Source organism: Elephas maximus, chromosome 9 (assembly GCF_024166365.1).
Source record: "Elephas maximus indicus isolate mEleMax1 chromosome 9, mEleMax1 primary haplotype, whole genome shotgun sequence".
Classification (NCBI taxonomy): Eukaryota; Metazoa; Chordata; class Mammalia; order Proboscidea; family Elephantidae; genus Elephas; species Elephas maximus.
This window is the reverse complement of record NC_064827.1, coordinates 77,258,453-77,546,810: the sequence shown is the minus strand read 5'-3', so window position 1 is coordinate 77,546,810 and position 288,358 is coordinate 77,258,453. Positions and strand designations below refer to the sequence as shown.

At 45.3% G+C, this 288,358-nt stretch overlaps 1 protein-coding gene across 6 annotated transcripts; it reads right to left on the bottom strand.

Moving 5' to 3' along the window:
* Positions 1-69,049: 69,049 nt before the first annotated feature.
* MVB12B (multivesicular body subunit 12B) lies at positions 69,050-257,110 on the bottom strand. 6 transcript variants are annotated; one of them, XR_007518573.1, is made up of 11 exons: positions 256,735-257,109; positions 243,794-243,916; positions 207,163-207,270; positions 200,736-200,832; positions 195,257-195,386; positions 191,164-191,286; positions 159,715-159,809; positions 102,760-102,815; positions 99,933-99,992; positions 76,219-79,766; positions 72,596-75,278 (listed from the first exon to the last, which is right to left on the bottom strand). XR_007518573.1 is itself a non-coding variant. In XM_049894920.1 (11 exons), the coding sequence occupies exons 1-10, from the start codon at positions 256,807-256,809 to the stop codon at positions 76,268-76,270; spliced, it is 879 nt and encodes a 292-aa protein (XP_049750877.1). In that variant the 5' UTR covers positions 256,810-257,108; the 3' UTR covers positions 72,596-75,278; positions 76,219-76,267. The 6 variants fall into 6 exon arrangements, 5 of the variants coding, with proteins under 5 accessions (XP_049750875.1, XP_049750877.1, XP_049750874.1 ...); XM_049894920.1 differs by having other exon boundaries at positions 76,219-76,279; positions 256,735-257,108; XM_049894918.1 differs by lacking the exons at positions 72,596-75,278; positions 76,219-79,766 and adding an exon at positions 69,050-69,316 and having other exon boundaries at positions 256,735-257,108.
* Positions 257,111-288,358: the final 31,248 nt, after the last annotated feature.

Here is a 288,358-nt window from a genome sequence, read left to right as displayed (position 1 = left end):
GCTAGTTCTGAGGATCAGCCTTTTCACTCAGGAGACCTAGTGCCTTTCAGAGCTCCACTCTTCTAGATGTTTCAGGGAGACCTCAAGGGGTGTCTAATATGTACCCACAGGTAAGTGTGGTTTTAATTAATTTTTTTAAAGAAAAAAGTAAAATTGTATGTATTTGAAGACAACACAATCATCAATATTGAAAATCCAGTTAATCTACAAAAAAAGCTACTTGAAATATTAAATGATTTTAGCAAGGTTGCAGGATACAAGATCAATATACAAAAATCAATTGTGTTTCTATATACTAAAAAAAAAATATACTAGCAATGAACTATTGGAATTAAGTTTTTTTTTAAATGGCTTTATTGAGATGTAATTCATGTAAGTCCTGGTTGTCATTTGACAATTCCTCCATCCTTCCTCGCCTCCTAGGCTGTTGCACCAGCAAACAAGATTCACCAGCACTGCAACTGGCCATGACAGAATTCCACAGCTTCTGGCTGCCCCTGAGCCTTCTGAAGCCCTTCAAGGACAAGCCAGGCTGCTTCTGTCATGATTGCAGTCACTAATCTGTATGGTTCCATTTAGTCCCCTGTCCACGCAGAGCTGCCCCACCCCGTGGACTTCCTGAGCTCTGATGACCTTGGAAGGAGAAGGTGAGGTCACCCCTTTGGCTGACATTTGTTTAGAGGGCCCCACAGCAGGGCTGTTTGGGCACATGAAGGGCTAGAGTTTCATGAAACAGGACTTTCTTTCCACATAGCCCCTTTTTTCCCCAGGGAGAAACCATTGCCAGGAGAGTTGAGCCCACATTGGTGTTCAGACTGCCATACCTGCCAGCCAGAGCAGCCACAACACACCCACGACCCCCTCTGATCTTTAGGCCCTAGGCTTGGTCTGGCTCGCTCTTGGTAACTCCCTTTCTCCTGGGGGTAGATTCTCTCTCAGGGGCTTGCTGCTCCTCCCCAGGCCCAGCTCCCATGGCCCAGCTCCCCTGTCTCCCAGGCTGTCAGGGTCTGAACCCACCGTAGGGCTACCTCACATCTGCCCCAGGAGGCTGCCCAGTCTCATTGAATGCAAGTAGCTGCTGAACTTGGATGTGGCTGCCTCTCAACTCCAGCCAGGTGGTCCATTCTGTGACATGCATGCAGAGACAGAGGCTCAGAGAGGACCTTACCTGCCCAAGGTCTCACAGCAGGTTATGGCAGAGCCAGACCTTGAGCCCATCTCTCTCTGATACCAAGTCCTGTACTGGTTCTGCTGTGTCCTCCAGTGCCGGCCCATTTCCTGCCAGCTACTGACTGAAACCCATGACACGAGGGCCTCTGAGTGGGGAGGCTGATGAGCAAAGGGGGCTGAGATGGGCAAAAGGGTGAGCTGCTCTGTGCGAGCGTGACTGGGTGGGTTCCCCCAGATGCACCCCAAGACTCTAGTATCTGCATGCCACTGTAAGAACTAGACCTAGCTTTCTGGCCCTGGGGCTTCTGAGTTTAGAGGCCCTTCACCTGTCTCAGGCAATTCTGGGAGGTGGTTTTGAGGGGAGGAATGCTGACTTGTGAGAGGCAGCTGAGCTCACTGAACTGCAGGCCTGTCCCTTGTCCCCTCCCCACCTCCCCATCCTAGCTGGCTCCAGAAGGGAAGTGGGGGTGGGGGCAACTTCACAGGGAAACTTTTGTTCTTGCCCAGAACAGACACGGGCTGGGGACTGAGCTTCCCCTTGGCTGCCACGGAGACCGGGGCCACTTGAGTTCATGTTTATTTTCACAGTGTGGATTCCATGGAGATAATCGGCCAGATAGGGAAGCTCTGGGAAGAGGGCTCCAACCACCCTGGAGCACCTACTATGTGCTAGGCCAAGGCAGGCAGAGGAGCCAATGGAACCCAAGAAACAGCACTAGGGGTTAGACATGGAACCACACCTGATGAGGAGGAAGCAGCTGAGGTTCCAAGAGGGGAAGACAGTTGCCCAAAGTCACATAGCAAGTTAACAGAGAGTTGGAAGGGGAGGCCACCTTCTCTCTTGGGTCCTTTCTACTTTGTGCCAGAGTTTTGGACAGAGAAACTTGTTTCCCTGGGGCTTTGTGGAGAAGGCAGTGCCTAGGGCCCCACACAGGGCAGGGTCTCTAGAGCAGGATGGGTAAGAGTGTGGGCCAAGGCCTAGGGCAAGCAGCCTAACTCTCTGAGCCTTAGTCTCTTCCTCTGTGAAATGAGGCCAATAAAAACCACACCTATCTCCTCAGAGGCTGTGCAAATTGATGAAGGGCCTGGCACATAATAAACCAAGGGCCACCGAGTCGATTTTGCTCATGGCACCCCATGTGTTGCAGAGTAGAGCTGGTCCAGAGAGTTTTCGTGGGTGTGACCTTTTGGGAGCAGATTGTCAGGTCTTTCTTCCAAGGCACCTCTGGGTGAGTTCAAACTATCATCCTTCTCATTAGTAGTTGAGTACTTAACTGTTTGCACCACCCAGGCAACCCTGGCACATAGTAAGAGTCCATAATAGCCATTTTTAGTGTTATTATTATTACTGCTATTTTTCTGTCTCACCCTGTTCTAAGCCCTCAGCCTCACTGTGGGCCCCAGCAGTCTCCTGAGAGATGTGTCAATGCTGTTCCCTGAGTTGCAAAATGGTGAGAGCAGGGTTGACCCATGCCTGAAACACTGCTGCTGTTTGCCTCTGAGGAGCAGACCCAGAATTTCACACAGGATCACCCCCCAGCCTCCTCCAGGGGCCACCAGGCCTCCCACCCCCCTGCCAGCCCCAGTCCTCCCCTAAAACCTACCCTCCATGTTATTTATTTATCTATTTTTCTGTCTTTAATTCTCCCATCAGTTTATTTCATTTCTGAAATGCACCTCAAAACCTCAAATAGACCTAAACTCACCAAGCAGGACTCACCAGGCCAATTATGAGCATGCTGGTGAAACCAGCCTCAGATACATGAGGACCCGAGGAAACAACAGAGTCACAAACCAAACGTGGAACCAATAAAATCTTTAACCTGACACTACAAACTTCCCACAGACTTCAGAGAAATACCTCGAGAAGTGCACGACCTTTTAGTTTCTCCCCAAGGCTACCTCCTCCTCCGGAGGGGTCTTTCTAAAATACAGATTTGACCTTGTCACTTCCCGGCTTCAAACCCTGCAATAGCTCCTCATTATTTATTATTCTTATTTGCTAGCATTTACCGAGGTCCTCTGCTCGCTAGATCCTGTGTTAAATGCCTTTCAGGCATTAGTTCCCGTGGGTCACGGGCTTACTATCCCTGTCTCACGGAGGAGGGAGCAGTGACAAGGAGACTGCTCAGGGTCACACAGCTGGTAAGCAGTGGAGCTGGGATGCAAACCCAGGTCATTCGGATGCAAAGCCTGTGCCCACCACCTCTCTGCTGCCAAATTCCTCAGCCTGCCCTTCAAGACCCCCCAGCCTCATGTCACACCACTTCCCTCTCGGCCTTTTCTGGGTCGCCCCCTCCCCTGTTAATGTAGCCACAGCCAGCTCATTACTCCTGCCCCTCAGTCTTCATGCAGGAGCCCCCACCCTCATGGGCTCTGGACCTCAACCCCACAGCCCTCCATAGGGACCTCCCTGCCTCCAGCAACCCATCAGCTCCTGTGACTTGAACTTCTGAACCACCAGCAGCAGTTTAAGTTTCTCATTATTAAAGAAAAGCCCTTCATTGACCCCCAGTCTTCTGCTAGCTACCGTCTTCTCTCCATTTTTCACCATGCTCTAAAAAGACTAGTGTGTGGCCCTGCATCTTCATCCACCTCCTCACCTCCACCTGTCTCTCACCTCTGCACTCTGCCCTCTGCTCCCACCCTTCCTTGAGATGGCTCTTGGCTAAGCCACCTCTGAACTCAGCGTTGTCTAGTTCATTTGTCAGTTTTTTTTTTGTCATTCTCTTACATCCTTAACATTTCCCTCACCTGGTTCATCACCTACCCCTCTGGCTGCTCCTTCTCCAGATACTTCTTGGCGTCCCTTCCTTTGCTCCATGTCCTAAACATTGGTGTGCCCTGGTGTTCCTAACCAGGCCCACAGCCCTCCTCCCACTGCACACCATGACCTCCAGCACCACAACCACATGGTGATGTCCAAACCTGCACCCCAGCTCTGGCTTTTCTCCCAACCCACACGGCCAATTGCCTCCTGATGTCTCCTCTAGGCCATGCCATAGACCCCACCTCCAGGCTCAGCCTGTCCCCAGTAGAACTCCTCATCAGCCTTTCTTGTGATTTGCCTATCTCACCTGAAGGCAGCACCATCCAGTCTGTCACCAGGTGGGAGACTGGAGCTTTTCCGCGGATTTCTCCCTTTTCTCTTCCATTCTCCATCTCCAAGTTGGTTGCCAAGTCCTGTTGATTCTACTTTGTGCATATCTTGGCCACCACCTCCTCCATATCCCTTGGGTCACTGCACTTATTCTCTTGCTTTCTCAGTGCTCTCCCTATTCTCTAACCTCCCCCCTCCAAACTCTTATCCCCACTGTACACAGACTGATGTTTCTCAAATGCAAATTTGATCTTGTTATCTCCTTTTGCTCCCTATTGCTCTCACAATAAAACCTACCTCAATAGAACCCATCAAGATCTGGCCCTTGCCAACTTATCTTTCCTAGTTGCGTGATCTTGGATCAGTTAATGATCCTCTCTTGCTAGCCTCCCCATATCCCCTAATACTTGACTTTATGCCTCCAAGCTTCTAAAAGCTATTCCTTCTGTCCTGAGCACTCCTACTCACTGTTCCTCCAGGCAAACTACTGTTCATCTTCAAGTCTTAACTCAAATGCCACATCCTTTTTGTTCACCTGAAAGACTCAAGTTGCCCCTTCCCTTTGGTCCTTCTAATGCTTATACAGGTACCCATGAAAGTTAGTGTTTTTTATATTGTAATTGTCTTGTTATATCAGCCTGTCCTTTTGCCCTGTCCTAACTAACACACACTGGACTGGGAGATTCTAGATGGTAGGACTCAGGGAGGGCTTAACTCTGGGTCCCTTGTGCTCAGCCCAGGGTCTGGCATGGAGGAGGAACACAACAAATATTTGTTGGATTTCCTTCAGTTAGTGTACAAAAGAGAAAAAGAAAAGAGGCCGGGCTGAAATTTCTGAGGATTACTTGCGTGGAGTTGAGAGGACCGATAGCCAGGAGCTAGTCAACTGTGGCTTGGAGTCAGAGCCAAACTTTAGGATACCTTGGTCAGTATAGCCAACTGCCTCACCCCTGACATCTTGGGGTGCAGAGAATCTTGTGAACCTTGGGACCAGAACCAGGCTTCCAGCTTCCTGGATGAGTCTGGAAGCCATCCCTGCCTGTAGCTTTTGGAACCAGACAGACCTGGCTTTAAATCTCAGCCCCTCTTCCCAGCTGTGTGACCTTGGGGGAGTCCCTCACTCTCTGAATCTCTGTTTTCTCTCATCCAACCTGAGGATTTTAGTCCCCACCAGAAGGAGCTGCGTGGTTTCAATGAGGTACTTTAAATAGAATAGCTAGGCTAGTGCTGGGCTCTTAGTGGTGCTTAGAAAATGTTTACTCATGCAGACTTACAGCCTTGGGGCCTCCCTGGTGGGCCCATTCCCTGGCCTGTCCCTGTTGGGAGACCTGGCTGGGCAGACTGTAAAGATCCGTAATAATAGCTACCTTAATTCAGCACTAGTTGGGCCAGGCAGGGTGCTCAGAGCCCTACATGAATTATCCCATGTCAACATCCCCCACTTATGACAATGAGGAACAGAGAGGTCGGGCTATTTGCTCAAGGTCACACAGCCAGTGAGTGAAGCTGGGATTTGCAAATAAGCTGAGCACTTAACTGCTGGCCTGGTTGGTGTGTCCTTCCAGGCCAGGCCTGCATTCCCAGACGGCTCCTCATCCTGAACTCAGCCCAGCCTCCCTCACAGCTCTCCGGAGCCAGGCAGGCTCTTCCTGCTTCCCCACCTCCCCTCTGCCCACCGCTAGATCTGTTTAAACTAGCTGAGCAGGGTGAGGTGGGGAGGCCACGGAGAAGGTACGGAGATGTTTGTTTTCCTTGGGGGTTTATATCAACATTGGTCTTGACATTTCGCCTGTTATTATGTGTGGTTCTTTAGAGGGTGAAATAATATTTTCTTTTGCTTGAGAAAAGGACAAAGTTCAGGCAGAGCTCTTGGCCCCAAATGGATTTTCCTCCTTCTCTGCTTTCCATGTGCCATAGCTATTCCGAGTTCCTCAGAGCCATACCTTCGGGGCAGGCATCCTCCCTGGGCCGCGGTTACAGCTTGAAGCTGCAGATACCCCTGTGTGCTGCAGCTTCATTCTGTGCCGCAAATGCTGTCTGTTTCCTGGAATAGGCTGTGGGTCGCTGGCCCCGTAGCAGTCAGCTGCTAACTGAAAGCTTGGTGGTTCAAACCTACCAGCCACTTAGCGGGATAATAAAGTGATAGTCTGCTTCTGTAAAGATTACAGCCTTGGAAACCCTATGGGGCAGTTCTGCTCTGCCCAAATGGGCTGCTATGAGTCGGAATTGACTCTACGGCAATAGGTTTTGTTCTCGGTTTGGTGCCTTCTGTATGGTTGTACTCGGTATTTTCTAAATATGTGCAGTAAGGACCTGCTGTGGATACTGTGGGTACCGCGTGTTCTGTGTGTGCTTTAGATACACCCGCCATTCCTTAGACACACTTGGGGAGCTGTCAGTACATGCACTGTGCACCGTAGACACCCTAGACACACTCTGGAGGTGATAGGCACAGGTAGTGCTGATGGTGTATGCTGCATACTGCAGGTTAATCCCATAGGCTCTAGGGATCCTCTGTGAGCTATAAATCATTCTAGGGACCTGGGGATATAGATTCTCCATGATCTGTGGAGACCCCTCCCCCCGCAAGCTACTGATACATCCTGGGCAGTAGAGTGTGTGCAGCATGCTGGAGAGAAAAAACCTGTGCAGGGACTCTCAAGGTACTGGCTACCTCTGTGTGTCCTCAGTGTCCCGTAGATAATCGTAATGACCATCATAATTATGGCCACAGCCCCTGTTTATTGATCTCTGACTATTTGCATGCATTAGCTCCTTTAAACCTCTTTCAACATAATGAGATGGATGTTATTCTCCCCATTTTATCGTTGAGTCACCTGAGGCTCAGAGGGGAAACTTCACTTGCCCCAGGATACACAGCTACTCTAAGGTGGTCCAGGATTCAAATCCAGGTCTGCTGGGATCACCCTACAACCCTGCCCCTGTACGGCATAGTTGGGGGCTGAGGGTACCTTCCATCCACGTTTTTCATCTTCCAGACCAGGGTTTCTCCATGTGGCTCTGTTGACACTGGGGCCAAATACTTCTTTGTTGTGGGTGCTGTCCTGTGCACCGTACGATGTTCAGCAGCATTCCTGGCCCGTGACACCTACCAGTGATACCTTTGGAGGCAAAAGTGTTTCCAAACATTGACGAATGTCCCCTGGAGGGTAATATTGCTCTGGGTGGAGAACCATCGCTCCGGATTCACTCCCTTTGGGCCAGATGTGGCCCGTGTGGGAAGACCAGAGCTTGCCTCTTAGGTCTGACAATCAAGGCAAGTTCAAGGTCATAGATGGGAAGAATAATAGAGATGATGGTGATGATGTACGTGCCAGGCCCTCCTGCATGTGGTATCTTATTTAATCCCAGCCTCAATCTCATGAACACAGTCTGAGGTTGGGGAATGAGATCATGGAAGCACAGCACCAGCTCAACACCTTAGATGCTTGCTTTTCCCACTTGGCAAAAGGAAGTCCATGCCTCAACTCTGAGTGCTCAGACTGCTCTCTGGGGCCTGGCAAGACTTCCTAATATTGCCCAGTTGATTTAAAAGATCAAGGTAACCAAAGCTCCTGGGGAAGATGATCTGCTCCCAGAATTGCTCAGAACACTCTCTGACTGGCGGCCTTCCGTACTTGCTTCTTTGTTCACTTTATCACTTTTATGGAGTAGGTAGGTCCTATCTGGGTGGATTCGAAAGGTAACCTACTATTTAAAAAACAAGGCAGCATCTTTCTCTCCCCCAGAATAAAGACCCTTAGTTTATTTGATGCTTTTTTCTAAATATACTTGTTCCCACTGATAAGTTGAGAGTCTTGGTTTCTCAGTCTAATGTTATGGAAGAGGAGCAGACAGGCATGGTCAGGGCTATTCCTTCCAATCAGCAAATAATTACTGAGCACCACCGTACGCATAGGGTTTCCAAGGAGCGGCTGGTGGATTTGAACTGCCAGCCTTTTGATTAACAGGCAATCTCTTAACCACTGAGTCACTAGAGCTCTGTTTCTGGTTTTGGTGCCCAGGGACTGGGAATGGAACTCCCGTGGAGTGTGCAGTGTAGTTGAGAGGCAAAACTCAAGTTAACAAAAAAAAGGATATCACTGTCAGAGGTATAAAAGATGCTGTGAAGAAAGTAAGCCAGGTGCTGAGATAGAGGGAAATCAGGGGCTGGGAGGGCCACTTTGGAATTGGTGGTTAGGGAAAGTCTCTATTTTAGCCTGGCATATGAGTTTCCTAAGGCTGCCATAAGGAAATACCTCAAACTGGGTGGCTTATAAGAACAGAAATTTATTGTCCCTCAGCTCTGGAGACTAGTAGTCTGAAGTCAAGGTGTTGGCAGGACCATGTTCTCTCTGAAGCCTGTATGGGAAGATCCTTTCTTGTCTCTCCCAGGAGTTCCTTAGCTTGCAAGTTGCAGCATAAGTTCATTGTCACATGGCGGTCTTCCCGCTCTGTCTCTTCTCTTTTATAGGCACCACTCAGATTGGATTAGAACCCACCCTACTCCAGTATGACCTCATTTTAACTGATAACATCTTCAAAGACCCTATTTCCAAACAAGGTCACATTCACAGGTACCGGAGGCTGAAACTACAACTCAGTGTTTTGGGAGACACAATTCAATCTATAACACCTCGTTTCCACAGAAAACAGGGCTTAAGACTAAGGCTTAAGGGCTAGTGCTTTATGGGGAATGTGATCCCAGGAGGAGTGAGGGATGTGGGAGTGAATCAGGGAAGCAGGAAGAGCCATACGAAGATGCACTGTCAGGTTGGCCACTGCTATCTATGGATGAAAGGCTGCTCAAGCCACAGGACAGCCAGAGGTGTTGCGTGAAGCATGTCTTAGGACTGCCCATCTGCGGGAAGTCAGGAGGGGGTTGGGGAAGCATTTGTCCATCAGCGTCAGTCAGCCATTAGTCAAAGGCTTCCCCCAGGGACATTGAGGAACGTTCCTTCTGAATGTTTGGATTGCATTCGTGTGAGCTCCATGTAGGTGTCCACTATGTCATCTGCTCCATGGAGAAGCCCCAAAGCTGGAGGTGAGAAGCATATGGGGCAATTCTGAGCAAGGCACTATCCAGCTGTACTCGCATTGAGCTGGAAAAGCCTCTGCAGGATTGAGCACCACAATAGAGACAGAGGCTGGAAGGAATAGAGACAGATGAGTGTGTTAGCACCCAAAGTGCTCAAGAGTGTCCGAAATGGCATCTCTGAGAAGGTGACATTTGGGCTGGGATCTGAGATGAGAATGAACAAAGTGTAGGTTTATGTGTTTACCACAAGAGTTAAGGTACAGAACAGCCCCCCAGATGCTCTGTTAACCCACAACTAAAACCATTCCCAAAGGCCACTCTTCAGACAAAGATTAGACTGGACTACAAAACATAAAATAATACTCATGAAGAGTGTACTTCTTAGTTCAAGTACATACACGAGACCAAATGGGCAGCTCCTGTCTGGAGGCAGGATGAGAAGGCAGGAAAGGACAGGAGCTGGTTGGAGGGCCATGGGAAACCTGGGGTGGAAAGGGGGAGTATGCTATCACATTATAGGGATTGCAACTAGTGTCACATAACAATATATGTATAAATTTTTGTATAAAAAATTAACTTGAGCTGTAAACTTTCACCTAACGCGCACACACACACACACACACACACACACACACACACACGATACAGAACAGTTTTATCTTGTGCCTGACCCACTGAACCACCATGAAGAAACCTTCCAGAAAGAACACATGGCTGTGGCTTTTAGCAATTATTTCTTGACCTTTTGGTAAATATTGAATCAAACTATGTGAGCCTAGCTGGTTTCTGATGCCCACGCAGTACTGACTCTGTATCCTGCAGAGTCAGAGCCCATAGAGAGTCAGAGCCCTCGGGAAATCAGATAAAGGTGTCCAGGGATGTAAACCAGGATGTGCTCCAGTTGGAACCTGCGGTGTAATGAATTACTTAATGTGGCCTTTCTCTCCATGGTCTTGTAAATTCCACCCAGGTGATTGGGCACAACTGTGCAGATAGGGTAATTGTAACTCACCAAGGGGATCAGTCAATTTTGCCATCCTGCCGGGCTTGAAATAAGCCATCCCAGAAATGGGAAAGAGAACAGGCTACTACCACCAAGGAAGGAGAGACTGGCAGGAGACCCGTTGACCTAGACCAATGGGATTAGGGATGAGAGAGTGTGAAGGTGTTGTCTAAAGTGCCGGGAAGTTTGCGTGAACTCTCAAGCCTAAGGCTGCTACCCATTGTGACCTAGCGTGGATGGCTAGGAAAGAGCTGACCAGAACCCTACCAAATAAAGAGAAAGATACTTGAGACTGTGAACTGGTGTAGATTGCTGCAATTTGGTGGGTTTCTCTGGACTAGACTTTGCTTACGGATGCAGATGCTCAAAGTTCCAAGCAGAACAGAAGAGTCTTCAAGACCAAAGAACATGCTTGTCCTCTCAGAGTACTGGTTTGATAGGGACGGGCAATTTAAACATTGACTATCTAAAATGGAGAGATAAAGGCAGGAAGTGGCTGGTTTACACACTTTTGTGGGTGTGCTTACATTCTAAATGAGGGAGGCAAGGGAAGTTCCCCACTGAATAGTTTCCTCTTTTCCTGAAGGGTCTGGGGAAGAGAGGGTGGGGGGAGATATTGATAGGATTATATGATTCATTTGCGAGTGTTGATCGTTAACAGGGTTAATGTGATTGTAAAAACTGTAACTGTAGAGGCTGTAAGTATGAAAGAGTGGACTCAGCGGGAGGCACGGCTGGACTGGAGTATAGTGGCCAAACCTACAGTCCCTTAAAGGTTTTGGTATGCTGATACCTTATGAAGCTTAGAGCAAGAGAATAATCTCTCAGCTGAATTTTATCAGACACTGAGAAGGGTGAAGTGGAGACAAACTATTGGAGAACCCGACCAGATCAGATGGAAAACCGCAGCAGACCTGAATGGCTGGTACCTGGGTAACCTCATCCTTAGGACTTTTTGCCCTTTTGAAGAACTAATTGTTAATAATTGTCTTAGACTGGTAAAATGATTGGGAGGGGGAAGTTATCCTCCAAATATGAAAGAACCATGGCTAGAAAAGCCAGGGGGTAGCCACAGTGCAATGAATTACTTAATGTGGTCTTTCTTGCCGTGGTCTTGTAACTCCCACCCAGGTGATTGGGTGGAACTGTGCAGATAGGGTAATTGCAGCCCACCAAGGGGACTGGTCAGTTTTGCCACCCCTCTGGGCTTGAAATTAGCCATCCCAGAGATGGGAAAGAGAAGAGCCCACCACGACCAAGGAAGGAGAGACGAGCAGGAGAGACCGGCAGGAAAGCCCTGCAGGAGACGGTGTAGCGAGCTTCCTGGCCCACGGAGCAAAAAAAAACTGAGAGCTTTTGGTCAGAGACTGAGGGCCAGGGAGATGCGTGCCTGTGAACACAACTGGGAAGAGGCTGTCCTGGTGGAAGAACTGTATCCTGGCATCCCTGATCCTGAGTTGTAACCTGTTACTTCCTGATAAGCCCTATAATCATGAGTATGATCTGTGAGTTCTGTGTGGCCATCGCAATGAACTATGGAACCCAGTAGAGAGGTAGAGAGTGCTGTGGGAGGGAAGGTTGGTGTCAGGTAAAATTAATTTTAATAACATATATTATTTAATCCAATATATCCCAAATGTTATCATTTCAACATGTAGTCAGTGTAAGAAATTAATGAGATATTTTACATGCTTTCATTTGTACTGTGTCTTTGAAATCTGGTGTGCATTTTACACTAACAGGACCTGTCAATTTTTGCTGTGGGCTGTCAAGTCCATTCTGACTCATAGCAACCCTACAGGACAGAGTGCAGCTGCCCTATAGGGTTTCTAAGGCTGTCATCTTTACAGCAGCAGATCGTCAGGTCTTTTCTCCTGAGGAGCGGATGGTGGGCTTTTTTTTTTTTAAATTCTGCTTTAGGTGAAATTTTATAGCTTAAGTTAGTTTTTCACACAAAAATTTACACACACATTGTTATGTGACCCTAGATGCCATCCCTATAACGTGACTACACATTCCTCCTTTCCACCTCAGATTTCCCATGTTCATTCAACCAGCTCCTGTCCCTTTCTGCCTTCTCAGCTCACCTCCGGACAGCAGCTGCCCATCTAGTCTCATGTATCTACTTGAACTAAGAAGCCACTCTTCACGAGTATCATTTTATGTCTTATAGTCCAGTCTATTCTTTGTCTGAAGAGATGGCGCCGGGAAAGGTTTTAGTTCTGGGGTAACAGAGAGGCTGAGGGCCGAGTTTTCTGGGTTTCCTCCAGTCTCAGTCAGACCATCAAGTCTGGTCTTTTTTGAGTTCTGCACCCCACTTTTCTCCTGCTCCATCAGGGACTCTCTGTTGTGTTCCCTGTCAGGGTGGTCATTGGTGGTAGCTGGGCACCATCTAGTTCTTCTGGTCTCAGGCTGATGGAGTCTCTGGTTTATGTGGCCCTTTTTGTCTCTTGGGCTAATATTTTCCTTGTGTCTTTGGTGTTCTTCATTCTCCTTTGCTCCAGGTAGGTTGGGACCAATTGATGCTTCTTAGATGCCCACTTGCTAGCTTTTAAGAGCCTAGATGCCACTCATGAAAGTGGGACGCAGAACCTTTTATTCATAAACTCTGCTATGCGCCTGGTGGTTTTGAACTGCCGACTTTTCAGTTAGCAGTTGAGTGCTTAACCCTTGCTCCACCAGGACTCTTTGCATGTTAGTTAGGACTGGCCATATTTCAAGTGATTAATAGCACAACTCTAGAGATTGGAAATAGCTTATTTTGTGTATTCAGATGACACGTTTCTTGTATCATAAACTGGAATGACTGGTGAGTAATATGTTTCTGATAAACATTAACCCAAATAAAGTTGGTTACAAAAGTGAACTTGGGTTTGCTCTAATGCATAGAAAAGAGGAAGATTAAGACCTCCCAGTTCAGTATCACAGAACCAAGATGGCTGCAGGAGTGTTATCTTGTGTTTCAAACTGGTCGTCCAGGGTTCCCATGCTGGGAAGTGGAGGGGCTGGATTCAGACTCAGTCTTGGGCCCGTCTGACTGCAGGTTCTGGATGCTACTCCATTGTTCTGATGTCAGACGCTGTGGACAGACCACTCTTCCTGGCCCCATGGGTCCCTGGGCTCCCAAAGGAGCTCAGGCTGCAGGGCAGCTGGATGGAGCTCTCAGAGCCAGTCTGCCCTCTCCTCCCTGCCCTCATTGCCAACAACCCCCAGCCACAGCCTCTGCCCTGCAGCTCTCACCCCTGCAGCTCTCACCCCTGCTTCCCTGGGTGATCAGTTGCCAACACCTGCTGTACCAAGAGCTGCTCCTGCTCTGCCTGTGTGTGGGGGTCCAGCCACCCTGCTGTGACATGCTGCCCAGGTGCCCACATTCAGACAGTGGCATTTCTGTAGCCCACTGTAAACTGTGTCACCCACTATACCAACCACACTCAGGGGACCCTGTCCTCCTTTCACTCCTGTTCAATGCACTCAATGCACAAACTGAACAGGTCAAAACTGAGCCCCCAGCATCCCCCCTGTACCCTCCCCAGCTCCAGCCTGGTCCTTCCAGTGTCATCTCCATCTCAGTTGTGGGGAATTCCTGCTTCCTCAGACCACTTTGATTCTTCTTTCTCTCTCACCCCATCCCAATCCATTAGTAAAACTTTTCAGCTCTGCCTTCAAGATGCATCCCAAATCTGACCTCATCTCCCCACATCCTCACCGCCTTCCTTTTACCATGGTCCCAGCCACCACCACCTTCTGTCTGAGTGATTGCAACAGCCTTTTTCCTACCTGGACTTCCTGCTTTGGCCCTTTGCTCCCTACACGCAGTCACCAGCGTAGACCTCTTAAAATTCCAGTCAACTCATGTCGCTCCTCTGCTCACAAGCCCCAGTATCTCCCAGATCACTCAGAGTCAAAGTCACAGTCCTTATGATGACCCAAAAAGCCCCACGCCATCTGACCCTGTTCTCCTCTGAGCTCATTCTGCTCCTGCTCCAGCGGCCACCTTCCCTGGATACACTGGGGTGGGCACAGTTCCTCCTTAGGGCCTTTGAACTTGCTGTGCCCCCTGCCCAGAACATTTTTCCCCAGATGTTCACATGACTTGCTCTCTCACCTTCTTCAGGTATCTGCTCAAATGTTGCCTCCGTAGCATTTCTCCCTCACACCTTGTTTATAATCTCTTTGTAACCCCCAGCCAGCATGCCCTCCCTTCCTTCTCTGCTCTGTTTTCCTTGGGAGCACTCAGTGTCATCTAACCTATTTTGTCCTTTGCTTATAAATGTTGTTTTGTGCCTGTCCCCACTTACTAGAACATGAGTGCCAAGAGGATGAGGCATTTGTCTGTCTTGTTCTCTGCTCAGCACCCAGGACAGTGCCTGCAGATGCCCGTAGCCAGCACACACAGCTTAGGCTGCGCTCCCTTGGGCACAAGTTGTATTTACTGTAGAATCAAAACTCAAGGCCAGCACCCAATTCACTGGCCAAGATGTAAGTCCTCATTGGCTCCATGCACTGGACATGCATCATCTTCACGATCATTAAAACCTCAGCCAATTGGCATAACAATAAAAAAAAAATCATCATCTGCATCCTAGTGAAGTGAATAGCATCTGAGGTCTTAATGGCTTGTGAGTGGCCATCTAAGACACAACTACGGGTCTTTATTCTCCAGGAGCAAAACAGTAAGAAGGTAACCAAAAGCTCACAGAAGAAACAAGTCTACAAGAGCCCTTACCTCATCTACCCGAGGACCAGAAGATAGTGTCCGGCTATCATCACTGACCGTTCTGACTGGGATCGCTATACAGCCAGACAAATTGGAACAGAAGAGAACAGAGGATCCCTGAGACTACCGCCCTGAGACGCTCATTAAACCTAGAACTGAGCCTATCCCCTGAGATCACCTTTTAGCAAAATAGCAGAGTGGCATACAGAATAAATGGTATTACCCATAAGATTACTGCAGTACTTAAAAACCATCTGTATGAGACAATAAGGTCAAAAATTACTCAAAAGCAAAATGAGAAGATAAGGGGGCAAGGAAACTACAGTACTGGAAAAGGAACAAACAGAATACAATTAAAGAGAATGTTGACACATTGTGATAAATGTAACTAGTGTCACTGAACAATTTGTGTGGAACCCAACCTGCTGTGTAAACTTTCACCAAAAACCCAATAAAATATTATTTTTTTAAAAAAGTTCAGAACAGGCCTGGATGTGGAGCTCTCTTTGGGCTGGTACCCATTCACCTGGGGACCCAGCACCAATAAGCTACAAACTGACATCAGTGGAGAGGGAACTATAATTGGCCCTTCAACCCAGGGCATATGCCAGAGACCACCCTGGGTGCCAAAACTGCCTGAGGCTTTGGGACTTCTCTCTAGCTGGGCCCCTTCACACTCCGTTATGCCCGGTAGAGCCATGGGAATGGTGGGGTTGGAGGAGGGGCTTAGGCCCATTGAACAAGACCTTGCTGCATACTGAGCCCTCACTAACTGCTAACATCTGCTCACAGGGCATTAGTACCACCATCGACCCAGCAACAATTGAGCCTCTGAAGCTTGGAAAACTTCTCCAAGAAAGCTCTCAGCAAATAAGAGGCGGAGCTGGGGGTCAGCCCAATCTGCCTGATACCAACAACCCTGGTGCAGAGGAGTGGACGGGAGGCTTTTGCGTGATGTCTGCAGGTCAGGGGCCACATCAGGATCTGCATGCACCATGTCCGCAGAGCTACTTGCAGGTCACCTTGGATGAGGTGTGAATAGGAGATTCGGGTGAGGGTAATGTCCAGCTTGAGGGGTTTAATTGCATAGTTTTTCCCAATGGCCCTTTCAGCCACTTCCTTCAGGTTCCATCTGCTTCTTATATGTGGGGGCTGTGGGAACCAGGGCGAGCCCCGCACCCTGTGGCCTGCCCAGCTAGGCTGGGGCTTGGACTTCCCCTCCCACGGTACAGGGACGCTGACTGCTAGGAGCCATGGGCAAGGGCAGAGCAGGGCAGTGATGTGGAGGGCACAGCTGGCCAGTGCTGGGGGACACAGGGGACAGCACTAGGCACACATCTGGAAAGGGGGCATGAGTCTTAACTGGACAGCCAAGGACACTGTGGAATGTGGTGGGGGTATAGCTGTAGGTGACAGCAGGATATTGCTTGAGTTCCCAGCCCCTTAGCAGAGGAGCTGCCCCTGGTCCCTACCACCCCTCCCCCTCTTCAGGTCTCCCAGACATCCCCTCCAGCCCTGCCTAGGCTCCTCACTGCTCTGCCACCGTCTGACGTGCCTTTGAAATCTTATCTCCCATCTTGTTCCCTGTTTCCTCCCTGTCCAGGCCTCATCTGTCTCCTGCCTTTCACCCACCCCCCACTTGCTTTCCATCTGTGGCCCCTCCTCCTCCTCCCCACCTGCTGGCCATTGCCCATGTCTTGTCCTGTCCTGTCCTGGGGGGCTGGCTGCAGCCCCAGCCCCTTCTCTACCCCTCCAGTTGTGCTCTCAGTGCAGTGGGTTAGGACCCTGAATGCTGTCTGCTTCAGGCCCTGCCACCTACCCCAGACCCCCTGGTCCCTCCTTCCTTCAACTGGCCCCTAGGCCAGCCTTGCTTCAGCTGCCAGCCCCCATGCCTAGAGTCCTCGGCCAACCCCGGCTGCACCCTCAGGACCAGCTCCCAGGACCCCTCCTCAAGGCAGCCTTCTTGACCCAGAAAATCGTCCGTCCCTCCTCTGAGGTTGCCTGGCCCAGTCTGTCCCTTGGACTTTACCTGGATCATGTGGGCCACAGCTGTCTGTGGTTCTGCTTCCACTTTGAGTTGGTAAGTTCCTCAAGGGCAAGGACGGTTCCACCCTGCCTCCCGTACAGACCGGGAAACTGAGGCTCTACCAGCAGGCGTGCTCTCTCTGCCTGCAACACCTGGCTGGCTCTTCACAAGTCCAGCTCCATTCCATCCTTCTGGACTCCACGTCAGGGTTGCCCCTTCATAGGGACTGCCTGACTACCCTGGCTAAGGTGACTCCCTCTCATCTCACCCCTACCACCTTCACCACTGCACCTTGGCTTCACTTCCTGTGGGGCTTCACCTCCTGCTCTGGACAAAGCAGAGGGGAACTCGCTTATCTTCCCAATGCCAGATTTCCCATTCTACCCACCTGGCCTCTTCCTCTTCTTTGTCCCATACCTCGCTCAGCTCAGTAGCTGTCCTTCTTCTTGTCCGAGGCCAGCCCTCCATCTCGGGCTGTGCCCCTCCTGCCTCACACAGGACCTCATACCATCCCTCACCCTTCTCTCTCTTCTCCAGCTTGTCCTTTCGTGTTCAAGTCTTTCCCACTTGACTTCTCACCCCCCTGCAGCCCCTGCCCCAGACTTCTGCCTTTCACAGGCAAACAGCCCCGGCAGAGCTGTCCCTTTGCGCCTCTTCATGGCCTCACCTACCACACTCTCCTCGGCCTGTCTACTCTGGCTTCCTTCCTTGTCTTCTCACTTCCTGACCAGCATTTGCTAAGGTTGCCAACGACTGAGGACATCTTTAGACCTCATCTGGCCTGACCCGTCAGCGGCCTTCAGCACTGTTGACCATTGCCCCTTCTGAAACACTTGCTTCCCTACAGCATCTGGTTTTCTTCTTATCCCTCTGGCTGTTCTGCTTCTGCTTTGCATGCTCCCCTTCTCTGCCTGGGCATATCCACGGAGGTCCCTTGAAGCCCAGGCTGTGGCTTCTCTTCTCTCTCTCTCTCCACATATATATGTATATATACTGCTGGAATCAGCCCTGCCCAGAACATGCTGGGTCTGTGGCTGGGGCTCCCAGAGAAGGAGAAATCATCTATTCTCCAGAAAGGGTTTACAATTCCTGTGACTCCTCTTGGTGATTCTAGAAGAATCTAAGACTCTAATAGGGGCCTGGATGGGGTTACCAGGGCAAAGTTTCAGTGCCAGCATTACCCTGATGCTCTGTGGCTTCCAGAATGCTCTGCTCTCTGACCATTACAGGAAGTTGTTTTTGTTCTCTGACCAACATAGGGGCCTTCAGAAACCTATTCCTTTAAGGAAGACCCTCATATACCTTAGTGCTTTTATTCATTCTGTCTCCTCTCCCTGAAATGCCATCCCAACCTCAGCCACAGAGAGAACTCCTATACATCCCCAAGGCCTGGCCTCCATTGCCCTTCCTCTGTGAAATCTTCCTGGGCTCCCTCAAGCAAAGTTGCTGCTCCATCCACTCCTTGTCCATTTCTCTTCCTAGCCTGACCTCACCAAGTCTGTGTTTGGGTCTGCTTCCCCCTGGGACTGGAGGCTCCTCATAGGCAGGGGCCAGGTCAGACTGCTCCCTGTGACCCAGCACCCAGCACAGGGTCAAGAGCTTTGGCTAGTGTGTGAAGATCACAGACAGGATGGTGATGGAGGAGGGCCAGAAGCCCGCCTCTGGCTGACCAGAGCCAAGAGCATCTAACAGCAGGCCAATTAAGGTGTCCATAGTACCCCAGGGAACTGACAGCTTCTCATCCCTCACCAAAGCCAGGAGTCCCAGGCCTTGCTTCTGCTCCAGAAGCTACCTCCAGGAACCTCCATCCTATGGAATCAGACTCATAGTGTAGACCCAGCCTGCTTGTATTAAAATTCCAGCTCTATCACTTAGCAGCTGAGTGATCAAGGGCAAGTTCCTTCTTTCTGGGCCTCAGTTTCTTCATCTATAGGTTGCAGAGGATGACAATAATAGTGCCTATCTCATAGAGATAATTAAATGAGTTAGCGTACACAAAGAATTTACAGTGGTCCCTGGCACATAGTATTTGTTCATGAAGTAGCTTGTGTTGCTACTAGTGTTGCGAGCACAGAAGAAGCAAATATATAGGAGCAAATCATGTGCTTGAACATGAAGGTCACTCTCACTGAATAGTAATGATAATAACTATTATCAGTCTCATTTGTTACAAGTCCAGTCCCTCTGGAGTGTTTTACAAACTGTATCTCTTTGAGCTCAACACTCTGAGAGGCAGGGGCTCTTACTTCCATCTTCCAGATGAGCCAACTGAGACTCAGAAGGCAGAGATCCACCTAGGTCATAGGACGAGTGAGCAGGGGTTGGGATATAAAACCCACAGGGGAACTTTGAGGCTGTAGGATCCTGGATCTGATGCCTGCTCAGATACTTCCCGCTGAGTGACCTGGGTCAAGTCACACTTCCTCTTTGACCTTAGCTTACCCATCTGTAAAATGGGGCCATTAATAGGTCTTTCCTCACTGAGCTACAGTGAGAATTCAGTGCATTCTACAGACTCACTCAGTGAATGAAAACCAAAAATCTCACAGCGCCGAGTTGGTTCCAATTCATAGTGGCCCTATAGGACAGAGTAGAACTGCACCATAGGGTTTCCAAGGAGAACCTGGTGGATTCAAACTGCCAACGTTTTGGTTAGCAGCCGTGGCTCTTAACAACTACACCACCAGGGTTTCCCACTCGAAGGATAGTGGCTGATAATAGAGGCGTGGGTCTGGTATTTGCCCCAGGCCTGTCTGGCCCTGAGCTTGAGCATTACCACTCCATGGCCTGGCCTCCCAGGCACTCAGGGGCCCCGTTCCAGTTCCACTGGGGGATCCTAGTAGTCATCTGAAACTGGGTACACGTCTACCAGGGGTTCTGGGGGGAAGGCCCACGACCCCATTTGGAAGCAATTTGGACCTGAGTCTCTAGGGACCTTGAGCCCATGTTGAACTCATCTGAGGCACTTGCATCTTCAAAGTTGAAATCTAAACAAAGAAGGAAGGGCATTTCTGTGTTTATCCAGATTGTTCTCCGAGGTACATTACTGGCCAAAACCTCAATGGCCACATGGCACAGGTTTACTTTGACAGGCAGTGAGACCCTGGGCATGAGCCTACCCTGAACCTTCCATGGCTCCCACTGTATGTAGGAGCCAATCAGAGGATGCTCTTGAGTACATAGTCCTGGACCCCTTCCTGGCTGTGGGACCCTGGGCAAGTGTATCCTCGCTGAGCTTCAGTTTCCTTTCCTGAAAAATGGAGAAAATGTTCTTATCTATTGGTAGAGTGACCCAGTGTCCTGGTTTGCCCGGAATGAAGGGATTTTGGGGGATGTGGGACTGTTAGTGCTAAAATCTGGAAAGTTTCAGGCACACCAGATGAATTGATCACCCTATTTACAAGGCTGTTGTGGGATGAAAATAGAAAATGCATGAAGAATGCTTGGTAAGCAGCAGCAATGGCTGGGCCCCTGAAATGTGCACTGCACTTCACAACTTATGAAACCCTCTCACACCTGTTATTTCACAAGCCTTCCGACGATCCTGCTTATCATCTCTACTTTAAAGATGAGCAAACTGAGGTGGAGAGAGAATAGGCAGCATATCTAGGGTCACCTGGGAGGGAGACAGGACTGGCTGAGTGCGAATGATTAAGTTCCATGAACACAGGGACTCACCCTGCATCCCGAGGCTGTCACGTGGGATAGGGGAAAGTCATGTTCAACAGATGTTTCCCTAAGTGAAGATGGGAATCCAGAGTCTGCCTGCCCTGCAAAAGCCCTTCTCTCTGCTCTCATCCTCTTGCCTCAAGGTGGTTAAGACTGGAAGGGTGGATGGCATTGACCCTGGGATTGGGAGGCAGCAGGCAGCGTATGAATCCTGCAGGGGGGTGAGACGCTCAGGCTTTGGCCCCAGATGCTCATTTACCCAGGTCCCTCAGCTGTTACTGTCCTGTGTGGCCTTGGGAAGAAACTTGGGTCTCAATTAATTCATCTGTAAATTGGGGAGAAATCACTGTACTCACCTGGCAGGTTTTCTCTAAGGATTCAATGAGATAATGCACAGAAGGATTTAGCAGGGTTTCTGCACATGGCGAGTACTTAGTGAACATTAGCCGACGCTAAGAAGAATACAGTTAATGAGAATACAATTCACGAAACATTTTCCCCTCCAGAATCCCATTGAATCCTTACAATAGCGCTAATCTAATATTCTTCCCATTTTCCTGATGAGGAAACTGAGTTTGGGGCAGCATAGGAAGTCACCCAAAATTACACAGGGAGTAAGGGACAGGCTGGGAAGCCAGGTCTATGGGACTGGACCCACTCTATCCTGCCGCCTGATAACCTTTTGGCCTCCTGCTCTCCTGCTCCTGCCCAAGACAGACCTTGTCCTTCTGGCTCCTCCAAGGGTCCACTAGCTCCATTCCCCACCCTGAGTTTTTCTGCCCCCATTCTTTTCACTGTACTCATTACTAAAAACAAAAACCAAACCTATTGCTGTCGAGTCGATTCCAACTCAATGACCCTATAGGATGGAGTACAACTGCTCCATAGGGTTTCCAAGGAGTGGCTGGTGGATTCAAACTGCCGACCTGAGCTCTTAACCGCTGGGCCGCCGGGGCTCCTCATACTTATCATTAGCAGAAATCAAACTGTTGGGTTTTTTTTGTTATTATCCATATCCCCCACCAGAATGGCATCTCTAAGAAGGAAGGGACTTCATCTTTCATATTCACTGAAAAATCCGCAGTCCATGGCATAGAGCAGGCGCTCAGTAAACACTTGTCAGATTATTAGATTATCTTCTAATTATTAAGAAAAACAAATGAAACATGGTCTTTCCAGGGTCGAGTTCAATTGTTGCAGTGCCCTACAGTAGCCAGCAGATGGCAGCAGAGAACAAGGCACCTGATGGGTGGAGCCCAGGTGAAGGACAAAGTTTTGACCTGTAGGGTTGGCGAGGGATGGATGCCGGGGCGGAAGACGGTAGCCTGGGGCGTCTGCCTCTGTGTGTGTTTGTGCCTTCTTCCACCGAATCCCCATAGCCCCTACCCCTGCTCTGGCCTGCAGATTCTCACCTGATAAAGGAAGTCTTTCCTAGTAATATAACAGCTATCATTGATTTTTTTTTTTTTTTTTTTAATTAGGAAACCCTGGTGGCGTAATGGTTAAGTGCTACGGCTGCTAACCAAGAGGTCAGTAGTTCAAATCCGTCAGGGGCTCCTCGGAAACTGTATGGGGCAGTTGTGCTAGGATCGCTATGAGTCGGAATCGACTCGACTCGACAGCAGTGGGTTTGGTTTTTGGTATCATTGATTAAGCACAAAAAGCAGTTATGTGCCAGGAACTGTATATGTATCTTCTCATTGCACTCTCATAGCAGCGCTATCATTTGCCTCATTCTTCAGATGAGGAAACTGAGGTATAATAGTGTCATAACAGCCAGTGGAAGCTAGGGCTGGGATGAGAGAGACTCTGGACCTGTTCCTTTAACCACCCTGAGACAGGGACTCTAAGCTTTAGTTGCCGCACAGTGGACTCAATGGGTTGCCCCAGGAGGTGGTGAGCTCCTTGTCGTTGGAGGTATGCAAACTGTGCATAGGTAAACACGTCTGTCAGAGAGTGTAGGGGCACTGGATGTCCAAAGCTTCTCCTGGACAGGCAGGGCCGGCTACATAAATTGCAGGGCCCAGTGTAAAATGAAGGAGCCCCAGTGGCACAGTGGTTAAAGTGCTCAGCTACTAACTGAAAGGTTGGGAGTTTGAACCCACCAGCTGCTCTGTGGGAGAAGTATGTGGCAGGCTGCTTCTGTAAAGATTATAGCCTTGGAAACCCTACGTGAGAATTCTACCCTGCCCCATTGGGCCGCAGTAAGTGGGAATCGACTTGATGGCAATGGGTTTGGTTTCTTTGGTAGTGTGAAATGAAAATGTGAGGCTCCTGGCTCAAGAATTATTAAGAATTTCAAGATGGTGATAGCAGAGGATTAAAACCAGTGCAGGGCCTTTCTAAGCACGAGATTCTGTGTGACTGCACAGGCTGCATGCCCATGAGGCCAGATTCTTTAGTCCAGGGAAGGAGAGCGAGAAAGAGGTCTCAGGGCATAACCCTAGGCGACTGAAGGGCCTTGTAAAGCAAATAGGATTGAGGCAAAGAGGAATCTGCCCTGAGACCCCAGTCCCAAGTCACAGAGCCCATGGAGGTATCACCAGCCCAGCTCTGCAGAAGTCCAGGAAAAATTTCCTCCCAGCACATTCCTTTGGGCCCTTCATCCCTGCACCTTTTATCTTCCTCCCCTGGCTGTGATTTACCTCTGTGCAGTAAAAACAAAACAAAACAAAAAACAAACTTTTTTTTTTTTAGTGGGCCGGGGCAGCACCAAGGTACAAGGCAGGTTTGAGGGTCCATGAATCTTTCCTTGGTGTATCCTCTGACCATCCTCTGTGTGTCCAGCCAAACCCACCTCTTCATTTCTGCCAAGTGAGGATTCGTTGTTAGGTGCCATGGAGTCAGTGAGGATTAGCAAGCCATAAAATAAGGAACCCAAATCCAGAGCACACTTCTGGGCCTCAGATGTGCTGGGTGGCAAGGAGGTGAAGGGTACTGCTGGGACCTGAGCCCCATAGGGGGACCCCTGCTCCTGGGAGCCACCATTTTCAGCCACCTATTCCATGGGGCTAGGAAAATTGGAAGTCATCAAAAATGAAATGAAATGTGTAAACATTGATATCCTAGGCATTAGTGAGCTGAAATGAACTAGTATTGGCCATTTTGAATTGGACAATCATATCGTCTACTATGCTGGGAATGACAACTTGAAGAGGAATGGCATTGCATTCATCACCAAAAAGAACATTTCAGGATCTATCCTGAAGTACACCCTATCAATGATAGAATAATATGCGTAAGACTATAAGGATGACCAGCTAATACAACTATTATTCAAATTTACACACCAACCACTGCTGTCAAATATGAAGAAATTTAAGATTATTACCAACTTTTGTAGTCTGAAATTGATCGAACATGCAATCAGAATGCAGTGGTAATTACTGGAGATTGGAATGTGAAAGTTGGAAAGAAAGAAAGATCGGTAGTTGGAAACTATGGCCTTGGTGATAAAAAGAATTTTGCAAGATCAACAACTTCTTTATCACAAATACCTTCTTTCACCAACATAAACGGCGACTATACACATGGACCTCACCAGATGGAACACACAGGAATCAAATCGACTACATCTGTGGAAAGAGGCGATGGAAAGGCTCGATGTCATCAGTCAGAACAAGGCCAGGGGCTGACTGCGGCACAGACCATTAATTGCTCATATGCAAATTCAAGTTGAAACTAAAGAAAATTAAAACGTGTTGATGAGAGCCAAAGTACAACCTTGAGTATATCCCACCTGAATTTAGAGACTATCTCAAGAATAGAGTTGATGCGTTGAACACTAATGATCGAAGACCAGATGAGTTGTGGAATGGCATCAAGGACATCATACATGAAGAAAGCAAGAGGTCATTAAAAAGACACAAAAGAAAGAAAAGGCGAAAATGGATGTCAGAAGAGACTCTAAAACTTGCTCTTGAATGTGAAGTAGCTAAAGCAAAAGGAAGGAATGATGAAGTAAAATAGTTGAACAGACGATTTTAAAAGGCGGCTCGAGAAGACAAAGTAACATATTATAAAGACATGTGCAAACACCTGGAGATGGAAAACCAAAAGGGAAGAGCACGTTCTGCATTTCTCAAGCTGAAAGAACTGAAGAAACGATTCAAGCTTCGAGTTGCAATATTGAAGGATTCTATGGGGAAAATATTAAACCACTCAGGAAGCATCAAAAGAAGATGGAAGGAATACAGAGAGTCACTGTACCAAAAAGAATTGGTCGATGTTCAACCATTTCAGAAGGTAGCATATGATTAAGAACCGATGGTACTGAAGGAAGAAGTCCAAGCTGCTCTGAAGGTATTGGCGAAAAACAAGGCTCCAGGAATTGATGGAATACTAATTGAGATGTTTCAACAAATGGATGCAGTGCTGGAGGTGCTCACTCATCTATGCCAAGAAATTTGGAAGACAGCTACCTGGCCAACCGACTGGAAGAGATTTGTATTTATGCCTATCCACAAGAAAGGTGATTCTACTGAATGTGGAAATTATCGAACAATATCATTTATATCACACGTGAGTAAAATTTTGCTGAAGATCATTCAAAAGCGGCTGCAGCAGTATATCTACAGGGAACTGCCAGAAATTCAAGCCAGATTCAGAAGAGGGTATGGAACCAGGGATATCATTGCTGATGTTAGATGGATCCTGGCTAAAGGCAGAGAATACCAGACAGATGTTTACCTGTATATTATTGACTATGCAAAGGCATTCAACTGTGTGGATCATAAAAAAAAAAAGGATAACATTGTGAAGAATGGGAATTCCAGAACACTTAATTGTGCTCATGAGGAAACTGTACATAGATTAAGAGGCAGTCGTGTGAAGAGAACAAGGGGATACGACACAGTTTAAAGTCAGGAAAGGTGTGCATCAGGGTTGTATCCTTTCACCATACCTATTCAGTCTGTATGCTGAGCAAATAATCTGAGAAGCTGGACTACATGCAGAAGAATTGGACAACAGGATTGGAGGAAGACTCATTAACAACGCGATTGCTGAATGTGAAGAGGACTTGAAGCACTCACTGAAGATCAAAGACCACAGCCTTCAGTATGGATCGCACCTCAGCAGAAAGAAAACAAAAATCCTCACAACTGAACCAAAAAGCAACATCATGATAAATGGGGAAAAGACTGACGTTGTCAAGGATTTCATTTTGTTTGGATCCACAGTCAACACCCATGGAAGCATCAGTCAAAAAACAAAAAACGCATTGCATTGGGCAAACCTGCTGCAAAAGACCTCTTTAAAGTGTTGAAAAGCAAAGATGTCACCTTGAAGACTAGGGCGAGCCTGCCCCAAGTCATGGTGTTTTCAATCACCTCCTAAGCATGTGAAAACTGGACGATGGATAAAGAAGACTGAAGAAGAATTGATGCCTCTGAATTGTGGTATTGAAGAAGAGTATTGAATATACCATGGACGGCCAAAAGAACAAACAAACTTGTCTTGGAAGAAATACAACGAGAATGCTCCTCAGAAGCAAGGATGGCGAGACTATGTCTCACATACTTTGGACATGTTACCAGAAGGGATCAGTCCCTGGAGAAGGATATCATGCTTGGTGAGGTAAAGGGTCAGCAAAAAAGAGGAAGACCCCCAATGAGATGGATTGACACAGTGGCTGCAACAATGGGCTTAAGCATAACAATGATCGTGAGAATAGTGCAGGACCAGGCAATGTTTTGTTTTGTAATTTTTTTTTTTTTATGGTCACTATGAGTCGGAAGGGACTCGATGGCACCTGACAACAACAACAACTCCATGGGGGTACTTCCTGGCCAAGCCTGGGACCAGAGCTGGCCATGGCTACACCCAGGGGAAGAGAAGATCCCAGGCGGAGCCAGAGCTAGATGTGGTCCCCAGCTGGGGGAGGCGATGGGGTAAGGCCAGGCTGAACTGAGTGTGGGGGCAGTCCTGGCCAGCTTGGGCTGGAGGAGCTGATCACCTACTATGTGCCAGGCACTTAAACTATGTTATTCTCATTTTTTTCCTGGGTGGCTCCCATTCTCAATGTATAGGTGAAGAACCTGAGGCTTTGAGAGGGGAAGCCACTTGCCAAAGTCACACAGCCAAGATGTGATGGGGTTGGGATTTGAACCCAGTTCTACCTCCCTTGAAAGCCCATGATTTCTTCTGGGCTGGCGAACAGGTCTCAAAGGCTTCACCCAGCCTGACAAGAAATTTTAAAAATATATTCAAACATGTGTTATTTATTTCTTAAATGTCAGCTATTTTTTAAATTGGTTATAAAAGGCGTGTGGTACAAAATTCAAGAGTGGTATAAAATAACTTTGAAGGGTATGTCTTCCTTTTTCCCTCCCCTGGTGTTCACAACCCCTCAGCTCCCTTCCCAAGAGGCAACCATTGCTACCAGGTGTTATAGATCAAATTGTGTTCCCCCAAAAGATATGTTGAAGTCTAAACCCCTCAGTGCCTGTGAACATGACCTTATTTGGAAATAGGGTCTTTGAAGATGTTGTCAGTTAGGTTAACACAAGGTTGTACTGGAGTAGGGTGGGTCCTAATCCTATATGACTGATGTCCTTATAAAAGAGGAGAAGATACACAGACAGACAGACAGAGGTAGGATGCCCGCGGTGCTGCAGCTGCAAGCCAAGAAACGCCTGGAGCTACCAGAAGCCCAGAGAGAGGCACGAAGCAGATTCTTCCTCAAAGTCTCAGAAGAAATTAGCACTCTGATCTCAGACCCCCAACCTTCGGAACTGTGAGACAATGAGTTTACGTTCTCTTAAGCCACCCGTTTGTGCTCTTGTGTTACAGCAGCCCTGGAAAATGAGCATACCAGATATTGATAACCATTCAGAGAGACTTTGCAGACTAGAAATATCTGGTATTTATTGTTTTCTCTTCCATGTAAATGGTAGCATTGTATACACAGTATCTGCTTCTTACTTTTTTATCTTAATGACATATCTTGCAGACTTTTCCATGTCAGGACATGCAGAGCTACCTCATTCTTTTTAATAGCTGTATTTTATGTCACCGTATAGAGTGTTTCAGTTAGCTACTGCTGGGTAACAAACAATCCCAAAACTTAGTGGCTCCCGACTAACCATTTATTATTTCTCACGTGTCTGTGGGTCACTGAGTGGTTCTGTTGATCTGGGCTGAGCTTGTGTGATCTGGGCTGCGCTCACTCATATGTCTGTGGTCAGCTGGTGGGATTGCTGGTGGATGGTTGATCTAGGGTGGCCTCAGCCGGGCACTTTGGTTTTCTGGCACATGTTTCTCACATGGAATTTAATTCACTTAGGACTTAACTCCTGAGGATGGAGCAGCAAAGTGCTCAGGGCTGCGCACTGCCAGGAGGCCAGGGGAGCGCAGGCTGTGAGAGGCTGGCCCAGGGAAGGGTCTCGCCAAGGAGGTCACCCCACCTCCATTGGGAGCAAGCGGTAGGGGCCCAGGACCATCTATTGGTACTGCCCACCACCCACCCCAGCTTAGGGCAAAAGCTGGGGGTGTGGCTGTCATACCCTGATGGGGCCCAGAGCTGAGGACAACGCCTCACTGCCCATGACAGACTGAATGGACCTGTCTGGCCTCTCGGCCACAGAAAGTCCCAGGGTAACCTGGGCAGAAGTCTCCATCCATCACTGGGCCGAGGCCCTGAGCTGGACCTGGAGACTTAGACCATGGGGAAGACAACCCAGAGGACAGCCAAGGATAAGGGGGCTCAAAAGGATAGAGTGATGACCTGGGAGGAGGGGCATCTGGGAAGGCTTCCCTAAGGAGGGGACAAGAGCACTGGGCCTTGAAGGATGAGCAGGAGTTCAACAGGCCTAGAGAGGGAGGTTAGAGCATTCTAGGCAGAGTGCACTACCAATGCAAGGGTGTAGGGTCGTGGGAGGGTGTTCTAGGGGCAGCGCAGTGCAGGTGCCTTGAGGCTGGGACAAGAACGCACTGGGTTCTAGCAAGTGCTCTAACCTTCGCTGCATACTTTACAGAGATGCAGGCAACATCTGGGCATCTTCAGGGCTCAGGTGAAGCGGTGCTTCCTCCAGGGGGCCTTCCCTGATTCTGGTTGGGTCAGTGCCCCTGCTGACGGCTGTCAAGTGAAAGCTGCAGCAGGTTTTACACTCGGGAGTCAATGTCCATGTGCTGGCCCATTTCATTTCTGACTCCTCCAGTTAACATTGAGCTCCCTGACGTCTGTTACCCCAGCACCACGCGCAGGGCTTGGCACAGAGCAGGTGCTCACTAAATGCTTATTCAGTGAATGAGTGAATGAACTAACAGGAAAATGACAGAAATTTACCCACATAGGTAACAACAGTACTGGATTATGGATGATTTCAATTTTTTTAAATATGTGCTCCTGGTCCTATATACATGTTTAGTCTCATTTTATTTTATAATCAAGTCAAAATCAATTCATATTATTTTACTGAGAAAATGAGAGACTGTCCTGAGTGCCCAGTGGAGATGGGATTGAAAGGCACCAGATCAGGGCAGGAAATGTGGTAAGGAGGCCGTGTTGCCCAGGTGTGGGGGAAGGTCTGGGCAAGAGAGGTGGAACTGACCAGGTGCTATAGAGGCCAGAGCCTCAATTTCTTCATCGGGAAAATGGGACTAATAGCCACTTCAGTACTTAAATTATGAAGTGTAAATAAGAACCATCATCATTTATTATTCATGCCCTTCACAGTCCTATCTAACCTTCCCACCCCCTTAGGTAAGAATCATTTGCTTCATTTTCCAGGTGGGGAAACTGAGGCAATGGTCCTTAATGGTTGGAGACATAGACTCTGGAGCCTGTTTGACCAGGTTCAAGCCCTAGCTCAGCTACTCAGTCATGTACAAGCTTTGTGTGAACTACAGTATGCTGTTTCTGAGCCCGAGTTTTTCTATCTGTAAAATGGGGATAACACCAGTCCCTACTTCACAGGCGTGCACAGAAAGCAGGAGTGGACAGTGCATGTGAGTTGTGCGGTCCTGCCATTACCAGGGAGGGGCAGTTATTGTCCTAGGGTCACAAGGCAAATAAGCAGCCTAGCCAGGAATCAGCAGAGGTTTCTTTGACCCAGAGCCAGCTCTTTCAGTTCCTGGAAGGTGAGGATGGAGTGGGGTGGGGTGGGTGTGCTTCCCTGCTCAGTAGGAGATTTGGGTGGCAGATGCCTGTCTGGTGCTTAGCAGGGCTAGTGTGAGGGGGCCTGCCCAGAGCTTCTTCTTAGTGGGCAGGGGACAGGTCAGGGATTCTGGCTCCTTCGCGGCTCTGGCTCCATCAGGGGCTTCAGGATCTGTGTGCCCAGTGCGGCTGGCAGAGTGGTTTCCCAGCAGCTGATGCACCGCTAATGGGCCTCTCTTCATAACAATACGCCGCGATAACAGACAGATTTAATTAAAAAGAACACACGTCCTCCTCTGTAGGGCGGCTGCAGCCAGGGTGTGGGGACTGCAATTAAAACTTCGCTCTATGAAGTCAGCACACAGGCGTGGGTGCTGGGAGCTGCCGGGTTCTCTAAAAAGCATGCCTTCCCATCCAGCCCTGCACGCGTTATTTATTGAGTTAATTTTGTCCTCTGTCTGCAGCATGAACCAACTCGGAGCCCCTGAGGTCGACCCTTGATTTCTACCCGCTCCCAGGCCATGTCAGGCTAATGCTTGACGCTCCTTTGGGGAGGAGAGAGGCCTCGAGTGGAAAGACCCAGGCAGGACTCCCGTCCTCTCTGAAATGGGGCAGAAACTGAAGCCACCCCGAGGCTGGGTGAGGACTGAACAAGAAAGTAGGAAAGGTGCTTGGCATGTAGTGAGCGTTCAGAAAATGTTGGCTATTTTTTTTTATTGTTACAAGTGGAGGCTCAGTGGCACAGTGGTTAAGCACTCGGCTGCTAACCAAAAGGTTGGCAGTTTGAATCCACTGAGGCGCTCCTTGGAAACCCTATGGGGCAGTTCTACTCTGTTCTATAGGGTCACTATGAGTCGGAATCGACTCGTCAGCAACGGGTATTGTTACAAGTAGTAGTAGCTCCTGCACGGAGCCCAGAAGGCCTTGGTGAGAGGGAGGCCGGCGTGGATGGGGAGGCCCAAGCTGGACACTCAGAAGAAGTAGATGCTGCAGTTAAGTGGAGAGGAGTCTTTGTAGTCAGAAAGACCCAAGTTCGAACCCTGGTTCTGTCCTTAATAGCTGTGTGGACCTGGCTGAGTGACTTTACCTGTCTGGGCCCCCACTTTCTCAACTGTAGAATGAGGATGAAAACAGAACCTTCCTTATAGTGCTGCAGTCCGAGGGTGTTGGCCGGGTAGTGCTGCCCATGAGGATGGCTTTCTGAGGCTGAGTTGGGGCAGAGGGCTCAGATGCCTGGTTTTCTGGCCTGGCTCAGGGCAAAGCTTCCTGGAGGCCCCCAGGCCAGCACCCAGCACGCTGGAGGGGGACCCTGAGTGTTATTCCCCAGGTGCTGCCACTGTCAGGCTGGAATGGGGGCAGCCAGATAGGTGGCCTGATAGCAGGGCTTGTGAGACAAAGCTATCGGAGGCGGTGGCAGGATACTGAATGGGCTTCTCTGATCGGGCACAGAATTGCATTCGGCTCAGATTTAATTAAAAAGACTCAAATCTTTCTGATAATCCTCCCAGCAACGGCTGGAGCGGGGCCTGCGGCAGGCTCCTTGGCAACGGTGCATCCTGTCGATAAAGAACTCTGGGGGGGAGGACGACAGTGAGCTTCTTCGGCTGGCCCCCTGTCCACTGCTATCAGCCCACCCGTCACTCAGCCAGAGCAGGCGGCAAGGCCGGGGAGGCACCTGCTGCCCCCACAAAAAACTGCCCCAGGTCTGTCCCCCCACACCTGCCGCACACTGGTGGCTTCTTTGTTCATGGTTGGAGCCCTCTGCCTGGCACTCATGCCCGTCCCCCAGCCAATCCAGATGCCCAGCTCTTGCCCGTCTCCAGTCCTCCCCTAGTGCCTCTGCGTTGAGGCTGGGACATCCAAATGCTGGTGCCTGTGGAACAGGCACAGTCAAAATCCGGAGGGGAAGGTGAGGCCAGGCACCCTCAGCAATGCCACTCTGCTGCCATCCCTGCCTTTGCCTGTGCTGTTTCCTTGAACCCAAATTTCACTTGTCTTTCAAGTCCCAGTCCAAGGTGTCTCTTCTCTCCCTCCTTCGATTTATGTCCTCACACCCAGTCCACGGCCTGGCAGAGAGCAGGGGCTCAGGGGATACCTGATGATTGGAGGAATGAATAAACAAGTGAAGGAAGGAAGGCAGGAAGGAAACAAACTAGCCCGAACTTGGTGCAGGGCTTTGGCACCAGTTTTCTTCATACCAGATGAGGGACCTGGCAGGTGAATGACTTCCCTTCTTTGTGCTTCAGTTTCCTTACCTGAACATCAGGAATGCCCATTGGAAATGTAGCCCACCTTGCCCAGGGAGGAAGCATGATCCATGCTAGTTCCTGCTTCATGCACCACTCCAGAGCCCTTCTGGGGAGAGAGCCTCCCTCCACCACTACCCACCAGGCCACTTCAGTGAGGGCTGGAGCCTGGGAAAGCAAGGCCGCTGGACACTCCACTGGGTGTCCAGAGCTGCTCCGGTCTCACCCCTGACCCCCACCGAGGCCAGACAGCAAGGTCTGAGCTAAGATTTCCCCCTCTGTCCCCTTCTCTCCAGGTCTTACCTTCCCCTGGAACCCATTAAAAAATATATTTTAGATTTAATTATTTAAATATGTCACAAATCACCTGGCTCAAATATTATTTATAAATAAGAGAGAGTGAAAACTCTCCTAGCCCTGTCCTCATCCTCGGTTCCCACTCACCATGCCCCATAGAGAACCTCTGCTGCGAGTTTCTACACGCACGTATAGGTTTACATACTGTTGTAAGGTCTCTCCCCTGCTTTTGTAAGAAAAAGAAACGTACCATGCTGTGCACTGGGATCTGCACCGCGCTCTTTTCACTTACATTCTTTCACTGTGGACAAGGGCACTCGTTCTTTTCATGCTGCGTTACTATGCCCTTGCATTGACGGCTTTGGACGGATGTTTGGCTGTGGCCCATCTTTTGTTATTATAAACAGTGTGGCAAGAAAGAATCTTGTACATGCACTGTTAGGCTGTTTATCTGTAGAACTCAAGAATAGAACTTGTTGGGTCAAGGGAGGAGTCCATTTTTATAAATTTTTTTATGGTAAGGAAAAATACATGCCAAAACATTTGCCACTTCAACCATTTTTATGTGACATTAACGACATTTATCATGTTGTGAAACCATTACCCCTATCTGTTTCCAAATTTTCCTGTCACCCTTAGTAGGAACTCAGTGTCCTCTCTCACACCCTCCTTGATAACCACTAATGAACTTTGATTGCTACACACTTGCCTATTCTAGATAGTTCCTATAAGCTGGATCATAGACCATTTGTCCTTTAGTGTCTGGCTTTTTTCACTCTGCATAATGTTTTCAAGGTTCAGCTCTGTTGTAACATGTATCAGAACCTCATTTCCCTTTATGGCTGAGTAATGTTCCATCGTACATACATAACGCGTTTGTTTATCCGTTCATCTGCTGATGGACATAACCTTTTAAAAAACTATTGTAAAAAGTGCTGCAATGAACATTGGTGTACACGTATCTGTGTGAGGCCCTGTTTTCAAGTCTTTTGGGCATATGTCTGGGAGTGGAATTGCTGGGTCATATGGTAATTTTAGGAAACACTGGTGGCGTAGTGGTTAAGTGCTATGGCTGCTAACCAAAAGGTCGGCAGTTCAAAACCACCAGGTGCTCCTTAGAAACCCTGTGGGGCAGTTCTACTCTGTCCTATCGGGTTGCTATAAGTTGAAATCCACTCAATGGCAGCAATTTTTTTTAAACAGTAATTTTATGTTTAACTTTTTGAGGAACTGTCACACTGTTTTCCACAGTGACTGCACCATTTTACAGTCCCACTAGCAATAGATGAGGAATCTAATTTTGTGGGACCCATTTTAATGCAGGAACCTCATTATCCATCTACACATCCATCCACCCATCCATCCATCCCCCCACCCACCCACCCATCCACCCACCCACCCACTCATCCATCCATCCACCCACCCACCCACTCATCCATCCATCCACCCACCCATGCACCCACCCACCCATTCACCCATCCGTCCATCATTTGCTTACTATGTGCCCTGCACTAAGTGGGGACAGGGGCTGAGTGGTGAATGAATCAGACCTGGCTGGTCCTTGCCCTCTGAGGGTGTAAGTGTCTACTCTGAGCTGGTCTCAGGGCCTTGCACCCACCCCGTGCCCACTGCTGCCTCCCTTGCTCAAAAATCTGCTCTGGCTCCCTGTGGCCCCAGGTCCACATTCAGACGTGCAGCCTGAGGTACAAGGCTCTGCTGTCCTGACTTATCTAGCCTTACTTTCCAGCCCAAAGCCTTCACCACTGTGGGCTTCCTTACTGTCTCTTGGGGGCTCTGCCTCCGGGTGAGTCCAGTGCCAGGTGGGCACTGTTGCCATTTGAGCACCTGCTATGTGCTGGGCCTTGTGCAGATGCCTGGCACTTGTCCCTGTTGTACTGCACTTGGGAGCACTGGCTGGCTCTCAGATCAGACTGACTAGGTAGGGCAAACCACCTGGCCTCTCCAGGCTTGATTTCCTCATCTGAAAAATGGGGATAACAGGACCTACTTCCAGGCTTGTAGTGAGAATCTGATGGGGTCATATGCCTGAAGCAAGTACCTGATTGGAGTGAGTGGGCAGCATACCTTTGTTTCATCCCCACAATTACCTTCCAAGGTGGGAGTTACTGGCCTCACTTTACAGATAAGGGAACAAAGGCCCAGGAGACAGAGTTGGGATTTGAACCAGTGCTGCTGGTGCCAATGTCCTTGCTCTTGATCACCAGCCTTGTTGCACACAGGTGGTGCCCTCTCTGCCCTTCACAGTGGCCTTTCCTGCTGGCCTGCCCCCTGGATCCCCCTCCCAGCCCCTTTCCTCTCTGGCTGGGCTCTCGCTTCTCTCCATGCGTTCATTCACTCATTTATTCAACCATGCCAGAAACTCTTTTAGGTGCCGAGGGCTCCAGCAAGGAACAAAATTTGTGTGAAGATCAGTGAGATGGGTGGAGGTCCAGGGAACAGAGGGAGACAGAAGCCAAGAGAAGCACAAGCGTCAGAAAGGAAGGCTGGGTCAAGTAGTCGAGGCAGGATGGAGAAGCATCCTGGGGTCTGGAGGGCCTTTGGTGGGAGAGGAGAGGTGGGTGGAGCTGGGTGGGGCAGCAGGGAGACAAGACAGCCAGGAGTGTGGCCGGGAGTGCTGACATCCCTCCTACTAGTTGGCCCCTGCAGGGGTGGAGCAGCCAGGGGGCTGTGGCTGTTGGTGGAGAGGGGGTCAAAGAACTTTTTTTTAAGTAGGGAGAGACCTGAGCAGGTTTATAAACCAAGGGAAGATAGCCAGCTAAGAGAGAGAAAAAAAAAAAAATTTTTTTTTTTTTTTTTAAGGACGATAAAAAGAGAAAAAGGCCTCTGATGATGAAGAGGTTAGGCCAGGGCCAGCAGGAGAGGTTGTCCTCCAGCTGGAGTTAAACCCTGTGATGGAGGGGTGGGGTGGGCATATGTTTGGTGACCCTAAGATATCAAGGGAGGGTTCTCACCTGAAACCCCCAACCACCTCAGTAAAGGGAGCATGTTGGCTCAGGGTGGTTAGGGGAGCTGGGAGTGGGTGAGGGTGAGGGTCTGGAAAGGCCCCTGTGATTGGGAGACTGGGGGCAGAGGCAGGGCCTGAGGGAAAGACAGAAAGGCCCTGGTGAGGTGGCAGCAAGTTTGCATCTCAGAGACCAGGGACGGGCAACTGAGGCAAGCAAGCAGGGAGGCAGCACTTCGCCCCCACCCTAGCCCTGGGACCATCCCCTCTTTTAGTTCATGCCTCTGTCTTCCTACCAGCCTTACCCCTCTCTCCAAGGCCCAGAGCCAGGGGCTGCTCCATCACAGATCATTCCCAGGGAGGCCTTCTTGGGGCGGGAGCCAGTTAAGAGGATTCTGAGCTGGCCGCAGAGGCTTTACACTACCACTGCTTCTACTAAGAGATGGAGGAGGAGAGGGGGGAGAGGAGAATGAAGGGGAGAAAGGAAGAAGAGGAAGAGAGTGGGAGGAGGGCAGAGGGAAGGAGGAATGGGGGGAGGGGAGGTTCTTGTGCGCTGAGCACTTGCTCTGAGCCAACCCCATGCTAAGCATTTATACGGATATTCTCATTTAATCCACACAACAACCCAGTGACATAGATACCATCATTATGCCCATTTAACAGAAGAAGAAACTGGGGTTCAGAGAGTCTGAGACTTTGCCTGAGGCCACACAGCTGAGGAGTCAGTCAATGGCAGAGGTGGGATTTGCTGTCTGGAGCCCAGGCCTTGGATGTGGCTCACTTCTCCCAGGACAGTCAATAGTGCCACCTCCCTTAAGACCTCAGGCCATTTGCACTCATCTCTGAGTCAACCCATCCACTTGTCTGTCCATTCACTCATACTCTGTGTTTGGCAGGGGTCACTAGAGCCTCTGAGGGAGTCAGATGCTAAACCTACCCCACCCAAGGAGGTGTTGTGCCTCACCTGATGTGAGGGGCATGTCAGAGGGCAGCCAGCCACACTTCCCTGGACAATTCTCTGAGGTCCAGCTTCCCCCATGATGAGTGCTCCAGGATACCCTCTCACCTCACATGTGGGCCGCTGGTCCTCGGGTCCAGTGGGTTGAATTGTGTCCCAAGGAAGATCTGTTCAAGTCCTAACCCTGGTACCTGTGAATGTGACCTATATAAATGTACCTGAGAATGTGACCTTATTTGGAAATAGGTAATGTAATCAAGTTAGGATGAAGTCATACTGGATTGGAAACTGAAACCAAACCCATTGGCATCGAGTCGATTCCGACTCACAGGGACCCTATAGGACAGAGTAGAGCTGCTCCATAGGGTTTCCAAGGAATGCCTGGTGGATTTGGACTGCTCACCTTTTGGTTAGCAGCCGTAGCTTTTAACCACTATGCCACCAGGTGAAGTCATACTGGATTAGGGTGGTCCCTAAATCTAGTGGAGAAAGAGATTTGAATACAGAGACGTAGAGGTCGCCAAGGGAAGAAGGCCCTGTGGTGACGGAGACAGAGACGGGAGTGATGCAGCTACAAGCAGAAGCTGGGAGATGCAAGGCAGGGTCCCCTAGAGCCATCAGAGGGAACACCACCCTGCCAACACTCTGAATTTGGACTTCTAGCTCCAAGAACTGAGAGAAAATACATTTCTGTTGTTTTAAGTCCCCCGGTTTGCGGTACTTCGTTATGGCATTCCTGCGAAACGAATACATGGGCCATCAGACTTGCTAAGTCCCAAACCAGGAGGAATGGTGGGTAGAGGAGCGGCGCCCTTGAGCCCCAGGGACAGGTACGGCATCACTTGGGTTTACTTCTCCCCATCCCCAGTGTCCACATGGGGCCTGCCACAGTGTGGGGTCAGGGGCTGTTTGCTAAAGGTGGGGAGTCTTAGTCATCTAGTGCTGCTATAACAGAAATACCGTAAGTGTTTGGCTTTAACAACGGGAAATTTATTTCTTCACAGTAAAGTAGGCTAAAAGTCCAAATTCAGGGTGTCAGCTCCAGGGGAAGTCTTTCTCTGTCGACCTTCTCATCAATCTTACCCCAGGCTAGGAGCTTCTCTGAGCAGGGACCCGAGGTCCAAAGGACATGCTCTACTCCTGGCACTGCTTTCTTGGTGGCATGAGGTCCCCCACTCTCTGCTTGCTTCCCTTTCCTTTTATCTCTTGTGAGGTAAAAGGTGGTGTAGACCATGCCCTAGGGAAACTCCCTTTACATAGGATCAGGGATGTGACCTTAGTAAGGGTGTTACCATCCCCGCCCAAATCCTCTTTAACATAAATTTACAATCACGAGATGGTTATCACAGCCCAGCCAAATTGATACACACATTTTTGGGGGGACATAGTTCTATCCAGAGGGCAGGGAGCAATGCTGTGCTCTCACCCAAGGGGTATGCAAATGTGTGCCCACACAGACCCCAGGGTCCTTCAGCCACTCCTCCACAACCAGTGTCACTTCCTGTCACCAAGACCTCCAGGGCTCAGCCCTCACCGGCTGGGACTGAGGTGCTGGGAAGACACGAGGGACTGTGGAGGGTTATGAGATCCTATATGTAGGGGTGTCAGGTTCCGGGCCAAGCTGCAGGAGCACGGGAGCGGGGAGGGGTCAGGTGAGGGGCAAGGGAGGAGGGCCAGAGCCCCCAAGGGCCACCCCGCCCAGACTCCAGGGTGAGTTTCCTGAGTCTTTTGAGGCTCCGTGTAGATTAGGAAGCCTCCACTTACACACTTGCCAGCTGAGGACGGGCATTTTCCTGATTAGGTGTGTGATTATTTCTTCTTAATGTGCAGGAATCCTTTGAGAGCCAGCAGTTCTTTGGAGGGTATGAGGGGGCAGTCAGGATGGTACCAGCCTCCCTGGGTGTTAGTTACCGTATCTGTAAAAGGGGTTAGTTCCGGAGCATTCCGCCTGAGCCTGTCTCCAGAATGAACATCCACACAGCACACAGACAGTAGCTTTAGGGCCATAGGTGATCTGCCTAGATTGGGTTGGGAGGAGTGATCAGAGTCCAGGGCAGGGTGAGGAGCTGGTTCCGAGACCCCAGGACTCTGGGTGCAGGCTACTTCCAGACCCCACTTACTAATGGCAGGTGTCTCTGAATCCACAGCCCAGGTTGGCACCATAGGTAGAAGTGTGTCAGGACATAAAGTGGGGAGTACGGTCCAGGTAGGGGAACGGTACATGCAAAGGTGTGAAGGATGAAGGGGATGGGAAGTGAGAAGTTTAGTGGAGTGAGGAATGGGTTCAAGGGAGATGGGATGAGGTATGATTTTGGAGTGGTAAAGTGGGCCAGGTCATGAAAGGCCTTGCATGCTGAGATGTCCGTGGGACAGTGAGCGTTGTACCCCATCTGTGGCCACCCTGTGTTTAGGTGCCACACTGGGCTCTCCCGTGGCTTCAGACCACAGGTGCCCTACCTTGAGGGAGTCAGCCAGTCTGAGCTGGGGCCAGATCTTCAACCCCTTGAGCCATCAATTGCTTGTCCATTTTTTAGAGAAATGATTAACTTCTCTTTTGTTAGGTGAAAAAGTTATGAAAGTAATACACATAAACCAGTTGTCACAGTCAATTTCAACTCATGGCAACCCCAAGTGTGTCACAGTAGAACTGTGCTGCATAGGGTTTTCAGTAGCTGATTTTTTGGCAGCAGATCACCAGGCATTTCTTCCAAGGTTCCTCTGGGTGGACTTGAACCTCCAACCTTTTGGTTCCCAATTGAGCACATTAACCATTTACATCACCCAGGGACTCCAATACACACAATACCTATTTATTATAGGCACTTTATGGAAAAAAGACAAATAAAAGAAAATAGAAACCATTCATAATTTCATCACCTGATGAATGGTACTGTTTAAGATCTTAACATATATCTTTCAGGAAGATACATTTTAATTCGTTCAACAAGTATTTATGGATCCCCAACTTTGTGCCTAGGAATGGGATGAGGCAATGAATGAGCTAGTTATAGACAACATATATGTGCACACGTGTATGTGCGTGTGTGTTTAAGATGGTATATTATTTGCACTATTTAGTAACCTGATGCTTTTGATGGCTTTTCCATGTGAAAGTGTACACACACATAAATTTTTTTAATCAAAAGTAATCCAAGCACAAGATAAATATTAAAAAGATGCAAAAAGCTATGTCCTCTCTGTCCACTGTTGAGTTTCTTTGGGGCATGTTTATAGAATTTATATGCATATAAACGTGTGTATGTATGTATGTGAATATATATGTGTGTGTGTGTAAATATAGATATAATTTTACACACACGTACATGTGTATATTTACATACACACACATATACATGTGTATATATAGGGAAGCTATGAGTCGGAATCGACTTGACAGCGATTTATTTAACCATTTCTCTATGTTAAACTTTTAGCTTGTGTTCACTGTTTACAAACAGTGCCTCATTGAGTACTCTTGTGCATGTACCTGGTCTACTTCTTTATTATAAATTCCTAGAAGTGGGATTGCTAGATCAAAGGGTGTGCATGTATATACATATTTTTAAATTTTTATTGTGCTTTAAGTGAAAGTTTACAAATCAAGTCAGCCTGTCATTCAAAAATTTATATGCACCTTGCTATATACTCCTAATTGCTCTCTCCCTAATGAGACAGCCTGTTCCTTCCCTCCACTCTCTGTTTTTGTGTCCATTCTGCCAGCTTCTGACCCCCTCTGCCCTCTCATCTCCCCTCCAGATAGGAGACGCCAACATAGTCTCAAGTGTCTACTCAATCCAAGAAGCTCACTCTTCACCAGCATCTTTTTCTATTCCATTGTCCAGTCCAATCCCTGTCTGAAGAGTTGGCTTTGGGAATGGTTCCTGTCTTGGGCTAACAGAAGGTCTGAGGACCGTGACCACTGGGGTCATTCTAGTCTCAGTCAGACCACTAAGTCTGGTCTTTTTATGAGAATTTGGGGTCTGCATCCCACCTTTCTCCTGCTCCCTCAGGGGTTCTCTGTTGTGTTCCCTGTCAGGGCAGTCATTGGTTATAGCTGGGCACCATCTAGTTCTTCTGGTCTCAGGCTGATGTATTCTGCTTTATGTGGCCCTTTCTGTCTCTTGGGCTCATAATTACCTTGTGTCCTTGGTGGTCTTCATTCTCCTTTGCTCCACGTGAGTTGAGACCAATTGATGCATCTTAGATGGCCGCTCGCTAGTGTTTAAGACCCCAGACGCCACCCTCCAAAGTGGGATGCAGAATGTTTTCTTAATAGATTTTATTATGCCAGTTAACTTAGATGTTCCCTGAAACCATGGTCCCCAAACCCTCGCCCCTGCTACGCTGGCCTTTGAAGCGTTCAGTTTATTCAGGAAACTTTTTTGCTTTTGGTTTAGTCCAGTTGTGCTGACTTCTCCTGTATTGTGTGTTGTCTTTCCCTTCACCTAAAGTAGTTCTTATTTACTATTTAATTAGCGAATACCCTTCTCCCTCCCTCCTCTCTCCCCCCTCTCATAACCATCAAAGAATATTTTCCTCTCTGTTTAAACTGTTTCTCAAGTTCTTAATAATAGTGGTCTTATACACTATTTGTCCTTTTGCAACTGACTAATTTCATTCAGCATAATGCCTTCCAGGTTCTTCCATGTTCTGAAACATTTCACAGATTCCTCACTGTTCTTTATCGATCTGTAGTATTTCATTATGTGAATATACCATCATTTATCCATTCATCCGTTGATGGGCACCTTGGTTGCTTCCATCTTTTCTATTGTAAACAGTGTTGCAATGAATATGGGTGTACCTGTATCTGTTCATGTAAAGGCTCTTATTTCTCTAGGATATACTCAAAGGAGTGGGATTGCTGGATTGTGTGGTAGTTCTATTTCTAGCTTTTTAAGGAAGTGTCAAATCCAAAGTGGTTGTACCATTTTACATCCCCACCAGCAGTGTAGAAGTGTTCCAGTCTCTCCACAGCCTCTCCAACATTTCCTATTTTGCGTTTTTTGGATTAATGCCAGACTTGTTGGAGTGAGATGGAATCTCATTGTAGTTTGGATTTGCATTTCTCTAATGGCTAATGATCGTGAGCATTTCCTCATGTATCCGTTAGCTACAAAGGGTATGTATATTTTAAAGTTTGTTAGTATTTGTTATCTTCCCTAGCAAAAAAAAAAAACTCGTTGCTGCTAAGTTAAGTACAACTCATGTGATGCCATGTGTTACGAAGTAGAACTGCTCTATAGAGTTTTCATGGCTGTAATCTTTACAGAAGCAGATCACCAGGTCTTTCTTCCATGGCACTGCTGGATGAGTTTGGATTGCCAGCCTTTAGGTTAGTTACTGAGGGCGTGTGAGTGCCCATTTCCCTGCAGCGTCACCAGCATTGGGTATTATCATTCGTTAGAATCTTGATTAATCTGATGAACAAAACTTGATATCTTGATGTTGTATTAATTTGTCTTTCGTTGAGTATTAGTGAGTTTGGGCATCTTTTCTTACACATATGGACCATTTTCATTTCTTCTTTTGTCATATTTGTACTTTTAAATTGGTAAGAGATTTATACGTAAACATATTAACTCTATTCAGTTAAACACCTAGCAAATATCACTCCTCCCCCCAATTGAGAGTTTGCCACTTATATTTTGCCCGTTCAGAATATTTAAAAATTTCATGTAGTTAATTATAGCAATTTAAAAAGTTTTTATTTTTGTCTTTAAGGTCATACTTAGAAAGACCTTCCCGACATTCAAGACTATACAGATATTTACCAATACAGTATTTCTTCTGATAATTAAAAAACATTTTTTTTCCTATCAAAAGTTAAATCTTTAATCTACCTTGAATTTATTTTCATGTAAGGTTGGACGACTCTGAGTTTAGTTTTCTCAATAACTAGTCGCCATTGCGTTGATTCTGACTCTTGGTGATCCCAGGTGTGTCAGAGTGGAACCGTGCTCCATAGGGTTTTCAATGGCTGGTTTTGGGGAAGTGTATCCTCAAGTCTTTCTTCAAAGGCACCTCTGGGTAGACTCACGCTTTCAACCTTTTGGTGAGCAGCTGAGTGCCTTAACTGCACCACCCAGGGTCTGCACATTATTTATTTAAAAATCCATTATTTCCTAATTGATTTGAAATCCAGCTTCCACTGTACTAAATTCTCATTGTCTTTGGGCCTATTTTATTAACATGTTTGTCTCTTCCTCTGCCAGTATCTCCCTGATTTAATTACTACAATTTTACAATACGTTTTATTATCTTACAGGGAAAGCCTCCTCCTTAACCTTTCTTTTAAAAAAATTTCTTGGTAATCCTAACACATGTTCTTCCAGATGAACTTTAGAATCATTTTAAGATGTTAAAAAATTCCACTATTTTGTTTGTAACTGGGTGAAATTTGTAGATTAATGTGGAGAAGATGCACATTTTTATAGTCATCGATCTTCCCAACCACAGGAATATGATATATATATATATGATTTTTTTTTTTAATCTATTAGAACGGCAGCTTCAAGAGATCAGAGATTTTGCCTTGCTTACTCTTGTAGCCCCAGTACCCAGGACCACCTGGAAGAACACGCTCAATAAATACAAGTAGGCTGGCATTGCTGGAAGCAGAATACACTCGTGAGAAGAGGCAAGAGAAGAGGCTGAAGACAAGCTGATAGCAGCAGCAGGCCAGGGAGCACCTAGGATAATGGCTGAGAAGCTTGGACCTTCTTGTGGAGGTGATCAGGAGCCAGGAAAGGGTTACAGGGTTAAGTTTATGTTTGGGGATGGTCATGCTGCCTGCCAGTACTGGAGGGTGAGAGTGAGATTGGCAACCAGTGAGGCTGAGTTACCCCAGTGCAGGCCAGAGCTGCTAGTGAAGGAGTGGTTGTGGGGAGTAAGAGAAAGGGACCAGGCAAGGCTGATGGAGATGCTGTTTATTGGTGTGGGGAGGTTCCGCTTTGGACATGTCAAATCTGAGGAGGTGTCTTAGAATAGGTGTCTAGGAAGCTAGGGCCAGGTGGCTCTGGGGCTCAGGAGAGAAGCATCTGTTGGAGAGACAGGCTTTGCGGTTGAAGCATGGGGAACCTGCCATCACTGGCATCGTTATCATCATCACCCTCATGTGCTAAGGCCTCAGTGGTGCGAACGGTTAGGAAAGGTCGGCGGTTCAAACCTACCCAGAGGCTCTCCGGGAGAAAGACCTGGCAATCGTCCCTGTAAAGATTACAGCCAAGAAAACCCTATCGGGCAGTTCTACTGTATCACATGCGGTCACAATGAGTCAAAATTGACTTGACAGCACCCAACAACAAGAACTAATCAAAAGTTTGGCAGTTTGAACCCACCTAGCAGCACCACTGAAGAAAAGCCTGGCAATCTGCTTCTGAAAGATTACAGCCAAGAAAACCCTGTGGAGCTCAGTTCTACTCTGTAACACATGGACTCACTCTGAGTTGGAATTGACAGTAATGGGTTTGGGTTTTTTTTTTTTAGATTGGGCTAGACACTGTGCTCAGAGCTCCACGTAGATTTCTTTATTGACTCTTCACTATAACCCAGTAATGTGCTGGTGCGTGTCACTGATGAATTTTGAGTATTTATTACCTTTCTTTTTAATACCGTTTATGTAATTATAGGTTTATATAATTTAATTTTTCATAATGGCTGTGTTTAACAACCAGCCCACAAAATTAATTCCTGAAAATTTAACAAGCAGCTCTTGTAAGCTAGTATGAACCCATGCCAGCTAGTGGCTGCTCCAATCCCATGATGCAGATGCTGCTGTCATGAAAGGAGGGTGAGGTCACCCAGTTGGTAAATGGTGGCGCTAGCAGTAGTAACTTCCTGTCCTTGAGCCTCAGTTTCCTCATCTGTGAAATGGGGTCAATAAAACCTACCGCCCAGGGTGACTGTGGGAATTGAATGAGCTAATACTTGTAAAGCACCCGGCATATAGAAAATGCTTGGCAAATGGGAATCATTGGTGTGTTACTGCTGTTTTTATAATAGTAATGAACATGACTCCTGCCCTCAAGGTATTCATGGCTTCATGGCGGGAGGGGAGCAATAATAAGACACACGTATTCATAGGGTTCTGATTCAGGTAAAAAGTGAGCAGGGTCCCAAGGAAGACACAGAGAAGAGAGCTGTAGGCACCCTGAGGAGGCAGAGGGAAGACTTCCTGGAGGAAGCTGCTTTTGAGCTGGGCCTGGCAGGTTTGGGAGAAGGTGGGCCCATGGGGTAGGCATTCCTGGCTGATGGTCAACAACAAGCAGAGGAGGGAGGCAGGAGTGCATCTGGAACGTAGGTGCACACAGGTGCTCAGTGAGAGATGAGGCTAGGGCCAAGGGGAAGGAAGTCCAATGCCAAGACAGGGTCTGAGCTTTATTCTGAGAACAATGGAGCCAAGGCAGGCACTTTAGCAGGGCATGATGGGATCCAACTGACCTCTTGGGACATCAGCGTGGCTGCAGCAGAGAGGAGGGCCAGGAAGGGACTAGGACGGAGGCGACAGAGGCTGTCCAGGTGGGCGTGTGGATGGAAGCCCACCCAACTGGGCTCCTTCATAGGCCTGGGGCAAAGGTGACAGGGAGTCCAAAGGCACAGGCTTCTTGCCCCCCTCCTCTCCTGCAGCTGCTGAGGAGGGCACCAGCCTTCCCCACCCAAATGCTATCATCCTGGGTCCTGCCCAGGTCCAGCCCCAGCCTCAGCCCAGCAGCTAATCCTGGTGACACTGGGTCCCAAGGCCAGGGCGGGGTGGCCAGGCAGCTGGCCTCAATTAGCGGGGGAGCTGGGTCTGGACAATGTCATTAGGAGAAAACCAGAGCCTGGCCATAAACTCTAATGAATGCATTAATGGAAGACTTGTGTGCCTCAAAGGGGGAGAAAAAGCGGGCCTAAATAAAGTTATTAACACAGCCCACCTGTGTTTGGCTCTTGGCCTCTATTGTTCAAATAGCCCATTAACTCCCGAAGCATCCAGCCTTGAAAGCGAACCCTGCGTCTCTGAAGCAGAAGTTTAACTGCATTCATATAATTCAATTAGATTCTGCAGTCGCGGTCCAAAGGCATTCTCTGGGCTTTCATCTCGGTAATGGCCTGCAGGCCGGAGCGGGGAGCAGGGGGTTAAAAAGGGGCCCTTGGAACCTGCCTTTTTGGCCTGACTCACCCCATCACCTGGAGGGGACACAGAGTGAGCTTCTTGGGGCCGAGTGCGCCCCTCCCTTGTGCCTGCTTACGGACGGCCTTCCAGGCCTGGAATTTGCACTTGGGCCCCTCTCTTCCTTCTCTGCCCAGTCCTCAGGCAGCGCACCCCCTGTCCTGCTCCCCGCCTTTTCCAATGGTCCAGCAGGGCTAGGACCCTGACTGCACTCAGCCGGTCCTATTAATACAGAGTTAAGAAAATTCATTAGGAAGTGGGCCTTTTATAGGTTCCGTTAAAGCCTTCTTCCTACTTCTGTCACTGAGAAAGGATAAAAATCCTTTTATCACTCTACAACTTGTTAACGTTCCGCCCCGGGAGCACTCCGTCTGTAATAAACATCTTCACAAAATATGCATCCCCAGGGAGGAGCCGTTAATTTCCTCAAGGCCTCACACACGTAAGGGTTTTTATTGCCTGCAGGTGCTTCACCATATTACGTGGGCTTCTAATAAACGTCCAGTAAACCGCAGGTAGCGCCTCGGAGAGACATGGGCCGGTGCACCTGTCCACAAAGGGCCTCCACGCACCGTGCCTGTACCTTCGCGGCCCGCGGGCAGCCCCGTGTGGCCGGCCCTGAGTCCCACCTGCCCCTCAGGATGCCCGCAGGTAAGTTCTCCAAACTCCATCTGAGCCACTCCGGAGCTTGGGGAGGGAGGGGCTTGCTGCTATTCGATGCCAGGAAAATTCCGCCCTGGAATCTGTACATCTTGGCAGGAATCGCAAACACACGTTGAAGACGTTCTCTTTTTTATTTCTCGGTTTTCTTTCTGACGAATTTGACTTTCCATTTTCTTAATAACTGGGATGGATAAATGGACAAAAAAGGGAGTCTGCCTCTCAGTGCAATTCATGCAAAATGTGTTTTGCATATCTTAAGGGCAATTTTCAGAATGTTAAGGATAATTGCTCAAAAATACGTTGTAGCTCAGTCACTAGAAAAAGAATTACTTAAGGAGCAGATTTCAGCAGCTTCTGTGAAGTAAATAATTAGAACTTTGCATTTAATAAATATCTCGCTAATCTCTGGGATTCTTTCCAAGTTGTGATCACCAAATTACCGGTGAGGTATGCATTGGGTGTCTGTAGATGCCATGGTGTTTGTGGGGAAGCTGTGGGGGCTGTCCTCGGCTCTTTCCTACCCTGGACATGGGCTGGAAAGCAAACCTCAGCCTGCTCAGTGGTTCAGAGGCGTGCGGGAGAGAGGTGGAGGGACTGCTCAGGGCAGGGACGGGGGGCCTCTCTAGCCCCTTCTAGGGCAAGACACCTCTGAAAATCAGGGCTTTGAGTGGTGTGACAACCTCTAAATCAAAGATAGTTTATGGCATTTCTGAACACTGAGCAACTGGAATTTCTGGGGCATTTCCATGGTGGTGGGGTCTCTGAGACACATAGCCTGAGGTCTGGATGGTAGATGGGAGCTTCTGTGATCCTGGTGGTTTGTTCAAATTTGTAAATGCTGAGAGTGGGCTGGTCAGCTGCACTGGCCTTGCCCACTCTGCCCACACCAGCTTGCAGAACACACTCTCTACCCCATGGGAACCACAGAGCTCAGGGGAGAGGAGCCTTGGATTCAGCCATCCTGTGGCTCTGTGCCCAGCAGAGATGCATCCTGGGGCCATGGTAGCTTCTGGAAAGAGGGGATCCCCAAATGGATTCTGGAAGAGATGAGAAAGAAAAGCTATCATGAGTGTGTTTGCAGGTCCCCTCCTCCCCAGCCAGAGGGCTGCAGCAAAACCCAGTGGGCCCAGAATGCAGGACCCCAGGGTAGGCACAGCCTGCACGGCTGAGCCACTGGGATGGGCACCTTCTGGGATAAGAAATAATACAATGATACCATCATTGTGCCCAGCGCCAATGGCAACACTGGTCCTAGCGCTCCTGAGCCCTCAGGGTGGGTCAGGGCCAAGTGCACAGGTTTTATCTCTTGAATTCTCCTAACTACTTTTCTGCAGGTGAGAAAGCTGAGGTTTAAGGGGTGAGCTCACTTGCCAGGGAAACCCTGGTGACGTATTGGTTAAGTGCTACGGCTGTTAACCAAAGGGTCGGCAGTTCAAATCTGCCAGGAGCTCCTTGGAAACTCTATGGGGCGGTTCTACTCTGTCATATAGGGTCACTATGAGTAGGGATTGACTTGATGGCACTGGGTTTGGTTTTGGTTGGTTTCACTTGCCAGAGGTCATTCAACAAGTGACTATACAGTCACAGCATGGGACAGACAGCAGTGCAGGGGAGTCCAACAAGGCTTGGAACAGGGGCATATCATGTCTCATGGTGTTTTCCCACCAAACCTTCAAGGGAGGGCCTAATGTCCCCATGTTCCTGAGGACAGGCTGAGCTCACCTGGCATGGAGGGGAACCCAGCCAGGTCCTGACATCTGCCTCCTTCCCTCAGACATGGCTGCCCCCACCCCCACTTTTCTGGGCTGGAAGGGGAGAGGAGTTATTCACCTCCCGCCCCTGCCCCCACTGGTCAGCTTGGCCTGTCCCAGCAGAAGCCATCAGAGGGCCAGGGTGCCTGGAGCAGCTTCAGAGGCAGCGACGGACATGATGAAAGACCCAGAGTCGGCACCCAGCCGAAGGTTAGAGGAAGCGGGATTATTCCGCCCGGGGAGCGGAAGGCCCAGGGGGCAGGGGCCCTGGCTAATGGAGAGCACCAGATGCTGACCAGCTGTTCTGTGTCTCCCTGGAGGCCCTGCAAGACCAAAAGAGCTTCTCCTACAGCAGAAGGGAGTTAGGAGTGATAGGAGGAAGAACTGGCTGAGGGAGTTGTTAGGGCTGAAAGAGTGGAGGAGCTGTTCTCTGAGGAGCTCTAAGAAACAGGGCAGCAGCTCCTAACTGGGTCCTGGGGGTTGAAGGAGGCCTGGGGCCAGGAGGGCAAGCTCAATGCCTGTTGCAGGGCTGTCGTGTGTGTGTGTGTGTGTGTGTGTGTGTGTGTGTATGTGTATAACAGATAGAGAGAGAATGAATGTAAAGATTTAGCCTTGAGAAGCTGTACCCTTCTCTATGGTGGTGATTTGAATTAATCCACCACCCACGCCCATCCCGACCTGCAGCATAACCTGGAGGCCCTATTACCCTAGCAGTGCTGGCAAGCTGTAGTCTCAAGATTCAGGCCGAGGACAAGAGCCTCTGAGGTTGTTTCCCCAGCAGATGAGAGGCCTGAGAAGACCCCAGTCTCAGAGCCCTGGGTCCACGGGGCCTTCCAGGCCCATAAGTCAAGACGTTTAGCTGCCAAAACTCCAAGAAAGTTGTGATGGCCTGGCCCCCCAGGTCATCAAAATCAAAGCAGCTCTAAACTGCAAAGATGTGTTAGAAGGCTTAGAGTCCTGGTCCTTCCCACGACCACTACTCCAGGGCTTTAAAACAAGCCAACGAGAATTCTGGGTGTTCATGTTCCGCTGGTGTCCGAAGCATGTGTCCCATCTGCTGGCTGGGTGACCCAGCCTGACTCTTTTTCCCTCAGAGCCTGTTCCCTTGTTGTAAAGAAGTGATGGGGTCACTAACCTGGGGGGCTTGTGAGGACACAGCTGTAACAGACTGGCCAGGTTTTTCCTTCCTTCCTTAAGCCCCCAGTTCATGGGTGGGAAAACTGGGGTGACAGAGAGTGGGACAGGTCCGTGGACATCACACAGCAAGTCAGTGGCCGGGCAAGTGCTGCTCCCAGCTCAGTCCAAAGCCCTGTGTATTCTGGGTGGACTCAATTTTGCTTCTGGATGGAAAAACTGAAATGTCTCTGCCTAGCTTTCTCCACCCTATTTGGAAACTTGGCTAGGGTTGCCAGATAAAATATAAGATGCTCCATTGAATTTGCATTTTTAGATTAACAGTGAATCTTTTTTAGTATGAGTATGTCCCAAGTAATAATATTTGGGAATACTTATACTTAAGAAAATTATTTGTTGTTTATCTGAAATCAAATTCAATGGAGTGTCCTGTATTTTTATTTTCTAAGTCAGGGAACCCTTCCCCAGTGGGGCTGCATCTGTCCCCTCATAGGGAGAACTTTCTGGTTCTTTCTGTGGCAGTGGAAACCCGTGTTGGAGCCACTTGCTCTCAGCTTGTGGAGACATCGGAAGGCCATAATCACCCCTTTCCTGCTGCTAAGAGCAGAAAATACATGTCCTTGTGATATTTTTTTTATTTTTGAAAGGAACCTGGGGAAACCTCTCACCATGGGACTTATTTATCAGTGGAAAGGAGGCATTTTTGAGTTTGTCCTTTGAAGAGGGTGCGGCTGTGCTGGCAGGCGGCTTCTGTGATCTCCGGTTTCTTTGGAGGACTATTGAAAACTGCCTACGTTACAAGGAAACCTTTTCCCTCTGACTCTTCTGGGCCCTTGTCTCCTCAGTTTAAAACTTGCTAGGACACAGGTGGATTTCTCAGCAGTAAAATGGAAGGAACGAAAATGACAAAAGTGTCCACAAAGTTTCTAGAAGCAGTCCTTGGAATATGTTTATAATTCCTCAGATCAATGGTATTTCATTTTCAAACAGTTTGAGGGCTTTTCAAAAACTTATTTCTAAAAGGGCCACTGCATTTTTATGTGAAGGGACTCAGAACGGCCTTCCTTTCTTATTTTTTCTCTACCCTTCTCCCTTCCCCTGTGTCTTTCTTAAGCTAGGTTGAAGATGTTAAAGACATTGTTTGGGCTAAGTAATCAGGAAAATATACTTTCAGAGTTTAGAAAGCTCAACAGAATATGAAAAAAGAAATTGGATAAAAAGGAAATAAAACACACTAGAAAAAGTCTATTAGATTTTCTTTAAAATATTTTAACATTTTGACTCTACATTGGTGTGCTTTTCTGATCACATTTAGTTTTGAAATGCTATAACTAAAACTTCAAATCTTTGTCATTTTTTTCTCACTTATCCCAACTCTGATGGCTTTTTTTTTTTTTTTTTTTTTAATATCCTTCCGGACCAGGAGAAATAGCCCCATGTGGGAAAAATAATACATTCAGCATAATTCCTTTAAAGAATGGTTTTCAAAGACAGCCAGGCTCTGCTCTTAAGACGGCAAAATTTTGAAAAGATGAAATCCTAGCTCCGATTCACGCCAGAATCAAAGCCAGAGGAGTTTACCGATGATTCGTGATAGCCGAAGACTGGAAGAGTCCTGCACCCCGGAGTGCAGAGCTGGGCTCAGAAGGGAAGGGACTGAACCCTAAGCCTGTACCCCTTTTCCAACTCCATCTGTCCCCTTCCCGCTCTGAGCGTGGACCCTAGAGCGGAATCGCAGCTTGCACAGGAGCCGGGAGGTGCGGTTTGATGTCAATTACGGCTCAATTCCCGAGGTGGCATCAAAGAGTTAACTAGGATGTCCCAGTGCGCAAATGTGGGATAATTGGGAAACAAATTCTACAAACATCTTGAAAGGGGCAAAAGACCTTTGATCTTTCCAGAGAAAGGCAGACATTACAATGCTGTCTGCCTCCTGGGCCTGCACACGTCTCAAACCAGGTTGGAGGATGGTCTCTTCCTGAGAAATCAGCCGACACCTCATCCCATCGCACCTTAATGATCCTAACTGGTTGCGTATGTCCACAGGCATTTTCCCCAAAGATTAGAGGAGAGAGAGGGACTGACAAAATAATTAAATATGCAATTTGCCAAGCCTGGGCAATACGGCTTTGAAATCACCTTTTCAGGAAGTTTTACCGCTTGTTCATTGACATGTATATTGCCGGCTTCGGACTTTTATTTAAGCTCTTTTGATTGCCTTAATGGATTAATACCCAAGTAACCATCAGCAAGGGGCTGGGACCCAAGGCTGTTTCTAATTTTGCAAATATTACGTGCCCGCTTCCTTTGGTGTTATGACAAAAACAAGTATTGAGAATTTGCCTTCTCACTTCAAGCAACATGCGGATCCCCTCAGATAATTGCCTGAGGCGAGAATCTGTGCCTCATGTGTGCTGTGGGCCTTTACAGGGAGCTTTCATGTGCCAGGGGCCAGGGCGGGTGGCATGGTGGTGGCAGGACTGGGCAGGCCTGTGCTGCAGTGAGGGGCCTGGGTCCGTTTTGGTTGGCATTCCTGTAACCAGTCCATGTCTCCAGACAGCAGAACCCCTCTCAGGCTAAGGCCCTGCCAGCATCCAGGGGTGTGGAAGAATGTGTTAGTGTCTGCTTATAACTCCTGACATGGGTAAGAAACATTCCGAAGGGATGGGGGCGGGGAGGTGGTGAAGCTGCTGGTGGGGATTTGGAGAAGAATCTCGGCTTAGAGGCTGCTGCATCTGACGGAGGCATCCGGAAACCAGAGCCGGGACTTAGCTCTGGGGGAATAGTTCGCATTCTGTGCTCCTGGTGGGGAGAGCTCCGAGTTCAGCAGAAGAGGGATCAGTCCGGGCGATGGCACCATTCCTTTGGCAAGCTAGATAACCAGGAACAGTGCCTTCAGGCCTCTTCCGAGGCACCAGGGCGTGTCTCATGGGGAGGTTCTGTCTGGTCTGGGGTATCTGTGGATACCCAGAGGGCTGGAGACTGGGTCATCAGGGACACACAGGGTAGCTTGGTGCTTAGAGGGGCTAAGGATAGGTGGAAGGGAGAGTGAGGGAGAGAGAGAACAGAAGCAGAGACAAAAAGAAAGACAGGAAAAAGAGACAGAGACTTTCATACATTCATACACGTATGCACACACACACATACACACAGAGCAAGATTGCCTTTGAAGGTGGAGGGACGGGGCCTAATTGTCCGAGAGATGCGTGGCGGCCTGGCTTTTTCATCCTTCCCAGAACTCCCTAATGAGGCTGTGCCCTCTCCTGGTGAGAACAGTGCTCCCTGAAATCAGCTTTGATAAAGCGGATAGACCGTCTGGGACAAGTTACCAGGTTTTCCTCTTTCCTTTTGAACCCTGCAGTGGTTTTGCTCTTTCATGGCAAAAAGAGTGAGGCCACGCTCTCTGGCCTCTTCCTCAGGCTGGGCAGGCATCTCACCTCCTGGGGTCCCCAGACACGGGGGACATGGGTACAGGCTCTGAGTGGGGATGCTGGCCTAGGCCACAGCAAGTGGGTGAGGAGGGGACTTTGCTGGGCTCAGTATTCAGATCTATTTGCCAGTTATGCGGGTTCTATTGGCCTCAGTGTAAGAATCACCTAAAATGTATTTCAGCAAATCACAGCAGCCACGAGGGGACCCGGCCCACGTTGTAAGCACACACAGGCCAAAGGTAACAACAGAAGCAGCAATAACAATTGTGCTGACTGCTCATTGCCTGCTCGCTCTGTGCCAGGCACCGCATCAAGTGTTTGGTAAGGACTGTTCATTGCAGTAGCACTACTGTGCTCCTTTTACAGCAAATGAGGCTCAGAGAGTTGGGTGGCTTGCCTGTCAGAGGCAGGATGGGACTGGATCTGTAGTCCATAACCCAGCTCATAAGCACTGGCCTCCCAACAGGGGTGGAGGCTTCAGCTGCCTCTCAAGCCCCCTTGACACAAAGATTTTCCAGCCACACTGTTCCTTCCTCATGTCTTCTTGCCTATGACTGGGCTTTCTATAAGGCCACAGTCATAAAGTCAGCAGGACCCTAGAAGTCCAAGGTCTCAAACTCTGAGGTGCTCTCTGGACACCCCCCTCCTGCCCCAAGGATGCAGTGTCCAGAAGCTTCCTGAGCCCCAGCTGCCCTGGGCAGCAGCTCTGGTTGGCGGGGGGGGGGGGGGGGGTGGGTGGGAGGGGTTGGGCCAGCCATGCTGGGGTAGGAGGGGAAGAAAGGGCCCAGTGCCCACAGAAGCCCTTCTCCACTGCCTATTGGCTGCCAGCGCCCAGGAGGTGCATCAGCCTGGTAGGATTTGCCTTTGATCTCAGATGATTAAAACAAAATCCCTTCTCAGGTGGCTCCTCCTTGTCAGAGGCTGCTCATCCCAAGGCGTTCACATGGGAGAGCTCCTGGTTCCAAAGACAGCTCCAGAGAGACCCACCCTGGCTCTGGCCAGGTCAGACCGTTGCTGGCCGAATGGCCTGCTCCCCACCCTTCCTCTATCTTCTGACCTATCTGCCTTCCCCCTGCCCTGATCCCAGTGCCTGGCTCTCTAGGCTTTTCCCTCAGTGTTCCACAACCTTCTCTTGGGTGCTGCTCACCCTCAGCGGCTGATGCCAGATAAGATGGGCAGTGGGTATGCGTGATCCTGAGTCGCTGCCAGCACCTCAGGCCTTATCTCTGCCCAGGGGAACATCTCTGTGGCCAGTGAGGCTGTGCAGGAGGACCTTACCTCCAACTTGTGAAAAAGCTGCAATTCATTCCATCCAGCGCCCATTTTGTGCCAGGCCCTGGGCTGGGGATACAGCAATGAGTGAGGCAGATGAGGTTCCTGGCTCGTGTGTCTGTGTATGTGTGTGGGGGGTGGGGGTCCTGACTTTGATTCGCCACAATGCTGTGCTACACACTTCACAGCTGATTGTGACATCCCAGAGTGTGGCCACACCATGAGGAGGGAGCCAGAGACAGATCCTCACACTCGGTATCTGGTAAAAGTACTCCTGTGGTCCTTATGGGTCTTGGGGGACAGGGAAGTCGTACCGGCATAACTTCATGTGACCATCTTAATGGGCTCACTCAGCAGTTTGTAGGGAGAGCCATGTGACGGCTCCACTGAGATGGAGAAAGTTGAACATTCCTGCTTGTGTACCAGGCAGAATGTTCTGGTCACTTTCGTGGTTAGAAAGTGCAGACGAAGAGGAAGGGATAAAGGAAGGGGTGTGATGACAGGGAGGGATTTTTCTTCTAACTTTTTATTCTGAAAATATTCAAACATATAGAAAGTTGAAGGGGACAATGAATACTTCCTGGATTCAACACATGTGAACATTGTGCCACAATGGCTTTCTCCGTGTACAGACACACCTATTTCTATCTACGTATTTTTTGCTTTAAGTTTGAAAATAACTTCCAGGCTTCTTCCCTAAGTACTTCAGCATGCATGTCCTAAGAATAAGGGTATGGTCTTCCCTAACCAAAATACCATTACCACTTTGAAGAAAATCCACAGTAATTCGAGAGGGAGAGATTTTGATGAGCGTTGTTGTTGTTAGGTGCCATTGCCTTGGCTCTGACTCATAGCGACCTTATGTAAAACAGAAGAAAACATCGCTTGGTCCTGCGCCATCCTGGCAATCTCTACTATGTTTGCGCTCATTGTTGCAGCCACTGTGTCAGTCCGTCTCATTGAGGGTCTTCCTCTTTTTCGCTGATCCCTTTGATGATCAATCAACATGTAAGAACTGTTACTTTCAATAAGAAAAACAAAAGACATTGCAAAGCATTGTTATTATTAGGTTGACATCTTTTCTTAAATAGACTATTTTTTAGAGAAGTTTTGGATTTACAGAAAATTGTGAGAAAGTGCTGACAGCTCCCATTACGCCCCTCCTGCCTCCACAATCTTCTTCTGTTATTAGCATCCTGCAGTGGTGCCCTACATTTGTCAAAACTGATGGACCAATATTGATACGTTATTATTAACTACAGGAAACCCTGGTGGTGTAGTGGTTAGGTGCCTCGGCTGCTAACCAAAAGGTCAGCAGTTCAAGTCCTCCAGGCACTCCTTGGAAACCCTATGGGGCAGTTCTACCCTATCCTATAGGGTCACTATGAGTCGAAATCGACTCGAAGGCAACGGGTTTTATTATTAACTACAGACCATAGCTTACATTTGTGTTGTACAGTTCCATGGGTTCGGCAAATGCCTACTGTCACGTGCCTATCAGCACAGTAATTCAGACTAGTCGGCCCTAAAAATGCCCGGTGTTCCACCTGTTCATCTCTTTCCCCTTTTGAAAATCTTTTTATGGTCTCTATAGTTTTGCCTTTTCTAGAATATCATATAGTTGACATACAGTACGTAGCTTTTTCAGACTGGCTTCTTTCACGAAGCAATAGGCATTTACGTTTCCTCCATGTATTTTTGTAGCTTGATAGGCCATTTCTTTTTATCACTGAATAAGACTCAATTGTATAGATGCACTATAATTTGTTTATTCGTTCACCTATTGAAGGACGTCTTGGTTGCTTCCCATATTTGGCAAATATAAATAAAGCTGCTATAAAACATTCATGTGCAGGCTGAGTGTTACTTCGAAAACTTGCTTTGGTTTCAGTTTCCCTGTGGGAAAGCTGTGGGGAGGATGGAAGGACAGAGTTACAAAGTCTGTGAGCTTCATGTGTGCAGAGCACTGGCACACAGTAGGTGCATGGGAAGTGTTCGCCGACTGAGTGAACATAAAGGGTCTCAGAGCCCACTGCTGGGCCCTCTTTTATGATCCTGAACTCAGAGGGTCCTGGTCTTCCAGCTCTGCCCAGAGGAGAGAGGCAGGTGGGAGAGTGAGGCTTGGCAGCCTGACTGGGCTGGGTTCAAAGCTCTATGAGACCTGGGCTGATTGGGGTTCCCCAAGCCCCTGGCTCTCCTTGGGGCCATCAAAGCTGATGTAGGAGGAGAATAAGATATGGTGCCTCCGCTGGCGCTGGACAGCCCCTTCCTTTACAGGGACTCAGTGGGGTTTGAGGGAACAAAGCCTGGGATTCAAGGGCCAAAATGTCCCACCTTCTAGTGCAGAGATCAACCCTTGGGACCCTCCAGCTATGATGTCCAAGGGTTCTGAAAAATCTCCCCCAGCCCCTCTGACTCTGGGTGGGGATTGGGGTGTGTACCCACCCGTAGTTACGTGCATGAGAACAGCACGTGAAGAGCTATAGCTGTGAATCTTTGTATTTACTGGTGTGTGTGACTGTGTATCCTAGAATCAGGGGAGTGCTGTTTGTATGTGCACATGCGTGCATGCGTGTGTGTGTGTGCACGTGTGTGTGTCGGGGGCATTTCCGTATGTATCCATGTACGTGACTGTGTACCTGAATGCTTTAGGCTGTGGGTCTGGGGGTGCTCCTACGTAGAAATGTGGATCTTTGCCCCGTGTGCTGTTAGAAGTGGCTTGTTGGTGCCTGTGACTGACTGCATTGTCAGGTTCTCTATTTCAGAACGATGGTGGCTCCCCCTCACTCACCGCCCCTGTCTGATGTGATTGATCACTATTGCTTACTAGGAAAGCCAGAGTATTATCAGTCAGAGAAAGTGTAACGGAATCAAAGATATTCTTTGGGGCTTGTGTGAGTATCAGACTGAAGACCCGTTTCTGGAAATGCTGCTGCCATTTGAAGTGGTCTCGCCAGCCAGGAATGAAACGGAGGTACTTTGTCAGAGGAAAGAACTTGATGAAAAATTGTTTTATGAAAACTGAAATTTTGGCATGTTTTCACATTTTAGTTTGTCAGAATGCAGAGTAATAAATGTTAAACATGTTTATTATTATGCATGGTTGAATTCTTTATGATGAAATTTTTATTTTAAAGTTTGTCGTAGACTTACTGCAGCCCAGGGTGGGGATTCTAAAAGAGAACAGGGGACATTTTACAGTTTATCCCAGTAGGGCTATAGGGATAGAAGTTTTTATTGAAACAAAAATAGAAGGGGGCAGCCCATGCCACCTCCCACCATCGGTCGGAGGGCAGTGTGGTGCAGTGTCCATCCTTGGTCTCCGGTGATCAAGCTCATGATGGCTCGTGTTAGCTGCTGCAGGCGCAGCAACTGGGTCCCTGGGTGTGGTGACACAGCTGCTGCTTGGCTTGCCGCAGTCTTTTGTTCCTGCCGCTGATATCCTGGTAGCCGGTTTGTGGTTGCAGTCAGAGGGAGCCCAAGGAATAGGGAATCTAATGCAGTCCATGTGCCAGGCCTCCTTCCCTGAGCGCTGTGGGTGCACCCTGGCAAACCTGCCACAGGAACTGTCCTGTGAGAGAGAGGGACCAACTGCATGAGTTTCCTCTTCTCTGACCTTGTCTATACCACCAGTGGAGAAGGGGCACAGATGGGTGCCATGGCAGTCACGCAGTCACTCTGCCTCAGATGGGCTGGGCATGTCACCTTCCCTCTAAAATCCTCAGTTTCCTCAGCTATAAAATGGGTCTCCATAGCAGGGCTGTTGTGATCTCCCATTTCCTGGGTGCTCACCTGGGGCTGGGTGCTTTGGGAGCAATATCCATCAGGCCCCAGACAGCATGTGTGGTCAGTTCAGTTTTGATCCCCACGTTTGAAGGAGGAAGTTGGGCTCAGAGAGGTAGAGCCACCTTAGTGGAGATCGCCCAGTGGGAAGGAGCAGAGATGGGGTTGAGTCCTGGGTCTGTCTGCTCAGAACCTGTGCAAGAAATAGGTTGAGTGCCTTGTGCCCAGCTCAGAGTGGATGTTTGGGTGAGGTGACACACTCAGGGCTGAGGGAAGTGGCTGAGCTTCCGCAGATGTAGGGAGCCCAGCTTAGAGTACAGCCTGAGGGTCCTAGATGAATGTGGGCAACTTTGCTTAAGCCCCCAAGGGTATCTCCTTCTTGGAACCAGGGGCCTTGGGCTGCTGGGTCTACACTCTTGGCTGAAGTTGGGGCAGCTGGTTAAGGGGACTACCAGAGACACTGCACTGCAGTGGTGCCAAGTGTTTCACCCTGATGTCAGCTTGGGCTCTGGGGCCTTCTACATGGTTTCTGGGCTGGAATGGAAAGCAGGGTAGATGGAACAGCAGTTTCAGGGAGCCCTCCCAGGATAAGAGAGGGGCCCAGAGTCTACAAGGGTCTGGAGGAGTTTCCACGCAGGTTCCAAGAAGAAGGTACAAAGAGACTGGTCCTGGTCCAGTGTCACATTGCATGCTGGCAGAGGGGCCATCTGCCTAGCTGTTCCAGAGGCCATGAAGAATCTGAGGTTGGGGTTGGGTGTGCTTGGGAAGCATCTCCCAATGCAGTTAATATTCTTTGCTTGGGGCTGCTAATTCCTCAGCTTCCTTTGACATGGTGGAGAGGGGATGGGGGCTTGAAGAGAGGAAATGTGCCCCAACATTTCCCCCAAAGTCTTGTTCATCCCATTCCCACCCTAGCCGCGAGACCTGGGCAATAGTTTTGAACACAGATACTGGCAAGATAAGCTGAGGGAGGCTAGCCAGGGATTAGCTTAGGGTCCTGCCCCAGATTTAGCCCAGCAACACTTCCAGCCAAACTCCTGGGCTCCTTGGCACTTCAGCCCCCAACCCTGTTGCAGGAAACTCTTTTAAGAAAGCCAAGGTGGAGGGGTCTGAGAGCACTGGATGGGGAGCTTTGTGGCGCCAGGTCCCAGCCCCTGTGACTCTGGCTCAGGCATTGGCTGTTCGTGGAAGTGGACTCTGCTCCTGTCCCTTCTGACCCGAAGCTTCCCCAGCCCTTCCCCAGCTGCCACCGCCAAGGCCTCCAGCGCAGCAGCCGGATCCTCCGTAAAAGGATAAAGATCACATTCTTCACTTTTTAAGTCGCACAAAAGCTGTATGCATAATTAATGTGCAATAAACATGAGCGGCTGGAAATTAACTAAATGAAAAAAAAAAAAAAGAACGTACTTAATTGTAAAAATTTAATTTTGCGTTTATTCTTTTTCTTTCTCTCTCTCTTTCCTCTCCCTTTTACAACGTGTTATATTCTTGGAGCCCTTAAGATCTCACCGGAGATGACATTCTGAAAGGCTCGCCTCCTGACCTCTTGCCAGGGAGCCTCGGACAAGATGAGTTTTAAGTGGCAGCCTAGTCAGTTACTTTCAACAGAGGGTCCGAGGGTGCCCACAAGTGGGGTGTTATTGTGGCGCACAAAGGAATATTGTAATCATCCCCCAAGACCCTCCTTGAGGAACCTCTGTGCCTGATTTTAAGGGCTTTGGTAGATGCAATTTTGAGAGTCACCTTTCGAAACTCGGAGAGAAAGCCCATTGTGGTATTTAAAATTCCTGAACATGAATTCAGTGGTTAAAAAGCCAAAGGACTAAATATGTTTCCATATATTCAAAGTATTTTAAGCAATACCACTGAAGGTTTCCTGCCGTCTTCTCTTCCTTCTAATTTTTTAAAGGACAAGACCTTTTCTAGATGCTGAGAGTGGGTGGCAAAATTTCCCAATGGAAAAATTTATTGATGTATTCTTAGTTATTGTCACATTTCTTAATAAAACCTGAGGATTCGGTTTCAAGAAACAATTCATCCACTTGAAAGAGAATTTAACAAACAACAAAAAAAGAATTATTATTTTTAAGAATAAAACACTCTATTAACAGACACTTTAAAATATGATTTATTGCACACCCAGGACACCAACGATAACTTAAAATATCAAATCCCTGGAAATAAATCACTGCCGATCCCATCTCCCTTACATGCCAGCTGTTTTCCTGTTTCTGTGGTTTTTCCAGCCCTGGTCTGTATCAGTAGATAATTTTAAAAGAGGCAGGAGAATCAAGAGACAGAGCCCAGACGAGTCTTGGCTGTTTGGATGAGAATTGTGTTTTCAAAACATTCTAGTTTGTCCTGGACAGTTCGTAGCTGGCTCTTCTCAAGTCTTTTCAAACAGTAACTAACTCAGCTGTCTCTTCGAGTTGCTCTATTGCCAGGTTTATTTATAACAAGAAAAGAGATTGTCAATATAGTTGCTTGCGCTTGCTGCTACCTCTGCCCAGGTACCTGGTCCTGCTCAAGATGATCAGCTGTCATCCGGGAGCTGCCCGGTCAGGGGGGACCACCGGCAAGCTGTAAATAACCATGGCCGTGGCTGTGGATCACCTCTGGCTGGCTGGCTGGCTGTGCCGGTTCCACCGCTGACGAGCTGCTAAATGCGGCTGCTTCATGAACAGGTGGCCCACAGGGGCTGAGGCCAGGCAATGGGCTTGGGCAGCCGGCTGGTGTGTGCAACAGCCTCTGAGGACCAGCTTGATTCCGGCCCCAGACCCCCACCCGGTGCCCAAACTGGCCCCAGCTGCAGACCTGTGCATTAAACAGGTTCTGACACTAAAAATCCAGGTCTGTCTGCCGTTGTCATAGGAATGCAATATCCTCTGGAGGTCTCCTTATTAAAATCCAAGCCTTGCTGCTGCTGCCCGGGATAGATTTCTATTCCATTTGTATTGATCACAGGGAAGTGTCTCATTCCCTGGTTGACAAATGCAGCCAGCAGGGAGTTAGTTAGCTTTTGGTGGAAAACATTTGTTTCCACGGTGATTTAGGTGATCCTGAACCGGAGCTGTGGTTATATTCGTAAATCCATGGTGGGTAATCTCTACCTATGATATGGAATTACAAATGTGGGGATTACAGTCTGGCAGAACAACAGAGCCTGCCAGGGGCTTCAGAAATTACCCAATGCAGCCACTTAGTTTCACAGACAGAAAATTGGGGCCAAGGAACAGGGACTTGACTTGCCCAAGGTCACTTCTAGAAATTTAACCTACAGATATACCTGTCAGTGTGTGCAAAGGATATTCATCACAGTACTTTTTTTTTTTTTTTAAATGCAAAGGGTGAGAAACCATCATAGGAGATTGGGTAAATAAATTATGGTTATAGGTAGAACTACATCAAATTACTGTTTTTGTTGGTCAAAAATGGTCAAATGTCCACAATCTCATAGGGTTCAACTTAATACATCTATGGAATGAAATGTCATGCAGTCTTAAGAGGAATGAGATGGAGAACGCACCAAGATACATTATTAAATGAAAAAAAGCAAGCTGCAGGACAGTGTATCCAGTATACTACCATATACGTGCTTTTAAAAAAGTAAATGTGTATGTATTTGCTAGTATAAGCTGCGGCTCTCTGGAAGGAGACACTAGAAACTGTCCGTGGTGGCTGCCTTTGGGGAGGAGAACTGGGGGTTAGAAGAAGATTGACTTTTCACTTTATAGCCTTTGTACTTGGAGTTTTACACTGTGTGTGTGTGTTTGGCAGATACAAGATGAACGTTAAAACAGAGATCAAAACATCGGTGGCTCCCTCATTACTTGTGGTTCACAGCTTAGTCTCCGTGGTGAGAGAAAGCTGGGTTTCAAGTCACTTCGTGTCACCGAATCTCAGTTTTCTCATCTGTCCAATGGGGATAATGATGTTTACTTCATAGGGTGGATGTGAAGATTTGCTTGAGACATGAATGGGCGAGGCTCAGCACAGTGTTTGGCACAAAGAAGTCAGCAAATGCTACAGATTATTATGTACTACAGATAAGCCATAATACATACATATACCCATAAAAATCCTTAAGACGGCTTGCTTGGCATTTTCTTTTCCTCTGAAGAGATATTAAAAATAGCTGTGTGTGTTTGGAGTCAGAACTCCTGAGCGTTACGTGGGACTCTCTGCTTGGGGACCATTTTCCTGTTGCAGTGACACTCAGACTAAATTTACAGGGTGGGTCTGATGATTTTTTTTCTGAATCAGTGAACAGTCTTCCTCGTCTCTGTGTGCGCAGGCAGGTGAACTAATAGAATTAAGCTTATTGGTTTAATTCCTCTGGGTCCCCTTGGTGAGGGGAGAGCAGCTGGATGAATATTTTAATTAAGCTCCGACACCCAGAAGTCAAAGTCCCCAAGTGGTCCCATTGGGCAAGGGCTCGCAGTTTGGGGTTTAATCAAGTTTGGTTTCAGAGTTCAAATTTCTTCCTGGACAGAAATATGTCATCAGGCATCCAAGACTTCCACTGGAAAAAAAAAATACAACCTGACTGTATTTTCTCTAGAGAATGATACCGTGATTCGATTAGCCTTTTTCCTTGACATTTTGCCCACTTTATTAACTTCTGCTTTGCTTTTAAGCAGGCAAACTACTGTTTTACTTCCCTGAAGAAGCTCATAATATTATAATTCAAGTGTCAGGATAGATTAGGTTAAACGAACTGTGTAATTCCCGAAGGAAAACAAACTTCAAAACGGACACGGTTTGCCTGGTAACATGTCATGGATTGCATTAGCGTCGAACGGGCGATTCTCTCACCTAATGCGCTAAAGTTGGCTCAAATGTTCCCCGCTCTGCAAGGTGAGAAATTACTTAGCTAACAAAACATTTAGTTTTCCTCTCTTTGCATTCTTTCTTTATGAGATCCTGAATGTGACATTTTCTCCAAAAAATCTCTGTGCTTATTTGTGAAAAATGTATATTAAAACCAAAACCCATCAAATGGAAAGAAATCACAGATGGTTTTATTCACAAGCAGTAGAATTAATGGCCTCTCTTCTCTTTATAATATTAGAAGCAGATGAGTTCATTATGATTTCACCCTAATAAAGAAAACCTGCTTGATTTTGACAAGACATCGACTTATCTAATACATCTACTAAATAACAAACCCACTGCCCGCCCGTAAAACACGGCCCGCAAACACCAGTTTTGCCTGGGCTGCTTCTAAATTAATGAAAAACACTCCAATCCAAAGAGAGCAAAAAAAGGGTGGGCATGGGAAGAGATGGAATTCAAGGGATTTTTGAAAATCTGACTGATTCCGAACAAAAAGAGTTTTGAAATGTTTACTTTGTGGTGGTTTGAAAATTTTTACATCTTTCGCCAAAGCGGGCAGAGAAGTGAAACCATCTGAAAGGGCTTTTGAAAAGAGCCATTCAGCACAAGTTGAACGAAGCTGTGGTTGCTTTATCTCGGGCGATCTGCAGGCTCGGTGCAGAGGGGAGGCCCAGCCCTTTCTCCCCGCTCCTCCCCAGCTCCAGGGCTGCGGCCCGGCTTCAAAGCGCGCTGTTGGCGCAGCGTCCTGGGGGGGAATTGGACACCTCGCTTGGGGACGCATCAGCCGGCGAGCTCTTATCCCCAAGCGCTGCTGCCTGATGTGGTCATCTTGTTAGTCATGGAAAGCCAAGGGTGTTTCTGTTTGTAACCCTTTCAGCACTTATTAAGCAAGAAGTGGGAGGCTTTACGCAAAACTGCAAAAGATGTTTTGTGTCCCCAGGGCCACGGCAGCCGGGGCCACAAAGTATCAATCATTCCAAAGATCTCTCCGAGAAATGGAACACGTCAGCCCTGCCCAGAGGGGGAGAAAAATGAACGGCTATGGAGCCTCTGTTGTGGGACCTTCTTGGCTTGGCTCCCGTGGAAGGGCGTGGGCTCCTTCTTCTCAGAGTGAAAACTGCCGAGAATGCCTGTGGGGAGCCAAGCAACTCGGCTTAAGAAAAATGGCACATCTCCGTGGCTCTGGTGTCCAATTCAATGGTTCAGGACTCTCAACTCAGATTTCTTCCCAAACTTTCTGCAGCCCTGAGACCAAAAGAGGGCTGACTGCAGAAATCCAGACACCTGCACAAAAGTGTCAGGGCTGGGGGAGAGGGTGGCAGCCAAGGTGGAAATAGTATTTCTAAGCAGCTCCTTAAAAGTGCACTACCCCGCATTCCAGTACCTCTGTGTTGTCCCGGGACCTGCGTCTGTCTTGCTGTGCTGCGCTCCCTTCCTCCAAGCGAGAGGGGCTGGGGAATCTTTGACAGGCCCAGGTGGAATTCAGAATTCTGAGATCATCGGAGTCCCTCCTTCGCAGGCCTAAATTCCACAAGTATCAAACTTCGGGGGAGAATTTCAGGGGAAGCGACAAGTTTGAGCCAAGACCTCATGATTGAAATTCTCCTCCAATAAACCCCTGCCAGCTGAGCCCAAAGGGTCCGTAGTTGGTTCAGCAAGCAGGGACGGCAGGAAGGGGGTTGGGGGTCACAAACTTCAAACAGGACTGGGTGGCGGGGGGCAGTTGTGCTGAGGGGAGACAGATCACAAGGGGCTCAGAGCTAATGAAAGAGACCGAGGCTGTAGCACCTATAAATTCAGCTCTCTCCAGATTAAAGAGCCAGCAGCCCAGGTTCTTGGCAGCGATGCCCTCCTCATTTAAGGATAGGCCTGGAGTGTGTGTGGGGGGGGGGGCGGGGGGGTGCCGGAGGGTGTAGATATGCAACCATCTTCAGGATGGACATTTGCAGTCCCGAGAGGCCCCATCCAGGAGGATTTGTCCTTTCACCATTGAGTTCTGAGGGAGCCAAGATGGCATTCAAAAGCCTCATTAAACATCGAGGAGCCTACTATTTCCAGGCACTGTGCTGGGCACATCACCCAGAAGATAAACCAAAAACCAAACCAGTTTCCGTCAAGTCAATTCTGGCTCATGGCAACCCCATGTGTGTCAGTAGAACTGTGCTCCACAGAGTTTGTAATAGCTGATTTTTTCAGAAGGAGATTACCAGGCCTTTATTCTGAGGTGCTTCTGAGTGGACTCAAACCTCCAACCTTTTGGTTAGCAGCTGAGCACTTGCATTTCAACTGTTTGCACCACCCAGGGACTCCAGGAAGGTAGGGGCCATTATTTCTCCCATTTTACAGATGAGGCTAAGAGAGGTAAAGTCAGCCACTGAAGGACATATGGCTGATGTGTGGTAGAGGCAGGGTTGGAGCCCAGTTCCTCTGGCTTCTGCCACTGACGGAGACTGAGACAGGGGGTTAGGTGAGGTGGGGTGGGGGGCAGAGGCCTGGCAAGGGGCAGGTCAACACTGCTTTACATCCTGCCCTCACCTCGGCCCTACCCCCTCACACTGACCTTGACATTCAATCAGGTGCCAGTGATGTCTGGCCCAGCAGTCGGGGCCAGGCCTCCCCAGCTTCCCGGCGACAAATGGTTCTCATTTGAAAGGGAGGTTATAAAAACACATGCCCAAAGACACTGTCAGGGAACTGAGGATTAATCTCAGTTCAGTCAAAGACCATTCCAAATATTTTGGAAGGAGAGTGGGGAGGGAAGCAGCCCTGGTTGGGAAGGAAGTCAGCGTTAGAGGTGTGCCCCTCAGGTCGGGCCAGTTTGAAGGCATGTTGTGATGTGAGAAGGTGGGGCTCAGAGGCCACTTCATACCTGGCAAGGCCACGTCTGACCTGAGAATGTTGCTTTTCTCCATGAATCCCTGATGCCGGCTTTGCTGGAGGCCTTGAGTGAATGCTCACACCGTGTTTGGTATCTTGGCTATGTTTCAGGGTGGTTTGTGTTGCCAAAAGGAAGGGAAGGATTAGACGCCCGGGACATTTTCATTTTCTGGATAGTGTCAAAAAGCTGAGTGTTTATGCCTGGGGACTCCACCAGAGGGGGGACTTGGAGACTGCCAGGAGCTGGGGAGGGGGGCACTACCTCCAAGCCCCATGCCCAGACCCCTGTGGGCCACACAGTGAGTCCCAGTTCAAGCCAGGGACCGGTGAGGGAGCATCAAGTAGTCTGTGATAGTGGCTCCCTAACTGGGTGGCTAGATCCCTACAAGGCACCCATGGGCACCTAGGGCACAGGCTTGGGGCTGTGGGCTTGGGGCCTCTGCCCAGCTTTCACAACAACCCCAGTGACTCTGTTTATTGGGAGCTCAGTGAGTGCCAGGCAGTGTGCTGCAAAATCTCATTTGTACAACAGCTCTGTGAGGCCCTCATTTTACAGAAAGGGAAACTGAGGCTCAGAGAGGTGCAGGTGACTTGCCCAAGGCCTCCAAACCTTTAACCTTCTCAACCACCTCACAAAGCAGCGACATCCCATTTTGTATATGTAGAAGTCGAGGCTCTGAGAGGAGATGTAACTTGCTCCAGCCCACGTGGCTAGGGAAGGTGGGTCTGGGACTTGTGGCCCCAAAGCCAGGCTCAGGACCCTCCAGGTGACTGGGATTCCAGAACGGTCCAGGTCCAGAGTCCTCAAGGGCTGCTTTCCCGGAGAGGGGCGGGCAGAGCAGGGGTGGGGACCTCCGAGGGGCGCTGAGAGGACTCTTGCTGCGGGCTGGCCTTCATCCAAACAAACGTCCGCAGCTCAGAGCCAATGGATTTATCTTCTGACTGTCAGACTTGCACCGCAGGGTCGGCTCCGTCGAGCTCTGCTTTCTTTACTGAAGGGTCAGAAAATAACCAGCACTGGGCTGGGGAATCCCGCAGAAGGCGCCTGGAGGTTCCAGCGCTGGGGAGGGGGCGCCGGAGCGCCCCCGCGCGGCTGAACTCCAGTGTGGCAACCAGCTGCCCAGAGTGCGGGCGGCCGGGGGGTGGGGGACAGGGGCCTTGCGGGTTCCCCAGGGAAGAGAGAACTCGCCCGCCCAGGGCTCGGCACTTTACACTGACTCTTCCCAGCAACCTTGCAAGGGAGGTCCTAGGACGGCTCTCATGTTACAGGGGAGAAAACAGGCCCAGAGATTGCAAGAGCGCTCTCAGGGCTCCACAGCTGGGAGGAATGGCGCTCAAAGGAGGGTTTGCCTCATTGCAAAGAGCTTCTTCTCCGGGAGCTGCAAGAGGCTGTCCTCAGCCGCTGGAGGGCTCACCCTAGGGAGCCCCCTACAGTCAGTGCAGTCGGAGCAGGGGAGAAGAAGGGGGAAAGCCCTGCAGCTCTGGCCATGCTCACAACTCTCAATACCCCAGCAGAAATCTCTGGAAGGGTGAGGGGGCAGCTGCCATGTGAGGAAGGGCTAGTGTTTAGCCTTGAAGCAAATTCCAAACGAGGGGTGCTTGGATCCTCCTGGCAAAATCCACCCAGAGGACACTGAGCACCAGTGTGCACTACTAAGCGGCTGCCTCCAAACTGGGTGGGTAGGTCTGCGGTGGACCAAGGTCGCAGGGCCTTCAGTGGGTGTGAAGTGGCCTTCTGGGGCCTCCTCATGGCCAAGCGCCCTCTGCTGGATCCCACCAGCACTGTGCTACACCATGGGCTGGGCATATTATGGGTCTGACCTCAATTCCTCTTGGGGAAAGCCCAGGGTGGCTGGTTACTGAGCCCCAGGGTCACATCAAGGGGAAGTGGCAGTGCTGGGTCTGGAACCCAGGCCTGTCTGACCCCAAGGGCCATCTCTGTCTTAACCACCACACAAAGGACACCTCCTCTCTGCTGGGCAGGTGTTCAGGCTCAGCACTGGAGGTGGGGATAGTTGGGGTAGGTGTCCTGAGCTGTCCCTCTTTGGCTGTGTGATTCTGAGCACTCTCTGGAGCCTCAGTTTCCTCATTTGCTAAATGGGAGAATCTGTAACTACAGGACTGTGGTGATCAACACAATAAAGTATACCAGTATACCACTGTTGTCTTTGGTAAATGTTTGCTGGATGATGACTGAACAAACGCAACCCCACACCCTGCACATGCACCTGTTTATCCCTCACTTGGAACATCCTTCATCCCAGGCCAACCCCTCTGGAGCTCAGGAACCCTCCTGAATCTTCCAGGACTCACTTCAAGGGACTGGAAGGAAATCAAAACCATCTTTAAATGGTTTGAGAAGATAGGCAAAGATTCTTAAATAAGACACAGGAAGCACTAACCATAAAGGAAAAGATTAGTAAGTTGGACTACATTTATTAATAACTTTTGTTCACCAAAAGATACCATTATGAGAATGAAAAGTCAAGCCACAGAGTGGGAGAAGATATTTGCATGTATATAGGATAAAGGGTTCATTTTGAGAATATATAAAGAAATTGATAAGGAAAGGACAGACAACCTAATAGGAAAATGAGCAAAAGACTTAAGGAGCCCGTCACAAAAAAGGATATGCAAATGACCAATAAACATACGAACTTGTGCTCAACCTCACTAGTCAACAAGGAAATGCAAATTTCAACTACAATGAGATACAACGTCACATATACTAGAATAGCTAATTTTGAAAAGTCTGAGGATACCTAAGAAAAGGATGTGGAGCAACTGGAGTTTTCAAACATTGTTAGTGGACATGTAAATTGCTACAACCACTTTGGAAGACCACTTAGGAGATATTTACTAATGCTGAAGATATGCTGCCTGTATGACCCAGCAATTCCACTCCTAGGTATATGCCCAACAACAATGTACACACATGTCCACCAAAAGACATGCACGCAAATGTTCACGGCAGCACTAGCCTGGGGCTACCAACCAGCAAGGAATCTACATGGCAGGTACCTTGATTTGGACTTTTAGCTTCCAGAGCTGGAAAGCAATAAATTTCTGTTTTTAAAGCCAACTTCTCTGTGGTGTTTTGTTATAGCAGCCCTAAGAAACTAAGGCAATGGGTGTTTATGTTTCTACTTTTGTCCATATTGTAAACGTTCTGTTATTCTGACCATCTCTTTATCCCTTCCAGAGGGGTTCTAGAAGAATGCTTCAATTTAATATTCCAGTGTAGTGATTTTTTCTTTGGCTGTATCATTTTGCTAGTTAACTATTTTAATTACTAATTTTTTCTTCCTAGTATTCCATCGGGTCTTGTTCAGAACAACTTATCCGTGCCTAATGTTTCCAATGTCTTTCCATATCTCTAGAAGAATACTTTGTGTTTATTTTAAATCATGTTTCATCTGATCTATGAAGTTTGCTTCTTCTCATGTTGGTTTTTCAGCTTCTTGTCATCAGTTTGGTGACCTGAGTTCTTCTGGTGTTTATTTTTTGCCTGTGAGCTCATCATTTCTTGGGACTGTCAGCTACACTGGTTGGTAACATGTAAATGGAGAAAGTGGTGACAGTTCAGAGCTTAGTTCAGTGGTTCTTCACCTTGGCTGCACACTGAAGTCACTGGGGGAGCTTTCAAATATAAAGGCATTCCACTGATGCCTGATTTAAATGGTCTGGGTGTAGTCTGGGTATAGGAATTTTAAAAAGTCTCCAGGTTATTCTAATGTGCAGTCAAGGTTAAGAACCCTTGTGCTCCCTCTAGAGGGCAAGGAGGGTGGGGGCAGCATGTGTGTCAGGTGTTCCAACTTGTGCCAACCTCTGCCATTTGCCCTCCCCTATATATATATATATATATATTTTTTTTTTTATATGAGTCGGAATTGACTCGAAGGCACTGGGGTGCACTGGGACCAGGAGATCCAGACTCGCAGGGAACTTTCCAAGACTTCTGCCCCAGCATCATCTTTCCCCAGACCCTGCCTCTCTAGTTGCACTTACCTGGCCCAAGGTGTGCAGAGAGGGCAAGAAGGAGCTCAGGGATCAGCCTTGCACCTGCACCTGCTGCTCCCTGATCCTCTGGTGGGATCTGGCTGAGTTGCCCTTAGTACAGCTGCTCTTCTCCCTCATAGCGGTGAAAGGATGAAAATGATACATCCAGGGCAGCATGGGGGAGATACATGGTCATAGTTAGAAAACTGGCCCTCCCCACACTCTTCATCTGTGGCATCTGGCAACCCTTTGCTTTGGTCTGTGGCTGTTCCCACCCCCTGCGACCCAACCCCTTTGAGGTTTCAGTGTCAGGCCTGTGATCTGTCGACCTCCCTCTTCCTCTGCCTCTCCTAGAGCTGTCATCACCACCACCATCACTGGATGACACTCCTTGGTGCCAGGCCCCGTGTTTGGTGCTGCGGCTTCAGAGACAAATTGGACAAGAACTCTGCTCTTGGGTGCTCACACCCTTATCTCTGGTATCTTTGGGGCCAGCATTAGGACTTGTCCAAGGAGGCCTACAGCTAGCTGGTCGTTGTGGTTCCAGGGCAGTCACAAGTGCCACATCACAGCAAGTACCACTGGGGTCCCATCCTACTTAGGCTCCTCAGCAATTGAGTCCAATCCCTCTGACTACCTCACCTGCTTCAAGGAACTTGCTCAAAGAACATTTGTCTATGCCTGCTAGTTTTTCTAGGCCTGTACTGGGTGCTCCGTATGTGTGGTGGGAGAGGAAGCATAACAGTGGAGACACGGACCCCTCCCTCAAGGAGCACATAATCTAAGGAAAGGATCAAAAGGCTCCAGTGCAGCAACATGTGATACGCTGTGCAAGGTGTGGGGTGGCTTGAAGGGGAAAATCATTATCTTTGCCTCCATAGGGTCAAGATATACATCACAGAGGAGATGCTTGAGTAGGGTCTTGAAGAATGAATAGGAGTTTACCAGGCAGAAAAGCAGGAGAAAAGCATTATAGGCAGAGGGAAAAGCATATGCAAAGGCAAGGAAGCATAAAGGAGTCAAGGGCTTGGGGAACTATGGAGAACTCAGCAAGTGGGGGTTAGTAGGAGGTTGGTTGGGATGGGAAGCTGGCGTCAGACCTAGGAGGGGTATACAGAATCTTGAGGGACTCAGATTTCATTCTTAAGAGTGAAGAGCACCGGAGCATTTTAAGTAGAGGAGTTATATAGATCTTGGCTGTGTAGAAGATGGAAGTCAGGGGGAATGAATGAATGAGTGAGTGAATGTCCTACTGACCTCACTGTCCTTATCCCACATCTGCTGCTGGTGGAGTTCCCCTGTCTTCCAGGAGTCCTGCTCTTTTCCACCTTCCTGGGGCGGTCTCTTAGCCCCCAGCCCAGACTTGCCCTCCTCTGCGGCAGAAGCCACCCAGGTCTAAGCCTCTGAGACCTGTTCCTTTCTTCACAGCGGGTGGGCCCTGGCAGGGATGTTATATACTGTGTACACAGTTCTCCCCACCCCTCCACCAGCTGCCAGGAACAGAAAGGCTGGTTCAAGTCTGTGCAGGGACCCTAGGTTTGGGACCATGAAACTGGTGCCTCTGGATCTTCTGAGCTGAGGTGTACACCTGGGTAACCATGTATGGGAAGGGCCATGCATGCTGGTGTGCAGTGTGAGTGTGAGAGCCAGGGCATGAGAGAATGAGGACCAAGCAGACACCAGACAGAGGCAGATGGGGCACCCTGGGAAAGACAGAGGGAGAGGCTGGGGCTGCCTGGGGTGGGGGTGGGCCCTCCTGGGTGTGCCACACCACCCCACCCCAGGTGGGCTGCATTCTACCTCTTTTTTTTTTTTTAATTTTTATTGTGCTTTAAGTGAAAGTTTACAAACCAAGTCAGTCTCTCATACAAAAACTTACATACACCTTGCTATATACTCCTAGTTGCTCTCCCTCTAATGAGACAGCTTACTCCTTCCCTCCACTCTCTCTTTTCATGTCCATTCGGCCAACTTCTGACCCCCTGTGCCTTTTCATCTCCTCTCCAGACAGGAGCTGCCCACATAGTCTCATGTGTCTACTTGATCCAAGAAGCTCACTCTTCACCAGTATCATTTTCTAACCCATAGTCTAGTCCAATCCCTGTCTGAAGAGTTGGCTTTGGGAATGGTTCCTGTCTTGGGCTAACAGAAGGTCTGGGGACCATGACCACCCAGATACCTCTAGTCTCAGTCAGACCATTAAGTCTGGTCTTTTTTATGAGAATTTGGGGTCTACATCCCACTGATCTCCTGCTCCCTCAGGGGTTTTCTGTTGTGTTCCCTGTCAGGGCAGTCATCAGTTGTAGCCAGACACCATCTAGTTCTTCTGGTCTCAGGCTGATGTAGCCTCTGCTTTATGTGGCCCTTTCTGCCTCTTGGGCTCATAATTACCTAGTGTCTTTGGTGTGGATCATTCTCCTTTGCTTCATGTGGGTTGAGACCAATTGATGTATTTTAGATGGCCACTTGCTAGTGTTTGAGACAACAGACACCACTCTCCAAAGTGGGATGCAGAATGTTTTCTTAATAGGTTTTATTATGCCAGTTGACTTAGGTGTCCCCTGGAACCACGGTCTAAAAACCCATGCCCCTGCTACGCTGGCCTTTGAAGCGTTCAGTTTATTCAGAAAACTTCTTTGCTTTTGGTTTAGTCCACTTGTGCTCACCTCTCCTGTATTGTGTGTTGTCTTTCCCTTCACCTGAAATAGTTCTTATATACTATCTAATTAGTGAAAACTCCCCTCCCGCTCTCCCTCCCCACTCTCGTAACCATCAAAGAGTGTTTTCTTCTCTGTTTAAACTATTTCTTGAGTTCTTATAACAGTGGTCTCATGTAATATTTGTCCTTTTGCAAATGACTAGTTTCACTCAGCATAATGCCTTCCAGATTCCTCCATGTTATGAAATGTTTCATGGATTCATCATTGTTCTTTATCCATGCGTAGTATTCCATTGTGTGAATATACTATAATTTATTTATCCGTTCATTCATTGATGGGCACCTTGGTTGCTTCCATCTTTTTACTATTGTAAACTGTGCTGCAATGAACATGGGTGTGCATGTATCTGTTCGTGTAAAGGCTCTTAATTCTCTAGGATATATTCCAAGGATATATATTGCTGGATCGTATGGTAGTTCTATTTCTAGCTTTTTAAGGAAGTGCCAAATCGATTTCCAAAGTGGTTGTACCATTTTACATTCCCACCAGCTGTGTTTAAGTGTTCCGGTCTCTCCACAACCTCTCCAACATTTATTAGTTTGTGTTTTTTGGATTAATGCCAGACTTGTTGGAGTGAGATGGAATCTTATCGTAGTTTGGATTTGCGTTTCTCTAATGGCTAATGACCGTGAGCATTTCCTCATGTATCTGTTAGCCACCTGAATGTCTTCTTTAGTGAAGTGTCTGTTCGTATCCTTTGCCCATTTTTTAATTGGGTTGTCTTTTTGTAGTTGACTTTTTGCAGTATCATGTAGACACTAGAGATCAGATGCTGATCAGAAATGTCACAGCTAAAAACTTTTTCCCAGTCTTTCGGTAATCTTTTTACTCTTTTGGTGAAGTCTCTGGACGAGCATAGGTGTTTGCTTTTTAGGAGCTCCCAGTTATCTAGTTTCTCTTCTGCATTGTTAGTAATGTTTTGTATACTGTTCATGCCATGTATTAGGGTTCCTAGCATTGTCCCAATTTTTTCTTCCATGATCTTTATTGTTTTAGATTTTATATTTAGGTCTTTGATCCATTTTGAGGCAGTTTTTGTGCATGGTGTGAGGTATGGGTCTTGTTTCATTTTTTTGCAGATGGATATCCAGTTATGCCAGCATCATTTGTTAAAAAGACTGTCTTTTCCCCATTTAACTGACTTTGGGCCTTTGTCAAATATCAGCTGCTCATACATGGATGGATTTATGTCTGGATTCTCAATTCTCTTCCATTGGTCCATGTATCTGTTGTTGTACCAGTACCAGGCTGTTTGGACTACTGTGGTGGTATAATAGGTTCTAAAATTAGGTAGATTTGTTCTTCTTTTTCAGTAATGCTTTACTTATCTGGGGCCTCTTTGCCTTCCATATGAAGTTGGTGATTTGTTTCTCCATCTCTTTGAAAAATGTCATTGGAATTTGATTCAGAATTGCATTGTATCTGTAGATGGCTTTTGGTAGAATAGACATTTTTACAATGTTAAATCTTCCTATCCATGAGCAAGTTATGTTTTTCCACTTATGTAGGTCTCTTTTGGTTTCTTGCAGTAGTGTCTTTTAGTTTTCTTCATATATGTCTTTTACATCTCTGGTAAGATTTGTTCCTAAGTATTTTATCTTTGGGGGGGGGCTACTGTAAATGGTATTGATTTGGTGACTTCCTCTTCAATGTTCTTTTTGTTGGTGTAGAGGAATCCAACTGATTTTTGTATGTTTACCTTGTATCCTGATACTTGGCTGAACTCTTCTATTAGTTTCAGTAGTTTTCTTGAGGATTCCTTAGGGTTTTCCGTATATAAGATCATGTCATCTGTAAGTAGCTACCTCACGACTCTTGAGACTCCTCTGGGTCTGACCACTAACTCCTCCTTGGCTTAGGTTACTGTGTATGGGTTTTAGTCCCTTGCAGACCAAAGGCCTCTTTGTAAGGTGCTCTCCCCAGGCCCAGATCCTGGTCCAAAGGCCTTCTCAGGCAGTGTTTGAGGCCTCTTCCAAACAGGCCGTGTCCTTGAGGTCAAGGGCCCTCCGCCTGCTGTGTGCTCAGTGCCCGGTGAACATTATCTCATTGGATCATCCTAGGGTAAGCCATGGGGAGGGTGACTGCCCCCATTCTGACAGGTAAACTGTGTCAGGTAAATAGCTGAAAGCCACATGGTCAGTCAGTGACAGAACCAGGATTTGAATCCAGCTCTTCAAACTCCAGGTCAAATGTTCTTTTTGCCCTTCCATGAGTTTCTCATGGAACCCTCTGGATAGCTTTTCCTCACTTTCTACTGTGGGAAAAAGACCTGTGAAATCCCCGAAGGGGTGGGGCTGGGGTTGAAGGAGCAGGACTGTAGGTGCGGACACTCTTTTGGGGACCCTCGTGGTCCCATCACAATGGGCACTGATCTAACTGGGCCTGTTCTCAGCTTGTCTCTGCTGACAGGGGAGGCTGCGAGTCTAGCAGGTACAGGGCTGGAGGCAGTTACAGCGCGACTGCAATGTCTAGCTGAAAAATGCAAAGGTCACATATAAAGGAGGCAAAGAGCTTTGATAGTGAAACCTGAACTGATGGTTCCTCCAAAGGAGCCCTTGCCTGTCCCGGGGCCCTGCAGCCCCTCACCTGGGATGTGGAGAGGCATCTTGCAAGCAGGTGAGCAGTCGGGACAGGACTGAACGCACCCGGAGCTGAGCCGCGCTGTGTCCCTCCACACGCCAGCCAGGCGGCCAACCTGAAGACAAGAGCTCTGGGGCAAATGAGATGAAAGGGCACTTCTGCATTCCTCACTGGCGACCCTTTAAACGCTAGCACTTCACATGCTTTCATGGCAATTGGGATTTTCTCCTTCAAGGAGCATTCCTGGAGGGCTGTTTCCAGAGAATAATAGTTTGTTTTTTGACCCTCCTGGATCCTTCTGGCAGATAACCAGCCATCTAAACTAAACAGGGGCAAAGAAGCCCACCAGCTCTTTCTGGAAGGTGAAAGGCCAGGTGATGGCCAACTGCTCCCCAAGCGCTGCAGCTGGCCCCGCCTGGGGGTGCGAGGCCAGAGCCTAGGAGGATCCTCTGAGGGACACTGTCCACCGGTGGTTTCAGAGACAGCAGCAAACAGGGGAAAGAGGTTAAAACAAACGTTTATTTAACAAATTATATTAAGAATACAGGCAATCACACAGTAAAACTCCTCTTTGCCAAGTATAAGAGTCACCTCAAATAAATATGCGCAGCAAGGACGGCGTTGCTCAGGTGAACACACAGCTGGCTCCTTGTTTGAGGCCAGGCCTGGGGCACAGCGGCTTGCATACCCTGCGCTGGGCGAACAGAAGCCCCTTCTCATCGTAGTGACAGCCACAGCAATCCCCTGGGCCTGCACCTTGAACAGGTGAAGGACCCCAGTGGGGGAACCATTGGCCTAGAGGATGAAAGCACGGTGCCTGGTCTGCCCCAGGCTCTGGGGTTAAGGTCAGCAGTGAACTGAATTAAACAAGCTCAGCTTTTGTGCACCTCGGCAGCTCGAGACTGCTTTGTCAAAGCCCTTCTTTGCCCTCCTCCTCAGGCCCACCGGGTTCTCAGGGAAGCTGCAGATCACAGGGAACCCTCCTATCTGGGAGCCTGTAGACCTAGGAGCCCGCTGACCTGGGGAGCCTGCAGACCTCGGAGTCCACATACCTGGGGATCCCACAGACCACAGGGAGCCCTCATAACTGGGGAGCCTGCAGACTTGGGGAGCCCACATACCTGGGAACCCCACAGACCTTGGGAGCCCCCAGACCTAGGGAGCACTCAGACCTGGAGCTTGCCTACCTCAGGTAGCCCTTGCCTGCTGGGGTGACTGGAGCAGGAGAGCCTTTGACCTGCCCAGCACCTATATGTGGGGGTATAGTGACACCTTCATGCTGGCCAGCAGCAGGTCCCTTCCCAGGGGCTGGGGAGCCCGTTAAGGGATGGAAACAAAAGGTCAGCATGAGGCATGTGCTTATGAAGGGCCAGCTGGCACAGTGGCTATGGGGCCAGACAAAACTTGAGGTCAAATGTCAAATCCTTTCTCTGCCACTTACCAGCCATGTGCCATGGACAAGTCTTAGTTTCTTCATCTGTAACAAGGAGTAAAAGCACCCACTTCCGGGGTTATATATATATATTTTTGAATGACCGGAGACAATGTGCTTAAGTGCCCAGCTGGGTGCCTGGCAAGGAGTTGGTGCTTAGAACCTGTCAGAACTTGTCCCCCACCTGCCCTGCTGATTACAAAGGGGCAGGAGGCAAGCAGGGTGGCTGACCAGCATTGACGGCTCTGCTGCACAAAACGGCCTCTGCCATCAGGGAAGAGGCCCTAGCTACTCTTTACTCACCTGGACCAGGGTCCTCATCTCTCCAAGTAGCCGAGGGCTGTAGCTGGCATTAGTTCTTGGACTTGGGGTGGGGGAAAAAGGCTTTATTATAAACTTGCAAGTGAACTTGGAGCAATCTACCTACTCCTTATCACCTTTGTGCCATTTTCAAGGCCCTTGGAAGATGCGTTACTGACTTCAGAGGGAAAGGACAGGCAACGGGGACAGCTGTGCTCTGGTTCAGGTCTTCTCTGGACGGGCAGGGGTGCTGGAGAGGGACCAGCAGCAGTGGTGGGGTGTGCTGGGGCATGGGGATCCAAGGGTGAGGTCGCAACCTTCACATATCCAAGAAAATCCTGTCCTTCCCTCCCCATGGTGGCCAAAAAAGTTTGTGAAGAAAAGCACTTTCTCAAAAAAGAAACAAAAGGTCTCACAATTCCTAGTATGAGCCAAGGCTCCAAGTATCAGTTCTACTGGAGTTTGCACAAGCCCCCACATGGGGTGGGCACATGTGCACACACATGTACACACACGCGCACACACACCCCTACAGCCACACCACATGCTGCTCGTCCTCACCCACCTCTCAGACGGCAAAGAAGTTGAGGGTCAGGAGCAGCCTAAATGCTACTACAGACACCAAATTGTCCTTAACACTGTCACTGCTTATTTTAAGCTGCCATTTATTACAACATTCACAGTCAAGGTTATATTTAAACTAATTCTGTAATGCTATTGAGGATGTCTTTCCAGCTAGCAGTTCATACAGGTCTGTCCTCCTTCCTGGTGGTTTGTCAAGGAGGAACATGGCCTGTGTGGGCCTGGCTGGGTCATGATTCAAGCAGGGCCTCATGACAGGGAGTGAACGGAGAGCTGTGGGCTCCTTCTCCTCCCTCCTCCAGCAACTGCCCTCACTGCTCAGTTCGCCCTCTTACTTGCTGACAAGGTTATTGTCTTTGAACCTTCTAGGCCCCATCAGAGCTATAGGAAGGCCTCGGTCTAAAGGGAGAAGAGGGAAGGGCCACTGGGCATTAACTCATAGGACTATCTCATGACCAGGACTGAAACACAAAGTGCCCAAACCAACATGAACTAGACGGAGTGATTAGAGTTCTTCTCCCCAAATCCCCCCACCCCAGGCCTGCTGGATGTTACCTCCCTTTGTTGGGCTTCAAGTCACAACATCACTCGGTTTGGGATCAGCCACCCATCCAAAAAACAAACACTCATTGCCGCTGAGTCAATTTTGACTCATAGCGACCCTATAGGACAGAGTAGAACTGCCCCGTAGCGTTTCCAAGGAGCAGCTGGTGGATCTGAACTGCCAACCTTCTGGTTAGCAGCTGAGCTCTTAACCACTGTGCCACCAGGGCTAAAGCAACAGTAAACACAGGTTCTCTGGGCTCCACTAACCAAACAAAAAAACCAACCTTGTTGCCATCGTGTCAGCCCCAACTCATGATAACCCTAGGTGTTTCAGAGTAGAATTGTACTCCATAGGGTTTTCATGGCTGTGACCTTTTGGAAGCAGATCGCCAGGCCTTTCTTCCAAGGTGCCTCTGAGTAAGTTAACAGCCAACTTTTCAGGTAGTAGCCAAGTGCTTAACCATCTGTACCACCCAGGGACTCCACTGGGCTCCACAGTGCCCCTAAACTTCCCCAGAAGCACAACTAGCTTATTTTAGTGGATCCAGTTCATCAGAAATCCTGGTTACACGTCAATCCCACAATAGCTTTTCCACAGGGACTCCCATCTTGATCTCACAGGCCTCTTGGGGTGGGGGTGGGGGCTTTTCCTACCACCATACTGTGTGGGGGACAGAGGGAGGCCAGCCTCCACAAGGGGCATCCTCAGGGAAGGTGAGGAGAGGCAGCCACTTTCCTAGTACACAGAAATCAGAGGTATCAAGGCTTGACCGAGCATATTCTGGCCAAAATGAAGATCAACAGACAATGCAAAAAGAGTTGGGTCCACAAGAGGGTCTCAGGGGTTTGGACACAGGGGGCCTGATGCAGGTACATGAGTATTTTTCACCCCAGCCCCACCTCTTAAACAGCAGCTGCCCCTCCTAACCATGTTGGCCAGTTCTTCCTCTGGTTCCTCCTGTGCCCAGCCAGACAGCCCTGCCATCTTGTGAACTGCAGAGGGAGGGTCTAAGCCTGGCTGAGGTTGTGGCTCTCCTGTCCCGACTTTTGGTTGGGGAACCTCACTGACTTTCCCAGGTCCATACACACTCCAGCCTCCAGACACACTCATCAACCACCCCGTCCAAACAGCCAACCACCTGGGGACCCCCAAGAGTGAAGATACCAACGTTTGATGGAATTAGAGAGGAAGCACCCTGACAGCCGGATGATGCAAAACAAGCCCATTGTGGGGCAGCAACAGCCACTGTTCTCATGGCAAATGGGCCCGAGTCCAAATTGGCAACAATGGACACTCTTGGCAGAAATGTCAGTTCTGGTTCACATTTGGTGAGCTGGGTCAGATGGACTTCTGTTCATTTGAACAATGTGTTCCTGTTAGCAGATGCCATCAAGTGCTGGGCTGGGTACCTTCTGAGGCCAGGTGACCACACACTCTGGTGGTCGCCCAAGGTCCTGTAGGGCCAGTCCCTATAATCACTGTGGTCAGGGCAGCTGGCTGAGGCAGTTGGAGCTGCTGTTGGCACGTGAGCATTCAAGCCCTCTGGGGAAAGGAGTGACCGGATGAGCACAGCACCCTGGGCAGCAAGACTCATGTCTAAGCAGGCTACCCTCAGCCCTCGGCCTTCTCCCCCAGAAGGCTGCTACGTAAAACACTTCCTGCCTCCAAACACCCAGCATATGTATCGGGCCACTGAGTCCACAGGACGCCTACACTAAGCCAAGAGCTGGGCTCCGGCCCACTCCAGGGGCCACTGGCTTCCTCCCGCCATGTTTTCTCAGGGTTGCCGAAAGTGCTTAGGGTAACTTGATCCCATCAGCCTGAGTGACTTATTCCCTGACAGCCTGCATCTGGGGCCATCAGCAAGGCTGGAGGGTCCTGTGCAAAGCCACCCTAGGAAGTAGCGGCTTAGTGAGGTCTCCAGTGGGGGCATCAGGAACGAGGGAGCAGGTGGGCGTCACCGGGTCCTTGGGGGTGACTCCTGTGGTGCATGAGGGTTTTGCAGGACAACTGGTCATTACACAGATGAGTTAGGAGCCGCTGGTCACTACACACACAGATTAGTTGCAATTATGAACAAGGTCCCCAGGGAGGTTGGAGTGTCATGACAGGCAAGCTGATGACAAAGAACGTAACAATCAGAAGTCCAGGGTTTCCCAGATAAGGCCTGCAAGGCATGTGGGAGGGCTGGCTGTTGGTAGAGGGCTTCTGTCCGGGGAGGGAGAGAAGATGGGTGGGAGTGATGGGGCGAATAGGGGGGTGACTGCAGCCCCAGCCCCAGCCGGGCCCCCATTCAGTAGTCTGGGCAGGAGGCTCGTCTTCTCCCCGCAGCTCCTCATGACTGCGGGATCTGCTGACACCTGGTGGGGCTGGGCGGGAGTCTGGCAGCGGCGCTCTGCTCCGTGCGGAAGCTGTACTCATACTGCGGGGGTGGTGGGGGAGGAGAATGGGGGACAGAGAGGCACAGTCAGTCCACGAGGAACCCAGAGAAACCCCACCATACCTCAGAGAAGACAAAGAGAAGGGCTGGTCACCTTGCTGAGTGCCCCAACACAAGAATGATGGGTGAGTCTGGGGGTCAGTGGAGTTGCCCTCTGTGTGTACAAGTGGCTGTGAGTGTGTGTGGGAAGGTGTGTGTTTCTGTGTTGTGGTTGCTGTACAAGCCAGGTATAGACACACTTCTGCTGCTGCCGGGGACTGATGAGTTTGGGGACAATGGCATCTTTCACAGTCCCTGCCTTGCTCCCTGCAAGGCAGTGCCCAAGGCTGTGGCGCCAACAGCAAGCCTGTGGTGAGCATCACCTCTTACAACCTAGCAGGACGCCCTTGTACTCCTGCTTAGAGGAGATGGTCACACTGCTAGTAAGTGGCAGATCTAGGACTTGACCCTAAACCTGACCTGAGGCTGGGCCTCCGCCACAAGGCTTAGGGGACCCTCTGCTTCTGCAACCTGGTGTGGCCTGGTTGGCTTGGTGTTCCCTGGGCACTGTCTGTGACAGTCACTTTGTGAGATGCACAGAGGACATGGGAAAGGGCTTCCCCGAGCCTCTTTGGATTGCACCATGTCCTCCCTGAAGCTCCATGCACGTCACAGCCAGGAGCACCAGCAGCAGCCTGGTTCAGTGACCCTGCCCTTGGTTGACTGGTGCTGCCTCCCCTTGCCAGGAGCCCGACCCTCATGCACAAGAACCAAGCTTACCTAACTCTGGCCCTGAGCCACGGAAATGAGTACAGGTAAGTTCCTGGTCTGAAGGGAATGCAAAGATGGGGCAGGTACTCCGATGGTGGATAGGGGGAGGGGACACCTGCAGTTTTTCTGGGAGACCAGGTGGGACTCAACGTTCAATGTGGGCAGGGGCATTCCAGGCAGTGGAGTGGGCATGGGCAGGGACGCCAGTGAGGACTGCCCAGCCCTGGCACAGACGGGCCTGCGGGCCACCAGGCTGGGCAGCGGGCACTGAGGGCCATGAGGCTGCAGGGGCAGGGTGGGAAATGGCCTGGAAGGCTACACAAGGCAGCCATGTGGTCATATGGGTTTCACGAAATGGGGGATTAAGTTAGCCAGTGGTTGTCAAACTTTAAAAAAAAAAAAAAAAAAAAAAACCTTTAGCAGGACTTCCATAAAAAAACCTTATCCAGGGCTTCCCCGCATAAAACAGATGAAAGTGGAGCTGCCCTAGTTGAACTTGGCCTGCACATGACGCCAGCTCCTCAGGGACACCCCCACCAACGGGCCACTCGGGAAGGGAGCCGTCCCAGCAGGCAGACGAGCACTGGGAGACTGCAGTGTCCCAGGAACCCACCCAGCAGGGCAGGTGCTCCACAGGGAGGCTCGCCGAGCGTAGGCTCGGTGAGGCCCTTGTGCCCACCCAGTGAGCTACCGCAGCAAGGAGGCCCTCCTGATGGCCGTGCGGGCAAGGAGAGCAGCTGAGGCGCTGATGAGCATTCAGGGGTCAGAGCGGGACCTCAAAGTCGTTAAAGAGTGAAGGGAAGCAGAAGGCCTTTCAGGGTCTTTTCTCCTAAAGAGGAAATGACGAGGGAGGCTGCAGCAGCCAGTGGACCACCTATGCCCAGTGCTGTTACCCTGGCCACCCCCTGCTGACAGTCCCACTGGGCGGACCTGGGACAGACAGATGGTGATCTTGGCTGGGGTCAGGGCAGGGGCAAGGCCTGGGCTGGCCCATCTCTGTATGAACAGTGGGGTAAGCAGCCTTGTGCCGTCCTGAGCCTGCAGCCACCGGAGGCATAAGGCCAGGAGACACATGGCAAGGGGAGAGAGAGGACATGACATTGTGGCCCCGACACACAGCATCTGTGGTCAGGAGCAGTGGGGAAGGGAGGACTTGACATTGCAGGGTGACCTCAGGCAGGTCTTTCCTCCTCTGAACCTCAGCGAGCTCTAAAATGGGGTGATGCTTACTTCCAGGGACTGCTGTGAGCATGGAATGGGGTAAGGTGGGTTAAGGATCCCGCCCTGCTCTGCCCTGGCACCAAGCATTCACTCAATGAATATTTGTCGGATACTTGAGATAACCAATCAAAGTAGCCCGCAGTCCCTCATGTTCCTGTTCTTCAAAAGACCAGGGCATAGGACATGGTCTGCAACGCCAGCTCCCATAATGTGGGATGGAATGCAGAGCAGTCCCAGATGAGACCTTTGGGCAAAGCCCAGGACGATACTGCCACCTTGTGGCTGCTTGGGTATGTGCATGGCAGGTAACATGACTGCAAATCCATTCCCTCCCTGCTTTTATCAGCACCCATGATATTATGATATCAGCCCTGTGCTGGGCGCTGGGGCCAGCACAACCCCACGCAGCTCCTGCTCCCCAGGGTTCACAGGGTAGTGAGGGGAGGGATACGTGAACAACACTTCCGAGGTTGGCTGCCCAGGACATGGTGAGGCCACAACTGCTCCGCAGCCTGGAGGGAGCAAGGAGAACTTCATGGAGCAGGTGACATTTGAACTGAGTCTTTTAAGTGAAGAGGAGCCTGGCTGGGGGGCAGGGTGGGGAAGGGCACTGAGACCAAAGAGAACAGCAGGTGCAAAGGCGCAGAGCTTTTGTGAGCAGATGGGCTTGTGCGTGGTGGGGGTGAGGGTGAGGGTGGAAAGGCCAGTAGGGGCCCGGCCCCAAGTCCTGCGTGCACTCTCTCCTGCTGATGAGTGGCTTTTAATGTTTCATGGGTCATGGATAACACCCATGCTGGAGGTCTTTCCCCACCCAAAAAATGCACACAACTTGCCCTGGGTTCCAGCCAAGGCCCCCCGCCCTCCCCTTCCAAAGCCACTGGGGGGCGGGGCAGGATTTAAGAATATGCAGATTATGTTACAAAAGCTCACTCTGGTGAGAACCTTGGGTTGTAGAAGCCAGAGGCAGAAAGGGGATGGGATGGAGGATTAGGGTTAAGGACCAGCGTGGCCTGCAGACAGAAGTGGAACAAGGGAGCGCTGAGGACGACTGTTTCCACGGGACAACAGAGTGGGCAATTAGGCCATTAACACACAGGAGCAGCCCAGGAGGAAAGCAGGCTCAAGGAAAGAACAGGTGAGCAGTTTGGCTGCTGGCTGAGTGTGAGGTCCCTGGGGAGTATCCGGGGACGAACAGGGATAAGGGCTTGGGAATTGTAAGCACTCGGGGATACCTGGAGTTACAGGTGTGGAGATGGTTTGAGAAAAGCACACAGGGTCAGAAGACAAAAGGACAGGCGTATGCCCTTGAGGAAGGGAGAGGACACCGAGATGTGGCCCAGGTGATGGGTGCCTGGGGGACGAGAGAGAGGTTGGGGCAGAGGTGACAGCAAAGCCCGAGCAGCGGAGACTGGTGGGCATGGCCACTAAAAACACCTGGAGACTGTGGCAGGAACCATTCTGGGGGCGGGGGAAGGTTAGACAACAGGTGACAATGTGGACATGTCAAGTATCACTGGGCTGCTCTTCAGGGGCAGAGAGAGGGTGGCACCCAGGGCAAGAGGTGCAGGCTTGCAAGAAGATTGTTAAGATCATCACTTCTCAAGCTTTAATGGGAACACCAGTCTCCTGGAGGTCTCGTTAAAATGCAGATTCTGACTCAGTAGGTCTGGAGTGGGGCCTGAGGTTCTGCATTTTCAAGCAGCTCCAGGTGACCCGACGCTGCTGATCTGGGGATTTCACATGGAGTAACAGGGAACCGGAGCTCTGGGGGCACAGTGGTTAACAGCTCGGTGGCTAACCAAAATGTCGGCAGTTCAAATCCACCAGTTGCTCCTTGGAAACTCTATGGTACAGTTCTACTCTGTCCTATAGGGTCATTTTTTTTTTTTTTTAAACAGGGGACCAGCTTAGACAATTTCGTGGCTCCATGAATGGAACCTGGAAAGGTGTGGAAGGGAGTGGGCAGAGGGAGGGTCAGAGGCCACGTGAAGTTAGGGCTCAGGGAACTGATGGGGGCCAGGAGAAGAAGGTGGTGGGTGGGCTAGGGAAGCAGGCTGGGGGAGCAGGTTTTGGAGATGGGGGCTGGGGGCTCCACTTTGGATGTGGGGAGGCACGTGCCTGGGAGATGCCCGGGCAGTCAGCAGAGGCGAAGCAACTCCTCAAACGAGGGGGAAAGACCAGTGTCAGCTGCCAGCTGCGGCTGCGTCAAGTGCTGGGGGGATAGTTCTCAGCTGCAGTCACTTCTGCTCTTCAGCAGGTTGCGTGGGGCTCTGTGCAGGCTCCTGGGGATGGCAGGGTGTGTATGGGGCAGTCTGGCTCCTTGATTTGTTGAGGGCTGGTCAGCCATAGAGAGCCAGGGAAGGGACACTGAGGCATCGGTTGCAAAGTGTCCACAGTCAGAGGGCACGGGCCAGTCTGCAGGCCTGGATGCTACAGGGGTGGGCCCAGAAGAGGACGCTGTGGTCTTCTGGGTGGGAAGGTGGGTAAGAGATGAGGGTGAGCAGACCATTTCCAGGGTGGGGCAGCGGCTGACGAGGGCAGAAGTGCCTTGGTGGGGAGTAAAGACAGCAGCCTTTGTGGCCAGGAGTTGGGACAGGGTGCTTGCAGGAACAGGGAGTGGACAAGCCTTCAAGGATGAACTGCTAAACTCCTGTTTCACTTGAATTCTGGGGCTGGAGGGGGCGAGGAGAAGCCGCAAATACACTTGCCTTTTCCTGGCTTGCGGCCCGAGTACACCGAGAGGCCAGGGTCTGCTGGAGCAGTGCACAGACCTCATCCCCCACCCCACCCCACCCCACCCCACCCCAATGAGGGCTGCACCCTTGGGATTTCCTCCCTTTTTAGGTTATCTTGGAGGCCAGAGAAAAGTGCTACCCCCACCTCTTGTTTTCCCTAACTCCCCAAATGAAATTTCAACATATGTCCCCGACATAATCCCCCTTAGGCTGCGGATAACCCTTCTCATGGACGCTGTCCTCTGCCTGAGATTGCTTGTCCCTAAAGTGTTTGCCCAAGAGACTAGGGGCGCTTCTGGAAGCCCTTTTACTCCCTTGGGCAAACAGTGAGTACCTTTGAAGGTGGATTTGGGCCCAGATATCTGTTTACTCAAGACATTAGCCTCCTGCATAAGGAAAACCTGCACTGGCGTACAAACAGCAAATCCTTTTTGAATTAAAAAAAATTTTCAATTAAAAAGCATTTGGGTTCACAGAGCTGAGGCCAGCTGAGCAGCGCCGCGCCAGGGCGCCCTCTGGTGGATACAGGCGGCCATCACAGCAACGTGGAAGCCCCAGGCCTGAGCAGCCTTTCCCAGAAAAGAGACATCACTGTCAGGGGCGTTCCTGGGGGCCTGAAACCGGTGCCTCTGGCCGGGAGACCCTGCCACTGACTGCATCAGGCTTCTCAAACCTCAATGTCGAGAGTCCCAGCTTTCAAAAGCCTTTTCTCATTGCTAGTCATGTTCAGTCAGTCGAAGATGGTGACTCCTTACCCCCCCAGCCTCATGGGGCAAAAAGAGGGGGCAATACGACCTGCCTGGTCTACAAAGGTGTTTTGAGAACCAACTAAGATAATTCATGGGAAAACACCCTAAAAACCTGAAAATGGTTTGTCAGTCCTGGTTGCATATCAGAGTCAAGGGAACTTTTAGCCCAGTCGGTGGTCTGTGATGGCTGGGCCCCACCTAGCGAGGTTCTCATTTAACTGCACAGGGTGGGGGTGCCGCGCAGAGGCTCAGCGAGTTTGAAAAGCATCCTCGATGATTTTAACGGTCAGGCAAGGTGAAGAATCACTGCCTGAAAACCTTTAACCAAATACAATAGAGGATAAGTAAGCAAATGCTTTTTTTTTTTTTTTTTTTATAAAAAACACTGTCTCTAGTAACAGTCTATTCAGAGGACTCCAGAATGAGAAAGGCTGGTAAGAGGTTGTTCCAACCCCTTGTTTTGCAGCTGAGGGAACAGAGGCCCAGGGAAGGGCTGACTTGCGCAAGGTCACAGAGTGAGCGGATATGGGGCTGGGCAAAGCCCCAGCGTCGCGGGCTCAGCGGGGGGCCAGAGCAAATGGGCACTGGGACAGGTGTCTGCACTCACAGGGGTGCAGCTCAGGGGTGGGGTCAGACCAACAGTGAGCAAATGTAGGCTGGCCCTTCCATGGATCATGTAAGAGCCTCAGTGCACATGGAGGGGGGCCTTTTAGAGGACAGGGGGTGGGGCCTTGGAGGACTGGCCAGGTAAGGGCAGGTGGCAGGAGAGAAAGGGGTCAGGCACAGGGGTTGAATAAAAGGCTTGCCACAGGTCAAGCAGAAGGAGTCAGGCTCAGGGGTAGACAGACGGACATTGAAGAGTGGCTTGGGCAGTCATGGAGGGTCCCAAAGGCAGGTGGTGGGCCTGACCCAGCACAGTCTTGGGGGAGTGAGATTCTTGAAGGGGCCCAGTAGGGCCCCACCTGCTTCTCCTAAGCCTCCTCTGTTCTGCTTGGTGCTCCAGTTCCCTGTGCCCCAGGTCCTCCCACACCCTGGGCTGCAATGCTGCTCTTTTCTCTGTTTCTGAATTTGTGAAGCCTCAGCTGCATTGCCCACGTCTCTACCTCTCTGAGAACTTCCACTCTGGGAGGGTTCGGCTTCTCACTTGAGCGCTCTGGGGCCTTCCCATCTGGCTCCTGAAGCCTGGCTTCTGAAACCCAGCCCTGGGGGAAAGAGGCAGGGGCCAGCAAGTGGGCACTGATGGCCTCTGTGGGCTGGCAGCTGCAGCTGCCTCAGGTGCCAAGTTAGGGAGGCACTGTGGAAAGCTTCTCCCACGCACTGGGCAACAGACTAGCTGCATTGGGATCTCTGCAGAGAATTTTAAGAGAGATTCTTGGGCTCCTCCACGGATATTCTGATTCAGTTGCTGTTGTTGCTAGGTGTCAAGTTGGTTCTGACTCATAGCAACCCTATGTATAACAGAACAAAACACTGCCCAGTCCTGCACCATCCTCACAATCGTTGCTATGTTTGAGCCCATTGTTGCAGGCACTGTGTCAATCCATCTTGTCAAGGGTCTTCCTCTTTCTGGATAACACTCTACCAAGCATGATGTCTTTCTCTGGGGACTGGTTCCTCCTGATAACATGCCCAAAGTATGTGAGACAAAGTCTTGCCATCCTCACAGCTAAGAAGTATTCTGCCTATACGTCTTCCAAGACAGATGTGTTCGTTCTTCTGGCAGTTCACAGCATGTTCAGTATTCTTTGCCAACACCATAATTCAAATGTATCAAGTTTTCTTCGATCTTCTTTATTCAATGTCCAGGTTTTGAATGCATATGAGGTGACTGAAAATATCATGGCTTGGGTCAGGTGCACCTCAGTCCTCAAAGTGACATCTTTGCTTTTTAACACTTTAAAGATGTCCTTTGCAGTGGCAGATTTACCCAATGCGATGTGTTGTTTGATTTCTTGACTGCTGCGTCCATGGATCCAAGTAAAATGAAATCCTTGACAACTTAAATCTTTTCTCTGTTTATCATGATGTTGCTTATTGGTCCAGTTGTGAGGATTTTGTTTTCCTTATGTTGAGGTGTAATCCATACTGAAGGCTGTAGTCTTTGATCTTCATCAGAAAGTGCTTCAAGTCCCCTTTGTTTTCCTCTTTGTATCGTCTGCATATTTCAAGTTGTTAATGAGCCTTCCTCCAAGCTTGATGTTGTGTTTTTCTTCATATCGTCCAGCTTGTCCGATTATTTGCTCAGCATACAGATGGAATAGGTATGGTGAAAGGATACAACCATAATGCACCCCTGTTCTGATTTTAAACCACGCAGTATGCCCTTGTCCTGTTTGAACAACTGCTTCTTGGTCTATGTACAGGTTCCGCATGAGCACAATTAAGTGTTCTGGAATTCCCATTCTTCGCAATGTTATCCGATTCAAGTAGGTATGGGCATCTGTGTTTTACTCAGGTCCCCAGATGAAACCCCTAAAAGTGTCCTACTGAAGGGGGGATTGAGGGCCAGAGTGGGGATAGGAGGCTTGAGGCACATGAAGCTTTGTGGCCTGATTCTCATGTTTCCCAGGGAGTCCTTGTTTCACATCTGGATGATGTTCCCACAGAGACACCTGAGAAACCAGATGTAAGGAAGTCCTAGGGTCTTGACAAGCGTGTAAAATTGCTTTATGTGAGGGAAGGGCTGTTCACATCCAGACTGAGGCACCAAGGGACACTTGAGCAAAGCCAAGACCGCCCTCCTCATACCACGTGGAGGGTCTCCAGGGCTGAGGAGATGGCCTTGTTTGACCCCTCATTTAGTGAGGCCCAGCAGCAGAGACTGGTGAGCAGGGCCCATGGAGTAAGGGGCAAGGAGTGGCCAGAGCCGCTGTTCTCAAGTATCCATGGGCCAGGCAGGGCGCCAAGCACTGGGCCCCATCACCTCCCTGAATCCTCACTCCTCTAGGAAGCTGGCGCTGTTATCCTTCCCATCACAAGTTTACACCGAGGCTCAGAGAGGCTGAGCAGCCTGATCAAAGCCACACGGGCCTGGAACACAGCTGGGAGGCCCCATGTGGCTCCAGGTCGGCCCCTTTAAACACCACGCTGTCTATCAGGTTCCACAACAACCCCACAGAGGGGTCAGTGCAAATCCTACAAACCTTTTGAGAAGCCACTTCTGCGTTTCCATTCTGGCTCTCCCATTGGGCTCACTGGGCTCATGAGCTGTAATCTGAGAGCAGCAGGCCAGGTGTCGTGAGCTCTGAGCCCCAGCCCAGCTGCAGGGATGAACAAGGACCTCTTCAAGGTCTCCCTGGCTCATGTGTTTTAGGAACCACATCTGTCTGGGCAGTGCCAGATCCCCACAGCCTGGCACAGTGCCCGGCATGGAGCCTGACATGGAGCAGGCTCTGGAACAGCTGCTGAACGAATGCAGGCCTGTCCACTGATTCAGCCCCTTCATCCTTCCATGCCAAGAAATCTGGCATTTCCATCAGTTCTTGTGCACATCCACCTCCCTCTCTTCTCCTCTCCTCCTGAGACTGGCAAAGGGTTTCCTGCTTCTGGCATAGGACTCCTTCTGGGGGATGGCGAAGCGGCAGGTGAGGCCCCGAGCTGCCTGTCTCCATGGCTCAGCACCCAGAGAGTCCCCCTCCTTCTCAGGGCTCACAAAGCACCTTCCATCCAGAACCTGCCCCCCCACCCCCCCCATGCAGTATCTCTGATCTCCTCTCCCTGCACCATTTCCTACATGTCTGGTCCATTCACACCTTTGTGCCTTTCCACACACTGTTCCCTCTGTTTGGAACACTCTTCCTCCCTTGGGTGGCAAAGCTGTATTTGTCCTTTAAGGCCCAGCTAAAGGGGCACATGTTTTGGGACACATTCCTCCCTCCCCTGGGCTCCACAGCCCTTTCTATATCCTCTTGAAGTACAGGGTAGAGATGGAGTCTTGGCCACTTCTGTAGCTCCAAAGCCTGGTGGAGGTCATGGTCCAGAGTAGAAGAATGGTGATGGATGGATGGATGAGTGGATGGGTGAATGGGGGGTGGGTGAGTGGATAGATGGGTGCATGGATGGACAGAGAAATGGATGAGTGGATGGGTGGAGGAATGGATAGATGAGTGGATGGCAGGATAGATGGACAGATGGATGGATGGACAGATGCACACATGGAAAGACTGAGTGAGTGACAGAGCAGGTTCTGGGTACAGCTCAATGTAAGGGAGAGAAGCCAGCTAGCTTAGGTGCTCAGTCCTTGGGCAGGTGGGGGGCCATTCTGGTTTTTAGTCCTTTGTGGAAGCAGCAGTATGTCAGTTCTCTCTGCTGCTGGGCAGGCACCCTGGAGCCCCCTGAATTCCCACAGCCTCTAAGCATCACTGTGTGAATGGTCCTATCCCGTGGTATTGTAACTCATGCATGCAAAGTACTGGGCCAATGCTGGCTACGGCGGCACCTCATCACTGTGGATGATGAAATACGAGTCTGGGTGTGATTTGTGTCTGTATCTCTATGCACAGACCACAGGCTGGTGTTGGCCTGGATGGTGTTTAAAAATAACGAGTTATGAACATTGAGAGACTTTGCATAAAACGCCAACATTTTCCAGCTTCTATTGAAAAAGTAGGGGAATATGGCAATTCTGGACCCTCATTCTTCACAACCATCAGCCTCACACAGGTGAGTGGAGGCTGCTTCCTTTAGAGGGCCATGTGCTTTTCACTTCACCACAGTCCCCACCACTCCCTACAAATGCCCCAGAGGGCAGGGTGTCAACTGCCACTCGATCACTGTGACTGTCTTGTGTGTATGTATGGGGTGGGGGTTGACGGGAGCAAAGTAAGAAAGGGAAATATTTCTTGTGCTCATGACTACTGAAAGTAGGAAAATGAAAGATGGGCTGAGAAGTCCACATGTTTCACGAAAAAATGGGGGAAAGCACATTTTGTGGTGGAACAGATTGCTGCATGATTAATAGGGACACAGAACGTGCCTGGCTCCTCTGGCTGTCCCTCCTTTGGGGCCTGGTGGGCACCTGTCTGTCCAACATCCGCCCTGGGCGGGGCTCTGGGCGGGGCTGTGGACTGACGGAGGACTGTGGCTGGATCAATGCATGTCTGTGCGTGCAGACAGCCTCGGGGCCATCCCTCACTGAGTCAGGCTTTCAGAAATGAAGATTTTGTTGTCTTTTCCGTTTTCTCTGTTGTCTATAGAAAATAATTCAAACGATACTGCATCCCAGGACTGACTTCTGGGTGAAAAGCCAGAGGCTGTGGGGTCACCTGAGAAGATGCCCTCCCACCTTTGGTCTTGTATTTATGCGCATTATTTACATCCATGCCAGCAATTTCCTAGTCATTCTTTTAAAAACACATGTTACTTTGTTTAAAACTTAAAGGTAAAAGTTTCCAGGTAACAAGAAAAGGATAGAAAAACCCTCTCATGAAGGACTTGCAAAAGACCAAATATTCATCGTGACTGTAATTTTGCATGTGCAGGTATACAGGGCATGAGGGTAACCAGGGCAGGTAACTCTGTCTGCCAAACACCATCTCTGATTCAGCTTCATTTCAATGGGATCAGTCAAGCTCTCTTACTTATATGACGAATGCCCAGGGCCACTGAGGGGGTAACCTGTGTGGCTGCTGCTTAGCTAACACTGCTGCCACACTGCTGCTGACAAAACTAAAAGGGCAGGGGAGGGGGCTGAGGTGGGGGAGCCCTACGGCTCTCAGAATTAGCAACTTTATTAATATAATTCACTGTATTAATATGCCTGTGGAAAAAATTATATGATCATCTCAATAGATGATTAAAAGACATTCATCAAATGCCACTATCCATTCCTGATTAAAACATTTAGAAAAATAGGAATAGATGACTAATTTTTTAACATGATAAAAAGGTATGTCTATATACAGCAAACCAAAACACAGCACGATTGAGTTAATATTGAAACTAGAAACTTCTCATTCAAAACACGAGTAAGACAAGGTGGCCCAGGGATGTGAAAGTGCTGGCCAAGGTGTCAGACAAAGGCACAAAGCCAGAGGGATAAGTGCTGCAAGGAAGGAGGCAGGCATCAGTATTTGTAGATGACATAACTGCCTGCCTGGGAAACTGAAGAAAAGCAATGGAAAAACCATTAGAAACAGTAAGAGAAGTCAGTAAGATAAGCAGCTCTAAAAACAATATGCAAAAATCAATAGCTTCATCATATACAAACAACAGAAAATAATGGAAGAAGAAATCCCACTCCCAAGAGCAACAATAACGTAAGACGCTTAGAAATAACCTAAAAAAAAAAACGTAGGATCTCTACAAAGAAACCATCCTACTCTGCTGAGGCACGTAAAGAATGACCTGGGTAAACAAGAGGCATCCCGTGTTCTTGGATAGAGAGACTCTCTCCAGATACACTCAATGTAATCACAATAAAAATCTAGAATGGATTTTTTGGATCCTTCTCACTCCCCAATATTCTCAAGTACAGCTAGAAAAATAATCTTGTAAACACAGTTTTAAAAAATTTTGGGGAAAAAAGATTAACAAGGGGAAACTAATCCTATCATATATTAAAGCTTATTAAAAAGCTACAGGATTCAAAACAGTATGGCAGTAACAGAAAAATAGAACAATACAGAAGCACAGAGTCAAGAAATATATCTACTGATCACTTATACATGAAACTATATGGAAAAGGCAGCATTTAAGATTCACTAAAGAAAGAACTCTAATAAATACTGAAAAATCTGACTAGCACTTTAGGACAAAATAAATCTGGGTCTAGTTCTTACATTCTAATAAATTTCACATGGATTAAGCAGCTAAAAACAGTTACGATTTTAATATATTAAAATATAAAAGGGTAGAAGAATCAGGGTGAATATTTTCATAATCTTCTAAGTAACTGACTTGAAGACAATGGGCTTTTTTTTTTAAGTATGCCACGAAGATGAAGAAAACATTAAAACAAAGAAAAAAATTGCCCACAAAAATTTTAAAACTTTTGTATAGCAAAACACATTAACAAGGTGAAAAGACACTAGTTGTGTGTGTGTGTGTGTGTTTGGACCTATGATAGAGAAGTTGCTATAACTAAAACAAAGAGCTCTTAAAAATGAATGAGGCTAAAAAAGCCAACAGGAAAAAAGCAAAACAAAACTGGGCGAAAGACACAAACAGAAGAAATTCACAAAAGAGACACAAATGGCCAATAAGCATATGAAAAGATTTCAACTTTAAAAATAGTTAAAGATGATTAATTAAACAACGTGAAATACCAAAAATACCAGCGATGCTTCGCTACAGTGAGGACGTGGGAAACAGGCCCTGTCATACCACTGGTGGGAGCTGCGACAGGTACAACCTTTTTGGAAGGCAAAAGGTAATACGTGTTTTTCTAAAGAAAGACACATGGGAGCAAAGACACGTGTACAAGGAAATACACGGTAGCAGCGTAATAAGGAATAATTGGAAACAACTCAAAAGTCAACAGTGGATTGGAAGTAAATTATGACATAATCATAAATGAGAACAACATATTACCATTGAAAGGAACGAAGCGGTCAGTGTGAACCGACATGGAAAGGTGTGTAAGACAGACTGCCAAGTGTGGAGGCAAGTTACAGGACATAATGTACATTGTGAGCCCGGTTAACATGTTTGAACGTGTGTGTGTAGCTGAGGCGTGGGGCTGCAGTAGACTTTCATCTTTAACTTTATGTATTTGTCTAAATGCTGCATTTTTATAAACATGTACAACTTTTGTACTCAAGGAGGAAACCCTAAATACTTAAAAAAAAAAAAAAAAAATCAATCCTGATAGGCAGTATAGCTGCTTAAGATGATGAACTGCCCGGAAGGTCCTCCACAATTTACGGGACACCAGCTGTTCTTGCTGTGCTATGTGGTTCCTGAGAACTGTGGTCCTGGCTGTGGTCAGACTCCTGTCTGTGAGGTGGTGGTCTCCGACCTACTTCCCATATTTCAAAAGAAGCCACAGTATGTGTGCTTTCAGAAAGGCTTTCACTTTAACTGGTTCATCATTTGTTTCTTTACGGACTGATCTCAACTCAGCCAGATAGCGGGCTAGGATTTTAGTTGGCAGCTCTGTGTCTTTGAGCAACATAAAAAAAGGAGAACAGGACAGGTTAACTTTTATTCATTTAACTAATTTTCATTTCATAAATTCTGTAGGCAGAAATTTTTCCCCAAATATTTCAGCTTCCTGACTGAAAAATAAGGAAATTAAAGGGATTTTACAGGGTGAAAATGCCCAATCTCAGAAAAGAAGGCACCTTATTTTTCTTCTGCAGTTTAAGGCCTGACCACTAGATGGTGCAAAGGGACCACAAAAGTTGCTGCAACAGCTCCCTCCACGAAATTCTTTGACATTCATAAGCATAACGAACGCTTTCCAAAAGTAGGAAGAATGAACAATTGTGCTGGGATATGAACATTCTGCTTTTATAAAATTGGGACTCTGCCATTTCATTACTGATACAAAAATCTTCTGCCTCACTTTTTTCCTGTAGAATCTAGGTCCCAAACCCACCCTAACCTCATAGATTTGAAGGAGCCCACAGAAGTTCATGCAAACGGGAGCTCCAAAAGTTGTGTTCAAAATTTCTTTCTACCTCGCACTGCCAAATGTGTTTTCATTAATTTCACCTCCAAGTCATGACGTAAATGCTAGCGGAATCGGCCCCATGCTAAATAAGCAATAAGCCCCATTTTTCAACACACAAACACATAAAGATGTCAGCTCAAACTGTTTACTAATTAACACTTAAAAAGACACAAATTAGATATGCGTGGCTAAGAGCAATTATAATCAAGACGAATTTCTCTAGTCATTTGGGAACTGAAAAAAATGCCTAATTGCTGGAACCAATGTTTTAAAAACTGAAATCACGCCAGTTAGCAAATATGTTCATTTAAAGAACATCCCACGTGACTATACTCTTGAGAATTGACTACAAACATGAGAACAAGGAAAATATTTAGGTATAAAATTAAAATTTTAAGCTCCCTTAGATTTATAACTTCTTCATTAAATATGTCTGCAAACAGCAGCCCATAAAAACCTGTAGCTATTAAGTGGTTAAATGAACTGCCTCCCTTGTCAATTTTAAGGGAGTGATTAATATTAGATCTTCCCTTACTAATTAGACGCTCCCTCGTCTTTCAGCTTTAAAGTCAAGTGAAAATGGAGGCCGGTTCGTTCCACCAGTAAGTGTGGTGGGCTAATGAGCACTTCTGTGCGCCATGTTTTGACTGCAGCACCCAGTGAAGGGAAGGGGGAGGTGGGCAGCAGGTGGGATTTTTACAGAACTGGAAGGCACTTGGGATTTCTCACCTACCTGATGCCGTTTCATCATAAGAAATCTTAACTGGGATTTTTAAAGGGCTTGGAGGTGGTTATGCATGCAGCATCAAGTCCATAATCAAGGCCGCAGCCTCCTGCCAGTCACTCTTTGAGACAAGGGATGGTGTGATCTGTGAGGAGGGGGTGGACGGGCCACAGGGTAGGGTGGAGTAGTGGGTGGGTGAAGAGGACAAACAGGCCCCAAGAAGAAGTAACCAAGACACAGGGATTATTTGAGAAGCTGCTGCCTGGACTGGAGACCTCGGGGACTCCCACCGTGGCTGCGATGGAGAATCCATCAGTTGGAGAAATGGGGCGACTGCTTACAAGGGAAATAAAGAATGGCAGAGATGGAGAATATTTATATGCCTATCTTCTCACTCCGAGAGAAGATGCTTCATCACAGGGGTCTGGGCTGCGAAATGATGCTTTTCCCAGCTCCTGAACAGAGAGAAGCTTTTGTTCAGGCAGCAGGGAGGATAATAAGGGCTTCTTTTTTTGGGGACACAGGTCCATGGGGTCACTTGCTGCCCTGCTGCAGAGCCAAACCCGCTGCTGTCCAGACCCACAGCGGGGTGGGGGCTGGGGCTGGGGGTGGGGCAGAGCCAGAAAAAAAACATTTCCATTCCTGCTGTGTAGCTGCTCGCTCCTTCCGGCCAGCTCCCTCCCTTGTTTCCTCATGGCCTCCTGGGGAGATGAGCAAAATTTTGCTTTCTCAGAAGAATTTCCTCGCGCCCGGGAAGACGGAAAAGTCCCACTCTGAACCATGGGTGGACCAATGACAGGGGCCAGGACAGAGGCTGCGACCCCCGTTGGGCGGTAGGAGAATGATGAGCCTGAAAGCTTGATTGTCTTTATTAATCATGGTTTCATTCATTTTCAACAAACCATACCACAAAAGAGTATTTCTGAGTTGTAAGAGGTTTTACCTTTTCAATGATTTATTTTTCAAAATCTGCTCGATGGCATACATATTGATTTTAACCTTAAAATACGCCCATTCTTGGGTGACTTTCATGAAACTTGACCTGAGTGCTACAAATACCACGACTACTGAGGAAATCCCTGTCCACACCACAGCAGCTGCAGCAGCGCCAGCGGTGACGACGGAGCGCAGCCTGCCAATGGCAAGGTGCTCCCAGTGAAGCTGTGTGCCCTGGGGCAGGGTAACCAGGCCTGCGATCACGTGAGGAACATAAGGTGGGGAAGCTCAGGGACTTGCCCAGGGTCCAACCCAAGTGGCAGATTTGGTATCCCACCCCAGGCATCCAGACTCAAAATCTGTGCTCTCTCCACTAAACTATGTTGCCTCCACTGTTGACACGGCCCGCAAACAACCCTATAAGCACCCGTTAACTAACGGCCAGTGGGTGTGCTCTGTGCCATGCTGCCCAACACACCGCCAGCGCACGTGTCCTGCTTTCAAGTTGCTCTGACTACCCGGGCTCAGTATCACACTCTCCCTTGATCATATCAGGACTTTGGGGGACTGGAGGTGCTCTGTGTACCCATGACTGGGGTGACATCTTGTCTCTCTCCATCTGTTCCAGGCAACTCCTGGGCTTGGGGATGTTCGAGTCCACTGTGGGTCCTTGCTGGGGTAGGGACACCAGGGGGCAGCTCTCCTTGGCTGACTGCTGGTTTGTTCCTTTTAGTGACTAGCATTTACTTCAGGCTGTCCTGCTCCTGCCCCGGACCACCATATTCAACGAGACAGGGTCATGGGGTTCGTTCATATGGTGACCTGTCCCTGAGGCTAAATGGTGGCAATGAAGCACTGGCTTAAATTCAGAAACATCCCCTGCCCCCCCCCCCGCCCCGGCAAGGCAAGGTAGGGTAAGTAAAATTAAAGCTGGCATAAGAGCAAACTGATTCTAATTCTGGACAAGAGATGGTAAAACAGAACAAAATGTTGCCTTCAGGAGCTTCATTTCTACTTCCTTTTAAAGCTGGGGCTACCCTGTAGTGGATGAGGACAGTTGTATATTCAGCCAGGCCACAGTCACACATGCCCCTTTTAGGCTTGAGATATCCTGAGTGGCTAGCTCTCTTGCTGCTGTGGGATTCTGGCAAGTCACTCAACTTCGTGGCCCAAGTTTCCTCTGTAGATGGAGCATCGAGGGGGAAAGGAGAGGAAGGACTTCCCCAGCACAAAGCGGCCTCCCAGGAGGCACTGAGCCCTCCCCACTGGCTCAGGTGTGCAGAAGGGACAAAGGACGAGATAGATAAGTGGGTCTTGTGTCTGTACCCCCAAACCCAAAGGCAGCCTCCCTGACTGTATTTTTATTTTTTGGTTCTGGTTTAATGGTGTAAAATACAAAGGTTTACGGTGAGTGAGGCAAATTTCCTAGCTGGGATCCCTTGGCTCCCAGGCCCGTCCCCAAGCACAGGGCCCATCTCTCCTGCCCCACCAAGCAGCAGCTGGACTTGTGAATGAAAAGGAGCAAACACAAAACCATCGGGACCAAGGGGACTCCTGGCCCACTCCGGGGGCCCAGCACAGGGATCCTGAGAGCAGAGGCCAGTGGGCCGCAGGCATAGCGCCCCCTCTGGTCTCCAACACGAGTGAGCAATGCGAGTGTAGTTACTCAAAGGAGCAACCGTCGGGCTTATTTGCGAGGAAGATCTTCTGACATTGTTGCAGAAGAAGGAATCCGTTCACCAAAGTGTACGAATATCAACATACTAATCGCCATTAAACGCACTTGAATGGCCAGTGTAAGTAACTTTTAAATCCTCAAATTAAACGACAAACTCCATAGCATTCCTGACTGAGGTAATATTGTTATGGTTTTAGACCCTTTCTAATGTGTCTAACCACTCCCCATTTTCCCACATTTTCTTTAACTCCACTTTACTTTCCTTCAACAGGGAACACAGATGTGCTTTTTAATCCATCACTAAAAACACAAAACAAAGCTAGGCTTTGAGCACTAGGATGATGCTACTCAGCCACCAGTGACTGGGCAGCCTGGGGTGCTGAAATGGGGATGGATTTACACTGACTCACATGCCCTTCTAAAAAAACCTGTAGCCATTGAGTCGATTCCAACTCATAGCGACCCTACAGGACAGAGCAGAACTGCTCCATAGGGTTTCCCAGGAGCGAATGGTGGATTTGAACTGCTGACCTTTTGGTTAGCAGCTAAGCTCTTAACCACTGCACCACATTTCCTTACTCATAGAAAAGGAGAACAACGATAATAACAGTCATAACTGCAGCACCTAACATTAGCTGAGCAGTTAACTATGGCAGGCACTATTTTAAGCCACTTACAGTTAACCCCCCATAAATCCTACAGGACAAATATTATTATCCCTATTTTACAGAAGAGAAAATTGAGGCTCAAAGAGGTTAAGTGGCAGAGCTGAGATTCAAGTTCAGGGTGGCTGACTCCACAGCCCCTCTCTACACACCTGGTTCTGCCACCTCTTGGGGAGCCACACCTCATCTCTGAGCACCTGACACTAAGTCAGTGCATTCTAATGGAAGACATTATTTGGGTCAGACTTTAGTACGTAGGGTGGGGAAGGGAATTAAGACTTATGGTGGTTCTTACCACATGCACTGGCCCTACACTGGGACCCTCACCCACTTCACTCCAACCTGGATACTTGAAGGCCCAGTGGGGTTAGAACCCAGGCCAAAGTGTACCCCTAGGGGGACATGAAGCCATGACTGCAAGTCATAGCAGAGGGAGTTTGAAGCACAACACAGTTGGGTCTGAGTCTTGCCTTGGGCAAGTTACTTCACCTCTCAGGGCCTTAATTTCTGACCATGAAAGGGGGGGAATGGCCTTCACTTAGTCAACTTGGGCTGAGAATCCCAGCCCCACAGCAAGTGGTTAACAAGCGGTGCTACTGTCACAGCCCACAGATAAGCCAGCCAGAGGAAGCCAGGAGGGCAGTGAAAGCTCCACATTCAATGGCTGTTCCCTTTCTCTGCACACGCCGCCTCAGCAATACCTAACCACCTGTGATGGAGCACACGCTGTCTGCCAGGGTTTTTACACATCTTCGTTTAGTGCACATAGGAACCTTTGAGATAGGTGGGCTCTAGTGCTGTCCCCGTTTTAAACAGAGAGGGGGTGTGACTTGCCCCCAGGCAGTGGTGAAGCTGGTTGGTTCAGATGCAAGTCACTATGCCTTTTGCCCGTCTTAACCAGCTTTGCCCCCTGCAGCCAGAGCAGGCCACCCTCCAAGGCCTTCCACAAAGATTCACTGAGCTCCCACCCAGGCAGCACCCCAAGCAAAGGCGGTGTTCACAAGCAGGTGGCCCTTCAAATCTTCCTTGGCTACCTTGATTTTGTGAAAGGCAGACATGAAATTCTATGCACATGTGTTATTTCTGATGCAGTAACTAGCCATTTTCCCCCTAAGTTGCCCAAAAAACACACAAAAAAACTATATATGACAATCAGGTTCCTTTTTATGATTTATAGGAATCAAAGGCAAAGGGGGACTTTTTTGTCTTGTTTTTGCTATGACAGGTTTAGAAATTTGTTGTGCTACATTGATTCAATTTTCCTTGATTTCAGCCATCTTTCAATAATGCAACCTGCTTCTGAGGGCTGGGTACACAAGAGAAAACCCAAAGGAACTGAGAATATTGAAATGGTTCTACCATTTCCATCTTTGAGACAAATGTGCCTCTCCAAGGAGAGCTGGCTGCAAGCATGTGACTGCTTAACAACCTTCTATACATAAAAAAAGATGCACACACTCTAATGCTGCCTTATGAAAACGGAAAACACGGGCACATCTGACCTCTGGTCGGATTCCATTATCTCCACTCTCTTTCTTCAGAGTACTCCAATCCCGAATTTCTTTCTCTTTTTATTAGGCAAACATCCAAACTATCTCAAACCAGGCTGTCAAATGGGGCCTCGCTTACCAAGTACAACTGCATGTGTCCTGCCCTTCCCCTAAATTGTGAGAAACATGGGCAACTTCACAAAGCCCCTGCTGGTGGCAAGTATTACAACAGAAGGAAGAAGGAAAGTTGACCCCAGGCCCACCTCCCTGCCCTCACCTTGTCTAAGCGGAGACATTTTTATGAAATGAAGCAGAATCGATCGTTCTGTCACTTAAAACCTTGTGACTTAGAGAAGACAAGGAGACAACTGTCATATCTGACTCGAAGCAATAAATACATTAAAACTGAGTTTCTTTTTCTAAGAAATAAATTTGAGTGAAATAAAAATGTTTTCTCAGAAGGGCGCCACTACTACTAGGTCCTTCCTGCTTCTGGAACAATCTCTACTGGGAGATGAGAGGCCCTGAGGTGAGCAAGGGGCAGCCCAACCCCACCTCCTGCTCCTGCTTTGGGCAGCTTACTTACCTCTTTTTCAATTTCTGCCAGAGATTTGATGGTGATTCCCAAGAGATCAAAGGGCTGCATCTGAAAACACAGAACAAGTCACCCTCTTAAATGGCTAGAAAATGCTCCTTCACGTTTGTTTTTACGTACAAAAATCTCAAACCGGAAATCTCAAACCACCCTGTGCAACCTAGCACATTGTCCATCCCTTTTCCACAGGACATACAGGTGCATGCCGGCAGTACTCTCCAGTCACTTTGTTGTTGTTGTCAGTAGCCCTGGAGTCAATTCTGACTTTTGGTGACCCCATGTGTGCAAGGAGATTGCCAGGCCTGTCTTCCAAGGCGCCTCTGGGTGTGTGCAAACCACCAACCTTTTGGCTAATAGTTGAGCACTGAACCATTTGCGCCACTCAGGGACTCCTCTCTAATCATTAGTGGGGGCAAACAGAAAAAAGATGCTTCAAGAAAATGGGTCAAGTCTGTTTGGTGTGAGGACACTCCTTGGTCCTCTGACTACAACAAAAAAGCAGGCAAGGTCTGCCCTCTCTCTGCAGCTGTAGGGCTGAAGGTGCCCAAGCCTCCCACCAAATGCTGCCCTGACTGCTATGTCTACGTAGAGCAATGGGTCTAAGGAATCCCAGGTGGTGGGGATAGTGAGTCTCCTGTCCAGGACCCCTTTCTATCCAGGAAGGGCTAGGGGGAATTCTAAGTCTTTGAAAATGTAAGGTGAATGAAATAACTGTCCATAAATTATCATTTCAAAACTCAATGGTGGTGAAAAAATGATAATACTGCATTTTAATGGGTGTTTCTATAATTTCATGAAGACAGGGCCTTTTCTTATGAAAATGCTGGCTTTTCAATAGACAGCGTAAGTAATCAAACACACGTGGCAGTGGGCATTGGCTGGAGGCCCAGAGGAGACCGGCTGAAATGTACAGGTGAGAGGGCAGAGGGGACTCTGTCTGTGAGGCCATGGTCTGAGCCCCCTGTGGGCCCTCCACCCAGCCTCCTGTAGCTTCGTGAACTGGCATCTCCGACAAAACCGCAGGGCCTTCCTCGTTCTGAACTGTAGCCCAGAGGCAGAGCAGGGCAAGAGAGCCACCGCAGGACTGAGCCAGCCTGAACTCTGCCAGCAGGGATTTCTAGGGTCTGACTCTGGATTCCAAACCCAACACCAAACCCACTGCCGTCGAGTCGATTCCGACTCATAGCGACCCAGGCTTAAGATCATGCTCAACACCTCTTAATGATCCAACCTCAGTTAAATCACTTCATCATTTCCTCGCCTGCTAGAAAGCGGCAGGGCACTCCCTCCTCGCAGGGCTGTTGGGAGGATTGAGAGAGAACGCACTTGGAGCACTCGGCACCGGGCTGGCCAGAGCCGGCAGGCCTGGAGCACTTGCTGAGTCTGCAGCGCCCCGGCAGCCGCACATTTGTGAGGGCAATCTTGGGATGAGGCCATGAATTAGACACAAGCTCCTGGAGCTGCTCTGCCAGTGGCCACAAAACAGTTTGGCTCTCTCTGAGCTGCCAGCCCGAGTGGCAGGAGAACAGAGGCCGCCTGCCCACTCGGCCGCGCTGCTTGGGATCCAGCAGAGGCCCAGCTGTTGTATCATTAGGCTCTAACTACCCCACTAAACTTTCCCGATTGGAACCTGTAAGCAGGACAGAACAGCCTCTCCAAGGGAACGGGCGGGAGAGGCGCCAGCGTCTCTATGGCAACATAGCCAAGTGAAGTCGGCTGAAGTTACTCATGCTCCAAGTGTCACGTCGCGAGCATTTTTCAAGATTAAGCTGCTTACCAGAAGGGTTCAGAGGAGGCCTATTATATTTCATGAAAATGGAAACTACAGAACAGGTCAAATCTCAAGCCGGGTGGTTTTTAAGCTGGATCCAAGAAAAACACTGAAGGATTCTTTTGCTGGTACCCAATCTGGGGCCTTCAGGTTTATTGGCTACTCAAAGCAAACTTCTGCAGAAAGGAAAAAAACCAGGAACAAGTCTATTGAGCTGGCGTGGACTGGGACTGCATAGCTGAGAGAGGGCCACTGCCATCCTGGGGCAGCACTATCTGAGAGAAGACCCCAGATGTGCCAGGCAGGGCCTGCAGCCCCCCACACACAATCCCTCAGCACTGTGTGGTGGGCACCCTCCATGTCCCAGTTCTGGCCTACAACCCAGCCAGTTCACTCAGTCGCTCTGTCATTAGAGACAGCTCAGGGGTTCGCTCAACTGTGTGGGGTTAATGCTGGCCTGGGGTGAGCACCCCCACTCCAAGTGGAGACCCCCAGCTACAAGGCACTGTGCCTCTATGGTGCCACCACCGCCACGTGGAGGCCTCTGTGTCCAAGCAGAGCATGCAGCTACCACGAATGCAGCAATGACAAAGAGAAACGAGGCAGCCTCTTTTCTGCAGTATGTTGTCATAGTTAAACAAAAAAGAAAAATCACTACGCTGAACCTGGAAAATAAGGCCATTTACAACCCATGGGGTTCAGTCAAATTCACCATCACATCTGAAATGAAAAAAGTTTGGCTGCATCTGAGTTTGTCTGTTAGTCTGTCTGTCTCCTCTCCCATCCCTCATCCATTCTTTCTTTCACTTCTTAGGCACCTACTATGTGCAGGCACTACCTGAAGGGGCACAGGTGATACCACCTGCTTCCTGCTCTCAGGAGTCACTGTCCTTGGACTGCAGGGTTAAGCTTCCATGGGAAAGACAATTCAGATGGAGGCAGGAATGTTAGGGGCACCTGAAGAGCCTAGCATGCTGTGGAAATCGAGAGGGAAGGGGCTTCAGGCTGGGGTGGCAGCAGGGAAGGGCAATCTTGCTTAAAACTTACACTTTCTGGAACACAAGAAAACTTCTCTGAAATCATAAAAGGCACACCATCCATTGCTGCAAAAGAGAGAAAACAGCATTGAAGACACCATCCATGTTCAATAACTTACGATGTCAACACCAACGGTACAGGTGAGCCAATGGGTGGGGGAGAGCAGGTGCCACCCATGTTCCCAGGGATCCACAGCCAACAGTGAGTGGGTAAGTTGGACTCCCCCTCCCTGCACATCCCTGACACCAGGCGGGTGGGCAGACAAGAGCTTTGGTAGCAGAGAGGGAGCCTAAAGCCCTTGCTGAGGAGTCACGATTCCAATCTGTGAGCAGTGAGAGTTACCAATGGGCTAAGGCAGGAACACAACACAGGCAGAGCTGAGACGGGATGAAGCCACGCTCTGTGAGGATGCAGGCAGGAAGCATGTTCACTACACAGTCTCTAGCTAAGACTCGATGAGGCAGTGGTGGTTTAGTGGTAGACTTTTTGCCTTCCACGCAGGAGACCTAGGTTGACCTACTTCTAAAAATCAGCCAATGAAAACTTATGCATCACCACGGTCCAGCCACAACTGATTATGAGGACCACAAAGGGCTGGGCCTTGGGTCACCATGAGTTGAGGGCAAGTGTGATGGCAGCTAACAACAAGCTAAGACTAATCATATCAGGTCCATGGGGGAAATTCTAACTTGAAGGAAAGAGTAACTTATGGATCAGACAGACTGGGTTTGAATCCCAGCCATGACTTCAGACAAGCTTCTCACCAGTTAAAACGAGGATGGTACCATCCATGTTAAGGGTTGCTGTGCAAGTTAGAAGTGGTATGTGTGAGGCACCTGCCCAGCCAGTGGTGCTCAAAGGTGGGGGCTGCAGGGGCACCGTCGTTAACTCTCATTTACTTAGGCCCTGGGGCTTCAAGGGATGACTTGAGGCTTGTTAGCCTGCTTGGTCTTAACAGGAAACATGGAAGAAAGGGCATAAAACGACTACATACGAAACCATATGAAGAGCCAAGGGTCCAATAGTGCAGCTGGGTGATGAGAAAAAGGGGAACAAGACTACCTGTCCTCTTCCACAGTCCCCTCTTGCCTCCAAGTGCGTCCCCAGGTTATGGTTATCGACAGCACGCCGAGGAAAACACAGCCAGAGTATGAGTCCACTAGCACCCTCTTTCCTTGGATAAGCACCCTTTATTAATGGTAACACTATAATACTCAGTGCTGGAATTCTGGCACCTCAGAGGGGTGGGTCATATTTAACAAAACATGAGACACAGCAATGGCTGCTGGGATGGGCAGGCACACTTCCTGGTGTCTGGCTTCTCCTTTAGGTCTGCACAAAGTGAGAAATGAGCAAAGGCCAAACTCGACCACGCCAGTCCCAGATACTTGTGCCAGGGACGTGCAGCCTAGCAGTCGGCGGTAGGGGCTTCACCCTGAGTGTGATAAAACCAAAAAACCAAGCCAGTTGCTGTTGAGTTGATTCCAATGCATGGAGACCCCATGTGTGGCAGAGTAGAACTGTGCTCCATGGGGTTTTCGATGGCTGATTTTTCAGAGGTAAATTGCCAGGTCTTTCTTTCGAGGTGCGTCTGGGTGGACAAGAACCTCTAACCCTTTCAGTTAGTAGCCAAGCACTTAACTGTTTGCACTACCCAGAGACTCCCCTGAGGATGATGGTTTTCTGGTAAATTGTGGTTTTAGGAAGAAATGGACTAAGCGAAATAGAAGCCTTGGTAAGCGGGTTCACTGGGAAATGATGTTCTTTGCTTCCCCCAATGTCTTCTAAGACTGGACTTCTCTAGTATATAACTGGTGGACAATATTTTTAGTCCCAAAAAAGAAGAATAGCAGAAGCAGGAAGAAAAGTGGGAAAAAGGGAAAAAAAAAGGAAAGAAACTTGGGACACATCTTCTCTGATTATCAAGATGAGCCCAATGGCTCATTTCAAGCTACATTTGTAATTTATTTCAGGGAAAAAAAAATACTTAGCTTGAAGCAAAAGAAATGGCACAGCTGGCCCCAGCTGCTACACTGGAAGCTTCTCTCTTCTCCTTTGAAGGCCACTGCCCAAAGCTTGACCACCTGGCTTTGATAGAGACATCTGTGGTCAGAGGCATTCTCCCATCACAGCTGTCCCCTGCAACCTGCCATGAACTGCCCAGAAGACAAAGGGCTAAGGGCTCAGAACAGTGTGACAGTTTCCCCAGAAAGGAGGAGGGAAGTCCCAAGTGATGTTATACAGCACACACTCAAACATGCTAGTGAAATCTCTGAGCACCTAGGCATATATGCTCATTTACAGCTGAAAAAAAAAAAATCATCGGTGAACAGAGGACCCTAGAAAGCAACAACAGAAGGAGAACTAAGTCCTGCCCAAGATCCAACAAGAGGCCATGTTCCCCTTTCCAGCTTCAACTACCGTCTGCCACAAAGGCTGTGCACCAGTGTCCACCCCCGCTGCACTCTGGTCTCCTGACCCCTTCTGGTGCCACTGAGACATGCTGGTGCCTAGCACTCACATTATTTCTAATCATTCTACATACCAGGAAGCAGTGGCTCAGAGAGGGTCTGGAGCTTGCTGAGGTCACACAGGCAGGAAACAGAGACTCTAAAACCTTTGGCCCTTCTATTAGGTATAGATGGAATTCCTTTGAGCAAATCTGCTCCTTTTTCTACACCATGGCCCTTCACGTTTTTGACTACCATTATCATGACCTCCCTAAGCTTCTGTTCAAGAGGACTTGAAGCACTTACTGATGAAGATCAAAGACCACAGCCTTCAGTATGGATTACACCTCAACATAAAGAAAACAAAAATCCTCACAACTGGATGAATAGGCAACATCATGATAAATGAAGAAAAGATTGAGGTTGCCGAGGATTTCATTTTACTTGGATCCGCAATCAACACCCATGAGAGCAGCAAGAAATCAAGAAATCAAAAAACACATTGCACTGGGCAAATCGGCTTCAAAAGACCTCTTTTAAAGTGTTGAAAAGCAAAGATGTCACCTTGAGGACTAAGGTGCGCCTGCCCAAGTCATGGTGTTTTCAATCACCTCATATGCATGCGAAAGCTGGACATTAAATAAGGAAGACCGAAGAAGAATTGATGCCTTTGAATTGTGGTGTTGGCAAAGAATACTGAATATACCATGGACTGTCAAAAGAATGAACAAATCTGTCTTGGAAGAAGTGCAACCAGAATGCTCCTTAACAGCAAGGATGGCGAAACTGCATCTCATATACTTTGGACATGTTGTTGGGAGAGATGAGTCCCTGGAGAAGAACATCATACTTGGTAAAGTACAGGGTCGGCGGAAAAGAGGAAGACCCTCAACAAGATGGACTGACGTAGCGCCTGCAACGATGGGCTCAGGCACGGTAACAATTGTGAGGACGGTATAGGACTGGGCAGTGTTTCATTCTGTTGTGCATGGGGTCACTGTGAGTCGAAACCAACTCAATGACACCTAACAACATCATAACCTCCCTAAGTCTCTGAGGTGGCCCTTTTACAAGCTCCTTCTGATGAGACATATGGGCCAGAAGTATGTGTGTAAATAGTCCAAAGTCAGACCCACTACCACCTCCTGCCCAGTCCCGTTGTTTTCCTGGACTTCCCACTTAACTGTGAATGCACCACCCTGCTCCTGGCCATCGAAGATTGAGCACTAGATGGCACAGCCTACTTTACCTCTCCTTTGAATTTCCAAAGCCCAGTATATTTATCGCCTCCATGGCCCCTGTCACTTTCTGCTCTCTATACACACACTTATACCCACAGCTCACAGCTTCTCTCTGCCCACTAGACAGATGACAGGGTCCATGTCAGAGGCCTTTTTGTACCTGCAGGGCACTTGCATGGTGCCTTGGAAATAGCACTCAATAAGCACACTGACCTATGACTGGTGGGTAATTTTCAATAAGCACATCTTTGGCATACATCACCAAGCTGGGAACCCATCAATCTTATCAGTGTTTGGGGTTTCTGATAATATATGGTGAATAACTCCCTCACTGGTGACAGCTACTTCTATCTAAATGTCAATATGTGTTTAGAGAACTTGTGTTTTAAGGAGGTGATAGAGAGGTCTGCAAAGACCCAATTATACCTGGTGGGCTCACAGGTAATTTCTTCACAGGAAAACTAGAAGTTAAAAGATCGAAATTGAAATCATTATGGGAACATACCAGCCCATCTAGAGAGAATAAAGGGAATTTGCATTCCTGACATTATCTGAGAAGCAAGAGACAGCAGTGAGGGTGGACTTCAGCCCCCAGTCCAGTGGCCCAGCACTCCTGACTAGGCTTAGCAGCAGAGGAACGATGAGGAGAGCCTGTGCAGACCTAACCCTGACCACATGAAGGTGGTGTCCGGTGAAGTGAGAGGGACAGAACCTTGGGACAAACTACCACTTATCTCAGAGTTCATAATAGGAAGATGGGCCCAGCTAGATGTTCCTCCTATCTTTCTGGAAAAAAGACTTTAACAAATTCAGAGGAAAAGAAAGACAATAGGATCTTACGGGCTGAAGCTTAGGGATGTAGATGTTCTCATCATGATCGTACTTCTCACTAACATGTGGAATCCCTTAAAATGGAAGCAAAAATCATCGGGGGTCAGTAAGAGTTTGCTAAATAGATAACCTGGTGGCTAAATTTTATTTACTTAAAAAATCTGGTATAACAAAGATTATGGCAGGCGGAAAGCATTTAACAGAATATCTGATGTTATCTATGTGGACACGATGGGTAAATATGACTGAATAATGTTAAGATTAGGAGAATCCATACATGGCTGGACTAGATGCTCAGGAAGCTGATTAACAGATTGACGTTGACCTTGAGAGACATTTCTGGAGGTACCCAGGGCTTTATCAGTGACTTAAATGAAGACTTGTATAGCGTGTTTACCTAGTAACTGGCTGATGGGGAGCCTGGAGGACAGTCTATAAACTGGATAAACTGAAATCCAGTAAAGATCTCAAAAAGTTGAGATCACAGCCTAAGTTTAATGAACGGAATTTACTAGAGGTCAATGTAAAGCCATGTGCTTTAGGTCTAAAACACGTACTATATCAGACGGAATGAAAATTACATGGAATAACAGCAGACAGTATGAAAAGAGACTTTGAGGTTGTAGTTGAATAAGCCAATAATGTGATTTGACCTTTTAAAAAAAATAGGGGGACATGTCATGGTAAGTTACAGTCTACAATCCTGGTGCTCAGGATAAAGAGTCGCCCATCTTGGTCAACTCCGAGCTTGAGTGTGGTGTTCAGTGCCATGACTGCATTCTCAAGAGGCTCATCCCAGGTAGCCTAAAGGGAATTCCTACAAGGAGCCCTGGGGTAGTGAGGGAACCTTCCTGGATAAGAATACACAAGAAAAGGAGAAGCCATCAGGCTTGATGCTCCAGGAAGGCATGATCCTGTTTGTTTTTGTTCATCATCATCCCTCCCCACCAACACTGCACCCCCAGAGCCCAGCGCTGTGCCCAACATGTGGTAAGTGCAGCAAGGGTGCTTGGTCCGGATATGAGAAGACTTGAAGGTGAACTCAATTAAATGTCAAATCAAATAGTCAAATGTTTTCAGAGCTGTCACAGCAAGGGGGTTTAGATAGAACGTGCAGAGGGGAGACTGTCCAGACGCAACAGGCTGACTCTGCCACGGTATGAAGGAGAACAAGTGGAGCTGGCAGCAAGAGTCCTGGCTGAAGGCCACTTGTTGGGGAATGTATGGAGGGGTTTTGTGTGCTGGGTAGAAAGCTGATCTGTGGGACCGCTAAATCCCCTTCTAATTCCGTAACATCCATTTCTGCTCTACTTATCTGGGAAGCCTTTCCATATTTTAAAATATGTAGAGGTTCACCAAACAGAATTCTTGAAATCAGTGGCACACATTTTTCATATGTTCTAAAAGAATGTTCATAAATCATCTCCATTCTGGCTTCTCGTGGGGTGGCTGGACATGTTTCCTTGTTTCTTTGGAAGCTGATGCCTGTATTTTGCCTCCACTACTATTTTAAAGCTGAGAGACTGTGATATTCACTCTAGCGTGCAGTCTATTGCAGAGTCCTACTCCGGGTGACACCCTGAGGCGCTAGAGATAGAGCAGTGACCGAGAAGCCCCAGCTCTCACAGAGCTACCATTCAGCGTGTTCATTTGCATTCCCAGACCTGCACTCCCCACCAGCTTGGGATTCATACAGGGACTCTCATAGTGACACTGCCTGACCACTCTGTAGTCACAACCCAGAAGCAGGTACCGTGCCTATTTTTTCCTCATTGGCACCAAACCAAAAAACCAAACCGACTGCCGTGGAGTCGATTCTGACCATTAACGACTGTGTAAGACAGAGTAGAACTGCCCCACAGAGTTTCTAAGGCTGTAATCTTTACAGAGGCAGACTGCCACATCTTTCTCCTGGGAAGTGGCTAGTGGGTTTGAACCATCGTTGGCACCAAAGGGTGTTAATTCTCAGGGCACACAGTTGTCCTCTCTCCAGACTCTTTGGCTTCCAGTTTGACATAAAGAAGGCTCCCCCAAAGCTGGGTGATAACAGAAACTCTCCCCTAGCCAAGTTCTACAAAGAGAATCCATCTACAATGGAATCCAGATTTTCCAGAGCCATTGAGGCTAGATTAGTCCCCCAAATTACTGCCCTGAGATAATCTTTAAACTTTAAACAAAAATTACTCCCTAGTCTTCTTTGAACCAAAAAATAGCTTATTTTAATTAGTAAAGTGTATCTGCTTTGAGCATCGTGCTCTTTTAAAGAATTATCTACGTGAAATCAAATTGACAATCACAAAAGATTGAACAGGAAACTTAGGGGGCAGTGAGTTTAAGATGATGGTGGTAGAATAATGTGAAGAAGGGTAGCGCAACCTGAAGAATATAACCAATGTCACTGAATTGTACATGTAGAAATTGATGAAATGGTGTTATCTTTGGCTATGTATACTTTCGCCAAAAAGAAGAAGAAAGGAAACTGAACATTTATTGACCATACATACACCAGGTAATGAACATGCATTGAATAATTTAACCCTCAGAATGATCATTTGCCTGTTAAATTTAAGGAAAGCAGGGCTTAGAGGACTTATGTAGTTTGCTCTAGGTCTCACCACCAGAAATGGAGCCAGGATTCACACCCGGGGTCTAGCTGTGGTGGGGCTACAGTGTGGTGTGGCAGGGAAATGATGAGCCTGGGAGTTTAAGAGACCTGAGCCTCCTCCCCTCTCTGAGCCTCAGTTACCTTGTCTGCAAAATGGGCAGTTATGAGAAATGAAATCAAGACCATACAGGGGAAGGGCCAGCGCATAGTGAGAGGTGTGCAGCAAGTGCTGGGTTCTGCTCGTCTCTCTCTCTTACCAGGAGCCATCTGCCAGACACATTTCCTTTCAGTACTAGGCCAGTGTTTTCTTCTTCTTCTTTTTTTTTGGTGGCAAATTTAACAAAACGCTGATACACGGCATCGAGCAACATACAGCAGATGAAAGCAAGGATGTGCCGTGGGCTCCGTGGCGCAATTAGCATTCTCCTAAACAAACGAGCTTCAACAGAGCTGTAATTAAGCAGGCCTGTAATTAAGTATATGCCCTTTATCATAACGATCATGCTTAAAAATGGCATGATGCATGGAGCTCTGTTATTAATGCTGTAATCCCAAACTGAAGTGCGAGTACATAGAAATCAGTGTGTCAGGCCTGTCACTAGACTGTTTGTAAAATACATTAAAGAAAAAACCCAGGATACAATGAGCTCATTCAACTGTTCTTTTTACAATCAGGCATTACAAGTCAAGAGGATTGTGAATGCTTACAGATTCTGCAAGGTTTAAACAAATAAAGCTCTAATCTACTACTGTATTAATCCCACCCCCTGTTTTAAAGAAGAAAGAGGGGGTGCTTTTTTTTTTTTTTTTTTTGCCAACTGACCCGAATACCTGCCTTTGCCGTTCTCAGGGAAGCAGTCCAATTTTCATGCTGTATTTGTTTGGACATAAAATTGGATTCCTGCTTGTGGAGACAGCTCTGCCATGAATCTGTAGGAACTTTGCCTGGCAACAGGGTAAGATTATAGCTCTTGTGTCCTCCCTTTGCATGGGAACTATAATTTCACTTGCCAAGGCAATTCCCCAGAGTCCTCCCTTGATTCTCCCCTCCAAACACACACCCTCAGACATCTGAGGGCTCAACACAAACCAACCACTGACCAATTTCCAAGGGCTCCAAACCCAGGACCACCCATGCCTTGGAATACCTATGGTTGCCCAAGGCTGCCAGCCCCTTCTCTCACTGACATCTCAGTGAGCAGAAAGGGTGAGGAAATACTCATTTCAACTCATGTATTAATTTCAACATGTTTGATAAAGAAAGTCATAAAATCGTGTGGTTAAAAAAAAAAAAAAAAAAGACGTCACTACCAGTACTTCAATTGTTATCTGCTTAAAGTTGTCAAGCGGTGTTAAGTGAACTTGAGTAATAGTACCTCAAAAGTACTTGCAGAGATGATGGTGAACAATGTGGCTTATTGGCATGTAGTCATTTTCAGCATAAAATTAAATGCCATTGGAACGGTGGGAGGCCTTTAATTCTGTGTACCTGCTCGAGGGTCAGAGCTGTAAATAATCAGCAACCCCAACCCTTTCTACTCCCCTTTCCTGCGGTGCTTCAAAAGTCCTTTACAATTTGTGATGGGAAAAATGCCAGCAACTCAACATCTCAAGGCCATTCCTCAAAACTCATTTGCAAACCAAAACACAGAGCCAGTTATGTGTTCTTGGTGATTTCACTTTGGGGATATTTCTTGGAAGATAGTTCTAGACGCCTCCAGAGCTGTCTTCTCGGTGACATTCCAATTGACTTTACACAGGCCAACAACTTCCTTCCTTCTAGATCCCCAAAGTAATTTGTTTTGCCATGTTATTCATAAGCCAAAGCACTGACTTATCAGCCACGGTGAGAGCCCCCGAGTCCCACACATGGGAGGTGGCACCGTGAGGGGGAAGGGGCATGGTGCCGAGGCCAGACAGCCACGAGCGCCAAGCCAGGCTCTGCCACGTGTTCACCTCATGGCTTTCGGCAGGTCGCTTCACCTCTGAGTCAGATTTTTAGCTGTCAGATAAGGATAGTCAAGCCTATTCTGCACACTAATGAAAGAGCAGACAGGAAGCCCGACATATGGCAGGCTCTTGCTAACAGTGGCTCTGGTTACCCCGATTACCAGGAAGCTTAAATGAGATAAGAACATAAAAGTCCCTGGTACAAACTAACTGCTCAGTAACTGTTAGCTGCGGCTGCAGCTGCGGATGCTACTATTATCGCAGCACTAGAGGAAAATGCCCTTCCATGGTAGACTCATTTTTACATGTATATGTTTTTAAATAAAAAGATAAGTATATCCACATTAAGTTACAAATCCGTGGGCTGTGAGTCCCAATCTGAAGGCTTCTGGAGGTGTGGAAGCAATGTTTGCTGAGTTGTAACTCTCATTGGGTTGCCTGGACCACAGCTTTCCCTGATGTCTGCCATCTCTGGGGGTTACAGGTCAAGTTCAACTTACAGGAGCAAGGTCCAAGCAAGGCTGCTTAACGTCCCCTGGAAAAACGCCCCAAAAGCAAAGTGAAGAAAACTGTCCCTGGGTGTCAGGAGGTTAACTGCCCAGGTCAGTTGGAAAGTCTTCAAAATAAAGCTGCCTTCATACCACAAATGAATTTTCTCTGCACGGGCAATTAGAAAGCCTCTTTCTCTCTCTCTTACACACATACTCATTTCTCTCCCCTCTGCCCAGAACACCTGACAACAATTGTCCCTTTAAGGTTGGTCACGTGGCCCACTTTGCCCTTCCACATCCACATGTATCCTGAGAGAAACTGGAGAGCCCACCAGCTCTCCCACCTCTTCCTTCCAGAGCAGCCCCTCAAGGGGGGCCCAGTGGCACTTTGCCATAGAACACCTCATGTAGGTACAGGGCAGTCCTCTGAAGACTGCGGGAGCATGGAGGGCGGGAAGTCCACAGGGGCTGCTGCCATGTGCAGCTGACCCACTCACATCTATGAGAAACTCCAAATACATAAACAAGAACATTCTAACTCCTCTAAAGTTTTTTTTTTTTTTTTTAACTATAAGAATTTAATGGCTTAGGGCAGAGATCAACTGCATTTTGTCCAGCGTAAAGATAAAATTCAATTAAGTGACACTTTTCCATGTGAATAGAAAGTTGCCTAGATTGTTGAGGGGTTACTGGGTAAATCACCCTGTGTTCATACCTGTTGTCCATAGTGAACAAACACAGCAAACTCCTTGGTGAGATCGAGACCAACAAAAGGGGCTTTGTAAATGCAGAATGGAAAGCGGAACCAAAGGTCCAATGAAGGTATGTGACCACTAGGAGCGATTCCATTCCTCTGGGAGCCAGGCAATGTCTAATAGGCAGTTGAACATTGGCCACTGTTGTGTTACTAAAGGCAAAACCCTGCCAGAGACAGGAGAGGCACCGTCTGTAACTGCTGCACCTGCCTCCTCTGCTGGCCCAACATCAGATGCCACGGCAAGAAGACACACTCTTTCATTTAGGGTCTTTTTTACCTTCTAGAAACCAATTCCTTTACATTATAAACTTGTTATTTTTTTACTCCCTAAGTAAGTGAATACACTGTATTAGGAAACAATTCCAACAATACAGCTGAGTTAAGCACTCGGACCCCAGGGCCCTCATCAGGGCAGCCCTGGTAGTAGTCTGTGCACAGTTTTTGGGATCCTCCTGGCCCATTTCCATATGTGTTTGCATGTATAGAAACAGAATTTTGTATGTGTTTGTAGTTTTAACACATAGCATAACTAAAAAAAGCAATTTGCTTTTTTTTTTTTACTTAACTGTCAAAGAGCTTTCCATGTCACTACCTGTAGATCTACCTCAGTCTGTATAGAAATAAGGCTGAAGAGACAACCAAGGGCCAGATTCTAGGAATCCTTGACGGCCATTGTAAATGGCCTGAACATCATCATAAGGAGCCATTGAAGGGCTTCTGAGCTGCAGAAAACATGATTAGATTTATATTTTAGAAATATCTTCCTGGAGGGAACGAGGCTAGAGGCAGGAAGACCAGGGAGGGAGTTTGACAGTAAATCAGGTGAGAGCTGCTGGTGGTATGGACTAGGACTGTGGCACTAAAGATGGAGAAGAGGGAACAGGCCTGGAGGATATTTAGATGGTAGAATCAAGAGACCTGGCAACTGGCATTGGAGAGGTGAGGGAGGAGGTGGACTCAAGGGTGACTCCAGGATTCTGGCATAAACAACTAGGAGAATGGGGATGCCAGGTATGGCCATGGGAAGGGGGTAGTGGAGAAGCAGCAGAAGGAGAAGCTGGTGAGTCCACCTTGGATGTGTTGAGTTTAAGAGGTCTGCGAGACAGCCAAGGAAAGAAACTGATCAACACTGGTTAGAACATCATGACCAAGAATGCAAGACTGGTCGGTAAGGCTTCCCAGATGGAAATACAGAAGTGAGGCTTGGGGAGAGTTTGGGAGTTACCAGCATGGTGATAATTGGGGCCATTGAGAGAAGATGAGATATTCTGGGGAGAGAGGCAGGCTCAGGACAGAGTACTGACGAATGCCAACATTTAATGCATCAAAACTAACTGATGAAGAGGCTATATCTTTGAAATTCAGATGGATTTTCCAGAAACGGCTATCTTCTTTTTATCATTACATTGGCTGCCTTTAGAACAAGTTGTTCCTCTTTTATAAGTAGCCATGTAATCAAAATCAATGAGGTAGCAGAAAGGGCTTTGGCACCAGACAGCCCTTGGTTCAAATCCCAGGCACAACACATACTAGCTCTGTGACCACAGGGGAACTTATTAAGCCTTTGTAAATTGGACTGATTATTCTAGGAGAGATGAAAGACTTAGAAAGATAATGCATGTAAGACGAAAGTTCAACATAAAATAGCTATTATTGTTACTACCACAATGATGTACAAAGGTTGAGAGAAGACTTTCTTGACTGGCTGCTAGAAGGAACCATCCTCAATGCTCGCCACCCCCAGGCTCTGCCAACTTATAGGCTACCAGTACATTTAGAGGGAGTAAGCTCCACAATGGCTGTATCCCCAGCTTCTAGAACAGTACAAAGCATATAGTTGTTGTGTGCCATTGAGTTGATTCCAGGTCATAGCGACCCTACAGGACAGAGTAGAACTGCCCCATAGAGTTTCCTAGGCTGTAAATCTTTATGGGAGCAGATCACCAGGTTTTTTCTTCCACAGAGCCGTTGGTAGGTTTGAACTGCTGACCTTTCAGTTAGCAGCTGATCACTTAACCATTGCACCACCAGAGTTTCTGTGCCTAGGCTCCTTAAGCATACCCAAAATTAACTTTGAATAAAGAACAGTGAGGCAACAACTAGCCTCAGAGTCAGAAAGACTATGCGCAGGTCAATCAATTCTCGGTACCCCCATCTATAAGTAAAAGGATTGGGCTAGATTAGAGACTCTCATCCTGGAGACTCATCTCAGTTTAAAAAAATTACTGATGCCTGCTACCTGCCCCTGCCCCAACTCCAGAGATTCTGATTTACTTAATCTGAGGCGCGAGTCCTGGGCATCAGCATTTTTTCAAAGCTCTAACGTGCAACTAGGTTTGAGAAGCCCTGTGCTAGATGATGTCTAGAATCCCTCCAGCTCAGACATTCTTCTGCCTCACAAATGGTAAGAGTGGTCTTATAAGTATCAAATATGTACCAATGGTTTGAGAACCTGGATTTAAAACCCAGGGGCTTCAATATGAAAAGTCCACAAACGTTGGCCCATTGTAGTTAACAGCTGATTTCTCCAATCCTCATCCAGACTCCACTCATAAAGTCTTCTCAAAAGTGATAATCACAAAGGGTAATAGTAGGCTATGGGCCGTATGCGTTCCCTTCCCTCCGCTGGAAGCAAAGGGCAAGAAGAGACAGTGTCTCAGATCCTTGGGTTTAACTGGAGCCAATATTAATCTGCTCATGCTGGATAGTACTGCACCAGAGAGTACCTGGCCAGGGGCACTCACAGTTCTCATTTACACCTCATAACAACCCTGTGAGGTATCCCCATCCTCATTCTCCTGAGAAGGGACCTAACACTCAGAAGGAATGTGACTTGTCAGGACTACGAATGTAAAGCTAGGGCATTGCCTTCCCACCACACTAAGGATGAGATGGAAACACCTTCCATCTAAAGATGGGAGAGGAGAAATACCATCAAGAAGGGTGAGAAGGTGAATGTAAACTACGTAGAATTAAAAGATGTTAGAGTGACCACGTGCAGTGTCTTCTTGGCACTCTTTCAGGGAAACACCAGTCAGAGCCAAGACAAATATTCCTATCTCAGATATCCTTCCTATCACTCTGTGGCATTTTCTTTCAAATGCAGATCTTATCATATCCTTCTTTTACTTAACAACTTCGTTTCCTAATGTTTATAGGGTGACATTCAAAGGCCATAGTCCAGGCCCTCACCGGCTGTCCCCAACCTAGCTTCTAGCCCAGTTGTCCTCTCCTCCGCACCTCTCTACCCTGCTCCCTACACCAGCCTACTGCTACCCTGGCCTACTCGCCACTTCCTGAACGAGCCATGCATCCTCTGTGCCACATGCCCTTCTCCTTGCTGTGGGCTCAGCCTGGAGAACACATTACTAGTTACCTGCTTTGTGAACCCCTGAAACCGCTGAAATGTTATCCCTGCCCCTCATTAAAGTCTACTAAATTGCCCCCATGCCTTCCCCCTGATTACAAGGTCTGTGAGGGAACTGGGCTCCATGCCTAGCCCAGTGCCTACACACTGTGGGGACTTGCAATATTCAATGTGCAGATAAGGTGATGGAGAGATGAATGAGTAAAGTCCAGTGTCCAGAATAAAGCTGTGTTTCATAATGGGAATTCTATAAGACTATGAAAAGATTTTTTAAAGATATTCTAACTCCTTTTACTCTGATTCTGCGATCAATGAGTAAGCTTTTAGTTGCTTGTTTATTCACCCAAGTATAAAAGGTATAACCTTGTTATAAATTTTATTTATGATTTGATAATAAACTCAAGTCTATCTACAGGTTTTTTAAAAAAGGTACAAATGTGACGTTTTGGTACCACACAGCACAGAGATCTTTAGACCTTGATTGGCAGGATCAGGTTCCCTAGGATCTGGCCACTCCTGAGTGAAGTGAGAGAATCCAGGATGAAAGCTTCAGAGCTCAGGCCTGGGCCCTGGGGTGAGGGGTGAGTCCTCAAGGGAGTACTCACCCTGGGAGTAGCCACCTGAGGGGGCCCTAGGCTTCATCCTCCCTAGAGCTGCCAGGTGGTTTCAAAAGACTAGTCACAGTGATAGACAGGTATGGGCCAATAAAGAGGGACCTGCTATGGGAAGTCTGACAGCCATCTAAATCACAACTTATAGCTTATATAAGATTGCACTGCTCATGTGCATTCAAACCAGGTCATAATAATAAAACTTACTTAATTTGAAGAGAAAAAAAGGCATTTCTTTGTCTTGTATTTTTTCCACTTTATAAAGAGCTCCAATACTGGCTGCCCGGTTCAAAACCAAATACTTGGCCATCCTAGACTTCACGTAGCTAGACTTGTAGCATCTAGTTCAGGTAGATAACTTCTGATGGTCCCCACAGAATGGGTTTGAAATGACAAGAAAATGTAGAATAAAGGTCTATAGTTAGGAAGGAGCCCTGGTGGTACAACAGTTAAGCGCTCAGCTGCTAATAGAAAGGTTGGCAGTTCAAACCCAAGCCAGAAAGACCTGGCAATCTGCTCCAATAAAGACCATAGCCTAGAAAACTCTATGAGGCAGCTCTACTGTGTCACATGGGGTCGTGATGAGTTGAAATTGACTTGACAGCAAACAACAACAGAGTGGTCCGCACAGCAGATCTATACAGAGGTGTGTTCCCAATCAGCAGAATTTTCAAGAAAAATTTCCCTGGCAAATGGCTTCTCTTGCAAGCAGTACAAACAATAACTACCTCCCAAAACTCAGCTCCAATGGACAAACTCTCTGGATCATGGTGGTATGAGGAAAGAGGGGCAGCTTGGGACGGAGCGGATGAGTGACCTGACATCTACTCTGATTTGGAAATACCAGGGAGTGTACTCCCTTCTACCTCGTGGCTCTGTCTATGAAGCACAATACCATAAATTACCCAGATTTCAGATTTAATATTAACCTTTAAAGGGCATGTCACAAAAATGTATTCTCTAAATATTGGTTGTTAGTTCACTTTGTAAGTCTATCAGGGAAAATAGGTGCAAGGCTGCCACCCATCCCTGGCTGTACCTGTCATGTGCATCTCCTGCCACCTGACAGTAATTCCAACTGAATCCAGCAGTCCAACAAATGAACAATTCAGCCATCCGCTCTGACTATGGTCTAAGCTCAACCTTAAGATTTAATAATAGAGCCTGCTAGCATGACTCTAATTTCTAGAGCTGATGAACTTTCAGAGGCAACACGAGTTGAAATAATGAGTGCGGAGATGACAAAGAATTTTAATCCAAGGTTCTTTGAACTATCCAATATAATAAGCACTTGTTCCTTTCTACAATGGACATATAAAAGAGAAATCTAAATAATAATTGCTGTAATTATCTTGAAAAATATGCAGAGACTAATGGTGATTATGAAAATCTGTATAATTGTTCTCTGAAATCATCACTGATCACATGGTGTTCTGAAGTGGCCACTGCTGGGGAACTTTGAACACTGAACTCCATGTGGGCATGGAAACGTGACACCTCGGCTTTCTCGCTGTAAAATATTACCCTGTGTTTACTAAATTGTTTTTCATCATTTCCAATACCCTGGCCTGCATTTTAACTCTTCATACCAGTGCCCTGAAAAGGTTCCAAGACGCCCTTAATGGGATGCATATGTCATTGTGGTTCAAAGCCCCAAGTTCAACTTGTTATTTATTCAAATAATTAATTACTCTTGTATCCATCGAGCAGTTTGTCATGACACATTAATGACTTGATAGACTTCTATGAACTGGTGAACACAGAACAGCAGAGCGTTTTTATCGTCATTTAATTTTAAAACGATCCTGTGTGAAATTATCTAGTCGTGAGTGATGGGAGCATAAAGAACAGACTCAGCAAAGCCCCTTTTGGATCATTGCTTTATTAATGGTAACGTCAGGGAAATGAAAAATGCTAACATTGTCATATTCTGCTGCTGGGTGGAGATGAATGGCTGGTGGAGTGGGTGAGGGCTCCTACACTCGCTGCCATGAGCACTAATCCCTCTCCCGGGGCACAGGGCCGGGCGGGGCACAGGGCCTTGCACACCCACCAGCTCCGGGAAACCACCTCCACGCCCAGGCTCCTGTTTTGAGTTTATGGCACTCGATGTCTATTACTTTGTGTGTGTGGTCTTTTCTTACTTGAATTTTCCACTAGTGATATAAAGCGTCCTCACAAAAACACTTCGCTTTATTGCTTTGAACATTAAACGTTATTAATCCAATAGAGAAACGTTAAAGATATTGCTGTCACCTTTAAATGTGAAATGATATTAGGAGCTAAAAAACGCTGGGTTAGTAGAAAAGATGTTCCCTTCATTTCTTTCTCAAGTCTTGAGCTAACTATGCCGGGTTGATGATAAAATAATATTTCTACATGGCTCACAGCACAACATCTGCTTAAAAGAGGCTTCCTGTTCAGCTATCCTCCCCCCCCTTTTTTTTATAGTGAAAATCGTTTCTCAATTGTTTTAATTACAAACTTGGGAATCTACACAAACTACTCCCAAGCAGCGTGATTCAAAGACAATAGATGGCAATCCCCGAAGAGCCACCAGTCTGCGTGAAGGCAGGCATCTAAGTGGGGATGCTCTGACATCCCCCTCCTCCCCAGCAGGCCTACTCCAAAACAATGGGAAGGGCCACAAAGCATTGTTCCCCAGGTTCTTCCTCTGAGGATCAAGTGGAAAGGGTGGACTTATGTTCCCTTACGAGCGTGTCGTTTCTGTTTCCCCAATCCCAGTGAATAGCTCTACCACCCACCTGGATGTCCAATCCAGGAGTCTGGGACCCATAGGGACTTCTCCTTGGTCCTCACACCAGCCACCAAGCCCTTCTTTCCCAAAGAAGAGAGTACTGGTGGCGTCAGCTCACAGTTACCAAACCCTTATTCTGTGCCAGGCCCCAACCTAGGAGCTTTCCGTGTACTGACTGATTTAATCCTCACGGCAACCCCATGAGGTATGTATGAAGGCAGATATGTGGGTGTGTGTGCATGTATGTACGTAGGTACAATTAGTGTGATGATGACTATTACTGTTTCCATTTTACCAAGAGACACTCAGACAAAAAGGAGTTAATTAACCTGTGAAAGAGCAAATGGCTAGCAAGAGGCAGAGTCAGGGTTAACCCGTGGAGCTGACTCCAGGACCCATGCTCTTTCCCACTATATTATACTACAGTGCCTCTCAGTTTTACCCAGAGACCCCTCCAGATTCTGCCCTCCTCCCCACCTCCACTGCCCTAGCATCCATCCTCTGAATGTGCTTTGGTCTAAACTTACCCACAGCCCTTCCTGCTCTGGCCTCTGGGAGTGTGACGCCACCCTAGGCCTGATATTGGCTGCTTGGCTACTCCTGGCTCCACATTCCCAACAGGGTTGAGCAGGAGGAGGAGGGTGGTTCACAAAGAAACTGGGTCCAAGCAGAAGCTGCCGCTATAGACAGACAGTGCGGTGAAAGCAGAGCATTTGGGGCATATGCAGGCACAACTGAAAACATCTGGATGCGAGTTGAAACAGGGATGTTAGAAAGAATTCTGAGGATAAACAACTAGAAGAAGATGGGATGGCCAGAGCCAAAAGTTTAGTTTGCGTTGCTTATTTTGTGAAACCCCTTTGTTTTTCAGAGGAAAACTCTGGGCCCTGAGAGGCCATGTCTTCCATAGGGATGTCCCAGCAAGGCGGCAGCAGAGGCAGGGCTGGAGCCCAAGCTGCCTGTGTCTCAGCTGGACTTTTCCGCAACCCCGTGTCCCCTCTACCCTGGGCCTGCCCCAGAGAGAAGAGCCTTTGACTACACCACGGAGGACTGACGTGGAATCACAGCAAGTCAAAGCAGCTAGGTAGAGTTCTGTTAGACTTAGAGGCGTTGGTATATACCAGATTCATATGGGGGGACTCCTAGGGTCCCCTCAAAGAGACAGACAGGATCCTCCATAGCAGCTGAGACTGATGCCACAAGACTGCAGATGTGACAGGCAGGGAAAACAAAGAGTGCTTTCAAATGGGAGCCCAAGTTGAAAGTCTAAGGCAGACAGCCCAAATTGCAGAGGAAGCTGCTTCTCAACAAGGTCAACTACACCAGTCCACCAAACATAAACTCTGACAGCAGGAGTCCTCCAGCAGGGGAGAGTGAGCTCCCTCCCTCAAGATGGGTGAGAAGGAGCTGGCGATTTCAGCCCTCAGAGAACAAGTGATATCACTGTGGGAGGTGATTGGGGGGTGGGGTGGGCGGAGATAAGGATGGTACTGATCTCTCAGCATTTGTCTGTGCTTTAAAGCTGGCATCTTCAAAGCTGGCACCCACATTCCAGAAGAGGTGTCCTTCTCTCTAAATTATAAGTTCCCAAACTTCTAAGTGCATCAGAATTGCCTGGGATGCTTGTTAAAAATGCAGAGCCCTAGCCCCAAACCTTCAGAGACTGGCTCAGTAACGGCACAACCGCACCATGAGAAACACTGCTCTGGGCTTGATACTGACATGGTGCTTGCATGAGGGTCTCATGGTCCAAACGGCTGCAGGGGTCTCACAAGTACAGTTCAGCAAAGCAAAAACTGGTGTGCTTTTCTACACAAATAGGACTCTTTGTTACCAGTAAGGACTAACCACGGCAGTGACAGGAAGTACTGTAGCAACAGCCACAGCTGTCACCCAGCAAAAGTCTTTGACTTTGTACCAGGCACTGTGCTAGACCCTTCCCATATACTACACCCTGCAAGGTGCATAGGATCACCCCATTCTGTGGTTGTGAGGGGTGAGGGAGCCACATTGTTAGTCAAAGCAGAGGCCAACATTTATACCCACGTCTGTTTAGCTCAGAAGGCCAGGTTCTTTATACTCCTACATAATCTAAGATTTCAAGAAATACAACTGCCAAAGTACAACCAAGTTCTCTACTTGCTAATGGATTATCACTTATTATATAGCCTAACCCTGGCTTTCTCTTAGCTTCAGACTTTTCATGGATCGAGCCTCTAAAACTCACAGGATGAAAGAAACTAAGAAAGGTCCTTAGTTTCTCTCTTTGTACCTTCACATTAAGATTTCTGAGTACTTAGGGTTTCTATTTCTCTTTACCCTTAAATGGTAGGAAAAAAAGATAATAAGCTCATTTTTTTTAGGGTTTCCATTTCTCTTTACCCTTAAATAGTAGGAAAAAAAGATAAGTTCATATGGCTTGAGATGATCTTTTCTGGAATCCAGATAGAAGGCTCCCCTATGCCCCTGCCTCCTAGCTCTTAAATTGAGCTTTTCATTTTTTGAAGCTAAGGAACATGGTATTTCCAACTTGTACTGGATTCTTAAGTTTCCTCCGTAAACCTTTCTGTGCTTCCCTGAGTAATGATTTCCAGCCACTTGAAGACCTGCTCTGAATTTTTTAAAGGGACCCTTTGGACAGAACAAAGTGCTAAAGGACATATTTTAATGGCACCGAACAGCTTAAAAGATACACTTAAGTGGTTTCTCTACCACAAGGGTTCCAGGACTGCTGTGGCTACCAGGAAGGACGAGATGCGGGCAGGAATTAGAAAGATTGGAACTCTTAAGTGGAAAAGACTGGTCCACAGAACACCTGGGCCCGTTCTTAAAAAGACTTTTCTTAAAAGCCCCATGGTAAGGGGGATTTACACGAATCTAAAAGACCACAACTCCCTCCTCCCCACTCCCATGGGAAAAGAAAACCCTGCAGGCAAGCAAAGCTAAAGGCCAGTGTGGAGTGAGGGGGCTGGGCCTAGGGAAGAGGCCAGAGGCCAGAGAACCCACCCAAGGGAGCAGCCCAGAGGCTTCTGAACAACTCAGACTGACGGGAGATAACTCAGATACACACACAGTTATAAGACCCACGTAGTGAACACCTGCAGTGCCTCATAACCTAGCTCAGGGGTGTCACACCCGTTATCCCACTTTTCCTAGCTTCAGCCCCGCGTGGCATGAGGCTGCTCTTGCTCCAGTTTTGCCATGACGACACTGAGGCACAGAGAGGTTTACTGCTTGCTTAATGCTACCCTGTGGGCCAGTAACAGCACCGGGTGTTGAATACGGGTCTCCTGATTGCTACATAACCCTTCATTGGGTCCGTCGAAAAACCGTCTGAGCAGAGGCCTGGAAGGGACTCCAGAGCCAAAAGTCAAGGGCGGCCTCTCGCTTAGAGAATGTGCGGGGCGGTGGGCCTCAGGGGCTGAGAGGTCATGGGGAAATGACCATTAACTCTCTGCTTCAGGCTTTATTGTTAAAGCATTCCCAAATCATCTTTTGACAGACATACTTTGAAAGCACAGTTTTTTTTGCTTGTTTGTTTCTGTTTCTTAGATTTCGGTGGAGAAGGGGGTCAGCCTGGTGATGAGCCTCAACTTGACTGCATCCAGGTTGCTGGACAAGCACCAAACCATGATTTCATTTATGCCCCAGGCTGTGAAAACACATAGTGCCTTCCAATGTCCTTGCTATAAAATACCAAATGGCCAGGAGCCAGGGGTGCCATTCCACACACATAACCCTTCCCTGTTTGCCCCCCATAGAATGAGATGCAAAAAATTCCCTATTTCCATTAACTTTCAATCTGAGGATTGTCAGAAATATGATAAAATGCAGAGAAGGCAGAAGTAGAGAGGGCTGTGTCCTTACACCTGAAACATGGCTCTTTTTTGGTATTTGAGAAAAAAACATTTGTGGTTTGTACTATTGGTGAAAATCCTGGAAGTCACAATGTGAAATAATAATTTGCCATTTTGCTAACACACAAATCCCAATCCCATGAGAGAGGTATGCCTGAGTGGAGTGTTTGGCCAGCCAGACCTTCAGCACCTGAATTTCAGCCTGGCTGGGATACGCCCCACTTTTCTTCTGCAAAAGCAGTAACTCTCTTGAAGTTAGAGTTTATTTTTAAAAATGGCCCCCATCAGCAAGCCAGCTGCTAGTGGTGATGGAAGTGATGATGGAGTTAAAAATGTCTAAGAAAACAAAGGTGCTCAGCTGGCGTAGAGGGTGAGTAAAGAAGGTCTTGGTGCAGTTAAAGAGTGGGCTGTTGAACAAGGTCACGGTTCACATTGGATCTCCGAAGGAATAAGCCCACCGCACATAAAAAAAAAAAAGTGGAAATTAGGAGGTTTGTGAGCCAGTGGCAGCAAGCGCTTCTGACAATGGGAAAACTGCTCATCAAGGAGAGAGAAAAAACTTCAGTGAAAGTTGGGGAGCTGGTTAATTTGTGGTATGAGGATACACGCACAAAACACAAGTCTCAATGGAAACACAGTTCAGGAGAAAGCCAGGGGCCCATATAAGTACCTGTAGAATAAAAGTGGGTTGAAAATTCTACGTTTTTTTTTTTTTTCTTTTGTTTCTATAAATTGAAGTTACAAAAGGGGCTCTATCAGTAGACTCTGCTGCGGGTAAAGCAGTTGCTACCCTGGTTGAAGAAACCCACGGAGGAGCATGGTTATTGGACAGAACAAGTGTTCAGTGCACATGAAACTGGCCTCTGTTAGAAGAAAATGCCTTCTCAAGCCTAATCCTGGCAGGAAAAGGACGTTTCCCAGTTGATGGTGGTCAGAAAGATGAACTGGCCCTTTTCCTCCCTAGTGCTTTAATGACTCCGCCAGGCTTATGCCAACATTTTGAACAACCTGAAGTTGTAGCAGGAGGGGTCAAGAGTGAGAACCTTGGCTCAGTATACTAACATCTCGATTTAAGAATAAAAAACCTTGAGACTTGGCACAATTCTTTTTGCATAAAGAAAATTCACAGTTAAAATTATTATTAACAATGATGTAATATATGGAGGAATTTATTTTAGTGACAAATTTATATTAATAACTTTATAAATGACTTCAGCTTTTTTCTTATAGAATTATTAATTCTAAAGGTTAACCAAAATGTTTCACTTTTATGATACCACATTTTGTAGGAGAAAGCGTGTGCTAAAGAGTTATTTTTAAATTTGGGCATTTGGGAATTTCTTGAGGAAATACCCTAACAAAAACATTTGGAGTCTGTTTTATTGGGAAGAGATGTTCAAGATGACCTATCAAAGCCTTATTGTTCTAGAATCATCCACCATGGCAAAAATACAACAGGGAGTATTAGAGGCTCAAAAAATTCATACCCCAAATTACTTAGTTGGGTTTTTATGGGCCTAAAGGCATGCAGGGCTTAACAACAACAATGCCCATACTCCCAGCCACTTGCAAATTTATCTTTGCTCTTAAAAGGTAAATTCTTTTAGCTATGACTAGCAGTTAGCTTTCCCTTCGTCCAGCCCCGAGCCACTGGGTTCTCACACTTACACAGTTTAAAGTTCAATGGCAGCAGCTGAAGAACTATGAAGAGTGCCTAACAGCAACGATTTCTTTAAGCAATAATAATAAAAAAAATCAATTTCACCCTACTGGGCTCCAGCTGAACAAAAATTAGACTGGGGGATGATGGAAAGAGGCTGGAACAATGCAATATATGGCGGTAAGTGGGCTGGTGTAATATTTGAAAGAACAAAGTTGAGGCAGTCATGAAACGTTTGTAGTTAACGGGACCAAGGGGCAGAGCAAACACGTTTTAAAAGCCAAACCCCTCCTTTCACACATGTGTAAAACCTTTGGAATTTCATCAGAAAAACTTTATTTCAAAAGTAATCTTTGAAGTTTGAAAATAAAAGCAGAAAGGCTATTTCTCAGCACAGAAAGATGGCTTTAAACTGCCGAAGGGACAAAAGGAAGGTGCTAATGGATGGTTAAGTTATACCAACTCTGAGATCTGTATCCTGCACGTTCGTCTCTTGATGTGTCCTTGCATCTGTTTCTCTGTTAGATTCTCCCTGATGGGACAGGAGACATTCATGTTCTCTCTCTCCTCATCTTTTGGTGCCCTGTGAGGGACTGGTGAACCCTGAACTGGATGGTCACATTGATGATCCAGAGAGATGGGCAGCCAGGGGTGTGTGTGTGTGTGATATGTGTGTGCGATGTATGTGTGTGTATGAGGTGTGTGTGGTAGATATGAGAGACGTGTGTGTGAGGTATAAGCTATGTATGCGAGACGTGTGTGTAAGGTGTGTGTGAGATGTGTGTGTGAGGTGTGTGTGTGGTGGATGTGAGATGTGTGTGTGAGGTGTAAGGTGTGTGTATGAGTGAGATGTGTATGTAAGGCATGTGTGAGAGGTGTGTGGGAGATGTGTCTGTAATGTGTGTGGCCTGTGTGAAAGAGACAGAGCTCGTGCATGAGTGCATGCATGTATGCGTGACAAGGTGGCAAAGCAAGAAGAAAGAAGCTGTGTGAGCCTTGTTGCTGAGCAGGGGCCTAATCCTGAGTGAAAAACACCTCTTCCACGAAGCACCAGGCAATGCAGAGGGCCAGCGCTTTGGGAATGGGGTTCCTTCTCACTTTGCATGGGCAGACAGAAAACAGTCACTGAAATTTCTAACCTCAGGGTTGAAAATAAAACTCCAAAGGTGAGAAAGTAGCAGGAGCAAATGGTGAGCTCTCAGAGTCCCTCTCCAGCCCTCCTGGCCCCTTGCCTGTTCAGTGAGCTTCCCTGGCCCATTGGGACTTTTCATCTCCCCACATGTCTGTGGACAAATCACTGTGGTGGGAGCTCCCTGAGGCATGGGCAGGGATGCGAGGACAGGCTGTTCTGGGAGGGCTCACAGGGAGGCGGCACCTTCGCTGGGTGTTGTGTACATGACACCAGCACAGACACAGGCAAAAACTGATGCTCAGTAAAACCTACTGAACTGAAGAAATAGGAATTGTACCTTCCTCACATATTTCACATCTGACAAAGCATTCTCGGTGTGTCTTCTACTAATTAATCCTCACCACAATCCTGTGGGCCAGTGTAATATCCCCACTTGACACTATACCTACCTGAAGCTCGACAAGGTGAGTGACTTGTCTGAGGGCAAAGCTGGGACTTGAGTGCAGGGGTCTAAAAATTAAACCACATTGTCCTACAGCCACCATCACCTGACCCCATATTAGTAAATCATTTGTGCCAGAGAAAGAACTGAGCTGCAGGAATGGCTGGACAAGAGAGCTCCAAAAAGTTGCTGAGGATTTCACAGTTCTTTTATTTCTGGCATCAGGTAGCAATTACCTTTGAGCTTCCCTTCTTCCCCCTCCCTAAGATATCCCAATTATTTCAGCCAAAAAACTCACCCAAACTCCCAAACCATCAACACCCCAAAATACGTGCGTGCACACGCACACTCACACACACACACACACACGCACACCTGGGTCAGAGAGATTAAAGGCATGGGGGAAATGGGCTCCAACAACTGTTTCCTCTGCTGGGTTGAAACACTTCTCACTTATTAATGGAGCACAGACAGAGCAGCTGCCTTGATATTTCCAGCAATCTTCAGTATAGAACCAATTTCCAGTATAGCTGAACAGCCTGGAGGCTCCATGGAATCTGTTAGGCATTAGGCTGGCTGCCCCCAAATCACCCAGTGGACTGGTGTTTTAACTGGGGACACACTTCTCCAGCTCTCAGGCCAATGCCAGGGTCCATTCAGCTGGCGGGGCATCTCCAGGCTGGGTACAGGCAGTGTCAGCCCAAGTAGACTCACAGAGGGAAAGTGCCTCCAGGTCCAAAGGAAGGGTATGTCTTCTTTGCCTTTATGTCCCCATACTCAAGCACAGTGCCTGGCATGTAGCAGGGCCTCAGTGTTTAATAAATGACTGGTTGAAAGGCCTACACCTGAACTCCAGGAACTATGCTGTGCCCATTTTAAAAAATGCAAATTCTACCTGGTATGCCTAGCCCCACTTGGGTCTCCTTCTGGGGGAGCCTGGGTGTGTGTACCTGTGTGTGGATGGGCATGTGTGTGTGAGCACAAAATGAAGATGGTCCTGGGCACTCTGTAGGTGACATCTTTCCTTTTTTCATTTGTCAGAGAAAGAAGGCGCCTCAGCTGGTCACTGTGTCTGAACAAGGGCACTGATAGGGAACGCTGGGAAGGGGGTTTTAGTGTATAACTTGCCCAAAACCAGTAAGAGTGGCTGAAGAATGAAACCGAGACTTTCATAACCACCAAGCCCTCGGCATTCCAGGTGTCCTCAATCAACCAATCTGCATGGAATTTACACAGAGACTCGGCAAACAGCTCGGGATCAATCCTAAGGCTAACCTAATCTGCTTGGAGTATATCTACCTGGCTTTTTATTGCTTACCTGTGACCAGAGGCTGTGAGTTTCAGGGCATCTTTTTTAAAGCTAAATCACAAAGATAAGTAAATCCTTTCCAAAAGATTCATGTCCTGGGAACCCAGTCCAGGGCCAGTAAGCCTTCTCTCTTCCTACCTGTTGCGGGCAGAGAATGTGGGCAGTCCCACCACAGAGCTCTCTTTGGCCCCTCTACTCCTATTTCTAGCATCTGCTCCCCCCTCCCCTGCCCCTCCAGTGTGCTTGAACTCCCACTACTTGTCAGGTTGGGATACAGCTTTGATTGCTTTCTGGGGCTTGAATCCACTGCTCCCATAGCTTCCCATGGTCTAGTTGCCACCACGCCTCCTCAGAGCACCAGAGGGCACATCGGGCATACCTCTAGGGTCACCCACCCTCTACTGAGTGCCCCTTTGGGTCTCGACCACTTCTCTCCCAGGCTGTGCATCAAAGGGTGCAGGCTTTAGAGAAACCTCCCCCTCATTGCTTCCCCAGGCCCATTCTCACGCTTACCAGGGCCCAGGCCATTTTGCAGGTTTTGTCTTATTTCATCTCACTGCAATCCTAAGGAGGCTTTTCTTGCCTCCATTTTTTTTTTCTACAGCTTAGAAAACTGAGGCCCGAATGGTGAAGTGCCTTGCTTCACAGTTTGTTGTAAAAGGCAGAGCTGGGGAAGACTGAACCTTCCAGGCTCCTTGCTACTCCTCCCGACCTCTCTGCTAGTGCTGCAGAGTTCTCCCTGGTGAAGGGCTCAGCAGCACGCCAGGGGGAACGAACCTCACAGGCGTTCCTGACCAGTGCTGCCGCAGCCCCTGACCCAGGGGCCTTGTCACAGGAGAGAAAGGCCAAACGGTCCAGATGCCTCTGCCTTAATGTCTCCCCTTTGGTGCCGAGTGGCACACCTGGTCTGCTCCTACAGGGCCTGCAGGACACCCCTGGGATCCTGCAGATGCTGGGTGGGCTTTAATCCCCACTTCCATTTCTCCTGCTTGGTCTGCTTCCCAGGCACATGGCCCCGGGCAGGTGGCAAGGGGCGAGCACCCTCTCAGCCTCCACTAAACACTGGACAGCAGAGACTGAAGGTTATGAGCTGGATGCTGGGAGCCTGTCTGAGTTGGAATTCCAGCTCGTTTCTTATCAGCTGTGTGACTGGGGGTAAGTCACCTAAGCTCTCTGTTCCCTAGTTCTGTGTCTGCACACTGGAATTAATGGTAGTGCCTCTTAGGGTTGTTATGTGAGTAAAAGAGATTTTATGTGTAAAGCACTCAGAACAAGGCTGGCAGTCAGTAAATGCTAGGTAAGTGTTGTTTATTATTCATTTCCCAAACACCAAAGAAAATGAGCAGTGTCTGTTTTGGCATTCCTCCATCTTTGTGCCCTCTCCCCTCTATAAAAAGCAGTTTTCTGTAAATAATCCTCTCCTAGGGTTTTTTTTTTTTTTAGGGGGAAGGGCAGGGGTAGGGAGAGAAGGCCTCCCTGATCTAAGAGGCTGCCATGACATGACAAATAAGCTGCAGCCTGACGTCTCCAAGACATATTGGAGTTTACTTTGTCGTTTGGGCTTGCCATCTGTGCCACCCCGACAGGGCTGGCTTCCCAGACTGCTCTGGGAGCAGGTAGGAGGGTCTATCAGTCCCCGGACAGAGCTGCAAGCTCAGCCGGCCATCAGTTAGGGGCCTAATGAGAAGAAATGGAATTTGCCCACTGCTGCCCTGGGAGCCAGACCTGCCTTTCCAGGGAGGCTGGGCTCTGCTCTATGCAAGGCAATAGCTCATCACCTAAGGGGCCTTCCTGCCCATGCTTTTCTCCAGCCACTTCCGTGCATCAGCAGCAGCTCTGCTGTGGCCCCCCTCAGGCTGTCAGCCGGACAGCGATATGAACATGACTCCGAAACCCTCACAGTCAACTCTGACGCTGTACAGGGGGCTAGAGGTACAAACACTGAGAAGGCCGAGCACTTCCCTCATGGAGCGAGCAGTCTAGGAAACGAGGCAGACGCTTAAAACCAGGGCTTCGAACTGGTTCAAACCTGTTCAGTCACGGCTGACAAGTGAACCCAGAACAGACCCGAATTTTTACAGTTTGGGTGATCCAGAATGGTGGCCAGAATGGGAAAACTCACAGGTCGAAGCCCTGGAATGGGAGACTTGGAAAAGGTGTAGAGAGCCTTTTCAGGAGCCTGATGTGTGAGACTGGATTATTAGAAGGACTGTGGAGAGCGACACACATTCAAAGCAGCACAGTCAGCTGCCATCTTTGAGCAGGACACCGTTTCCAACTCGGCTCAAAATCCAACAGGCAAGAGATTTGGTTGCTATGCAATATGTACGTTGCCCTTGTTTTCTAAGAGGGAGGTTAAATTTCTAGCAGGGATTCAAGCTGCAATTTTTCCTGTTCCAGTTATCATTATGGTTCACCCAAATTGTAAAAATTTGGGTCTGTTCCAGTTTTGCTTCCTTGGCCATTACTGAGCTGGGAAGAATCAGTTTGAAGCTCTGTTTAAAATTAAGAGCAGAAGAGTGTGAACGGCTACAACAGTTTTCTAAGGACAGCACAGTGAAGGCTCTGTTGTGATTTAGTAATTGTGGGACCTTGGGCAAGTCCCTTAACCTCTCTGAACCTCAGTTCCTCCTTTGTAGAATGGGGATTACCAAAGAGCCACATGCTTCACGGGGAAGTTGTGAGGATCAGCTGAGCTCATACATGAAAGGGATGGAGCACAATAAATATGGACTTATTCCTGAAACTAAACAGACATACATGTCACTTGCTTCTACACGGTAAGGCTGGTCACGAAAGGGCAAAAGCCTGTCCCTCTCATTGTGTGTAATAACATAGCATTACACAGCCTGAGCACAGCTGCCTCCAGGGCTCTCAGCACTTACTGGGCCAAGGCCAGCCGTGTCCAGGTTCAGAAATACTCCTTGGCCTCTGGGCAGGAAAGGTAGGAAGTAGCTAAATTTCTCCAAATTATAGGCTGTCCTTACTTTTAACCATGAAGAATGACTCTCTGCCTTCCTCTGGAAATGAGCCTTAGCAAGGAGGTGCCGTGGGCATATTCACTCTCATCTAAAACCATGTTAATGACAGGAAACCAGTGAGGCAGTGCCTGTCTGTCGGACAGACAACTCAAGACAGAAAGGGCCTGCGGATCTCTGTGCCCCATCCTCATCGGCCAGGATCACTCTGCGGGCGATTATACTACGTTCCTGCGGCGAACAAGCCTTCACCAATGACCCACGTCAAAAAACTGAACAGCACAGGTGATTTCCAAGGTTTGCATTTGAATTTTTATGTTACCAGGTCACACCAAACCAGTGTGTGGGCAAACCCATGCTCTCTGAGCACCTGCTCACTGCCTGCAGGCTCTCTGCCAGGCTCCATGCATGTTATCAACCAGATTTGGCCCCTGGGCTGGGCACAGAGGAGTTGCTCAACTGTTTGCCAAAAGAATGAATGTCTTCGTGTAGTTCTCACAGCTCCCTTGTGAGATCGATGCAATGAGCTCTGCTCTGTACAGGAGGACAATGTGTTTCAAAGAGAGCACCAGCAAGTGACTGAGATCATGCCCAGCCCGGAAGATGACCAATCTCCAAAGCCCTGCTCTTTCTTCTGCACCAAGCTGCCTAATGTTTGTGTGAGGGTCCTGGAGTATCACTAGAAAATGTGGGGAGGTTTTCAAATAACCACTTCAATGATCAAAGTTTTGGGTAAAGGCTCTTGAGGTAATTTTTAAAAAATGAATTAGCTGACAGCTCATGATGAACTCTAAAAACAGAAAAATCTAGTAGCAGCAGCCACCCACTTTAATAACAAGGCAATCATTTGGCAAAGAAAGACTAAGCAGGGCTGGACTTGGTACCATACGCTTGGTCCTGTGCTGGGGCAGGCAGAGCTCCTTCCTGCCCACATGGAATAGACAAAGCTGACACAGCGTAGCTGACGTGTATATGCAGGGTACTCAAGACATGTGTGCTCATGCTCAAGGACCAAGGAGGCCTGAAGGTGCTCATAGAAGGAGCCAGAGAAGAGCAGGAGTCTCTAGGGAAAGCTTCTGGGAAGAGCTAGGGCTAGAGTGCAGGTCAGAGGTGGGTGAGGACGTAGATTGGGAACAGGAAGCCTCTCTGGGGCAAGAGGAACACCCAAAACAAAGGCCTAGTGAGCAGCATTCTAAGGAAGAGCCTCACCTGGCCAGAGGGAGAAGTGACAGTACTTACAGCCAGGCCCTGGGCTTCTGTAAAGAACCTGAAGAGCCAACGTGGGTCATGAATATCAAAGAAGAACTTAAGGCCCAAAACACAAAATGGAACTAAAAGAGGAAATTTTATTTTGATGAAGAGTAAAATACACAATGGAGCTTTAACAGTCATAAACCTTCATGGCCCAAATAATACTGCATTGAAACATATAAAATAAAATCTATGCTCAAAATAAGGAGCCTTGGTGGAGAAGTAGTTAAGCAGTTGGCTGCCAGCCAAGAGGTTGGCAATTTGAACCCCCCAGCCGCTCTGTGGGAGAAAGGCGGGGCAGTCTGCTTCCATAAAGATTATAGCCTTGGAGTCCTACGAGGCAGTTCGACTCTGTCCTAGAGCGTCACTATGAGTCGGAATTGATGTGAGGGCAACGGGTTTGGTTTTTTTGGTTTTATGCTCAAAATAATGATGACATAAGAAGAAATTTACAAAACAATAAAAGCTAGAACTATCATTCTTCGGCCATACATATACATCCATCCATCCTACTTGACAAAGAATGACAGGATGTAGGGTGTATAAATATTTCAAACATTGTGCCTTACTTACAAAAAGAAGACATTGTTTCAAGTGTCTACAGAACATTAAGTAAAACTGGTCACATATTATACCACAAAGAAAGCCTCAATAAATTTGAAAAATAAAAAAATTGAAAAACTTTCTGACCATTATGCAAAAAATTAGAAATTAATACGAAAAGGTGAGACAAAAATTTCAATTGCTCCGAAAAAAAAGCATTTCTAACACTTGAGCCAAAGAGGCAATCAAAACTAAAATTACCGTGTATTTATGAACGTGTTACACATTGAAGCGACAAAACGTCACTAAATATCTACATTCAAGAATATTTACTATAGCCTTAAATTCTTTTATTAAAAATAAAAAGGACCAAAAACAAATGAAGTAAATATTCAGCCCAAGAATATAAAAAATACAAAAAAATAAACCCAAAGAAAGTAGGAAAAAAGGAACTAGTATAGATAAAATAAGGAAATATAGAACAAAAGTCTAACAGTTTTATAAAGAAATTAAAATTGAATTAACTGAAAAGATGACTAAAGTAAACAAATCTCTAGTGAGCAAAGTAAAAAAAAAAGGGGGGGAAATATAATAGTAGGGTTACATATGACCACTTACTACCGCTACCGTCGAGCTGAATCTGATTCACAGTGACCCTGTAGGACAGAGTGGAACCGCCCCACTGGGTTGTGAAGGCTCCAAATATTCACGGAAGCAGACTGACTGGCCCATCTTTCTCCCACGGAGCAGCTTGTGAGTTCAAACTGCTGAACTTCTGGTTACAGATGAGTGCTTTAACCACTGTACCACTAGGCATGTTCATTTTAATATCAAAAGAGACTCTTAGGTACAATTTTATACCAATAAACTTGAAAGTCTAGGTGAAATGGCTGATTTTTTTCTTTCAAGGGAAACATGTATGACAAAACTAACTCAAAACTGTAGAAAGCCTGGAAAAAAAAAAAGTAACTGCAAAAGACATTGAAAATTTGTCCCATCCCCCAAAATGTCCTCAGCTCTCCCAAATGTTTCCAGCTGCATTCAGTTTTTATGGAGCTGTTTTTTTTTTTTTTTCTTTTTATTAGGGAACAGATACTACAATATTAAAAAAAAAAATTTAAATTATAAAACTCTAATTCTAAAATAGGAGTCCTGGTGGTGCAGTGGTTAAGTGCTCAGCTGCTAACCAAAAAGTCGGTGGTTCAAACACACCTAGAGACAGCTTCTGGGAAGAGCTGGGGCTAGAGTGCAGGTCAGAGGTGAGTGAAAATGTTGACTGTAGATGTGGCAGTCTGCTTTGGTAAAGGTTACAGCCTTGGAAACCCTATGGGGCAGCTCTACTCTGTCTTATAGGGTCGCTGAGTCAGAATGAACTCAGTGGCAATGGGCTATGTATGAGTAATTCTAAAATCACTCAAAAATAATATTTTGCTAAGCATTTAACAAATCTCACATAAATGCCAGAATGTTAATTCAAACAGTAGCTCAAATCTAGTGCTTTATTTAAAGAATAATAAACCATGTAAAGTAGAATTTATTTCAGAAATATAAGAATTATAAATGCTAAATCATCTAAATGAAATCATCAAAAAGTTAAATGATAAAAATATAATACTATATTGATATATTCTGAAATGTTTTATATGAAATTCAAATTAGTGCCTGAATTTAATTAAAAAAAAAAAAACCTCTTAGGAAAACAGGAATAGAAGAATCATTCCTTTAATATGATCGAATTCTCCCAGGTTATAAGCCAATATCATACTTGACAGTGGAATACTGGAGACATCCCCACTAAAATCAGGGACAAGGTAAGAATACAAGCTACTGCCACTATTATTTGCTGTTTTAGAAGTTCTGACCAACAATATAAGGCAAGAAAAAGAAATGAGGTATAAAGGTATTCATCAAAAAATTACCTATATTCGTAGATGATATTGTTGTCACACACAAATAATGGGCAAAAGCAAAAACAAAAACAAAAAAATTAAAATCTAAGAATTAGATAAACAGAAAGTGAGGAAAGGTATAATACTTTACCGAATGATATAAAAGAAAGTGTGAATAAACGGAGAGTCACACTATATTCCTGGAAGGAAAGATCAGGCATTTTAAAGATGACCATTCTCCCCATATTAATTTATAACGTCCATGTTTTTCAATCAAAATCCTAACTTTTTCCTCGTCGCTTAAAAAAATGATTGTAAACTTGAATGGGGTTAAAAAAAAGTGAGTTAGAATTATCTGGGACATTTTGAAAAACAACAAAAAATAATAAGAGGGATACCAAAACATATCCATTTATAATAATTAAAAGTGTGATCCTCTCATATAAATATGTATTCAAGTCAATGAAGCAAAATAAGGCCATAAAAAATATCATAGTATATATAATAAGAGGTCAGTATGAAACTTTTTTCAAATGAGTTGGTTAAAAAAAGGAAGATTATTTAATAAATGGCGCAGGGATAATGATAATTTGGAAAAACACAAATGCTTATCTCACATCATACATCAAAAGAAATTACACATGAATTTTAGGTTTAAATGTTAAAAAGAGAAATGAAGGTACCAGAATATATTACAAGATTGAAGACTTTCTAAAAATGTAGCAGCAGAAGCACGAAACATAAAGGAAAATCAAAATTAAAAGGCAAAAAACCACAAACTGGAAAAAAGCATTAGCAACATGAGAGCAAAAGAAAGAAAAAGGCCTTGTAAATTTTTTTTTTTTACATAAGGAGCTCCCACAACTCAATAAGCAAAAGACTTTAACTGAAAAAGCAAGGGGAAAGGACTAGAGGAATAAAAATGGCCAGTCAACATAGGAAGAATGTGTATCCTCACTAGCAATCAAGGAAATCTAAGTTAAAACAATGAGACGCATCTCACCTTTCAGATTGGTAAGGAAAAAAAAAAACCTCTCATACAAGTGGAAGTGTAAAGGGATCCAACCATTATGTATCAGAATGCTTAAAAATGTACATTTACCTAATGAACAAAGGCCTAAAGGAACGTTCACCAAACTATTACTTTTAAATGTGAAAAAAAAAAAAAGGTAAATATCCAACCTATACCAAAAACCAAAACCAAACCCTTTGCTGTTGAGTTGATTCCGACTCAGAGTGGCCCTATAGGACAGAGTAGAACTGCCCCATATGGTTTCCAAGGTGCGCTTGGTGGATTCCAACTGCCAACCTTTTGGTTAGCAGCTGTAGCTCTTAACCACTACACCACCAGCGTTTCCATACAACCCATGGAGGATGGTTAAATAAAGCAGATTGTATCTATATGGTGGAGGATTATGCAGCCATTAAAATCACCCTGAGGCTCAAATAGAGGCTTGTAGGCCAATGTTCACCGCGGCATTATTGACCACAGCCCCAATCTGGAAACAACCCAAATGTCCATCACAGATGAATGGATAAACAAAATGTCGTATATCCATACAATGCAACATTATTCAGCCATATAGAGAAATTAAGTTCTGATACATGATAAGACTTGGATGAACCTTGAAAACACGACGCTGGGTCAAATAAGCCAGACACAAAAGAACAAATGTTGTATGATTTCACTTATATGAAATATCTAGAATAGGAAAATGCACAGAGCCAAAAGTTCATTAGTGATTTTCTGGGGCTGAAGGTGGGAATGGGAGTCATTGCTTAAGAAGTGCCGAGTTTCTGCTTGGGGTGATGGAAAACTTTCGGAAATGGAGAGTGGCGATGATAGCACAACATGGTTGATGCAACTTATGTCACTAAATGGCAATTCTTTTTTACCACAATAAAAAAAAATGTTTAAAGTACTCTCCCCCACCCTCCCCCTGCCCAAAAACAAACAAACAAAATCACAAAGGTGCATATGACCAGGTCTCAAAACAGGCTGGACATTTTCACCAAGAAAAAGGAGCAAACTACCAACATACTCAACAACATGGATGAATCTCAAAAACATAATGCTGAGGGACACAAAAAGCTACGTACTGTATGGTTCCACTTAAACAGCATTCAAGAAAAGGCAACACGATGACATACAACAAATCGGTAACTGCCAGGGACTGCACATGGGGGAAAGGACTAACTGGAAACAGGAATGAGAGAGCTTTTTGGGGTGATGGAAATGTTCTATATCTTGCTTGTGGTCCTAGTTACATGGCTATATGTGTTTGTCAAAATCCATTGAACTGTATTCATAAAAGGGTAAATTTTATTGTATGTAGGTTATACCTCAACCAATTAAAAAAAAAAAAAAACCAGAATGGGTAATCAGGTGGAAATATACTTTTATAAATATGCAAGGTATAAAAAATGTTGAAAGGATATACCCCAAAATATTGCTTCTCTGAGTGATGGGATTATAAGTGATATTTGTTATCTTCCCTATATTTTTATGTATTTTCCAACTTTTCTACAATGAATATATTACTTTGATAATTTAGGAAAAGAAAAAATCTGTCTCTTTTTGATAAAAAAAGAAACATATTAATGAACTGTTTTTTCTAGCAACAAAATTTTTATTAGGTTCTTATAGGAAATGATGGGCAGATTCAAGCTCAGTTGGAACCAGAGTCCCACCAGCCCTGAGGCAGAACTTCACGGAGTGTCTCCGTTCCAGCCCCTGCAAGGTGCCTGGAACAGGTGTTCCGCAAGGGGTAGGTAGGAGGGTAGAGCAGCGAGAAGGACCACCTGCTCAGAAGCTTTGTTTTTGGAGAGGAAAAACTGAGTTCCAGGGAAAGGAAGTAACTTTCTCTAGTTCGAAGATGGTCAAAACAAGTCTTAAATCCCAGAAAATAGTGCTATTTCCATTACACTGTGCAAAACGATGGTATTGTAAACCTGCAAAAAAAACCCTAGAGATATATCTAACTACCCCAGGAAAATTCAAACTCCTGTGAAGTTGAAGATAAAAGCCTACACAGGGAAAAGCAACAGACACTAACAGCCAAAGTTTTCCAAACTTCAGGAAACAGTGTCTCACGTCCCAGTTTCATTTATTTTTTTTTCAGTACAATTATTGTTTATATTTTTCTTTACATCTGAAACTCACTTTTAAAAACGCAGAGTATCTGCCTCCAGTGGGTAGTTTTACCATTCTTGAATACTGCTTCCCATCTCCCTGTAAGAGTCTAACCTTCCCTGCCCACTGCCATGTGAAGCACAGGGCAAGGATAAAACCTTCCCCCACTGATGTTGGACCTGGCCACATGCCTTGCCCTGTCTGACCAGGAACTTAAAGAGCTATTGAGTGTTTCTTCCAGGTCTCTTGCTTTTTCCCTCTGCCATAGAACAGCGTGTTGCAGATAGGGGCTGCTCCTTCAGTCTAGGTCCTGGAATGAGATGACACACGGAGCAGGGGCACAGCTAGCTTCAGTCACCAATTTGTAACTTGGGTGATATTCAAAATGATGGTATTATAAGCCACTGCAATTGTGGAGATTGTTACTGCAGCAGAACCTAGCAAACACTGATGCATATGCCTACTTTAATCTTATTCTAAACAATGATATCCTTTGATATGTTCTTCTGAGTGAAATAAAAAATGAAAAAGGCTATCCACTTCTGCTCTAAAATTACCCCCCTTCCAGGTACACACCCATCCTTTGGGAAATATTGCTACAGACTGAGGGAGGAAGTAGGTGGGTACCAGAGTTGATGCAGACAAAGAACCAGCTCTACGGGGAGAAGCCTCGAGGCCATGTAGACGAAAGTCAGAAAGCTCTGCATCTCTTCCCCAAAACTGTAAGCTGCAACATCAATTTCGTAATTCAATGTGCTTATGTGTGTGTGTGTTGCTATTTTAAAGTACACATCAATTTTAAGACAAACCCAAAATTCAGAAGCGTTAAAATACGTAGAGTAAGTACGTCAAAACTTCCAGTAATGCTGGAAAGCATGGAGAAATCAAAGGACAAGGAGGTGTCTACGTGTCTATTTCCCTACACAATTAACTTCGTTATTTAATTCTCTAGTTACAAATTCTTCTCAAAACAAAATCTATTCTGATCACCTAAATATTAAAGGTCCTTGATGACTCTAACACTATGTAATTTTGAGACATGGCATAATGGGTAGCATTCAGCTATCTAAAACTTTCAGTCAGCTCTATCATACCCTGATCATTAATGGTCCACTTGTTTGGCTCAGGTAAATTACATTTGCATATGCAAATTACGTCTAAATACTCTGTACTATTAATGTTATCACTAATTACATAATAATAGTTACCAATTTCCACACGGATCAAACTTACAGTTTTGTAGCTATTAGGGAAATTGTGCTTTGTAATTAAGATAATCTTCATTTCCAGATGCTAATTAACTATATAATAATTAGTCTCATTCACTAATGCAAATGAAGGATTTTCATCTTTATTGATAAAGGAGTCACTTCTTATCGGTTAAGGAAAGATAGCCCCAGAAATCTTGCAGAGAAATACTTTTCCCCCTCTAAAGGTTAAAAGGTAAATCCATTTTTATCAGTCTCATTTGCGAATGCAAATTAGTCTGATTAATCAAGTCAAAGATAAATGTGCTAGTCTTATTTCAGGACAAAATGTATAGCTTACTGAATTCATCTCTTTTTCCCTTACAAATACACAGATAAACAGAGTTCACAAGACAGAAGTCTTTCAAACAGGACTAATTCATCTACGGTGGAAGAAAAGCTCTGAGATCGGCCTGTCTCTCTATTACTCTACCTTTTGTTTCCACTTCAGTGTCTCAGAAGGACCTGGGAATAGCTGGTGTCTTAATGGTTCAGCAACAAGGGACCAAGGGACAAGAGATTTTTGTGAGTAAATACACAGGAGAAAGGGAAAGCCACATTCACTGGGATTATTAAGTTTTCTGTGCTCCAAACAGAATACAAACTGGCACCTCCCATCGTGACTAATGAGGGCTGCCTCAGCGAGAACAGAAGGGCTGACAGCCAGCGAGGCCTCGTTGGCAGGCCCCAACCCAGGCCTGGCCGCATTCATCATCTGCTAAACCAATCCACCAATTCCGCACCACCGTTTGTCATTAATTATGCTAATCAGCACACCATTACTCTCTGATGACACCATAGCTGTTATTAGCTAGTTATGGCTTTTCAAACGCACAACTTATTGGGCATGCACGGGGTGTGCACGCATTAGCCTACAGGGAAGAAATGTCCAATTATGAAAAGAAGAAATTTGCTATTATCTTTTTATAACAAACCTATTTAGTAATTAGAAAAGTCTCTGGACTCACAGGTTCTTTTTTTCCCTCCCTTAAAATAATAGAGACAAAAAAAATGTGCTTTTCAATATTTCTCTCTGAAAGAAAAGGAAATACCAACACAGAGATACTTGCTGCATCTTTAAAAGTGGGGTCTGGGGAACAACTGTGTACATGCGTGTGAGGCGTGCAGAGATTCCTGTTCGGCTTTTTTTTTTTTTCCCTCCAATTTTGAATTAGGACTACTTTATTACTATATTTCAGACACTATGAATTCCTGAAAGATGAAAGCACACCCATGTGACCTTTTATGGTTCACTTACGGCAGATCGAAGCTGTTCACATAATGATGCCAGACTGTGCACACCTCACCTGGCGGACGCTTACATGAGAAGCACAACAACAGCCTCCTTTAACCCCTCACATGCCCCAGTGACACCGCCAAGAGCGTAAATGTGTCTCAAATGGCCTTGGAGATGTACGGTTTGGCCCAGGTCAGCACATGGCCCGTGCACAGTTTCGGGAAGAAAAAGAACTGTAGTTGGCTTGGCAAGACAACAAAGTCACGCGGGGTCAGCAGCCAGACCAAGTGACAGGAGATGGCTTTCGGAAACTCCAGGCTCCTTTGAGGGGCTTGTACTGACCCTGGAGTATCAACAGGACTAACCTCTGGGCACTTGTCCAAAACAGGCACTAATTCTAAGTTGTTGTGTTCAGGCTGGGAGTCTTTACCACTAGTTTTAGAAGCTTAGTCTGTATTAAGAGCTCATTAATATCATCAGAGTAAATGGGCCTATTAAAACATCTTTAAGCAATATCTGAACATAAATCTCCCTAAACTATATTTAATGACTGTACTTAAGATACATTATATGCAAGCCTTAATGAGACATTAGATAGCATTTTGAAGATTAAAATTAGAGAATCCATATAAAGTCTGTCCACTTAATGTAGCCTTAAGCTATACTGATGAAAGCATTACTACCAAATTATTACTGCATTAGAACAAATATTTTTAATCATGTCTGATTTATGCATCCTCTTTTTCATATAATTTTCATTTTCACAAAAGTATATTTTGAGTTTACAAAAGAGGGTATGTGAAAGGCTTCAAGGATCCGAAGTACTCCGGAGGTAAAGCAAACACAGAGTTTAGTTGGTACCGCACATTGAAGGTGCTCTGGGCTCCAAACCATACTTTTTCATGTTTGGTTTAATTAGTCATCCTAATATTATAGGATATACTAGAGACAAAACAGAATTTAACCACAAATATTCTGAAGACCAGAATATAACACAATGCACACAGCACAATTTACAGAGCCCTGGCAGTCATAAAGCCTGTTTTGCAGGTCAGTACGGAGTCAGAATCAACTCAGTGGCAATGGGTTTGGTTTGGTTTGGTTTATGGAGATCCTGCACTCCCAGAGAGCAACTACAGCTCACCATTGCCACACCCCTGCTCCACCCCCAACAGATACAGATGGACAGGCATCCTCTGCTCCAGAAGGTCTGCGACCTTCTGTTGTCTTTGTTTCCCCAGCGCCTGCCACAGAGGCGTCAAGGAAGTCAGCTTCCACTCCAGGAGGCCCTCTCTGCAAGGAGCACTCAGTGCTGCTGGGGGAGGATATTAAAAAAAAAAAGTTTGATTCCCCCAGGGCCAGGGGATTGAACCCTTTAAACAGATCCAAATCCTCCTCAAGTCTGTTCAAACAAGGCCTGCTGAACAACGGGTGTGGGTGGGGAGGTGCTGATGCCCAGGACAGGAAATACTTGGAACAAGGAGTCAGGCCACATAATTATCTGTGAGTCTGTCTGTATATGCAATTCTATTCTGTTTAAAATAAAATACATAGCCTGAGTCTATAAAAATCCTGGTAAGACTTAATACACAGCGGTTTCTTTTGAAAATAAGTCAAACTTCAGACAGATACGTAGAAATATTTTTCTACAGATTTATCTGCTATATTTAAAATACGAAATAACCAAGCAGGATTTTTGATGAAACAGAAAAATCTATGTCCAGTCCTCCCACCACCCCCAACTGCTGCTCTTGGGAGCAGAAGCTTTCCCAAAGGAAAGAAACTGCATCTACCCCTCGGTCAAGATAACAGCCCTACAATCCCATTTTGGGGTGAATCTGCTGAATGCTTCATATTCCACTATTGGCTGAACTGTGAGAGAATGTTATCTGAGAATCTGGACGAGGATAAGTCTAGATTAATGTCACCCTGGGAACAGGCAAAACCTGGACTTGGATGTGACACCGGCACAAGGTGCTTTGTAATCAATTGACACTTTAGAAAATGTTAGGGATGACTTACCCTTGAAGCCTTTTTTTTTTTTTTTGAGCAGCTTGACACTTGACGACAAAGTGTAACTACCTTTTATAAATGCTATTCAATTATGAAAGTCTTCTTCTGGGATTATGTAAATCAAGACAAGTCAACCAGTGACACCTCCCTTAGAATGAGATTATTTAGTTAAAAAAAAAAAATTTTTTTCCCCCATGGAAGAAAAAAGTAGCACAATTTAAACACACTGGTCATCAAAAGGAGACTCCTCCTTTAGTGTGTAAAATCTGTAGCAACAAGGCTATTTCCATTTGCTCTTCATAGATATTCTCTCCCCAAAAGGAACTACTTCATAGTACAATCTTGCATTTTTAACTGTGTGAATTGGGCATTCTTCATAAATAACAGCTACGTTCTATACACAGGAGCTCCTTTTTATTAGGGACACGGTAATGAACAATGAGCAATGTGTTCTATTATTCTTTGTCAAATCACAAAATGCTACATTAGAATAACTGTGCTGGTCAATGTAATATAGTAGATTAAATTCAACTTCTGTGGAAAAACCACTGTAAAACAGCATGATAAGAAGGCTATAAAAAATTTAATTTTACTCCAAACTCCATCACAAAAAAAATGGTGTGAAGAGTAATTTTGCATAATCAGTACACGCCATCTGGAACAATTAACCGATTTCTACAGAACTACGAGGATCAGTCCTATCTGCTTATTAAAGATCAGAAATTATACAAGTAATAAATCCTTGAAAAAACTAAGCGTACTCCCGCCTGTCAACGCTATTTTAACTTCAAATACTGAAGAATGCCTGATAAGGCTGAAAAGAAGAGATTAATATATGCAAATTACATCCAGCATTTAAAATCCCCACAACTGTCTCCGGTTTTCTGTCCCTTATTGCTGCCTTTATGTTTTATTCATACACCAACTCACCTGTCACTTCATAAGCTATAATATTATGGGGGTATTATTAAACAGCATAAAGCCGTGCTTTAATTGGAAAGCTTCATTGCATTTTCCAATTATTTGGAGTAAATTAAAAGCAGATGCACATAGTTTAATAAGGAGTCTAATATCAGTTCCGGGAAATCAAAATTCATTGTCATTACTATGCTGTGATAGTTTTGCAAACTGTACTCAATTTCAGAGGTTTTCAAAAGAAAATCTGTCTATGCAATCTGTTAATTGTCATTCGGTTAATAACTGTTTAAATATCCAAACTACACAGCAGCTTCCTATTAAAAAAATTAAACTATGGGTTTATGCAAGCAAACAAATACAGCGTGCCACTCCTGGGCTGGGCTGGGCTGGGCTGGGCTGGACTTTTCAGACTTACCTATTCACCTTAAGACAATGGGAAGCCCAGGAGAAAGTCCCCCAGATGGCTGCTTAGCCCCAGAGCTAGAGGACAAAGAACAGCAATTTTGAACTTCTTACGAGCACCAGAGGTTACAGCACTATTAGACAGCTCTCTGTGGAAAAGGGCAGAAGCCATGATATAAATTGTTTTCAGAGGTCTGCACTGCTCAGCAAAAAATTAGCTTCCAAAGTTTTAATTGGTCCACCTAAAATAAATCCTTTTAATGAGTAAATTAACCGATTCAGGACACAAACATGGAAAAATCAACGAAAGCAAATGTTGTAAGCAATTTTTTTTTTTTTTTGAATTGACCCCTAAAGTGCCATTACCTTACTGGTTCACGACCCACAAATGGAGTTTTCCTTAGTCTTTGCAGGGGCTGGCCACTGTGCCTACAAGTGGATTGAACCTGCCAGACAAAGGACCATATTCTACACTATTATGTACTTAAAGAACTAAATCTTAAAGGTTACTCTTTGTAAGGAAGCTTGCTCCCAGATATTGTTATATTACAGCTCTGCAGCTACAAGTTGCATACATACAAATACATGCAGCTAAAGCATTTACAGATGAAAAGTCATAGGTATACTCACAGGAGTACATGTAACCTTTTCATTTTTATATTAAGTGACAGACTTTTTCAAATCCTAGGTGTGTAAATTATAATAGGACAAGCAGTAATTGACTTTTAAACTCCACCCACTGTGAGGGCTACAATTAATCTGTTTTTAACATAAGAACTGCTGCTCTGCAAAGTTCATAACTTGTAGGCTCTTTTTCCCAATCCAATTAAAACCCATGAGACCTTCTAAAAGATAACAGCACAGAATTTACTCTGCATCTCCCATTTCAAAGGGCGTAATGGCTGACACCCCAACCATCAGAGGGCAGTCCCTTCCCAATCAGAAAGGACACTAAACGCTTGAATGCCGGAGAGCCTTCTGGCAAAACAACCAGAAACTATGCTCACAGATGAAGATAAAAGCAATTCTTGTGCAGTGATCCAAAAAATAGCATCTCTTTCCCCCCCAAAATTACCTGTTTTAATAAAGTAGACACACTGTGCCAGCTGAACCATTTAATTATCTGCAAAAATGATGAATCAAAACAATAGTTTGCAAAAATAAACGACTAACCTCTGATTAAAATGTCTGTCCTCATTAAATCCAAATAAAAGGTACAATATCTTTTTAAAAAATGCAGCCTGAAGAAAGGAGCAATCCTTCAGCTTCGAGGACCTTACACTTGGCAGCAGAAGTGGCTTCCCACGATACCGAGACTGGGACATCTAAGAAAGTTGTGTGATTTACTCTCTTGAACCCAGAGAAAAGTGTGCAGGATGCTGTCCGTGAGGCTGCCCTTGTGCCTGCTGTGCTGTCCTCGGCACAGGCCCTAGAGCCCTCAGTGGCCTAAGACCCAGCAGCCAGCTGGAGAACAAAAACCCCAAACCAAACCCAGTGCCGTCAGAATCAAGTCGATTCCGACTCATAGCAACCCTATAGGGCAGAGTAGAACTGCCCCACAGAGTTTCCAAGAAGCGCCTGGTGGATTCGAACCGCCGACCGTTTGGTTAGGAGCTGTAGCACTTAACCACTATACCACCAGGGCTTCCAGCTGGGGAACAGGGGATTGCTAAATGGTCTGCTTTGTGGGTGGTGTGAATTTCTCGTACTCTTAAGCTAAGCTCTGGCTCACAGCTCTGTAAGGGTTCTGGTGCAAGGCAAGAAGCCTTTTTTTTTTTTTTTTCCTTGCTAAAGGATCCTGGAAAGGGAGGGATTGGAAAAGAAGAGCAGCAAACCAAAGGAAACACGACAAAGGGCAACAAAGGAAGACATGAACTATTCAGAGGTTTGAGCACAGACATGGTCCTTTCCTAAATCTGAGCTGATTCAATGAAAAGGGAAAGAGAACATCTGAGGCTGATTTAATTGTTGACACGTTCTCTTTAAAACTGTTTTACCCCGTAGCAAACTAACATCTCAAGCAATTACTGACACAGGAGTTAGAACGGAAGGTTTGCCTTATATTATGCCAAAAGGTCCCCTGAACAGCGCAAAGCCCCTCCAGGTGTGAGTTCCTTCCCTTCTGGTTGCTGCTTTACCGAAGGAGCTGCCCCTTCCCCTGACTGCACTTTTAGCAGGGAGGGACACAAAAAAGGGTGAAGGGCTCATACGGCAGGGTGAATAAGGTCAGTGCTTCCTCTCCCAGCGTCTCACTGGAATAACAGCAGTAATTACAACAGTTGTAAAAACAAAAAACAAACAAAAAAAACATTGCCGACACAAGATTCCAACTCATAGTGACCCTTTATAGGGCAGAGTAGAACTGCCCCACAGGGTTTTCAAGGAGTGGCTGGGGGATTCGAACTGCCAAACTTTTGGTTAGCAGCCAAGTGCTTAACCACTGTACCACCAGGGCTCCCTGACAGTCATAGCAGCCACCATTTTTGGGACATCCACTCGGTGCTAAGCATTTCACGTAAATTATCTCTAATCCTCAAAACAATAATATTAACCCTACTTCATGCAGCTAGACAGGGCTGATACAAAAGGGTAGATTGGTTCCAAAAACCAAGCCCCTCTCAAGAATCAATCCAACAACCACTATCATTAAGTGCCTCCTGTGTGCCAGGTCCTGGGCTCAAGTGTTAGGAAACACCAGTGAACAGGACACTATCATCCCACCCTCACAGGACACAGAACACTGAACAAGACGTCATAACCAAAGACTAGTCCACTTTCTCAGAATTGGGAAACCAATCAGATGGACAGTTTTACAAGAAGCCCAATAGCCAAGAGGTTTACTGGCCAAAGAAGCTGCCCATCTTGGGCCTAAAAAAGGCACAATCCACCTTTGCTAGGATAAGGGTGAGGAAGGGCTGTGTAATTCATGATCCAAAGAACCTTCTGACAGGAGCAAGGCTGGCATTTTTTTCTGCACAGGGCATATTTAAGGTAAACACGCAAGGCGATAGAACATAAAGATGGGTGCATTTATTGCCTCCAGGTAGCAAGCGATTAAGTACTTCTAAGTGTGTCACCAGAAGCGATGCTTAGGGCCAACGAGGCAAGCTTTACTCTCTCATTCAAAATTATGGATGTTGCCTCGCCAGTGGATCATGAGATCGTTCAGGCTATAAAACAAGTCAGGCGTGAGAAACCACTCTCTAACAAAGGATCTCAACCTTGGACGAGAGTTCTGCGTCATTCACTGTCTTAGAGACAATTTTAAGACAAATCTGAGGAAGAAGGAGCTTCGTTCTCCAGGATCTGTGATAAATATATTCCACCCAAACTCCAGGCTGTAGCACTGAAGATTTTTTTTTTTTGAAACATAAACGGTTTAGGACTGTCATTGGCCATTAATAAAAAGGGAGAAGAAAGCACTCAGTATTCAGAACCCAAACACCAAATAAATGTGTGACAATAGATGAATTCAGGTATTCCGTCCACAGGAAAGGTGGCTTCATTGTTCTAAAACCGATCAGAATTTCTTTTGTCCTAATGTTAATAGTAAGTGTATGCGTTGTGACACAAAAGAGAGGATGCGTGATGGACAAAGGATAACTTTGGATTTAATGACCAAATGTTGCGTGTCTGTCCAACTTCTCCCAAGTTCTGCCAATGCCCACATCTTTAGTTATTAAGCCATCAAGTGTATAAATATGTTAACCTGCGATCTGTCTCCTATGACTTTTGTCGTAACTCAGCAAGGCTGGAGCACGGAAGCTCAGAACACTGGCAGCTGGACGGAGAAGGCAGGGAGGTAGGACTGGACAAGAAAGGAAGCTGGGGCTGGGAAACTGATTGGTCACAGTCCTGGGCCATTCTGGAGAGTTGGCAGGGAATGTACGGAATCTGGAATGGCTCGGTAACCTTGGGCTTGGTTTCAGCAGAGGCTGGCATCTTAGGAGGCCCAATCTAGCAAAAGAAGCTTGAAAGCAGGAAAGATAGAGTGGCACAAAAGTGACTGTCAGTTCAAAAAAAGACTGTTGCCAGTAGGCAGGGTATGGGAGGACATGGGGAAGGGCTCAGGTGGAGCGAGAGGAACACCTAGGGTTCAGTCCCAATAAGTGAAATCGTGGGTTCAGGCTGCCCACAATCACCACAGGGGTTAAGAGAAGACCACAGCAAGGGGACATCCAGGTGCCCAGACTGCCTGCCCCCAGACAAAGGTCTATAACAAGAAGATCAGTAGTAGTTCGTACCTGGTATACTCCCTTTCCTGGGTGGGAAAATATCTGAGAAGGGATGGAAGGGAAGGGCTGTGGAATAAGTATAGTAACAGTAACAACATGTAGCACTTTCTATATACCAGGCTCAGTTCTAACCCTTACCACAAATTGTTGTCAATCCCATTTTACAGATAAGGAAATTGAGGCAACGGAAAGGTTAGATTCCTTGCCTAAGGTCACAGAGCTATTAAGTGAAGGAGCCATGATTCAAACTTAGGCTGAATAGCCTGTGTGCATCACCAGTTTGCAGAGCCCATGAGAGCCACATCCATACCCATGATCCCCCTTTGGACTCGGGGATTGTCCTCAGTCGAGTATTAAAGACCTCACTCTGATGAGGTCCCAGAGATGATCACCCAGGGAATCATCTGAGATTTTAAATAATGCTGGAACTTCATATACTGATTTAGTCCTAGCATGATTCACTCTTGGGAGATGTGTGTCATTCTAAGGGGAAGGGTGCCATTTTCAACTTTGAATTTGACTAGGAGAGGGAAATGGTCACACACAACCTGAGCTAAGGAAGCATCTTGGCACAGTGGTTTAGAGCTTATTAGGGTCTGGAGTCAGAGAGACCTGGGTTCAAATCTCAGTCCTGCCACTTACTAGCAATCATTCAAAACCTCAGTTTCTTCATCTGTAAAATAGGGATAATAATAATAATAGCATATACCTTAAAGACTGGTTGTAAGATATTCTTGGTAAGGGATTTGTTGCAATTAATGACCAAATGCATAGAAGAGGCTTATTACAGAGTCTTGTACACATTAATAGCTCAATGAAAGTTACGTATTATTAAAATAAATTAATTTAATCCATTTTCATAAAGGCAAAAACAACTTCAGCTTCCTAAACTTGTGCAAATTAAAGAAGTTGCCTTAATTCTATCACTTTTTCCTCTTAGCTGATAGTTCATTATTGCAAGAGAGATAGAGATAGAGAAACACAGGCTAATTTGATATAAGCTGTCCTTAGGCAGGAGTGTTTGCCAAACCAGACTGCTTTATTCACCCCACAGTAAGCCTTTGAAGAAGTGGTAAGAGCAGATGAGGAGCTGGGGTTAAGTGTGTTCCCTTTGTTTTCAGTATTTCTTTGGCTAGGTCTTTAGAAAGGCCCCTGCTGCTGGTCCACAACCATGTTGCCTCCTAGGAAAGGGAATTATGATGAGAAATGGGGGCATGTTAAAAACTAGACAAAGAAGATAAGCATAAGAGAAAAAGGTATCAGAAAGTTGGTTTTTCTTTAACTGTTCATGTGCTCAGCAACTTCACAGTTGGGACAGTGTTTAGATGGTACATCTGTGAAGTCCAGGCGCAGTAACTGCATATTTGCTGGTAACATCTCATACATTCCAAGCTGTGTCACACACGAGGCCCCTTCCCACATATCCTCGGCCCTCTGAGGTAGGTACTAGACAGTGCCTGACACAAAGGAAACTTCTAGTAAATGTTGGCTGAGCCATGTTATTTTAAAATTATTGATATTGTCATTGTGCTTATTAATATTGAGAGATGAGGGAATTTAGATCCAGAAAGGTTCAGTGTTATGCATGACATTACTCCGCTAGTCTGTGGGAGAACCAGGGCTTGAACCCAGCTTTCCTGGCTCCTGCCCCTTTCTTTCCACTGCTCCCTGGTTGCCTCACCCTGGGATTTAAGAAGGAGCCCAATTAAGCCAATCTTGCCTTAACTCTGACATGCTTAACAACCAAATAGAGAATGAAAGCACAGCGGGAAGGTGGTCGCCCTTTTAAGAGCACTGAAGTATCTGTTACCTAATAATATTTTCATTTTTCATGATGACGAAACTGGAAAATGTCTCAATTTTTCCTACCCTTAGAGCACAGGAAAAGCAGAAATGAGGGCCTGGAGCAGAAAGTACCCTCCAGGCACTTTTCCTCCAAAGAAACAAAATGCACTTTGGGAGATTTTATAGAAGTTGCCAGCTCACTCTGCCAAGCGCTCCTCTCCTTCCTGCCCCCAAACCACTGCTCAGTCACCTTCCCGAGAAAGGGTTCGTGGGCTGCTTGCCACAGAAAACACCCTCGCTTCTAAGTGATGATGCGTGACAGAATGTCTCGGCTTCCAGGAGGTGCTGAGCTGAGCCGTGCCAGAGAGGCTTTTATAGCAAGTTTTCCTGGATTGAGGAAGAAATGTTCTCTGAGCACTCAGAGAAGTACCCTCATATATCAAAATTATATAAAGGTGCACAGGGCTAAGAAGATGAAGACCACACTGGACTTGGATCATAGTGTGTCCTGAGCGATAATTCTCAACAAATCCTTGGGCTCCTACTCCGATCACAGCGTGCAAACCAAAACCAACGCAAACTCATTGCTGTCAAGTCAATTCTGACTTAGTGATATGTCTGCACTGCTTCCCAGTTTACAGAATGTTCTGACACACCCTGGATCCTCACAATAATCCTGTGAAGGAAGCAGGTGGTTACCGTATCATGTTACACAGGTATGAAAAGTCAGCACTGAGCAGATAGTAAGTTGATTACTAAGGTAACATAATGCAGGGCCCTTGCACAGCTCTAGGGGGCGCCAGTCACGTATGTTGTACAGTGCACAACCTATGAGGCCATCCACAGTGGCTTTGTGTGATGGCCAATAAATGTCAGAGCCAAGATTCTGAATGCCTATGTCTGACCCCAAATGTGCTGTCAAGGATACTCTCTGCCGAGCCATCTTCCACTGGCTTCCACTGCCCTTGGGGGCACAGGGCCTGGCTCGTGGCAGCCTTCAGTGTCTGCTGAATGAAGGAGTGAGCAATCTTTCTATTTTCTTTGCCTTTGTTTACTTACATTCTTAATTCAAAATGGATTTAAGGCAGCTTCCATTCTCTGTAAATATAGTCTCTGCCCTCTCAAGGTACTCAACGTTCACCCAAAAGGTGAAATCTTTCTAACACAAAGCAGAATACGTAAGGGCCCAGCGACAGGAATGTACAAAATACCGGTAGAGTGGGGAGAAACCAGAAAGAGGGCATCTGAGTTGAAAGGGAATCAGAAAAATTTCATGGAAGAGGCAGTTTGGGGACAGGCCTTCAAAGATGGCTCCGCAGAGACAGAAAGAAGAGCAGGTGGGCCAATGGGGGCCATTGGAGTGGCAGGAGCAAATGTATACAAAGGACAAGGGCAAGGCCATAGGGAGCAACCTAGGCTGGTGGGACACAGGCAAAGAAGAACAGCAGAAGCTGGGGAGGCGAGCGGTGGCTACGGATCTCTTCAACACTCGGCAGGTTAGGTTTGAACTAATGCAGTCAGCCACGGGTCGGGGCAGAGGTGTGAAGGTTTAACCTGAGACAGTCTGGCTACCTGAGCAGCTGGATTGAGTACAGGAAAGTCAGTAAAGAAAGAGAGCCAAGTAAGTGCTAGACACCAAAGCCTGATTACCTACCAGGCCCAAGCTCAGCCAGCCAGCCAGCTGTGGGACCTGGGATTGCAGGACCAGTGAAGAAAGGAACACCCTTAACGCTCAGCTCCAGAGGCCTCGTGAGTGGACTTGGACATGTTACGGGCTTAATTCGTAGTAGGATGATCCAGGGCCCAACTTCAGGTTTTGGGGTCTCTCTGTGAAGTCCTAGAGGCAGCACTTACATAGCAGAACACCTCCTGGAGGCGAGAGTTCCCCAAGTCCCTCTGTGTGTTTGCCTGCACACACTGGTCATTAACTTCAGCGACACAGCTACCACAGTGGACATATAAAAGCACATCCAATTAGCCAGACCTACATGAATATTTGCACTCTTAAATCTTTTGCATTTCGAAAGGGTTAAAGCTTATTATTAGCATATAATTTACAGTCCTTTCTCCCAGGAAAGGAATAATGCACAGTAAATGCCACATTCATTTTAATAATACATGTTACAGTCTGTGCCCAACATCTGCACAAAGGTAAAGGAGACAGATTTTTTTGACATGTCCCACTCTGCCATCTAAACACAGGCTTTTTGTTTCTTAAGTGACGGAAGGTTTAATCAAGAAAGCAGGCAATTCATCAATCGAAACAAGGCAGCGTGCGTGCGCCTGACAGCACACACATGGTTGTGTACAGAGCAAACCTGGCCACCTGTCAACTGCACCTTTTACATCAGGATATACAAATACACCATGCGATCCATTCCCTATCCACTCCCATTCATTTCTTCTCTTTCTTATTACATTTTTCTTTATACTAGCTTTTTTTGTCAGTCAGGGCAAGAATAGATGGATAGACAAGGAAAGCAATGGCTGTTTACGCGTGAAGATAATAATTTATATGCCCTTAAAATGACTTACTTCTTCCTCGATTTGAGCACCACTATATTTTTTTTCACTTCATTCAGGAAAATTCCCCACATTGCTATTATCTGTGGCTGTACCAAATATCAGATCCTCAATATCCTCCCATAAGCTCATCTACTACCTCTCCAATCTGTCAGAGGTGATTGTGGAAAATCTCAGTGGAGGCGAAAGGGGAACGGGGTCTGAGATACAAGGCTACATCAAGCCACAAGAGCATGTCCATTAAAGATGAAGACCACAGGGGATACCTGCAGAGGCAGAGGTTGACCAACATTACTGGGGGCATCCACTAGAAGACGGAGAGGAGCACAAGCCCTGCATGAGTTGACACTCACCCAGATATATTGTAAAAGCAGCCCAGGCACACACATGCACAGAATGGAGACACGACTTCTGCAGCATAATACCGTAAACACTGCACAACCAAGCAGTTGTTGGCTAAAACACCTTACGCAGAAAAGAGCATCACTGCTCAGGCATCCCTTTGTTTTAGTCTTTAAGCCTTCATTTTCCAGCCCTGCAAAGCCTTATAATCATTCAGGAATTAAGTTTATTTCAGATTTCCCAGGTGAGATTTTTTTCCTCCTAATTTAAAGGTAGAAATAATGTAATCACTACAAATGAAAGGAAAATATGTTTGTAATTGGTTGGTATGCTCCAGATGAGTTTTTAAATGATCACACTGTGACACATACAGAATTTTTTTTTCATAATAAGATGAAGAGCTAGTGGCAGAAATTTTCACCAATTGGATGAAATATATAAATCATGAATTTCATAATACTGATAATTAAATGTCCATCTTCCAACTTAAATGAGAACTAGATTAAAACTGCATGGAGAAAGCTGATATTCAGAAATCATTAATTATTTTTAATTGCTTTGTGCTTTCCTAGGCTGATGTCAGAGTTACAGGCGGCTCACACATGGCTGTGTTACAGACAAAATCCGCTCCTTTCTGTACAACAGTCAAACTGATAAGACAATGGACTTGTACTTGATCATGCTCACAACCTTCTTGGTGTCAAACATCTTGAAAGAGGACTAGTTTTGCAGAGGGAACAGCTGTGGAGGGCAATAAGATGACTTTTCCAGTAATAAAAAAAGAAAACTGAGAACAACAGAAGCTGAAAAGTTTATTTAAAAAACCCAAAAAGGCAGGATGACCACACACCCTAGTCTGCATGGGACAGTTCCAGGTTAGGACTCCTGTCTTGGCACATTTGTGTGCCCCCTTTCATTCTCAAAAGTAATGATGTGGGGAATAACTTATATACCCAGCCCAATGCTGATGGATAAATGAAGATGTCAGCAAGGCAATCTGACTTCCTACAGGAGGAAAAGAATCCCTCCCTGCATAGTGAGGCTTGGCTGCATTTCTGTGTTGTGGCTCATCCTGAAATCGTAGGGATATTTTTGGTTTTATTAATGCTACCTTTAATATGTATTTGCTTAATTTTACTATATCACATTAAAATATCAATTTAAGATGCTTCTTCAAAAGAGAGAAAAGTAGGAGTTCTTTGGCAAAAATTTTGTACTTAAGAGTTTATATCAACAATAACAAAAGAATAGCACAGCATTGTTTCCTGTATCTATAATCATCTGTTTGTTAAGCAGAACCTGGCATAAAATTGACAGGAAACATTTCTAGGTTAGGAAAACACAAAGCTTGACCAAGCCTCTCCTTACAGGAAGCCTAAGCACAGGTGTACGCATTAGGCTTGGACAGGTTGGAGGAAGATCCATCTTTGCTGACATCCCCTGAGGTCTCCAGTCCCCTAATAAGATGCATGATGCCTACCTCAAGAATATTTCTTTAGAAACATCTCACTCAACTTTCAAACATTTTAGGGGTTCAAACCTAGCGGATACTCCCCCCATATACATATACGTGGGCATACATAAGCACAGACTTATAAAACTCACGGCTGTAATGAGTGACAAAATGTTGTTATATTGTTCACAGCATTATACAGGCTCCTCTTTATGAAGAGGAATTCCTCCCTGGGCTCAGAAAGAAAAAGTTAGGTTCTTCCTGAGCAACTAGATTGTTTTTATCTTACTGATATAGAGATTGTCCTTGGACTCAGAGCCAAATCCAGAATCCTCTTCTTGGAAAGCCTTATCCACATCCATACCCTACTTTTCTATCCTCTTTTTCCCTTTACCTGTATGCTCTCACTTCCATTTTCATTTTGTTACATGGATTTCTGAAGTTATCTTAAATCCTCTTGGAATACATGGAATATAAAAAACTAGTCAAGACACTTAAACTTTTTTTCTTTAATTCTAAGGGGGGAAAAAAAAAAGGTATGATGCCATAATCTGAGACTTATATAGAAGACTTTTCAGGAAAGATAAGCTATTCCTAAAATGAAAGCTAATACCCATTAAAAGTCTTGACGGTAGGAGATAGAATCCAGAAAAACCATACTGAGAGAACTCTCCAAGGAGGTAAAATCTTAAAGGCTTGTCCAAGAGACCAAAGGCACACACTGAGGAGGAGCAGGGTGATAAGTACTGGATCACCAGGAAAGCTATAGCTAGGACAGCAGGAGTCACTGCTTACCAAAAGTAAGAACAGTAAACACAGTGGTTTTAAAAATTATGTTTAGAGTAAGAACAGGCAGCACCCACTGCCACTGTTTAGGACTGATGGCACAGACTAGTGGTTGGCAAACTTCTTCCATAAAGGGCCAAATAGTAAATATTTTAGGTTTTGTGGACCTATAAGTAGGTGGTGAGTGGGTTAATCCGTCGCACCCACTCAACTCTGCCAGTGTAGTGTGAAAGCAGCTACAGACAATTTGTAAAGGGGCGAACATGGCTGTGTTCCGATAAAACTTTATTTACAGATATTGAAATTTTAATTTTATATGATTTTTTAAGTGCCAGGAAATATTATTTTTTTGATTTTTTTCAACTTTTTAGAAATAGAAAAGCCTTTCCTGGCTTGTGGGTCAAACAAATGAAGGTGGTGGGCTGGGCATTGCTGCAGGCTGTGGTTAGCTGACCCTAACATAGATGGATTACAGAGAGTGAGCCAACTAGGTAGCCACCGTTTTAATTCTATCTCCTCCATCAAGGAAAACCATCTTCAAACCCTAAAAAGGAGAATATAGTGATGGGGAATTCAAAGAACAAGAAAGGTGAGGAGACAGTCTAAGCTACCAGGAGCTTTGGTGCTCAGTCCAAGTCTATTGGAGGAATGGTTAAAAACGATGTTAGAATTACAGGCAGTGATCTCTGAGGAACTTTAGTAAACAGAAGCTTCCAGGGGACTGGACAACAGAAAATAATCATATACTCAAAAAAGGATAATAAGAACATTATTGATCTGTGACTTGGAATTGACTCTTAATAAAATGTGAAAGCATATTATGAGGCAGATGGTTTATGAGCACTCAGAAAAGGATAGGGAGATCACTTGGGGCCAGCAGGGCTTACCAAGAACATGCCAAATAAACATCCTATCTATATTTTTTCTTACTACAAAGCAACACATGCTATGACAGAAAAATGAGAAACTACAGATCAGCAAAGAGAAGATAAAGAAAGTCCAGTGAAAAACATTGTAAACACCTTGGCGTGAACCTTCCCAGACCTTTAAGTCAAAAACCAAACATGTTGCCACTGAGTCAGTTTGAACTCACGGTGACCCAATGTGTTACAGAGAGGAAGTGTTCCATAGAATTTTCTTGTCTGTAATCAGGTTGCCAGGCCTCTTTTCCACAGTACTGCTAGGAGGGTTCAAACTGCCAACCCTTAGGTTAGTAGTCAAGTGCAAACCATCTACACCACACAGGAACATTCCCCAGACCTTCAGGTATGTATTTTTTAAAAATGTGATCACATTGTACATTGTGGTTTGTCATCTGCTTTTTTCATTTTATATTCATGTATATCTTTTTATATAAACTATTTTTTAAAATTATCCTTTAAGTGAAAGTTTACAGTTCATGTTAGTATCTCATACAAAAATTTATACTCATATTATTATGTGACCCTAGTTGCTCTCCCTGTAATGTGACAGCACACTCCTCCTTTCCACCCCGGATTTCCCACGTCCATCCAACTAGTTCCTGTCCCTTTCTGCCTTCTCATCTCACCTCTGGACAGGAGCTGCCCATTTAGTCTCATGTATTTTTATCTACTTGAGCTAAGAAGCACACTCTTCACAAGTTATCATTTTATATTTTATAGTCCAGTCTTTGTCTGAAAAGCTGGCTTCAGAAATGGTTTTATAAATTATTGTTTTTTTGATGGCTGAAAAGTGAAGGCCATTATATGGATGTTTCATAATTTAACCACTTGTCTTCTTTTTTTTTTTTTGTACATTTAAGATATTCCTCCCCACAGCCCCTTTTTTGCTACTTAAGAAAAGCAGCAGTGCTCATCCTTGTGGATAAATCTTTTTGCACATCTACAATTCTTTTCTAGAAGAAAATCCTAAAGAAGATGTGTGAGGGTCAAAGGTTTGTTTCATGGCCATTTTGATTAGGGGACTACAAGTCCAAACAAGGTACAGATGCTTCTCAGGACTTCAACACTGACGCAGTAAAAGTTCCTTGTCCCACTTCTGTGGGCAAGGCAGAAATATTGGCTGGACAATGTAGAACAGGTGGCAAATTTTGGCTAGTGGATTTCTGGGTGGCCCAAATCAACGAGGTAAGATCTCGCAGATATAGAATGGGCTGACCAGAAGCAGTGGCCCCAGACACTAGAAGCGTCCACGCAGTAGATCAGGGTGATCACCTGCCCCAGGGGTTGTAGAGGGCATTCCTGCTCGAAGTAGACACTGGGCTACGTGCTTTCCTCCTTCTCTCCCTTGCTCCCTTTCCTCCTTCCTCCCACATTTCCTGAGCACCTCCGTCTGCTAGAGGCTGAGCTACATATTGTCTCTGCTGGCTTCTCCAGCAACTCTGAGCAGTGTCTCTCCTTTTGTAGGTATGGTGGGGAGGAGCTGTCTTAGTGCAAGGTGTAGGAACAGGGATATCTTAACACGTACGTTCTTGAGAAAACATTTTAAAATTAAATATTACTTTAACACATACACATATACATACACATACAAATTAAATGTAGGCTGCTTTGCAAGTCGCTCATTACATTGTTTGGAAATCTACTTATCTTAAGAAGGGACGGTGAGCTAAGGGAACAGTAATCAAATATCTTCAGGAATGACACGGGCATACCAGGCATTTGCACCAAAGTCTTAGCCTCCGAAGTCTGCAGTGAACATGTGCCAGTACCAGTGTGGAAGGAGAACAGTTTCATGATTCATTTCATTACCAGCAGAACTCCAGCTATCAAGGCATTGGGTACTGGGCAAGGGCTAGGGCCTGGGGCACACCTTGCCTTAACTGCTTTTGGAACAAACCGCTGAAAACCCTAGCTTTGCAATACAAAACCGAAACGTGCCACTCAGTGCCAAATACTGTTTATGCGGGGGTGGGGGGTGAGGGGGTGGTCTCTGCTCCCTTCTAGCCAGAATGACTCACAGGCAGGCTGCTGGTGGGTGGGTAGGCAGGCTTCCCAGCTGCGCCATAGTTGCCCAGTGCTGAGCTTGCAGGCCTGATGGAGCCAGCGAGTCCTGCAGGGTATTTCTGGCAGCATCACAACAAAGCATCCTGGACCCTGGCAGAGCAATTTGGTGCCTGCAGCAGCTGAGGAGGCCTGAGCTGCCTGCTGCCGTGGGCTGAGCCTCAACTACTTCTGTTTGGAAGATAAAATACAATTGACTGCCACTTACATAAATGTAACAGGAAGTTTCTGAATGGCTTCCCCTGTGTCTTGAGGCTGTTACCTTGGTATTGCTAAGCTAACAGCTGAAATGAACCTAGACAACACCTCATCAAAGCCACGAGCGAGGAAGCAGTGGTCCAGAGGCAGACAGGAACATTCCTGCCAAACCAGAGGTGGTTTCACTCTGTGGGCTTTTTTTCTGCAGAAATGTTCAGCAGCTGGGAAAGCCATCAGTGAACAGAGGTAAAGTGGGTGTAGCCCAACACCGTGGCTGGAAAAAGATTTGCAAGCTAGAGAAAGAAGTCATCTATTTTGATTGTGCTTTCTTACGTGCATTCTGAACAGGGTTGCCCGGCTGGATTTCACAGGCCTGTTTTGCACCACTCTACCACTAAGTATCTGGGGAAATATTCAGCTTTTCTACAAAACAGGTCATCTTTCCACATTTGTTATGCTCCTTGTCGACTCTGCTGAAATAGCCACAGCACAAAAGAAATTCTCCCTGGAGATGCTTTTCTTAGACAAACATGTTCCTTCTACTGTTTGAGAGCTTGGCTCCTGGGGTGGAGCCAGGGATGAGGTCTAAGACCATCCTTGCTCCTTCCCTTCCCCAGCAGTAGTGCTGCCCAGAAACGGAACCACTGGCTCTTGCTTATACTTCCAAACCTATTAGGGAGTGATCATAACAAGTAAAACTAATACTGACATAAATTATGCCATTGTTCTAGTCCATCTATTTAGTAACCTGAAGTTGCAAGTTTTAGAAAAAAAGATTACCTTTTAAATAACCGATTCATTATGGTACATGAATGAATGCCATGTTCCTGTGTTCAGAGTGTCACTCACCATTAAGGGTACGCACTCGCAAGCGGCACCGATTTGCCACTTCCCCCTTACAGACAAGCACCCCTGACTGGCGGCCCAGTATAATCGGAGGCGAGTTTGTGGGTTTCCTCAGCTCTTAGCAAGTCACCTGCACTGCCAAGCACATAATGAATCTCAATTCCGTAATAAGGCTTGTAAGTTCTTCCCTCCCTAGGTGGAGGTAAAAACAAAACTAGGACCGATGAAGCTCCTGCCAAGGTAACACTATTAATTTCAAGGCTGAGTTTAGAAATCACAGATTCATACTATGAGGGCGTGAGGGGGAGACCGCCAGTGTACCCTCTGGCCACAAACCTGGCTGTGAGAAATGAGAGGCGAGGACAGACCTCGATAGTGGAGGGCAGGCAGACCAGCGCTCAGCTCTGTGCTGATCCCAGGTCCCCATGGGAAACCTGCCCAGAATCTGGCAGGTGAACAATGTGGTGACTATTCTCTGGAAACCTCACTTCAAGTCTGTGAAATCCACACATTGTTTTTCATCATTAGTTTTAAAGCATGCTGAGTGTTTGGCGTTTCTCTAAGTGCTGTGGTGACACAAAGGAAAGGGAAGGCCTGGTCCCTGCAAGAACAGGTCCCTTGCAGGGAAAAAAAAGAGATAAAACAGACAAATGCCATGAGAACACAGGGAGTGTCCAGAAGAAGGAGGTGCCCAGGACCACATAGGAGGCCGCTGGCCATCAGCAGTGGCGCCTACATACCTGATATGGCATACAAATTGGAGTGCTGATACTCATAGTCAGTCCGAGTGCTGTTCCTACCTCGGAAGGTAGCAGGGAGCGTTAGAGAGATGTGCCTGAGAAAGAGACAGAGGAGAAAGGGAGGTTATAGGGTGCATGGCGCATTCCCCTAGACTGAGAAGGCACCTGATGCCATCAACAGCCAGATGGAAGAGTGGGTGCTCCTGGCAAGCCGCCACCTTCTCAAGTATGACCTCTTCACCAGCCTCCAGTCCTCTTAAGGAATTCAGGAGTTTCCACACTTCAGCAGCCACCTTTTTCCACACTGGGAAGGACATCCAAGAGGAAGAAAGGGTTTTCTAAACCTTATGGCATATCTGAGGTGCTCCAAGGCGGGGGGGGGGGGCAGTTTTATCTACTTTTCTGCCCACTGGACAGAATACACCAATGGGACCAAAACATCCAGGCTTGAGCATGAGACTCCGTTTGTTGTCATCTTGGTTTTATTAGGCATCAAATGGTTTCCATACCTACCCCGTAGGGCAGCTGAGGATTGCCAGCACATGAAGCACTTTGTAAAATGACGCTGTTGGGTAGTATTATTACCACGGAGTCCAGGAAACTAACAACCACTGAAAATCAGGAGACACACTCCTCTGAATGTCTATGACCGTGTGTTCCCCTTCAGTCTGCAGCACATGGTAGGTGCTCAAGAAAGCACCTTCATTGACTCACCACTGCCTTTTATGGCACAAGTGTTGGCCAGTAAGGCTCGCAATGAAAACACAGCATCATTAAGTATTTAATACAAAGTAAATAATCCATTTGGCATGGTCATCAGCTGCTGAAAAGTATGATTACGATAACAAGAAAAATATTTAAAATCTAACAGTTCTGGAGGAAAAAAACCCCACCTCTGGCTGGTGTAACTAGAGGCTGGTTTGAAAAGGTGACGAAGCTTCAGTCACCTTTTGGCCCTTCCAAAAGGGAAAGGGCTGGGGAGGGGAAGAACTTATTACATAAAGAAAGCTTTCATTTACAAGTTTCGCTTTTCACGCAACAAACATGTGACCTTCTGGAATGATTCTTGTGTGTCTGGACTCCTGGGAGGAAAGGTTTTCTAGGCAGGCGCTGTTCCCACAGAGCCAGGATTGTGCTGAGAGCAGCAGGAGCCTCCCGGGGACAAGATGAGCACCGAGGGCTGTAAAGGCATTTGGTTTGCCGGGAAGCTGAGTGAGCTTTAATGGTGAACACCTGTGTCACCAACAGCCAGGATGAATCAATCAGTGGGGCCTTCAGGAGGACAGACTGTGTGCTGAGGGCTGGGGGACAGGCACACAGCAGACACACACACACACGGAGGTGTGTGTCCATTCAGTACACTGCGTATTCATTCCTGATGCTGACTAAGAACACAGAGGGCGCTCCTTCTAAGAGCTCTCAGGGGACAAAGGCGCAGGAACAAATCCCTGTGCAATGGGACATGTGCCAGGAGAAAACTGAAAACCAGAGGAGCATGAAAGGAAGGAACAACATGGTCTGTTAAAGGAGAGGGGCTTCTTGTGACTCTCTCAAGGGAGGACACGAATGCTAAAGGAGTAAAAGGTACTCACCGGGTAGTCAGGGAAAGCCAACACTTGGTGTACAGCTAGGGTACACACAGGGCCACATGGGAAAGGATGCTGAATGCTACCCTGAGAGGTCTGAGTTGAAGGCTGAACCCTAGGACGAAGGTTCCCAAACTGTGCTCCACAGGCTATGGCATAGGTGAAGGTAGGTATGAGAGTCACCTAGGGACTTGCTAATCATATAAACTCACAGACCCCCACCTCGAGAGTCTGGCTTAAGGGGCCTGGAGTGCAGCCCAGAACCCAGCAGTGATTCTGAAGATTGGCCAGGTTTGGGAACTGCTGGGAGGGTGAGGAGCAGCTGCAGAAGGGGTTTAAGTAGTTGATCAATGCCTCTGACCACAGCACTTAGTCAATGAAGCTGAGCAAACAGAAGAATGAATTATTGACTGTGGTTGTGGTTGAGCAGAACTAAAATGACGACAGGTGACCATGCAGAGAGCGCTTGCCATGCGCCAGGCCCTGGGGGAGGCATATCACGCATTCTCTACGCTCCTTACAACACCCCTGTGAGGTAGGTTCAGGGCCAACTACAGGATTTGCGGGGCCCAGTGCAAAATGAAAATGAGGGGCCCTTGTTCAAAAGTTATTAAGAATTTCAAGACAGCAACAGCAGAGCATTAAGCCCAGTGCCGGGCCCTTCTCAGTGTGGGGCCCTTCTGAGTATGAAGCCCTGTGAGACAGCACAGGTTGCTCATCCATGAAGCTGGCCCTGGGAAGGTGCTATTATCACACTCACTGTACCAACGAGGGATTTTTCTGAGCGCCGGGGGAAGAGTTGTGCTTCGGGTTGCCAAATGCTTAAGATTCCTAAGCCTCAAAAGCTCTAAAAAAAGGTGCATCCAACTAACTAAGGACAATCTGTATGGGCGGCAGCTACTATGTGGGCGCAGGGTCTGGAGGCAGGCAGGAAGGGTCACGGAGGAGGTGGGGCACTAGCAGACCCTCAGAAGACAGGCAAACCTGGAGGAATAGCAAAGGGGCCAGCCAGGAGCCAGAGGAGGTCAAAGGGACGGTGGTCAAATGGAGGATCACCTGGCCCACATTTGCACAGACCCCTGTGGGGACCCTGCAGTGGAAGGGCAGGTAGGCCCTGCCTCACAGAGTTCACACTCTAGCAGCGGGCACATGAGGAGGTCCACAAAGTTACACAAACCTTTGCTGACAAATGTGGGCATGTAGAGAAAACAAGATGACTGAGTGCTACAAGGGGTGGGGCGGGACGGGCTCTCCAGAAGGCTTCCCTGAAGAAGTAATGTTGAGGAGGAGACTGAGGACAGGCAGGTAAGGTGCAATGGGGAGGAGGGAGGCACGTTTGAGGCTCCACAAGAAGTCTCCTAAGCAGCAGGAAGCCTGGCCATTGGGAGGACCTAGAGGGAGGCCAGGGTGGCCAGGGCCTAGAAAGCCAGGGAGAGGGTGTAGTGCAGGCTGGATGTGGGGGCCAGACCACACAGGGCCTAGCACGAGTTCTGACTCTGTCCTGAAGGATTTTTCCTGCCTGGGGAAAACTGAGGAAATAAAACTGAGCCACCATAGTGGGTGGGGATATTAGCAGCAAGTTATGATGGAGATTATCACGAACCTGCAAACAATTATTGGGCATCTACTGCGTGCAGACCCTAAACAATTTCTGTCCAAATGACCGACCCATAGAAAAGACGCAGACCTTCTATTTCAGGGAAAACACCACAGCACACAGGACTTAACAGAGAAATCAAGGTGCTTGGCCTCTAGCTGTTCCATTCAACATGGACTTTGTAGTTCTGAACTTTCTTGCCTCTCCAAGACATGGGATTCTGCCTGGCTGACCACATCCTGCAATTCTCCCTCCCTTGGCCTGGTTCTCTTCCTTCCTTTCAGATGGTTCTTTCTGGCTCCTACTTCTTCGATCTTTTAAAGGGTGCTGTTTGCAAGGGTTCTGGTTTAGCTCCTTCCTCGCTCCACGCACTTTGCCTGAGAAATCTAATCCATATCCATATCCCTGGTTTTAGTCACCCTCACACACTAGTTTACCTCTCCAGCTTCATCTCTTGTCATTGCCAACCTTTTCCTCCACCAGGAAGACTGACAGTCTTGTAAATCTCTGAATATGCCATGGCTTTTCATGCCTCAGCCTGAATCTTTACCCATGTTGATCCCTGTTCCCGGAATCTCCTTTTCTCCCCCTTACCTACTCCCCAAACTCCTACTCATCCTTCAAAACCCCTACCCAGGCATCTCCTCCTTGGTAAAACCTTTCCTGGGCTTGTGCCAGGCTGCACTGAATGCCTGCATAGCCTCTCTTACTCCATTTATCACAATATATTTTATTCAAGCCTGTCTCCCTAATATGGTTATGCCCTCCTCAGGAGCAGGGCCAAATCTCATTAATTTTGTACCCTATCTTCTAGAATAGTTCCATAGAGTAGACAATTATTGAACATTTGTGGACCAAATCAAGTGTTGAACTTAGTCCACTAAAACCCCTGTGTCTTTTTTAACATGAACTGCTGTTAGCCTCTATTCTTTCATTTCTATATGTGTGTGTTTTCCTAATTAGACTCAAGGGGTGTCTGTATTACACCATGCATCCCACTCCTCTCTGCTACGCAGGAAAACACACATGATGTAAGAAGGCATCATTTGTAGCAGCAACCAGCAATTTTCAAGGCAAAAAAAAAAAAAAAAAGAGGGCCAGGAATAAAGTTTCTGACAGGACACAAAGACATTATGTAGTTCATGCAGTCAGTGTGAAATTAAGAGAGAACTTAAGTTGAAGGCCTGCCTGAATCTTTTACAGAGTAACTGCTCAACAGAAATCTGTTGAATCGAAATCAAGTTACCCAAAATTCCAACTAAAGTAGCTGATGTGAGAGTGGGTGCGGGGCAGTGCTCAAAGAGCAGGAAGTGGGAAAGCCCCCGTTCCCAACAGGCAAAGGATTCCCTGTGTTGTAAGTAGCTTCTCTGCATATCTGCTTCTGCTATTCCTGGACAGAGGAAGCAGTGGATGTGGGGACAGGAGGACCAAAAGGCACATCATGGCTTTCTGTTAATGAGAACGCACAGTTTGGGCCAAGGGGACAGATCACCTGTGGTTAGATCAAATAAAGAAGTCACCTGCTGAAGAAGAAGTAGCCCAGGGGTACTCTGGTGTCAGATTAGCCTGAAAGTGACAGGTGGACAAGGAACGGCTCTGAGTCAGCTGAGTCTCAGAGTGCGTGATGTTCTAGCTCCGCAGCACTTGGTGGAGGCCCACGTGCCAGACACTGGGCCGGGCTTGCTCACCTACGTCACCCTGTCTAATCTACTCGGCAACCCTTTTAGGTGGGAATAATCATCCCCACTTAAGAGAACAGGAAACAGGCTCTCAGAGGGTAAGCTGATAAAGAGAAAGCTAAGAATTAATGAAAAGTTTAGTCCACGTGTACACTGGGGTTATTACTATTTTAAAGTTACCCTGATATATCGTTTTGACTATCAGGTAGAGTGAGATTACTCAACCAGGAATAAACTGTCAGTCCTGAAGACCCTTTTGAAACCAATGCTCGCAGGGACTCAATATCTCTGCCACTGCTAGCTCTGTGGCCCTGATAGATTACAGTCCCTCTAATATGTTAAAGGGGAAAGCAATATATGGAGTTGAGTAAACAATGGTCCAATTATGTACCCATGAGGCAAAACCAGTTGTAGTGGTTAAGACCACTGACCCTACAGTCTGTTGGACTTAGGTCAAATTCCAGTGTCACCACCTCGTAGCTGGGTGGCCTTCAGCAGGGTGTGCTGCCTCCCCGTGTACACCTCGTGAGGCATACAGTAAGTGCTTTACTTGGGGTTCCTGTTATGATTCTTCCCATTCCTGTCATCCCTGGCATTACTTTAGAGTCCTGCTCATGAGTGCTCACCGCAGGACCACTACAAACCACTGGTGCCTTCCCTCTGCATCTAGAAACCCAGACTGCTCCCTGGTTGCACCCCACACTCACATCCTCCAGTCCCACTGGCTGCTTTCTGGTTTCCCTGCCCCCTCACTCTCATTTCTGCCTCAGGCCCTTTGTGCATGTGTTCCCTCTGCTTGAAACACTCTTCCACCAGCTCTCCAGAAGCTAGTCCTTCCTTTCATTCAGGGCATCCCCTCAGAGGCACCTTTCCTGACCACCCTTCTAAGGAAGCACCCTGCCACCGGTTACTCTCTCACAACACCCCCCTCCTTTCTTTGCAGAGCCCTCCCACTGCACAGAACTGTCTCTTTTGTCTACTTGTCACCAGGACATGATCTCCATTAGAGTTTCTCTTCCCTGCCATACCCCAGGACCTAGAACAGTGCCTGGCACAAAGTAAGCACTTAAAAAATATTGGGTAGAAACTTGTAAGATCACCCAATACTTGTTGAGTGAATGAATGAATCTGGTTGTGATTTGTTATTAGAGATGGTTTTGGGAAACTTCCAGGAAGGCTTCCAGTTTTCTCTCTCTCATCCCCGGGACTAGGATAGGTAATGGTCTGGAAACTATAACTCTTTCTAATTCATGGGTGTTTTTATATAAACAGTAAATACATTCATTATGGCATTGTTTCTTTAAAGCCGAAAAATGGAATCACATTAAATATCAAATGAGAGAGGGCTGGCCAAATAAATTATGGTACAACTGTCCAATAAAATGCTTTGCTGTAATTTAAAATGTTTTAGAAGACTATTTAATGAAAAAAGGTATAAAATATTTATTTTTATACTTGGATTTGTGATCAATTAACCCAACACTCTTTGGCTTCTTTCCTATAGCCTATTTGTCTAATAGAGTTAAAGGAGTGTCCCATTCATGACACTGATCATTACAGAGGAGAAAAAGAAGAAGTCAGGTGCTTCATTAGACTGTGGGCACTACATGCTGAGCTCTTTTGAAGCTCCCAAGCCCCAGGGAAGCCATAAGAACAAGTAGGTGCACAATGCCATCAACAGAACTGAGAGGTCAAAGAAAATGATGGTCACTGGAGTGACTTCAGGGGGCCTCAAAGTTAATCAATTCCAGGCAAAATAGTGTATTTTAGCTTTTAAAGATTTCCAGCAGACTAAGGAGAAACAGAATGAAAGACTCTGGAAACCACCCCTGCTTAGGGAGGTACCTAGAGATGAAGACCTTCTGGTACCATCCCCAGTAGTTCTTGTGCCACTGGAACAAGGGACTGACCATCAGAGGCCAAGTGATTGTCTGACTTATAATTATTCCAAAACATGTTTGGTAACTGGAGAATTCCAACTAAAACAGTCCCTAAATCCTACGGGCACTTTACCAAGCCCCCCCCCCCCCCCGCCTCCCCGCCCAGCCCACAGAACAATCCAGAGTAGCCAGGGTGCACCCTGCCGAGCTGGGATATAGTGCTGCTTCTGGTGGCCATCACCACGTCCCCACAGGAGGGACTGGCTGTTCTATAACAAATAGGTCAGCATTGCACATGCTGGCGACAATGGCTCTGGCTAAATAGATGCTGAAGGAAATTCCATTTTTTCCCCCAAGTCAGTCTTAGGTACCTTATTCAATTAACATGGCCACTAAGCTGCAGACAGCTCCATATAAAAGCCCTTCAGTTATAGAATACATTTTATTATGTGACAATAGTTGCCAGTAGGATTTATTTCCTTTGATGGGATTCTGCTTTTCCTTGTTAATTTAAATCTGTATTTTCTAGTGCTGATTCCAGGTCTGTGTGAATTTTTAAAATGTTACCATTAATCTTCTGGACCCAGTGGCCACATATAATGAAGATGGCTCTGCCCAGGCAGCAGCGAGACCTGCTGTCCTCTCTGACAGTCAAAGGGCTGCATCAAGGGGACGACAGGCAAGGCAGAGGCAGACTCGTGGTTAGAGACAGACATCATTTTTATCCCTCTACTCCATTAAAAAAAAAAAAAAAAACTCTGAGGCATGAAATTACAACTCCCATTCTACCCTCTGGGGCTGCAGGTTTGTATTAAATAAATCTTCTAAAAACCACCTTCTGGGGCAGCAGTTTCAATCTGCGGTCTGGGGACCTCTGGGGGTCCCTAAGACTCTTTCAGGGAGTCTGCAAGGTCACAACTACTTTCATAATAATACTAAGACTTCAGTTGCCTTTTTTATTTCCATTCTTTTACAAGTGTACAGAAGAATTTTCCAGAGGCCACATGATGGGGAATGATATCGCTCTGTTTTCTGCTTGCATATTCTGTGTTTTACATTTTTCTCAATTCTAACTAATTTCTGATATAGTAGTAAATATAGATAAACATAACCTTCATAAAAAAATACTCTTTGGAGTCCTCAATAATTTTTAAGAAAAGTCCTGACACCCAAAAGTTTGAAAACTGCTCTTCTAAAAAAAAAAAATCTAGGACATGTAAAATGCGACTCTGCAAAAGACTGAACTGTGAAGTTCGTGGGATGAAGCTAAGAGCAGTAAGACAAAATGTGTTTGTCTCAACCATATTTTTAGTTAATAATTTTAAAAAAGGTACCTATGAAAAAAACCAATAGATTAATAAACTGTCACAAGTGGAAGAAATATAAAAATGGCATTCATTTGGTTAGGCCAGGCTATTTTTAAGAATTTAGTTCAAGAATATAGTAGTCTAAGACTTGTGAAAGTTTTTGCTTTTACCTATTATTCATTTACCTGAACTCACACAAGGGCAAATGGGAGAAGTGTAATAACTGACAATATGTACAAAGGAAGAAAGACCAGAGCAGGAATATATATATATAAAATGACCCAGAGAGTCACAGAATTGTTCTAGAGAAAAGGAAAGGGAAGGGGTAAAATTAATAAGTCCAGAAGGGATAGGATTTTATACTTTTTATTTAAATGAGTCTTGATTTAAAATGTATAGCATAACTGCTGTCAATAAGTTGTACACCTGTAAAAATATGAATTGGCAAAAAAAGTGTGATAGATATATTACAATGACAAAAAAAAAAATATCAGCTGAGGCTGCTTATATACAACCAACACCTAATGGGATTTGGTTCCTTAGTTTGGAGGTTTAGAGTCATGGTTTCATGGGACATCTCAGTTAAATGGCCTAATAATGTATTCAGTGCTTCCATTCTACCTCCTACTTTGTTGTATAGTGCCTAGGTCTTAAAAGCTTGCAAACAGCCAAGGCACAACAGTTGGTCTCTATTCACCCAGAATAACAGAGGAAGGAGAGTCAGGAATAGGAGGAGGAAATGGAATGTGTGTCTAATTGCCTCCATGAACAATTGCCTCCTTTGCCCTGAGACAAGAACTGGATGGAGCTTGGCTACCATTACTGGATATTTTGATCAAAGATTCCATAGGAGAGTCCTGAAATTGAGAACAGAATTTCAAATTCTTATGGACTCCAGGCTTTCTGGAGCTATGGAAGGTAGATGAACGCCTGAAACTATTGCCCTGAGATCATCTTGGAACCTTGAACCAAAAATATTCCCTGAAATCTTAAAACCAAAAAACAGTTTAGCTTAACTAGTGAAAAAAAGGTCTGCCTTGAGCATTATGCTCTTTTAAGAACTATCTATATAGGATCAAATTGACAACTTGAAAGACTGGATGGAAACCTCAGGGGGCAGTGCGTTTATGCTAATGAGGGAGGAACAACTCAGAAAAGGAAGATGAGAATGGTTGCATGCCTCTAATGTAATCAATGTCACTAAACTGTACATGTAGAAACTGTTGAATTGGTGTATGTTTTGTTGCATATATTTTTGACGACAACAAAATATATAAAATTTAAATAGGAAAACAACAGCATAGCATGATAGGAAAGTAACACCTGCCTAGATAAGCCAGCTAATGAAGAAGAATCAGGTATCTGGCTGTGGTGGCTCTGGATCAGTTCCTGGTGCACACTCCACCACAAAGTTCCCCCCACAACATTCAGATCCCTTTTCTTAACTGGCAGCGGTGAAACACTTAGAGAACACAAAATTTTTATTTGGGAGGCAAAGTAAGTGAGAACGAGATTACTCTAGATATTTAAACAGTATATTCCAAACACAAGGAGGAATGGCATTTGCTTATTCACTCTTTTCTTTCACGGGTATAAAGAATCAATGTTTTAAGACTAGAAAAATTCAAATTAGGAGTATGACACATGCCCTAAAAAGAAACTGGGACTGTATGAACTGTAGGGCCAGTAATGGCTGTAGCCAGGATCCTGGCAGTGAGGTTCTACAAGAAACTAATGAGAACAGGGAACTGTAATGAAGATTCAGAATATAATCTACTAAGTAATGGCACCCAAACGAGAGGAGGGGAGGAGAAGGGTAATTCATCTTGTCTTCTGGCCAACACCCAATTTAGAAATATATATCTTCATGTGGGCCTATAAAAAATATTATAGAAGATAAAAAGAGCATTACCTGGAAGGTTCTGCAGAGCCAATCTCTGAAAAAAAATTCTGTAGGATGTAGAAAAAGTTATCTGTATTAGAAACAAGGCAGAAATTAAAAAAAATGAAAAACTGAATCAGTAATATCGTGGATAAACCCCAAAGGATTTTCCAGAATGCGGAAAAAGAAAAAACATAGAGATGATAATAATGAGGAAAAATATGATAAATATGGAGAACAAAGACTAACCTAAATATTCTAGGTGTTAGGAAGAAATCAGAACTAAAAGAGAAGTAACAATCAAAAACAAAGTTTAAAGCTTTCCTGGTTGGAAAAACAAACAAACAAACAAACTTAGATATAGAAGATGATAGGCTCCAACGTTATAAGCAAAGTCAATAAAGACACCCACTGCTAAATAAATCCTGATTTCAAGACTTAATTTAAAGGTATAGTAATCAAGGCAGTGTGATATTGGCATATAGACTTACAGATCAATGGAATGGAAAAGAGAGTCTAGAAAGAGATCCATACATACATGTCAACTGATTTTTCAACAAAGTGCCAAGATAACCCATTGAGGAAAGGTAATCTCAACAAACAGTGCTGGAATAATGGATAGTCAAATGCAAAAAAAATGAACTTTGATCCTTACCTCACATCACATATAAAAATATTAATATGAAATGGATTAAACTAAAACTATAAAACTTCTAGAAGAAAATCTTTGTGACTTTGGGCTTGGCAAAGGTTCTTAAATGGGGTATAAAAAGCAAAAGTACATAAGAAAAAAATCAATAAATTGAACATCAAAATTTAAAACTCTGGTTCTTCACAGGATGCTGTTATAAAACGAAAAGGTAAGCCACAGATCGGAAGAAAATATTTACAAAACATATATCCCGCTTATATCTAGGACATATAAAGAACTCTTACAACTTAATTGGATTGTTTGAAGACAAACAAATTTAAAAAATGGCCAACTGATTTGAACAGACAGGTCACTAAAGAAAATATATGAATAGCAATCAGCACATGAAAAGATCTTCAAAAGCATTAGTTATTACGGAAATGCAAATTAAAACCACAATGAAATACCACTACACGTCTTCTAGAATGGATACAATTAAATACACTGACCATACCAAGCGTTGGCAAGGATGCAGAACAACTGGAACTCTTACACACTGCTGGTGGGAATGTAAAATGGTACAACCACTTCGGAAAACAGTTTGAAGTTTCATAAAAGGTTAAACATACACGTACCATACAACCAGATAGTACACTCAAAATCTTTACCTAAGAGAAATGAAAGCATATGTCTACACAAAGATCTATACACAAATGTATTAGCAGCCTTATTTGTAATTTATAAAAAAAAAAAGGAAAACAACCTAAACGTTTGTTAACAGGTGACTGGATAAACAAATTGTGGTATACCCATATAATGGAATACTATTCAACAATAAAAAGGAACAAATTTCTTAATAAGCACACACATACACACACAAAAAAAACCCAAATTCGTCGCCATCGAGTCAAGTCCGACTCATAGTGACCCTGTAGAACAGAGTAGGACTGTCCCATAGAGTTTTCAAGGAGTGGCTGGTGGAGTTGAACTGCTGATACTCGGTTAGCAACCAAACTCTTAACCACAGCCCCACCAGGCCTCTTTGGTACACATAACAGGGATAAATCTCAAGACAATTATGCTGAGTAAAACGAGCAAGATGAAAGAGAGTATACATGGTGTGATTCCATCTATGTAAAATTCTGGAAACAGCAAACTAATTTGTAGGAATAGAAAACAGATCAGTGGTGGCCTGGGGAGGGAGGTGTCTATTACAAAGAAGCACAAGGCACCTTTTCAGGGCGGTGGATATATTTACGATTTTGATTTTGGCGATGGTGTCACAGGTATATATATATATATATATATATATATATATATATATATATATATATATATACATACGCCAAAACTCATCAAATTATACACTTTAAATATGTACAGTTTACTGTATGTCAATTATACTTTTTTAAAGTTGGGTGGGGGGAACCTTTCCTGATTAAAAAAAAAAAAAGGCCTAAATATAAAAGCCAATAGGGTTCACAGCATTCTAGAAAAAAGGCAATGAAAAGAGATCTGCAGCTAGGTAATTCTTGGCAAATACTGATGGTGACTTCAGGCTTTTCCTCTATTATACAAATTGCATGAAGACAATAGAGCCACAGAGTTTTAATGGGGGGAAAGGTTGTGAGTGAGGAATCTTTTACTCCTTCACATTGTTTTTTATGTGTGAAGACAACAGTAACAAAAAAGATTGCTCATGCCCCTTTTTCTAAAAGAAATACATTAAAACACGCTCCAGATGATTTAAAATTAAGATTCGAGAATGGGGAAGCAATGGAACAAAAGAGCCAGCATTTATTCTTAATCTAGCTTGAGAAATAATCTGAGATGTAGAAAATAACTTATTTAAGAAGACAAAACCAGTAACGTTAGCTGACATTTGTGCAGGGGTTACCTTGTGCTGAGGACAGGGCTTGGCCCTTACATGCGTTAGCTCATTTAATCCCCATCCTGATCCTACAAGTAGGTGCTGATATCATCCTATTTGAAAAATGGGTCTCAGAGAGGCTCAGCAACTTGCCTGAGGGGGCACAGCTTGTATTGGAACACAGAGTTTACCGGAGCTTAGATTTGAACCCTGATCAAGCCAATTACTAAATTCATGCTTTTAATCATTATGCTCTACTCAAAAACCGGAAATAACATTATTAAAAGTCATGTTATATGGACATAAAATGATAGCTACGGGTGTTTTTTGTGGGGGGAGGGAAATAGGAAAATCCTTACGATGTGATGGTGAGTGAGCTGCACAGGCTGCAAAACTGTGTGCAATGTGTGAACTCCGCTGCTGAAAGAAAAAACAGGCAACTGAACCCTTTGCAGTGCTTGTGGTAGCAACAAACTGGGAAAAGCCTTCATGACCATCATTAAGAGGAGTCTAGATAAAATATGGAATGTTCACGTATTACTAAATTAGGATAGAGTAAGTAGAAGGAACACGCTCCACACTTTTATGTTAATATGGCCAAATCTCAAAGACATGGTTGTTGAGTTAAAAAAGATAAAAAAAAAAAAAAGCTTGTAGAATGACAGATACATAAAACAGGCACACAAAACAATATATACCTATGAGTACAAATACACATATGTGAAAGTACAAAAATGGACCTGGAAAGATAGACCCATCACAGCAGTGGTGGCCCTGGGCTGGGACTAGCAATGGTGCTTACGGTGTTGACAACAGTAGTCTCTGAGGTGAGAGTGTGGGTTTTTCCCCCCCTTGCTTTTTCAGATATTTTTTAATATTATCTTTTTTTCCAAGGAAAAATTATCTTTCTTTTTATCAGGAAAAAAAATGTTAAAAATCAGGAGAAAAATAATTTTCAAAGTTACTGGGAGTATTAGAAGAAATAATGTATATAAAAGCACCTAGCATAGTATTTCGTGGTAAAGAAACATCTTGTTTTCTACATAATGTGTCTTCTGGTGGACAAGGACCAAAGGTAATGTGGAAAGGGAAGTCAATGGTGTTAAGGGGGTGGGGAGGGGAAACGAATATGCAAAAGCAACAATAATTGAGTTAGGAGATAAGAGGGAGAAAGGAATAGAGCAAATGGGTAAATGAAATTCCATTTTCTTCCTGCAAAACACCATTGGGAAGAAGTCATCTGTGACACACAGCTTCTGTGCCAGGTGTAAGGACGTGCTTAATGAATGCCATTTAATGAAGAAAAAGGCTCTTATAAAACACCTGGCACAAGCAGGGTGAGGGAGTCACAGGGAAGGGGACCTTCGCTGCACCTGCTGGCATTTTAATAAGCACCTTCTAGAGCATTCGCTCTCCAAGGCTGGTCAACGGTGTCAGAAAGAGGTCCCTGACCATTGCGCATACTTGCTGACAGTTTGGGGAATCTTATTTCTTAAGGACCATATGCTCAGGTATTGGAGCATCCTGGAAGGTAATTAAAATAAATCATTTTCAGCTGGAAGGGCCTGACTAGCACCAGCACCCTCCTCAATGACTTCACAGCCAGGATTCCTGATCTAGGTCCCCTGTGCTTTCAAGCTGAGATACTGAGTTACGATTAAGGTCTGTGAAGACCAGAGATGCAAAAAAAGTATTGTAATTTTTCCTTGCAAATTAGCTCCACTAAAACATAAAGTCGGTTATTTTAACGACTCTAGGCCTTACATATTTTCAGGCATGGTGATTTTTTTTTTTCATTGATTTTGGAGCCAATCTCAGAGAGAAACCACCATGTACAATATTTACTACCATTTCTGACAGTCACATGAGACTCATTTTGTTTTGTATTTGACACCAGCAAAGACATGTGAGGTTTTACAAAACCTGAAATGGACCTATTTCCTATACAATGATATTCACTATCTGATAAACTTTCATTACCCAGGCCTGAAAACTTAATTCCAAATATACCCGATGAACATGATCCCATCCAAGGAGGAATGGACCATGGTATCAACAGGCATACAGGGCTGCTGTAATTAGTATGTTGCAACTGACATAGTTCATCAATTTTTAATTGTGATCTTACTATATGCCAAGCCCTGTGTTTGGCCCCGAGATAGATTTAAAAAACAAACAAACAAACAAACAAAAAAAAACGAGACTCAGATTTTCTCCTTTAGGAATTTATTGACAAGTAAATTGAAACACATGCTATAAATCCCCTACATTGCAAAGCAAAAAGCTCTAAATAACATAAGTATGCAAAATGATAAGGTTATATGCCTCAATTTTATAACAACGGGATGAAAAATAAAAACACCTCAAAGTAGCAAACATCTGCTGAGACCCTACCAAGTGCCAGGCATTCCACTACGCCCTGTGAAGTATCCTGGGACATAGGACCAAAGAGGAAAGAATGCAGTAAGGGAGAAAAGGCCTGAGCAATAAACCAATAATTCAAGAGACACGACATGACACAAGAGATGTGACAAAGCAAGATACAGGTAACAAAAGCTCCAAGAATCAGAAAGAGGGGAGATCACCTGACTCAGATGGTCAGGAGTGGCTTTCTAAAGGAGAAGGGCATTGAAGGCTTTGTTTCTGTAATTACCTATGACTATGACCACTTACTTAGCATTTGCACTATTCTTCAGGCTTCACATTCATCCCTAATCTTCACAACCCAGCAAGGTATTATTCTATAGATGAGGGAAAAGAGGTTCAGAGAGGTTAAAGAGCTTGCCCGAGGTCACGCAGCTAAAGAAAATGCTAGAGCTAGGAGTTGAGTTCATGCTCTTTCCATAATGCTATCTGTGCTGCTTTGGAAACTTTGGTGGCGTAGTGGTTAAGAGCTACAGCTGCTAACCAAAAACGTCAGCAGTTCGAATCCACCAGGTACTCCCTGGAAATTCTACGGGGCAGTTGTACTCTGTCCTATAGGGTCGCTATGAGTTGGAATCGACTGCATGGCAAGGGGTTTGGTTTTTTGGTTTATGCTGTTTTCATAAGACAACGCAAGGCACAAAGCAGGGCTTCAAACTGGTTTGTTCCAGTTTGAATCCCTGCTGAGATTTGCATTTCTAACAAGTTCCTATTAAAGCTGCTGGTTAGGGACCAATTCTGAGAACCACTAGTAGAGCAGCGGTTCTCAAAATTTATTATACATAAGAATCCCCTGAGATCTTGTTAAAAAGTAGATTCTGATTCAGTATATCTACGGTAGGAATGCAAATTCTCGGCAGGGGGGCTCTAACTAGAACAAACCGGTTCGAAGCCCTGTAACAAAGTAAGTATAAATGCAGATCTGTTCATTTTCCATTCAAACAACCCATTTGCCATAATCAATATAACTTCAGCCTACCAACCTGACTATATAACGAGTTTTTCTCATGGGCAACACCCACACACACCAAATCACTCTGCATTGGACAAGGGAAAAAAAGCTGCCACTAGAAAACTAAGGAAATCACAATTCCAAACTCCCCAAGTTCCTAAATGCATAGCTTCAAAGTACGTGCAGCATATGGCAAATCAATTATGAGTTTAAATCTTAAAACAAAAACATGGCAAGTGCGCAACAGAAATAATCAAGAACAACAGTTCGGTTTAGATTACAGCGGGCCACTAGAGTTTCGAATACAATTAATCATCATTCCAGGCAATGGGAAGCCATATTGACACTTACTCCTAATTTGAATATTTAATTAGGGTGAAGTTCTTCATCAAATTATCGCAGAACTGGGAGAAAGCCTGGAAGACTTACACGATTACTACCTTAACCCCTTAACAGCTGCTCACCTGTGAGCACAGCAATTCTTGTCCCTGCTCTGCAGGGAGGAAGGTTGCTCCCAGAGTCTTTGATTCTGTGAGAATGTGGAAAGGACTGTTGCTGATAGAAGTTATAGCTGGGACAGAAAGGAGCCAAATGGTGGCAAGAAAAAGGTCTAAGACTAAATTCTGAAATGAATCCTGAACACAGAGAGGTAACATGCAGGAGTACCCACTGTGTGCCAGGCTTGGCACTGTCACATGTTCCCTCATTTAATTCTCACAACTATCCTGCAAAGAAGCTATTCTTAGCCCAATTTTACAGAAAAGGAAACTGAGGCTCAAAGGGATGATATAACTTGCTCAAGGCCACACTGCTTCTGAGTGGTATAAAGAAGGGTTAAGTTACTCATTAAAAACTCACATGCACACACACACACTTACACTCATAAAAAATGATGACAAAGAATACTTAACGACCAAAAAAAAAAAAAAGTATTCAAAGCTGTGTTTTGGAGATATGCTACACTGTGCAAATAAATTGAGAGGGAACTCAACCAGCATTCTGAAATTTAACTCCTTGGATTCAAAACACACCACTGAGCTCCCCAAAATGGCAAGTCACAATGATGCTGCAGCCTGCCTGCTCAGGAGAATGGGGCGAGGGGAGGGCAGTAAAGGTCAAGGAAATGACTGGCCTCTACAGACGACTTGAGACAAGGTGTGGCCGTCCCGGGGCATCCTGCAAAGGTGGGCGCTGCAAAACAGTTCGAGTGTCCAGCAGGCGGGAACAGTCAGCAATAGAACAAGAAAATATTAATCTGTCTTTCTTTAAAAATGGCAATGGCTTACGAATAGCATTTATAACTACACATCAGTTTAGACAAGAGGTAATATCTCCTTAAGGTGCTCTTTTTCACTTTATGAAGACTTCTATTGACGTTTTATATAAGCCATGTGATTTTACATGACCAAACACCAAAAAATTTTCAACATAACCTCTCCAAAGCCCCCACAACAGGACCAAAGGCTGACTTCACACACTGCACTTGGCCGTAGTAGGTCTAGAGATCCTTCTGCTTCCAGAGTCCACTAAAAAAACCCCAAACCCATTGCCGTGAAGTCCATTCTGACTCATAGCAACCTATAGGACAGAGTAGAACTGCCCCATAGAGTTTCCAAGGAGCACCTGGTAGCTTCGAACTGCTGACCTTTTGGTTAGCAGCCATAGCACTTAACCACTACGTCACCAGGGTTTCCCCAGAGTCCACTAAGATGCTAAAAATGAGGGACATCCTGATAGTTTCAGACTAGCAATTTTCTCTTAAAAGCTTGAGATGTGTTCAATTACCCTCTTATGAAAATCGTCAAAGCTCCATTTGCTATGGCCACTTTTAGCAAGAAGCTGATTACCGGACAGAGGGAAAAAGCAGCCCCACGCTGTGCAGCCTCCTCTTCCGCAACCCTGCTCTGCCCCCTGCCTTGGCCGGGCGGCAGGAGGAGACCCAGAATCCATCAGCCCTGCTCTGAGCTTGCTCATTGTGGGAGCAAATGGCATCAGGAACTTTGAAACTTTCCTTTGTACATTACATTAATCTATATAAGAAAATCTCTTTTAATGAGGAGTGATGTAGTTACAAACTCTCCAGAGCCATAATTAGAGCAAACTAATTGAAGTTGTGTTTTGACACACTTTCCAAATTCACGGGTGCCGGATGACATATTCACAACACTGCTGCTGCACAACCATGGCGACGGCAAAATCATTAGGCTAATAACACTTATTTGCATTCTCATCATGCCGGCAGCTTTCCCTTAAATACTGTTCCTACTATTGCTCCTTTACTGTAAGTTTCCACTGAAAGATATTAATAGTAATTATTAGTACTTTAGTGGAATTTCAACGTTAAAGAATAACAACGTCCATTAACATACGTTAATGCCAATTCTTTTTCTTAACCACCATCGGAAGGTTTGGGGGTTCCTTTTCTGTCCCCACCCCACAGCCCAAGGGTGTGGAGATGTGATTTCAGCCTCATGTAGAACAAACTGCTCAGAGTCTGCACCTAATGGGATCTGAAGTCAGGGTTTCTGAAATACTCTGTTTCAAATGTTTGATGAGAAAAATCTTTTTGTTGTTGTTGTTTTGGTTAAAGTACATTAAAATGAAATAGTTAAGGAAAATTTTTTCTAAGCAGTTAAAAAAAATGAACAATTTACAACACAGGCTTTGGTAATAATACTAATGAATTCCAGGAGGACAGGCTTCAAGCACTCTCTGTCGACACCCTCTCGGTGATTAAAGACAGGCGCGGAGTAACTCTCACGTGAGAAGGCGAGTGGGGGTGGGGGCAGTCTTGATCTGTCAATATGGTGGCACTGTTTGCCACCAACAAGGCCAATTTTTTGGATGCTTAACTCAGACACTCACACACAGAGAGGAAGACTCGACAGTTTTAAATAATGGTTATTAATGACTACCTCCTCTAAAGTGACAAAGTACTTCTGAAATTTAGAAATGAGTAAGGTATGAAAAGTGAGCAGTACATGACAGGAAGTGGCAGCGGGCACAGAGTTCCAGCTCACTCTGTTGTGGGAAAAGCGCAGGGCCCTGGAAAACAGTTAAGGTCAGTGTCCCTCCTACTCCCAGGCATTCAGTCCTTCCGCAACGGTGGTGACAACAGGCCTCTCTCCCCCAGGTGTCTTCTAGCAGTTCATGCTGATGACCAAGGGCACATCTTGGCAGTGAAAATCCTTTATAAATCTCCTTGCAGTGAAAAATGTAAACTGTTAGGTGCTCTGGAAGGAGAGATGAGGAGACCCAGCCCCAGCTCTCTCTCTTCCTGTGAGGCATCAGCAAGTCCCCTCCATTGGCCATTCACTGAAACCTGGGGCTGGCCTAGACAGTTGCTCATAACCTGGGCTTCTGTAATTGTCTTGGAATTAAGAAAAACAACTACCACATCATCTACCCTTCATAATTCAAGGGAAAATGAGGCAAAATATGGCACTGTCTTAACTGAAAATGCACACTTTTGTTGAATTTCAAACTATTCAAATGAACATTTCAGGATGGCTGTCTAATCTCACTCTTGGAAGTTTTAATTGAGTGAAGAAAATGCTTCCTTAGAAAAATGCCAAAGATTATACTCCTTCTAAAGCTTAGGAGTTTTCACTTTCTTAAGTTACAATCCTTGTACCAATCTGCTATTTTTCAAGTCGCCGATTACTTAAAAAGGAAAAAAAAAAAAAAAAGGAAACTAACTTTCATAGCTGCAGCAATGCTCCAAATCATGGTATTTATTCACTACATTTAAGTTTTATTACACTTGAACCCTGCAATGCCAAAACACCTACCTCCCATATAAAAGAAATGAAGTAAAAAGCAAAGTCTGGGACCTAGGGCACCACACTTCCATTCCAGATGATCTAGTCTAATCTTATAAACTGAAATATTTAAAGAGTCTCTAAACCTCACTGACCTTACTTTCAAAAACAAGGAACATATGGGCACTGCTAGCTTTTCATCTCCTTCCAGCCTACTAAAATATCCGCTTTTCCAAAATCCAAGAGTAGCGGGGCTGCCAAACTCAGATTCATAAAAGGCTATGTGCGTGAGAATGCAGGGCGGAAAATGAATGGCTCTGCGCTGAGAAACAACAAACCCACTGACAAAGAACCAAAGGCAGCATTTTTTGCCTTCTTGCCCAATCAATCTCAAAAGCTGTGGAAAACAATTTGTTTAGCAAAATGCAGCAATGACGAATACGGAGGTGAAATGTGGACCATGGTGGGGAACAGTTCATGGCTGTATTTGGTCCCACCCAAGGCCACGCCGGCTGGCTGCAGGAAACACTGAGGTAAAGAGTTCTAAAATTCTGGAGGCCCCAAGCCTTCTTGAAGGCAGGCAGGACATGATGCTGACACCTGGGCTCAAATTCTGGGTCCTCTAAACCATTTGTCCTAACTCTCTGCCCTCAAGGAAGTCATGGTCTCTTCAGGCTTCGATATTCTCATCTGTTCAAATGAGAACACGATCATTCATTCACCTCATGGCATGGTTATAAAGATTAAAACAATGTATATAAAGTGTTTATATGATGCCTGGCACCAGATGCTAAAAAAATTGTAGCTGAAATAACAATGATGATGATGATGATTGTGGTTATTCTAATAATAACAATTATTATCAACAAAACAATTATTATTAACAAATATTATTACCCAACTAGAAATAAAATATCCGCTACTCAAGAAGGATATTCAAGTTCAATTCTACCCTATCCCCATTCAAAAACCCTGTCCAAATAAACTCAAAAAGGCCTTTTAAAAGTTAATGCAAGCAAAGGATTTTATTAAATATCCAAATTAATAATTGAAACCCTGCCTTGAAATAGAACAGCACAGAGTAGGGTGCAGTGAAATCCCAGGAAATATCGCTGGCTTAACTCCCATTTTTACTTTGTTTAGTGACTAGATTTACACTGAAAGACCTAGATGAGCTATTCCATAGAGATCCCTCCAAATAGACTGTCAGCTTCCACTCTGATAAAAGGTAAAATATCCTCCTTTAAATGGTCTGGTTCACAAAACCAACCCTAAAGTGAACTGATAAATCTGTTCTGACACACAGAAAACTATTTTCATAATCCTGAAAAAGGCCTTTCACCAAACCCCACGGCTTAAGCCAACTGCACAAAGAGCCCTCATACACTTGAGAACCAGGCATAGTAGGAAATAATTTCACATTTATAACTCTGCTTCTCAAGACCACAAAAAAAAAAAAGCACACATAACCATCATAACCACCAAGAAAAATAAGATACTCACAAAGTCACAATTACAAAGATAACACATTTACAAGCAGCAAATACCTTGTCAAAATCTGATGTGTGAGAGTAAAAAGAAAGAAGGCCCGCTCAGAGGTGGAAGCTGTATTGACTAATAGTCAATTCTTCATTAAATAGAAGCTCTGACTTCCCAAGAAGCCATATTAAAAATTAATATCAAAAAGTGTACTGCTCAGCCTAAACTCATCATTCATATCTAACAATACCAAACTGCATTCTAATGAAATTTTGCCTTCAAAATTACTCTGACACCAGAACTAAGTTTGATTCTGTGACAGAAGCAGTCACAGATCTGTTCAAAAGCATTTTGAAGATATTCAAATAACCTCACTCCGTAGGTCTCTTTCACACCACCCTCATAATCACCAGAATAAATCAAACTGCTGGTAACCCTGCTTAATCGGCAGCTTTGAAGCCATTCGAGGAGATCTGTGATGCTGGGACTCTCTCATGTATGGCCTCCACATGTTTTCCTCAGCCATTATCTACAACTCAAGTGGACTGGACTCCAGCCAACGTTTGCATGTCTCCCTGAAAGAGTGTGAACGCTGACTGGGCGGCTTCCGAACAGAAGAACCTCTAGAAAACAACCCGCTCCCTTATCACCCATCACTCCCCCACCCACACATGCTCACTCTGGGAAGTCGTTCTCTGTTAAGCTGCTGGTCAGGGGCATGTGAAGACAGCTGGGCTTCCTGGGTGGGCTGTGTCCCTAATGAAATGCCCCACAACCAGTGACCCTGTGACCACGAACATACCTCTGCAAGCTGAAGACAGCTTGTCCATAACTAGAAAGCAGAGGTCTGAATGCTACGTGTTCACTAAGCAGTTTCTGAGTGGCTACTATTTAGCAGTTTAGAGCAAGGGCTCTGGAATCAGGCCATTTGAGTTCAAATCCTAGCTCAGACACTTACTAGGTGTGTGAACTTGGGCAAGTAATTTAACCTCCTTGATCTCAGTTTATTCATCTTATAATGGGAATGATAATAGTACCTGACTCACCCACCCCAGAAAAAACAAACCTGCTGCCGTCGAGTTGATCCCGACTCATAGAGACCCAATAGGACAGAGTAGAACTGCACCATAGGGTTTTCAAGGAGCGCCTGGTGAATTCAAACCGCCACCTTTTTGGTTAGCAGCCATAACGCTTAACCACTACGCCACCAGCGTTTCCACCCAACTCACAGAGCTGTGTTATTAGGACTAAAAGAGTTACTATTTGGAAAGCACTTGGAACAGTGACTGGCATCTAGTAAATGTGATGCAAGTCTCTGTCAGATAGTAGGATGGATGGAAGAATGACCGATAATGCATGATTCCTGGTCCTATGCACCTAAACCAACTCACTTTATACATGCAATAAATATTTTCTGGGTGCCTACCATGTGCCAGGCATCTGGAATTCAGAGGTCCTTGCCATCTTTGGGCCACATGTTTTTCACTGAACATTAACTGTATCAAATGAGATGACACAGTTGAACATACTTGCTAACTTTCAATACACAGTGTGGCAATGGTATCATCATTCTTATTTCTTTGTAACTAGCCTTTTCTGAGGCTCTAAAAGAGAAAAAGAATACATGAGAATCCTTGTTATCAACAAGACAGCAAATCTAGTCAGTATGACCAAACATAGTGCATGTAGCAAAGACAGGGAAATATGAAATGCCAAACTGTACAGTGCAGGCAACTGGAGGAGAGGCAGAGGGTAAACCAACAGGGGCTGGGCTTTCTAGAAGAGGTGAGGGCTGCAACAGGTCTGGAGGGTGTACAGAACCAATCCTTAGCATTTTGGACTCCAGTCGAACTCTTTCAGATGGGAGGGGGTTGGCATGAGATGAGATGCCCAGAGATGCTTTTGGAATGAGAAGGACATTCAGGGGCCATGAGGAAACTCGCTAATTAAGCAGAGGATCAGATGATGTGGGGAGCAAGTCAGATAACAGAAAGCTAGTGATGGTTTCAGACTGAGGAAAGAACGTGTGCCTGTCTGAAAACATCAGTGGGATGGCAGGCAACCTAGGGCTTTAAAGTTTTATACAAAGAACATCAGCATGGGTGTTTAAATGAAACAGTTCCTGAGCCCCAGAAAGCCCAGACCCTAATCTAACTTTGATGTAGTGCTCAGGTCCTACCCCTCCCGAGGGTTCTTCTCTGAGATGCCCTCTGGTTGTTGGTACTTCGACTGGAGTGGGTGGATTGTAGCACTGGCAGAGTGGGGATAATTCAAATGCATGGTGCTAATGCTTGTCAACCCACTCAGGCTGCTTCCTGTGCAAAAAAATATGCATTACAGTCTTCATCTTAAAAAAGGAGTGTCACTTCAAGGACAGATATGAAAATGTGTGTCCCATCTTCAGAGTTCAACAACAATAACAGCAACAACAAAATGTATGTGGTTTTAGCATGACGAAAAAGGAAATCAAATTATTCTAAATAAAGCCAGGCCCATAGTTATGGCTGGACATGACCTGCAGAGTCTTCAAGGTCCCACAGGTAATAGCCAGAAGAGCAAGACCTGAGCCCTCTTTTCCCAGAACATCAAACCTAAACCATCTCATCACTATGGAAGTGAACCTCAAAATCGGTCACGATTATGGAAACAGAGTTCAAAATCCATGTCACAATTTGTTCATATTTTGGGGGAAAAAAAGGATCATGGGAATCAGCCCTGCAGGACACAGCACTTCTTACAGATGATGAACCATATATTAACTCACAGCTTTCAACTCTAAAAATAGAATTCCCTCTAGCCCTCTGGGCTTCTCCCAAACACTGACCTCCTTGTTTTTCTGTGGGTGCCGGGGCTAAGCCTTCTCCTATTTATTAATCACTGAGTAGAAAGTGCTGGGCCTTCTCACAGGCCAATGCCTCCAGCAACAAACCTTACTCAGAGTGAGAGGCAAACAGCTGAAAGGGAAAAGGAAAATTCAGCCTCCCGGATCAGGGTGCTTCTGGGCTCTCATTCAAGTCCTGCAACAACAGGGCAGGTGACAGATGCAATCTGTGTTACAAAGACCATCTTATAATTGAAAACTGACAGAAGGCAGCCTGAGGACTTAGGGCTGTCAGTGTAGACAAGAGGACTCTAGCTGGTGACGTAAGGCTCCATCCCCTATTTCTGACTTATTCTGTGAGTTGATCAAGAAGCAGCAGAGCTGATTCTCTGGCTGGCAGGAAGGTGGGGTCAGGGAGGCCAGGAGGGAACAGGGTACCTGTGGGCTTCTGACAATGGCTGTGATGGGGGACAAGCTTGGGTGCATATGACCACTGCATCACAATTTTTCTCTCCTTTAGGAAGAGCTATTAACCTTTTAGATGACAGCCCTGGGATCAGAGTGACGGAACAATTTTTGAGGTCAGCAAGGATCTATGTTCTCAAAACCTGACATCGACATGCAAAAGTTGTGACTGAATCCTGGTGTCCCTGAGAGGAAGACTAAATGCATGTGACAGATCTTCTGCAATCAAAATGCCCCATTTCCCAGAGTATCTGTCACAGATTGATAACATCCACGCAAAAAGTTAAGTACAATTATGTCTGTCACTAGGAAACATACTTCGGAACCTGTGACTGACAATTTGCTGGAAGCTGACAAATCACCGGAAGATTACTGAACAATTCTGAGGAGCACCACACCACCTTATAAGGGAAGCTCAAGGTCCCTGACTGACACCTGGAAGAGCTCCTGGGAGGCTGCACCTCGCAGGCAGAAGTTGCTGGTCAGGACTCCCCAGCTGGGAAAGGAGCAGTGTGCTCTGTGGCTCTGGGTGGGAAGACACACTTCCTCCCAGGGGAAGGTCAGTATCAGTGAAGGGTCATAGGATATGCCCATGTGCCCATGGCCTGAGGTCTGTGGGAGGAACTCTGGGTGGCAGCTTCTCCTTTGGGACCACGATGCACACAACTCAACATCTCAGACTGATGAAAAGGGCAGAGTGTAGCCATGGAGCCTCATGTCCCAGATTTTCTAGGACTGCCCTAGCCCAGTGTGCACATAAACATGAATGTCTTGTCTTCTGGAGCTCCCATCCCCCTACATCCCTACCACCCCTCCTCTCCACCGCTGAAACATTTCTACTTTCTCTTCTGCATACTAGCCATTTAAATATCTGAAGCTAGCTACCTTGACTCTACTCAGGTGAAAACTCAGTGATTCTACACACTCATATTCAGCACACAAGGTGGTGCTCGGCAGTGGACGTGACTCTCCCAGTGTACCTGACAGGTGCAGAACACCATTTCATGGGCACGCCCCGCTGTTCATACCAGGCTGCATTGAACATAACCTAACTTACAACCATCCCCATCATTTCACACAAACCTCTGCTGAGCCAGAGCTCCTCAGTTGGGTTCTCATGCAATCGACTTCTTGTACCCCAGTGGGGCCCCTTCCGGGTACACCCACCACCTTTCATCTCTTGGTTCCAGCTGGCTATTCTAGCCTGTGGAGGAGATGCAGAGTATTGATTCTGTCACTCAGCACTTCAGCTGTCCCTAATGACTCTGTGTCATCTGCAAATTTGATAAGCATGCCTCTGATGTCTTTATCAAGCTAATGATTCCACTGTTCAGCAAGCCAGGGCTAACAGTCCACCAGGGCCTCTTTCTGGGGTGACACAGAACCATCCATCCGTCCACACTCGTGGGGTACTGGTGCTCAGTCAGTTGTGAATCTACCTGCCTTCCAGAGCTTTTCCAAACCTTTGCTATGGCAGCAGCAGGACCTTTCCTTCTCAGCAGGCTCATATGTGAGACCCAGCGTGAGAGAGGAGTGAAGGGCTGCTCTGGCTGAAGCCAGGAAGGGGCTTTCTCTACCTCCACCTCTGCCCCTGGCAGCTCCACAGCATAGGATCAGCAAACCCTGATGACCAACCCTGCAGTCTGCTCGCACAAGGCTGGCGTATAAAGCCGAGGCCAGCCCGGAGAGAGATGAGCGGATGGGATGGTGCCTCAGCTACCAGGCCAGCCCCACCCTGCTGATGGAGGTTCAGGCCAGGCCCTCGGAGGGGCTGTGCATGAAGCTGATGGGCAGAGGATGGAGGGGCATCGCAGCCCCCTACCCAGATGGAACGCGGAGGCTCCAGGCTCCTGGAAGCAGTGGCAAGCCCTTCTTCACTTAGAAACCGCCAAGGGATGTGCGTGAGATGTATGTGTGCGAGGTAAAGATTCATCGTGAGGAGAAAGGGCTCCCCCAGATCTTATCCTGCCTTCTGTCACGAACCGCTCCCAACACTGTGTCCAACTCACCAGTTATGGCCGAGGGGGATTGGCCCACTCTGAAAGGACACCACATCCAGCTCTACCACAAGCATTTTCAAGGAGAAATATCAGGAAGGAAACAGGCAGAAAGTACTTGCTCTTAGCTCTGGGCCTCTGGCAAGAGAAAGCAGTTCTGCTAGGTCTGTGAGGTCCTCAGGTAATGACCCATCTGCTCTCAAAAGGTTCACCAAATGCCCCTTTTGTCTGAAATAAAGCTGGAAATAAGACCTCTCCAAAAAAATGGCAGGGAATTTTTTGAAAAATGTGTGACAACATACGTAATGGAGGCAGGATACAACTTTTTAGCTTTTGAGATGGAAGTTAAGAGAAGGCAGGCAATATCTGCTATTGGCCCTTCTCCTGTGCCTTCCCAGTCCTGAGAATTTGCAGGGAATGTGGCTTGCTGCCAACTGCTCAGAAACCAGCACCCCATTGCTCCCAGCCACTTCCAAGTTTGGTCAGTAGAGGGCGCTGGATCACTATACTCCCACTCTAGCCTTGGTGTTAGCAACTTGATCTCTACGTCCACAGAGACCACATTTTAGGAAGTATTTCATATGCTTATGGTTTAACATTACATAGGAAAAAAAACCCCAGCAGAACACAAACCTACTATTACACAATATAATATCACCTACATAAGAAACATTGCATTGGTGATTTAGTAGGAGAATCCTCGCCTTCCACGCAGGAGACCCTGGGTTGACCCCAGACAATCCACCTCATGAGCAGCCACCACCCTCTATCAGTGGAGGCTTGTGTACTGCTATGATGCTGAACAGGTTTCAGTGGAGCTTCCAGCCTAAGACAGCCTAGGAAGAAAGCCTTGGCAATCTACTTCCAAAAATCAGTCAATAAAAGCCCTGTGGATCACAATGGTCCAATCTGCAACTGGTCATGAAGATTGGGGTCGCCATGAGTTGGGGGCTGATTCAAAGGCAGTTAACAACAACAACAATATAAAAAGTCTACAGAAAAAAGACTTGAAGGAAACACAACATGACGTTATGAATATTTGCTCACTGGAGATGGAATTTCTACCTTTTCATTATTTTCTACATTCTGTGAATCTCCTACAAGCTTGAATCACTCTCATAATCAAAAAGACCCACAGGGTGCTCGGGGACTCGGGAGTAATCTGGAGTGGCTGAGGCACGGGGTCCTCAGCTGTTTGAGAAGCCTTCGTTGCAAAGTGAATACATGCCTGGATCTAGGCTGAGTGCTGCAGAGACAACAGGGGGCATGACACGGTCCCTTCCTTCAAGGAGTCCTGTGTCTGGGAGAAGAGCCAGACACAGAGATGACCACAGCACAATGTGAATCATAATGACAGAGTTGTGCTCAGAGAGGAGAGTCCAGGATAAACACAGCTCCAAGGGCTTCAGGGGAGGCTTCCTAGAAGACAGGTCACTGAGCTGAAAGCTAAGGGCTGGATAGGAGTGAGTCAGGCAGGTGTGCAGGGCACATTTGATGCACAAGTATCAACAGGAGCAAGGGCACAGAAACACGAAACAGAAAAGGGAGAGGAGGCTACCACCAGTTCAGCTACGGCCTAATGTTTAAGGTTGGAGACTGAGAGAGGAGACGAGAGAAATCAGGGGAGCTGGAAGTCAAGGCCTTGATATGCCTTATTGAGGAGCCTGGCCTTTATTCTACAGGGAATGGGAAGACGTCGAGGGTTTTAAGCAGGGGAGCACCAAGGTCAGATTTGTAGTTGGGCGGAGACAGTTGGATGTGGACAAGACCAGATGGAAGGTTTCTACAATCTACTGGTCAACGGCACTGGGTTACTGGGTGAGAAGACCCTGAAGAGGAGACAGAAGAAAACAGCCCCTCTGAAATGACTGTGTTAGCTTCATGACTCCATGGAGGCTGAGCACTGAGTGGGAGTGGGCTGATGAGACAGAGATCTAAGGGTAACATTTAAAGAGTATGACTTTTCACCAGTCTCAGGAAAATCACACTCACCACAGGACTTCATATTTCAAAAAAGCTTGATTTGCATTTAATCTCTCGAAAGAAAATGACTCTCTTTGGCTGAGAGCAGATGTGGTATGCAGTGCAGTAGACACATTTTCTCATCCAAGCCCTGTATCAACTCTGCAAGTGAAGAGGGTAAGTCTCATTTTGCAGATGAGGTCATGGGCTCAGAGAGGAGGCAGCTCTGAGAAAGGGAGAGCAGGACTTTAGTGAAGGAGTGCCCACCTCCCCTGCCTGTGCTCTGCCCACGACACACCCAGGTGTCACCCAAATAGCCCACACTTGTGGGAAGATGTGTCAGGCTAGAACTGTGACCAAAGTCCCTCTCTGTGCACTGCTGTTTAGTTCCCACCTGAGACTGAACTCATGACTACAGCTTCATCAGCAGCATGACCCATAGGTGGACACAGAAGGCAAGGAAGACGTGCTGTCTGGCCCTGGCAGCAGTGGCAGACGGCCACAGGGAATGGCCACTCTGGCTGCCAGGAGTCGGGGCTGGACATAGATCCCCAGACGAGCCAAACTCTGAGCACTGCCCATGACAAGAGCCGACAGGGAAAGAACACATATTCCAGAGGGCTCAGGGAAGAAGGCGTGACCTCACCCAAGACCACAGAAGTGCCGAGTGGCAGCTTGGTCTTCGAGCTGACAGTGGGGCCACAGTGGAATCCAGCCAACGCACCCTCTTTTACAACCGTTGGCCTCATATGCTCCACAGTCTGCTCCTGACTTCAGCTATGTGCGGCACATGGGCAGTGACCATATTTTCTAAATACAAGGATCTGACAATGCACTAATGTGAATGGGGGCGGGGGGCAAACTATTTGCAACTGGAGGTCTTTTGGAAAACCAGGCCCACTATAGATACTGGGGACCAGGAACACAAGCATCACCATGGGCTTAGCACTAGAGAGAGGGCCATTGGATTCTGTTCCTAGATAGTTTACAGAGACTTGAAGCCTCAAGGAATAAAATATCATACTCATCATTTCACAAATCTCCAATGGGAAATTTGTATAATTAGTCAGAGTTTCATTTAAAAAAAAAAATCTAAGACACTACATAGGAAACCAATACCAAAAAAAACCCCTGAGGAGTGAGGAGCCTTACACAAGTGTGCACACTACCTGTCAACTACCTGCACAGTGAGAGAGGAGAGCTTGAGAAGGACAAGTGGTTTTTACTGGGAAGCATTAACATAACATTCAATTACCCTACTGCATACTGGCTGACTTAACTCAGCCAAATTAGAATACATTTTATATTGACTATTTTGACATTTGTTTTATTTGGCAAGTAAAACAAAACTGATCCAATTTCCTTACAGCCATTGTAAACCAAAAACTATACAAGAGGTTATAAAATACTAAGTCTGACAAACACTTCCTCAGATGTGCTACCCTCCAGTTCTGGCCCTGCTCCACTCGCCTGGTGTTCTCAGGCCCTTTACCTTCAGCTGCAAGTGACCCTCCTCTCACAGCAAGCTTCTGGGGAGATCACTCTCCCTGCCTTACCTGGGAGAACCACTGTTCTTTCTCTTCCCAACAGTATGTTAAAGCCTGCCTTGAGATGGTACCCATTTCTGGCCATTCCAGATCATATGAGGTCAAGAGGGGGCAGCCATAACTACTTAAAGGCAACAAGAATTCTTTCAGATGACCAGGACAGCCAGTCCTCTGCGAAGCTTTCTGGCCTCTCCACTGAGCCCCAACCAGAGCTGACCCCAAGCTCAGGTGATGGACCTGCACTGAACCCAACCATGGGTGATGGGCCTGAGCAGTGTTCTCCAGCACACAGCTGGGACGGCGCTCATGTGCCATGACAAAGAACGAGCAAGGGTGGAACTAAGCTGCGCTCGCACTCCTGAGCACAAGGAGACTCAGCTGCTCACACCTGCGTCCCTGGGAAGCTCATAGCTATTCATACCTTTTCATACCAAAGTGGAACTGAAAGCACTTCTAAAGTTTCCGGTGGTTCCAGGGGTAGTTAACTTTAAAAACCACTTTTTGTTTGTGAAACTGTCATGAGAAAGACCAGATTGTTTTTACAGGGGGATGTCCCCAAGGGCAGAGTCCTCTGAGCGGCAGGCTCATTGTGGCAGTGTCCTTGCGAGTGAGGAGGATGTGAGGAGGGTGCAAAGGATGCTGTGTGAAAGGCACAGAGCAGGGAAAGCCGGTGCAGCGTAAGTCTCTCCTTGTCACCTCTCTGAGGGCAGGGTGTGTGTGTGTGCGGCTGGAGGGGGAGGCACGGGTGGCTGTTGGCCCCGATTCCTGACAGATTCTGCCAATCTCTATACCCCCACAGGGATGTGTTTAGAACCCTCCTCATACATCAATCCCCAAATGACACTGCCTCACCAATTCTTACTTATTTACTTTTTAAATCCCTTTCTCAAACTTAATCCATCACTGCTGTTTGTTCCTTGCCTTCAGGTTTTTACTACTGGTGATGCAGAGGTTCTTATGTACCAGAGGTTCTTTATGACAGGATTCTTTTTACCATCTGCTTTCTACAAAAACGTAGAAACTATTACTGTCTTTATTACGGCTGAAATCAGTTGCGGAGATAAGCCGGTTTTCTTATCCGAGTGCCTTTGTGGAAATAGTCATTAAAACTAACATCTCCTGAAAAAGTCTCACTATTCTCTCATACCCAAAACACCTATTTCTTAAATACTTTGTGGCTCACTGGGAAAAGAAATATGACAATGAACATAATTACTTACCAAACCTCCTGGGTTTCAAATGAGTTGCTGGTTGAGGCAGAGAAGGAATTCCACCTTCGTAAGGCCTGTGATCCCAACTACATGGCTACAAAGCATGTGTCTGTGTGCATGCTAAGGTCTTTGGAATAGCCAATTTTAGATTGTATATTCTGCTATTATAGGGGCCTGCAGAACATGTACAAAATAGAATAGACAACGGCCTGTAAATTCATGCAATACAAAAGTTTCTAACCGAATTTTTTAAAATCTCCTCCACAGATAGGCTACTTATGCAATTGTTCAGCCACACGCTGCAGATACCACGTGGAGGTACTCTAAAATGTTACACAGGGGGACTTCAGACGACATAGCTCTGTCACACGCACAGAGCGCCAATGGCAGGGCCTCACCTGGGAAGGCTAGGGGCTGGGGTGGAAGCAGCTGATGACTGGGAAGGCGTTGTGGGTTGAGATGAGTCATGGTTTCTTGGTACTCTGCCCATTCGATACCAGATCCCCATGTTGTTCAATTCCCTTTAGGAGAAAAGAGAAATCTTTAAGGGGCTGTTTAACATAAAGCATTTCCACGAGTGACAAAGCAAACCAACTCATTTAAAAGAGTCACAGACTCAAAGACCAGGGAATCAATTCTTGCCTGTGCAAGATCAGCTACATTACCTCCCTTTGTACCCTGGCTGTCATGGTTCAGAGTGTAATGTGAGGGTGACTCTCTCAATGAGGCAGGACTTGATGACACAGCCATCTTCTTCACCCACCACAGAGCTTGCCTTCCTACCCTTACTGACATTTCCTTGGTTCTCATTTTTTAAAATTCTTTTTACTTTACCACTTCATTGTAGGTGTTAATGTGGTAATGCACTTCAAATCCTTTGTGTAATTAGGGTGAGGCAGATGTAAAAATGGGCTGACAGACATGTATGCCTGGTTTTTAACCATGAGAAGAATCAGGCCCACTGTACCCTACAGCATGCTCCCGTTTCAGGATCCAAACCAAAAAAAATGAACCCATTGCTACCTGAGTTGACTCTGACTCATATCAGCCTCGTGTGTTACAGAGTAGAACTACTCCATAGTTTTCTTGGCTGTAATCTTTACAAAAGCAGATCACCAGGCCTTTCTTCCACAGGGCTGCTAGATGGAGAGAAAGATGTGGCAACCTGCTTTCATGGAGATTTACAGCCTTGGAAACCCTACAGAGTCACTACGAGTCAGAATCTACTCGACGGCAGTGGGTTTGGTTTTGGTTAATCTTTACAGAAGAAGATCACACCAGGCATTTCTTCCACAGGGCTGCTGGGTGGATAGGTTAGTAGTCGAGTGCAAATATTTTGTGCCGCCCAAGGACCTATAATTTCAGGACACAGCCCCTTAAAGCTAAGATGTTACCTACAGTTGCCCTCATTCTCAGGGTCAGCAAATACCCCTCCGTGTTTGGGGAATATCTTCAAACCACAACGCCCCAGGCACATGTCTCACCAACCACCTCAACAAGAATGGACATAAAAGGGCCTCCCAGATGCCACGCTGGGCTCTTTAGTAGACAACCTCCCCACAGCCCCGCCTTATACCACACAGTCTTGAGTGTTTGAGTCAGGTACATTCTTCGGAATTGTAACAGGGTTACTGTAGCCACATCCAGTTTTCGACTTCTCAACTGCCCCATAGAACTGGATCTTTGGGATCTGATATAAAGGGATATCATCTCTTCAAAACATGAAAACAGATTTATCCTGTGGACACTTCCAGTAAGCTGCTCAGTACACCCCAAGAGCTAGTCTAAAACCACCGTTATGTCTCATTAGATGGCTGACTCCAGTCAGCTTCTCTGATTTCACTGTATCTTAGTCAGGGCTCTGGGATGTCAGACCCTAGAGGAGCCCTTCTTAACCTGAGGTTTCTGTCTCCTCCAGCTGACATGCCAAACCCTTGCAAGGTAACATGTAGAATTGTGCCCATTTTCAATAATAAGTGACTTAGAGTCCTAATACTGAATTCTCTTTTCTTATTTAAAAATAACACTGGAATTGTCTTCCTTTGGAAAAGAATTTTTATATCAAGATGAAATAGAAATATACTTTACTCAGCAATCTTTTCAAAATGATACAAAAGGAAAAAAAGGTTCCAGTTTTGATTATCAAGGCACACATGGTAAAAATCTATTCCTTAGGGTTTTAAACTGTTTAAAAAATAAATCTTTTAAAATAGTATAGTTTGTAATTAAAAATACACATAATAACTGAAATTAGACTTCAAAAGCTTATGATTAAACTGTGGGTTTCTACTATTTGTATGTAAACTGCTGCTTCTAAGGTACTTGAAGTATGGTTATTCTCTTAAATATTTCCTAGTCCTGTAATCCTGTTTACATAATTAATTTAAACAACGTGGCAAAACAGTACTTTTGAGCATGTAGGAGGGGAATGATCATAGAGCTTTTCTTAAGAATCACAAAATCTTGGTACACAGCACACAGATCCCACAGCTGGAGAAACTAAAGAAACTGTTGTGTACCAACCACGCTGAAAATAATCTCTGTTTCCGTGATGTCTGCTGCCCACGCTGCTTCAAGAAAACGCTACAGCTCTTGTCCATTGCCTAGACTGTGTCTACTATAAGATGAAAGACCTTGGCTTTTAGAGTACAGAGGAGGCTCTGGGCTCAACAAAACAAGAAGCAAAACAGAGCATGAACCAGATCCAGGAGGCCGACCTCGAAAGCCAAGTAAGAGAATGCATCCCTGGGAATCCAGTGACAAATACCATGTCTGGAGAGCCCGGCCTGGGAAGGAGGCGTACGGTCAAGGGGACTGAAAAGCTACCTACCACACTGATTAATACGATGGACTTAAATGTCAGCTTACTGAGTATAGTGAAATCTGTTATCTTTCAGATGTCCAGCATCCATTCACCCCACTTCTGATTTTTTTTTACTCCTTCCTGTATATTTTGGGGGGAGCCACTCCTCTCATTCATAATTCCTGAGTTCCATTGGAGCTGAATCCATTTCTAGCTCAGGCCTGGTTGATCAGAGAATAACATTTTCCAGATAACAGTGACTGGTTCAGGGTGCACACAACCCTAGTTGGAGCAATCAAGACCGATGAGAATGCATTTCAAAACTTTTCTTTGCACTATCAGGAACATAGGCTTGCTCTTACTTGCTCTTTCTCTTTGGACTTGAACCTGAATGAAAAGCAGGCAAGCTACTATACTACCTAGGGGAGAACATATCTAAGAACGGAGTCAGCACAGAGGAATCAGAGCAAGGAGGTAGAGATGGAGAAAGTAGATTCCAGTGACGTCCTTTGAGCGTGTAAATCCAGCCACACCTGAAGCTGGATCCTGCCCCTTCTCCTGAATTCTTCAGTTGTATCAGCCACCAAATTCTTCCTTTTATTTAAGCCAGTCTAGGTTTAGCTTCCTGTCACTTACAATCAAAAGAGCCTAAAATGATAGCCCGAGTGTCCTTAGACCTAGTATTATAAAGCAGCTAAGTATCAGGCCCCATGCTCAGTACACAGGGTTAACAAGACACGCAGGGTCCCAGCCCTCAGCAGTTCACTGCTCATCAGGGAAGACAAACATCAGACCAAAAAGTGTACAAGGAATTTAATATCCATGTTTCTTCCTTAGAACCATCCAATACCTTTCCAGTACACTTGGAAGAAAATCTAAACTGCCACCATGTCCCACAAGGTGAACCCCTCGTCACTGACATTCTTTCTCCTGCTTGCTCACTCCAGCCATACTGATCTGCTTTCTGTCTCCCCAAAATTCCGTGCTCATTCCCAGATTTATACTTGCTCTTCTCCTCTACCTAGAAGGCTCTGCCTTCAAATCTCTGCATGGCTAGTTTCCTCTTGACATTTAGGTTTCTGCTCAAAGGTCACCTTCCTGACCACCCCAGCTAAAGTAGCTCCCACTCCATTGCTGTGTTTCGTTTTCTCCACTATATGAAACTATCTCTCTTATTTATTTTCTTGTTTATTGCCTGTCTCTCCCTTTTAGAACATCAGGTCCATCTGAGGAGGATCCTTGTTTGCCTTCTTCACCACCACATCCAGTGTCTTCAGTCCAGCAGGACTCAATAAGTGTTCCATAATGTTTAAGTAGGTGAATAAACAAATGGTGCAGAGTTGAGGCCCAGTAGCATTGCAAAGAGAAAACCTTGGCTTTGAGGCATCCAGGAAGGCTCCAGAGGAGCTTGGAGGATGACTATACAGAAGAAGAAGGGGCAGGAAAGGCCCTTAGAAGGAGCAAACATCATGAACAAAGGCACAGGGAGGTCAAAAGCTTGGCATTTGGGACTGGCTGCAACATAAGTGGGAGGGGCAGCAATGAAAGCTAGGGCCAGAGAGCCTGGTGAGGGACAGATCGCCCAGAGCCTTGAGTGTCTCACTGAAATCCTAAGGGCTTTGTTCCCAGGAGTGACTGAGGGTTCTCAGCAGAGAGAATCAAATGAGATCTGTGTTAGTAAGGCTTACCCAATAAAGGTGTACTGGGGAGGTGCCTGCTTGGTCCGGCCCATGATTCGAATGTCACAGATGGCAGCTTCAGTTGAATCTCGAGGGATAAATTTAATGCACAGCCTCTTCTTTCTAAATGCCACTTCCTCTGAAGAAAAAGACAACAGAAAAGGTATTAGTCTTCCAGAGATGCTGAAATCTAACCTCTGAACACAATGGCTCCCTATCATCTTGCCTTCTTGGCAGTGGAAGAGACTAGTCATCCAGGTCACCTGACAGAAGAGCTGGGCTCTACCCTTCCTGCCCTCCTTGAGGCCACAATGGACAGGCTGCCATTACAGAGGGGGCATCAGTCAGGACCTGACTTCAGACATTCCCTGCCAGGAAGGGCCTCCCAAGGGTATACACACCTCTCCAAGGAGAAGTGGGCTGGCAACAAACTCACAGGCCTGACTTCCAAAAGCCATGACCAAAATCTGCTCAGTGCTCAAGTCATCAGATAACTATACCCTGCGCCCTGAGTAGTCACACATTTTACCACATGGACTTATTTTTTTTACTTTTATCATAGAAAATTTTCAAACAGACCTAAAAGTACAGAGAAGAGTATAATAAAACTACATGTTCCTATCATCCAGTTTCAACAATTATCATCAACGGGCAAGCTTGTCTTCATTTCTCCCCCCGCCCCATTTATTTTTGTCAGCGTCTTTAAAATGTAGCCCTGATAACGAAGACATGTCACCCATCAATATCTCAGTAGACATCTGTAACAGGCAATTTTTTAAACATGACCACCATTTACTACCATTCCTAACATAATGAACAAAAATTCCTTAATGCCATCTAACAGATAGTCTATATTCAAATTGTCTTCATTATCTCAACAATGTCATTTTATGGTTGGTCTATCTGGGTCAGGATCCAAGCAACGTCTATGTACTGCATTTTGTTTTTACATCTCGTAAATCCTGTTATTCTTTAACAACCTTTCTCCCTTCCTTTTTTCTTCAGGGCACTGATAGGCTGGAGAAATTGGGTCATTCCCCTGCGTTGCTTGTAAACTGGCAGTTAGAGCTAAAGGCTTGATTAGATTCAGGTGAGATGGTTCAGGAAGGAACGCTTCACAGGAGATTCATTTACTTCCTATGGCCTGGAGTCCAGCTGTGCCATTCCTGTAGGGCTCTGGTGGTCTTGGCACAGCCCCTCGATTATAAGGTGCCCCAACAATCTTTCTCTGAACGGTCTTCTCATCCCCTAATGACTACTGCCTAGATCCATAATTTCATCAAAGGTTGCCAAATGGCAATTTCTAAATTCTGTCATTCCCCCTGCATTTATTAGCCAGAATTCCTCTATTAAAAAAACAAAAACAAAACCTTTCTTCATCAATTATTCAGTCTCCCCGAAACAGTTTGTACAGGAAAGGAAGGATAAATGTGTGATTCTTTTCTCTTATCAAGTTTTAGAGTAATGAGTTGGTGCCATAACAACTTCCAATAGTGACTAACAAAATGTTTTTGTTCATTTGTGTTTTTAAATATGAGTTTCAATCAACTGCAGTCATTCACATGAATCAGACAGATCTGACTTGAAATCCCAAATTCACCATTTTCTGACACTGTGTCCTTAGGCAAGTTACTTCATTTCTCTGAGCCTGTTTCATTATCTGTAAAGGAGTTAATGAAGCCCTACCCCTCAGGGATGTTGGGAGGGTTAAATGTGACAACACACACGGTTCACTAAGCCCAATGCCTGGCACACAGTATATCAGCCCAGTTGTCACTGAGTTGATTCTGACTCATAGTGACCCCATGTGTTTGGAGTAGAACTGCATTCCATAGGGTTTTCAATGGCTATACATTTTTAGAAGTAGATCACCGGGTCTTTCTTCCAAGGTACCTCTAGATGGATTTGAACCACCAACCTTCTGGTTAGTAGCTGAGTGCTTAACTGTTAGTGTGACCCAGGGGCTCCCAGTAAGTGCTCAATAAAGAATAGCCATGAGTGCTCTTATCGTTATTACAAGTAACCCTCTAGCACACAGTTTATTTTAGTATTTGGTATTGACTTTCAAGAGCTTTCAGTTCTGTGGCAGGAAATAGTCAAAAAGCTAACACGACTGACTCAACAGTACATTCAAATCAAAGAGTGAAGGGCAGTCCTACCTGCTGGTCTTGATGATTTTACCAAGAAAGAAATCAGAATCACTGACATTATTTTGTTGGTAGTGGTTTTCTTTTTGGAGGGGAGTGGGTAGGGGAGAGGTGTGATTGTTGGTGGTGGTTTTTCAGAAACTTTGTGGTTTCTTTTCAAAGGTGAAGAGTCTGAGGGCCTGATCATATCTACAAGCTGTGAGTAATAATGTCTGAATCCATACCCCAAACATTGTATCTAACTAGGCAGGGATGGTATCCTGGAGGGAAAAGTCCATAACAACTCTGCACCTTCAAAAATTAAATTATTAGTTGATAAGATCAGGCCTTTGAAAGTGTGAAGAAGATAAACCTCTCCTTAAAGTAAACTAAAATGCAGGTATTTCACTTGTTTTTGCCACGCTGTTCTTGGCTGCAGTTCTCCATCTACAGCGAACTCAGGGTAGGAAATGGAACCACTAATTACACATGCTTAAGCAGGCCTAATTTTAAGTAAACATATTATACGTAGTCAATAGACATGTGTTCAGTCATGCTAATGAACACAGAAAAAGTACACAACACTTTACTAAAACAGTCTTCCCATTTTTAAGTGCTATATGGATTGCAACAAACTCTATTTCAAATTAATTACAGGAATCTTATATTTTTGGCCAACTTTATAAAACCGGGGCCTTAAATGCTCTCAAATTTCATAAAGCTGACCACAAGGTTTATCTGGTCAGCTTGGGCCCTGTCCTTTGGGTAAAGGTTCCAGGCAATGACCATATGACTGAAATGAAGAGGCCGCCCTAAATCCACCCTCCTTGTGTGACAAGGCACCTGGTAGAAAACCCAGGACCTGACCTTAGAATGTCCTTGGTGCAGCAACTGATGCACCCTAGCTATGGGAGAGAGGCTTTCAGGGTGACGAAATGTTCTACAATTGACTGTGGTGAGGGCTGCACAACTCTGTGAATACACCACAAAGCACTGAATTAAACACTTTAAACAGGCAAATTGCATGGTATGTAAATTATCTCAATTAAGTGGTTATAAAAAAATCTGACCTATACACAAATACTTAAAATCTATCTGTAAAAGTTGCTTATACACATACTATTACAGTGTGGCATTATGGTTAAAAGTGTGGCCGGAGTCAGGAAGACATGATGTGTGTATTCTAGTCCCTGTTCCTACTCTCCTACTTCTAGATGTATGACCTTGGATAGTTTTTTAATCCCTAAGTAGTTACTGTGCCTCAGTTTCCTCACAAGTGTGATAATATCCATCTCCAAAGAGTTGTCTTCTGAAGATTAAATGAAACCCAGTATGTATGCCCTGGTGGCCCAATGAAGCACTCAGCTGCTAACTGAAAGTCGGCAGTTTGAACCCACCAGTCACTCTGTGGGAGAAAAGACCTGGCGATCTGCTCATGTAAAGATTTCAGCCTAGAAAACTCTATGCGGCAGTTCTACTCTGTCCCATGGGGTCACTAGGAGTCAGGATCAACGCGACGGCACAAAACAACAGTATGTAAAGCATTTATTACTGAGGTTGTTGTTATTGTTAGGTGCCGTAGAGTTGCTTCTGACTCCTAGAGACCCCATGTAAAACAGAAAGAAACACTGCCCGGTCCTGGGCAATCCTCACAAACATTGCTACATTTGAGCCCACTGTTGCAGCCACTGTCTCAATCCATCTCACTGAGGATCTTCCTCTTTTTTGCTGACCATCTACTTTACCAAGCATGATGTCCTCCTCCAGGGACTGGTCCCTCCTGATACATGTCCAAAGTATATGAGATGAAGTCTCGCCATCCTCACTTCTAAGAAGCATTCTGGTTGTTCATTCTTCTGGTAGTCCACGCTACATTCAACATTCTTTACCAACACCGGAATTCAAAGGCATCAATTCTTCTTCGGTCTTCCCTTATTCACTGTCCAGCTTTCACATGCATATGAGGTGACTGAAAACTCATGGCTTGAGTCAGTCCTTAAAGGGATGTCTTTGCTTTTTAGTACTTTGAAGAGGTCTTTTGCAGCAGATTTGCCCAATGCAATGTGTCATTTGATTTCTTGACTGCAGTTTCCACAGGTGTTGATTGTGGATCCAAGTAAAATGAAATCCTTGGCAACTTTAATCTTTTCTCCCTTTGTCTTGATATTGCTTCACTGGGGTTAGCATACATACACTTTTGGACATTGGGTTGCTTTTAGTTGTTTGTTCTTACATGTATTAGCTAATGACCATAACAGCTAATATTTAGCATGCATTTACTATCTGTGTACTCATAGAGGTTAGCACACAGTAAATACATGCTGAATATTAGCTATTACAATTATGAGCTATTACATATAATAACAAACAACTAAAAGCAACCCAACGTCCAAAAGTGAGGAGAACATAAAAATAAATAAATAAAAGTATACTACACAATGGAATCTACCTGCTTCATTAAAATAATAGTTATGGAAAGCCTGGTCTATATGAAATCTAGTAAAAACAAACAAACAACAAAAAGAGTACAAAATAGTGGGTCCACAGTGGGGTTAACTATAGAAAAATAAAGTAGGTAAGACAGAGAATGAGGCACAGAATTTCGTTTAAGTGAATCATATGTCGTGTTTCTCTTTGTCTTTTATTTACTGCTTCACTGTTGCGGGTATCCTAAAGTTGGCTAATGAGTAATTAAAAATAAAAGAAAACAATAAGTTGTATTACATCTAAATGAGGAGGCGCAAATATCCAGAGATTCCCCAGAGCTGTTTAATAACTGATGAGTATGACAAGGACCTCAAATCACTCTAGGATCCTGAAGAAGCCTGTGAGTCAGCACGTCACTTCTGCTCAGTGCCAAGTAGTGGTCAGAATATTCTGTCAGACTCTAATCCTGCGTACTCTAACTTGTAGTCTTTCTGGTTCTGACTTTTCTTATTTGCTCTAAGAGCCAAAAATAGGGGTGGTGTTGTACTTGTAATTCCCTGGACATCATTTGATTTTTCTTTTTTCTTTTGCTTCTGGGTCTTGTGCCAGGCTTGGCTTCAGTAATACCAGAGAATGGACTAAAGATGAACTACAACCAGTCTGACCGTTTCGTTCCTGAGTCAGCCAATTCAGTAGCGTCTCTGAGGGAGCATCATTCTAAGAGAAAAGGACGCTTTGCTCATTTACATGCTGCTGCCCAGAATACTCTGCAAACTCCTTGGAGAACCAAGTCAGACAAGGGTCAAGAGCAGTAGGGTACACGGTAAGGCTTCCTAAAACGTTTCCGAAGAAAAATGCACATTAAAAAAAAATCTAAAAATATACCTGAAGGAAGAAAACTCTCATTGTGATGAGTGGTCTAAAGGATGACTCACGTGTGTCCACCGTCTCCTGAATTGGGATGAAGCCTACAGGCAGGGTGTCCTTGATGTCAATGAGCTTCATATCCACTAACACGTTCCCTAAATGACTCTTGGGAAGAAAGAAAAGAGATACAGACTATTAATCTGAACATGCCTGCGGTAGCTTTGCCGTTTTGGCTTCAAGATGCATATTTAACACAATGGCTGGTGCAGCTTTATGACAGCAGGTTAATTAGAGTAGCTGCCAGTTAATGTTCCCCAGCGGTTACACAGGGAGTCTGGTGGGCCCCAGAAAGGAGCTTCATCTGCAGAACCTCAAAGCCACTCACTCAGCTTTGGCCTTGGTTAGCCAGATGAGCAGCTCCTGCAGGGTGGGAGCCCCCGGGAGCCTTTAGACCAGGGCTTCAAACGGCTTCATTCCTGTTTGAACCACTGCTAAGAATTCGCATTCTAACATGTTCCCTGCTGAGAATTTGCATTTCTAACAAGTTCCCAGGAAGTTGTACATAAGAATCACTTGAGGATCTTGTTACAGACTCTGACTCAGTATACCTGGAGTAGAAATGCAAATTCTCAACAGGGAACTTGTTAGAAATGCAAACTCTCAGCAGGGGTTCAAACCTAACCAAGCAGTTTGAAGCCCTGGTTCAGACACAACCCAGCAGAGGGTGCCTAGACACTCATGTTCCAGGACCGGGCTGCCACTCAGTCCTGAGCATTGGCACTCAGGGCCTTAAGTTTTAGAGCAAATTCTTGTGGCGCTTGTTGTGAAGGGAGAGATGCATCTAAACCTAATAGAACCAGGGCTTCAAACCAGTTAAAACTTGTCCAGTCATGGCCAATGAAGAGAGAGCAGAACAGACCCTAATTTTTACAATTTGGGTGATCCAGAATGGTAACTGGAATGGGAAAAATTATGGGTAAAAACCCTGGAATGGGAGACTTGGAAGAGGTGTAATGAGCCCTTTCAGGAGCCTGATGCGTGAGACTGGATTACTGGTAGGACTGTGGAGAATGGTGTACGTTCAAAGTGGTCCAGTCAGCTGCCATCTACAAGCAGGGCACCACTGTTTCCAACTGCACAAAATCCAATGGGCAAGAGATTTGGTTGCTATACAACATATACACTGCCCTTGTTTTCTAAGAGGGAGATTAAGTTTCTAGTAGAGCTTCAATCCGTAATTTTTCTTATTCTGGTTCCTGTTCCAGTACACCCAAATTTTAAAAATTTGAGTTTGTTCCGGGAACGCTTCCTCAGCTATGGCTGAACCGGGAAGAACCAGTTTGAAGCCCTTCAGAGAACCAAACACACTCCTAAATGTTCACCAATCTGCATACTAACACACATTCTGGTTGCTACATACATTTTATAAAATTCCCCAAATCATAAATGAATACGGAGTAAAAGCCCTGCAGCCTCAATATTACACATCTTCTAAAATGACATGCACAAATGGCCTCTTAAAGTTTCTATTTAGTGGTAGCATTTGGGGTACCACAGTGCACAGTTTCCATAACCAGTATAAAAATATCTTTCAAAGATAGCACACCATTCTGTAATTGCGAGAGAGAATTCTCTGCAAACACGCTGCCACTTGCAGCAGCATTTCACATTGGAAATGAGCTCTAAAGATACCCCCCCTACAACTTAAATATGAGGGGCCACCTTGGAGATTTCATTAGAATCTTTGGAGTAATTTGCATCTTACTTCTCTTTCTAGTCAGGGCCAGGTAAGGAAAGAATTATAGGTTCTGATCCCGAATCTTTGCTGTTAGGATGCTAGCAATGTACTTCACATGCCCGTTTTCCAGAAGCTTCTCATTGTTAAAATCCAGCATGAGCACTCTCTTCATTTACTTGTCCTGCATTCCTGGGTAAACATTGGTCAGCCCATTACTCTGCACATGGCAGCAAGTTTTCAGGCCTTTATTTTTGTCTCCATTAGAAAATAAGGGCTTCTACCTCTATCTCTGAGCACAGGGGAGCCAAGTCACCCCTATCCTATACATAAAAAGTCTGCCAACACTACTTCTGAAAGGCAGGCAAAGAATTTTTTATATCTAAACTATATGCTATATTCTCTCTTGGTACTCTCTATTTTCCTTATCCATTTTTTGAGGTAATTTGTTTAATATCTATCTCCCCAGTAGAGTTTAAGAAGCATGAGGGCCCGAGCTATCTCTGTTACTACTGTAAACCTGAGCTTAGCAGAGTGCTTGGCACACAGTAGATGCTCAATGATTGTCTGCTGAATAAATTAATCTTTTTCGGTATATTTCTCAACTGGAAGGGCCACTCAGGGTCAGAATCGAATTGGATTTGCTTAGGATGGCAAATCAACACTCTATTAATAAAAACATTAAAAAAAAAAAAACAAAAACCCTCTGCTGTTGAGTCAATTCCGACTCATAGCAACCCTACAGGACAGAGCTGAACTGCGCCATAGGGTTTCGAAGAAGCAGCTGGTGGATTCTTAACTGCCGACCTTTTGGTTAGCAACTGAGCTCTTAACCACTACACCACCAGGGTGCCAAAATATTTAAAGTAGATGTAATAAATACCTTATAAGCCAAAAGTACACAAATGAAATAAATTCTTCAATTCAAATGCAAAGGTCAAAATGGCAAGTGTAACCTATGACCAGTTGCTTTTATGGTGCTATTATCACAGAGCTGTTTCTTTCTCTCAGAACCATTATATTTGCCAACAATTTAATATTGCTACATTTCAAGTAGTTGGGTCTCAGGGAGACAATGCACAGTACAGTGCAGCAAGTGGGAAGTGGAAGCTTGTCTCAGGTGGAATAAATCTCTGCCCGTGCAGGAAGGGCTTGGACCGTTAACCTAACTAGCAAACATCAGCTGCCTGCAGAATTGCCTGATCTAAACTATCATAATTTTTTTTCTGTGGCAGTTGCTTTTCCATGTCATCACTACTTTCCGCATTGAGAAATTAACAACTGGGTATGTTTTCCCGCCCTGTAGATGGATGGGCATTCATCGATATCCTTCTCAAATGTCTTCTACTTGACACATTAGGCTTTACAGAAGTCAACTGCAAACCACTTAGCGACCTCACCCTCCACACTCTATACAAATGTCCCTGATGGTAAAACCAGGGCATCAATGGTATGGCCATTAAGAAAAGCATCAAAAAACCCTCCCATGCATACAAAGCGGGAGGCTGCGCTGTCAAAGCTTCCCGCAGTCCGAAATGTAGTCCCTCCTTGCGCCAAGCTGCCGCTGTTCTGGGTTTAATACAGTAGGTCTGCGACACCATTAATTTTGCTTGTTCCTCTCCCCTCCCCCATCCTGTGCTCTCTTTCATTTCCTCCTCATAAATATGAAGAACGTATTCCCAATCCTTGTTGAGCAAATGATTCATGCCAAAAGCCCAATATGCACTGACTCAGGGTATTTATATTGTCTCTGGTAGCCAGTATTTGCTAGTATACTGTAATTATTTTTGACAACCTTGCATTTAAGGTAGCCACAGATAACCAACTTAATATTCAAATGTTCATAAATCCTTCTGTTTAATATCCTCCCTACCTAATCTATGTGCATTATTATCACAGGTAATGCAGAGAGAACAGGGCATGAAAAGTGCAATTAATCTCCATCCTTCCTCAGGAAGCAATGTCACTCCAAAGCCAGGTTTCTGTATTAATAGCATTATTGGGGGAATGGAATTCAGGTACCAAAGGAGTCTCCCAAAACTCCTACATTGGGAGTCTCAAGTCACCTAATTAAGAATCTGTCTGGTCTTGAGATCCCACATTCCTCCTTTACAGTTGTGTAAAAAAAAAAAAATGTTATGCAAAGTCTTGGTTCAGACTGAGGGCCAGAACTGGCTGGCTGTAACAGATTAAAATACTGTATACCTGATCCTGTTCTGCTCCTGGACTGGCAAGTGGGTCCTGCCACCCCCACCCTCCTTAAACTAGATCTGTTTGAATCCCATTCATTCTTTTTCTGAAAACAAAATGCCTTATTACCCTGCTTCAAAAGAAAGGCAGAGGTTTTACCCCACTGCCCTTGTCCTCTTCTCCTTATATGCCTTCATCACACCCACCCCTGCCATGCCCAGCCCTCATGGAGTAAGAAGACACACAAAGCCGACATTCAGTAAACATCTGTTTAATGTGAAACACATGCTGACTACATTAATACATTTTCTATAATACACTTGCCTATAACATCCCAAATTAACAAGTGCCAGGGACTTTTCTTTGTCATTTTTAGACTTGCCACTGTCCACACTCCAAGGAATGCAGGGCTTCTTCTGGACTGGAGAATAAATACCCCACAGCCTTTGGGGGAAAGTCCAACAAAAAGAAAAATAAAAAATGATTACAGAGATTGTGGCTGTCCTCTGAGGCCATAATTTTAAAACGAAACCTCTTATGTCAGGAAAGATGAAGGCTCAGTACAGATCAGTAATGAACACCAGGTAACCACTGGGGGTAGAGAGGGTGTGAACACGAGTTTATTCAAATCCCCAGGAGTTCATCCCTACAGCCCTGGGTGGCAACGAATGCACTGACCTTCTGGAGAAAGTGGCAGCCTATGGGCAGAGGAGAGGTTAGAAAAGCTAAAAATACGAATAGTTTCAAAAAAGAGCTTAGGTAAACTCCAGGAACCAAGGGGCCGGAACAGTGCACTGTGTACGTGGAGGCCAGATAGGACAATAGGTGGACACGGACCATCTCTAACTTCGTGAGCCCAATGTCTAGAAAGACCTGCTCCTTGGTGTGTCCTCAGGCAGCACAATGAGACTGAGGGAGCTGCTCAGACTCATTACAAGTCTAGGGTGCAGACATTCACTCTTCAGCTCAGTGGCCACCTTCCTGGTATTAAAATGCATTCAAAAGCCTGTATTAAAAATATTTTCAGGAGTCCCTGGGTGGTGCAAGTGGTTAAGCGCTCCCTCGACTACCAGTCAAAAGGTTGGCCATTCGATCCCATCCAGACACATCTCAGTAGACAAGTGATTGGCTTCTGAAGGGCACAGCCTTGCAAGCCCTACACAGCACAGTTCTACTCTGACATGTGTGGGGTCGCCATGAGTTGGAATCGACTTGATGGCAACTAACAACAATGACACTGTAAGTATACAAACGTAATATGACTAATCTGCCACATATTAAACTACAGTGTCTAAAAGGCCCATTAAAAAGATTTTCAGTGTGTAACACCAGGACTTCCCCCTACTCCATCATAAACCCTGTACTTGAAACCGAGCATACATTATTCTTGCAATCAGAAAAAAAAACTAAAGCAATGACTTCTTCCTCAGTGCTGAATACATCAGGAATGATTCCCCTAGCAAAGCATTACCAATGGACAAAAGGAAGGACTGATGGAAGAGTACAAGCCAGAGAACCCTGTGACTGTTCACATCCAGAAGACTGCTGAAGGGACTCGCAAGGACCTAGTACTAGGATGGTGGGCCTGAGGGGGTATGTGATAGAGAGAAAGGCTGTTAGTTTTCCCCTTGAACCCTTCTGCATGGAGATGTATTTTTTTAACCAAGAACATATATTACTGTTATAATAAAATTTGTAAAAAATAAATCAACAAAAGATTTTATAAAACAAGTATTTGTATTCAGAAGAGACAATAACATCTAGGCCAAAAAAAAAATGTCACATCCTGAAAATGAAAATCTGACTGCTCCCTATTTGGGGGTAGGGAAGACAGGTGACCTTAGACAATCACTTGAGCTCTCTGAACTCAGTTTCTTCATTTATGGAAGGGAGATAATACTTCAAGAGATTGAGCACCAAATGAAGAATATTTGCAGAGTACCTAAAAGCTAACAGATACTCACTGAAGTTATTTCCCTTTTTCCTAAGCCATTCACTAAAACACCTTATTGGAAAAGCCTTAGTAGATACTCTTAAAATTTCCTAATTTGTGTGTACAAGTATTAACAACAGTATACTAAATCTGCACATGTGGATCCCTACCTGTAAAAACAGTGAACTGTCATATGTCACATACAGGCTCAGGGAGAAAGAAAAAGTCATTTTGGAAAAAAGGCTGTGTCTGCAGACAGAGCCGATGACGCAGGTCCTCCTTTTAGCTATGCTTCCATGTTGGCCAGCTTTAAATCCAGCTTTACTGGATAATTCTCACATCCATACTACCCTGTGATTTGTTGCTTGGAGGAAAGGTAGGCAAATGAGAGCTGTGAGAGAAATTTCCTTTTGAGAACACATTTTAATGGAATTCACAGTACACTTGGGTACATGGTTAATAATACTGTTAATAAATGAAACACAGCACTGTCTGCTAATTCTACCCAGTTCACTAAAACCACAGATAAATTAATATGGCAATGAAAGTAAGCCACAACAAAAAAATGTGGAAATTTCAAACAGGAATGTAAATTACTTATGCTCACTCAGCAAACAGAAGCCACTATTAGACTTACATTTTCTTTGGAAAATGATCTTGTGAAACACAGGTATCTGGTAACCTTGGATTTAAATAAGCCATCTTTCCAGAGGTCAGCATCCACACCATCTGCTGTCTGTGCAACCTACACCAAAGAGACAGAGAAACGGATCGCAGGTAAGGCAAGATGGAACTGAAGGTGTGTGTGAGCGGCTTCTTTCATACCTGTTCCAATTAACACTGGCCCGAACTCTCATGGCATCTCATTAGTTCATTTCACTAGACACAGAGAGGAGAATTTCCAAAAGGGGAAAAGAAGGAGTGTGAAAAATACAACTTCTAAAAATATTGTCCCTAGGGAAGCCATTGATTAAAGACACCCTGACAAAAATGGTTTTAACGAGAAAAGAGCAACTTTTGTTGTAATGGACCAAGGAGCGACTGGATAAGTCAGCGCATTACGTTCCTCATTACCACTTACTCGGGGGATGGTATGGGGTGCAGAAAAAAGTCCAGTGGGGTGTGAAATGCCACCTGAGAGGGGCACCGCCTGCAGTAAGATTGACGCAGCCTCCTGCTCTAGGACCCTGGGGCCAGCTAGGGTGCTTCAGTCAATGAGATTCCATGGTGGGGGGTGTCAGGAAGACCTGCTCTAAACTGCGTCTTCTTGGTACAAGCTCAGAAAGTGGTATTCAAGGTCAGAAACTGAATCATGATAGAAAAATACAAAGGACTCAGTTCCTTGTTTACAGCCTCACTAAGAAGCCAATTTCTCATATGCAGCTGTAGAAACCTTCCCGAGCTCAGGGATGAAATCAGCCTGGATTTGAGTCTTAAAGGACCTGTGTACTATTTAGACGTATACGCTTGCACGTGTGTACGTGTGTGTGTGTGTGTGTGTGTTGGGGAGATTTTAGCACAAAGGTCAATGTTTTGTGCGAAAGAGTTTACAGTGAAATTGGATAGGAGGGGAAAAAGGCTAGAACAGGATGGTATTCTATTTCTCTCCAGACTGCTCTGTTAACAGATTGTCAGGGCTTGGTCTGCTTTCTCATTCAGCAACCTAATACGACAATATTATAAGCATCCCTTAAGAGTATTCATCAACCTTCCACCCCGAGGCCAGGCTGACACCACTAAGGGATGGGGCGGGGGCACCCAGGAAGACTGTGGGAGCAGTGCCACGTTTTGGGATACACTCTGAAGGCAGTATTCAAGCAATATGCTTTCTGACTTTTAGTTGCGCTTTTGAGGTTTAGACTTTGGGACTCAGTTCTTCATCTGACAAGCTCCTAGCCATTCTGACAAATTGCCGAAAACGCTTCCGTTCTTTACACAAAAACTGCCTTGATTCGGCAACATCCAGTCTACATACTGAGTAGCTCCACACTGAGCACCACACACCACACAGCATGTCATAGCCCCTGACTGTGTACGGGGGCTGCAGGACCCCAGCAAAGCATGCCCATGTTCACCAGGACATTCCTGGAGCCCACCTTAGCTGCTTTCTCTGAGGCTGCCTCAGAAAAGCTGAAAGGCCAACTGGCAGAAGAAAAATGCTTTATTCAGACCAAACAATTGTAAATTAGCACACACAACAAGGGGGAAAAAAAGCTTTTCATGCTAAATATGCAAATATACTTGACCTGAAAGCTGAAGGAGGAATGGTATGGGGGATAATTTTAGGAACTGTTTGCTCAAATATGTCACCCCTACGGAAAGAAACATGATGAACCAGGGGTTGACCCTTGTCAGCTTTTTTCCCCAGAATGGTCACACATACAGTTTCTTTGAAAATGTGAGATTTAAAGCAGTGATTCCAACTTCTCCATCACTAAGGATCCCTTTTGTTTATTTTCTCCCATGGAGTCCATGTTTTGAAAGATTTTTTTCTCCCAAATGGCCATTTTAAGTGTATTGCCTCAATCCTAAGATGTAGTCCTTTGGGAACCACCCATGGATTTAAAGAACATACACTGAGAAAAAAAAAGAAATAGTACCATATCAAAATGTGCATGTCTATTTTAATATGCACCCCAATTTCAGAACCATTAAAATGTATAAGTAAAAGAAGCTGTATGAACAAGGAAATATGGTAAAGGAATCTACATGGTTTCTCTATAATAAATGCATATTTTCTGCTAAGCTTTTTAAAACAGAGACAGTATGCAGAACACCCGAAGGCTGCATAACCATGGGCTGGGAACCTTAGAAGAAACAAGGTTGTGTCTTTAACCTTCGACTGGAAATGAAAGAGCGCCCAGAGGGGCTCTCCTAGATATTGGGAAATTCCACTGACAGTCCTGTTTATTCTAAATCAAGGCTATTGTTTCCAGAGTTTTAAAAGGAAGATTCCCTCCTCCCATCCCATTGCTAAAATTATCATCTTTCTGAATAAATGACACCTCAATATAATAAGGGGCCAGCTGAAGAATGTAAAGGGAAAAAGCGTGCAGTGTGGGTCTGCCCCTCCCTTGGAGGCCCTGCTTCTCCCCTCTGGCCATTACAGTCCTCCCCTCCTTGTCATGAGAAGCCTTAAAAACGGACAACCAAAGGCCCAGCTTTGCCCTGAGGCCACAACTCACTTTCAATGAAGTTGAATGTGTAATGTATAATGGCACCAACTGTTTCTGGCCAGAGTGGGAGGCCATGGGGGAGAAAAAAGAGAGAGTATCAGGCCCGGCCTGATGAAGGCAGAGCTGGGCAGAAAAGCAGATGCACCCCAAGCCTGGGGCCTGCAGGCTGGATCTGCTCAGGTACCACCAGCACCATGAACAGGAGTGGAGCCCTCCCTCTGCCCTGGAGTGGGAAGGACCAGAGTTCATGGCTCAGTAGACGGCACTTGGAGACAGCCCCTGGTATCACAAGGCTGTGCGATCTCAGCCTTGCTTCAGCTATAGTGATAAGGCTTTTTTCCAATTCAGTCAGAAAAAGGTACTAATACACTAAATTCTTCCCATCCCAAATTCTATTTGCTACTGGTCTAAAAAGGTAAATTTTCTGTGAAGAATGCAGCGGAACATTCACAGTTCAAAGTGAAGACACCACAACTGACTCCAGTCAGATTCTAATCTAACGATGCCCATGTCCCTCCCAGGGGAGCCTCTGCCAAGGTTCACCTCTCAACTGACAGTGCAAATTCAGCAGCTAGCTCCAGAGTCCAAAAGATTGTTGCTGTTGTTGTTAGGTGCCGTCGAGTTGGATCCGACTCATAGCGACCCTATGCACAACAGAACGAAACACTGCCCGGTCCTACGCCATCCTTACAATCGTTGTTATGCTTGAGCTCATTGTTGCAGCCACTGTGTCAGTCCACCTCCTTGAGGGTCTTCCTCTTTTCCGCTGACCCTGTACTCTGCCAAGCATGATGTCCTTCTCCAGGGACTGATCCCTCCTGACAACACGTCCAAAGTATGTAAGACACAGTCTCTCCATCCTTGCCTCTAAGGAGCATTCTGGCCGCACCTCTTCCAAGACAGATTTGTTAGTTCTTTTGGCAGCCCATGGTATATTCAATATTCTTCGCCAACACCACAATTCAAAGGTGTCAACTCTTCTTCCGTCTTCCTTATTCATTGTCCAGCTTTCACATGCATATGATGCGATTGAAAATACCATGGCTTGGGTCAGGTGCACTTTAGTCTTCAGGGTGACATCTTTGCTCTTCAACACTTTGAAGAGGTCCGTTGCAGCAGATTTACCCAATGCAATGTGTCTTTTGATTTCTTGACTGCTGCTTCCATGGCTGTTGATTGTGGATCCAAGTAAAATGAAATCCTTGACAACTTCAATCTTTTCTCCATTTATCATGATGTTGCTTATTGGTCCATTTGTGAGGATTTTTGTTTTCTTTATGTTGAGGTGTAATCCATACTGAAGGCTGTGGTCTTTGATCTTCATTAGTAAGTGCTTCAGGTCCTCTTCACTTTCAGCAAGCAAGGTTGTGTCATCTGCATAACGCAGGTTGTTAATGAGTCTTCCTCCAATCTTGATGCCCCATTCTTCTTCGTATAGTCCAGCTTCTCACATTATTTGCTGAGCATACAGATTAAATAGGTATGGTGAAAGAATACAACCCTGACGCACACCTTTCCTGATGTTAAACCAATTAGTATCCCCTTGTTCTATCCGAACAACTGCCTCTTGATCTATGTAAAGGTTCCTCACGAGCACAATTAAGTGTTCTGGAATTCCCATTCTTCGCAGTGTTATCCATAGTTTGTTATGATCCACACAGTCAAATGCCTTTCCATAGTCAATAAAACACAGGTAAACATCCTTCTGGTATTCTCTGCTTTCAGCCAGGATCCATCTGACATCAGCAATGATATCCCTGGTTCCACGTCCTCTTCTGAAACTGGCCTGAATTTCTGGCAGTTCCCTGTCAATATACTGTGGCAGCTGTTTTTGAATGATCTTCAGCAGAATTTTACTTGCGTGTGATATTAATGATATTGTTCTATAATTTCCACATTCAGTTGCATCACCTTTCTTGGGAATTGGCATAAATATGGATCTCTTCCAGTCAGTTGGCCAGGAAGCTGTCTTCCATATTTCTTGGCATAGACAAGTGAGCAACTCCAGCGCTGCATCTGTTTGTTGAAACATCTCAATTGATATTCCATCAATTCCTGGAGCCTTGTTTTTCGCCAATGCCTTCAGAGCAGCTTGGACTTCTTCCTTCAGTACCATCGGTTCCTGATCATATGCCACATCTTGAAATGGTTGAATATCGACTAATTCTTTTTGATATAATGACTCTGTGTATTCCTTCCATCTTCTTTTCATGCTTCCTGTGTTGTTTAATACTTTCCCCATGGACTCCTTCACTATTGCAACTCGAGGCTTGAATTTTTTTCTTCGTTTCTTCAGCTTGAGGAACGCCAAGCGTGTTCTTCCCTTTTGGTTTTCCATCTCCAGCTCTTTGCACGTGTCATTATAACACTACTTTGTCTTCTCAAGAGGCCCTTTGAAATCTTCTGTTCAGTTCTTTTACTTCATGAATTCTTCCTTTTGCTTTAGCTGCTCGAAGCTCAAGAGCAAGTTTCAGAGTGTTCTCTGACATCCACCTTGGTCTTTTCTTTCTTTCCTGTCTTTTCAATGACCTCTTGCTTTCTTCATGGATGATGTCCTTGATGTCATTCCACAACTCTTCTGGTCTTTGGTCACTAGTGTTCAATGGGTCAAATCTGTTCTTCAGGTGGTCTCTAAATTCAGGTGGGATATACTCAAGGTGATATTTTGGCTCTTGTGGACTTGCTCTGATTTTCTTCAGCTTCAGCTTGAACGTGCATATGAGCAATTGATGGTCTGTTCCATAGTCGGCCCCTGGCCTTGTTCTGACTGATGATATTGAGCTTTTCCATCGTCTCTTCCCACAGATGTAGTCAATTTGATTTCTGTGTGTTCCTTCTGGCAAGGTCCACATGTATAGTTGCCGTTTATGTTGGTGAAAGAAGGTATTTGCAATGAAGAAGTCGCTGGTCTTGCAATATTCTGTCATTAGATCTCCAGCATTGTTTCTATCACCAAGGCCATATTTTCCAACTACCGATCCTTCTTCTTTGTTTCCAACTTTCACATTCCAATCACCAGTAATTATCAATGCATCTTGATTGCACGTTCGATCAATTTCAGACTGCAGCAGCTGATAAAAATCTTTTATTTCTTTGTCTTTGGCCTCAGTGGTTGGTGCGTAAATTTGAATAATAGTCTTATTAACTGATCTTCCTTGTAGGCGTATGGATATTATCCTATCACTGACACTGTTGTACTTCAGGGTAGATCTTGAAACGTTCTTTTTGACAATGAATGCAACACCGTTCCTCTTCGAGTTGTCATTCCCAGCATAGTAGATCATATGATTATCCAATTCAAAATGGCCAATACCAGTCCATTTCAGCTCACCAATGCCTAGGATATCGATGTTTATGCATTCCATTTCATTTTTGACAATTTCCAATTTTCCTAGATTCATACTTCGTACATTCCAGGTTCCAATTATTAATGGATGTTTGCAGCTATTTCTTTCCATTTTGAGTCGTGCCGCATTAGCAAATGAAGGTCCTGAAAGCTTTACTCCGTCCCCGTCATTAAGGTCGACTCTACTTTGAGGAGGCAGCTCTTCCCCAGTCATCTTCTGAGTGCCTTCCAACCTGGGGCGGGGGCGGGGGGGGCACATCTTCCAGCACTATATCAGACAATGTTCTGCTGCTACTCATAAGGTTTTCGCTGGCTAATGCTTTTCAGAAGTAGACTGCCGGGTCCTTCTTCCTAGTCTGTCTCAGTCTGGAAGCTCAGCTGAAACCCATCCTCCATGGGTGACCCTGCTGGTATCTGAATACTGGTGGCATAGCTTCCAGCATCACAGCAACACACAACCCCCCACGGTACGACAAACTGACAGACACGTGGGGGCCAAAAGATTGGGGGGAGGTAAAAGGAAGGGGAAGGGCAGACATGAAGGGAGAGGGAAAGAATGGAGGAAGAAATGCTACGTGTACCATGTTATTGTGTGCTATTGCGTCAATTCTGACTCATAGCAACCCTACAGGACAAAGTTGAACCATCCCCTACAGTTTTCTAGACTGTAATCTTTATGGGAGCAGATCGCCAGGTCTTTTCTCCTGCAAAGTGGCTGGTGGGTTTGAACCAACCAAATACTTAACCATTGCACTACCATGGCTCCTTACGTGTGCCACATGTTGAATGAAATTAAGAGGCAGACTGGAACCTGAAACTTCATGATGGCTTGAGCAAGTTCTTCCCTCATCTGTAAAATGGACACGCTGCTGGTTCCCTCCTGAAGTAACTGCTGGGGCAATAGAAGATAATGCAAGCCAAGTACCTGCCTCAATGCTGCCAGTGAGCATTCAAGAAATGACAGCACTAAGATTTCTAAACTAAAAACGAGAACATCTGGCCTGATATCAGACCCAAATATTTAAAGTCATGTCATGCTATATCAGACTTGGAGAGTCATAAATGGTCACATCAGGGCCCAGCTCTAACGTCTCACCTTCTGGGATTCCATCCTGGATCTCTGGGACTAAATCTGGCCTTCCTCCTTTCTCCTGGCGCTGGTCTTTCATATGCAAATGTTCACTTCTGTGATTAATGTTTACCTTGCCCTCTGCTGTCCTGCCACTTGACTATAAGCTTCCGAAGGACAAAGCCATGCCTGTTCTGATCCCTATTTTATTCCCTGCACTAAGCACAGTGCCCGATACATACGTGCCCAATGAAAACTCGGTGAAGGAAGGAACGAGCCCATCAATCAGGAGGAAGGTATGAAAAGTCACACACTTTGCTGGCTACCCAAATTAGGCTACAAGAGTTTTTAAAAATGAAATTTCCAGGATTTAACCCATGGAGCTGAGTGCATTGTCTTCAGGATCAGCACTCTGTGAGAACATACCCGCTTCGACAATGAGGCCATTTATTCTTCTGCGCCCTGCCTAGTCCCCAAAGTACAGGGGGTAAGGCCACTGCTCCTGCCACTGTGATGCCTCCAGAATCTGTTCTAGGGACACACACACACTCCCCCTCTTTCTGGCATTTCTTCCACAGATGCAGTGGCCTGTGAAGGAGTAGGTGGGTCTGATAACCAGGGAAACAACTCCAGTTCTCAGCCTTCGAGTAACAACTGGGGATTTCAACTCAACGTGGCAAAACTAAACACACAGTTGAGATGATTTGGGTTTTTTTTTTTAGTGTTCTTTTTGCTGCTTCCATGTTTAATTTTTTGGGAATGAGCATACAAGCTTTTACAATAAAGAAAACAACAATTTAAAAGACTTCATTTGATGGAGTGAGAAATAAAAATCTTCTGGATTTAAACTTGAGGAACACTTTGTAAATCAGCTACCCATCAAGACTGCTAGAGAGAAGCTGTGAAGTAAATCATTACAACTGTCAGCCGTTCTTCAGCATTGGAATAGAGTGCTCCTTGCCCAAAGAGCAGCTCTTGAAAGACACTGCTAACCGTCAGTTTCATCATCCCGTTTATACCCTGGCATTTTAAGAAAGCCCACCCACAATTCAAAGATACATTCAGCAGACAGAACGTAATCAAAGGGGCCAGGGAATTCTACAGAAATTCCAAAGGAAATATCTGGCTGTCGCTATGAACAAGAATGCAGTTCAATGGACTGTTGATATGTTAGATCATCGACTGTGGAAACACAGACACTTGGCCCAGGTCAGAGAGTGGCCAACTGTGGAGCCACTTAAACTCTTAATCAGAGGCAACTTAGGCATGGCACAGAGGCAGGGAGGACAGGAGTTATGGTCAAATGCTTTCTAAAAGCTATAAAGTGAAAAGAGGCATTTAAATCATCTGGTGAGCCTAGGAACTCTTGGTTGTTTTTTGGTTCTGAGTTGATTTGCATCATTTTATCATTTTATATCCTGAATGGAGAGCTCAAATCTGCCATAGATCTTCAGCTTGAATTCTAATTTTTTTTAGCAAAAGAAATGAAATGCATGTTTCTGTCCCAGTGACTGCTGCGTCTCCCTCAGTCTTCGGGTTTTTCTCTCTACAGAGCAAAGGGACATCACGGACTACTCACTCTTGTTGGGCCTCACTGCTCTCTGGGACTCTGTAACATTGCACCACACTGGCCCTCCTTTCTCAAGTCTTTCTGTCCTGAATGTGCCCTGCAATTTCCTGACTTACTGTCTCTGCCTGGGTTGTTCCCTCTAACATCTTGTGTTGAAACACTACTCTGGCTGAAAGGACGCTGCCCCTGCAAAGCCTCTCCTGATAATACCAGTCAGAGGCACCTGCTCTTGTCCAAGATCTTCCCTTCTCTATAGTGTCTTGCATTAGAACCACCTCTAATAGAGAAAGTCACATGACAGAGCAAAGAACTTGGATTTTTGGAGTCAGGCAGACTTGAGTTCAAGTTCCAGCTCTGCCACTTACATACTGGGGTTCCCCAAAGTCACATTTCATCTCTCTGAGCCTTATTTTAAAATGGAAAAAATAATAAAATCTACCACATAGGATTATTTGTGAGAATTAAATGATAGAAGGCACAAAAAGGATTTAGCCACAATGAGATACGACTTTATAATGATTAGCGTAAAATAATTAACAAAACAAAGAACAGACAATAACAACTGTTCGGGAGGATGAGGTGAAATTGGAGCCCTCCTACACTGCTGGTGGGAATGTGAAATGGAAGAAGTCTTGCAGATCCTCAAAGGTTAAACAAAGAGTTACCATATGACCCAGCAATTGTACTGCTAGGTATATATAAAAAAAAAGGTATATACCCAAGACAAATGAAAACATATGACGTGCACACAAAAACATGTACACAAATGTTCATAGCAGCACTATTCACGACAAACAAAAAGTAGAAACAACTCAAATATCCATCAACTGATGACTAGATAAACAAAATGTGGTATACCATTCAGTGGAATATTATTCAGCCACAAAGAGAAGTGCTAATACTTCATGGCATGAGCATGGATGAGCCTTAAAAACGTTACACTAAGTGAAAGAAACCAGCTAGAAAAAGCCATACCAAAAAATATGATTCTATTTATAGTAAATGTCCAGAATAGCCAAATCTATAAACAGATTGTAGATTAGCAGTTGCCAGGGGCTGAGGTGGGGGACGGGGAATGTCTTAGTTATCCAATGCTGCTATAACAAAAATACCACAAGAGGATGGCTTTAACAAACAGAAATTTATTTCCTCACAGTTTAGGAGGCTAGGAGTCTAAATTCAAGGCACCAGCTCTAGGGAAGGGCTTTTCCCTCTGCTAGCTCTGTAGGAAGGTCATTATCTCTTTAGCTTCCATGTGAAGATCTATCTTCCCCCATTTCTGCTTGCTTAATCTGGTCCTTTTATATATTGTAAGAGATTGACTCAAGACATACTTAGGCTAATCCTGCCTCGTTTCCATAACAAAGACAACCCATTCCCAAAATGGATTATAATCACAGGTATACAGGTTAGGATTTACAACACGTATTTTTGGGAGACACAATTCAATCCATAAAAGGGAATGACTGCTAATAGGCACAAGGGTTCTTTTAAGGGGGAGCTGAAAATGTCCTGAAATTTAGGTGGTGGTGAGGATGGTTGCACAACTCTGTGAATATACTAAAAACCACTCAATTATACTCTTTAAAAGAGTACATTTTATGGTATGTGAGTTATATCTCAATAAAACTGTATTGTTTTGTTTTAAAAGTGCTTAGTGTAAAGCACAAATGGTAGGTGCTCAAAAAAATGTCAGCTATTTATTACTAGGAAAACCTGGTGGCGTAATGGTTAAGTGCTACGGCTGCTAACCAAAGGGTCGGCACTTCAGATCTGCCAGGCGCTTCTTGGAAACTCTATGGGGCAGTTTTGCTCTGTCCTATAGTGTCGCTACAAGTCAGAATCAACTCAACGGCACTGGGTTTGGGTATTTATTACTAACTCCGCTCCGTAAAGTAAGGACCCTTACGAGTCAGAATCAACTCGATAGCAAAAACAAATAAAGTGGAAAAAAAAAAAAAAAAAAACCCAACTCATTGCCATCGAGTTGATTCTGATGCATAGTGACCCTACAGGCCAGAGCAGAACTGCCCCCACAGAGTTTCCAAGGAGATGCTGGTGTATTCAAACTGCCAACCTTTTGCTTAGCCGAGCTCTTAACCACTGTGCCACCACAGCTCCAAATACAGTCAGGATCAGGGGCTACACTAGGCAATCCCTCTTCACTTGACCAGATGCACAGCTGCCTTGGCTACAGCAGGCATAGAGGGCAATTTCTGAGTCTGGGGAGGGTGGAAGAAAACAGAGCCCTGCTCCTAACAGAAGGTACCTGGCACCAGAGATCAGGCACTCTATTCTGCACCTACTGATGGGCAAAGGCAGACACACAGGGAAATCAATTTCTAGCCCAAGAAGAAAACATGCCCCAGACTGTGTAAAGGGAGTGAGAGATCCATGAGAGGGAAAGCGTGAAATGCGTTAGCCAAGGCCCTTGGCCGCATCAAAGCAGGAGTCTCTTCCCAGTTCCTCATCATCAGGAAAGAGGGCTTGAGCCAGAGTTCTCTGTCTCTGCCACACTCAGATAAACCGGGCCAGGACAGCCCTGGACTTCCACACACCCCACGTAGAGCAGCATCAGTTAGTTGACTACAGGTACTCCTGTGGCTGGACAGCACCTAGGTGAACAGCAGGTTTCTCTCAGCCACAGACACTTGATCAGTGGCAGAGCTGCCAGTGACACACCAGTGGCCTGACCATCACTTTAGAACAAAAAAATTAAAGTAGTGCTCCTCTTCATATAAAAAATAAATTCTACATGGATTAAAGATTAAAAGCAAAACTTCAAAACTTTCAGAACAAAATGTAGATGATTTTTATGATTTTAATACAGGGAATTATTAAAGAAATAGATATACGTACAAAAAAATCCATAAAGGAGAAGATGTGGTGGATTTTATTACCCTAAAATTAAAAAACTTGATATTACTAAGGACACTAAAAACAAATTAGAAGTCACAGACCGTGAGCCATACATATAACTGATATGGATTAATATCCAAAATAAATAAAGAACTCCTATAAATCAATAAGAAAAAGAAATAACTCATCAAGAAAAGGATATACAATATACAAAAGCCATTTGAAAAAACGTTCAACCTCTCTAGAAAATGCAATTAAAATGACAATGATATACCTTTCACAGCAAATAGTTGGCAAACCTGTAAATGCATGACAATAACAGGTGTAGCACAAACTGGTACAACCACTTTAGAAAACACTTACGAATCCAGTAAAGTGAAAGTGATGCAGAAATTCTCCTCCTAAATTATTCCCTAGAGAAATTCTTAGCATAAAGATATGAGGATAGTATTTGCAACATTGTTTGTAATTGCAAATTATTGGAAACAACTCAAATCCTCAACAGGATAAATAAAGTATATTCATACAATAGAATTCCATACAGCCTTGAAAATACACAAACTAGAGCTATATGTATCAGCAAGGATAAATATTAAAAACAATGCTCATCAAAAAAGCAAGTTGAAAAATAAGTACAGTATGATACATCTGACATATCATCTACATAAAATTTGAAAACATGGATACATATATACAAAAAAAAAAAAAAAAAACCAAAGCCAGTGCCATCCAGTCGATCCCGACTCATAGCGACCCTATAGGACAGAGTAGAACTACCCCATAGAGTTTCCAAGGAGCGCCTGGTGGATTCGAACTGCTGACCCTTTGGTTGGAAGCTGTAGCACTTAACCACTAGGCTACCAGGGTTTCCATGGATACATATAAAAAAAAATATATATATATAGGAATGATAAATACCAAACTAAGAACAGTGGTGACCCTGGATAAGGGAGAAGGGGATGGGTCTGGGAGGACACATATGCCTGTAGAATGTTTTATTTCATTTATTTTAAAAAATCTGATATAAATTTGGTAGAACATTAAGACTCAGAAAGGCTGCATGGTGGTTACATGGATATTTGTTATGTTATTCTCTATACCTTTCTATATATTTGAAATGTTTTATAATATATTTTTTAATTTAGGTATAAGTATGTTCCAAATATTATGGGACAAACTTACACTAAAATTCAAATAACATGGGACATATATTTACTAAAAGTCAAGAAATATGGAACATACTTATGCTAAAAAGTTACTCATTGTTTATCTGAAACTCAAATTTAACTGGGCATCCTGTACTGCTCTTTGCTAATCTGGCAACCCTAACAAGGAGGCATGTGCAAAGTCTTTGTTTAGTGAAAAATTGGAAAAAGCCTAGCCTAAAAGTTGAGCAGCAGGAGAATCCTTATGTAGAACATTCACCCCACCATGAAACCCCACACATCTGTTAACAGGAATGCAGATGATCTCTACACACTAATCTAGAAAGATCTTTATAGTATGTGTACTATTCAGTAAGAATAAAGCAAGAGCTTATTGCCTTGTCTAATTTCTATTAAAAACACAAACCCAATTATATGTTTCAATAAGTCATTAATATATGTAAACAGAGAAAAAATCAGGAGAACAAGGAGCAAACTGAGGACAGTGTGTAAGTGCCAAGGAAACAGAAATCAGGGGTGTGGTCAGAGGGTGCCTGAGCTTTGGCTATGTTGTTTAAATTTCTTGAATAAGAAGATATGGTCATATTCCTTGTGTATTAAAAAGAAATACAATTTTCGGACAAAGAAAAAAACAAGTCTAGAAGGGTATTTCCAAACCGTCAACAATATATGTAGAATTTAAGGAAATGAAAGGTAATATTTTCACTTTTTATTTTATATAATTCCATATGATTTGGATTTCCTGAGATGAGCTTTTATAGTATTTTAAATGTCAAGAAAATATTTTTTGTTAAAAAAAAAGCGGGGGGGAGGGGCAGGGCTCTCTGGTTCTCTCTCCACCCCAGATCCTGAGAACAAGAGGTAACTTCATTATAGAGGATACATCCCCTGAGCAGGGAAGGAAAGGAGAGAGAAGCTTCTACTGCTTAAACCTATTTCCTGAAGACCATCCTCTCTGTCCCTGCTAACCACGGCACAGTGTTCCCAAGTTCCTTTCTGGCTGGAATCTGGGATGCCAATCTATGCTATATGCTGCCCAGTACCTATTCTCCAGGGCCAGGATAGCAGGAGAACGCAACAGTTAAAATCATGGTCTTTAGTATTGGACAGATGTGGATTCAAATCGTGGCTTCACCACTTAGGAGCTATGTGACCTTTGCTAAGTTCCCTAACCTCTCTAGGCCTCTGTTTTTTTTTGTCTGTAAAATGGAAACAATAGATTCTATCTCACAGAGTTGTCTAATACAGTAAAACCTATGAAAGCCAGAACCTGTGTAAGGCAGAAACCTGTCAGAGAAGGAAAACTCAAATATTTTTTTACTAATAAAGAGCAATACAAACAAACAAACAAACAAACCCAAACCTGTTGCTCATAACCACCCTATAGGACAGAGTGGAACTTCCCTATAGGGTTTCCAAGGAACGGCTGGTGGATTTGAGCTGCCAATCTTTTGGTAGCAGCCAGGTGCTTAATCACTGCACAACCAGGGCTCCTCTTAGCTCCATAAGTGAGTACAAAGTGCTGTTAGAGTTCAGAGGAATATGAAACCACATCAGGTTGTATGCGGAGGGGGACAGTAGGCAACAATCAAAGGCACTGTCTTGGTCATCTAGTGCTGCTATAACAGAAATACCACAAGTGGGTGGCTTTAACAAAGAAATTTATTCTCTCACAGTCTAGGAGGCTAGAAGTCCAAAGTCAATGTGCCAGCTCCAAGGGAAGGCTTTCTCTCTGTTGGCTCTAGAAAAAGGTTCTTGTCATCAATCTTAGCCTGGTCTAGGAGCTTCTCTGCACAGGAACCCCAGGTCCAAAGCACACACTCTGCTCCTGGTGCTGCTTTCTTGGTAGTATGAGGTCTCTCTGTTTTTCTGCTCACTTCTCCCTTTCACACCTCAAAAGAGATTGACTTAAGACACAACCTAATCTTGTAGATTGAGTCCTGCCTCAGTAACATAACTGCTGCTAATCCCACCTCATTAACAATCATAGAGGCAGGATTTATAAAACATAGAGAAATCATATCAGATGACAAAATGGTAGACAATCACACAATACTGGGAATCATGGACCATCCAAGTTGACATACATTTTTGGGGGCGGGGGGACACAATTCAAACCATAATAGGCACCTTTAGGTGGGATGCATCATAAAGTATCAAAAGGCAGAAATGATGCAGTGGAAGACAGGAAGTCATGCACTAGAAGAGACAGGATCAGAACAGGTAGGGATGGGTTGTATGAGGCACATCTGGGAAGAGTCCGATTGGCTGGACTGTGGACCTCGGAGGGTGAGAGGAGACAGGACTGCAAAGATGGAGGCAGCCAGAACCTGGGAGGTCACCAGGGCAGATGCAGGAGTTAGGACTTACCCTTGTGGCAGAGGGATCGCTGGAGAACTCTGGCAGGGAAGAAGAATTGTATGGGTGATGCCTAAAGGAGAAAGCCTGATGCTGAGATGGGAGACACCAGAGTCATCTTGGAAGAGGCTATCCCAGGACAATAGCTGTGAGGACCTGACCTGAGGAAGTTAGTAGAGACAGAAAAGGATGATGCAAAAGATGAAGCAGGGCAGAATCTAAGAAACTGACCAACAAGGTGCTGGCAAGAGGGGTAGAAAAGGGGCCCTAGAAGGATTCTGGCCTCTGCCTGGTACAAACAGTTCAGAAGAGGGGCAGTTGTGAGTTAGGCCTGTTTAGTTTGGGATTATTCTAGTTGAAGCATCAGCCAGTCACAGATACATAGACTTGTGTACCAGGCAGATGGAAATGTGGGCTGGTACTGACGATCTGCTTCTGTAAAGATTATAGTCAAGAAAATCCTATGTAGTATCCCACTTTGTAGAGTGGCGTTTGGGGTCTTAGACACTAGCAAGTGGCCATCTAAGATGCATCAATTGGTCTCAACCCACATGGAGCCAAGGAGAATGAAGACCACCAAGGACACAAGGTAATTATGAGCCCAAGAGACAGAAAGGGCCACATAAACCAGAAACTTCATCAACCTGAGACCAGAAGAACTAGTTGGTGCCCAGCTACAACCAATAACTAACTTGACAGGGAACACAACAAAGAACTCCTGAGGCAGCAGGAAAGCAGTGGGATGCCAACCCCAAATTCTCATACAAAGACCAGACTTAATGGTCTGAGACTAGAAGAACCCCAGGGGTCATGGCCCCCAGACCTTCTGTTAGCCCAAGACAGGAACCATTCCCAAAGCCAACTCTTCACATAGGGATTGGACTGGACAATGGGATAGAAAAAGATGCTGCTGAAGAATGAGCTTCTTGGGCCAAGTAGACACTTGAGACTATGTTGGCATCTCCTATCTGGAGGGGAGATGAGAAGATAGAGGGGGTCAGAAGCAGGCGGAACGGACATGAAAAGAGAGAGTAGAGGGAAGGAGCTGGCTCTCTCATTAGGGGGAGTGCAATTAGGAGCATACAGCAAGGTGTATATAAATTTTTTTATGAGAGACTGACTTGATTTGTAAACTTTCACTTAAAGCACAATAAAAAAATTTTTTTAAATGGCACCTAATAGACATTCAAAATAAAAATGTTTAATGGTGGAATAAAAAAAGAAAATCCTATGTGGCATCTCTACTCTGTTACACATGGGATTGCCATGAGTCAGAATTGATGTGACAGCAATAGGTCTGGTTTTTGGGTATGCGGGAGAAGGGCATCTGAAGATAACAGCTGCAGGGGCTCAAGATGAAGGGAGGGTGGTAGTGGTGGCAGTGTTTGTTTTTAAGACAGCACATGTTTTTATGGAGAGAAAAGGAGTAGAGAAGGGGAATATATTTACACTATACAAGAGAGGGATTTACAGGAACAAGAACCAAGGTAGGAAGAGGTAGAATTAAGAATCACCTGGGGGATTGACCTTGGGAAGAAGAGCTCCCGAAAGATGCCTTACTTCCTGCAACATCTTCTCTCAATTTATTTTTTTTGTCTTCTCTGTAAGCTCTATGCAGGCAGGGACTATGTCTGGGTCATTCAGCACTTGATCGGGTTTTTTTTAGTAAGGACCTAGGAGCACTGATTGCACCTTGGTTAAGAGCTCAGCTGATAAACAAAAGGTTCAGCAGTTTGAATCTACCAGCCACTCCTTGGAAACCCTATGGAGCAGTTCTACTCTGTCCTATAGGGTCACTATGAGTCGGAATCAGACTTGATTGGCAATGGGTTTTATTTAATAAGGACCTACACATGGTGGGGGCTTAATAAATTACTGCTAATAAATGAATACTTCTCTTTTCCTCTGCTCCATCTCTAAAGTTGGGTGGAATCTCCTTCTGAACCATGGGGAATGGGCTTATAAAGGAACATGCCAGTTGACCTAGGGAGACTACAGAAATGCTCGTTAACAAGAAACTGCAGACCCCCAAGTTGAGGCCCCTGAGACATCTAAGTGCCTTCTTAAGAACAAGAAGGAAGTTTTTCTATCAATCCAAATCAACTGACCTCAAGGTAGGCCAGTCATCAGACAAAATTCCTGAATGCAGTTCATCAAAGTTATGAAAGAAGTGGGTCTAAGATGAGGAGGCAGTGTTTTGGATGAATGACACAGTTTTGCCTTAGCTAGGGCTCTAGCAGGGGATTGTTAAGAAAATAGCAAACACTAGCGATCCTGGGATTAGGACCCATGTGGCTTGCCCAGGCCTTGGGGAACAGCACTAGCCTACACACTGGCCCAGGCTCCCCTGGCCCTTGTTGCTGGCTCCCTCTCTGTCCACGCTCTCTGCACAGACCACCTAGAGCATGGAGTACAGCCTCCTCCTAGAGCCAGCCAACTACAAGGGCTAGCTCTGGGCTTCTTGCTGTTTTTAAGCAAAGGGGCCCCAGAAGAGATCCAACAAGACAAAGAGGATGGGAAGAATTAAAATGATGGGGTTTAAGAGAAGACAAGTTGAACAAGTGCTGTTCATGAGTCATGCTCAGTGACAGGAGGCAAGAAAGCAAAGGAGATGAACTGGCACTTGTGACTCAGTCACCCTTCTTATTTACTCTATTACTCAGGTCTCAAACCACACTGCCAGCTGTAATTGCATTTCAATTCATGTTTAACACAAACATAACTTAGCTGGATGTTGGCATCCAATAACCCAGACACAGAAAAGAGCCAGCTAATTCAATTCAACAAACGTTCTTCACATGCCTGGCGTAATAAATATGCACCCAGGCACTGTGCTGGGTATTGTGGATACTGTAATGCACAAGACACAGCTGCTGCCCTCCAGGGGCCTTAGTCCATACACTAACCCACAGCTGTAGTTAAAAAGTGGTAAGAGCCCCCAGAGGAAAGCAAAGGTGTTGTCAAAACACAAGGCGCCAGACCACAATTCCACTGGGATGGGAGGGAGGAATGGCACGCATGCACAAAAGCACAGAGGCAACAATGAGCACAGCACATTCAGGGAACCGTATTGAGTTCAACGGTGCACAATGAAGACTAGCAAGGTAGAGAAGGGGCAGATCAAGAAGGGTTTTGGAAATTCACCCATTTAATAAACGCCTACTGAGTAGCAGGTATTGGGTATTCAAAACCAAAAAAAAAAAAAACCAAGAACCCACTGCCGTCAAGTCGATTTCCACTGATAGCCACCTTATAGCACAGGGTAGAATTGCCCCACAGGGTCTCCAAGGGGCAGCTGGTGGATTCGAACTGCCAACTTTTTGGTTGGCAGCCAAGCTCTTAACCACTGTGCCACGAGGCTGGGCATTCAGTGGCAAGTAAAACAGACCTGACCCCCTAATGGAAATTACAGTCTAGTGAATTTGCCTTTGAATTAAAAAAAAAAAAAAAAAAAAAAGAGCCAGAGGACAATTCCCAGCAGGTGAATAACCTGATCTATTACAAAGAGTCTGCTGGCAATAGTGTAGGCGAGACCAAGGTGATTAGAATGGAGTTAGGGAGCTCCACTGCGACACAATTCAATACGCCTTAACCAAGCAGAGTGAAGAACAGAGTTAGTAAATATTTGCCTAATCGACAGGTAATCCCCTCCCAAGCTCTTCCTCTCTCCTTTGCCCCTCCCCACAAACACAGTGGAATCCCATAGCATAAACCATGCAAGCCTGTCATCCTAAACTAGGGTCATGAAGCAGAAAGTAAGAGGACAAATAAGAAACAGTAAGAAATTCAATGAGGTTGTTAGACACAAGTATATACATACATATATTATTAGTTTTCCTTTATATAAAATATGCAAACAATAACCAATAACCATATAAAGAACACAATGGGTTAAACTGGTACCATTCACGATAGCAATGTCAATTATCAAGATTAAATTAGCTCTGCAAAACAAACTGAGAAGTTTCCCATCTTTTTTAAAGCTTTAGGATAGTGTACAGGATATGGAAATTACCTGTTCCTTGACAATCTGGGGTAATGCTACCTTAAAACAATTTGAATTGGGCCTAGTTCTTTTGTTGGAGATAATTCTCTAACAACTATTCCAATCTCTTCCTTGGATACAGGTCTGTTTTAGGTTCTCTTCTTAAACGGCAGTAGAAATTATCCCACTTATCAAGATTATCAATTGTAGTCACATGGGCTGCACCTAAGAGCTATTTTTAAACCTTCTTATACTCTTACGTTCCCTTTCTCAATCTAAAGTTTGCTTATCTTTATTTCTTTTTACTATTATACTTGCTATAAGTTTATATATTATACTTTTTCAAAAAAATCAACTCTCAATTAATAAATCTTCCTATTCTCTCGATTCTAATTTCTGATGTTATTGTTATTTCCTTCCATGTGTTTTCTCAGCTATTTGAGAGTCTTTCTTTCTTTCATTTTCATTCTTTCTTATTTATTAATAATGATGACAAACTCTTATATAGTGCTTTCTATGGGCCACGCATTATTCTAAGTAGTTTACACATATTAAATCATTTATTCCTCAGAAGAGCCCCCTGAGGTAGGTAGGTTTATTATCCCCATTTCAAAGACAAGGAAATTGAGGAAGAGAGAGGTTAATCAACTTGCCTAATGTCATACAGGTACTAAGATGTAAGTAAAGATTTAAACCCAAGCAATTTGGCTCTAGAGTTCAAGCTCTTAATCGCTATGTTATGCTGAAATGAAATGAAAACATTTAAGCCATGACATTGCCTGAGTACAGCTATAGCCATATCCATTGGTTTTTTATTATTCTCTAAATAATCTATATTTTATTTTCCCTTTGACCTAAATTTTTAAGATTTTCAAATGTTTAGAAATGCTTTTGATGGCTGAAATGTAAATGCTTTGGAAAGATTTCTGACTGCTTAAAAATAAACAGATTCTCTGGTTAATCCTGAATTAACATAAATTTAAAGCAAATCAGGACTTGTGATTTCAGGAAAATAGAGTAGACATGCTTTTCCCTATTCCTTCCACTAAGTACAACTAAAAATCCTGGATATTGTCTATGAAACAAACATAAGGCTCTGAAAAGTGAAGAGAAGGTGGCAGATCGGCTAGGGGCTTCAGACCCAAGGAACAAATGGGTTTTCTTCTTGCCCAGTATATATCAGATTTAGAGCTAAAGAAGCCAGTAACCCACAAACATTAATTGGCACAGACCAAAAAGTTTCTAACAAAAGCCAGCTCTCGCTAGCCAAAGTCCAGGAAAGATGCAGCCTAGTAAGAGAAAAAACTTTTAGACAGTACCACTCTACTCCAGTCAAACACCACAGAAAAAGAGCTGTGGCTCCCATTCCCACCCACACCAGAAAGCCCGAGTGGGGAACTTAGACTTACATCCTTTCTAGGCTGTAATGAGGTGCCCCCACATTCCTGCCAGTATGGTGTCAGAGAAGGCCAAGTAGGGCTAGGGATTTTATCCCACTGGGCAGTAATAAGACCCCACCTGTGGGCTCTTGTGCCATCTTGCGCTGGTCTCCTGGTTCTACTGCTGCTTCCCATCATCAGTGCTAACTCTGGTGTTACACTTCTCCTCATTTCCTTCTAAGCCCTCACCAGAATTGTCTTTGATGTCCATAACTCCACCAACAGTCTCTTCAAGGCAATCTAGGCTTTTACTATCAGGCACTTTAAAACTCTTCTAGTCTCTACCTATTACTCAACTCCAAAACCACTTCCACATTGTGGGTATCTGTTAAAGCAGCACCCCACTCTCTGTACTAAATTCTGTCTTAGTTATCTGGTGCTGCTATAACAGAAGTACAAGTGGATGACTTTAACAAAAAGAAACTTATTCTCTCACAGTGAAGGAAGCTAGAAGTCTGAATTCAGGGTGCCAGCTCCAGGTGAAGGTTTTCTCTCTCTGTCAGTCTTGGGGAAAGGCCCTTGTCATCTATATTCCCCTGGTCTAGGAGCTTCTCAGTACAGGGGACCTGGGTACAAAGGGCATGCTCTGCTCCTGGCACTTCCTTCTTGGTAGCATGAATTCCCTCTCTCTCTGCTTGCTTCTCTCTCCTTTTATCCCTTGTGAGATAAAAAGTGATGTAGGCCACACCCCAGAGAAACTCCCCTTACATTGGACCAGGGCTGCGGCCTGAGTTAGGGTGTTGCATCCCACCCAAATTCTCCCTAACATAACCTAATTTTGCATCATTAACCACACACAGAGATTAGGATTTACAACACAGAGGATAATCATATCAGATCATAAAATGGACAACCACACAATACTGGGAATCATGGTCTAGCCACACTGATATATATTTTGAGGGGAGACAACTCAAGCCATGAAATTCTACCCTTTGGCCCTCCAAAATTCATGTCCGTGCAACATGTAAAACACATTCACCCCATCATATCATCCCAAAAGTCTTAAATCAACTCCAAATCCACATTCCATCCTGTGGTAAAATTCCTCTCATCTGTAAAATCTAGAATACAAGTTATCTGCTTCCAAAGTACAATGGTAGAATAGGCACAAGGTAGACATTTCTATTACAAACAAAAGAAAATGGAGGGAAAGAAGGGATAACAGGCGCCAAGGAAGTCAGCAGAACACACTACATTAGCTCTCAAGGCTTGAAAATAATCCTCTGTTCTCTGAGACCTGAGGCAATGGCCCTGCCTTCCAGACTCTGGGTGTTAGCCACACCCTCTGGATTCTGGGCGGAGGTCCTTCACCCCTGGGTTTTAGCTCTGCCTTCCAGGTCCACTGGAACGGCAACTCTACTCCCTTGGCTTTGGGCAACCTCATTCTCTTGGTCCACCTGAGTGGTGACCCCACCCCCTTAGTCCTGGCAGGCCCCATTCTTTTGCCCCCTTGGTCATGGCAGTCTTACCCTCTCAGGTTTGGGCAGTGGATGCAGCCACATCCCACTGTCACTTGTGAGACCCAGCAGGCCATGGCTCCACTCTTTGAGACTCCAGAGGTCGTGGCCCTACCCTTTTCAGAGGCAGGTCTGCCTCCTGTGCTCGTTTCTTCAGCTTCTGCTGTCTGGTTCCTTGGCCCCTTGGGCCCTTACACTGGCCTTGTGCTCTGGCAAATGTTCCAAAGCTCTTTAGCCCAATCGATAAGTGCCTGGAGGCACCCCACTCTGCCAGTAAACCTTGGCTGTATGGTACTCAGCTCTCTCGTTCTGTTGGTTGGCAAGCCTACCTCCACTGATAAGGGCCCAGAGGCAACCTCACTCCACCAGGAAGCTTCCTGCGCAAAGGCACTCAGCTTTCTTGCTCCATGGTTCAGCTCCTGCACTGTCTTGTGCTGGTCTCTTGCTTCTGCTGCTGCCATTTCTCTGCTGCCCCTTCTGACCTTCTGCACCATCTCCAGTGTTACAGCTCTCCTCACTTCCTTCTAAGCCCTCACCAGAATTGTCTTTGATGTTCATAATTCCACCCACAGTCTCTTCAAGGCAATCTAGGCTTTTACTACTAGGCACATTAAAACTCTTCCAGCCTCTACCCATTACTAAATTTCAAAACTACTTCTACATTGTGGGCATCTGTTAAAGCAGCACTCCATTCTCAGTACCAAATTCTCTCTTAGATATCTAGTGCTGCTATAACAGAAATACCACAAGTGGGTAGCTTTAACAAAGAGAAATTTATTCTCTCACAGTTTAGGAGGCTGGAAGTCTGAATTCAGGGTGCCAGCAGAAGGGTTTCTTTTTCTGTCAGCTCTGGGAAAAGGACCTTGTCATCAATATGGTCTAGGAGCTTCTCAGCACAGGGAACCTGGGCCCAAAGGGCATGCTCTGCTCCCAGTGCTTCTTTTTTGGTGGCATGAAGCCCCTCTCTCTCTGCTTGCTTTTCTGTCCTTTTACCTCTTGTAAGATAAAAGGTGATGCAGGCCACACTCCAGGGAAACTTCCCTTACTTTGGATCAGGGCTGTGACATCAATAAGGATGTCGCATCCCACCCTAATCCTCTTTAACATAACCTAATTTTGCATCATTAACCACAGGCAGAGATTAGGATTTACAATAAATAGGATAATCACATCAGATCACAAAATGGTGGACAACCACACAATACTGGGAATCATGGCCTAGCCACACTGGTACATATTTTGAGGGGACACAATTTAATCCATAACAGTCATTAAGGAAATGAAAATCAAAACCACACTCAGATACAATTTGATACCCATTAGGGTGGCTATAATTAAAAACAAACAAACAGAAAATAAATGTAGGCGAAGATGCCAAGAAGCTGAAACCTTCATACATTGCTGATACTGATGCTTTGGAAAAGAGTTGGTAGGTCCACAAAAAGTTAAACATAAAAAATTATCATGTGATCCAGCAATTCCACTCCTCGGTATATACACATTTAAGGGTATTTTTTATTACGTAGTTAAGAGAAATGAAAACATATGTCCACACAAAAACTTGTACGTGAATGTTTCTAGCAGTATTATTCATAATAGCCAAAAGGTGGAAACAACCCCAATGTCCATCAACTGACTAATAAATAAATAAAATGTCATATACTCAAACAATGGAATATTACTCAGCCATAAAAAGGAATGAAGTACTGATATATGCTATGACTTGGGTGAACTTCCTCACAAACATTTTGCTCAGTGAAAGAAGCCATAAAAAAAAGTTACGTATTGTATGATTCCTTTTACATGAAATATCCAGGCACAACCAGAGAGATAGAAAGCAGATTAGTGGGTACCAGGGGGTGAGAGTGCTGGGGGGTGGGGGCTGGAGAATGGGGACTGATTAGTTATCTAGTTCGGGGTGTTCTTCTTGGGTGATGAAATGTTTTGAAACTGGAAAGAGGTGGTATTTGTACAACATTGTGAATACACCAAATGCCAGTTTAAAACGGTTAATTGTATGTCATGTGAATTTTACCTCAATTAAAAAAAATTTAATGGAGAAAAATGAAAGAAAGCCTTCTTTTCTTTCCCTTAATCTAATTAACTGAGGTTTCATTGACCCTAACGTTGGAAGTTTTTCTAAATAGTGAATAGGAAGTTTTGGTGAACATGAGGAAGTACCAGAATACTGCATTGTTCCCCAAAAATCCTCTCCACTTTCCAAATGAACCAGCTATAGAGTTAAGTCATTAGTGGGAACTACAGTCTTGGGTCAAAGCTCACTATGGTTGGTGTGGCAAGCGGTGTAGAAGACAAAACCCGGCCCCTCCAGAACCACCATCAGGCACTTTAAGCCACCATTTCTGATAGAATCATCTTGATGACAGCCGACATTTGCTTCCTGCACACTTCCTGGAGGCCAGGCCCATTGCAAAGTATTTCATGTGCTCGCCTCAGGCACAGCTCTACTCCCTTGGGGTCGGGGCTTGACAGGACAAAGGGGAATGTGGAGAGAAGATACAAGAGAGTTAACCAATGTTTGCTAATCCTGTCCACAGGAAACAGAGGCCCAAGGGCTGGTCATAAAACTACTTTCCGTGTTTTCAGTAAAAATCTCAGTTTAATGTATTTTCTAACAAAACAAAAAGGAGGAACACCTGGTTCCTTTTATCAAAACACACTCTGGCTCCAAAAATAAACCAATCTGTGAGACAGGACTCATCTGTGGTTATTTCCGCAGTTAGAAGTAGCCCCTCAATCCAAAGACATGTGCAGAGGGAACTGAAGACAGCAGGAGCACCCCGCTGCCCCTTGTTTCTGCATTTGCTTGATGGAGGCAGAGTTTCAGGATGGGGCAGCTGCCTGAGGCTTTGGGCTCTCACTGTCCCCTGACCCAAGACATGAGGTACAAGGGTGGTTTTCCTGCCCTGCTAGTTGCCTCCCAGCACAACTTCGGCATTCTAGAGATCCATGTGAGCGCTACGATCAAACTGGACATATGAATATACCCCATATTTTCTACTTAATATCTACCATATGCTTTTAATAAGATAGCGTAGCCCTTGTCACATTTATACTTCATTTTTACATTGATATACATTATCATGTTGCTTTTCATAAAGATGGAATCAATTGTTTAATTCCTTGAACAATATGTAAAAATACCAATTTGCCTAAACATGCATCAGTATTTAATAGGTTGTGGTTTTTTGGGTTTTTTTCTTTAGTATTTTCTACTTTGGTAAGTAAATAATAGGGACTTATTTACAGGTTTATGATTTTAAATCTATCCCTCCCTCTGCCCCCTATGTTCAGTCTAGAGGCCCAGAGAGGAGCCCAGAGGAGGACCCCAAAGCCCCTCACATTTGACATTCAAGCATTTGAAAAATTCAATTATTCAGAAAATTCCAAATACATTTAGGGCATATATAAATTATGCAGGTCTACTGAACCTGCCCCTGGTGGTGCAGTGGTTAAACACTCAACTGTGAACCAAAAAGTCGGAGGTTCGAACCCACGAGGCGCTCTACAGGAGAAAGATGTTGCAGTCTGTTTCCGTAAAGACTTATAGCCTTGGAAACCCTATGGAGCACTTCTATTCTGTCCTATGGTCTCGCTATGAGTCAGAGTTAACTCGATGGCCATGGGTTTGATTTTGGTTTATCGAACCCGCCAGTCACTCTATAGGAGAAAAGACTGGCGATCTGCTCCAATAAAGATTTACAGCCTTGGAAACCCTATGGGGCAGTTCTATTCTGTCATATACGGTTGCTACGAGTTGGAATTGACAGTACATAACAATAACAAAATGGTTTTTAGGAAATGTTTTATTGTCCAGTTTCAGAAATAAATGGCAATGTTGAAAAGGAGATGGGGAGGGGGGAAAGGAGAGAAAAGAAAGAAAGGAAGAAGTGGAAAGTGGTGACTTGCTGGAAGAGGGATCCAGGTGCTGCCTACAGAGGTGCACTTGGTGGTTAGAGGCTGTAACCAAGGCTGGCTTCCTAGCACACAATGGCAGGAAAAGACAAAGAGCTAAACAAGCATAACCTCTGGACCTCTACCTGGCTGGGCTCTGCATCTCAACTCCTCTGTCCCTCATGGACCCTGCTCCACCAGACAGTTTCTGTCACTGCTGTATCTTCAGGGTCCCTCACTGTAGGTTCCTCCCACTGGCAACTAAAAACATGCTCAACACTTTCCTACCTTTAAACGAAGAAAAACAGGTTTCCGATCTTAGGTCATCTTCTAGCTACTCCCTTCTCTCTACCTTTCCCTTCTTCAAAAAGCTGTTGACACTCACAGCCTCTTATCATCACTTCCCACATACTTTTCAAGTCTACCCCAATCATTCCTTTGTGTGTACCACCCATGAAGTTGTTCTCACTGAGTTCACCAAGAGAAATCTTTTATTTTGCTTAACTTAAGCCTCATTTTACTAAACCTTAGGCAACTTTGAACATTACCAATGTTCAACATTATCAGTGTTCACATTACCCTTCCTTCTAGAAATACTTTTTTTCCCCTCAATTTCTTGCTAATTTTCCACGTACCTCTCTGGATGCTCAACCTCAGTCCCCTTTTGTAAGTGCATCCCTCTCTTCCCATCCCTTTATGAGTGATACTCCACAGGATTCTGACACAACACCTCATCTCTTCTGGCTCTACAGTCTCTCCCTAGATGATCTCAGTTATGCCCATGGTCCTTACTATATGATGATGACACCCAGACTGTCAGGCCTAGGGCTGCTTGACATCTCCACCTAGATACCACACATGCACCTCAAACTCAATGCATCCAAAACTGAATCAAGCATCTTCCTCCTATAACCAACCTACCTGGTTGTCTAAGTTCCTGTCTCACCAAAGAGCATTAACAACCACCCACCTGCCCAGCAGGATACCCTCATGTCATTCTGACTCTTTCCTTCCCTCACCTCTGCACCCACATTCCAATATTCAATTCTTTCTTCTGTCCTACCTACTTCCTAAATGTCCTTCAGATCCATTCACTTTTTCCATGTCCACTGTAAATACCCTGGCTTAGGCTGCTGCACTCTCTCCCTGCACTAATACAGAGCTTCCAAACCCATCTACCTGCCTCTATGCCTTTCCTCTCTGAGGGTTCTCCTCATTGCACAGTGGTCTTTTAAAAACACAAATCTGAAGAGGAACCTCTTTTCCTTAAAATTCCTTAATGGCAGCAATTGAGGCTAGATGAACCCCTGAAACTACTGCCCTGAGATAATCTTTAACCCTGAAACCATAAACCAAAAATATCCCCTGAAGCCTTCTTTAAGCCAAACAACGGTCTAGCATAGCTAGTAAAGAACGTCTGTCGTGAGTATTGTGCTCTTTTAAAGAACTAACTATATGGGATCAAACTGTTAACAGCAACTGGAAAGATTAGATAGAAAGCTTAGGGGGAAATGAGTCTATGTCAACAGGGGAGAAACAAATCAGAAAAGGTGGGTGAGAACAACTGCACAATTTGAAGAATGTAATCAATGTCACTGTATTGTACATGTAGAAATTGTTGAATTGGTGTATGTTTTGCTGTGTATATTTTTGACAATTAAAGAAAAAAAAGCTAAGCAGAAAATTAAAAAAAAAAATAAATCTCTGAGAAAAAAAAATCCCTTTATGGTTCCCAGTCTCCTCAGAACAGCCAAACTCTTCAGTATGGCATACAACACTCCGTGATGTTCTGGCCTTATGTCTTACCCATCCATACTCCCATCCTTACCTCTCACCTTCTACCTTATGAAACCTAACCTTCCCAGAATACCGGATTTCCAGTGCCTTGCACAATAGTGTGTGTTGTGTGCCATCGAGTCAATTCCGACCCATAGCAATGCTACAGAACAGAATAGAACTTCCCCATAGAGTTTCCAAGGAGTGCCTGGTGGATTCGAACTGCCGACATTTTGGTTAGCAGCTGTAGCTCTTAACCACTACGCCACCAGAGTTTCCTGCACAATAGTAGGTGGCCAATAAACATTTGTGAAACTACTAAGTAAATAAATAAATGAGTTAGTAATGTCAGGAAAAGTTTCACTAAGAAGATATTTGAACTGGGTTTTGAAGGATGAGTAAAATTTTAACAATGTGTATATGAGTGTGTGCGTGCGTCTGCATATAAGTGTTCTGGAAATATTGGGAAAGCAGGTTCAAAGGTAAATGAAGGTATAAAGTTCCTACTTATTCTGAACATGCAAAAATGAGAGGTTCAATGGGGCTAGAGAAGGGAGATTGTCATTTAAGAAGTCAGACTGGAAGGCACAGTGAAATCAAGTATGCCAAATTAAAGATTCTGGATTTTTGTTCTGCATATGGTTATAAGAGGAAAATTTTTTTTTTCAGAATTATGCTTATAGTTTTTTTTTAATTGTGCTTTAAGTGAAAGTTTACAATTCAAGTAAGTTTCTCATACAAAAACTTATATGCTCATTGTATGTGATCCTAGTTGCTTTCCCTACAATGTGACAACACACTCCTCCTCTCCACCCTGTATTTCCTGTGTCCATTCAACCAGCTCCTGTCCCCCTCTGCCTTCTTATCTTGCCTCCAGACAGGAGCTGCCCACACTGTCTCATGTGTCCACTTGAGCTAAGAAGCACACTCCTCACCAGTATCATTTTATGTCTTATAGTCCAGTCTAATCTTTGTTTGAAGAGTTGGCTTCAGGAATGGTTTTAGTTTGGGGCTAACAGAGAGTCTGGGGGCCATGGCCTCTGGGGTCCCTCCAGTCTCTGTCAGACCATTAAGTTTGGTCTTTTTACTAGAATTTGATGTCTGTATCCCACTTTTGCCTACTCCATGAGGGGTTCTCTGTTGTTTTCCCTGTCAGGGCAGTCATTGGTGGTAGCTGGGCACCATCTAGTTCTTCGGGTCTCAAGCTGATAGAGTCTCTGGCTTATGTGGCCCTTTCTATCTCTCGAACCCATATTTTCCTTGGGTCCCTGGTGTTCTTCATTGTCCTTTGCTCCTGGGGGGTTGAGACCAATTGATGCATCTTAGATGGCCTCTTGCTACCTTTTAAGACCCCAGACACCACTCACCAAAGTGGGATGTAGAACGTTTTCTTAATACACTTTGTTATGCTGATTGGCCTTGATGTCCCATGAAACCATGGTCCCCAGACCCCAGCCCCTGCTACTCTGTCCTTCAAAGTGTTTGGTTGTATTCAGCAAACTTCTTAGCTTTTGGTTTAGTCCAGTTGTCCTGACTTCCTCTGCATTGTGTGTTGTCCTTCCCTTCACCTAAAATAATTCTTGTCTACTAATTTTTTATCTAATTAGTAAATACCACTTTCCCTCCCTCCGCACCCTCATAACCATCAAAGAATGTTTTTTTTCCCTGTTTAAACCTTTTCTTGAGTTCTTATAATAGTGGCTTCATACAATATTTGTCCTTTTGCGACTAACTTCACTCAGAATAATGCCTTCCAGATTCCTCCATGTTATGACATGTTTCACAGGCTCATCATTGTTCTTTATCATTGTGTAGTATTCCATTGTGTGACTATACCATAATTTGTTTATCCATTCATCAGTTGATGGGCACCTTGGTTGTTTCCATCTTTTTGCTATCGCAAACAGTGCTGCAATGAACATGGGTGTGCATATATCTATTCATGTGAGGGTTCTTATTTCTCTAGGATATATTCCAAGGAGTGGGATTGCTGGATTGTATGTAGTTCTATTTCTAGCTTTTTAAGGAAGCACCAAATTGATTTCCAAAGTGGTTACACCATTTTGCATTCTTACCAGCAGTGTATAAGTGTTCCAGTCTCTCCATAACCTCTCCAACATTAATTATTTTGTGTTTTTTGGATTAATGCCAGCCTTGTTGGGGTGAGATGGTATCTTATTGTAGTTTTGATTTGTGTTTCTCTAATGGCTAATGATTGTGAGCATTTCCTCATGTATCTGTTAGCAGCCTGAATGTCTTCTTTAGTGAAGTCCCTGTTCATATTCTTTGCCCATTTTTTAACTGGGGTTATTTGTCTTTTTGTTGTTGAGGTTTTGCTGTATCTTGTAGATTTTAGAGATTAGATACTGATCGGATTTGTTGTAGCCAAAATTTTTTCCCCAGTCTATAGGTTGTCTTTTTACTCTTTTGGTGAAGTCTTTGGATGAGCATAAGTATTTGATTTTTAGGAGCTCCCAGTTATCTAGTTTCTCTTCTTGTGTTTGTACATTGTTAGTAATGTTTTGTATACTGTTTATGCCATGTATTAGGGCTCCTAGCATTGTCCCTATTTTTTCTTCTATGATCTTTATTATTTTAGATTTTATATTTACGTCTCTGATCCATTTTGAGTTAGTTTTTGTGCATGGTGTGAGGTATGGGTCTTGTTTCATTTTCTTGCAGATGGATACCCAGTTATGTCAGTACCATTTGTAAAAGAAACTGTCTTTTCCCCCATTTAACGTACTTTGCTTCTTTGTCAAACATCAGCTGCCCATAGGTGGATGAATTTATTTCTAGATTCTCAATTCTGTTCCTTTGGTCTATGTATCTGTTGTTGTACCAGTACCAGGCTGTTTTGACTACTGTGGTGGTATAATAGGTTCTAAAATCAGGTAGTTTGAGGCCTCCCACTTTGGTCTTTTTTAGTAATGCTTTACTTATCTGGGGCCTCTTCCCTTTCCATAGTAAGTTGGTAGTTTGTTTCTCCATCTCATTAAAAAATGCCATTGGAATTTGGATCAGGATTGTATTGTGTCTGTAGATTGCTTTGGGTAGAATAGACATTTTCACAAAGTTAAGTCTAGAGATAGGAAACTTCTTGTGGGTAGGATCCAAGCCTACTGCTGAAATAAGTGTGCATATTTTCATTCAGGTATTTGCTTTTATAAGTACATATGCCCAACTGTGAAAAGTACCAGTAAGACAAGAAAATAGGAGGTTTAATCAAGCTCAAAGCCCAGGGGAGGGGGAGACTCGATCAGTCAAACCTCCGAAAAAATCCATTCTAATCACACTATTAGTGGAAAGATAAACTGACAAAATGTCACAACCTTTCTAGAAGACAACCTGGCAATATCTATCAAATTTAAAACGTGAATACTCTTGACCTAGTAATTCCAACTATGAAATTATTCTACAGAGCTAATAGGACAATCATTCCAAGAAATGACTGGGTATTGTTTATAATAAGAAACAAATGGAAACAATCTAAATGTCCTTTAACATGGGATTGTTAGCCAAATTTTGGTACAGTCAGCTAATAAAACATTTTGCATTAAGATAATGTTATATAGCTATATGTACTGATATGGAATGGTGCCCACAATATATTAATTTAAAAAACATTACAAGAGGGTAGTATGAATAGTACCATCCATTTTTTTATATGTTAAAAAAAAAATGACAGTTTCTTTCAAAGCTAAAAATAGGTCTACCATACAATACAGCAGTCACGCTCCTAGGTATTTACCCAAATGAATTGAAAACTTAGGTCCACACAAAAACCTGCACATGAATGCTTACAGTAGCTTTATTAATAACTGCCAAACATTAGAAGTAAGCCAAATGACCTTCAATAGGTGAATGGGTAAATAAACTTTGATACATCCATACAATGGAGTATTATTCAGTAATAAAAAGAAATGAGCTATCAAGATAGGAGAAGACATGGAGGAACCTTAAATGCATATTACTAAGAAGCCAGTCTGAAAAAGCTACATACTGTATGATTCCAACTACATGACATCCTGGAAAAGGCAAAGCTATAGAGACAGTGAAAAGGTCAATGGTTGCCAGGAGTTCAGAGGAAAGGGAGAAGGCATGAATGAATAGCCGAAGCATATGGCATTTTAAGGGCAGCGAAACTATTTTGTATGATACTGTAATAGTGAATACATGTTATTATGCACTTGTCAAAACCCATAGACCTGTACAGCATAAAGAGTGAACCCTAATGTAAACTATGGACTTCAGTCAATAAAAACATATCAATATTGGCTCATTGATTATAAAATATATACGACACCAGTGCAAGACATTAATAATAGGGGAAACTGTGTGCAGGGGGAAAGGTAGTATATGGGAACTCTGTACTTTCTGCCCAGTTTTTCTGTAAATCTAAAACTGGCCCCCAAAATAAAGTGTATTAAAAACATACATACACACAAACATACATGTTCCTAAAGACCTTCTGAACTCTAAATCAGGACAGGCTGAAAACAACAGGAAAAGCTTGCACAGCCCTTCCTGAGACAGACTGTTAGCGACCAACATTTAGGTTTCTCATCTCTGATAACCACGTACAGGACAAAAACCCCAATTTTTTAATCTGGCCTTCTCTGGTTGCACTGAACACTCATTTTCTCATGTTCAGAATTAGCACATACTTAAGGAATGACTTAACTTAGATCAGCAGTTCTCAAAGTGTGGTCCCTGGACCTGCAGAAACAGTATCACCTGGGAATTGGTTAGAAGTGCAAACTGTGGGGACCCATTCCAGACCCACTTTGTCAGAAACTCTGGGGGTGGGACCCAGCAACCTGTATTTCCACAAGCTCTCCAGGTGATTCTGAGGCCTGCTGAAGCTAGGGAAGCCCTCACCTAAACTTTTAGAGACAGTCACTGAACTAGGGGATAACCTGTCTCTTCAGGGTCACAGTGCCAGAACGACTCCTGTGTGCACAGTGGGGTTTCTCAGGAAGGAAATGAAGGAGGTCTTAGATTGGAGGGAAGGAAAAAAAAAAAATCTCCTAGTCCCTTTGAGGCCAGGCCTCAATTTGTCCTGGACTTTACGGTTCAGCAGCTCTGATGCTTTTCTAGGGTAGGTTGAATAAAGGCAGGCCAAAAGCAAGGCAGAGGGCTGGGCGAGTAAGGGGTCTGAGGACAAACCTGGATCTCAGCAGCAGTTGTAGGATGTTCTCCGAGTTTTACTCTTTATTTTCATTATCCCCAAAGCTTCGGGAAAGTTTCATTAAAAGTAAGACTGGTCTCAGCTGTTCTTTGGGAAAACACGGAAGATCACAATAGAAGGGGAAGGGAGGAGAGGGAGAGCAGTGTCCAATCCCCACACAGGCCAGAAAGGTGGGAACCACAGCTGCCAGGCTAGCAGGGGAGCTGTACCCAGCCAAGGGGGGACCTCAGAGATGTCACCAACACAAAAGCAGCAGTATGGCAGCACAAGGGGAAAGCCAGAGCTGAAGAACCTGGAGCACACTCAGGGAAGTGCACTAGGGAATACTCAGAAAAAGGTGGAGGACAGACACTTGGCAGGTTCCAGGTATGGAAAGAAGGGAACAATTTCTAGAAGGAAGTTGGGAGGGATTCATGCCATCAAAATCTGGGATTTAGCAAAAGAGGTGGCTAGATGTGAAAGATAAATAATCTGTAAGGACTTCTCTTCGAATCACTTACCATAATTTTATTTTACATTTATTTGAGTGATCATTTGATTGTCTTTCTCCTTCTCTAGACTGCAAGCTTCATGAAGGCAGGGACTGTATATGTTTTTGCTTGCTACTATAACCCCAGATCCTAGCTGGCACCTAGTAGGTGCTCAAAAAAATAGGCTGGATAAACAATTTAAAATCAAAACACTCTGGAGTGTGTGGTTATTTTCACTTTCTCTTTATTGTTCACTTTTTGTCTTGTTTTTATCAAGAAAAAGATTATTTCCTTTTTTGGAAAGAGTCATCTTTTCAGTACGGTGTTGTGGCTTTAGTTGCTAAATCACAAATGCTCATTTAGAAAAGCAAGTGGGTGTAGGGTAAACACTACTCACTGGAAATACACACAAATTCATCCAACAGTGATCATCTGCAATGTCCAGTCTGAGGATCCTTAAGCTACTACAAGTCCCAGAGTGACTTAGAAAATGGATTTTAGTTTTTTAATTGCATGAAGTACTTCTTATGGCACTATAATTCTTTGAAAACTGATTGCACACACATGACAAAATAGCATGCATGACTTTCAACAATGTCCAGGATCTACAACAGAGTCCCCACAGCAGGCACTGTGGCATGACAAGGATGCATATGAGATCCACCCCAATCTCTGACAACATGGAATCCCAGCACTAATCACCCCAAGACCAAGAGTGTGGCTGTACAACAGGAAGGGGAGGCTATTTCAGAGATCATAAAAATGGAGACAGCAAATTGAGATGCTTAATAAATAATCCCTAGCCCCCTAGCCTAAGAAGCTTCCCCTGGCCTAGAGAGAAGGAAAGTAATAAAATTAAATTTTTAGCAATGACCATTTGGCATCTTTTACTTCAAGCAGCAACAGGGCCTATGTTCATTTTAAAACAGTTGAGCTACTCAGGTTCAGTAGCCCATTGGCACCAAACTCACAGGGCTGCATAAGAACAGCACTTAATGTCCTCCGTGCACAGAAAGGGTTAATCCTAGAGCGGATGCAACAGAGACAGGTCTCGCCAGAGCTCGTAGCGGTGTATCCTCATTCAGTGGCGCTCTGTCTAAGCATCTCTGCAGACTGGTCACCATAAAGCGCCTCGTATTTTGGTCTGGATGTTGACTTAAAACAAAACTCTAGATAAAAGGAATGGGAAGTACCTCTGCTCACCATCCTCACATTCCTGTTCCCCTTGAACTTGGGATCAGACCTCTGGTGAACTAGATGTTTATCTGAGAACAGTCCAAAGGTCAATACAAAGAAATGACTCCCATCTCTTTCCCTGAAAGAGCTTTTAGAGGGAGCTCGGACACTCCACTCTTGCCTTCCAAAGGCTGGGTAATTGCCAGGCAGGCTGTCGCGAGCCCCTTGCCCTGCTCACCTTTCACTATAATGCATGGTACAGCATAATCATGAAATGTGCTTATTAATTTTACTCATTTGACACTATGCTCTTCTGCCCTGAGCTCGATATTAAGAGAAAATGATAGGGATAGATTCTGCTCCTGTCAGACTTACCAAGACTTTCAGAAAACCAAACTATCAAAGGCCATCTACCGCCCACTAGCTGATCATTCCAGATGACCCCAAAGGTACAAACAGAATGTTAAAGATACAGATCCACAAGAGAACAGCTAGAGGATGGCGAGCCCCGTGTCCTGGGGTTCAATTCTTGGCATGGGCCCTCCCGAGAGAGATCCCTGAGCCTGTCCTCCTGAGGATCTTGAGCTCTGAGCCTTGACGTACCACTTGCTGCTTCATATCTAATTCATCAAAAGACACTCCAGCTTCTCAAATCAGGAACATTTTTATTAGCTTCCCAAGAGTTTTATGGCACAAAGCCATACCTAATGATTCTATTTTATGGAAAGTTATACATTCAAACAGTGCTTTGAAGTCAAGCAGCGGGTAAGACTCAAATCTTTGTCAAAAAAGATTCTCTTGCTCTTTCACTTTTAAAATGTTTATAAGCTTTCACACAGTTGGGAAAGTGATGTTGAGCATTTTAACAGGCTTCTCTTCCCTCACACAGGACCCAGCACTGTGTGTAAGATGTATATCCATCTTATGCACAGTGTATCTGTATATCTACCGTTACGTGGGTGAGGGAAGTGGGTGATTTCACCCGCAACCTCCTCCTCCCAGGGACACGGGTAAAGTCTGGAGACATTTTTGGTTGTCACAGCTGGAGAGGAGATGCTACTGGTATCTAGTAGGTAGAGGCCAGGGTTATTGCTAAGTACCCTGACAATGTACAGGACAGCCCCCACGACAAAGAATTATCTCGCCCAAAATGTCAATAACGCCAAGGTTGACAATCCCTGCCTTATGGCTTCTTCTGGACCATGCATCGCGTCCCTTCCACTCTGGGGATGTCAGACACTGACACCTGTAGGCATGGCTTTCTAATCACCATGGCAGGTGTACTCTTGGTGCACATTTTCAATGAATAAGAATAAAATGTTGTCATAATAAAATGAGGAAAATAAAAGGAAGATAACCTTAGAATCTCAGAACACATGACAATATTGACCGTTAATAAAACGCTCCTAAAGTTACACAGTACTTTTTAAGTTCCACCAAAATCAGAAGTTACCTACTGAAACAAAAAAATAACCATCAGTGCTACTGAACACCACCAGTGGTGTCTGTGAAAAGGGAAGCAAGGAAAGTTCTCTGCTAATCTGTGGTGCTGTGGTCAGCCAGAGCACTGGGCTTGGGAGGAGGCCTGGTCCTGATTCACCACTCCCAAGGACTGATGTTCTTATTGCTTCACTTCTTGGAGCTTTGGTTTGCCTCATCAGCAAAGTGGAGATAAAGCTACTTGGCTGGGAGCTTGTAAGAGCTAAATGAGTTCAGGGGTAGGAAACTGCTTTGTAAACTATAAAGAGCAAATGCAGAGCGGTATAAAAGCCACCAGAGGTCTTTCACAGACTTGGATCCTTTTCATAAAACATCAGAAACAGAAGTTAACTTTGGAGATCAACAAATCTAACCCCTGGTTTTTAGAGAAGATGAGAATGACCATGATAGAGGTCAGGTAACTTAGCCGTGGCCAAGGCAAGGAAACAGCCCAGACAGGCCAGAACTCAGTCAGGTCTTCTGATTCCCAAACCAGGACACTCCTCACTCCTCACTGGTGATGCTTTCCCTCCCTGGAGCCCTGGTGGCACAATGGTTAAGTGATTGGCTGCTAACTGAAAGGTTGGTGGTTTGAACCCACCCAGCAGCTCCACAGGAAAAAGACCTGGTGATCTACTCCCATAAAGATCGCAGCCTAGAAAACCCCATGGGGCAGCTCTACTCTTTTACATGGGGTTGCTACGAGTTGAAATTGACTCAACGGCACCTAACAACAACAGCAACAAAGGGAGGGAGTACATCTTACACACAGGGTTGAGAAGATCTTGTAAACAGGAGAGAAACAAAACGTACAAACTAATATCTTGACTTACTACATCATAGCCTGTCGGGGCTCTGTTCCTAGAAGCCACCACCCCCACTCCCGTGATGGGGTCCATTGATGTTTCTGGCAAGGCTTCTGAAAGGTCTTTGACTTCAGGCATGGTGGATTGGTCCTGGTTCAGAAAAGGAAAAAGAAAGCACAAAATTCAAACTTAACGTTTAAAGTGTACAAAACAAAGTCTCAAACAGAACCAGAATCTTGTGGCAAATATCCTGAGCTAAGAGCTGATCTGGCTGAAGGGATCATGACCTTCATTCCAACCTTCCCTCAGATTAAGAATTCAAATCACCTCTGGGCCCTTCTCTTCTCAAGCTAGCTTTGAAAATCAGGCTAACATAGTTAATGCGGGCTTGTCCCTGCTCTGAGGAGGTAATTTTGACTCAAACCCAAAAGCAAACTGCTCTCAACTCTACCGTACAGCTGCCTGATTTCTGAACAGTTTCCAGTAGCGTCACTGAGAATAAATCGGACACAACTAAGCCTACCAACTCCTTTCGTTTCTTTCCCTCATATTCTCTCTTTGTGGAGATATAGACCACCAAATCCACAGCCTCTACCATAACCAAGGTTAGACTATTCAGCAGGCAAGCAAGATCTTTGCAAACACAGAAGAAAGTGTTCTGGGCATGGAAACAAAGGAATAATATTCAAATCCAGCTCCATGATTTACTAGCTAGTGACTTTGAGCAAGCAATTTAACCTCCTGTAGCCTCAACTTTCTCATTTATAAAAACAGGCTGTGATATAGACACTTGCAGAGCTGTTATGAGAACTCAGAGTCAATGTAAATAAAGGGCCGGAAGCAGTCTCTGGCACACAGTAGGTACTCAAAAAAAAGCAGATGAGACTGTGAGGTTTAGAACACACGGGTCCAGTATAACTGGTCAGAAATGTGGTAAGAGCCATTCCCTACAGGCCTGGCAGAATTCTTTTGTTGTGTTTAACCCCCCTAGGTCATGGGGGCACTTACTCAAAGCTAAACACTAACAATGACCATAATTCTTGCTGGGCACTTTGGGGGAAAAGGTGGGGACTGGAATTATTATTCTATCACTGACTGCCTCTTGATGCAACCAGAGGAGACAGGTAGAATATAGAGAGCGCTGGGTCTGGGCAGCTGGAGTGGCAGTGTACCAGAAAGCAAATAAAAAAGGCAACACCTTATGTAAATGATTTTAAGTACTTTTAAAAGGACAAGCAGGGAAAAAGCGCAAGTTAAATTCCACGACTTTCCGCAGCAATTAAATTCCACTGGCTTTAGGTCTGCCAGGTCTCTCAAGGCTGGTTACTGCTTCTAAAGCAAACCAAACACCCTGCCTAACTAGGCAGGCAGAAGAAATATTCTTATGTCTTACCATACAATCAGAAAAGGCAGAGGCCATTAAAAAAATGATTGTAGCCTCCTAAATAAGAACAATCACAATACTGTGTGCAAGTCACCCATGTAGTCAGCATCCCCTGGTACCGACAGAGGCTCCAGAAATGGATTTGCCAATACAAGGAAGCCAAGTCCCCGATCAGGGCTAGGAACTGCCTGGCACCAGCAGCACTATCAGCTTCTGTTTATGACAAAAGCTAAACTAAGTTATGTTTACTTGATTCTACTGAAAATAAGCTTCTAGAAGGCCAGGGCAGGGGGTAGGCTACCACCCTGTATCACTGCATCTTTTTCTATTTTCAAATTTCAGGCAGGTTTATCTACATAAAACACAGGGCTTGGTGCTTCTTGCACACAGTAGGCATTAAGTAAATATTTACTGAATGAGTATGTATACATGTCTCAAATAAAAAAAGCCTTAGAGTTAATTATCTGCATCTGCCCAATCTAAAGCAAGCACTGATCAAAAAGTATTTTCACTTGAAAAATCCCATATTATTGGTAATTGCGGCTGTTTGCAAAAATATCGGTATCTGCTGTTGGTTACCGAAATGCTTTGCAATTAGCAGCTCATTAACAAAATGTACGAATTCTGCCAGTGCTAAAATATCATGCTGTGAATTTAATAAAGAGCACGTGAGGTGGTTTTTTTTTAAAAAAAGATAGTACTGCCTCTACTCCTCTCAGAAAGAAAGAAAGAAGACGAAAGCATTGGAATAAATAAGAAATATTTCATTTGCTGATAGATTCACGTCCTCGGGTCACAATATTCTCTGCGAGGTACTGACGACAATCGGCTTTTTTTTTTTCTTTTGCTCTGAAGCGCACTGGTATCAACTGCAGCCGGGTAAATGCCCTCTTAAGGAATGATGCTGTTCCCAGAATGCACCAGAGAAGGCAGCCCAGCAGTAGGTTCCAAGATGGCTGCAGGCTGCCTCCCAGCTGAGGCAGACAAAGGAGCCGGCGGCCTGTGTGCAGTCAGAGCCCAGCCTCCCGGATGGGGCCATACGAGCAGAGCATTAGCACAGAGCATCACAGATGCACGTCTTTTCCTTTCCTTTTTTTCCCCCCAGTTGCCGTACCCTGGGGATCAAGGCAGCCTTTGTGAAATATAGACAAATGACTCCTCACTGTGCGGGGCTGCGGCAGGGCTCTGCTGGGGAGGAAGCACCACCACCAGCTAAGGAAGCTTTTAATGAGAAACGCCCAAGATATCCATGGCAGAGGCAATCACTCAAGGAAGCTTGCCCTGAATTACATATTTTCTGACTGCAAATTACTTTTAACAGCGTCTGTACCGTCACTTCAATTGACCTTCCTAACAAAAGGCCATTTATTAACTAGCACTCCACGTTTTCTGGACTGTGTGGAGCCTCTAGCTAAAAAGGATGGCACTGCTGAGTACACAGTTGCCCAGGGTCACAGGCCAGGCCTCTGAGAAGGGGAAGAAGAGGCCATTAATGGGAGCCTGCAAAGGGGGAGTTGAAGGGAGCAGGGCGTTTAAGATCGACATTAACTTGTCTGGCCAGAGGTGATATGGACTACAATGCCAAGGCTTACTTGCAACAACTCCAGGTTTCATCCTCAGCAACTCTTCATCCAGCATCCACTTCCATCTCAAAACCCTAACTGCACACAAAACACACTAATAAGCTTCCCTTGTGGTTGTATAGCACTTTGCGATTCTCAGAAAGCTTTCGCATGCTTCATCTCCATTGATGCTCACACCAAACCTGGGAGGGAGCTAGGTTGTGTTATCCCCATTTTATAGGAGAGAAAAGTGAGGTGCCGAGTGTTCAGACAGCATGCAGCTGGCAGACAGCAGAGCCAAATGGAACCTCTGGTGGTCTTTCCTGAGTCTGGTTCGCTTTCCATTTGGCTATGTAAAGAGAGACCAATGTCCCATCCAATCAAGAAAATAGTTTCAACACTAACTATATTTTAAAATGCCAATGCTCTTCTTCCTCTAGCCATAGCCCAATAAGTCAAGCAAAGGGGAGAAAAGTACAGAAAGATAAAAGTAACATGGGATTAATTTTCTTCGCACCTCCGTTTCAAGATTCAACATTTCCCTCATAAATAATTTACAACAATAAAAATGAGCTAAGGCCATGTTTGTATAGGACGGAGGTAAATTTAGGCCTAATGAGGGAGATCCGAGCACTGCGCAGGAGGGAATAGGTTGATCTATAGCACGGTGTGAGCAGGATCGACAGCACACAGGGGCTCCATTACCAAAGGCAGGGCCAACCTGGATGGGGGGCAGTTTGGGAAAGCTTCTATCCTCCCAGCTGTGGCTGCAAGAAGGGCCTCAGCGAGGAAAGCCAAATATTTCCCAATATTTTCAATGACAAAATAACGGAGGGTGAGATATTTCAGAATGATAGGATTGAGCCAACTGAAACTACATCAGTTCTCCTCAAATGCCAGGTCAAGAATGAAGGTGGTGGTGCCTGGGAGTCACGTCTGCTCTTGGGCAGGGGGAGAGTACAGTGGTGACACTGACCTTGAGCTAGTCTTCTCTTTAATCTCACAGGTCACCTGGTCCCAGTCCCCATCCTGATCTCTTCCCTGACTGCACGTCTCATTCCTATGTCTGCCCCTTCAAGGGTCCCCCACAAGGCAGGAGTGTGTGTGTGTGTGTGTGTGTGTGTATGCATGTACACGTGTACTGGATAAAATGGGGACGAATGGAGTGATGCATGTTTTCCAAGCCAGGAGGATTTCTTCCCAACATGCCACGCTCAATGAATACTATGTGATGACGCTGGGTGGGAGAAAGCCTGCTTCCTGCTTTTGCCGCAACGCCACAAACAGGGTGCTTCGGGGAGGCCCCAGCTCCCAGCACTGCAGCACCTCGCCGATGCTGTCATCCCAGGTTCATAGAGAAATGAACTTTAATGAACTTTAACTATAAAGCCCCTTCACAGAGACAGCACACTGCTCCCTTGTAGCTGATCAAAGAATTACTGTAACAGTGTGCTTAATCCCTAAAAGTCAGCAGTGCTGGGCTTAACTGATGCTGAACATTGTTTCAGAATCAAAGGCATGCCTCCCGGCCCCAGTCTGGGAGAAAGCTAAGCTACTGTATCACAGTTGAAAACTCAAGGGAACTTTGATATCATCTCTGTTTAATTTCCACAGCCCTTGTGAGCCTGGGGTTTATCTCGTTTTATCAACTCCCATACTGAAATCAAAACCCAGCTAACAAAACTCAGGCCTCTCTCCACTGAGGCCCTTTACAGCAGCGGGGTGTGGGCTGAGGAGTTTAAAGTGCTTTCAGGGGGCAACAACGGCAGGGGGCCAGGGGGCGCTGTCTTCAAAGGATGTGGAGCAGGCAGGGAAAACCGCAGATAGGCCTCCCTGCTGAGGCAAGGAAGGCAGACTCAGAAGTGGCGCCAGGCGCTGCCAACCAGGGCTGAAGGCATGCCTCATACACAACTTTTGTGAAGAGTGATTTCAAAGTACTAAGGGGGGCTGGTTAAATTGGACACTATAATTGAAATGACAAAACCAGTGGGTTAATTAAGTCCCTACAGAAGAATGAACTTGCAATCAGCTTGTTTGAAATCCAAAGTCAAGGGCACAAAACACATAAACTGTCTGCCCACTTCTATCAGCTTATGGGGCTGGGGAAGGGAATAAATATTTCATTCGTTGTGGGAAATAGCTCAAGAGCAGGGTCACCACTGGGAATGGCTGTCCCCTAGTAAAAGCTACTGCTTCAGCTGTCCTGGGGCAGTTTCTTGCCAGTTTCCCAGGGGCAGCGATGGCCTACAGGAACCCATGCCCCCTCTGGTACCCCATGATTACTGATACCTTTCTGCTGACAAATTGCAAGCAAAGGACAGGACACTGCCCCATCCCCATAGGAGGGAGCCTGTGGCCAGGCTTCACCAATACACACCCCAGCCCATACACACAAACCGGGCCACCTCCATCAGCAAAGGCCCAGAGACCTACCTCCTCAGGTGGCAGTGAGCTGAGGGCAGGATCCATGCAGCACCACTGCAAATAGCCAGTTGGCTCTTGGGCCACTGTGGGGGACAGTGGCACAGGCTGCAAGATGTCTACTCTGGAACCTCAGAAAAGCATCCTGGTGCCTCCTGCACATTGGTCTACATAGATCCTTTTGAGAACTGATTTAGTTTCAGGCTGGCTCAATCCTATCATTCTGAAAAACCTCAGCCTCCATCATTTTGTCATTCAAAATATTGGGGCAATATTTGACTTTCTTCATTGAGACCCTCCTTGCAGCCACAGTCAGAAGGGTAGAAGCTTTCCCAAATTGGTGACCAGTCAGAAGTCAAATCCATCTGACAAATGCTCTTGGGTGTGGTCAGGTGGCATCAGGCCACAGACTGCTGGCAGGGCCACTAAGATGTTAGGGAACTAAAGCAAATATTTTTCTAAGCTCTTGTAGATCACAAAGAATTTTCCGGCTAGGAAACTAACAGTGGCAAGCATTTCCTTTTCCCCCAGTAAAGGTCTGTTTCTCCTAATAGAAGAATCTGGTGTAATACTGCACCAAATCAGTCCGACCTATGCTTAGATTTATATTAACCTTTTCATTACCAAACATAAATTTTTCCATAGGCTAGGTGAGGCAGGCCTAGGGTTCAGGTTGCTGCAGCCTGTACAGTGTAATGCCAGATCTTGGAATTCACCCTCCAAAAATAAATCTGGGATCAAATTCTACAGCGCTGCCTTGGCCAAAGACCTGCGCCTTACTGACCTGAGTCTGTACAAACCAGGGAAACTCACAGAAGGGAAGCCCATTCTCTAGTACATGAGTAAACCCCACCCAGGCTTGTCCCATGATTACTGCAACTGAGGGCCATCAGGCCTTGCCTGGCTATGCTATGTTGTTCCCTGGAGAGTAGGAAAAAGGAAGTCCCCATCAGAAGGCAAGTGCCACATCTGGGGCCAAGATGCCCCAAGGGTGTTCAGTGACATAAAATGAGTCACACCCTTGCCCTGATGGGCACAGATCCTACAGAGGAAACATGCCCCTCTCCTCCCTGGAGGGGAGATGAGAGGGTAGAGGTGGTTAGAAGCTGGCGAAATGGACATGAAAAGAGAGAGTGGAGGGAGGGAGTGGGCTGTCTCATTAGGGGTAGAGCAATAGCAAGGTGTATATAAGTTTTTGCGTGAGAGACTGACTTGATTTGTAAACTTTCACTTAAAGCACAATAAAAATTAAAAAAAAAAAAATGCCCCTATGTCATCTAAACATCATGGGCCCATAGTCCAGAATCATCAGAACACCCTTACTTCAGACCTGGCTTCAGGCCAGCCAGGCATGGCCTGCTATCACTACCACCACCACTGGCCCCCCTGACTTTTACATGTGTCTTGAAAGTTTATTTTCTTACATTTGGTCATCCAGTCATTCCACGTGTATCCTGATGACTTCCAAAATACCTCCAGAGCCCTGAAACTCAGCAGAATACATCTAGTGCCATGTTCCATTAATACCCCAAACTCAGCTGACCTTGCCATCGCAGTACCTAAGAGGCCCTGGCACAAAACAGTTGGTTAACAAATGTTTATGGAAAGCCTCTGTGCTACGTATTGAGGGCACAGCAATGATGAGACAGAAAGTCTTACATTCCGGAGTCGTAATTCTCAAGCCTTAGCATGTGTAACAGTCCCCTGGTGAGTTAGAGATTCCTGAATTCCACCTCCAGAAACACTGATTTGATAGGTCCGGGTAGGGCCGGAGAAATTGCACTGTGGAACTGGCTGGTCCACAGTCCAAACTTTGAGTACCGGACAGGAAAAAAAAAAAAAAAAAAAATCCACTGCTGTCAAGCTGATTCTGACTCATGGCGACCCCATGTATTACAGAGTAGAACTGCTCCATAGGGTTTTCTTGGCTATAATCTAAGGTACTCATTAAAAGTGAATGAATGAATGAACCTGAAGGTAATCTCCCATGTAGAAGAATTGCAGGGAAGCCAAATGGCCTGGAGGGGGGAGGAAAAGTTCTGGAATCAGAAAGACGTAGGTTCCAATTTCAGCTGCACTATTCACTTTGTGGGTGCCTAAACTGGTCATTTAACCTCTCAGAGCCTCATTGGCGAAACCGGAATATTTATCCTGCAGGTATAGGGAGGATGGAAAGCAACAGTGTCTTGCAGGTGGTAATCGTGCTAATAATCATTAGCTATTAAGGAAACAAATCCTAATCATAGGCTGCAGACCTGAAAAAGGGAGTTATTAAAGATGTTTTTTCTTCCAAGGAGAGTTTCGTACATGGTAGACTTTTAACAATCATTTACTGCATCAATCAAATCCATGTAAGCCAAAGCACTAGCCTCAGAATGAGTCTCCCAATCCCCCCATCTGCACATCACAGGTCAACAAAAAGCACCCAATTCCTCCCCTATAGTCACCTGCCTCACCATTTAAAACCTTGGTCTCATTTCCATTCCCCCCAAATCTTACCCAGTTGCCCAGCCAGACAGGTTGCTCTCACTCAGAATCCTGGTATTGTCCATGTGTGTGGTCTTAGCACACTTGTATATGCACATACACACACGTACATACAGCCTCGCCTCTCAGAAAAATTATAACACACTTTCCCTAGCAGGATATAAGTTCTTCATAGGTTTTATGCCCACCACAGTACCTAGCTCAGTGGGTACTCAATAAACAGATGATATTAGATAGATGGATGGATGGGTGGATGGATGGGCAAATCAATCAAGTTCCTATCATCCTCTCAAAAATGCCTGTGTTTTATTGGATTAGGGAAGGCATATAAAGCAGCAGGGCAACAATGATAACACACCTGTCAGGCCCCTTCCAGTGAGAGCCCCACAACCCTAGGAATGAGCGATCTATAGCAGAACACAGGCAGCTCTGCTGCGCTTCCAGCAGTTCCAGAAGTGGGTTTGATTCTGTTCAACTGGGCTGGATGAGGGCCTGGTGTGGGCCAGTGGATCTCCAGGCTGGCTCCACAGAAGAATCCCCTGGGAGCTTTTAAAAATTATAGCTGCCCCATTCCCAGCCCCCCAGGTTCTGCTTTAATTGGTCTGGGTTGCCGATGAGACTGGATAATACACAGCCAAAGTTAAGTGTCACTGTGCTGGGTGATACATCAACAAATAAGACATTGCTCTCGTCCCCTTCCTCTCCTGAGGCACAAGCTAGAGGAAATATCCTAAAAGAATGGGACTACAAATGAGAGAGCAATTCCCTCTGCCTGGGGAGTCAGGGGAAACCCTGGTAGCATAGTGGTTAAGAGCTATGGCTGCTAACCAACAGGTCGGCAGCTTGAATCCACCAGGTGCTCCTTGGAAACTCTATGGGGCAGTTCTACTCTGTCCTATAGGGTGGCTATCAGAATCGGCTCGATGGCAACAGGTTGTTTTTTTTTAGTTTTGGGGAGTCAGGGAGATGTGAGAGGAGAGGAGAGACTCAAGCTGGCCTCCCTGTAAGACAGAGGTGAGGAGTGGGGAAGGTACTGCCAACAGAAGATACAGCATTAACAAAGGCACGAGAAACCAAAAAACCCAAACCTGTTGCCATGGAGCTGATTCCTACTCATAGCGACCCTGCAGGACAGAGTAGAACTGCCCCATGGGGTTTCCAAGGAGCAGTTGGTAGATTTGAACTGCTGACCTTTTGATTAGCAGTCAAGCTCTTAACCACTGAGCCACCAGGGCTTCAACGAAGGCACAGTGGTGTGAAAAAACACGGACTGTTTGGGAACTATGCATAGCAGATGGGCTCTTAAACAAGTTATGAAATGTTTAAGCACGCAAACAAACTAAATAACAACAAAATTCCTCTGTAGTTCTCTATTTCTGAGGTCTAAGCAATGATGTCTACTATAGAAGGGGTACGCTAGGGGTCTGAAGGAAGCAATTCCTGGGTTTTCTGTTCGTAATTCCTCTCCTGTAGCTAAACACCTTATCAAACCACCCCACTTCCTTCAGGACCCCATGGGGCCTCCTTATGCTATTACTAGTTCAGTGGGAGGAGTGGACAAAAAGTAGAGGAATGAAAAGGACACAAACTTTGGAGTCAGAGGGATTCAAGCTTGAATCCCAGTTCTGACATGAATTTATAGCTGTGTGACCCCCTAAGCAAGTTAACCAAACTGGGCCTAAGTTTCCAACACTATAAAATTAGAATGATGGATAAAAATATTTTCTCTACAGGGTTGTAATGTATATAAAGCATCTTGAACTGTGGCTCTCAAATTTCAGTACGTGTAAGTACAACTCAAGGTGCTTGTTAAAAATGGAAATTCCATGACCACTTCCCCAGAGATTCTGTTCAATAAGGTCTCAGTATGAGGCCCCGGAATCTGCATTTTAATAAACACCCCAGGCATATTTAGATCATTAAGGACTCACTTATTTCTCTCTTCTAAAGGATCAGGGGATAATTTTTTGAACATTCTGCTCTGCAGACCAGTATCTGAGAAAAAAAGAATTTTATATACATACGTACATATATATACATACATGCATATATATATGTATGTGTGTATATACATGTATATATGTAGACAGGGAGAGCATGCACATGAGAAAGAGAACTTGTGCTGATTCTAGCCACAAACTCAACAAAATGGCCCTCCAATCATCAGGGAAGCATGAGCTACGAAGTTCTTGTATGTGACCCCGGTGCTCCAGGCCCACAGGCCTCTCACATTTCAGCCTGGACAAGCTCTGCATCTCGCCAGACTGTGTCAAGTAAACCAAACACATGCCCACAGGATGTCCCCAACAAGGGATGTAATGTCAAGTACACCCCACAGTAGCTCTGCCTCCCAAGCAGCTGGAGAGGAGATCTGACGCAGGCAACCCCACTGCAAACAGCACAGACAGCGCAGGAAAACCACAATCCCCAAGAGCAGCCCGGCGAGCAGAAAGCCAAGAAAAGCCAGTGGGACTAGTGAAATGATGGCCAGGGAGGGCCTCAGAGAGAGAGAATAGCCTAGGGAAAGGCAGTTCATTCAAGGAACCCTGGCCTCCCCTTCCACAACCTAACTAGCAAAGGAGATTCTGCTCACTCAACTGCAGCCAACTAAATAGTGTTCTCAGACCAACCACATCCAGCCATGTAGTCATTTATTATCTTCATCATCATAATAGCACCTTTGACACTTCTCATGCTTTACTCCAACACCATCATTACTTTCCAGGGTGGCAAGGATGTTGCCCTTTGAGCAGGAAGTCTTGAATACTTTCAGCCTGCTAAGGCAGAGGCATCTATATCACCTGGATTCTGATCCCACCAGAAGCAGATATGCCATGAAGCTAACTGATGGAGCTTAAACTTTAGGGCCCCTCCCTTGTATGTGCCCCTTTCAAGGCCCTAGGAAAGGTTTCAACAATGTGTTCACGTGGTTTTGTAAATTGTACAAAAGTATGATACTCTTTTTTCCTAAAGCCACTCCCCAAATTGTGCAAGTGTCAGACCCACAAAACCAGAATCTGCTGCTGGATCCCACTTAATTCAGTGAGGACCCATACCCCTGACAGTAACAAATGCAGTCACACACATCATCTCATTCAGCCTTTCCAGCTACCTTATGGGGTCGGTTTTATTCTTAAGCCACTTTTACAAATAAGGAAGTGGGGGTTCAGAAAGGTTCCACAAGGTTCCATGACTTGCCCAGGGTTACCTGGGTTCTAGGAGGTAGACGGATACTCAAATCCGAGCCCCTGAATCCAACCCCGCTGTTCTTTCTACTATATCACCACGTCCTAGTTGCTCTAACAAGAGCTAAATAATAACCACAAACAGAAAAGCACTAAAAAAAAAAAAAAAAAGAAGCCACTCTTCTAATTGAATCAGTCAACAAACCCTTAACAATAAGTGCTAACTTTTACTGACCACTTGGCATGTGGCAGGCACTGAGCTAAGCACTTTTCTTGCAATATTTCGTTTACTTCTCCCTACAATTCTATGAGATAGATACTATTATTAGCCTCACTTTACAGATGAGGAAACTGAGGTTCAGAAAAGTTAATTAATTTTCCAAGAGCACACAGTAATAAAAAAGCCTGGCCTTAAGCTGAGGTCTAATTCTAAAACCCTTGCACTAAACTTTGGTGCAATATTCCAACTAGAAGTGGGGAAAGTCCATCAGCTGGATGGAGGCAGGACAGGGAAAATACCTTGATGGTAAATCAGGAATGTGGCCTAAAGGCTTTGAATAAGTAAGCTAGAAAGAAGGAATGAAAAGAATGAAGAGAAGATGCTTCTAGGTCCACATCAATCAGTAATTGCCATGCCAACCACTTCATATGGATCTTGGTGCCCAGGCCTCAGCAAAGGCCCCATTTAAATATTCTGACCGTGGCACAAGATTTCAAAATACCCCACATGATTTCCAATGAACAAGAGGGGTGTCACCCATCTCTTGTAACTAAAGCTTCCAAACATATTGCATTTTTCAGTTACTCTAGTCTTCCACAGAGATTATCTACTAACTTTTCTAAGGCTTCTCTGGTGCAGCTGATAAGATTTCCCAGCCCAGTTAATATGAGATGAGATCCAGCCAGCTGTCATGAAATGTACAATGAGATTACACTGAGAAGGAACCACCAGAGACAAAGGCCCCTAAAGACAAGCTGGCCTGCTGTCTGCTTTTGTGGCAGGAATCTGAGTGGGCTCTGGTCCTGGAGTGGGGGCGGGGAGTAGAGAAGGGGCAACAGCCATTTGCCCTCCTGTGGTCTTCCTCTGCTGCAAAGGCTGTTGGGCGAAGGGAACAGAAGAGTCACATCTTAAATAGTAAGACTGGTAATTTGGGAACAACTGTGTGTTGGTAACAAAGATGCTCTTGGCTCTACCTTTTTCACCTGTGCCTATTTCTGAGGGTTTGCTGTGGGGACCCTGCCATTCTGTCCCCTTGCTCTATGCCATAGCTCCTGTCCCTGTCCCTTGTGCCTCATTTGCACTGGAGTCACTATAGGGTGTTCATCAACAGCTCACCATCCTTCCTGGGTGGATACTTTGGGACTCGGGTGCCCAGGCCAGGCATCTCACAGGTGCCCTAGAGTTTGGGTGTCTTCTCTGCTGTGCCCAGGTCACAGAAGCGGCAGCACCCCAGATGATGCCCTAGGGTCAGGTGCACGCTCCTATACGCCCACGTGATCACAGAGAGCTAGACCCCAGGCAAGGTCGGTCAAACAACTGCCCCTCAGTCTGCGGCCAGGTGGCCACGGTGGCCTAGGCACAGGTGGGCCCCCTCACCACTCACACAGGCGGGGGTGGCTTTCAGAGGCCCCTCACCCGCCCAGGCACTGGGGGTGGTGCTTGCACGCGGTCCCCGAGCTCCCTCTCGCCTGCCTGCTGCAAGGCCAAGCCCGGGGCCGGGAACCCGCGGCGCGCCCAGGGCCTGGCAGAGGCCGCCCGGGCCTGTCCCTGCGGCGGACCGGGCACGGAGCCCGCAGGCCTCGGCGCGGCCCGGCTCCTCCCGTCCGCCCGCCCCTCGGCCCGGGGCCCGCGCCCGCCCGCTCGCCGGGACAGCAGGGCCGGCTCGGCCGAGCCTCCGCGGCGCCCGGCGCGCCCGGGCCTCACTTAACTGTTCCCCGCTGGGGCGGCGGCGGCTGCGGCTGCGGCGGGTCTCGGCTCCGTCTCACGCAGAAGCAGCTTCTCATCGCCCGGGCGGCGTGGGAGGGGCCGGGCCCGGGGCCCAGGCGGCGGGAGCCGGCGCCGCAGCTCGAGCGCGAGCCTCACCGGGGAAGGGCGGCGGCGGCAGCGGCGGCGGCAACGGGAGGGGCTGGGCGCGGCCTGGCGGCGGCGGCGCTAATAGCGGCAGCAGCTCCCTCCACGGGCCGCGGTGGCGACGGCGGACCGGGCTCCCGGCCTCCAGGCTCTGGCTCCAGGGGAGGCGCGCGGCGCCTGGGCGAAGCGGGAGGAGGGAGCGGGAAGCCCCCGAGTCCGGAGCCCGCGCCGCCGCCGGGGCCGGCACCCCGCCTCCCCCTCTCCGGCCTCACTCACAGCCCAACCCGTTAGCCCCTAGCAGGGCCCCGGCTCACCAAGGGAGTCTCCAGAGCCTCGGCGCCGCCGGCCGGACCTCAACAAGCCTGCACGTGTGCCCCAGCCCAGCCTCTGAGCCCCGATGCGCCAGGCCTCTTGGAGCCCTGGGCATCCATTATCCCCCTCCCTCAAGTTGGTCTCCTCCAGAAACCCCCAGCCCACTCAGCTCTCCAAGGCCTCACTGTACCCTAGACCAGACCCTCAGCTCGGCCTCATATCCCTGGAAGCCCCAAGGCCTCTTCTCTTGAAGCCTTGGGCAGTCATTACGCACAAACACACACCACAAGTTGGCTACTTCCAGGGATCCCCCCCGCCAGCCCACCCAGCCCTCCTAGGCTTTATTGAACCCTAGGTCAATCCTTCATCTCAGCCCACTCCAGCTCCAGAGACCCTCACAGACCCTGCCGACCTAACACAGTTAAGCCAGGACCTAGCCCCCTCTGTTAATCCCAGGGCTCACCAGCCTCTCAAACTGACCCCAATCTTAAAGCAATTTCTCTGCCTCTCCTTTTGCTGAGCTGCTCCCCTTTTGCAGAGGCCTGGAGCTGCGGTTATGTGGCTGGCCTCAGGGGAAAACTCCCCCTACCCCACCCCACTCCCCACCTGCATCCCTATCCCCCATCACCCCATTCTTGCCCTCCGTTTTTGGTCAAGTGGATTCCAACTCATAGCGACCCTAAAGGACAGGGTAGAACTGCCCCACAGGGTTTCCAAGGAGCAGCTGATGGATTTGAACTGCCGACATTTTGGTTAGCAGCCGAGCTTTTAACCACTGTGCAACCAGGCCTCAGAGAAGTATCTAGGAAATCCACCCTGGAATGCCTGGGGAGAGAGATATGAGCAAGGGGAGAAACTGGAGCTTGGTGAGGGGGTAGTCGACAACTTGACCTCTTTGACTCTCAGCTAGAGTGGCCAGTAGAAAACGCTCTGCAGCCTTAATCAAATATATGCCCTATACTGGCCAGCAAGACATCCGCAAAGCCAAGTAAATGTGCTTGTTGAAAGGACCCTGGCCAGAAGGACCATGCAAGACTGGTCGGCATCAATGTGCAGATTGTCTCAGTCATCTAGTGCTACTGTAACAGATATACCACAAGTGGATGGCTTTAACAAAGAGAAATTTATCTCCTCACAGTCTAGCAGGCTAGAAGTCCAAATTTTGGGCGTCAGCTCTAGGGGAAAGCTTTCTCTATCTGTCGGCTTTGGAGGAAGGTCCTTCTCGTCAATCTTCCCTTGGACTAGGAGCTTCTTTGTGCAGGAACCCTGGGTCCAAAGGACGCCCTCTGTTCTGGGTGCTTCTTTCCTGGTGGTATGAGGTCCCCCACTCTCTGCTTGCTTCCTTTTCCTTTTTATCTCTTGAGAGATAAAAGGTGGTGCAGGCCATACCCCAGGGAAACCCCCTTTACATTGGACCAGGGATGTGACCTGGTAAGGGTGTTACAATCCCACCTAACCCTCTTTAACATAAAATTGCAATCACAAAATGGAGGACAACCACAGAATACTGGGAATCATAGCCTAACTAAGTTAAAATGCACATTTGGGGGGCATAATTCAATCCATGACAAGGACCATGCAAGACTGATCAGCATCAATGTGCAAATGCGTTGAGTTTCATTTTCACACATTCCAGGCTTTTTCCAAAAAAGCTGTTTGATCCCAAAGAAGGGGGTGCCAAGTGGAACTGGCTATCAGGGATCACATCCTGTGGGAAAGCCACACAAGTGTGTGCATTCCACGTGTCTTTTTGCTCAGAAATGCCGCTAGTTCTGATGGTTTTACAGGCAAGTTCTTTCTATTAAATCATCAGGGGACAGGCAACCCTGATGTTATTTAAACGGGAACAGAGCAAAACAAGAGAAAGTTTCCCATTTCATTTCCCAAGTTTAACATAACCCTGATAACAAAACCAGAGAGATAATACCAAAAAGTAAAAACATACATCAGTGTAGAACTGTTGTCCACAGCGATTTTAATATGTGTGTTTCGAAAAGGAGGTTCTGCCATTAAATAAATTGAAAAATGTTACATGCCATATAGAGTCTACCTTTTGGAGAATCATTATAAGTGTTAGTATATTAGGTCTCTGTGAAGTCCAGAAGTAAAGAAACCTGCTTGGTTTATTTTACCTGGCATTTCTCAAACTCATCAGCCATGACCACCCTTTCAAAGCTCACTGATTAATATGCAATATGTCAATCACTGCTATAGACCAACTCACTTATGTACACTGTAGTTGTAAAACTACTAAGTGAAATTTTAGCAATTTGAATCGAGCTTGTTGTAAAAGAAAACAAAACCCACCATGGCCAAGCAAGATTTATTCCAGAAGCGGAAGGGCAGTTCAACATTATGGAATCTGTCAATTCGTTGCCACTGATAGGTTAAAGGGGAATAAACCACTCTATCTACAGGACAGCTAGCTGGCTATAGCAAGCTGGCTTGGCTAAAGATCAAAAGCCATATTTTCCCATCAGTTTTATAAGGAATAAAGGTAGTATTTCTATCTCCTTAATCCTCTGTCCTGTATCTACATCTTAGTCTTGTTTCAAACTCAGGAGAGGAAGGGAGGTATAGGATTGTATAACCCATTGCCGTCGAGTCAATTCCGACTCATAGCGATCCTATAGGACAGAGTAGAACTGTCCCATACGGTTTCCAAGAAGTGCCTGGTAGATTTGAACTGCCGACCTTCTGGGTAGCAACCGTAGCGCTCAACCACCATAGCCACCAGGGTTTTCATATGGTTGTTTAAAAACTGTTGGCATCAAGTTGATTACAACTCATAGTGACCCTATACGATGGAATAGAACCGCCTCATAGAGTTTCCAAGGAGCACCTGGTGAATTCGAACTTCCAACTTTTTGGTTAGCAGTCGTAGCACTTAACCACTACACTACCAGCGTTTCCCAAATACAACACGAAATACCAGTGATTTCCATTTTGAAAGTATGATGAAAAAAAAAGATCATATTCACATTAGCAATAAAATATAATACCTAGGTATAAACTTAAGAAATGGTAAGGCCCAAAGAAAGAAAACTATAAAACCTTACTGAAGGACATAAAAGAAGACCTTAATAAATGGAAAAACATAAAAATCCCAGGATAGGAAGTCTCAATATTACAAAGATTTCTTATGCCCAACTCAATTTATAAGTTTAATGGAATTCAAATAAAAGAACCAGTATGATTTAGGAGATGGGGGTGGGAGAGAACATGGAACAATTATTTTAAAACTTATCTTGTTAAATAACTATGGGAAAATACCTATGAAATTTTTTTGAAAAAGAAAAATAGAGAGAATTGCTCTAACAGATAATAAAATATAATGCAAAATTATAATAAATAAAACTGTGAGTTTCTAATGTAGAAACATACCCGTTTATCACATAGTAAGTTCCCTGTCTATAGACTCTTTTTTTTATCGATTAATCTATCTGTATATTCCTAATTCCCTGTTCCAAACCAATATATTTGCTTGCCTAAACCACCCCAATAACTGCCTTTCTGGTCTCCTAGTTTTGCCTTCATCCAAACAATGGAAAATGGCAATGACAGTGATCATTAAAAAATACTGATAATAAAATGCACCAGGTCACTCCCTTGCTTAAAGCCCCCAATGACTTTCCCATTGTTATTTTCATACCACAGCAGTACATTTCCCTCATATAACTCATTACAATTTGTAGCTATCCACTATTTGTTTTTTGAATTATTTGAACTGACTGTTAAACTGTTAGTCTCCCCATCAGGCTAGAAGCTCCACCAAGCATGTATGTACCATACATATTAGCTTCCCAGTAAATATTTGTTTGGAGTCCCTGGGTGGCACTAACAGTTAAGCACTCAACTACTAACCGAAAAGTTGGTGGTTCAAATCCACCCAGAGGCAACTCAGAAGAAAGGCCTGGCTATCTACTTCTGAAAGATCACAGCCATTGAAAACTCTGTGGAGCACAGTTCTACTCTTGAAACACGTGGGGGTCACCGTGAGTTGGAATCTACTCAATGACAACTGGTTTGGTTTACCAGTTTTAAATATTTGTTTAAAAGATAGATGTGTCAACATTTAATATGTGCATATCCTTTGTCCGTGTCTAATAATTTATCCAAAGTAAATGATCAGACAAGTGCATACAGAAGCTTGTTAAAGGATAGTTTTTTCAGCACTGCTTGTAATAAAATATTGGACATATCTTAAATGTCTATCAATAGAAGATTGAGACGTTAAAAAAAAAAGCTATACTGACATAGAAGTGTGCTATGGTATATAAAAAATAGTTAAGTAAAAAAGCAGGTTGCAGAAAACAATGCATCTATTATATTGAACCTATCAATTTTATATGTATTTGTGATTTTTTATATGTATTAATATATGCATAAAATACCTGGAAAAACATATACCAAACTTTAATAGTTTAACAGAGGTTATATTGGGGGAGGAGGGTTTACACAGAAACTTATACTTACTATTTTACCATATCTATTTTATATATATTTTTTATATCACTTCAGGTGCAAATAACAGAAAGCCCATTCGACAGTAGCTTAAACAATAGACATTGATTTTACTGGCCAGCAACCACCTACCAGAGCTCTGGTGGTGCAGTGGGTAAGAGCTCAGCTGCTTACCAAAATGTCACCAGCTGCTCCTTAGAAACTGCATAGGGCAGTTCTACTCCATCCTATAAGGTCGCTACGAGTTGGAAATGACTAGATGGCAATGGATTTGGTTTTTGGTAACCACCTACCTTCAATCTTTTTGTTATGTGCGAATGAGCCATCAGGAACAAAAGTCCTTCCATCCTTCTCTGACATTCTCAGCTTGATGTCTTTTATCCTTGTGCTTGTTGCCTCATGAACACAGGACGGTTCCTCCAGCTTCACATGTGGCCTCCTCTTTCAGGGCACGACGTAGGGAAAGCAAACACTTTCCCAGAAACGTCTCAGCAGATCCGCTAAGATCACATTGGCCAGAAATGGATCACATGGCCACTCCTAACTGCAACGGAGGCTGGGAAATTGGCTTGCCCACCATGATCATCTCCTGGGGCTGATCATTTGCCAGGCCAATCAAAATCACTGTTACATTATCAGGGAAGAAGGCAATTAAGATTTTCAATTTTTAAAATAACGAACATGTATGGCCTTTATAACGAGGGCAAAAAATTAAAGGTATTTCAGACATGATGAGATCATAGAGGGTATTGAAAGACACAAACAATATTTTTTCCGAAAGAGGTGGGTAAAGTGGTGGAGATGGGTTTGGAGAGATGATCCTCACTGCTTACCAGGCCTCGCCCACCCAGGTCAAGGGCCAATTCTGGCAGCTTCCTAAACCTTAGATGGCCACTGCTTACTTTTTTCCTCTTTGGCCCTCCTTGAAACCAAACCAAACTCGTTGCCGAGGAGTTGATTCTGACTCATAGCGAACCTATAGGACAGAGTAGAACTGCCCCATAGTTTTCCAAGGTTGTAATCTTTACAGAAGCAGACTGCCACGTTTTTCTCTTGTGGAACTGTAGGGGGGTTCCAACTGCCGACCTTTCAGTTAGCAACTGAGCACTTAACCTCTGCACCACCAGTGCTCCTGGCCCTCTTTAAAGACTCTCCCAATTCATAAATACATCATTACTCCTAGGGCCGCTTTCTGGTATTGATCTGTGGGGACTAGAACAGATTGATTCTTCCTTGAGAGAGCAAGGGTAAAATCTCATCAGTTATCAGTCTCACTGGCTAAACAAATTTCCCCGATCTGCACAGTTTTCAATCTGAGCTGTGCTCTCAGATTGACCACAGATGCTCGTAGGAGTGGAAGGCAGGCAGGTGGGATTAACATGCTGTGAGACCGGTGTGTAAATGTGCCTGGTTCTCTTTCACAAGAGTTTGACTGGACGAATATGGAAAATAAACATGAAATAACCCCAAAGAGTGCTGTTAAAACTAAGAAGCCATAACCACCAGGCTGACCTGTTTTTTTTTTTTTTTTTTTTTTTTAACACTGTGGGCACCACATTACTACAGACTCAAATTATGGACCTTTCAATACCCTCTCTAACCAAGAGGAGCTGTAACCCAGAGAACTTGGCAAGAAGAAACTATTCAATATAGCTATTTCCTTTTCTTTAGATTATAAGCTTCCTGAAGGCAGCAAGTTCGGAGTCTTGTCTCTGTTATTCACCACTGTAACACATAGTGGGTACTCCACAAATCTTCCTTGAACGAATGATTTCAGTCTTTAGTGGAGGCTGTTAGGAATCACAATAATTTCCATTCACAGAGTATTCCTCTGTGCCAGGCATTGGGCTAGGCCCTTCTGCATGAATTATTTCACTCAAGACCAACATTGAGCCTATGAATCAGAGACTTTGGTCCCATATTACAACGACAGAAACTGGAACTTAGAGAAAGAAAATGGCTTTCTCAAGTCACACAGTGGTAAGGTGGGGGATGGAGGCATCAAACTCCAAAGCAAATGCTTGGAACTTCACTATACAGAACTCTTGAACACTATTTCCAGAGTCCCAGAGACAGTTCTGTTAGATGGAACCCTGCTATCCTATGGAGGACAGATTCTTCTTTCCCTCGCTGAGTCCCAGACAGGCTTCTGAATTTAAAGAGATGAACACCATTAGTTTTGCCCTCAGGATACTCAGAGCCTGAAGAGGGCTTCAGATATCATTGGTCAACAATCATCTGGTTGTCAGTAACAGAAATCCACTCATACTAAAAAAAAAAAAAACTAGCTTAGGTCAAAAAAGAGAATTCTGTGGGACAAACTGGGATTCTCATGGAAAGCAGTAGTAAAGCAAGAAAACTTCCAGGCCTTCCCAGGACCATGTGCCCTCCTGTTGCTCCATCTCCCTAAGCATCTGCTTTTGTTCTTCTCCCTTTCTAACAGGCCACTTTTCTCTTCTTCTCCCTGTTCGCAATCTAAAATGGCAGCTGTGATGGTACCCTCAGTGCCCGGTCTACATCACATCGGTTCCAGTAACACACAGATACTGACAAGCATCTTTAAGTCCCAATTATGGGGAAAGAATCTGATAGGCCCAGTAATGGTCAGCTCTACTCTGGGCCCAGTTCACTGGGGATCCAGGGCAGGCTCATATCTCTTTATCCACTCCATGTGCTAGGTAGGCACTGTGTCAGGTACATCTGGGGTTGAGAGGTACAAACCTCAGGAAAGGTAGGGTGATGAAAGTACTCAAAAGAACTGAAATCAGAGACCCAAACGCCACCAGAACTTCCTTTATCTTGTACTATTTTTCTTTTTTTCCTGTGTATGTCAGCTTTATTCTCTTTTGTCACAGACCTTCTTCCTTCATGTGGCAGAAACACACGACTGACAGTTTAAATTCTATTGCTTCTACCACCAAATAAGAACTGTCTGTCTAAAGTTCACTTTAAAAATCCTGGAAAAGAATTCTGATTGTTCTATATATGATCAGGTGATCACCCTTGGCCCAACCAAGGCTGTCTAGAGGGTCAAACGTTATAAAGAACACAACCGTCCTGCAGAAAGAACTTGTTCCAGGAAAATTGGTGATCCTAGGCAATTCAACCATGCTGTGTTATGATTGTCTGTTTATATGTCCCTCTTCCCTCCAACCCCCACTGGTACTCAAGCTTAGGGATCATGGCTACTTCTTCTCTATTCCACCCCATCCCGCAGTTAGCACCCAGACTCTCTGGTTTTACCATTCTAAGCCTTCCCCCACATTCTTACCCATTCTTGGGAGTGAGGAAGGATTGGGAAGATGAGATGGATAACTGCTCTAGTTTTATCACACAACCCTCCTATTTGAGGTTAAACTCTATGCCCAACAATTTGATTCTGCATTTGCAAATTTCCAAGCAAAGATTTGACATTCCTTTTCTCATTCAAGAACCTGGCCCTAGCAAATCAAAAGCATAGCGGCTTTCAGAGTATTTCTCTGCCATGGATTTTTAAAAGTAAAGTTTTAAAAACTCAAAGCTAAGAAATTAAGACTTTGTTTTTTGCTGTTTGTTCATTTATTTGTTGTTTTGTATTCTTTCTTCCCTGAGGTACTAAGTCTAAATTTTAAAGAGAGAAGAGACTGGAGTTGAGGTGCTTGAAGGAATTGACAAGTAGAGAACACAGAGGCTAATTGTTCAAAATATTTATCAACTATACAAATACTATAATATAATATGAAGCAAATTGCCTGAGGGTATCAATACCTATAGTCAAAGTGATGTGGGAACAATAAAAATTGAAATATTCAGTCTTCCAAGAAGAAGCTGCAGAGAAAAATGACAGAAGAGCTGGTCTTTGAAGAATGTGGAACAGTCAACAGGCAGGCAAATGCATGGAGCATAGAGGGAAGACTGAGAGGTTCCCCAGGGTATGAAGGGTAGCTGGCTGGGAAGAGAAAGTGTAAGGCTAGAATGGTGGGCCAAGGCCAGCTAGAAGGATCTGGTGTCCTAGACTGAGGGAATGGGGAGCCACATCCCAGATAATCTTATCCAAAAAAATGGTCTTAAATACCAACCCAAATTTATATCTCTAGCCTAGTCCTCTGTCCTGACCTCCAGACAGGCATAGCCGATGACCTACCAACACACCCATTTGGATGTCTAATGGGCATCTCAAATGTAACACATATAGAGCTCACCTCCTGATGGTTCCTTCCAAACTCTCAGTCTTTCCCATCTTGCCCATTGGAAACTCCATCTTTCCAGTTGCTCAGGCCAACAACCTCTTTGCCATCTTTGCCTCCTCTCTTTTTCTTATACCTCACATCCAATCCTTCAGCCCCAAGGCTCAGGGCAGTAAAGGAGGTGCCTCTACTGAGCACCAAGTTTATTTTAATCTGTGTGGAAAAAGTCAGAGCATGGTCCACTTTGAAGGATACAAAAAAGTGGTGGGTTGGGGTACAAGAAGGAGGTGCTCCAGCAGAAAGAACATATGCAAAGGGCACAGAAAAGGGGCCAGAGGTCTTGGATGGAGACAACAAGGAGATCAGTCCGATTGGAGGGCAGAGCCTGAGGGGGCTGAGTTTAGTAAGGCTGGAGAAGCAGGTGGAGTCTGGCCAGCTACTGCAGATTCCTACAAGGGTTCTCTAGGTCCCCCAGCTTACCCTGCAGCCTGCTCCATAGATTGTTACCAGCCACCAAGGCACGTGTCTGTAGCTCCTGCTCCCCTTCATCCAGGCTTCTGCTTACGCTTAGCTCTCAACATCCTGGTTCCTAAACCCCTGAGTTTTGGTTCTAGACTTTGGCTCCCGTTGTTCATCCAGCTCTGTAGCCTCAAATGCCAATTCATGGACCAGTGCTTGTCAGTGAGACATGAAACAAGGAATGAGAATTGGGAAATGAGAAAAATAAGTACTATGGGGTATTTCTGTCTATATGTTACCATATCGCATGAATATGGCAGGAAAGATAGATTGACCTCTATGTTTCAAATGGTCTGGCTTAAAATCTAAACTACATGGTATACACAAAATTCACTGTGGGGGCCTACAGTGAAGGACACCTCAAACAGGTAAGCAGTATTACAGTAAGAGGCTTGTACAGCTAATAATTGAGGGGAGCATGTTATGAATATTAAGAGATCATAGTAGAAGAAGAAAAAGAGTGATTTCAAGTGTGACCTCCAAACTGAAAGTCTTTGAATAACAGGTGGTAATTTGCCATCAAGCAACTTCTTACACACGCTACTCCATATAGCTCCCCATGGGTTGCTGCATGGACTCACTTATGTAATGATGGTAAAAGATTCTTATGGACAATTCCAGAAGCCAACTAATATATAGTATCTGTGCATATCCCACATGTGTGTGTGTATGTGTGTACATGGGTTCTTCATTGTGCTATTATTTCCTTCCAACTTGTAAATGTTGATACCCTTTATTTTATTTATATACTTACGAGACAAACTAATTTTTTTTGTTGCTTTATTTTAAAAGAAAAGTTTATTTTAGGCAATAATAATTTCAAATTATTTTTTTAATTTGCTGGTCTAGGAAATCCCAAAGTCTGGGAATCAAGGCCTCCCTGATTAAACATATGGTTTGAACTCTTTACTCCAACTTTGACCTGAGCTCCCCCTTCAGGACACAGCTTTCAGTGTTTGTTTTTTGTTCTAGGAGGTAAAATTTCCCCAGCATTTAAGGTCACGAGAGACAAATTCAAAAGGGGGAGGAATTAAAATACAATTTCAGAACCTAATCATAGCTGGACTCCCACTGTTTATGTTCCCACTTTTCACACAGTAATCAGAATGTCAATTTAAAATATAAATCAGATTATATAACTCTGAGTGGTACAGACTGTCGGTACTCTCCAGTATATCTGTGTGCTCCTTGTAGTCTTGTAGTCCATCGATAATGGCCAATGGAATGTGAGCAGGAGTGTCTGTGTTAACTTTCAGGCTAAGGTGATTAAGTATGTTGTACATCTTTCCCATTCTCTCTTCCCCTTGTCTGCCAGGTAGATGACATCAAAGTGACCTTGAAGCTACAAGATAATGGAGCCACAAGATGGCAGTAGCCCTAGTCCCTTAGTTACCATGTACAGGAAATTGTTCTGACACGTAGTAGATTGTGATGTAAGGTAGAAGTAAACTATTATAGCAAGCCATTGAGATTTCAAAGTTTATTTGTTATTGCAGCATAGCCTAGCTTATTCTTGTGGCCCTGTCAACCTCTTCTACTTCCTCTTCCGCCATTTGCTCCCACATTCACTATGCTGTAGCCACACAAGCCTTTGAAGGGTGCTCAAACACATCAGGTTCATTTCCACCTTAGGGAGTTCACCCTAGCCCTTCTTTCTGCCTAGAATGCTCTGCTACCGGATCTGCCTCCTCTGGATGTTCATCCCAGCTTACATGGCACCTCCTTAGAGTAACCTTGCCTGACCAACTAAATTAAAGAGCCTCCACTTATTACTCTAGCTCATCATGTTTTATTTTCATTTTCATCTATCAATATTTGATATTGTCTATTTATTTGTTCATTTTCTGTATTTCCTGTTATGCCTGTCTTATTTACCACTGAATCCCCAAAACAAAAAACCCACTGCTGTCAAGTCGATTCCAATCCCCAGTGCCTAGAAAAAAGACTGGTGCACCATAGGTACTCAATATGTATTTGTTGAATGAATGAATGAACAAACGATTCAGTGCCCTGTGTCTTCATGTCTGCCCAAGGAGTTACTGTGCCTAGTAAACACTAAGACTGTATTACTGTTATCTGTTGCTGGGTGACAAACCTTCCCAAAACAGTGGCTTAAAACAGTATCGATCATTTTTTCTGCTCACAAATTTGGGGGTTTACTGGGCTCTGCTATGCCCTTCTCACTTGCAGTCTCTAATGAGGTTGTATTTAGACAGTGGCTGGAGCCTCAGTCAGGTAGATTCTGAAGATTTCTTGCTCACATGTATGGTAACTGAGCTGGGAAGACTCAAACATCTGGACCAGCTGGGGCTCCTAGGGCATCTCTCTCTGTTTCCCTGTTTCTGTGGTCTTGCCACATGGTGGTCTCAGGGTAGCTGAACTTCTAAACTTGGTTCCTACAGCAAGTATCCCAGCAGAGTCTAGCAGAAATACAAGACCTTTTCTAACCTAGTCTCAGAAGTCACTTCTACTACATTCTGTTGGTGAAGGCAGTCCCAAAGACCTTCCCAATTTCAAGGGGAGGGGATATAGATTCCATCTCTTCATGGAGGGAGTCACTAAGAATTTGTAGACATGTTTCAAAGCTACCAGAGGGACACAGAGATCACACTTAACCCCCTGTGTTCATGCCAAACCCATAGCCATTTCTGCTGCCTGCAAAACTTACAGTTGCTCCATTTTCTTCTTCTCTGGATGCTACGGGAGCAGCTTGGCAGTGGTGGGGACTCTTACAAAGGTTCTAATGTTGCCACATCTTTGTGTGGCAGAGAATTTAAGGCTCCTCTTTCTGTAATCTGGCAGCCTGTTGACTGGGGGTCTCCCGGTACTCTTGACCCTACAAACCAACAGCTCTGGCCCGAAGATGTGGTTAGATGTGCCAAACATAGATTCGAGAAGGGCAGAGGCTGGGCTTCCACATGAGCCCAGTCGGAATAAATCCAGTCTTGTGGTCAAATTCAAGGAAGGTCTTAGAAAGGACCCTGAATTCATGCTTTCAGTTTTTTAAAAGGAATTTATTACGCACATGTAACCACTAACCAGCCATGCAACTTTAGGAAACTTACTTAATCTCTCTGAACCCTGGAATCCTTAATGTATATAAGAGCAGAAATGATAATAATGGTTACCATTCGTTGAAAGCCTGCTATTTTCTTGCACCGTGTATGCTAAACTCATTGCATACTTACCTGTCTCACAACAACTTTTTTGTAGATGTTCTTATTATGGGACCTACCCATTTTATAAATGTAGACACCTAGGTTCAGAGAAGTTAGCTGTCTTTCCCAAAGGCTTACAGCTAATAGTGCTAGAGACTTCTAGTTAAAGGGTGCATTGAGCCTATATGGGAAATCTCCACTCCTGCTCTACGCACAAAAAAAAATACCAGATAAAATATAACAGTCAAACAAAATCTGCATAGCTGAGTTCAAAGGTGAGAAGAAGAAAGCCTCAGGAACTAGAAACAAACTGGGAACTCAGAGTCAGAGCAGCACAGGTGAGGAGCACAGGTGAGAAGCTCAGCTTAGGCCTCAACAGCTGTACCCTGTACATTCAAGGGGCTAGAACTGAGCTATGTGTGTAAAGCCAGGAGCCATGGAGAGAGGCTTCCTAGGAGAGAGAGGGGTCAAAACAACTCTGCCCAGGACTCTCATGCCCTGGTTTCCCCGATGAGCAGCCAGAGACATTTAGTGGAGCCAGAGCATCCAAATCACATGGCTAAGTCAGGTCTGGAGCAGTGATTTGACTTGGCCACCTGATTACTGGCTTGTGTGCTGATAATCAGGTACTGTCAGTTTATTTAGCAATTCAACTTAAATAAACCATTTCTTAACACCTCTCAAGTTATCCTTTCTAGTTAGTATCCACTATAAAAGCCTGTTAGAATTGGTAAAAGATAAAGAAGAAAAAGGAAATCTTGGGAAGTAAACAAAACACTTCCAAACCAATGAAGAGTCAAAGACAAAATTGCTTATGACCATTAGAATGCCTGAGTTGGATGCTACTCCTTAACATAATCTATAGATTGAGGCCAAAGTCACAGTTAGAAGGGAATTTTTACCCTCAAAGAAATCCATGACAGAAGAATCAAGAGGCAAAGGAAGCTACATAGCACCATGTAGGTAAGAAAATGGGCAGTACAAACATGAGAATTAGAAAGGAAAAAAAAAAAGAAAGAAACTAGTTAAAAAGACATTTCTAGGTCCCCTGATGGGCTCAGAATCTATCATTATGAAAATTAGAAATTATAATACTTACCAATAAGCAAGGTCAGAAACTCTACCTGTCAAAACATTCCCATTGGTCTGCAAAAGAGGCAAAAAGACTCGCCAACCACCTGGGCCAGGAGTGGGAAAAGAAAATGGGAGACCAGAGCTGTACCATGCTCTACTATGACGCCCAGATTCATGGGGACTTATCTGAGAATTTAATAAACAACTTCATTTGGGACCTGTGAAGGTTCCAGGGTCCCTGGTGCATGCTCAGCTCCTTGCTCATCTGTGCCAGTGGAGACAAGCTCAAAACTGATCTGTAGACACAACCCAGGGCACCCAGGATCCCCAGGGAAAATAAGCTCTGCTTAATGTAGTTTACAGACAAAAATTACAAAACATACAAGGAGACAAGCTACCAAGAGGAAGATCCAGTGTGTGTAATCAAAGGAATCATTTATGCCCTAAGACCTGGAGAGAGAAGAACAAACTGAAAGAGCTGTGTGTTTAAGCCTGTTGAATAGAATAAACGGAGAAATGGAAACATAAGGCAAGAACAGGAGAGTAAGGAAAAATAACAGGCTAGCCCTGGTGATGCAACTGTTAAGCTCTCAGATGCTTATCGAAAGATAGGCAGTTCGAACCTACCCAGAGGCTCTATGGGAGAAAGACCTGGTGATCTGCTAGTGTAAAGACTACAGCTAAGAAAGACCTATGGGCCAATTCTACTCTACCACACAGGGTTGCTAGGAGTTGGAATTGACTCAATGGCGCCAAACAACAACAAGTGCCTGGCAGAGCTGGAATTCAAACATGAGGCCACAACTGAGCCAAACCAACACTGGGGTTTAATGTCTGAGTGTGTGTTCAGGGGAGTGGGGGCAACAGAATCTTCATCCTGACCATCTCTTTCCCCATCTGCCACTGATTTTCCAAAGATCAGAATTATCTGTTCCATTTATTGCAGGACCAATGGATGTCATGGACAAATAAGGGTTAGCTACTGCCCTTCAATAGTTCTGAAACTTGCTCTTGAATGTTGAATAGCTAAAGCCAAAGGAAGAAATAATGAAGTAAAAGAGCTGAACAGAAGATTTCAAAGGGCAGCTCAAGAAGACAAAGTAAAGTATTATAATGACATGCGCAAAGACCTAGAGATGGAAAATCGAAAGGGAAGAACATGCTCTGCATTTTTCAAGCTGAAAGAACTGAAGAAAAAATTCAAACTGCAAGTTGCAATATTGAAGAACTCTAGGGGAAAGTATTAAACGACTCAGGAAGCATCAAAAGAAGACGGAAGGAATACAGAGTCACTATACCAAAAAGAATTGGTCAACGTTCAACCATTTCAGGAGGTACCACATAAGTAGGAATCAATGGTACTGAAGGAAGAAGTCCAAGCTGTCCTGAAGGCATTGGCAAAAAGAAGGCTCCAGGAATTGACGGAATACCAATTGAGATGTTGCAACAAACAGATGCAGCCCTGGCACTGCTCACTCATCTATGCCAAGAAATTTGGAAGACAGCTACCTGGCCAACTGACTGGAAGAAACCTATATTTATGCCTGTTCCCAAGAAAGGTGATCTCACCGAATACGGAAATTATTAAACAATATCGTTAATATCACACACATGTAAAATTTTGCTGAAGACTATTCAAACCAGCTGTAGCAGTATATCGACAGGGAATTGCCATAAATTCAAGCCAGATTCAGAAGAGGACATAGAAGCAGGGATATCAACATTGAAGTCAGATGGATCCTGGCTGAAAGCAGAGAATACCAGAAAGACGTTTATCCGTGTTTTATTGACTATGCAAAGGCATTCAATTGTGTGGATCATAACAAATTACAGATAATATTGGGAAGACTAGGAATTCCAGAACACTTAATTGTGCTCATGAGGAACATGTACATAGATCAAGAGGCAGTCTTTCAAACAGAACAAGGGAATACTGCATGGTTTAAAGTCAGGGAAGGTATGTATCAGGGTTGTATCCTTTCGCCATTCGTATTCGATCTGTATGTGGAGCAAATAATGTGAGAAGCTGGACTATACAAAGAACCGGGCATCAGGGTTGGAGGAAGACTCATTAACAACCTGCATTATGCAGATGACACAACCTTTCTTGCTAAAAGCGAAGAGGACTTGAAGCACTTACTAATGAAGATCAAAGACCTCAGCCTTCAGTATGGACTATACCTCAATATAAAGAAAACAAAAATCCTCACAACTGGACCAATAAGCAACATCAGGATAAAAGGTTGAAGTTGTCAAGGATTTCATTTTACTTGGATCCACAATTAACACCCACGGAAGCAGCAGTCATGAAATCAAAAGGTGCACTGCACTGGGCAAGTCTGTTGCAAAGACCTCTTTATAGTGTTGAAAAGCAAAGATGTCACCTTGAAGACTAGGGTGCGCCTGACCCAAGCCATCGTGTTTTTAATCGTCTCCTATGCATGTGAAAGCTGGACAATGAATAAAGAGGACCAAAGAAGAATTGACACCTTTGAATTGTGGTGTTGGAGAAGAATTTTGAATATACCATGGATTGCCAAAAGAATGAACAAATCTGTCTTGGAAGAAGTAGAGCCAGAATGCTCCTTAGAAGCAAGGATGGCAAGACTATATCTCACATATTTTGGACATGTTGTCAGGAGAGATCAGTCCCTGGAGAAGGACGTCATGGTTGGTAAAGCAGAGGGTCACTGAGAAAAAAAAAGACCCTCCTTAAAAGCCTGTGAGCAGCCATCTAGGATACTCCACTGGTCTCACCCCTTCAGGAGCAAGGAAGAATGAAGAAAACTAAAGACACAAGGGAAAGATTAATCCAAAGGACTAATGTACCACATCTACCATAGCCTCCACCAGACTGAGCCCAGTACAACTAGATGGTGCCTGGCTACCACCACGGACTGCTCTGACAGGGATCACAATAGAGGGTCCTGGACAGAGCTGGAGAAAAATGTAGAACAAAAATCTAACTCAAAAAGAAAGACCAGACTTACTGGCCCGACAGAGAGAAACTCTGAGAGTATGGCCACTGGACACCATTTCAGGTCAGTAATGAGGTCACTCCTGAGGTTCACCCTTCAGCCAAAGATTGAACAGGCCCATGGAACAAAACAAGACTAAAGGGGTGCACCAGCCCTGGGAAAGGGACTGGAAGACAGGAGGGAACAGGAAAGTCGGTAATACAGAATCCAGGGTTGAGAAGGGAGAGTGTTGACATGTCATGGGGTTGTTAACCAATGCCATAGAACAATGCATGTACTGTTTGATGAGAAACTAGTTTGTTCTGTAAACCTTCATCTAAACTACAATAAAAAAGAAAGAAAAAAAGGAAGACCCTCAATGAGATGGATTGACACAGCAGCTGCAACTATGGGCTTAAGCATAACAACAATTGTAAGGATGGCACAGGACTGGGCGGTGTTTCGTTCCATTGTACATAAATAGGGTGGCTATGAGTTGGAATCGACCCAATGGCACCTAACAACAACACTGCCCTTCAAGTTATTAACCAGACCCTAGACATAGATTCTATTTCAAAACACTGGGAATATTTTATCATTCAATTTAATTTAATTTAATACATTTATTCATCCATTCATTGTTTCTTAACTAGACATCCTCCCAGGAATCCTGGGAATAATCAGACAGATCTCTGTTCAAATCCTGACTGCCAAGCTTGAACGAGTCACTTTGTCTCTCTAGGTCTCATTTTTCTCAACTCTTCAATGTAGATAATAATTACCCCCTTGCAGGTTTGTAGTCAGGAGTAGAGAGAATGCATGTAAAGCACTGAGCACAGCTTTGAGTGGGGGCTCTGTAAGTGAGGGTTGCCCACCCCACAGTCCCAGGTCTCGGGTAAAAAAAAACAGGTTTATTTCAGTTGGAAAGTGATAGGTAAAAAAAAAAATAGGTAGAGAGAAAGGGCTCAGTGTAGGAAGGGCCTGTTGTGTGGCTGAGACAAAGAGGCCTTAATGAGGACTCCGCCCTCCCAGACCCTGATGCTTCCTTCTTTCCCCACCCCCACCAGTGAATTCCTCTCAGTCCCATTGTTTTGCTTCTGTATCTGGTTTTGTGACAGTTTTAAAGATGCCAACATGCCACAGAATTCACACTGGAGCCAGCCCAGCTTCAGCTGCCGTCCTCTCACCATCATCACCAACATATGTTTAACCCTCTGTTCTTTCACTTTTGTAAACACACTGTCTTCTTTCAAATCTCAAATTAATATGATCCTTTCCCTCTCCTTTCAAATCCTGCCTTCTAGCTACATGCCCAGAGACGGTCGGATTTTAGATTTACAGGCACATACAATAGGACTCATGGTCACAGAGACACAGAGGTGAGGAGATCCCTGTCTCCCAGACCCACGACATCCTGCATTACAGATCAACTCAAAGACAAACTCACGGCACAATCAAGTGGACCCACAACACTCTCCAGGTCTCATGGATGCAGGTACACCAAGTCTCAAGAGCCCCCGAACTGTAGACTCACAAAAACACTCAGTCAGACACGTAGACACTGATACAGAAATACAGATGTGTGCAGTTCTCAGGGACCCACAGAACAGCCATGCAGTTACAGACATGGAGACCAAGAGATCCTCAAGCCCCCATTCCCAACACAACCCCTGACCCACTACCGCCTTTATGACCTTGCACAGTGTCCATGAAGCAGCACAGCCCAGGGCCTGCTGGTGAGCACCATTGCCCACAGCCCCTTCCTCAGCACGCTGAGTTTGGCCCAATCTTTAAGCATTGCCAAGATACGAGAGGAGAGGGCACCCAGGAGCTTCCTTCTCTGGACAGTAGAACTGTGGGAAATGCTATATATAATAATAGTTCACAGGTAATAAGTCCCAACTCTAGGTTCTGAGGGCTGTTCCAAACACTTTGCAGCCCTTTGAGGTAGTTACCAAAATCCCCATTCAAAAGATAGCAAAACTGAGGCACAGAGAGGTCAAGTAACTTGTACAAGATCGCACAGCCAGCAAAAGCAGAGCTGGAACTTTCATCAAGATAGCATGGCTCAAAGCCTACCTCTTAAACATGGGGCAGTCGGCTGCTGGGATCAGAGAGAGAGAACAGAGCCAGATTACGGAAGAGCTCAAACATCTGGTCAAGAAGCAAGTGAGCCAAAATGCTTTTCTAAAGGCACAGACTTTCCTTGGCCCCTGGGGTCCCAGGTGAAATCCTGCACTGAGGGCTGGCTACATAATTTGCAGGGCCCAATACAAAAAGAAAACGTGGGCTACTTGTTCACAAAGCAGGGAAAAAGTCCCATTAAAAGTGCTAAAATACAAAGCTTTTTTCTTTCTTCTATGATTTCTCTCTTGACTTACCATAGACTTTTTCATTTGATATTTAATGTCACTCTAAGTAAAGAAATATTAAAACTTAAAATTATTAGTATGGCTTTTACCATTCACCTTTATATTTTGCAATGGCAATTTTAAATGCAAATATAAGAGCATTTAGCTCATATGAAGAATCATTGAAAATGTACGCATATTTTGTGGCTCATATATATATATTGTTCTTGTCAGAAAAGTAGAGATGTTGTACAAAACTAACTCAAGTTTTGGACAAATATTGTATTAGACCACTATTACGAAAAGTCAAGAATAGGTTTACACATAGAAAGAACCATTCTTTGATGGTTACTAGGGATGGAAGGGGGAATCACTAACTAGATAGCGGACAAGTGTTAATTTTGGTGAAGGGAAAGGCAATACACAATATGCTTAAACAATAAGTCAGCACAAGGTGACCAAGGCAAAGGAAGACATTGAAAGGTATGCAAGAATAAAGGACAACTATGTTAAATGCTAGAATGTATATAATCCTTTTTTATATAATCCTGCAATATAGTAACAAACCATAATTTGGGAGTAGATACATAGGCTAGTATGTATGCTAAAGAGGTAAGAGGGGTCATTTGGGTGTACACCTGTGTACATACATATGTATGGTTGTGGATATTTCTACATATATATTTGTAAATGCTGTGTGTGTACTCATATATATAATAGAGCACATGGGGGCACAGTTATAGAAATTACTTAGACACTGGGACTGAGCTACTTGACACGAAGGTTAAGTACCATAGTCTCAGGGGGCATCTAGGTCAAGTGGCAAAATACAGTTCATAAAGATAATGTTCTGCATCCTAGTCTGGTGAGTAGCATCTGGGATCTTAAAAGCTTGTGAGCAGCCATCTAAGAAGCAACTATTGGTTTCTTCCACCTGAAACAAAGGAGAATGAAGACAACAGAAGACTCAATGAAGCAATTAGTCCAAAGGACTAATGGCACACATGAACTACAGTCTTCTCTAACCTGAAACTGGAAGAACTAGATGGTGCCTGGCCATTATCACTGACCACTTTGACTGGACCACAATAGAAGGTCCTAGTTAGAATGAGTAAAAAATGTAGAACAAAACTCAAACTCAGACTCAAACTCAAAAAAAAAAAAAAAAAAGAGAGAAAAAAAGAAAAGACCAGATTTACTGGTCTGAAAGAGACTGGAGGGACCCCTGAGACTACTGCCCTAAGACAATCTCCAACTTGAAACTGAAGACACACCTAGAGAATGCATTTCAGCCAAGTAATAGATGGGGTTGCAAAATAAACAACTGCATGCATAGAGAGTTTTCTCCTTAGAACAATCAACTTTACGAGGCCAAAAGGGCAACATTTGCCCAGAACCAAAGATGAAAAGGCAGAAAGGGACAGGGAAACGTGACAAATGGAAACGGGGACCCAGGGAGGAAATGGAGAGAGTGCTGACACATAGCAGGGTTTGCAACCAATGTCAAGGAACAACCTCTGTATGTTTTATTGATCGGAAAACTAATTTGCTATGTAAACTTTCACCTAAAGCACAATCAAGTGTTTAAAAACAAGCAAACAACAACAGCAAAAAACCAACTGAAGTTTTCGTTTCACTTCTTGATTTGCACACGTTCTAATCCTCTTTACTTTCTGCTTTCTAATGAGTAAGGAAGGACTGAACGGAAAAGGAACTATGGTTGCTCTACCTTTTCTTTCCTTTATGTCATCATTTTCAGGGTAAGTGTTTGGCTAATACAAAGACATAATACGAATAAGAAAGGATACGATAGGGTTCCTTGGTTCTCCACGTTTCTTAGAACACCATTGTCTTCTTTCTGCATTTGAAGCAAGTGTTGATTCCAGTGGAAGACATGGCTTTCTGGAGCTATCAGCACTTGTTCAGTCATGGAGCTGACACTCTTACCCTGTAATTGCTTTGAATCTCACTGAATTCCATGCATTGCGAGTCCACCAGAATTCTGTGCTTTTGGAGTATCACAACACTGTATGCAAATGGAGCAGCAAGGGGCAGTGCACACTGCGTTGTGCACATCTCCTCTGTTCACATGCATGCTCCATTGTCCTACTGGACTTCACTTACAAAAGACAAGTTCGAAGATAAAATTATTAAGAATTTCAAAATGAGAGCAGACCATTAAACTGAATGTGGGGTCTTCTGAGCAGGGAGCTCTTGTTGACTGCACAGGTCACACACGCCCATGAAGCCAGTCTGTTCCAAGACAGCTTTGCTCACAATTTCTGGTTCCACTGGCCCAGTCACTCCCTGTCGAAAATACTGTGGCCATCCCATGGCTTCCTCTTCCACCAGGGAATTCCCCCACCTGGTTCAGCTCCTCTGCCCTGTGTCAGAGACCAGCCAGTGTCTGGTCTAATTTTGGGGTTCTAGGAATTACAGGGACAAGTTCTTTGCCTATTTTGAGGAAAGGTGGATGTTTCTTAGTCCTTTTCTCACACCACTGACTTACCTGAGTGATCTAATCACTTCAAATACCATCTACAATTCTGAAATATTTACCTGTAGCTTGAGCCTTGCTTCTGAGTTCCAGACCTTTTTGTACAACTGCCTGCAGGACATTTCCCTCTGGATGTCCACAGACATCTCAAACCCAGAGTTACTCACCTGCCTCCTGCTCCAAACTTATTTCCCATCTCAGTGACAGGAACCACTGTTCTCTCAGATGCTCAAATTCAAAACCAGGTAGTCACCCTCGTGTCCTCACCTCACCCCCCTACATCCTATAGAGTTTCTCTCTGTAAGACCTCTCCTACCTGCTACAAAGCTTCCCTCCAAGTCCCATCCACTGGCACTGCCTTGACACAAATCTCATTATCCATCACTTGGACCACAGCAGGAGCCTTCTTATGTCCTCTGCTTTACCTCAGCCCGCCCTCCTCTCTGCTGCCCCATCACCTCTTTCTGAGGCATAAATTTTGTCATGTCAGTAACCTACTCAATCTTTTCAGAGCTTCCCACTGCTTTCTGGATGAAATATAGTCTCCTCAGCCCTATGTGACCAAGTGAACTTGCCCCTGGGGATAATAAAGCCCCAGAGACTAGAAATAGGGTGGGCATTTTGGGTGAGGTGAGGAAGGATTTCATCTGCTCTTCAGGGCCTGGACACTGAGGTTGGGACAGAAAGTGGGTCTGGACTCCAACCTGACAGTGTCTTGGGGAAAATGGCTTGGGGGAGTGGGGGAGCCATTTCTATGAGAAGGTGGGCTGGGCTGTGTCCTGAAAACTGTACAAATAAGGAGCTGGAGCCGCCATAATTGTGTAGCATAGACTGCTATGTGATCACTAAGCCTGTTTTCTCTCCCTGTGCACACAGCTAGACAACATTTCCCAGCCTTCTTGTAGTTAGGTGAGACCATATGACTGAGTTCTTGCCAATGAAATGAGGATAGAAGTGAGGTTCCGGCTAATTTCAAGCCTGGTCTTAAAACTCTCCTGAGCAATCCTCTACACTTTCTTGTTGCCACTAGCCCGCTGAATGCCGAGGAAGGCAAGGCACCAGATGACTGAACCACAACATGGAAGGGACCTGAGCCCCTGAATGACTATGTGAAGTAGAATCCCACACCACCCCCACCTCTCTACCGTACATTGATTTGTGCTATGAGTGAGAAATACACTTTTGTTGTGTTTGTTGTTGTTGTCAGGTGCCATCGAGTCGGTTCCAACTCACAGTTACCCTAGGTACAACAGAATGAAACACTAACCATTCCCACCATCATTGCTATGTTTGAGCCCATTGTTGCAGCCGCTCTGTCAATCCATCTCGTTGAGGGTCTTCTTCTTTTTCAACAACCCTCTACCTTACCAAGCTTGATGTTCTTCTTCAGGGACTGGTCCTTCCTGATAACATGTCCAAAGTACATAAGACAAAGTCGTTCCTTCCTCACTTTCAAGGAATACTCTGGCTGTACTTCCAAGACAGGCTTGTTCATTCTTCTGGCAGTCCAAGCTATATTCGATATTCTTCACCAAGACAATAATTCGAAGGCATCGATTCTTCTTCAGTCTTCCTTATTCATTGTCCCACTTTCACATGCATATGAAGCAATTGAAAATATAACAGCTTGGGTTATGTGCACCTTAGTCCTCAAAGCTTCATTTTTACTTTTCGACACTTCAAAGAGGTCTTTTGCAGCAGATTTGTTCAGTGCAATGGGTCGTTTGATTTCTTGACTGCTGCTTTCGTGGGCGTTGATTGTGGATCCAAGTAAAATGAAACCCTTGACAACTTCAATCTTTTCTCCACTTATCATGATGTTGCTTATTGGTCGAGTTGTGAGGATTTTTGTTTTCTTTATGTTGAGGTGCAATCCATACTGAAGGATGTAGTCTTTGATCTTCATTAGTAAGTGCTTCAAGTCCTCCTCACTTTCAGCAAGCAAGTTTGTGTCATCTGCGTTTCGCAGGATGTTTAATGAGTCTTCCACCAATCCTGATGCCTCATTTTTCTTCATATAGCCCAACTTCTTGGATTATTTGCTCAGCATGCAGATTGAATAAGTATGATGAAAGGCTATATCCCTGGTGCACACTCTTTCCTGATTTTAAACTACACGGTATCTGCTTGTTCTGTTCAAGCCACTGCCAAGTGGTCTATGCACTGGTTCCTCACAGGCACAATTAAGTGTTCTGGAATTCCCATTCTTTGCAATGTTATCCATAATTTCTTATGATCCACGCAGTCAAACGCCTTTGCGTAGTCAATAAAACACAGGTAAACATCTTTCTGGTAGTCTCTGCTTTCAAATAAGATCCACCTGACATCAGCAGTGATACCTCTCATTCCACATCGCCTGAATTTGGCTTGAATTTCTGGCAGTTCCCTGTTGATGTACTCTTGCAACCATTTTTGAATGATCTTCAGCAAAATTTTATTTGCGTGTGATACTAATAATGTTGTTTGATAATTCTGTTGGATCACCTTTCTTTGGAATGATCACAAATATGGATCTCTTCCAGTTGGTTGGCCAGGTAGCTGGCTTCCAAATTTCTTGGCATAGACAAGTGAGCACCTCCAGTACCACATCTCTTTGTTGAAACATCTCAATTGGTATTCTGTCAATTCCTGCAGTTTTGTTTTTTGCCAATTCATTCAGTGCAGCTTGGACTTCTTTCGGTATCATTGGTTCCTGATCATATACTACCTCCTGAAATGGTTGAACATTGACCAATTCTTTTTGGCACAGTGACTCTGTATATTCCATCAATCTTCTTTTAATGTTTCCTGCGTCGTTCAATATTTTGCCCATAAAATCCTTCAGTATTAAAACTGGAGGCTTGAATTTTCTCTTCAGTTCTTTCAGCTTGAGAAATGCTGAGTGTATTCTTCCCTTTTGGTTTTCTAACACTAGCTCTTTGCACATTTCATTATAATACTTTGTCTTCTCCAGCTGGCCTTTGAAATCTTCTGTTCAGCTCTTTTACTTCATCATTTCTTCATTTCCCTTTAGCTACCCTACTTAAGAGCAAGTTTTAGAGTCTCTTTCCTGTCTCCCAATGACCTTTTGCTTTCTTCATGTACGATGTCCTTGTCCTTGATGTCAGCCACAACTTGTTTAGTCTTTGGTCATTAGTGTTCAATAGATCAAATCTATTCTTGAGATGGTCTCCAAATTCAGGTGGGATATGTTCGAAGGTTGTATTTTGGTTCTCGTGGACTTGTTTTAATTTTCTTCAGTGTCAACTTAAACTTGCATAGGAACAATTGATGGTCTCCTCCTCAGTTGGCACCTGGCCTTGTTCTGACAGATGATACTGAGCTTTCCTATCATCTCTTTCCACAGATATAGTCTATTTGATTCCTGTGTTTTCCATCCATCGATGTTCACATGTATAGTCACCATTTATGATGTTGAAAAAAGGTGTTTGCAAATAACAGGTCGTTGGTCTTGCAAAATTCTATCATGTGATCTCCAGCATTGTTTCTATTACCAATGCCATATTTTCCAACTACCAATCCTTCTTCTTTGTTGCCAACTTCTGCATTCCAATTGCCAGTCACTATCAATGATTCTTAATTGCTGTTTGATCAATTTCTGACTGCAGAAGTTGGTAAAAACCTTCAGTTTCTTCATCTTTGGCATTAGCACTTGGGGTGTACATTTGAATAATAGTCTTATTAACTAGTCTTCCTTGTAGGCGTACAGATATTATTTTATCACAGATAGCATTGTACTTCAGGATAGGTATTGAAATATTCTTTTTGACAACAAATGCAACATCAGTCCTCTTCAATTTGCCATTCTCAACATAGTAGGTCACACAATTGACAAAATCAAAGTGGCCAATACCAGTCCATTTCAGCTCACCAGTACCTAGGACATCAATCTTTATGCCTTCCATTTCATTTTTGGCAACTTCCAATTTTCCTAGATTCATACTTAATACATTCCATGTTCCTGTTACTAATGGATGTTTGCAGCTGTTTCTCCTCATTTTGGGTTGTGCCACACCAACAAATGAAGGTCCCAAAACTTTACTCCATCCATGTCATTAAGTTCAACTCTACTTTCGGGAGCATCCCTTTCCTGATCATACTTTGAGTGCCTTCCAATGTGAGGGGCTCATCTTCCGGTACTATACCAGACAGTGTTCTGCTGCTATTCATAAGCTTTTCATTGGTGAATTTTTTCAGGAGTAGACTGCCAGGTCCTTCTTCCTAGTCTGTCTTTGTCTGGAAGCTCTGTTGAAACCTGTCCACCATAGATGACCCTGCTAGTATTTTAAATACCAGTTGGGATAGCTTCCAGCATCACAGCAACACACAAGCCACCACAGTAGGATGAACTGTCAGATATGTGAAGTGTTAAGGCATCGAGACACTGGTGTTGTTAGTTACGGTTTATCCTGACTAATCCAGTTTCTCTGCCCACTGCTCCCTGCAAAATGACTGCCCCATCAGTGGTGGCGATGTGTGTGCTCTTGGGTCACCATTGCCTTTCTGTCGGGGGTGGGGGGGGGCCCACTGAGTTGCCAGACAGCCTGCTTTTTCCCTTTGTGAATAATTTTTAATTGCACAGGTAGTCCATAAACACCTTCTCCTTTTTCTCCTCTGTAGAAAACATAGAAATACTGCTCATAAAGCTGAAGCCCCTTTGGCCCCTCCCCACCACCCCCTCACCTACCACCATTACCACCACAAAAGTGCCTTTCCTGCAGCCTCCAATGTTACTTCTCCTATTTCCTTTTGAATCATCCTTTTAAACCTTCTAAGGATGCATATTCATAAAGTTTTTTTGTCTCTACAAAAGGTGTTCTGCTTTATGTATTTTTTTGCCACTTGCTTTTTTCACACAATGCTATCTCTTCATGCAATTTCATAGACTTACCTCATTCTTTTAAATTGTTGAATAATACTTCATGGTATGGCCATAACTTGGTTTATTTAGATAATTCCCGTTGATGGACCTTTAGATTTTCTCCAACTTTTTGCTCTTACAGATGATACTGCAGTAAACACCCTCACACGTGCACATACTTTCTTCAGGGGGGATACTAACACGTGGATTTCTTATCCTTCAAAGTGGTCGTGCCAACTTACACCGTCGCCAGTAGTATTTAACCCTTTGGTACCTGGTGGCACATTTAATGACCATGAACTTTTCAGCCTCTGGAATTTGTTGGGAAGCTGCTTTTCTACTGATAGTTCATGCTGCCGCAAGGCAGAGGCCTTTACGACTCTTTGAAACCGAAGAAGTGAGCTTGTGCCACACATTACTGTTTTACAGGGTATTGTATGAGGTGTCTGAATTTTTGGTAGGAAAAATAGAAATAAAAAAAATTTTTATTTGTTATACATATGTAACAATAGGCCCCCGTGGGGAATCTGGGGTATAATTACTGATACTTTACATGTACTACTGGACATTTATGGCAGATTTGTGGGAGGGGGTGAGAAAAAAAATCCATACTACCTACCAAAAATTTAGACACACTCAATGATTCAGCATCCTCCTGTTAATAAAAACACATGATATCAACAAAAAATTCAAAGCAGAAAATAATTGGGTCATCAAAGGGTTAACGGCCCTCATTTTTATACTCCCTCACCAAAAGTTAATGCTAATTTTTTTTTTGCTATTCTGATGAATGAAATATAGTTCATGGTTGTTTAATGTTTTATTTCCTTGATTACTAGTGAAATTGAACATTCTTCAAGTTTATTGCCCATTTGAATTTCCTTTTCTATAAATTGACTGTTTTGTTTTTTTTTAAATCATTTTCTGAGTGTTCTATTGGGTCATTTGTCTTTTTCCTATTGATTTGTTGGAATTCTTTATATATTCTGGATGCTAATCTCTTATCTGCTATATAAATTGCAAATATTTTCTCCCAAGCTATAGCTTGTTTTTAGCTTGTTTATGGTGTCTGCTGTCGTTTAGAAATTTTACATTTTAGTGTAGTAAAATGTATCAATTATTTCTTTTATGCTGCTTGCTTTTTGCCAGTCTGTTTTCAGCTGTGACACCATAGGCAGAGAGACCAGCAGACAGGTCCTCCCTCTGGTGGACAGATGAGATTTTCTGATCCTCTCTGTTAGGCAACAGTGTTGCCAACTGCTGACAATCTCATACTTAACATGGGGTTGGGGTTGTGGGGAGGATGATTAGCGGGAAGACGATGTGAGGAGAAAAAATAAACACTTTTGTGATGGGGAGATGGGGGTCTTAGAGCCAATGGAATTTTAAAAAGCAACATAATTTTGTACCCTCCAAGCTGGTTAAGCAGGCATACAGTTTCTATTCCTAGTCTGTCATGATCAGGCCTCCCTTTTCACTTTTATTGTCAACCACTTCCCTTCATGTAGCCGTCGTTCCAGTGACATCAAATTCTTTACTGAATTGAACTTAAATTTCCATCTCCAGGTCTTTTATATAACTCTTAGGTTTTTCAAGAAACAGGAAAAAATAACTATGGCACTTATTCTGAGGCAGACTTTGTGTTATTTGCATACCATCTCATCAGCCAGGATAAGCCAGGCTATGCTGCAGTAACAAAAACCCCCAAATCTCCATGTCTTACAACTACCAAAGTCTATTTCTTACTCATGCTACCTGACCAGCACAAGTCAGCTGGCAATACGTTTTCTTTCTTCTAGGTCAGGCTGCTGGAGTAGATTCTGTTGGGAGCGTTGCTGGTTGTCATGTCAGAGGGAGAGTGTGACAAAGTGCAAATTGGCTGTTAAAGCTTTTGCCTAAAATTAGCTTGTCATTTCCACATGCATTTCATTAGCCAAAGCAAGTCACACAGCCAAGACTGACTTCAAGGGGATGGGGCATTGGTGACCAACAAAATAATCTACCGTGATCCACTTTTCTGGATGCCATACATTCAGTTCCCTCCGTCTCCTACGTGTAGAACATGCTTAACATGCTCTGGATTGTAGAAGCAACATGAAGTCCCATCCACTGGTTCTTCTTGGTTCAGAGATCTATGAGCCAAAAAAGACCAGCTGCCTCCCACTCACAGACCCAATATACTGTAGCGAAATGGGACAGGGCAATCACAGCTAAATATTCCCATTCTGAAGGGACAAGAATGGAAGACACATGGCAGTCACAGCTCTGTAGAAATTCTGAAGTCATGCTGGGCACACATGTCAAGGGGTTCCTAGTCTAGGCATGGGGAAAGCTCCTTAATTATAGCTCTGATTCCACCTCCTGGCAGGAGTGCCCCAATTCAGTATTCTCTAGGCTCTTGGGGAATCTTTTCTTTTCTAAAGTTAAACCATAAAACCAAACCAAATCTATTGCTGTTGAGTCAATTCCAAATCACAGCGACCCTATAGGACAGAGCAAAACTGCTCCATTTGGTTTCCAAGGCTGTAATCTTTTTGGAGGCAGACAGCCACATCTTTTTCCCACGGAATGTCTGGTGAATTGGAACCGCTCACCTTTCAGTTAGCTGCCGAGCACTTTAACCACTTTTATAGACCAAATGGTTGAATATTGGTAATTTCAAATGGCTTGATCTAGCCTTCTTCCACATATGATGAAGCATTGGAGAATATGCCCAGTTGAGTTGCTGAGCAGCTTCCTCACTCCTTTTTTCTACTCACAAAAGATTGGAGGTGTAAGCGTAGATTTAAATCTTGAACAGTCACACTCGTTTAGGCTCTGCTGGTCTTAGTGAGGAGAATATTGGTGAACAGTCTACCACATTATCTCACATGACAACTTTCTGAGATAAAACTTCTATGATCCCTACCTAGCAGGTGAGGAAATTGAATCTCAGAGAGGTTAAGTATTCTGCCCAAGGTCACACAGTTAATACGTTTTTGAGTGAGAAGTCAGATTTAATTGCACTGCTATTCTGCCTCCTCAAAAATTAAAAAAGAAAGAAAGAAAAGCTTGTACCATAAGGATACAGTTGGGTTGGGAGCTGGAAATTTGTCAGCATCTAAGGCACCCCCCTGACTGTCTCCTTGTGCTTAGTCATAATTTCCATTTTCTTGGGCATTGGTATTTCTATCAGGGAACTTTCATCTTCTGCTCTTTCTGCCAATTCTTTCCATGTTTCTTAAAACAGACACCCAAGAGGGGTTACCTGATTGGCCCAGCCATAGGTCATAGATCACTGGTCAGCCTACAATTGGCTCTTATTGGGTCAGACACCCTCCCCTGGTACGATCAGCTCATGAGATACAAAACATGGTTTCCAAGGCAGTAGGGCATTCTGAGAATTGTTTTTTTATCCCTTGTGAATACCTTTATAAGGTCCCTGGGTTGTACAAACAGTTAAGCACTCAATCACTAGCTGAAAGGCTGGTGGTTTGAACCCACCCAGAGGTGCCTTGGAAGGCAGACCTGGTGATCTGCTGACAAAAATCACAGCCTTGAAAACCACATGGAGCTGTTCAACTCTGCACAGGTGGGGTTGCCATGAGTCAGGATCAACTCAAGGGCAACCAACAACAACAATAAATACCTTCACACATGCTGTGCCCTTAGCCTGGAATGACCAAGTTCCAGCCATATTCGGTAGTAATGTGGCTTTGTTGTTGTTGTTGTTAGGTGCCGTTGAGTCAGTTCCGACTCATAGCGACCCTGTGCACAACAGAATGAAACACTGCCCGGTCCTGCGCCATCCTTACAATCGTTGTTATGCTTGAGCCCATTGTTGCAGCCACTGTGTCAGTCCACCTCCTTGAGGGTCTTCCTCTTTTCCGCTGACCCTGTCTGTGCTCTGCCAAGCATGATGTCCTTCTCCAGGGCTTAATGAACTCTTATTACATGTCCTGTTCTAAGTACACTTAACCTTCACAATAGTCACATAAGGTAAGCACCATCATTAGTCCCATTTTAAAGGTGCGGCAGCCAAGGATCAAAAAGATGAAGGGATTAGCCTTAATGTCTGACATCTTAAGCATCATGGCTGGGACTTGAACCCTTACCAATCAGCTTCTGAATGAAAGCACTTAACCAGGACACCATGAGGTATCAACCCCTCCTGGAAGCTTTTCCTGAGTCCCCCTTGCCAAAGTGGATACTCTTTGCTGAACACCCACGAATCCTCCTCCCACTGTTAGGGACTCAGCATATTTTGCCTTGTGCTACATCTGAAAGTTGTGTCGATCCATCTCTGCATCTTCATCCATTCATTCATTCGACGAATATTTATTGAGTGCCAGGCCTGGCGAAGGCACTAGGGATGCATTCGGATACAGTCCCTGCTTTCACAGAGTTTATTGTCCAGCAGGGAAGACAGACATTAAACAGATAATGACACCAATAATTATTTAATTACAATTGTTATAAATGTTATGAAGAAGTCCAGGGGGGCTATGAGCATTTTTAATAGGGGCCCTGATTCAGGAGGGTGGGAAAGATGCCTCTGAGAAAGCAACATTTAGGATGAGTTCTGGAAGGGTAGGTAGCAACTGGTCAGGAGAAGAAAAGGTGGGGGCAGGTCTGGAGGGCAGTCCTGAAGGGGGAGATTTCAAGGCACTAGAAACACCTGGAGCAAGGTCCTGAGGTTAAAAGAACTTGAGGAGCTCGGGCTGGGCACAGTGGGTCAGGAGGTAGGGGTAGAAGGAGGCCAGCACATGCCTGGCACTGTTGTTTGGATGCATCTCCCTGTACCCCAGCAGAGGCTCCTGGCCCAGGTTGCAGGGTGTTGGCGCAAAAGGTTGTAGGCATTTTGTCTCTGCTGAGCGGCTGCTATTCTCTGGCCATACCCCACACTCTTGGGTCAGAAGGAAGGCAGCAGAGGACGTGCGCTGCACACTTTTTATATATGTGGGGCCATAATATTTAAGTGTCTTGGCTGTAAGCCTGCGACTAGGTCCCCCGACAGCCAAGCCTTGCTCCACACGCTCTAACAGCTGTCTGTAAAACCCGTTTATGGAGCCTCCATAAATTTCCCAGCTGCTGCAGACACAGGGCTGGGGACAAAGAGGCGTTGGGAGGGGGCGTGGGCATGA

Bases quoted from the DNA above. Each gene is read 5' to 3' on its own strand.
- MVB12B (XM_049894916.1), bottom strand. From the start codon at position 256,809: ATGAGAAGCTGCTTCTGCGTGAGACGGAGCCGAGACCCGCCGCAGCCG. The intron at 200,833-207,162 runs GTAAGTCTAATA...TTTCTTCCCAAG, and splicing joins GATCATTTTCCAAAGAAAAT to AGTCATTTAGGGAACGTGTT. The intron at 99,993-102,759 runs GTAAGTTTTAAG...CTGTGTTTTCAG, and splicing joins TTTCTTGTGTTCCAGAAAGT to ATGCAGCCCTTTGATCTCTT.